General features: G+C 41.0%; 6 protein-coding genes across 15 annotated transcripts; 2 read left to right on the forward strand and 4 right to left on the reverse strand.

Moving 5' to 3' along the window:
* Positions 1–3033: 3033 nt before the first annotated feature.
* On the forward strand, positions 3034–30924 carry NPC1 (NPC intracellular cholesterol transporter 1). Its single transcript, XM_074899079.1, has 25 exons — positions 3034–3206; positions 10234–10356; positions 11610–11716; positions 12305–12480; positions 13407–13574; positions 14172–14421; positions 16321–16397; positions 17032–17402; positions 17750–17976; positions 18554–18654; positions 19615–19717; positions 20665–20854; positions 21266–21448; positions 22170–22284; positions 23103–23230; positions 23320–23460; positions 24050–24139; positions 24252–24442; positions 25176–25291; positions 25852–25981; positions 26372–26572; positions 27490–27721; positions 28729–28842; positions 29617–29779; positions 30298–30924. Exons 1-25 carry the CDS (start codon positions 3123–3125, stop codon positions 30378–30380), a joined length of 3864 nt encoding a protein of 1287 aa, XP_074755180.1. The 5' UTR covers positions 3034–3122; the 3' UTR covers positions 30381–30924.
* Positions 30840–46968, reverse strand: RMC1 (regulator of MON1-CCZ1). Of its 2 annotated transcripts, none has more exons than XM_074899081.1 (20): positions 46619–46967; positions 44397–44473; positions 42888–42972; positions 42463–42519; positions 41317–41403; positions 39959–40099; positions 38215–38318; positions 37643–37732; positions 37428–37533; positions 36019–36130; positions 34936–34980; positions 34480–34533; positions 34053–34181; positions 33589–33695; positions 32786–32905; positions 32531–32608; positions 32263–32367; positions 32109–32177; positions 31740–31965; positions 30840–31018 (listed from the first exon to the last, which is right to left on the reverse strand). In XM_074899081.1, exons 1-20 carry the CDS (start codon positions 46790–46792, stop codon positions 30939–30941), a joined length of 2046 nt encoding a protein of 681 aa, XP_074755182.1. In that variant the 5' UTR covers positions 46793–46967; the 3' UTR covers positions 30840–30938. The 2 variants fall into 2 exon arrangements, with proteins under 2 accessions (XP_074755182.1, XP_074755181.1); XM_074899080.1 differs by lacking the exon at positions 30840–31018 and adding an exon at positions 31026–31323 and having other exon boundaries at positions 46619–46968.
* Positions 46969–49444: 2476 nt separating this feature from the next.
* On the reverse strand, positions 49445–60862 carry RIOK3 (RIO kinase 3). Of its 3 annotated transcripts, none has more exons than XM_074899085.1 (13): positions 60711–60862; positions 59590–59711; positions 58604–58701; positions 58377–58481; positions 57731–57840; positions 56867–57010; positions 55870–55997; positions 54565–54753; positions 53938–54097; positions 52847–52927; positions 52669–52758; positions 52217–52324; positions 49445–50763 (listed from the first exon to the last, which is right to left on the reverse strand). In XM_074899085.1, the coding sequence occupies exons 1-13, from the start codon at positions 60771–60773 to the stop codon at positions 50662–50664; spliced, it is 1500 nt and encodes a 499-aa protein (XP_074755186.1). In that variant the 5' UTR covers positions 60774–60862; the 3' UTR covers positions 49445–50661. The 3 variants fall into 3 exon arrangements, with proteins under 3 accessions (XP_074755186.1, XP_074755185.1, XP_074755183.1); XM_074899084.1 differs by having other exon boundaries at positions 58604–58749; XM_074899082.1 differs by having other exon boundaries at positions 54565–54750; positions 58604–58749; positions 60711–60788.
* A 3260-nt stretch (positions 60863–64122) lies between these two features.
* Positions 64123–126245, forward strand: TMEM241 (transmembrane protein 241). 6 transcript variants are annotated; one of them, XM_074899086.1, is made up of 16 exons: positions 64123–64255; positions 66527–66573; positions 69094–69171; positions 73531–73612; positions 77469–77546; positions 78930–78955; positions 80370–80421; positions 81565–81613; positions 83622–83667; positions 84627–84662; positions 91800–91834; positions 93094–93163; positions 95888–95981; positions 118183–118247; positions 119269–119290; positions 121632–126245. In XM_074899086.1, the coding sequence occupies exons 1-16, from the start codon at positions 64184–64186 to the stop codon at positions 121674–121676; spliced, it is 897 nt and encodes a 298-aa protein (XP_074755187.1). In that variant the 5' UTR covers positions 64123–64183; the 3' UTR covers positions 121677–126245. The 6 variants fall into 6 exon arrangements, with proteins under 6 accessions (XP_074755187.1, XP_074755188.1, XP_074755189.1 ...); XM_074899089.1 differs by lacking the exon at positions 66527–66573 and adding an exon at positions 73190–73427 and having other exon boundaries at positions 64126–64255; XM_074899090.1 differs by lacking the exon at positions 64123–64255 and adding an exon at positions 73190–73427 and having other exon boundaries at positions 66542–66573.
* A 10348-nt stretch (positions 126246–136593) lies between these two features.
* CABLES1 (Cdk5 and Abl enzyme substrate 1) lies at positions 136594–213010 on the reverse strand. The gene is made up of 10 exons (XM_074899092.1): positions 212481–213010; positions 176187–176258; positions 173821–173913; positions 166618–166695; positions 156321–156420; positions 154657–154813; positions 153772–153875; positions 142790–142896; positions 141682–141889; positions 136594–140008 (listed from the first exon to the last, which is right to left on the reverse strand). Exons 1-10 carry the CDS (start codon positions 213008–213010, stop codon positions 139868–139870), a joined length of 1590 nt encoding a protein of 529 aa, XP_074755193.1. The 3' UTR covers positions 136594–139867.
* Positions 213011–243728: 30718 nt separating this feature from the next.
* On the reverse strand, positions 243729–281621 carry RBBP8 (RB binding protein 8, endonuclease). Of its 2 annotated transcripts, XM_074897752.1 has the most exons (20): positions 281607–281621; positions 279592–279684; positions 278186–278410; positions 273006–273048; positions 268321–268416; positions 266246–266358; positions 264478–264553; positions 261595–261764; positions 260067–260168; positions 258898–258995; positions 258134–258261; positions 256313–257198; positions 256103–256229; positions 254908–255008; positions 253994–254108; positions 252909–253079; positions 252213–252282; positions 251180–251276; positions 246664–246805; positions 243729–244065 (listed from the first exon to the last, which is right to left on the reverse strand). In XM_074897752.1, exons 3-20 carry the CDS (start codon positions 278295–278297, stop codon positions 243968–243970), a joined length of 2745 nt encoding a protein of 914 aa, XP_074753853.1. In that variant the 5' UTR covers positions 278298–278410; positions 279592–279684; positions 281607–281621; the 3' UTR covers positions 243729–243967. The 2 variants fall into 2 exon arrangements, with proteins under 2 accessions (XP_074753853.1, XP_074753854.1); XM_074897753.1 differs by lacking the exons at positions 273006–273048; positions 279592–279684; positions 281607–281621 and having other exon boundaries at positions 278186–278210.
* Between the last annotated feature and the right edge of the window lie 6737 nt (positions 281622–288358).

Here is a 288358-nt window from a genome sequence, read left to right on the forward strand (position 1 = left end):
GAGGAGGGTCTGACCTGGAGCTGTGGAAGCTTCAAGAAGCTTCTCACAGGAGCCACATCTGTAGCCCCCTCTCCCACTACCAAAAACTCACCACACACAAACACCTGCCTGGAAGGAAGAAGATAACTTTAAGATGACATGGTCAGTGGTGCCAACTTTATCATCAATAACACTCATGCAACTATACTTAAATGCCTGGGAGCTGCTAGAGATATCTCTGCATCCTCATCCCCAGAATATGGCACACAGCCACAACAAAGACCAAAGACTGCAGCAGGACTGAAGGAATACCTGCTCCAGTCTGCTGGCTACAAGTGTACAGAGGCAACATAAAACCAGATACATGTTTGAGTTTCTGCATCTGCCATTACGCAAGGTTTCAGAAGTCTCTATGACCAAAGATACGCTTAGTCTGATTAGTATTTGGTAATCAGTCTTCACACCTGTAGCACTTCAGCTGGTGAGTGCAAACAGGCAGCACTCTCTGAGGGACTGCACTGAAATAAAAGTGTGGATTTAGGCATCAGAGATTCAGATAAATGTTAAAATAGTACCTCTTCTCTCTGTTTATACTGTAGGTGGTAGACAAGTGTGATGTTACGGACTTACTTAGTTTATGGTGGAAGTTGAAACTGCAATAGATTCCGTTTTGCTTGTTTTGCAATGTTATAAATCTGTTCTCTCTCACCTACAATTCTTAAATCAGTTCTTATGTAATTCATTCATGAAGGAAATGCCATTTCTGTTGTCAGTTTTGCTATCCTTCACCTTTTTCACAAGCACTGAAACAAGATTCTTGCATTTTTTACACTTGTAGCTATGCAAGCTATGCCCACTGCATCCTCTGCTTATGTGGAGTGCCTAGAAAATGAGGCAACTCAGTCCCCTGCTTTTAAAATCACATTGCGTAGTGCTGAGTAATTTTTTTATTTATGACATCAAAATTAAAACACAATACTACTTTAGCTACTCTAGATTTGATTAGCACTTGCCAAATGCCAAGTCCTGCACCTGGGATGGTATGATCCCATGGAAAAGTACAAACTGAGCAGTGACTAGATGGAAAGCAGTTTGGCAGAAAAGAGTGGGGTGGTGGGGCTGGGCAACGTGCTGAACATGAGTCAGCAGGCTGTGTCAGCAAAAGGGTAGTCAGTAGGTCACGGGTTGGAGTTATTCCTCTCTCTTTGGGATTTGTAAAACCACATCTGGAGAACTGTGTCCGGGTTTGGGCTCCCCAGAATAATAATAATAAAAAAAAAAGCCACTGATATACTGGAGCAAGTCCAGTTTACAGCCACCACGACGGCTGGGACTGCTGGAGCACGAGCTGTATTTTCTCAGCCCTAAGCAGAAAGCTGGCTCTGGGGACATCTCACTGTTATCCACAGCTACCATACAGGAGGATGCAGAGAAAGGGGAGCCGCACGCTTCTCAGGCAGGCACAAGAGGCAAGAGACTCAAACTGGAACATGGGAAAATCTCTTTAGATACAGGGAAAAAAAATATTACTGTGTGGTCAGAGTGAAACAGTTCGTTCAAAAAGGCTGTGAAATCTCCACCTCTGAAGCTATTCAAAACTGGTTGTCCAGACAATTCTCTGAGCCACATGATCTGTCTGGATACTGCTTTCAGCAGAAAATCTGACTATGTGACCCTCTGGAGCTCCCCGGCCAACACGTTAGCCAGTGAAGCTACAACACCACGACTAGTCTGCACATTTGTCACCAGATGGCAATATCACCTAAATTACATATTTTATTCCAGCAGCACAAGGGCATTGAAGTGGTGGGGAAATCACAGAGGGGCTGCATGAGAATGCGTCGCAGCCCACTCCCACTGTGCCTCCTCCCAGCCAAATCCCAAACTGATCCCAAACCGAGGGGCAGAGTGCAACCAGCGCTTCCAGAACAGCCGATTGCAACATTGCCCAGGCCACCTGACGCCAGCTGGCCGGGAGCAGCACCCCCAGCTCCACCAGCCCGCTGCACCGGCAGCAAAAGCCCCGGGAAAGCATTTTTCTGCCGGGCAGCCTGACCTGCCTCACTTCGGAGGTGTATTTATTGCAACTGCACGGTAACACCACATGGAATTGTGAGACTAACGCTCGGAAAGGATGCCCCTCACTACAAAAAGGACATTGAATGACTCGAGCGTGTCCAGAGAAGGGCAACGAAGCTGGTGCAGGGTCTGGAGCACAGGTCGTACGAGGAGCAGCTGAGGGAACTGGGGGTGTTTAGTCTGGAGAAGAGGAGGCAGAGGGGAGACCTCATCGCCCTCTACAGCTCCCTGAAAGGAGGGTGCAGAGAGCTGGGGACGAGTCTCTTTAACCAAGTAACGAGCGATAGGACAAGAGAGTATGATCTCAAGTTACACCAGGGAAGATTTAGACTGGATGTTAGGAAGTATTTCTTCACAGAACGGGTTGTTAGGCGTTGGAATGGGCTGCCCAGGGAGGTGGTGGAGTCCCCATCCCTGGAGGTGTTCAAGAGTAGGGTCGACATAGCGCTGAGGGCCTTTCCAACCTAGACGATTCTGTGGTTCTGTGAACTAGGAACGCTGAAGCAAAATGAAGACGCTTTTGTCCAAGCCAGGGTTTTTAAGGCGTCTTTGATATTTATAAACTACATGACTAACATCCTTGCGCCCACACGAAGCCGCTGACCGGCTTGCCCAAGCAGCCTAGGCGGGGTTTTCCGTCCCGAAGCGGCACAGCTCAGCTCTGATACCGAGCCGAGCCGCCCCCATACGCCGCCTCCCACACGCCCCCTCCCTCCCTCCCCTCCCCACCGCCGCCGGCGCGACGCGTCCCGCCCGTGGCGTGAGGCGCGGCCCCGCCCCGCCGCGGGGGGAGGCGGTGCCCGGGGGCGGGGCGGCGGCGGCCGTTGGTGGCGGCGGCGGGCGGGCGCGGCCCCCTCACCCCCCTCCCGCCACTCCTCGAAGGGACCGGCAGCACCGCCCGGCCTGGCGAGCGCGGCCTTTCCGGACCTGCGCGGGCGCGCCTGCCCGCCTCCTCCCGCCTTCTTTCCCGCCTCCTTCTCCTCCTCGTCCCGCCTTCCCTTCGCCGCCTACCGGTGCTGCGGCCGAGAGCCCTGCTGGCCCCCCGCGCCCCTGCCCGCGCCGCCATGGGGAGCCCGCACCGCAGCCCCGGGCGGGGCGGCCTCGGCCTGCTCCTTCTCTTCCTCCTTCTGCTTCTGCCGCCCGTGCAGGTGAGTCCCTGGCGGGGTCGGCGCCGCGGGGCGGCCGTGCCCGCAGTGGGGGTGACCGGACCTCCCGGCGCCGTCGGGAGGAGAGGAAGCGGGGTCCCCTCTGAGGGGGGGCGGGGTCCTCCTGGTCGTTGCTTCGGGTCCGGCGGGAGCCACGGTGGGTCCCCGCGCTGCCTGAAGCCGGCGGTCTCCCGGGCGGGAAAACTGTCCGGGGGAGGCGGCTGCCCCGTCGGCCGCCAGCTGTGGGCTAGGCCGCCGGGCGGGGAGCGGTGCGAGGACGAAGCGTGGTATCGGGGGGTCCCCTCCTTGTCCCCGGTGGGGCTCTCCCTCCCTTCTCCCTTCCTCCTCGACTCGGTGCCGGGCGGGCCGGAGTGAGGCAGGGGTGCGGGACAGCCCGGTGATACAGCAGGCCCGCCCGGGAGCACCTGCGGCGCGAAAGCGGGCGTGTTCGGGCTTAGCAAACTTCAGACTGCTGTCCAGTCCTAGTCGCCTGCTATTGCATCCAGCAGCAGCTGTTCCTGCGGTGTGCCCTGGTTATGCAATGCCCGGTGCATGTGAGTAGCCATGCAGTCACATGTTTGTGCAGAGGCTTGCGTGTGTCCTCAGTGTCTGGTTCGTTTTGCTTAGAGCACTTCTTATGCTAGGCGACAGCTCCCCGGGGGTAGTAGTCTGTGTGTAGTAAGATCTGCTGTTTACTGATGTGCCAGTAGGAAGGCTACTTTCTTCCCTAAAATTAAGAACTGGAATAAGTTGGACTTCTTGATACTTTAGGAAAAAATACTGTAAAACCTTCACTCAGTCATATTTTGTTTATGCTGTACTCCAAGATACGAGTGAGATAGTTCACATTCCTATGGAGAAACAAGGAGTGCCTTGTAAACCTTAGTGCTGGGTTTTTTCCTCTCTAACCAACTTGGAAACATACTTTCTAGGTCAGGTTTTATGCTTAACCCTTTTTAAACTCACAAGCTTGTCATCTGGTGTCTGTGCTGAGGCTCTGCCATTCTCATATCCTCTTCAAACAACGTTTAAAGAGCTTGAACAGAAAACTGTGCTAATTTGTTCTTCTGTTAGCACTGGAGAAGCTGATTGTTTAGTAGTGACTCATGATCTTCAGGTGGGTAGGTGAGCACTCCTTTATGTAATGCTTTTGGAGGGAGATAGCATCTTATAGCAGTGAGGTGTGTCCTAGGCTGGTAAGGAAATCACATGTTCTCCTTTAGGTGACAGAAGGATACTGAGCTAGAAGAGCTTGAAACAAGTTCCCCTAAGATTTAGGGGATCTTTGTAGAGGATGTGGCTTTTGTGGTCCATAAGCAGTACACACTGCAAAATTACTTGAGCCATGCAAGTTTCTGGTTTGTAACGTAAGAAGGCAAAATTTTGATTATTTTTGCCATTAACTCTTATTTACAGCCTAACACTCCACAAAGTGGACCTTGATACCTTTCAAATTGAAGCTAGTCCTTCAGTTAGACTGAGCCTGTATAGTGTTAGGTGCTTGCAGAAGAGAAGCATTGTGAAAGTGAACCTGTTCTCTCCCCCGTGTATACTGGTAGTGTGTTTTCGGTTGTGGTGTGTATAAATCAGAGTGCCACAATTCATGTTTCTTCTTTTTAAAGAAGTCAGTGGACTAGAGTGGCATTTCAGTTTGCAATCCTTCCGTTATATACACTTTCACAGTGAACTGAAAGTGTTCAGCCTCTATATGATGTATTTTTCACTTTGAACAGTGCATGGTATGAGACTTGTGCCAGCTAACCTGTTACTAGTTGATAGTTAACTGCCCATTAATACCACTTAAGAACTACATTAAAAATCTTGGCTCACCTTTAGTCCTGTTTCTGAATGTGGACTTACAGGAAGATGAAGTCTTGAAACTGTTCTTGTTCTCTTATGAACATCCTAATGTACTGGATGGCATCTTGTGTACTTAGTGGCAGCTGTTCTGGTTGATCCTTGTATAACTATACTAAAACACAAGTCGTCAAATTAGTGGCTAAGTAAGGTTGGACGCAGGTTTCCTATCAGCAGCTGGGATCTCAAGCTGTAGAATATATTTGAATTTCTGAAATCCTATGGGAAGATGTTAATGACAGGTGCTGCTCTGTCTCAGACTTGTCAGGTGGCCTGCAGTGCTGTGTTACCTGACCTTGCGCATGAAGTTCTGAAATGCTGGTGTGGAGCAGCTTGCTTGGCAGGGATGGCAGTGTAGCTTCAGAGCAGGACAGTAACCACTTTAAGTTACTTCCTGGAAAATCAGGAGTGACTTGTTCATAGTCTTCTGGATGGAAAGTGAGGAAGCCTTCTTAGAAAGGGAGAGATGACTGTAAGGAGTGACTGGCAGAACAGTCTAGTACTTTGCTGGGCAGTAGACAAAACAATCTAAGTGTTATGTGGTATTATTACTGTTCCCCTGCAGGGCATGAGAGGTATTTTGGTACAGGTGGCCTTAGTTGCAGATAGCTGCTGGTTAGGGGCCTTGTGCTTTCTGGTCATGCATGCAGTAACTGTGTATTTTCCCAAGAAATCATGTCATCTAACACCAGCTTGCTCCCACAGATACTGAACTGTTACCATTATTGCAACTTTCTCTTCCTGCTTGACCTTGACTTTCCTGTGACATGTGAAGTGTGCTTGGATAACTTCAGAGCTGGGGCTTGCTTTGCCTGACTGGGAGTAGCTAATGATTTTTCTGTCTGAAAGGGAACAGTCCCTTAAAAATGAGCAAAGGAACAAGAGGAGCTTGGCAGACAAAGCTTGTTTCTGAACAAGTTACAGAGGGAGACAAAGTGAGAATTAAACCTATGAAGTTTCATTTAGTCCATGGACCACTTCCTCTCTTAGAGAGGGCTGCATGGTAATATGCAGCTTTTGGGGCAGATTTGCAAACTTGACTTGGTCACCTGTTTCCATAAACCAGTCTTGCTGCATATTAAGGATAATGTAGTATTGTGTTTCCGTAGAACTTGGTTTCTTAACATAGTGGACAGTATCAGCTATTAAGTGTGATGTGGACTAGATATTAAGGGAAGGGGGGAAGAGTATGCTGTTTCTTGGAATCTTTCTTCTTGCCCTGCAGGATCCCTTCCTAGATGAAGGAAGGGGAAACAGCTATGTCTGATGCTGTTGCCTTTTCCATACATTAGTAATCTTAATTTGGAGAGACAAACAATGTTTACTTGTCATCTGGCATTTTCAAGACTACAAATAGCTGCTGTTTCCATATACATCATCATCATTGTTCTTTGTCTGCTTAACAGCTACGTATTCATTGTTGGTGGTGGCTAATGTTGCTGGAAGCATTGAAGATTATTGATTTGTTTCAACATGCAGTTGAAGAATCTTGGACTGAAGTAAATGTGTTTATGATCTGTTGGAACACTAGTTTTATTACAGAAAATTATAATGCCTGGGAACCAGAAAGCTGTAACAGAAGCTTTGTAGAATGTTATTACTTGTTAAATGCCCATACTTGCTCATGTGTGAGTTCTTTATTAGGGCTCCTGGAGCTCTGACCTGAGGTGAAATTCCTCTTCAAACAGAGTAAGTCTACCAGAAGTAGGAATACACTTTTCTGAACTCTGGCTATATACTGCTGTTAGTGTGCTGCCAGATGATTTCTAATCTGTGCTGGGGGCAGGAGTGAACAGCCTTAATCTAAGGTTATGTTGCTGTTGCTTTGTGAAGTACTTGGGAAAGTGCCATTTTAAAATATGAAGCAGTTAATAATGTGATGTGTTTTTATTAAAAAAAAAAAATCCCAAACAACAAAAGAACCAAAACCCAACCCTATGTTAGTCTTGTGGAGTATTTTGCCTTGTTTAGAAGGCAGTTGGGTTCAACACAGCATTTCTCTGTTAATTTTGAGGCTAGGAGGGCTTTCATTCATTCAAGAAAGATGATTGTTCATCCAAAACTTAAGTGAGTTGAAAGCCTGACTCTGCAAGCAGTGGCTTTGTTATTTACAGCCACACTTACTCATCCCTATCTCTTCCTACCAGCGCAGGAATGTTTTTCAGAAAGAATAGAAAGAGCAAAGTACTTCTTTTTATTCTGTATCTGAATCGAGCTTTTACTAGAGGGTTTTTGGGCGAAGAACCTCCAGCTATCTCTTATCATTGGTACTGGAGTAGTTACTTAGTTACTTGTGGTATCCCTGAATAGTGTCTGAACCCATGGAGACCAGCCCTCTCCCATAATTGGTGTCTGACTCAAGTGATGAGTATGCTATTAACTTGTTGATGTCTGAGAGCTATGTTGGTGATTTTAGGCTGCTGACTTCAAATGATCTGGTGTTTTTTAGGCTTACTGACTTGGTTCAACTACTGTAAATCAAGGATCACCAAAGCTTAGTGGTTTGAGGAATAAATTCAGACTTCTATTAGTGAGATCTTGCTAGGTCATGGCACGAATATCTAATTTTAGATTCTCTGAAATAGCATTCTTAGTGTTAATGCTGAAATAGACCTAGAACTGCAAGTTTGAATACTCTAAGTGTTCTTCTAGCAGTTAAAAGTAACTGATCTGTTGAGCTTTTCTGAACAGGCTGAAAGTTTGAGTGATAGACATGTTGGGTTTTCCATTGTAGGTTTTATTGATGTGGAACTTCAGTAATATGATTCAAAAATCGTTATTCATATTACAAGTGTAAACTAACACTGGGCTGAAACACCTCATCTTGCTTTGTTTTCTTGTGTGTTTAGCTGAATGCTGCTAAGTGTCATGTGCAAGTAAGTGGCTTTATGTTCTGTCTTGAAAATGATGGCAAAAAGCCCTTTAGGTAAATCTGTAGACATAATACAGCTTGTATATTATTTTGTGCTTGTGTGGTTATAACCAAGTAAGTGTTACCTTGAAATACAGATAATGTTTTTAAAACAATAGAACTATCAGTTAGCCTGATGTGGTAGTTGAGATTTACTTTGTTTTCTATGTAAGAAGTGCTTTTTTGTACCTGGTAACTGCATTACTGGTTTTCCCACACTTTTCACTCTGGAAGAAGCTAAGCCTTTCTGAGAATAGTAGGTTGATAATTTTGTGGGGTTTAAAAATTAAGAAGTGTTAGATAACAGACTTAATGAAGCATAGAAAATGTTTTCTAGAAAGTATGATTACAAAGCATTCTAGACATGGAAGCCAGCCTGATATTGAAAAAATACCTAATTCTGTTCTCATGGCCAGTAGCAAGCAGCTCAAAATTCTTTGCCCTTTTGCAAGAATAGCAGTGAATCTGCTTCTTGAAGAGATAATTAATTCATTTCTAACACTGGTACATACAAACACTAAATCAGCTTCTTTCGCCACTAGTAGATTGTTTGCTATTACAACTGGGGTATACAGGTGTGAAGAAGTGGAGGTGAAGGTAGTGACTTCTAAATTTGTGTCAAAGTAGTGTTGACATCTTAATTTGATGCATGAACAAATTTACAATGTAATTTCTGTAAATAGTCTCCAAGTTATGGGAATTTAGCTCTTTGCCTTATGCTGATGTTAAACATTCAGCGTGTACAAGTGCAATCTTAAGGGGTGCTTTCCAACTCATATGTAAGAATACGGTGATGCTGAGCAGCTGGTTACAGGGTTTAGCTAGAAGAAATGCTAGAGTAGCTGTATGAAATAGTGATCTGGATGAGTGATACTTAAACTAACTTTTGGACCTGGCTTCACTATAAGTAATTTTGGATTGGGCCATGTTGCCTAGGTTAAGTTAAAGGGAAGACAGTTCTAGCAGGGCCAGGTAACTGGTGATGGTTACTGTCCCTGACAAAAAAAAAAAAAACCCACACAACAATTACTGATGTACTTTTTGCAGAACTGTCAGTGTTGTTCAAGCACAAAAATGGATGTTGTGGAGGCATTGTAATTCAGGGTAGCTGTTGCATGATATGAATACAGCCTTTCAGGGGCCTCTCTGGTCAGTAAACAATATTATTCACGGTCAAGCACAAAAGCACAGCAGTCTGTCCTTGCAGCGCAAGCATATGGTGTTTCTACAAATGCTAGGTCAAGGTTGTTCAGGAGATAAAAATGTCAGTTATCTCTTAAACTGTACCATACAAACTTCTGATCAGAGCTGGCAGAAATGTAGCAAATGTTTGTGCAGTCTGCTTTCTGTTTGCAGCCCAGGTGCATAGGAAGACCTTGGAGCTGTTTTAAAGCTTTTGCTGTAAATAACTTGTTATTGCATTAAATGTTTTAATTTTCAGAATAAATATTTTGGTTTAGTATTTCATGTGTGTTGGTGTCAGTACCACTAAACAAAAATACAAGGCTTGCAAGTTCCCATTGTCCTTTTTTGATTTGTTATGTATATAATAAAGAACTGATTTTTGAATTTTTCAATAGTCCCTTAAATCAAAACATCTTAAAGATGTGAAGCTTTTTACTTATCACTGTAAGCCCATTTAAGCATTGCATGCTTAGGCTTGAAAGTGGTGATGGAGAGTGTCCTTTGAGATTGTGATGATACAAGGCATTCTATGGTGAGTGTAGAGCTATGAAAGTCTGCTTAAGAATCCTCTTTATGCTGCTACTTCCTGTAACTGACTGAATTTGCAAGGAGTAAAAGGTGACAGGAGGAACTGAAATATTGCATATAAGCAATACACTTCTCTCCACGTACACTGACTCATGCTCTAAAGTGAAAGGTTAACCTACTAATCATACGCATTGTCTTGTATGAATGAGTTATTTTCTATATCACCTTATTTGGAGATGCTTTTCAAGTATTAGGTTTTTCTCGAGCAATTCTTATACTTGGTGTTAACTACAGACAGTGCGCTTCCTGCTTCTAGGCTGGGCAAGGAAGGGTGGGGAGCTGAGCTGGAGATCAGTGGTGATGTGCACCCTGTCAAAAACGGGTTTCTGTTAATGGGTGTTTTGTAGTACATGCTGATGTTTAATTTAGTAGGAAGTTAGTTAATCTGGATTGTAAATGACTTTTGGAAAGGTAGCACATAAACTCTACAATAGGTGAGGAATTTGGCAACTATTCCTTGCAGTTAATCAATTACCTCGTGTTGATTAGGTACTTCCACAATCCTGTGTCTGGTATGGTGAATGTGGAGTTGCTTCTGGAGACAAGAGATACAACTGTGCTTATGATGGACCACCAAGAGCACTACCAGAGGATGGCTATGACTTAATGCAGGTGAGCTTCTTTTGGAGGTCTGCAGCTAAAAAATATTTCTCCTGCACTTCAGAGTTCTATATTGGGTTCTGTAGTACCTGTACTATGACCTTTAGCTTTCTCATCCTAACTTGATGAGAAAGTGAGCAGATTATCTGATTTCTCAGGGGTAGCTTGTAGCCTCAACAGTGTGAAAGTAATACACCTTGGTTTCTGTTCAGAGATACGAGAAGTCTCCAAAACATGTGATTACAGGCTTTCACAGACATAACCTTAAGTATGGGATTGTTTCACTTTCCTGAATGTTCTCCTCACTGGTTTGATCACTGTTTAGTCAGACTGTTTATTGTAGGACTCTTCCAAAGTATGATACATTCCGCAGTTATGCCCTTCTGATCTCTAAAGGACAAGACTAAACTGTTTTCCATCAGATGATGATTCCTGATCTGTTCCTTAAATAGGAGGGCAGCAACTGGCACTTACTCAAATGGAGCAAACCTGGACAAAGTTCAGTCTCCTTAGCTATGCCTAGTGTGAGACCATTGCTTCCTTATCTGGGCTTTAGCTGTCAAAATGAACAAAACCACTGTCAAAATAGAGTTTGTGTGTTTGATGCACAATATAGGATGATGTTGCCAGACTTGCCTTCTGGCAGATGATAGTTCAAAACTTTAAATTGTGAAATAGCTATAGAGTTAAACAATGGTTTGACTGGTACAAGAGTGACTGAAACATGTAGATGAGCTAACTACTCTTTTCTACTGTTTCTGAAGACTTGATGTACAGTTCTTGAGTGTTACTATCAGTTATACCTGTATTAAATGCATTTGTCTCTTCTAAAAACTGACATGAAATAGTTCTAGGTAATCAATGATTTTATGGTTAGTGGCTTGCCTTCTGAGATTTCGGTATCTGATTCTCTCCAGGAGGTGTACTAGAGGACAAGCTGCAGGAATACTTTCAACTTGGATAAACATGTGTTGTCCTCTTAATAATAAATTCTCAAATGCCATTATCATTCTATATATGGACCCTGGTGACTAAAGATCACATGAAGGAGCTTTTTAAAAGGAAGTGATGCCTTGAATAAAATAAATTATTCTTCTCCCTATTCTCTAAATAATCTTGTTGGTTAGACTGCTTATTTCTCCCGCAGCAACAGTTACTGTCTTCTGAAATATGTTGAAGCAGAACCCATAACTATAGTGAGTTCTGAAGTCTTAAACATGCTTTTCCTTCCGTCCCTCCTGATCTCAATACTGTTTTTATTTAAGGAACTCTGTCCAGGTTTATTCTTTGGCAATGTTAGCACTTGCTGTGATGTTCATCAGCTTGAGACGTTGAAAAACAACTTGCAGCTGCCTCTGCAGTTTCTATCCAGGTATGCTAATGAATGGCAAAGCAACTAGAGCTTTATAACATAATAAAGTAGTACATTAAGACTCTTCTGTTTGAGTACGCTGTAGAAAAGGTGGTAATTTCATTTAAAGGCCTATTGGAGCAAGCTCTTGGAGAGACTTCCTCATCCATATCAGGAGGCTTTCATTTCATGAAACAACTGCTTTCAGTCTAGATTGAGTGAGTTAGTAGAATAAATATTACCTTGGTTTTTCTGAAGCTACTGTATTTGTAATGAAGCCTTCAGAAGAGAGTGACATAAAATACTGTTTGGTTTTCTTGTTCTAACAGAAGCCTTCCTTCTAGCAGCAGTTAAATTTTCTGTCAAATTCTGCTTGTATCTATTTGGGGTAGGCAATTTTGCTAGTGAATGATGTTGATGCTACTTAGGAGTATTAGGTGATTTTTAAGCACCAACTAATGTTGCATTGCTGACTAAAAACTTGCAGAATTTAAATATTTTTGTTCTGTCGCTGAGTGGAATGTTTACATTTGGTGTGTAGGTCAAATCAGATACGCCTTGCATCTTTACCTCTTAATCTGATTGCTGTTCATTGACTTTCCTACGCAGGTGTCCATCGTGTTTTTACAACTTGATAAACCTCTTCTGTGAACTGACTTGCAGTCCAAATCAGTCTGACTTTTTGAACGTTACAAGCACCATACCTTATTATGATCCAGTTTTGAAAGAGAACAAAAGTAGCATCACAGAGCTGCAGTACTTTATTGGAGAACGCTTTGCAAATGGTGAGTAAACAGTGTGTTAATTTGCCTAGGCTCTTGTCAAGGTAACAAGACCAATACTTTCTCAGGAAGAACTGGGAGGAGGAAACATGTCTTTGACTGTCTTATAAAGTTTAAGGCATCCAGTAGGACCAGTAGGTCCCCCTTAAAACTGCTGGAACACTAACTCCTACCTGTGTGGGATGCATTATGCTGACATTATATTAACATATGTTAACAATATTAACATTATTATGTTAATAACAGTGTTTTTGAAGACTCAGACAAGACTGGACATCTGTACAAATGGTTAATAACTGATAACCCTGATTACTCTAACTTCAGAAATACAAAGTTGTTGCCAAGTACTGAATGTCCAAAGCCTACCTGATACTGAGTTTGGCAAGTATGACAAAGTTTGTACAGAATGCACTACAGTGGTTCTGTAAGTGGCACTTACTCCTTTTGTAATTGACTGTTCTAGTCCTTTGTCAAATCCAAAGATTTTTTTTTTCCTAAGAACAAATGAGTTTAGGTTAAAGCTTGAAGCATGAATTCAGTCTCTGTACACGTTGCAGTAACCTTTAGTCAAGTTGAGACACTTGAAAGTCATATATGGCCTATAGTCAAAAGTACCTTAAATATTTGTCATGACTTTCCCTGAAATGAACTTTATAAAGTACTGTTCCCTCTCAAACAGTGAAATAGTTGTAGTGTAATGCAGATTCAGGTGGCCTACTCAGAGTAGTAACATAGCTGTAACAAAGCATTGCAACCTTAAATACTGTAAGTACAATTGGAAGCATTATCTCAGTATCTTAATATGTTGTCTCTTGAAAGCTATAAGCATCTTCTTTGAACTTGTGAGTCTGTAATTATTGGAAATACTTGGAATTCTCACTTAATAACATGGATTTAATGATTCTTTTGTCTTCATGCACTTTTTGTAGCAATGTACAATGCCTGCAAAGATGTGGAGGCTCCATCAAGTAATGTTAAAGCCCTGGGGCTGCTGTGTGGGAAAGATGTCAAGGACTGCAACGCAACCAACTGGATTGAGTACATGTTTAGTAAAGACAATGGACAAACTCCTTTCAGCATTACTCCTATCTTCTCAGGTAAGAAACTGGATAGTCCTTGCCTTTGACGCTTCTGTCAGAGCCTATGTGCTATAGCTAATATACTGATTTGTTAAAACAGCTGCCCAGCAACGAATGTCTTCAGTCAGAGGCTTTCAAAGCAATGTAAGATAAACTGATTATCTTTTTGATTTCTGCTTGGAAGTCATACTTTGTGCTTGCTTTGTATGCAGCTTCTTGCTGTATGGATCTCTCAAACTCATTAAGGGATGGACTGAGCTTAGGCAACTGAATAGCTTGTATTCCTTGGGAAACTAGGGCAGAACCCTAATCCTTCAGGATTTCTTTGTAAGGAAATTGTTACACATTTCACAATCTGAACAGATGAGGAGGATGACAGATCGTTGCTGAGATGACAGAAGTATGTGCTTATTAGTTTTACAGACTGAAGTGTTCTAGAACATGACCAGTCATTTAATTAATATAGTTGGTACCTGCTATGGAAGAGGCAGTGGCTTCTTCAGCTGTAAGACTTTCATATAAAGGGCTAACTCATTTAACTGGGAAGCTTGTGTTGTGAAGATCTGAATTTCTGCTTGGTAATAAACTGGCTCTGCTACTTGTGATCTGTCACAGATGTTCCTGTCCATGGAATGAATCCTATGAACAATGCTACCAAAGGCTGTAATGAGTCTGTGGATGATTCGACAGGACCATGCAGTTGTCAGGACTGTTCAATTGTCTGTGGTCCAAAACCTCAACCCCCTCCATTGCCTGCTCCTTGGCTTTTGTTTGGTTTGGATGCTGTGTATGTCATCATGTGGATCTCCTACATGGGATTTCTACTTATATTTTTTGTACTCGTTTTTGGAGTCTGGTGTTACAGGTAAAGCATTCAAAATGCCCAGCTCTGAAGGTCACTTGCCTTCTTCCTGAAAACTTCCTTTACCCAGAACACAATACTTAATGTCTCTACTTCTTCACCCAGCCAAAAGTCATATTCTGTAGCAGGTGCCACAGACAGAGAGTATTCTAACATCTAAAACTGTGTAGCAGAATGTGAGCGCAGAAGTCAGTTTGGTTGCTGCACGTCTCTCAATATCCTTAGCTACAGGATCAAATACACAAACCTCCAGTTTTCACAAGCAAAGTATGCAAAAGTCTGGGGAAATGCATATGTCTGCTTCATCTGATTGATTTTAAGCCTTTGTGGTAAGGAATAAAGTCTCAGAACTGTCTGTTCTTGGATGGTATGCATTAAGAGACCAGAGCACTGCCTGCCAGGAGCAGAAAACTGCCTTCATGCTTCAGTGTTAAACTCCTCTGGAAGCTGGGGTTTTATAATGCTTAAGAGTGAGTCCGTACGCTAATGAACTAATAACCTGAAGAATCCATATGACTAAAACCACAATCCTGTTCTTTTCCTCAAATCACTTGTTCCTTAAGTTGTAATTGGAATGAGCTGGAAAATATCAGTGATGGAGAGGCCTGTTTGCCACGTGCAATGTTTCATTAAAACTTCCATTACTTCTGGCTGTTGTTACATGTGCAACAAAGAGTTTAACACGCCATATTTTTTGAGGAGATGTGGCTGAGGGGGAAAGAATTACTGAAAGTTTGACTTGATGGAACTGTGGGAACTCCATTCAGGATGGTTGAGGGAGAGCAAGATCTAGTGTTGGCAGCCACATATGATCATAACATTGTTTTCCTGCAGACTAATACTTTGAAACAATCATTGCTATGTTACAAATTAAGTCATGAATACTTTTCCTTACTCTCCTATTCTGAAAAAAACTAAACTAAATCTGAGCTTGCAGTAACTATAGCATTTTGTAAAGTAAGGGGCAGCAATCCAGCTTCTTTGTGGTATGTGATATTCGCTAGTAAAGTCACGAGTAGCTGTAGCTATAAATGCTTTGATGTGGATGTGCTAGTGATCCAGAGCATTGGAAACCTATTAATATCAATAGCATTTTCTTGAGACTTCTAATGTCCTTAAATATGTGGTAATTTTCAGTGCAATTTAATATTGTTCAAGTATGACTAAGAATCTGAAATTGCTGTATAACAATTGAATCTGTGTGGAAAAGGATAGTGGGCACAACAAATTTATGACATGCTCAGCAGCCTTATCTTACTGGGCAACATGCATAGTAAACTACATTAAATAGTAAGGGTGTGAGATGTCTGGTTCGTAGCCTGAAACCTCCTGCCATAATTGAAGCACTGATTAGATTACCATGAGGAGGTTACTGAACTTACCCAGGGCAGGATGTAATCAGGAATGAGTATAAACAATATGGATCTATTATAAGTGTTCTATAAGCTATAACTTGCCTGTCTTCAGGAAAGAAGGACAGTACCTTATTTTTTTCCCTCACTTACACAGCTACTTAGCCTGAAGAAATGTGAAACTTAAGCGGTTTGACTAATAAAGTGAAATACTTGTAATGATTTCTTGCAAATGTTATCACTCCAATCAATTTAAAGAGATTCTCTGTGATATTAATGCTACTGATCTTCTAAATAAGCATAAAGAACATGTGCTTGATCCAAACCGGAGAAGTTTATCAAGACAGCCAATATGGCTGCAAGTTGTTCCAAAGGACAGCTGGAGATGGCTGTTATTGAGTTGGATAAGTGTAGGGGGAACATGGTGCCTATAGATTCTAGAGGAGTCAAATACTAAATTTATTACTAGTCTTGGACTCTATTCTTACTGCCCAAACCCCAAAAGATACCTTTTTGGGGGAGCATGGTAACGTAGCTTTTTGTCTTGCAGGAGGCGGCACTTTGTCTCAGAGTACACACCAATTGACAGCAATATAGCCTTTTCTGTGAATTCCCATCGTGACAATGGTATGTCTTAGATAAGAACAATAGATCTATTAAAAACTCAGTGTGTGTTCCCTTCCTGTGGATAGGTTCTGGAATTTTAGCTTTGTTAGGCCATATAATCCATTCTTACAGGGCTTTATTTCAGTCTTTTGGCCAGTATCTCTCTTCTAGAGCAGTACTTAACCCTGTTTCACTGAATGCTGAAAGCCCTGGTTGCATGGTTTATAGATCTAGCTGTGCTAATAGGAAGTTCTGGAGTGCTTTGTAGCTGGGGCAGAGGGGGCAACATGATGCTAAAATCAATATGATCATGTTCTGACCCATCCCTGTATCCATTCAAAGCATGCCATGTGATAGAACTGTAGTTTAATTTGTGTAGCAGCTGAGGTAGCTCATTTTAATGCTTATGTATCTTTTTAGCTGTCTCCTGCCTTTATTTGCTGTGACTACTGCTGTCAATCTTGCATTAGAAGGGGCAGTGTTAGGCACAAGCTTGACCTCAGTCAAGGATTGGTCCCTGGGTCTGACATTAGCATAGATGTAGCTTCTGGTGCTTAGTACAAACAGAGCTAGAATAGAATTTAATCTTTCCTAGTGGATTTCAAGAAGATTCTGCTTAACTGACTTCTCGAATGTTTACTTCTTCCTCTTTCAGGGAAAATCAGCTGCGGTGAAAGGCTTGGTGAAAGATTTGAGAATGGCCTAAGGATGACATTCACATCATGGGGGGCTTTCTGTGTCAGAAATCCACGTCCTGTTATTCTCTTCTCTGTGGTTTTCATAGCAATGTGCTGCTCAGGCTTTGTATATATTAAAGCAACTACAAACCCTGTAGATCTCTGGTCAGCCCCAAGCAGCCAAGCTCGCAAGGAGAAGGAGTACTTTGATGCACACTTTGGGCCTTTCTTTCGTACTGAACAACTTATTATTCAAGCACCAAACAGCCATCCAGACACCTATTCGCCCTACCCATCAGGAGCAGATGTACCTTTTGGGCCTCCACTTACCAAAGAAATTCTTCATCAGGTAATTGGGACTTTCCAAGAGCAAAGACTGAAACATACCTAACAAGTATAACTTTACGGAGATGGCCATGTGTCCATAAAAACAATCACTAAATATTCATATTAAAAATTCTAGTCTTACTGTAAAATCTTTTTGCTGAAAACCTTTCTGTTAGAGGTAGACTTGCAAGCTAAGTCCCTGTAAACATTCTTAGTGTGAATGTGGAAATAATAGGTTTAGTAATGTGCTTCTGTTGTCACAGTCTCTGGAAAATCACAGGAATATAGCATGGCCATAAGTCCTGTCTTGCAAGGAAAATGCTTTTTTGTGCTGCTCTTAAACTACAGTTTAGTTTGTCTTTTTTCAAGGTACTGGATTTGCAGGATGCTATTGTCAACATAACTGCTTCTTTTGACAATGAGACTGTAACGCTGAAAGACATTTGCCTGGCTCCTCTTGCTCCCTACAACAATAACTGCACTATACTGAGTGTACTCAACTACTTTCAGAACAGTCACTCTGTTCTAGATCACACTGTTGGGGATGAGTTCTTTGTCTATGCTGACTACCACACTCACTTCCTATACTGTGTTCGGTAAGTAGTACAATTACATGTTTTTTCAAACTGTAGGTCAACTAGGTCTTTGTCTTTCTGGCAAACAAAACTAGCTAGTTCTTACTACCCCACTTAAACCTTTTCTTACCCCTTTCTAAACTCACAATACTATGTGGAACTTGCAGATTAGTAGAGGTTGCTTGTGTTTCTTTGTCTTAGTACTTCAGTGGGAGTTACATTTTAATCGGGTTTCCAGTTAAGCTTGGCTTGGTGCAGGCACTGGCTCTGGATTACCTTAATATTTAATATAAAGGTAATTTAATAAATTACCATGTCCCAGACTCTAAGAACTAGAGTTCTGTAACAGAAGACAGTTTCTAAGCTTTCACTTCAGTTTATAGTTCAGTTGGATAGAAGCTATGCCTTGTCTTAGAAGCTGTAAGGAAGATACCTTTAAAACTGAGTTTCAAAGTGAACATAGCACAAGGGCAATGTATCACTAGCAGTCTTACCTCATTTCTCTTGACAGTCTCAACGCTTTTAACTTTTTTGTTCTGTGGTGCTGTGCCTCAGGTGTCAAGCAGAAGCTAACAATTATTGCTGATGATCTCTTTAGGGCTCCAGCATCACTGAATGACACAAGCTTGCTTCACGATCCCTGCTTAGGAACATTTGGTGGACCTGTATTTCCATGGCTGGTGTTGGGAGGATACGATGGTAGGTGTCAAAACGTATTGCAGTTTAGGTCTTGAGAATACATATTTGTGTGCTGTCTTTGGCTCTGAAGGTGCATTCTCATTTAACACAGATGTTTAAATGTACTCCAGAGAAACTAGAGTTTTGTTAAACTTTCAGTAAGTAACGATATTTTAAATTACTCTTCAGTACACCCATGCTGAGATTGAAGGCAAACTACTCTGGAAGTGCAAAACACAGGCAGCCTATTACTGGAACATACTTGTCCATACTTGTCAAGTATGCAAATGGACAAGTCTACTTTGGGCCTGCTAAAGGATCTCTAATTTCTGGAGACATGAAGTATCTCAAGTTGACATGCTGGGATGTGCATGTATTTTCCTTTTGACTTAGATCAGCAACAAAAAATTATTCTGACAAAGCAGTGAAGAGTAGGCGAAGGTGTTCACAAAGGAAATCTTTCCATAATTATTTTGAAACCAGAATTTTGTTCAAGCAGTTTATCCAGTTAAACGTAACTTGATAGATACATCAAACACAAATGTACCAAAACAGCCTTTGAAGGCAAACCCTTCTTGATCAAACTGTAGGGGTTTTGTACTTGCTTTGAGTAAAATTTAAGTATGCAAGAGGCGCACAGCATTTAGGAAACCACATCCTGTTTCTCATTAGATGGAAAGCTGTAAGCACTGGTTCTATAGTAGCCCCTTGTCTAACCATGTAATAGCTTAATGTTGGAGTGCCATGAACATAGTAAATAATGAATAATCACTTTTGAATACAATCTGGAGTGCTTATCAGTTTCTATTCTTATTTCAGTAGTGTGTTTGAGAACTCAGTGTTGTTAAACAGATTGCATTTAACGAGGTTGTAGGGATGGGATTGTTTTGGACCGCACTCATTTTAAACTTAATCGTACCTTCCTGTGCTTAAATGTAAGCTCCGTTTCATCATGTCTGACAACTTTTTTCTACTTTATAGATGATAACTATAGTAATGCTACAGCTCTTGTTATTACTTTTCCTGTCAACAACTACTACAATGACTCAAGAAAGCTAATGAAAGCCTTGGCATGGGAAAAAGAGTAAGTAGGCTTTCTCTATTCTGAAATGCATACATTACTTAGAGCAGCTTTAAATATAGATACATGAAAAACACCAGTACTGTACTGACAGTTTCTCAGTAAACTATGGGGATGTTTTGAGAGGCAGCAAAACTGGTGAAGGACAGACTCTACTGGTCATAAGCCTCATATCTGGTGTACTTCATTTGCTTTGGAAAGATAGGTTCTAGTCTTCTTAGTCACCATCTAGTCTAGTAGTACTTGCTAATAAGTAACTTTAGAAAGGATTTGATATGTTTTACTTTGGCTAGAATTACCCAAGTAGACTCTTCAATCTGCTGGACTGTTAATCATCATCATCAAAGTCCAGCATTATCCTATAATACTTAATTTTTAAAATCATCTTCCAGATGAGGATCTAAAGCTTCCATCCCTTCCACTGTCTTGAAGAGCTGATGTTGGCTTACACAGGCCAACTGCTCGGGCTAACAGTTCAGGTAAAAAATACTGTAGTAGAAAGTCTCAGACTAAGTACCACTAGTGTCTACCTATGTCACAAGCACCTTCCTTCAGTTAGGGGAACTGAAATAAGGGCTAATAAGTTGTTCAGGTACTGTAAGCAAGCTGTGGTCATATTTTACGCGTGTACTTCTAGGTCTAGCTTTGAGGAAAATTGTGCTTACCTTGCGTAAGCTATTTCAAAGCGTATCTGGTTGTCCTCAAGCTCTGGAGAGAACATGGAAAGTATTTCAGCATAGTGTATTTCTAGTGCTTGGAGTAGAGTTCTAGGGATGTGTAGCCAGCATGCCTCTCGAAAAGAATGAGTAAGGTCTGTCAAAGTACTATCTGGCCACAGTGTACTCTGTACCACATAGATGATTTAAATTTGCCTTCAACTGACTTCCAAGTATTTCTAATACAAGATGTTTTATCTTTTAAAGTGTTACTGATTGGACTTTATTTTTCAGGTTTATTAACTTTTTGAAGACCTACAATAATCCCAACTTAACTATATCATTTTCTTCTGAACGGAGTATTGAAGATGAAATCAATCGCGAAAGCAAGAGCGATATTAGCACTGTGTTGATAAGCTATATTGTAATGTTTGTGTACATCTCTGTAGCTTTGGGACATATCCAGAGCTGTAGAAGACTGCTGGTATGTGTATAGTTCTCATTGCTATAAATGCTGAAGCTACAGCTTGCTGACTAATTTTTCTTAGCTTTAAGTGACTTAAATATTTGCAGAATGCTTGTATTCAGTCCTGTCTTAAAGCATTGAGTCCTCCTTGGGCAGAACCTAGGGGTAGCATTGTCCTTCTTGTCATACTTGGTAAGTCATGTGTACTTCATATCCTCAGCTAAGTATTTTAACTTTAGATGTGCAGTTAACTTCAACTTTAAGGCTCGTAGCTTCAAGGTTCTTTTTAAATATCTGGATCTTCAAAAGAACCAGAACAGTAAACTTTCTGCTACCTACACTAAATGTAAGAATATGGCTTTTAGCTTTGCTATTATCTGTCCTGTGTGGTGATGATGGTTTGGTTGAGAGTCATTACAACTTTTTCAGGTGGATTCAAAGATCTCCCTGGGCATTGCAGGCATCCTGATTGTACTGAGCTCAGTGGCTTGTTCTGTAGGCATCTTCAGCTACTTTGGAATCCCACTGACACTGATTGTGATAGAAGTAATTCCCTTCTTGGTGCTGGCTATTGGGGTGGACAACATTTTCATTATAGTTCAGACGCTTCAGGTATGTATTCTTTCATACAGACTCTTCTAAATGTGCCTGTCTTATTTGAAGGCTGTTAACTTGGAACAAAAGTTTTCTGCATTCCATTATTCAGCCCAGTCTGGGCAGCTCTGGACTCTCACAGCATATCTAGTGGTTTTTGAAGAGAGCCAAGATTGTATGTACAACCTCCACCAAAAAAAAAAATTCTGCTTTTTCTTACTGCTGGTTGATATCAAGCACATTTAACATGGTTTCTGGTCCATATACTAATGATATACAAATGAATAATATTATTAACATCCTTCTCTGGTAGTTGTAGAACTTGACTACTTTTGATCACTTGTAATTTTAGCATATTGTGAGCAGTAATCATGGACTAAAAGAGATGCTTCAGACCAGGGACTTCTGACACTAAGTCTTAGTGGGTAATCGGCTTTCTAATTTGACAGGCTCAATAACTCACTGCAATTGGCACTGCCTTTGGCAAGTGTGTAGTTTTGACTGAAGTTCTGAACTTAGTATTGTATTTTAAGTTGGAAGCAAGGCAGAGGGGATGTTTATGCTGCTTTTGTATTAAGATTCTCTGCCTTTTTTTATTTAACTTATGTTAGTGAATGCAGTGGAAACAATAAGATATAGTTTTGGATGTTTGAAAGTTTGAGGGGGGGTTTTAAGCCATATGAAATTGCTTTCTAAATTGCATGATTCCTAATTATAATAAATTACTGCCTTAAAACAGAGAGATGAGCGCCTTCAGGGTGAAACTCTGGATAAACAGATTGGCAGAGTCTTGGGAGATGTAGCACCCAGTATGTTTCTCTCATCTTTTTCGGAGACTGTGGCATTCTTTCTTGGTAAGACTTCTTTCATATTTGAAGATAAGGGCCTTGTACCTACATGTTGCAAGAATAAATGCAAAACTAAAATATAAAAACAAAGCAAGAATTTGTAGAGGAAGTTTGGCTTAGTTGTTCACTGTTATAATCAAGCTTACCTTGACATCTGTAGGGATAGGCATTGTAGTACTTTAAGAGACTGGTACAGTTAAGATATAATTTTGAATCTGTCAAGCTCTTCAGCTTGGAAGGGTGAAGCTTTTTACTGATTTGTAGTGACTGACGAGTCTAAATTTGACCTTAGTAATATATCAAATATCAGGGTGTACTAACTCCTGTATTGCACTCAGTCATCTTGCAACTGCTTGGAAAAATGCCGCTATGACAGATTATGTTTGAGATTTACTCTTGTAGTATGTGTTAAAGGCATATCTTATGTTGTTACCCCTCAAGTATAAATTGGCCTTCTTTCATAATGAACTTCTTTACTTGGAGTGTAATTTGCTATTGGCTCAACTTACTTTGAGTGGCTTTCTATTCAGGCAAGATCTTGCTCGACAGCACTCCTTAGCTACCCTCCTACGCAGCCTGCACAGGACTAGTAACTTTGGAATTGAGAAATGTCTTAAAGCTAGTCACTTCTTTGCACAGCCTTAATGCTGGCAAACAGGTCAAAGGCAGCAGTTGTAGTCAGGCTTATATCAGCTGTTTACTCTGAAAAGAAGGGCTCTTTTGTCCTGCTGTAAGGCTAGCACTTAAGTTGGATATCTGTTTAGAAAATGCTCATATGTTTCTAAGAAGGGAATTTGCTTAACAAACTGGGTCACTTCCTTCAGGGACACTGTCTACGATGCCAGCGGTTCGCACATTCTCCCTGTTTGCTGGAATGGCTGTGCTCATAGACTTTATTCTTCAAGTCACTTGCTTTGTAAGTCTCCTGGGCTTGGATATTAAGCGTCAAGAGGTGAGTATAAATGTACCTGTAACTGCAGTGTAGTAAGGATGGCGTGTTCTGTAGAACCACACTAAATCTGACCTTTCATCCATTTGCAGAGGAATAGACTGGATATTCTGTGTTGCATCAAAAGCAATGAAGAAATGAGTGGAGTCCAGCGTTCTGAGAGCATCTTATTTCTGTTCTTCAAAAATCTGTATTCTCCATATCTGCTTAAGGATTGGATGAGACCAATAGTGGTATGTACGCTCTTTAAAGTTCAGTCATCTAAACTTGTTCAAAAGCGTAGTGAGCCTGAAGGTCTGAATACTGAAGAAAAATCTTCAACACATCGAAACAAATTACGCTAATTACAAAAACACTAGAAACAAATTCTAGTATTTTTGCTTTCAGCATTAGCACTGGAATAAGGTTTTTTGTAACTGCAGGGGTATTTCTAGTAAATAGAGGCCTGACCTTGGATTGTCCAAAGACCACATTTAAGAGTTGCATTACTGTCAATCAGATCATTCTGGATGTATGTCAAAAATCGGCCTATGTTGGCTCCTATGCTGCATTAATCTAGAGTTGTTGCTGAATCCATAATTCAGTTTGAGGTTACTGTGCTTATTTACAGAAGGTGTTTGGTGTATCTTTCACTGCTGCCTTGTAACTATAAATTTTACCGTATGGCTCCAAAGGGAACTCTTGAGTACCTGGGTTTTACTGCCACTCTTGTAGTAAGCCTGGATAGCATACTTAAAATAGAGCCTCTTTGCATGGTCCCTATTAAGTTCTATTGCTTGTTTCTGTTTAGTTCTCACTTCCATGTATTTTCTTTTTTTGCAGATAGCAGTGTTTGTGGGTGTTCTGTCGTTCAGTACAGCAGTTATACACAATGTAGAGATTGGACTGGATCAGGTTCTCTCAATGCCAGATGTAAGTCTTAAGATTGTATCACTCTTCAGCAATTTGTGGCTGAATTGAAACTGATACCTTGTTGTGCTTACCTCAACGTGATGTGACAGTAACTCAAAACTTTCCCTTTAAGGACTCCTATGTAATGGATTACTTTAGCCAGCTCAGCAAGTACCTGCATGCAGGTCCTCCTGTCTACTTTGTCCTAGAAGAGGGGCACAACTACACCTCTTTGGAAGGGCAGAACATGGTGTGTGGTGGAATGGGATGTAATAATGATTCACTTGTCCAGCAAGTCTTCAATGCTGCAGAAATTGGTAGCTAGTAAGTTTTTCATGCTTTTCTTTGCATAGTCACATAGAAGAGATGTAGGTGACCAGTGTGTCCTCTTTAATTTATTTCCTGCTCAGCTGTTGACTGTACAACTGACAACACTCTATCATACTTCGTACTGTGGTTTTGGGAGAGGGGAAGAAGGGAAGAAGCTGTGGCAATCTAGAATGAAGATTAAACCTATCTGGACTGGTGGGATAATATTGATGTACTTGGGTTTGGAAAAGGGATCCTTCAGGGAGCCTGGGAACTGTAGGAAGAAAACCTCTCAGTATGGTTAAACTCTCCTGGAAAATTACTTGCATGCTCAGCTTCTAAACTTGGTGGATAAACTAGCCTAGCAAGGCTAAGCAGGAATTATAGCTGGAGTCCAAATATATTTTGGTGGCTTTACTTCAGCCTAACTGAAGGAGGAGCCTTGCTTGAAAACTGAGACAATGATATCTGGAATAGGATGGGGCATAGAACAGAAAGGGAAATGGAAAGCTGATCTTGGCAGCAGAACTTGAATGCAGGGAAGAAGCTCCTGCTGTTTGCTAGCTGCAGTGTTACAAGCAAGACTGGCTCTTGGATGGGGTACTGGAGCAGGGTACTACATGGAGAGCTGAGTAGCTCGACCAGAATGAGTTGACATGGTGTAAGTCAGCACTGGAGAGATCAAGGGATGTGTTCTGGAATGAAACATAAAATTACTGATGATGGATATGTTACATTATTTTACTAGCACGAGGATAGGCTATGCCCCATCATCCTGGATTGATGACTACTTTGACTGGGTGAAGCCACAGTCATCCTGTTGCAGAGTCTACAATACCACTGGACAGTTCTGCAATGCTTCAGGTATTAGCATCCATCTTGTTGCTAGGGGATTAGGTTGGTTTAAGTTTCACAGCCAAAACATTTCATCATGGTATGAGTCAGGCGAATAGCTGATTTTACTGCGAGCAGATGCCTCCTGAGTTGCCCTCTAATTTGTTTGAACTACTGTTTAGGGGAATTCAAATATTCTACTGGAATGCTGCAGGCTAAAGATAGTCTACCTAGACAGCCAATATAATGGCTATTCCAAAAATAACATGTTAGAAAAATTTTGTTCCTTTTGCTGGTTTCATTAGAACACACAAACTTAGCGCTCCATTTTTGTTCGGGTCCTTCAATTTGGTATAATCCTCATTGGGTCTAACATAGATGGTGCACAGGTAACTGAGTTCTCTGGTAACCCTTGCCTTAGTAGTAAGTGAAGGACTACAAATTTCATACAAAATTTCACTCCTGATCTGTTAACTGGTGAAAATGCTTTTTATGAAATTGTATCCTGTAGTACTGCAAGTCAGAAGCTGCTAGTATTATGACAAAGAATACTTGAGCCTGTAACTCACCTTCTTCCTGTATTTCTTCAGTCACTGATCCATCCTGCACTCGTTGTCGACCACTGACTCAAGAAGGCAAGCAGAGACCACAGGGCAAAGACTTTATGACGTTTTTGCCGATGTTCCTATCTGACAACCCTAATCCTAAATGTGGAAAAGGGTAAGAGCCATATTCTATATATCTTGCTTAGACCACTATGTCAGAGATACTTGCTCTGAAAGTGTTACTTCCATCTGCAAGGTTGCATATCTAATGGACTTTTAAAAGTCATACAAACATTGACATCTCACCTATTCTGTAGTATTTTCTGAAACAAAACGGGGAGAACAAATGCATGATCAACTAAATGGAACAGCAGCTTTCCCCTGTACAAAGAGAAACAACTTCTGTAGTTGGTCTAGGATATCATGTGCAATCTTGAAATGTATTGTGCTCTGAAGCTTTTATCTGTTTTGGAAACTTAGAAACAAGATCATGAGTTATAAAAGCTAATACATTTGAAGGGTGCTTACTGACATTGACATCTAAAATGTTACTATGTTTATATAGAGGACATGCTGCATATAACTCTGCTGTCAACTTTATTAACAACAAATCTGATGTGGGAGCTACTTATTTTATGACTTACCATACTGTACTGAAAACATCATCTGATTTTATCGATGCTATGAAGAAAGCTCGGGTTATAGCAGATAACATTACTGAAACCATGGGCATCAAGGAGAAGAACTACCGGGTGTTTCCTTACAGGTATGCTCAGATCTTTCTTGCCTTAGTGACAGATACTCAACTTGAGCAACTGAGAACAGGTACTGGCTAATAACACCTTAAAGACTTGAGTCTTGGGTTTTGTCTAACAGAAGGTACTATAGAGATTCTGGAATGTCTAGTAAAGCCACAGAAGTACAACTTGTGTCCACAGCACTAATTTCTCTTTACTGTGGTTGGTAACTAACTAAAATCATTTAACCTGTCCTTCTCTACAAAGGTAGTCCTGGCTTCAGCTTGGGCACTTCCTAGCTTTTGTAGCAGGATTTCACAGTTTTAACTTTAGCAGATATATTGACCTGGGTTGTTGCAAGCTGTAATGAGAATGTATTGACTTCAAACTTAAGTTATTTAAACCTAAAGCAAAGGCAGTAGTAATGTCAAGTAGTGTTTATCTAATGCTTACATGATTGACAGACTAAAGACTCTGAGAGCACCACAATGAAATTGAGTCAGAATTGGTATCTGTACAGCTGAAATACTCATCTCTTTGAAGCAAAGAATCCTATTCATCCTTATGGTCTCCCTGCATAATCACAGAATACCAGGTTCGAATAGACCTCAAGGATCAAATAATGAATCAGTGCAGACCCTGTGCAGTAGTTCCTGCAGATACCACAGTTGATCTGAGGAACTGCCTTGTGGCAGCTATTGTAGCTGCTTATATTGAAGTGTAGGAACTACCCTGACTTCGAGATACAACCTTTATTTGAAGTGTTAGTGAGGAGTTGTCATCTGACAGCCAGTGTTCTGTAGGAGTCATTCCACTGATGCTAGGAAGCCAGTTCCTGGCGGTGACTCCTACAAGGAGGGAACTACTTTATTCTCAGCACAGAAGCTAATCTAATATTAGCATGTAACAAGGAAGATGGCTAACATAACTTCTCTTCTTTCCACAGTGTGTTTTATGTCTTCTATGAACAATACCTGACAATTGTGCATGATGCTATATTTAACCTCTGCATCTCCTTGGGATCGATATTTTTGGTGACAACTGTGCTGCTTGGTTTTGAAGTATGGGCTGCTGTTGTAGTTTCAGTAACTATTGCTATGATAATCATCAACATGTTTGGAGTGATGTGGCTCTGGGGCATCAGCTTGAATGCAGTTTCATTAGTAAATCTTGTCATGGTAAGTTAACAAAACATCCTGCTGCTCTTTCCAAGTCCTGAATAGTTCTGTATCTTATGTATTCATGATATTGAGTAGTGTTTTCTACTAAACTTTGCCAGGTAGTTGAACAGTAGTGGAACTGTCTTAATACATCTAGATGGTGTGTAGAAAACAGGTTTATTCTGACTAGTCCCCATACTGATTTGATACAGCAACTAAACTGTAAGCTATGCTGCATCTGCTGGTGGTCTCTTCTGTTCTGCAGCAACAGTTGTATTGCTCCAGGGTAGGCTAGGTGCTGTTTCACATCAACAAAGGTTGTTTACATCTCTGGTAAGGATACATAGGTTACTGTTAAGGCTTCTGCTGTGTTTATGTTCTGCAGAGGTCAGTGATGTGCCAGCACCAGTATTGTTCCCGTGTAAATGGGTGAAACAGTCCAGAAGTTAGTAACTAATAGCTGAGTGCTGGAGCTCTGGCTTGCTTTCAGATCTGCCACCAGTCTCTAGAGAAAATTAGGAGTAAACTGTTGCTGCATGTTACAACTAGGCCTATGTTCATGCAAGCCTACCTGCTAGGTAAGTCTAAGACTTGCCAGCTGTTCAGTAAAGTGTTGTGAATGCCTAATCAGCTGAACTCTTATGGTATCATATCAGGATGTATTTTCAGTGTTATTCTAAAGCAATGTTACTGTAGCCAATAGCTGTAAACTTGACTTTAGTGTTCAGCATTCACTGCATACACTGTATGGAAGCCAGCTATCTTCAAGAAACTTGTGTCCTCCAAAACAATCTCATGTTCTGATTCCTGTTTAATCAGATTCATTGTCCATTAGTAATGACTAGGGCTAAAATGCCATACAGTACCAGCAACAGCCCCTAGAAAGGCTAATACCAAGCTTGTAACTTCCAATGACACTTTAGCCTGCTGGAATCTGTCTAGCCTGTCTAGAGCTCTGAGTAGAGACCTTACTATCAAAGTGTTCATTTAAATGATGTTTTGATGTGTTTCTTTCCACTTGCTAGAGTTGTGGTATTGCTGTGGAATTCTGCAGTCACGTGACAAGGGCGTTCACTGTTAGTACTAAGGGCAGTAGAGTAGAGCGTGCAGAAGAAGCTCTGTCTCACATGGGCAGTTCAGTAAGTATATACTCAGGGCAGGGGGGGGGAATGGGGGTGGAAATGAGTAGCCAAGTTGTACTGACTATGCCAATATCCTTAAGTCATAAGCATGGTCTTGCCTTTTTTCTTTGGAATACTTGATTAAAACTTTTAAAGGTCAACCTAGGCTTCTGTTAATAATAGGGGTGATCAAGACTCTGATTTTTTATTCTGATGTTACTACTACTACCTAATAATAGAGAGCAGATCTGAAAGCTTTAGCTGAACTAATAGTTTGGATTGACCTTAAATTGTCTCATTAAAATTTAAGTGCTTTTCCCTTCCAAATACTCAGAGGTGACTAGGAAAGGTGGTTCAGAATATGGGATGCAGGTGGAGCTTTGGGAATGCAGGCAGGGCTCAGTATTTTGGCAGTGCTATCATGTCACTTAAAACTAAGTGACCTGGCTGGGGTTGGAATAGACTGTTCTGGTGATTATATGTACTGGACCCAAATAAGGAACTTCACTGGAATCTCAGTTATTTCAAGTAATGGCTTTCATCTGTATCTGCCTGAAGTAAAAATTAAACGAGGTGGCTGTACAGATTAGAGTGGATTTTTAATCATACTGAGCCTGGCCTGCACTGTCAGGTTCTAGTGGGACCAAGAAGTTGAACTCTTCTCCTGAGTAGTTTAAAGACTAACAGGGAAGGAGGTGTACTGCATATAGGAGCCTCAGATTATGTAAGAATTTTAGCAAATGGATTATATAAAGCCCTACTTTATCACTTAACCACTTTTTTTATTGACAGGTTTTCAGTGGTATCACACTGACCAAATTTGGAGGAATTGTAGTGTTAGCTTTTTCTAAATCTCAGATCTTCAAGATATTCTATTTCAGGATGTATCTAGCTATGGTTCTGCTGGGAGCAACACATGGACTAATATTTCTTCCAGTTCTGCTTAGTTACATAGGTAAGATGGCACAGTCTGCACTAAAACATGTTTAAAACAAAACTAGCTGGCTACCTGTGGACACTTGCTCTCCATTAAATGGGAAGGATTGCAAGAATAAATAGTGCTACTTGAATGCACCCTCTGTCATTCAAGTAGCTGGTCAGTTGGAAAGCAAGGGTTGACTGATGGCAGCACAGGCTTGATTCATGTCTCAGCCTGGGGGCAGGATGGTGGGTGGAAGCAACAAACCTGCTGTGGGACACTTTCTGCATTTGCAGAAGGAATCTCGCTTTGCAGTAAGGATGGTCCAAGCACTGTCCTCTTTGATCTTTTGGTAATTCACACCTATGGTGTAATTCTTAACTGAGCTTTACCTAGGGGGTTAAGACTGATGGGGACTCACCTACTGTCCCTGCTGCTGCTAACAGCTGAGCAGAAACATGTTTCTGAAGTCTCATCAATGTTAAGCTGAACCTAGACTTTGACTGATCTGCTGTGATGTTGAGACTTTGGAATAACTGTTTTTTCTTACTCAGGCCCATCAGTAAATAAAGCTAAAACTCATGCTGCACAAGAGAGGACCAGAGGTACAGAACGGGAAAGACTCCTCTACTTCTAGTTTTTAACAGTGTTCAGTGGATTCCATGAACTGTGGCTTAAGCCCAACTCTTCCTAAGAACTGAAGCGCAGCAATGTTCTATGACTATCACACTGTAACCACCACTGACTTGACTCCTGCACAGATTCAACTAGAAGATACCAGCTGCAGCTTTGGACATAGCTTTACACTCAGGAAATGCTATGTGTGGCTCATGTAACAGTATTACTAAAACTAAAGGTGTTAAGATTACTAAAACACTTCTGTTTTGAAGAGGTTGTGTCTTTTTCTTCTAGAAACCTAAACCAGCTGTATTGCAAGTTGAATAGCTTTTTGTCAATGAAGCAGAGGTGATGTGTATGAGAATGGACTGCTAAACCACTGACACTAATTTTAAATGCAGGTCAATGCAATTTTTGTCTCTATTTTTAGGGGGAAGCCATCACAAGTTGTAATATTTTTTAGTACTATTTGCCAAAATGTCTTGTATATACTTTATTATAAAATAGCAATTTTGTAGTTCAAAAATCTACTTAAATGCAATAAATTAAGTTTATACATTTCAGTGGAAAGAGTCTTTCAGAATGTTGTGGGCTTCATGAGAGCTTGTTCTCCAAAAACTTGTTTGAAGAAGGTGACATGTTCTTCACAGTGCTCACCTAAGAGTGGGGCAAAACAAAAGTGAATGTTAACTTTAAAACTCAAACTGAGAAGCAAGATTGTGTAGTTTCACTTACCTCAGTTTCTAAGTACTAATCCTTATCTTTAATGTCTTTTGAGTAAAGGAGTTTAACAGTCTTAAAGCAGTGGAATACTGTGTATCTGCACTCCTGTGACATGTAATCTTGTGGTGAAGCAGAGGTGTGATCTAGTTCTTGTATTTAACCAGCAGGTTTATATCCATGACAGTTCTTTACTGTCAGGATGAAAGATCTTGGAGTGGGATTCTCTGCCTGTAGCCTATCTGGAGATTAAGAACATGTTACTGGTACAAGCAGTTTCACTTGATTTTTTTTTTTTTTTTTTTTTTTTAAAGTGAGGAACTGTGATATAAAGCAGGCCTTGACAAATGAAGTCAAAGGTTTCTTGACCCAGTTCCTGGCTTCAGGAAAAGCCACTAATTGAAGATAATGGCTTTGCTAAACTCAGCTCTGCAAGCCAAAGGGGTTAGCTTAATCTGCAAGTTCCTGTTTGGTTCAGCCTCTCTACACTTGTATACAAAGGGGTAAAACAAGTTAACTTTGGAACTAAGCCTGTATTTTAGACTTACCTTCAAGCTAAAGTGCAGCAAGAGGCTTATCTTATAAAACAGACTTCACTGGATTAGAAGTAAAACAAGTTTGTCAACTGAGTATCTTGGTCTAACTGCTTATTGCTTACCTGGTGTGAAACTAGGGTTTCCCCGTAACCTCTGATTTCTTTGTTCAAAGAATCTGAATATAGTATAGAAAAGCATGTCATCTTCTGCTTGTTTTGCTGCATCAAGGAACTTGCGAGCTGAAATGCTGTCGTGTCCTCCAATACCCCTGATGAATCTCAAGGCAGCCAAAACTTGGTGTTTGGACAACAGAACTTCCACTATTTCATCATTTGCTGTGGAAAGTCTCTGTGAAGTCAATCACAGCTGTAAGACTATGCTTCTAACAAATGACTGAGATGCTAGCTAGTCACTTCAAGCTTGGTCAGGTAAGCTGTTTGACAAGTATAACCCACATGTAACAGGGAGTTACTATAGTCTGAAATGCTTACTTTTAACATGTCCAGAGAGAGCTGATGTGCGGGAGGGTAAATGCTTTCCAGGGACAGTAACAGACAAGCCTAGGGCAAAAGTAGAAATAATCTTAAAATTCTGAAGATTCCCCACCTCCATCACCAGCTTATTGAAGCAACTAGTCTTACATACCAAAGGCTTTGAATCACTGAGCACATGGTACTGCAGAAACTGATGGAGCATGTAGAACAAGTTGTGTTGAACAAGGGTTTTGATGACCAGCTCGTACAAGTAGTGCTGTGAATGCAGGAGGAAGACCATCAAAAGTATGTCTCAAGAGCAGTTTTTACAGTCTAGAAGGTAGCACAGTATAGGACTTAGACACCTGACCAAGACTGGTCTGAAACTTTGTGTAATTTCATGGAGTGAGGTGATATTCTTTGGCACATATGTACTTTACCTGAACTGCAATCTGGAACTGGTTAAGGGAGCGAATGTATTCCATCAAAACGGCTATAGTGAACTTATGAGGTGCTTCCTAGACAAGAAAAAAGTGTTAGGTGGAACTTGCATTGCTTCCCCTGTTAATGACAGCCCTCTAAACAAGCATCAAAATACCTAATCCTGACAGAGCCTTCTGCAGGCTAATTCAAGTGGTCAGCTTAAATTTGCTGCTCTGAGACTACTGCCAAACTAGCACTTAAAATTAACTTACCTTCTTCTCTGTAAATACAGATAAAACATGAGTGTACATGTCAGACTGGTCAATAACTGCTTGAGTGCGGACTGGACGTTTCAGGAGTGGATTACTTCTACTCAGGCCTGCTTCTACCACCTACAAGAAGAAAGCCTTTTTAAAAGAAAACTAGTGTTGTAGTACAGTTTTAGTCTCATCTGTACAGAGACTGTTTTCCACAGGGAATGTAATGATAAATATGTCTTGCTACTGAGCAAGTTAACATCTGTGGTCATGTTGTACTGGATGCATTCTGGTCAGTGTGGGATTTTTTTATTAAATTTAAAACTGCTTTTAAAACTTACATAAATGTAGCTGCTACTATATGTCCTAAAGCCAGGAAATTAATTAAACTTACTATTCTGACACAGGCCCTCAGCTTTAAAAAGATACTTAGTATGGGGCTGTACTGTGTGAGTTAGTGTTTGAACTTGCTAGTTCAACAAATCAGTCTGAGATACAGCACTGGTGCAGTGTGCTATGGAATCAGTGGTTTGGAAACTACTGTGACAGTGGTGGATTCCAAGCTGCTCTTTAAGCTTCTACCCTCTCTCTTTTCAAGCACTGGGGATGAGCTATGCAGCATCTGCCACAACCAAGCGCTAAGTGAGGGTCTTGCTGCACCCTGCACAGTAAATCTACTGGGAGCCTGAGAAGGCCTTGGAGTAGGCCTGAATTTCATAAGCAGGAAAGATCTGGTATTGTGCCTTCACTGTGATGCCACCTGAAATGCAAATAGCATCATCCTGTCTTTGTAAGCTGCTGTAGCTAACACAGTTTACCATAGTATAGCTTTGCTCAGCTTCCAAGTACTTCTTATATTCATGATTCAGTTTGTCAAAAACAGTTGCAATCACAGATAATGATCCCCTTTCTGGCTCACTGAGCACTGAAAAGATAAAAAGAAAAAAGAACTATGATGAGAAATAACCAGGGGCTTTAATATTGCCTTTTTCAAAAGCTGATCTCTGCTCTGTTTCTTTTAAAGTTTAGAATTAAATTTACTTTCAGTCATGTCAGAGGTATTTTAACTAAATGGGGGTGGGTGGGTGGTGTGTCAAATTCTTTCATGCTGTTAAGTAATTCCTTTAGAATGGCAACTGAGGGTAGTTTAGGCACATGACACTTTACAGGACTAAACTAGCTTCAGAGGTGATCTCTAATCTAAAAACAGTCCAGCTAACTTGTGCAAGTATTTATGAATAAGCAGTAGTCTACTTTCAAGAGACAAAGCATGTGAACTTACTTTGAGAGCACACAGACAGGATAACCATTTTGCATTCTCTTCTTTGCAGAAGGAAATCCATTAGTTTTCCTTTATCTAGCAAGAGGTTAACTACAGGTTCAAGTTTTACTTGAAGACTCCAGAGATAACCTTGATTTGAAGGAATAAAAGTTAATTGCCTTATAAAGTATAACCTAGATATCCAACTTTTCTACTTTAAATAAAAACATAAATCATCATCTAGATTATTTGCCTTAAGTCTGGTTTAGAGCAGCATTACCCCTGAAAAGTTGTTGTAAAAAGATTGTAGTAATCCTCAGTTACCACTATCAAGAGTCATCATCTTACTAGCTCTATGTGTTTACTTTGTTTAAAGCTGCTTTGTGTAGTGAAGGTATAAACTGGCCCCCCTTTTGCACTGAGTAGAGTCAAAAAGCTCACCACTTACCTTCACTTGCACTGATGATAATATCAGGTTGAAAGACAATCCAGGAAGAAGAATCTAAATGTTAAAGTTCTAACATCGACACTGATTCTAGACTATTGCTACTAAATCCACACTGTGGTATGGAAACAGACACCATTAACATACTTTCGTTTACAGCCCTCTTCTGCATAAGGTATTGAACAATATTCTTGGAATTATCTTCAGTTTCATGGTGTACCCATGTAATTCCATGCAAGCATCTCAACCAAGAAATCCTAATGTAATATTTATACTTCCATATTTACAATTCTAGGAAAGTGTTAATGTCTTGCAAAGAAACTGTTTTGTCTTGAAGTAAATAAGCATGGTCAGCTAAAGCTGGATTTAATGGGCCAAGGCCACAAACACTAGCATTTCCATCCTTGGTATATAGAACAAGGCTTCAGTAAGACTTGTACACTTGTATTTAAAGGATACAGAGTTTACATGGAACAGGAGACTGACTTGTCACAGAGGCTGGACCTGCAGAAAAATAAGCATCAGGTAGAGAACAGTGGCACTCTAGCAACTTTTCTACACTAACAAAATACAATCCATGAGCTTACACTGAAAATGCAAGTATGGATCATAACATGTCCAGCAGTCCTACAGCACACAGGCAAAAAAGATGTACCTGCATGTATAGCTGGATCATACACAAAGAAAATCTGACGCTGTGGGAAGGCTAGCATTCTTCAAAACATGATTGTTTTGGTTTTCAGTCAAGTGAAATCATGTGTGTGGAAGTATTCCATCTGTAGTACTATAATTCTAAATACATTGACTCAGTTTGCTGTATTTATATGTAATGACTTTAGTTTCTTACAATGCAAGACTGGTTTGTACTTTCTGATCCTAACCTTTAATATAAACCTCCACCCACACATTTATCAATCACACTTTCTATTACTGACTTCAACATTTAGATGTTAGAGCTTTCAAAGAGTCTTTCTTTTCTATACAGAGCACAATGGTGCTTTGCCATGTGCTAGTGAAACTATGCTCAGACTATTTCTAGCTACTTTCAGTTTGACAGTAGTTATCTGCCACACTTCTAGGACAGAAAGTCAGAAAGATAATCCAAGAAGAATCATCTTTAGTGCTGAAGTCCTAACAGTGATCTTCATCTTGATTCTAAGCTTGGTTTGGCTTTCAGCCTCTTTACGTGACTTGGGAAGTTAAATAGCCATGACATAAGCCAGATCCACAAAGTGCTTTTGAGCACACACAAATGTTTATAGCTGTGGCAAAAAAACCAACCCAAAAGTACACTCCTCCCCCCTTTGTTTTTACACTTCAGAGTATTATGGGAAGTATGCACCTTAAACAGCAACTCCTGTATGTACTATAGAAAAGTAAATTTGGAACAAAAATTTGTGCTTGATTCCTTCTTTCCTCCCTTAAACTCTCCTAAATATATATAATAGAAATGTTAATAACCAGCATCTTAAAAACTGAAGCACTTTTGTATGCCAGCTGTTACACTTAGATAATGTGTTATTTATTATATAGCATCTTTACCTGCTACAGGTATTTGATAGGGTTGTATTGATCGAGGAGGCAGTACAAATTGATGGATGGTAGCAGACCCATCAAATTCTCCTTTTAGCTTGATATCAAATATAACTGAAGTCTGCAATTGAGAAGAGGAGATTACTATTCACAAACATGAATTACCACCCCTTTACATGTATTCAGGCTGCTTTTCATATGTCAATCTTGTGTTTTCCTTTAGACTCACAGAAAGGGTAGAATGGTAGAAGGGAAGATTAAGCTGCTCCCAAAGCCCTGTCTGACCTGACCATTGAACACTTCCAACAATGGGGCATCCACAGCTTCCTTACACAACCTCTTGAGGGTCTCGCCTCATAAAAAATGTCTTCCTTAGGCCCAATCTAAACCTACCTTCCCTCAGTTTAAAATGGTTGCTCCTTTTCCTGTCACTATAGGCCTTGGTAAAATGTCTCTTTCAGTCTGTCTTATAGACTCCCTTGTAAGAGATTCATGTCAAATTCACTGCTTCGTTATGGATGATAGAAACTGTGAGGAAAATTCTGCATCTTCCTACGATACCCTTATACTTGTACCATTCAGTCATCTTCAACTCGGGTCACTAGTGCTCCTGCCCAGTAAGGACAACATTTTTAGCTTTGCACACTGAAAATTTGCTTCACTTTCAGTGCAAATGAAGCATGTTTGTTATCTACTCTATGTTTTCTGTGTTTATAACTTGACTGAAATGCTAGAGAGTAAGTGCTCTGGGTTAAACTTTGTGTAGAATTAAGATAAATTATAACTGAAACATCAACTAATCAGCCTAATGAGATGACACGTGTCCCAGTTCTTGAAGCTGCCTGTGAGAAGGTAATACAAGAAAACAAAGCCTTTCCATGTAGTAACAGCAAATTAGCACTTTAGCTTTACCACTGATCAAGCCTTGCTACTTGAGACTACAGACAGGCAAGTTTTACCTACACTATTATATGCATAAGATCATTTGTGTTCATAGAAGTTTTTGTAGATCCAGGCCTCCAACATAAAAAAGCATCAGTTTGTGTCATAGAAACTGATCATTCGAATGTTTGTGATATGAGAGGTTCCCAGGATTCATAATTTAGCACCCTATTTCACTCTGCTTCTTTATATAATGCCTTAAAAGACTACACAGTGCAGCAGCAAAGTATCACAGGAAACTAACAAGGAAAAAAGTGCATGAAAAAAACAGGCATTAGCAACAGCCCTGATTGTTAACCCAACCGCCTACAAGGATAACTTTGTATCTCTAATATGGTTTTGTTCCTGCAAATAGTCTGGCTTTTGGCAAAGCTAAGCAGGTGCAAAAATATCTTCTAGAGCTAGCAGGCACTGTTATTAAAGTCTGACCCTCACTTTTAAAAGATAAAGCACAACATAATATAAATAAATCACACCTCAGTGTCCTGATGATGTACCACCACCAAGTTATCCACAACATTCAGTGCAAACTTTCCAGTTCTGTTCAGCTTTAAAATATGTGTCTTCTTACAGGAGCCCTCTCTATGGAAATAAGAGATGAGAAGTGGTCAGTAAGCCTGTTTAAACGAGAAGAGCAGAAGTCTCTTACAGACATGTGAATTGCCACTAGTGTGCTTCATTCTGCTTTTACCTTGGTAAGTGATAGAGGACTACTTCTGCTCCTGTACTATTGGAAGTCCTTGAGTGATGCCTCAAATAGAGAACATAAAGCTGCCCATATCTAACAAGACAACAGGGTTAAAGCATTATTTTCAAATAAGAGCTCTACCAGTCTGTTAGAGCCATACATTTTATCCTAAAAGAACAGATGTGTGATTACCCAAGCTAAGTGATCAGTTAATTAGGAGTGAAAAACAGCACTCGATAAATCACAATGCATGGCCTACACTCAAGCAAGTTAGGCATCTAACAACAACTCTACCAACATATCAGTTCAAAACTGAAGCATTCTCAAAATTTCTGTACTAAACAAGAAGAGTTCCATGTAAGACTTCTGTTAGCTTCCTAAGACTTCTGTTAGCTTCCCTTCCCCACCTTGCCTCAACAGAGTTTAGATGCTTTGTTCAAGGCAGTAACTGAAGCACTTTAAAGCAACAGTACTGCTAAAACAAGAAAGAAGCACAACTGTGTTAATGTTTTTGTTTTTTCTCAGCATCCCCAAACTGGTACACTTTTCTAAGAAAGGCTTGATTAGATACGTACATTGTAGCCATAGCAATATCTCTTTCAGAAAGGCTGAGCTTGGAGGACTTGGGTGCTGCAGGTAATTCGATTTCAAATTTTGATAGTTTTGACATTGTTCCACTCTGTTAAACAGCAAAAAACCCCGAAGAAATCCATTGTTAAGACTTCAAACATAAAAGGTCTCAGGTAACCTTTTTTCAAACACTACATCAATAGCACCCCCGTGAGGTGAAGAATGGTGATAGCCGGAAAGACAAAAAGGGTTTGACACTTTTTTTCTACTGTGATCCTAACCACGTACTTTTAGGAATTTTAGCAGCTTTATCATCTTGATTTTATAACATTAGCTTCAGCTAGCAAAACATTTCCATTTTAATTAAGTCAAGACAAATTTCTATGCAGATCTCATTTACAATTAGCCTGGAGATCTCAAACAGCAGTTCTCTTAACTTCCTTTCTCTTAACTACTCTTCCAGCAAAACATATGCTTCAACTCTTAAATAACTGCTTACTGGAAAGGGGAAAATATCAGTACCTCCTAACAGTCAAAGCCTCCTTTTGTTCCTGCTAACTCCAGAATCTGACTTATACTCAGAGCATATTCCTGCTCCTGCCCAAGGTTTCCTCTCCTTCCTCTTTTCATGTAGAATTTATATTTAAGCAAGCTTTCAGAGTTTCCAAAGCTTCTACTGAAATTTGCTTCCCATTCTCATTAACTCATTTTTGAGTGTGAAGTGTGAACGCTACAGAAATATATCCTTTGCTAGAGCTCTGTTTTCAAAGATGATTTTAGAATAGTACCTTTCTCAGGAAATCTTTAAAGATTACCTTCTGAACACAAATTTGAAATTATTTAGCTTCAAGCCACAACTTGACACAAAACGATAAGGAGGGGAAGCACGACCTAAGTCCTCAAAAAGAAAACTGTGAGAGGCTAGTAAGTTCCACCTAGCCACCTAAGAGAACATCATTTCAGGATCCAGTACAGATCCTACACAAGATTAAACCAGGAAACATATCTGAGTAAGTTTCTTTTCAGTCTCTTCCCTTAAATGACCAGAGAAGTCTTTCTAATCTTTTGAGAGAAGCAAGATGAACTCTGTAGTTCTAATTTTTTAAATCATCTTACTGCATGATTAACTTAAAACATAATCTAGTTTTTACTACATGCTTTTTCCAAACCAAAAAGAAAAATATTTTCCCAAGTGCTGTCCACAGGGAAGGACACTAAGAAAGAAATACTGTAAACAAAACGCTCTCACTCTTGGGACAATAGTTTTTTCTTAAGCACTACCTTTTCTCTTTTTTTAATTCATCCACTCACATTTGGAAGGTTGTAGTTATAATCACAAGTGAAAGGCCTTTAATTTTTCTTTATTACCACATTACAGAGAGCAAATGTCCATAGCAAAAGTAAATAAGTATCTTTTGAGAGGTCATTTTTCACTTAAGTGTATATTAAGTTGCAAATATTGGGTCACTAATTTTTTTTTTCCTTTCATGAAGTCAGCTGTCTAACATTAGGTGGACATGCCTCTTTCCAAAGAGCACATAAGAAAGAGTGAATTACTTAACTGTAAGCCATCACCTAGGAACTACCTTATAGATTGTTGCTTTGTCCTTTGCTTGTCGTCATATAAGGATGTGAACACGATTCAACTCTTGGAAGAAATCCAGGAAAAGCAATAGAATATTTGAGCGAAGAAGCAGCCTAAAAAACTGGAAGCACACAAAATGAAAGGTTTGGAACATACTCCTTTACCTTGAAATAGAATGGCTGCAGGACATTGCCAAGGACGGTGGTTGACAGAAGAATAACAGAGCTCTCTGGACAATACATGTACCAGTTGACATTAATACTCTGATTCTTCAGAAGTTTTAAACTTCGTTTCTCTGGTAGTACCTGTAAACACAGGACATTATAATTATATTCCCATCAGGATTCCAACAGCATAAATGGTATTACACAGTAGTTAGGAATGTTAAGTGAGAAACAGTTAAGTGTACATTTACAGTGCTAGAATTAAAAATCAGAAACCTGACAATTACAGCTTAGGCCCCAATTTACTGTAGCTAAGGAAATGCAGACCAAATCCTCCTCAAATTCTGATGAGCCAGAAGGTGCTGTCTCTTCCCCCTCACCCAGGTCTGAGTACAAGTTCTGTCCATAATGGAGAAAACACCCTGCTTGATACAACTAGGGGAGTTTCATTAAAAAATTATTACAATATCTTTGCTGCCTTCACTCCTCAGCTTCCTTAATCTTTTATTTTAAGAACTAAGACAGCATATAAACTGATTTGTTTCATTTTAAGGGCTTAAATAACTTCTCTTCAGAAACACACCTACTTGATTTGGTCCTTTTACCTGCAGGGTTGACATTCATAATCCTTTTGGGTGCTGAATATACTTTTCCCCCCTCAACCAGCAGGAAAAAACACTCTGCTTCTTCAGTTACTGTCTTTAGTACTAGCTATTAGTAATAGTACTGATGTGAAACACTCTGTCTTAGCTCCAGGACTGCAACTACTGGGAAGTGCACAACTTTGGAGGAAGTTTATAATCCCCCTCATCATGAATGTCAGAAAGGGCTATTTATTCATAGATTTCTTCAAAAAACATACACAAAGGTATGTATATAGTTATACGTAACACAGAGGAACACAAACAATGAGATTAATATAGGAGAAATCTGCCAATTTGCAGAAGGATATCACTATCTAGTCAATTATTTGTTCTTTTCTGCATTATAAGCATGCACATATCTTCCCCCATGCTGATTTGTTTTGCATGAAGAGATACTTCACATTAGATTTAAATACTCACTTCCATACAAACCAAAAGCTTGTATTGATCTAGAATTCTCACGCTTAATTCAGTACTTGTATATGCAGTGTCTTTGTTAGCTGTGCTAAATAACCTGTTAATGATAAATTCCCTCTGGCCCAAAAATTCCTCTCAAAAAACAATAATTGTAGGCTGCAAACAAAACAGGATATTTTCTTTCTTTAGTAGTGCGCTTTCTCAATTAGAGAGCTAGAAGAAAGGAATTCAAAGATACTGTCACAAATTTACATTTTCAAATCTCTAAATATGTCCTACAGGAGTTATTTGTATTACCTGATAGAATTCAATTCCTTGATCTGTGATGAAAACGATTTCTGTAGAACTTGTCCAGCAGAATCCTAGAATATTGGCATTCTTTGTCTTTTAATAAACAAGCAAACAAGCATTCTATTACTTGGAAAAATTAACTATTCAGATAAGCTAAAATTACTAAATGAAGAATGTGAGAGCAAAGGCAACGTAGTTATCCAATCACTGGAGTTAATACTTCTGGCCAACTAAATACCCAGCATGCATCAGCTACTTTTGTAAACACTTCCAAAACTATGTATGAACACAACTACCATATGATCTGAATTTCTGGCAGCATGTAAGATTCGCAAGTTTACAAGACTGTGTAAACAGATTTTCTTTTTGCCCTATATACAGCCAAGTTCTTCTGGTTCCAACCATGCTGCCAATTCAACCAATTCCTGACATGAAAAGCAGGTTCCTTGTGTTGACAGAGATTATGAACTCAGTGGAAATACTTGCCATGACTCCACTCAGAACAATACCATAAATGCTTTGCTAGAATGGTTTACTCAAACACGTAATCTCAAATAATGAAGCAAAGAGTCCTTCAGCTTTGAAATCTACAGGAATAAAGGGATCTGTGCTAATCAGATGTTTAAAAATTTCCTTTAGCCTTCTATTACCCCAAAATGTATTTTATCTTTGTTAAAAGTTGGAAAGTACCAAATAAGGGTTCTTGTTTCTGGTAAAACAATCATCGAAAAACTAGAAGGGTTTTTTAAAAATACAAAACACAGAATGGAAAACTAGTAATAGCTTACTATCACTGATGAGTGAAATTAGGATAAAACATCCACGTTAATGTATCTGGCATTAGTACAATTGCTGTCCACTACTTCTGTATCATCAGCACTTTTTCTTCTTCCCAAACGTTGACATCTGTGGCCTCAACAGCATTTCTAGTCTTTTCTAGGAAAGAATTCAAGTGACTGGACCAGAAAGTGTTTTAGGCTATTGTTAATACCTGTTCATTCACCTCAATTCAAATAGGCAGGAGTGCCTACACATCTCATTTACTTCATGACAGTGTTTTGGAAGGTATCTATCTCAATTAGTTCTCTTGTAGAGTAGAGGCCATCAGCATCAGTTTCACTTAAACATATAAGCTTGAGACATTTAACTTACCTTACATTCCTGTGTATATTCTAGCTGAGGGCTATCTGGAATAAAATTCAAAAAATCCTGCAAAAACACCCATGAAGTGTATTAGCAATTATGAAGCGCAGACAAGATACATCCACAGATAAAAAAGAATAGTTACTGGTTTATCAAATTACTTTGGATAAGACATATAGATGAAAAAGTTGACTCATTATATCCCACTTCATCCCCACCAGGGAGTTGGCTCTCCCCACACTTTCTTAAACGATGATGCTAGCAAAACAACAATGTTGCCTGTTCAATCTCTCAGTATGATACCAGGAATTTTCACTACAGCTGCTGCTAGCTACCAGACCTCTTGAACTTTCGTCTCAGAGGCTTCTACTCTGGTACTGTAAGTAAAAGATTTCTAGCTCCAATTCCCTATTTGCAGGGTGTAGGTTTCTTACCACACTCTTCAGAGTTCTTTGCACAGCCAGTATCTTGTTCCCTAAGGAAAACTTGATGCACTTCACTTCTCCTTTGTCTTCCATCCTATACAGAAATAAAAAGAAGCTATGGAAATAGCATCTAAAATAGTTTCTTACAGAACTCTGTAGTTCTAAAAGACAATGCAGTTCTAAAAGACAATGAGAGAGGAAAAAAGTGTAATGCAAATGCTTTTGAATACAACTCATGAGTGTTGCCTGACAAGTACGGGATTCAAAATTCAGACTAATGGCAGTTCACTCTTCAGAAGTCCTGAACATATCTGTTACAGAAACATGGCTAAAGCACCTGAAGTTACTACAAATGCTCAACTCTGTTGGCCTGTGATGTGGAACTATTTAAACCTGCGTTCTCAGTTCTGTCCCAGTGAGCCTGGAGTTCTGTTACACTCGGCAACATCCTGCAATCAGCTCCTTTACTTCCAGAAGTACTGCTAAATGACCCAAGCATACTTGCTTCCCCCATTAAGACACACCATCAAGAATAATTTCTAAATATAAAGAAGAGTGAGGCTCTTTTCACATCATTTGGAAAAAAAAAAAAAAAAAAAAAGTATTCTTACCAAACAAGCATCAGTACAATCAGCATAAATAAGGTAGTTCTACAGTTCTACTTCCAGTATCCGTTATTAAGTCCAGACAAAGAGAGTGTGAGATAGTCAAGCAGAAAACTTTGGAACCTCCTGAAGTTCACTGAGTATTTTCAGCTCCCTCAAGATTTGTGACAAGGGTAGTCAAATTAAAAAGTCAAAACCCAATAACTTTCAGGACAGGCCCTATGTAATACCTGACAGATCACAGTAAACACACCTCGACTACGAACTGTTTCATCCATATCTGGATTGAAGCAACCTTCAAGCAAAAGAATAGTTCCTGACATATGGACAACAGAGTGCAAAGAGACATTGCTCTTAACAGAGGCACATACAAAATAGTTTTCTAAAGACAAAGTAGTTTTATTGAAAGTACTGTTGTCAGATTCTGCAACAAAAACATTTCAGTGGAAAACAGAAGATATATATATTAAAAAAGGACAATTTAAAAAACCAAGAATGCAAGAAACCTACATGTAGGAAACAGCATGCTTGAATCATAGGCATGAAATTCAGAAATTACAGTTAAAGAACTTGCTAAACTGCATCCTTGGATAAGTCACTGCTGTTGTAGGAATCCTAAGTTTGAATCTTCACACTCTCTCACATATACAGTGTGTTTTATTAAAACATTGCTGTTTAACAAAAAAAGCCACAGTCTACTAACTTTTTTTTTTTCCCCCAGAAGTCTATAAATTAATGAGGGAAAAGCATGCATGCCATCTTAATTGCAAGATTATGTCTATGACCAAATCAAAATATGATCACAACTACTTATAAGCTTTATGTGTGAAATACAGTAGGTCAGGACTAAGTACCACATAATTTTAAGACTGCAGAATTCTATCCCAAGACAACAAAGATGAAGGTGCCTTACCTGAAGGAAATGGGATTTCTATCCTCCAAACCTTTAACAACAACTCCTGTAGCTCCACCAGATCGAACAGCAAAAACCTATAAAAAGAGTTTTGAACATAATCTGCCAGTTCACAGTGAGATTCAGTAAATAATTCCTTCTTCTGGAGCTCCAAGGTTACTTAAACAGATTTCCAACTGTATTGTAATAGTCTTGTAGATATATTCTGAACTACTAGGCAAGTTAAAATGGTAAAAGTCTGTATAAGGTTTTTGTTTTTGTTTTTTAATATTCATATTTTCCTAAGTCAGGTAGTAGTAAAGTATTTGAGACATCAGGGCATCATTTAAAACAAAAAGGATGTCAGTTTGGGGATTGGGAAAAGATGCAACTCTACGACCCAGGAGCTTGATCCTGTCAGATCATGTTATTAGACAGGAATAGTTTAACAGTAATCTGTACTATTGCCTGTATGTAAGAAGTTTCAGCTGACTTGCACTAACAACTTAAAGACTTCCTCTAGCACAACTACATATATATGTGTATAAAACCCACTAGAGCTATACTGCTTTTGAGCTGGAATAAGATAACATTTTAAAAAGTCCTGCTGTTACAAGCTAACTGGCTTAGAAAAATAAAGTCAGGCAGATGCCTTATTTGTACTTGTACATGTAGAAGCACTAGACACACAGATCAGGTCTCAGAGTAACGTATAATGTTTTGCAGCATTGGCCATGCTACTGGTGCACTATGATGATGCAGGAATACAGGTGTCAAAGACTACAAATCGCAAGCAAGTCCACAGCCTTACTAGAATGATAAATACTTAGTTTAAGTGCTTTTAATATTGATGCAGATAAACAAATAAGACAATGCTCTCTTTATCTTTCAAGATGAGAAGACAGCAAAGACATCTCTCAGAAGGCTGTTCACGTGGGAAACTGTTATTGAAATACTGACTACAAATTATTTAGGCACATCAGAAACGAAACAATTTTAGAGTAGCAAGAAAATGAGAAGAATTATAATAAATTTACAGTAGAAAATGTTTCTTTCAAGTGAGCTCTTAAAAACGAGTTTCTGTGTAGTTACATCACATCCGCACTGTCTCCCGACAGGCATGTTTAAGTAATCTTGTTTCAACTGGCCCTCTAAGTCAAGGATTACAGTTTATAAAGAGAAAGGACATGAATAATTCTGAACAGAGTGCAACAGCAAGAAGCACATCCCAGAAATACGCCTCCTCTCTCCAAATACGCCACTGACCATGTCCACGCTGCACGTGGCAAACCATGCCTTTTATATGGGGAAGAAAGCTTGAACATTTCAATTCTGTCAATGCTGAGGTGACAGAACGGTTACAGCAATTAAACAGCAGAATGTATCCACATCTACATAAGCCTCGTGACAGACTGGATCTTTTAGCTATACTGAGTTGAATACTCAGGAGCCCATAGGCTTTCTAAGGGGAAACACATTTAAAAGAATTAAAGCCAAGAAATGAAAAGCATTCACTCAGGTCTGAGCCACAAGGAGAGTCACAAATATTAGTTTATATTAATATACTCGGCTTTAGGAATTGAAAAGGAAAAAAAAAAAAAATCACAGAAATTAAGCTAACTGTGAAGTATCAAAGTTTACCAGTAATGTTGGGACATTTTGAATGTAAAGTAAAAGTGCTGATTCTGAAGAATTCCAGAAAGACCTTACAGCAGCGAGAGCAGGTGAAATTCAACTTAATAAATCTATTACGATGCATTTCACAAAAAAATTTCTAACATCTCTAGCAAGATGACAAGGTCCTGAGGCAGCCGCCCCGCAGCAGGACCTCACACCGTAACCGTTCCACAGAAGGGCAACAACCAGACACTCAGCAGCCGAAGGGTGGGGAGGAAGCCAAACCCAGGTACGAGAGCCTCCAGACACCTCTTCTCGGAGAGGCAACAGAGCACCGGAGGGAAAGGCTGAGAGGCAACAGGCCCGAAGTCGCGAGCGCAGCCTGCAGAGCCCCGCGGGGCACGGAGCGGGGACCCGGGATCCGCCGGCCGCTCCCTCTCCCCTGACGCCCGCCACGGCAGGCTGGGGGCTCGCCACTGACAACAGGCAGCGGTTCTCCCTCACACAGCGCCGGTGGCAGACGGTGGGCCGAGATCCGGAGGCGACGACGGACACCGCCCGGCGGCCTATCAGGACGGGGGAGCGCGGCCTCCCGCGCGGGGAGGGACCGCCGCCGCCGCACCCACCTGCTTGTTGGCCTCGTCGAAGAAGACGCAGTTGACAGGGTTGGCCTTCTCGAAGTGCACGGGCCGCGCGCACAGCGCCAGGTAGCAGCCGCCCTCCCCGGCTCTCGCTCTCCCTCCTTCCTCTCCTCCTCCGCCCGCCGCCTCTTCCTCCGCCGGCGGCGCCTCGCGGCTCATGGCGGCGGCCCGCGCGGCGCAAGTCACCCGGCACAAGCGGTCCCGCACGGACCCACCCGGCCGCCCGCTTCCTGTTTACAGTCCCCCCGCACGTGACGCGGGACCCGGCTCCCTTAAAGGCGCAGGGCGCGGCGGCAGGGGGCAGCGCGCGGCTGGCCGCCGCCGGGCCGGCAGCGGAGGGAGCGGCGGCTCGGGGCTGGCAAGGCCCCGCCCCGCGCTCGGGCGCGCGCGCGGGGAAGGAGGGGCGGCGCTCCGGGGTTGCCCCGCCCACCCCGCCGCGCTCCTCACGGCCCCGGTTCGGCGGGGCCCGGCGGGGCGCTGCGCCTGCCGCCCACGGCAGCGCGGCCCTTCGCGGGCGGGGGCCGGCGCCGCGGGTTCTTCCGGGGCCTCGCCTCGCCCAGCCCCGAGGGGCAACCGGGCCCTTGGGTGTGGGGAGGCCGCGGCGTGGGTACGGCTCTGCCGTGCGGCCCCGCGCCGAAACCTGTTGCTGCCCTTTGCTAGCCAGCCGGTGTGTTTGCTACCCTCCTGGAAGAAAAATACTTCGAGCCGATACGTCCCGCAGAAGATAAAGACGTTTGGTCCAACCTTTTATAGCGCTTTCTCAAAAAAAAAAAAACAAAACAAAACAAACCAAAAACCAACCCCCCCAAAAAAACCAACAAAACCTCAAAACTTTTAGGTGAGGAAAACAAGGAACCAACCGCTTCAGAGCTCTGCGTTAAGTCGTCCGTGCTTACTGCATCATCGCTGAAAAGCAGTCGCTATCGATACTGCTTTGGGGCGTGAAACTGCTTTTTACTCCCTAGCTGTAAAACCGCTCAGAAAAGGAAATGATACTCGGAAAATAGTCCTTGGTTCAGGAACAAAATTAACGAAGCATTATTGAAATTAAAGCCTGGATTGTTTCTCAGCATTTACACTTATTTGTATTTCACTTTGCACAATAAACAAGCAACACTTTTTTTGATTGATGCACTGGCACTTAGTTCACTAGCTGCAAAACCTACAGCATAATTTAGAAATTCTTTGAGATCATCAATTACATATTTCCTTATTGGTTTAGAAAGGGAAAGGAAGGAAGTAAAAAATAGAGGGAAAAAAAGAATCAGATCATACAAATTTTTAAATTCTCAGATCAGACCAGAGTGGCACAACCTAGTACAGGAGAAATAGATATTTAAGTACCAGATACTAACACAGCATCACACAAAAACCTGCTTGCTGACTTGTGACCTAGTTAGTCCAGATGCAATAATATCACATCAGATTAGAGAAACTAGTCACAACTAGGAATTACAACAGGCTATTTATTCTGCAGAACTCTCCTGTACGATCAAACAATTCTATGTTAACTAGAGAGGGAATGCAAGTATTTCCAGAGCATGTAAACTACCTTGAAGCTTCTTATTTTTTACGAAATAAAAAATTCATTGCATTTAAGAAATTCTACTGATGCTTAACCTTCTTCAACTGCCCTACAGGACAGCAAGCACTTCCTACAACTGCACTAAGAATGTTAAAACAGTAGAAACTGAGGTATGTGGGGGGAAATCTGGAGCCAAGTATACAAACACACAACTTGAAACTATTGTCATAATTTTGGAATTGTCTAATAGAATAGTCATAATGTCATTGGCGTAATTAACTATGGAAAATCTAGATTTACTTCTAAGATTCTATTTACTTAATAAAAATTATAGAACCTTTCATCTTAAAGGAGTCCAGGAAAAGGCTTGTTTCAGCAACTTCATGCTTTCAACTAGTTGACAATGTACCCAGATGTCTTAAAATCTCAAAGCAAGTTCCTCAGCCAATTTTAATGCTGGAAGTGAAAAGTTTAGGCAATATAATCAGGCCCTGTAGCTTTGAATCACAGACTTGAGGACCATTGCTTCATTTATCAGAGGGGTGTGGGTTTTTTTTTTTAATCTGTGCTAGACAGATTTTCAAAATAAATTAAAAATTACATTAACTGAGGCTTCAGTCCAAGCCCAATGATACGAGCAAGTGCCTGTTTCAAACAGCAGCTCAAAATATACCCTCCTCTCACTTCCTCTTATGTCTGCTCTCTCTTCCTCTCAGTTATGCAAATATCCTTAACAACCAACATCTTTCCTAGACAAGCACATGAGAAAGCATTAGCCACTACTCTGAAATATTTTTTTCTCTAAAAATTATTAGAGTACTGAAACTTCTAATAAACCTAGAACGGGTCTTTTCTTTTTAAAAGCCTTCTCTGCTGAATAAAGTTTGGTTATATTTGACAGCAGCTTTGTCTTCCTAAAGGGGTTAGATAACTGTAGCACCTCCTTCTCAATACCTAGTCCATGCTCTCCCCAGTACCATTATTTTGGGCAACTGTTTCACTGCGTAATTATGAATAGACTTAAGCCTTCCAAAGATGCAAGTTCCTTTATTTCAAAAGTGAGGCGTAAATGCAGGACAACTGTCTAATTTAGAAAAGGGAAGAGGATCCAAGTACTGGGATGAACCTGGCAAAACCATCAAGGTTGTTTACTGTTTATGTAGCACCCACCAAAGCAGTAAATTTCTTATTGTTATAATGATCTAGAGTAGACCTACCCTAACACTGCTTTAGTGCAACACTGAAGGCCTATATGATGCAAAGAACCATGCAAGAATACAACCACACAATCTTAGGTTTTTACTTCACCACCAGTTTTTCAACACACACACACACAAAAATCACTTTCACAGCACACTGTGAGAATGTCACACGTAGCCACAATATATTCTGCTTGATTAAGAACAGCATCAAAACCAGCGATCAGTTAAAAAGAAGCTGATCAGAATTTCTTAATTCCAAACCATCCCACTACATCACTTTGTTTTTAAATGTGTTGTTTTGGAAAGAAACTTTGCTAGAACTTTAGGGATTGCCAAAATAAAAAGACTGGCCTTAAGAATAAAAGCAAGAGAAAGATAAATTTGAGTATTCTTTTTGCACTTGTAAGCAAAAAGGTTTGTTTAAAAATAGTGATGATAAATACTCAGTTTTCATAACCTATCGACTATCTTTAGGGTGAGTAAGAATGATGCTCTACCCAGAATTTCAGTTTAGAGAAGTTTTGGGTTTTTTTGCTTGCACTGCGTTCTTGGAACCACTTGTATATTAAGAGTGAAGCTAACTGAATTTACTCTGTTACCCAACTTGGATGCATCCCTCAGGATTTCCTGGCATGTCACCAAAGTCATCAAATGGATTCAAATCTGTTTCTCATGTAGTCCACAATTGTATTTACAGATATAGAGCCACATTCCATGTATCTACTTCAAAAGGTCCAGACTTTTGTGTATCTAAAGACACTGTTTGTTAAATTAACATTTTCATATGATTGCACCGCAGTTTGATTTTTCAGGTTGCCCTTGGTGGAGGGCATGAAAAGTTCACTAACATTGGTTCCATATACAATTTTTAATTACTTTTTCAAGTAGCAATGGGGAAAAAAGGACTCTCCTAGTGTGCTTTCTGCCTAAATACTTTAGATGATTTTTTAACATTTTTTTGTTAAATTAAAACATATAAGCTCTGAATCACGCAAATTATGACCACCTCAGCTACATTACACTAATGTAACTGGGCAACTGGCGAAGTTGTCAGACCATCCGAAGAGGTAGTGACAGTCCATTCTCACAGTGCCAGCCTGATGTGTGTGCTAAGTTAGAAAAAAAAAATAAAAACAAACAAACCACTGAGGCATCACCGTATGCTTGCTGTGTTTTCCATTTTGGTATTCCCAGTCAACCACTCTCTCTCTTGACATTAGTAGTTGACATTTACCACTGCATCAACATAGTTAGAAGCAGTAAATTCATGTTTTGTTTTGTTAGCAGCTATACATTCAGTGCTATTCATCATATATAGGTGGGTCTCCATCACTTGAAAACACTGACAGTTTCTTTCCGTGATTCTGCACGTGATCTTCATTCATCTTCTCCAAAGCTTCAATCTAGAAAGTCAAAAATAAATCCATGCTGAAATCATAAACCCACACCTGGACCAGAATGTTTCTAAACATAGTAGCTTCAGATGACTGAGCAGGTATATACCATACTGCTACTTCAGTAATTTAGTCATGTGTATGGAACAACACATTTTGGAAGTACAGCTTGAGACACCTGTTCTGAACAAGTTTGTAAAACAAGTAGCACTTCTTTAGAGTTTCATGCTGTGTAACTGAAATGTACAAGTTGAAGAGAGGACTGGATGCTCTTAAGACTTCAGGTGTATTCCCCAAAGTACAGAATTGCTCCAACTCTGCACACCTCTGCTGTAACTCATCCATCCACTCCAATCCTGGAGAAATTCCAGGTAATACTAAGATTACAAATGCATCCATTTTTAACAGTGCAAGTGGAAGACAGTTACACTTCAATGTTTTGTGCAATCAAAGTAATGGAGAACAGTAGCTTATTTTCATCTTCAGATTGTTATGATTATTTCTTCTGGTACTGCAAGGGAGATCATTTTAGTTACTAGCGACTAAAGTCAGTCTCAAGTTTAAGGATGGGCTGCTCAAATTCACCTCTATGTAAACAGCAACGTAAGCCTTTCCCATAAAACTTGTAAGCACAAAAGGTGACATAAAACACCAAAACTCATCACACCGCAATGCTCACAACACAGTCAGTGAGGGAAGAGTTTTTTGATTAACTGATACATAAGGATTGTGGAACAGTGACATTGTGTTCCCTTTACCTCTTCCTCACTTAGAGGACCTACCCCAGGAGTTAACTAGTTTCGAGCTCCCACCTACTACATACTGGACTAGCATAAACCTACATGGTCATTAGGAATCAAGTAGAAGTGTCATGTTGCTCTACTTTAATTAGTAAATATAGCAAATATTAGATGTTTTATAAACATCTAAAGGATGCACACCTTGAGGAGTTACAGCCAAAACTTGAAAATTAAATGCCAAGGGTGACCAAGATTCCTACTCCATATTTGTATTAGCATGATTTTAGGCTTGAAAATACTGCTGAAACTTTGAATTCAAGCAAGTTAAAGTCTAAAACATTAAAAAGCCCCAAACAGTAGAACAATTATTTTTACCCCAGCTTTCCTTTCTCTGCAGAACCTTTAACGTATGCATGGAAAGAACAAAGCTCACTTTTAAAGTAAAACTCATCACTAAAATTTTCCTTAACACTGAAAGAAGCAAGTATATGCCACACGAAGCCTTCTACACTTGGGAGCAGGGGGATCAGTAAAGGGGGTGGAGAGATCTGTCAATCTGAGTGCTGAAAATGTTTGTACTAGGTCGAAATAGTATTTTGAAAAAGAGATGCAGAATGATTGCTGAAATTATGCTCACACACAATCATACAAACTAAACGTGGAAAGTTAAGGTATTACAATAGCTAATGAAATTAAAACGCTAGACACGGAAAAAACTATACCTCTGCTTGGAAGTCAACTTCGTTGTCAGCTGTAATATTTAAACCTGAGACAGCATTGAAGAGTTCACGCTCATTAAGTGCTTCTGCCACACCTCCTTTCTGGAAGAACTAGTCAATATAAAAAGCACACATTAAACACTTTGCTACACAAAACAAAACACTCCTTTTCCCTCCCCAAGTCAAAATTACATTTTTGCTTTTGTTGACCTACATATAAAAACAACTGAAAGAAGTTTTAAGTTCTAGTGGTACCATTTTATGCTTACACACTTTTTTCCCCTTTCGGAGAAGACGACTATCAGTATGGGCAACATCCAAGAGTAATCATATCTACAGGTGGTGGTGATAATTTTTTACGGAGTTGTATTGGTTGGTTTTTAGTTAGCTCTAACTTGATTTTATCTTGGAAAACATTCTGCATAACAGGGGATTGTCAGATGAAGAGGTCCTACCTGTGAAACATTCTTACAGTCTCTGAACAAAAACTCAAGTCCATGAGGATGGGTTGGCTCCACAGACTGACTGACATCAATAAGCCAGACCTGTAGTCACAGAGAAACAACAGTTCACTTTGTATTACCATTTCACACTAGATTAAACCTTTCATTTCCACATTAAGAATAAGCTCACCTTCCCATCATGCCAAAGCATGTTGTATTCACTCAGATCTGCATGGACCAGGTTGCACTGCTTATACAACTGTTGCATCATCTGCAAAGAATCAAATGAACAAAGTATGCTATACTCCAAATATTTTTTGCATGACTATAACCAAAAAAAGCCTTTCCCCAATCACCCACCCAGTTTACATAATTTTGTGCCAAGTCTTCAAAAAAGTTTCATATGGGGAAACACAGTTTTGGTGAACTGCCAGCAAACTAAGCTTTTATCACTGAGCTTAGGTTTGGCAAGTTAGAAGAATCGGTCTGGTAAACTCGTGTCAGCTCTGCCAACCAGTCCAAGTGCATGAGACAGATAAACATGTTCTCTCAATATACCTGTCATTCTCACCCCTATCACACAAGAAAGAAGTCTCACAGTTTTAGATACCAAATCACAACTATATATTCACTTAAAACATGGTTGTGTTGCTCTACTGGTCTCAAGATTTGAGGCACAAACCATTCAAATTATCAAGCTGCTGAGTTGGTTGGTTGATTTAATTTTTTTTTTTTTTAAATGTCTATAGGAAGCTAATAGTGAGAGTGAGTGGGCAGTTAGCAGGTACGTGTTTGAACCAATTACAGCAGATAATATGAAAGTGAAGTATCCACCATGAAATATTCTAATTCATTCTCTGATTTCCAGATTTGTTAAAATGGGGGTGGGGAGGGGGTTATTCACTGGAAAGTGCTTAAGCATTGTAAATTAAGTATTTGGTAAGCCCAGAGAGACTTTTAAGAACTCACTAAACGACATACTGCTTTTATAAAATGAGGACTGCTTGGTCATAATTCCTCTGCTACTAAGTATCTGTTTGTCATCAAGTTCCAGCATGTTTTCCACTCAGATTAAAAAAATAATAAATTGAATCTTAAGTGCATAATTTCTTATTTATTCTAAGTCACACATTAAACAGTAGCAAAATAAGCCTTTGGACTCCATATCTTGAAAGTGATGCAAGCATCCTGATGAGTAGATAAATGCTGATTTGTCCTTTAAGTTATTCCCCTAAAAGAAAACACAACCCAGAACTGGAGGAGAAATCAGCATTGTCTTACATTAAGAATCTGATAGTAGGCCTTTTTCATATCTTCACTACTAAGTGTTACATCCTTTAGTTTAGGAGCTGGGACTTGATCCTGGCCAATGAAAGACATAACCAAGACGTGTTTCTTAAGGATAACCACTTGAGGACAAGGAATTCCTGCATTTTGCATTCTGTGGATCAGAAAAGATACTGATTAAGAAAAACAAAACAAACCCCCCCAAACCCTACAGTTCTAGTTCCCGCTTGCTCATTTCTAATCTTAAAGAGCTGTGTATGAGAAACTTGATCCAGATTAAAAAAGACTTTGGAACAGACCGAATTGAAAACTGAATAAATATATGTGTTTCACATAGGAAAATTCAGACCTTAAAGTCATAAGTGGGTATAAAAACGCTCACTGAAAACTAATTGCTTCTACAGTTAGAGCCTGTTAGCTTCATGGGCTTGTAAATTCTGCTGCCAAATCCCTGAAGATGCTGACAGTTCATTAAACTGTAAGAAACCAGAGGCTTATTTAATCTGTCCTTAAAAAACAAATCTAAACTTCTAACCAGATGTAGTGTTATCTTCCTTAAACAGAGAACAGAAAACCAACAGGCATTTGACAACTATGGGGTTTTTTGTTGTTTTTCTTTACCTTGTTAAATTATGCATTTCCTTCTCAGCCCACATACGAATAATCTTTCGTGGATTCAATTTACTGAAGCGGTCTTTAAATCTATAGTCATCCTTAATGTATTTGTCACGGTTCTTGAATTCATTGAGAGTTGTTTTAAACACTTTGATGGCACATTCTGGAGGTATAACTTTATCTTCAGTTGCACTTCTCATGGAAAAAAGTCAAATATATAACAAAGTTAACTATTCACATTTTCACAAGTAAATGCATGGGTTTAGTTTTTTAAAATACTGCAAGATAGTGATTTTTAATACAAGAGAGGAAAGGGTCTGATCTTCTATCAAATTTGGAAGCCAATTCAAGTTAAGTTTATAAGAGTTCTACGATTAAGCTTATATATAAATGTTTGGGTTTGGGCATTTTGACTAAATGTCGCTTATCAAATAGGTTCCATCTCTCAATTTGTTACTATTTTACTTAAACGTCATAGCTAATAACAGGCCTGTTAATGGATGTACTTGCTTCAAGAACTTACAAGTGAAAAAAGTTTTGCATTAGAACAATAATGGTAGCATCACAATGTTTTGTTAATCACTACAAAGATATTGCCCACAGAATGACACTAAGCAAAAAAATGCTCTTGAACATCATCTAAGCAAAGATCAAATGGAAAACAAAACAAAACAAAAAAAGCAGCTCATCTCTTCTCCACATCCTCAACTCACCTCTCTCTCGACAACTCTAAATAGATTATCTGTATCTGGGTTTTTTTCTTAACTCACTGGTGTTTCAATGTACTACAATCACTACTGAAGTACCACAATCCTTCCAGCATGGTAGTCTTTAAAACTGGACTCTTGCATGACTTGCAAAGTGAACAGCATCCCAACACTGTTCTCAAGGTAACCCAAAAGCAACAAACACAGATGGAGCTGATAATACAGTGATCTGTACGGAAAGACAATCTTCAGGCAGACAAAGATCAGCATGATAGCTTTGTAGTCTGTGGCAGGTCAGTGGAGAGTTGCTTAAAATCTGAAGACTTCTTTTTTATAAAAGGAGTCCATGTTTTTCCACAGAAAGCTATGGTGGATTTGTCCCCGTTTGATGAACTGTCTCCAAGGAGGAAAGTGGGGATTTTTTTACTTTACAGTTGGTACCATTTGGTTTTCAGATTTTTACTATTATCTGCATATGCATGAATACAAACTTTAAGCCTTGGGAATGAAGAAAGTGCCAATTGTTTAAATATATTTGTGGTTTCTGCTCTTTAAACCACCTCTGGTACTTAAAGCAACTGTCAGTAACCAACAGTATACTTACTTTCCTCCATATGCATGAAACACAACTGATTCTTTTCCTGTGCTGATGCAGCCTGTGATGGTCTCCAGCATCCCAGCATTGACCATCTTGTACAGAAGTAAACGTGTTTTAGGATCCACTGCTTTCTCCTACAGGCAAGAAATGAATACTCAAATCATTAAGATAATTCTTTGTTTTACAGTGAGCAGCAAGCATTCAGCTAGGTGGAAAGGATAATGTATTAAGAGCATTCTCTCAATTGACAGAGAGAAAAAACCAAACCTAAACAAACAAAACAGATGGAGCAAAGCCAAACTGCTCCAGCACTGTCATCTTAAGATTTATTACTCTCAGGTACCTTACCAGCTGTGTAGTACACACAGTATTTTACCAATTCTGCATAAAGCACAGACTAGTTCAAGAGCACTTTCTACAGTGTTATCAATGAGTCTTTACAAATCATGGATCAAAATATCCCAAATATTATAATCCTTTTGTGTCACTAACAATAAAATAAAGCAAAACACCCAAATTTGAGGGCGGCCACAGCAGAAATTACCAGATATCCTGCTCTAAACTCACCTATAAAGCATATCAACTGACATCCTGAATTATTAAGTCAGAGTTTACTTGGTCACCTCATCTTCCTGAAACTTGCCAGGAAGACAGATACTTGGTCACATGGCTCAACTGCAGAGGCTTAGTCCTCTGGATGGTTTCTATAAATAATTTCTAGGCAGTTTATTCACGTAGCTGATTAAGAAACAGGTTTAGAAAGACAAAGAGGAAAACAAATGAAAGCTGCTTCCTCTTGTTTTGATACGACTCCCACAGTGATGCAGCTCAAAGACAGTCTTTTTCTGGTAGGAGCTGGCCGATACCATCTTCTTCAGCAATGTTAACATAATATCACAGAACTGTTTTACTAAAAATGGGATGTTTCGAGGAATTACCAAAACAGTGTTACAGCTGTTACACAAGATAAAAAGTATATAGAGAAAATTTATTAAAAACATACAGCAGTGGAGTGCTCCTTCTTTTCATGGAGCCTTGCGCTTCGACGTTCCTCAGAGTATGCGTGTTGTTTTAAGGCATTGAAGACCTGATTTGACAACTTTAAGTCCATCCCAATTCCATCCCCAACTTGGAATTCCGGTGCAAACTACAAGTAGAAATAATAGAAATTTGAGCCTTGTTAGTAGCAGACACCAGAAATTTCTCATTCTGATTTGCAAAAGTTTAGGCTAGATTAGGACCTGTGTGAAACCCACTTTGTGCCATGCTGTCACTATGTTAAAAAAAAAAAAGCATTGCTCTAAACTCAGAACTCAAAAGTTCAGCCCAAATTGCTACGAGATTACCTAACATCCTGTAGAAATAGCATTTGCAGCATTTCCTTATTTGCAGAAGTTGCACCAGTTACATTAAAGAAAATGGAAGGTATGTACTATGGATAAACAGACTGAAAAGCTGCAAGTCAAACAATTGACTGAAAATAAGTTATTTGGCTTAACAGGCAAAATGCATTTAAAACAAAAAGATTACACAATAGCTACGCTTTTCAAAAATAGCCTTGATGTTTTATCTGCCTGTGTACCAAACTTGCTGATAGCTTTGTTTTCCCAAAACAGTTCCGTGAAAATTCTTGAATCGTGGTCATTAAAAAACTATTATTAAGCAAAGACCACAATAACTCAAACTGCCAATTTGAATAACTAATCCAAACACTGCATTACTTTCAACTGGGAAAAAAAAAAATAAAAGCAAAACAAAAAACCTACCACCATATATAGTAGTACAGGTGGACAAGCATTAGTTCTTTGGCTAAATTCCAACATTCCAGTTTTACACACAAAATAAGTTCCCCTAAGTTTTCACTTACATTTTCCATGCGAGCAGTGTTCTTTCGTCCACATACCACTTCATCGTGTTTAGTAGTAATGTCTTTTCCTTTTCCTATGAAACCCTTTCTTGGTGTAGTCGTGGGTTTATCTGCCAGCAGTGAGGAAAAATAAATTGAACTTTACATTTAAACAAATGTAACCAATGCTCATAAAGGTTCCACAGTGCCCACAAAAGTAACATCATTTTATTTATTAAACAGAATAAAATACTTCAATTGTATGATCTTAATGCATTCGTCTCTTATCATAAACATGACAGCTTCTTTTGCTGTGTTATGACTTACTTCTAGGTCTTCTCTGAGGTGTCAGACACACTTTTGGCATGACAGGAATATTCAGGATCATGTGCAGATAACCCTAGCCAAATGTAGATGGCAGATATATCTATCCCACAGTACTTAATACAATCATTATTTTGCCACATTCAGCCACCACAGCCAATATACTGGCAGACAGAAGCCTGAAGTTACCTTTTCAACCTCCTGTGTAACAGCTCTCAATTAGGTGACCTGGTTTTACATACAATTGGTACGTCTCCTTACATTCAAAAAAAGTAATTTAACTATGTCATATTCTTAGTCTATTAATTGGAGAAATCATATTGTCTAAAAAACTGCCACATACCCGCTCTATAAGGATCGTGACGAGTATCCTGCCAATCAACCTCATCCTCCGAGCTGTCACTGTCATAGGGATGCACCTTCCGATAATTTTCAAAGGATATGGAGACTTGAGGAAAAAAAACAAAGAAGCATATCCATGATTATCAAGGATTTGCTACTTCCTCACAGCTCTTAAGCAGAGTGCCAAAAATATCTCAAAAGCAAAAATATTTCTTCTGATGAGGATACCTTTGCTGTCTCCATTGATCTTCTTCTCTTCACGCCGAAGCTGTGCATCATATTCCCTGTCAAATTCCATCTGCAGCATCTGAGCTAGCATTAGGTCACTAGAAGTGTCAATATTTTCTCCTGTAATAAACGGTCCTTCAGCAACACTATGTAAAATGAAAGCAAAATTTTTAAGAGTTAAACACAATAATCTAAACACCACTTTATACCATTTCATCAGTCTATACAAAAGACCTCAAGCAGAGCTGCATGGAAACTAATGTATCTCAACTGTCCACCCCACCTCCAAGCCAATACTAAATATTAATAGAGCTTAACTTCATTTCTCTTTGACACCCCTTTACAATGCAAATATTACCTAAACTTTTGCTTGTTCATTAGAAGCATTAGGCTCTATTTTTAAGATACCCTTCGTGAAAGAGAAAGAAGGCATACAGGTGCATGTGTACGTATATGGGTTTTTATATATGTTTTTATAAAAAAATAAAAATAAACTTTAAAAAGCAAACAGTGTTGTTTTTCTCTGCTTCACAGAAAAGATCACAGGCAAAATTTGTATGAGTTTAGAAAGATTAAGCTCTCAGCCTATGTTCAGAGCTCCCAAGTATTAGGAGGATAAAGGTAATACACCTGATAGTCCTCGAAACAGCATCGTTAACAAGAGTTAACACAAGCCTCTAAAAGGGAAGAAGGAAAAATGTTTCTGACAACATTTCTCAAAATGTACTTTACAGACTGTCTTAAAAGTACCCAAAACAATGCAAAGAAAATAACAAGAAAAAAAGAAGGGTGATGGAGAAGAGAATCTAAGAGTTTTAACTGGGGAAACAATCTTCACTGGAAACGACCTAAAGAAGCAGAGTTAGAAGATAACAGGCAAAGCGTTTACTATATCGCTACACCTTAAGCGTGCTGTAAGGAAACGCAGAAGAGACAGAAGATGGCTTCACAACTATAGAGATCACTAATCCAGGATTTAAACTTACGCAACCACTTCAGGAAAAGCAGCATTTTCTTCTTCCAGCTGCAGCTCTTTTGCCAGCTGTTCACTCATTACATCAGCAAGGGAACATGATATTGATGTTGTGTTAGGAGCTCCCCACGGACACTGTAAATAAACATTTTATTCAAGTTAGCAAGAAATGCAGTGGCAACACAATAATCAGGATAACTATCTGTCAGTGGCTCTAAAGTAAGCTAACATAATCTTGTAAGAACTTGTCTTCTACAGCTACTTAGGGAAGCACAATGAACTAAAGTACTGAAAATACCTCAAGGAGTAGTTTTATAAACTCAACAGAGAGAACTGTGGTTGAAAAGATTTGATGGTCACTTACTAATAGGGGGGGAGAAGAGTCAGTTTGGCAGTACCATCTGAAGACAGGGGCAAAGTCTTACCAGAAAGTTTGCTTACAAGTGTACACACAAATTATGTAAAACTTTTCCTGAAAGAACACAGTATTAATGGCTTATGCACAGCTTCCTCCCCAGTTTCTAGAGTGCTGAAAGGCCAGCCATCATAAACATCCCTTCAAAAACACAGAAGCATGGTCGCAACTTTGCTTGGAGGGACAGGAGTTGGGGAATGATGAATCCAACCAAGTTGTGACTCACTGCCTTGATCACCAGACTCACTTAGATCCAACTCCCTGCTCGCCAACAGAGCCTGGAGAGAAACAGCTCGTTTATCAGGGTCTGACAGGAGCTCTCTCCACCAAGATAGTTGCTGGTAGCAGCGAACCGCGCCGTACGTTGTTTTCATTACTCACTCGGGCAGTGGGGCCAAGCGCCCGGTTTGCCAAATAACCACCCCTTGTTTTGTTGGCACCGCTTCACAGCCTCCTCTCGACCGCCTCTGCCAGCCCAGAGGGAGCCGGGCGGGAGAAGGGCCGCTACCTGCCCCTCTCCCGTCAGCGAAGGTCGGGTGGCGACGGTGCCCCTGCCCCAACACGTCTCCGTCCTCCTCCACCTCCCAGGAGCCACCCCAGCTACGGCCCCGGGGGCTCAGGGTGCCGCGGGCGGCCGTGGGGCGCCAGGGACAGCCCCGCGGGCCGCCGCCGAGGCCTGGCAGCGCCCCGGGGCCGCCGTTAAACGGCGTGAAGCTCACCTTACTCTGCCAGGCGGGGCCCGGCCCGGCGTCGGGGACGGCGGCAATTCCTACCGGGTCCATCTCCTCATGCAAGGGCGGGCGGGCGCGCAGGCAGCGGCGGGGTCTCTCCCGAGGGCAGCGACGTGCCGAATGCGAAACCTTCCGGGTTCTCCCCCAGTCTCTCTTGCCGTCACCCGCCGTCAGGCTCCCCATTGGCCGGCGGCCCGGGGCCTCACCCGCCTTTCCGGTGATGTCACAGTGACGTCATCGTCGGGCCCTGCAGCCCTCCCTGGCGGGGCGGGGCTGGACCGGGCCGTGCGGGGTGCGAGGGACATGGCGGCTTCCCCGCGGCGGGGCCCGGCGGGCAGCGCTGGCAGCAGAACAAGCGCGATTACGTTAGATAGGTGACATTTGCTTTTATCTAAGCAAGTAACCGAGGGAAGGAAGGGGGGAAGAAAACCATTAGCGAACAAAGTCACTTGATCCTGATCCCCTAACTCACTGTAAATACAAAATTAAATACTTCTTATGTGATCTGACGCCTGCTACACTTCAGTTGTATACCTAACATTTTCCTGGAAAATAATACTGTGATTAAAATGCTGTATTTCCAGGATGGACAACTGGATGGCGTTTTGCTACGATACAGTCTTTGCTTTAAGTCTGCTTCAGCAAGTTTCCCAACAGGGAGGAAGCGATGGCTAGAAACCTCCTCAGGCCTGGCTCACCACCAGATATTGGAGGTATCCGCAAATGTAGACAAATATGCTGTCACAGCCACTGTTGATAACCAGAAAACCAGCCTAGCAAAGCTGGCTGGATCCCAAAGCAGGAGGAGTGGTAAGGGATTGTACAGTATCCCCCAGCCTGCTTGGAGTAAATTCCCTATTACACATGTAGCAAAGCCCACGCTGCCAACGCAGGCCCAGAAAAAGCCACACTCTCATTGACTCAGGCATGAAAAAATCAGCTTTGTTGGCCAAAGTTCATCTATTTTGTCCTTAACAACCTGCAATGACGCAAGGCATTACCATGTCCCAAGACAATCTGTTCCAGAGTTCATTGCTGCGGAAAGTCCCCAACTAAAGGGCAGATAGTTTGGAAGAGGGTGGGAACCCAGGTTATAACAACCTGCAGGCATGACACAGGTGTGTGCCATGGAGGCATGAGAATGGCTTTGGCTGGTCATGTGGTACCAGTGTGGTTCTTATCCTCTCTGCCCTTAACCCTGGTGGAAAGAGATTATTTCTTCCATTTGCAGCCGCCTTCTGGGGTGTGAAGATTGGTGTCATTCCCCCTTCAATCTTCTTTGGTTAAATTTATCAGCTTTATAAATGAGCAGAATGTCAAAACAATGTCCTTCTGCCCCAAGAAAATCATTAGCACAGCTGTACAAGCACTGATTAAGAAAATGGGATTTGGTAGTTTTTGATTCAAAAAGACATTACCAATGACTTAATATTCCTATGTCTTTTTATTCAGTTTTTAATTTTCAAAAATAAGTCTTCTATATTAAGCTCTTATTAGGCCTTGATCCCATGACCTCTTATATGAAAGGATCAAACTTCAAACAGAATTATATTAAGAAGAAATCTTCTGTATAATGACATGGAAACAAAATCATTTGCCACACAATCACATCTCCTAATAAAAATAGTGTAAAATCTAGATAGAGCAGAGACTTCCCTTCATATTACTCAAAATAATTCCAGAGCTGTATAGCAATTACTTAATATGTAATCCATGTTAGTTGTGATATGCAATATTGGCAGAAATTTCTATCTTCATTCTTAATCCCTCACTGTAAGTAGCTTACAAAAATTCAAACCTGCCTTTGCATTTTGCTGTAGGAAGATACACCATCTTTGCCCGAGTCTCCCACTTTTAATAAGAAATACTACATGAAGCATGAAGAGAGAGATCACTGTAATATTTTTAATAGAAATGCAACTCCACTAAAATAAGTCAAAAGGATTCTTATCACATGCTTACATTAGTCTTTGTAGATACCTATGAACTTTTCTTACTCTTTTCTAAAGCTTTACAGTCTGAATTTTTGGCACTCTGCAATGTATACCTTTGTTTGCAAAATACCTATTTGACATGTTTACAGAAACACATGCTCCAAAGTGGAAACGCTGTATCACCTACCCTGCCATCTCTATTGCATCCCTTACAGAGGCATGTCCATGATCTCTGTAGGCCTGGATGGACAAAACCTTTCAGCACTGGAAATCCAATGTCTGTTTAGGGCCACCTCCTTACAAACCAGATAGGATTGAGTCTGATGAACCAAAATGCTTGAATCTGTCTTGGTGCAGTGGAGGCCATTCAGTTGTTGTGCTCTGCTGACTTGAGACTAAACGTAGCAGGTTAGACAGGCTAATTTTAGGTGCTGGATTTGGCTGCAGGTGTACCAGTTAGCGCCCCCCTCACTCCCCAGTTTAGGCGACGCTCAGTTCCTTATTTATGCTGCTTTTCTCTGTCCTCTAAAAATAGGGTATATGTGTACAGAGAGAGCCCTTCGCATTACTTGAGCAAAGTCAAAGTGAGAATGGCAGAGATAGGGCCTTGCTAATACCAGATCCGGGAAGAATGAGGTTTACCTAGACCATAATAAAAGAACACCCAGTAACTGTGACTAGGTAGGGCATGTTTTTCACTGCTTCTTTAACTCCCTGAGATTTTTATAGTTTACACGTCACTGATGAATCACAGAACTACAGAATGGTTTCGGTCGGGAGGGACCTTTACAAGTTGTCTGGTCCAACTGCCCTGCAATGAGCAGGGACATCTTCAACTAGATCAGGCTGCTCAGAGCCCTGTCCAACCCGGCCTGCAATGTTTCCAGGGAGGGGGCATCTGCAGCCTCTCTGGGCAACCTGTTCCAGTGTCTCACCACCCTCACAGTACAGAATTTCTTCCTTATATCTAATCTGAATCTACCTTCTTTCAGTTGAAAGCCGTTACCCCTCATCCTATCACTACACTCCCTGATGAAGAATCCCTCCCCATCTTTCCTGTAGCCCCCTTTAAGTACTAGAAAGCCGCTATAGGGTCTCCCCGGAGCCTTCTCTTCTCCAGGCTGAACACCTCCAACTCTCTCAGCCTGTCCTCACAGGGGAGGTGCTCCAGCCCCCTGAGCATCTTCGTGGCCTCCTCTGGACCCGCTCGAGCAGGTGGGGTGTCAGGAGAGCGGAGTAGAGGGGGAGAACCCCCTCCCTCGACCCGCTGGCCACACTTCTCCTGATGCAGCCAGGACAGAGTTGCCTTTCTGGGCTGCGAGCGCACAGCGCCGCCTCACGCCCCGCTTCTCCCGCAGCATCTCCCCCAGCCCTGCCCGGCGGCAGCAACGGCCCTTTAAGGAGGCGTCTCCCGGCGGCGGGACCCCGGTGCCCATTGGCGCGGCGGCGGCGCGACGTGTCGCTGCCATGGCCGCTGCCGGCCGGGCCCGCGCGCCGAGGCGGTGGCGGAGGGGCGCGCCGTGACAGATGTATTTGAAGAGGCCGGCGGGCGGCCTCGCCTTCTGCCTCTTCTACCTGGCGTCCTGCTTCACCAACAAGGTGAGGGCGGGAGCGGAGGTGCCGGGCCGGGCGGGGGGAGATGCTGGAGCGGGGGCTGCGCCTGAAGGGGCGAGGTAAGTGCAGGGACCCAGCAGCAGAAGGCGAAGGGACGGTGCCCTCTGCTTGCCCTGCCCTGCTCAGGGAGAAGTGGCGGGTCAGCCCCTCCCGGGGAGGGGGGGCTACTCCACGAGTGAAAAAAAAACCCCGGCATTTCAGCCCGAAGGCCCACCGCCGCCCCTCCCAGTGTACCCTCGAAGCTGAGAATATTGCTATCTTCTACCGGTCGAGTTTTTCTCAGCGTGTGGCACGTTTACCTGTCCACGACACATACGTTTCACTGCTGGTGTATTTAGGAGAGTAAAAGGGTGACATCATGTTATTCAAGTCAATTAAATGTTATAGAGACAGAAATTATGCTGCTTTGAAAGCATCAGTGATGCCGAATGTATTTTATTATTGGGTATCTTAACAACCATTGAATGCACAGTCATTCCCAAAAGAAGATCTATTAACTGAAACAGTAATACCAAGTGTCAAAGGGAATAATCTGAAATACTCAAAGTAGTATTACTGAAACAAATATTAACTTTTATAGACCCTTTGACAGCTTAATTAACCTGCAAATTAAGGAGGTCTCTCCTTAAGTCTCTTTTCCACTGTGCAAGTTAATTGCCAGTTGGTATTGCTGAAAGGCCTCGGCAGGGTAAGTAGGCTGAAGATGGTCACGTTGGGAATAAAATTGTGTAATTTAAACATAGTTTGAGGTAGTTTATTCACTCTGAGATGAGGAGATAGAATAACCACTCCTTGCTGTCCTATTTATCAGAGAGTGTGTCTGTGTTTCTGGTGCAGATTTCTGAAAGAAAAGATGTTTTTGAAGCAACTGGGGTATGTGTTTACAGAGGGAGAGTTAGAGAAAAGCAGCATTTTGGAGGTGAAAATGAAATCTCTTCTCAACATCAGCTACTGGTTTCTGTTCAAAAGTGTGCTTGTCGTTAAGGGTGTCCAGAAGCAGACTGAAGTCCAGACGTGAAGCAAAGTTTGTAGGGAGAGATAGTACACTTGATTTGACAGACTGCCAGGAGCAGTGATTAGTTAAACAGAAGAGCTGCTGGACTGCATTATGCAATGGAAAATGTACTTGGCTTAACTATACTTGAAAAGAAGTTGACATAGGGCCTCCATTTTCAAACCTGAATGCAGGTTTTAGGTAATAAAAACAACCAGAATATAGACATTTCAGCTGTTGCGGGTGATTTGTAAATGCAAATAAGAGTACGGACATGTGTAGGTGTATTGTTCTGATTTAAAACCCATGTGGCAGTTCAGACAAGTGTGTGTAACATGACCCGCTGTGAATCAGCATGCCTTGTCTCTGTATATTGGTGCCAGCTTCTTAGTGACATCCCACACACCTAAAAACTGCACCGTGCAAAGTGCTCAACACTGTTTCCTCTCTGTTGAAAGCTTTCAGCTTCTCCTTTTGCCATTGACAGCTCCTGCTGGCTCCTGGAAGGAATGGCAGGTACCTTTCCTTTCCTCTGAGGAAGCTTCAGGCATTCTTCTCCTTTGTAGAAATAGTATTTATATACTTTATTATGGGAAGTTGTTAGATCCTGGCATACACATCAAAAGGCATATGTATTTCTGCCTCATATTTGCATATATACATACACAGTGGGAAGAGACACTAGCATCCATATGTGCAGACCCTGACAAAGCATAATAAAGCAAAGACACAGAGGCTTTGCTTTTTTTCCCCCCATATAGAACAACTCCAAAGGGCTTTATGGACTGCGTAATGTTTTACACAAAATGATGTGTGAACGGAATGTTAGGGCTGTAAGAGGAGTAAATCATCAGGAGACAATTACATTAAAATTATAGGTCTTGATTCTGCCAAAGGTTGCCTCTGTGGCATAATATGTTTTTAATGGACAAGTGCTTGTGTCTTTTTGTTCCTGTTAATCCTTTTCCCGTTCAGTGCAGTGCATGGAGTGAGCTCAGAAAGTGAAAGAGCAGTTCAGAACGTAGCCTCCTCTCCATCGTTCAGTGTGTCCACTCATGTACTTTAGTGTCTGCTGCCTTCCACAGTGACTGGGACAGCATCCAGTAGTTCTGGCATGAGAAGTGAAATCACTGAAATCTTTTTTTGTCTTTTTGTTTTTCTTTATTTTGGTAGAAATTTTTTGTGTTTCGTTGCTCTCGTGATTGTTAACGTTATAATGCTGTAGGTGTTTGATGTCCATTAATTTGGTATTTGTTTTCCAGTATGTCCTGTCTGTCCTGAAATTTACCTACCCTACCCTTTTTCAAGGGTAAGTACCATTTTAAGAATACAGTTGTTTGAAAAATTACTTTAATCAGTAAACGCCTTGCTCTTCCATGCTGAAGCTAAATTTAATACCTCGTCATTACTGACTTTTGCTGTCTATAGAACATACTTCATGAGGCCTTAGTAAAGCATTCATTAATGTGTCTTGGTTCATTTTTAACATTATGATAATGATGTAATTAAGATATATAGACTCCATAATTTCTCATTTTCCTGAAAGTCATACACTTCAGCATAGAAAAGTAGCAAGTATAGTACAGCCTGTCTTCTTTGGAAATGACACTCATGGATAATGTGCAGTGGTGGTGTATCTCTAATGAAAACCAACCTTAAACCCATCTTCAGGCATGCAGAAATACCATGCTGCTTATTTTCATGCTTAGTCTTTGTTTTAACTCTACATCACAGGTCACTATCATGTTTTAATGATGTAATGAGAAATTTAATGTTTTGTCAAGTATCCATATACACATCATCAGTGCTGTTAATTTGTGAAATATTTAGTGAAAATTTGGCTTCTTAGAATGAAGACTTCCCCCATTTGTTCTTCTGAGATAATGGTAAAATCTGCAGACACTGGAGATTTTTAATTCCTTTACTGCTACTTAGCATGTCTTATATTTTTGCCTGACTTGCAGCCCCAGGACTACAATCAACTCTAGGAATAACTGCCTTGGGAAATCTCCATTTTCTTTGAGTGTACTGAGCTTTATTAAATATGCAACAAATACTTCCTTCAGATTTGACAGACATACATGGACTGTCTCTTGGACAAGGATTTTATCATGTGGGGAAAGGGTTTTGAGTAACGTATGTAAAATAAAAGTGTGGTAAATCAACAGTAAAAAAGTATATTTCAGTGGCAAGCAACTGCCTTGTGGTATCTGTGTTACCACAGTTATTTCTTTTTTCTATTATTTGGAAATGCATCTCAGCATTTTAATATTTTTCCATAAGTTTTGGGCTTTAGAAACGACCTTTCCTTTAAAGTTCTTAAATGGCTCAGATGCGTTTTCATTTAGAGCTATGACAGGTGAGCGGTTCATGCTGTTATTGTTCATTGTCATTGGTTTTGTTGCCTCTATAGTCTAAGACTATATTGCATAGTGCTAAGCATCTGAAACTGTTACTAACTTCAACTTCTGTCCTAAAACTTGAGACAAGAGGAAATTCTTCACAATAAAGTTTAATGGGAATTCATCACTGGCTTGGTATAGAGCATGGTCAAGCTTGCAGCAGACATCAGGGATACTTGGCTTTTAAGCTCTCATATGCTCCTCATCTCAAAAGGTGAAGTGAGCTGTGATAGTAGCATTGAATAGTCATCATACCTGTGTAGAGAATGAGCTTGCTCCTCTCTGACACTGTCCATCTGTATGTGATACTGCATAGAGTGAATATTGTTTATTTGTGTATGTGTGAGAGAGATTTCAAATAATTGCTTAAATGCATTGCAATGAATGGGAATAATAAATGAAACCACGTCTATACCTGTCACAGATGCTAATGTGATTTAACACTGTAATACAGTATCTCTGTCTTAACTGTGCTAGATGTTCAAGGATTTTCTCCCAAGAATCATGAAACACCTCTCTGAAAACCACTACCTTAAGGAAGAAGGAAGCTAATAACTTTAAAAACTCAGTGTGCATCACTACTCATTTGTAAGGCCTTACATAGTATCTCCATAATAGAATAGGGAATGCCTTTATGGTAGGATAGGTCATTAGATAGGTAAGTCAATGCAGAATGTATGTAATTGTTATATACCTTTTCAGTGAGAAAACCGTGCTATTGTGGTTTATATACAAGGTTATCTGACTGTAAAGGTGTTTCCTTTAGAGGCTCTGAATCATGCTCATGCAGCATAATGATGTTATTGTTGATGACACTTCACTTGGCACTTGCCACACAAGGTGTTTGGGGGGGGGGGAAAGCAGTTTGAATTCAAGGGAGTTTGTAATCTAAGCCTAGCATGAATAACCATGAGAAGTCATAGAGCTGATGTTTGAAGCTACTAGAACTACACGTGTCTTCCTTGGGGCTTATTACTTCAGGTGAAGTGAGTCTTTGAATCCTGAAATCATGTTTATTTGTTCTAACAATAAGTTTGTGTATGAAAAAATACTCATCTCTTGTCACAAACCTTGCCTCACTTGCATCTTCCGATCATTATGGCTGTAACATAACTATTATTATTGTAAACCTTAGGAAAAGATGATAAAATGGGGATTCAGTAACATGACTAAGGTAGCTGTGGTAGATTTACAAAACATTTAAAACGGGAGGTGAAAGCACCAGAGTATTAGAAAATTTGGAGGAAATGATGGCCCACAAAAATGAAAGATTTGAAGAGGAATAGTGGCATCCTTGGTAACCTAGAGAAACAATAGTTAACTAGACTTATGGGTGTGCCATGAGAAATTCTGTGGGTTCTAAGGCCATACTCCACATGGTTAAAAAGGACAAATGATTCAGAGGTGCTGTTTTGTTTCTGTTTCAGGTGGCAGACATTAGTGGGTGGACTTCTGCTTCATGTCTCCTGGAAGCTGGGCTGGGTGGAAATAAACTTGTGTTCAAGGTACTGTGGGGTTTTCAGTATCTGCTAAGTACTTATTTTCTGCAGCTGGGTTACAACATAGTTAAGTTGATTGTGGAAGTTTCTAATTTGCTGAAGTGTAAGCCAGTGTGTGTCTGTGTGTGTGTGTTTTAGTCTAATGAATGTTCAATGACACACAATTCAACTGATTACTGATATAAAGTGGATGCAGTTTAACCCTGGTAAGGCAATCAGAAAAGCATAGCCATTACTGAAAACTATAAGGATAATTTACCCAACCATCTGTCCACATCTCTTCCCTGGATTATTTTACAGTATTCTAAGAGAAATCTTGGTAATGTTAGTTAAGACCATTGACACAGCCTTCCCCAAAACCTCAGTGCAGTGAAGTCCACAAATGTGATCTGCCTTTTTCTCTGAGCTGTGTCCCATAAATGGGAATAATTCACCCTTGCCTAACTCTAGCATTTGTAACTGCACAGCAAAAGCAGCCATTGCAGTACAGGATTAATAAAACGATCAAACTCCAATTTAAAAGGTGCTTTGTAAACAAAGATCATCTGCTTGAACTGAGTGTAATGGCAATGCAGAAGAGTCATCCAGCATACTGTACTCTGCTCAGGTGGATCCATTCTGCAGTATGGCCTGTAGCATATCATTTTTATTTTGCAAAATGGTGTAGTTTAGAAGATGTATGCCCACAGCAATTGTTGAATCTCCACCTCTGGAGATACTTAGAACTTTACTGTACAGTGACCTGAGTAATGTGACTTGACACTGAAGCTTTAGGGGACTGGACTAGATGACTACCAGAGTTCCCTTCTAATGTAACTTTTTTTTCAGTGATTCTGTATTAGCAAGTGAGAACTGATCAATTTTCCGTTTGGGATTCAAACAGTCAACTTGTAAATCTGAATCTCCTCATTTGGAATGAAAGCCTGTGTGTATGTTAGAAGAACCAGGCTGTGTTCTGTTTTCATGTCTGTGAGAGTGTCTACCTCACTGCTGAAATTTAAGTGGATTTGTAAATGGAAGCACAATTTAACTTCCTATCTTTTATCTACAGTGTAGATAAAATGAGGAGATTGGTGTAAAAGCTGTCAGTAATATTAGTAGAGGCAGGATTAGGGTCCAAACCTTGCTTTAGTGGCAGTTACTATGGATATATATGTTATCAAATGTATATTGTTTATGCAGATTCTGATTTCACAGAACAGTCTAAAGGAATACAGGCACCAGTAATGACCTTTTTAGTTCAGCTTTTCATCACTAGATGATTAGTTTTGCTTTAAGTCATGAAATTAAGGAGATTGAATTGGGTTTTCTTCCAGCTTGGAAAAGATATTTTCAGTGTTTCAGAACTTGGAAGACATTAAAGAAAATACTGGACAAGAACCATTTTCTGCTGTTGGAGATGTTTTTATCTAAGAAAAGTTTTCATGAAAAATTAGTTCGTGTTTTGATGATAGAGACTTCAGGCCACTAGATGTCAGCACACTATCAGAAAAGTGATTAAAATACATCTGGAGAAACTTCGTTAGTTTAGCTAATACAGAGTACCTGTTCTAGAACAGGCTGAATGAAATGACCAGAATTATTTGAGGTGTCTTAGCTATAATTCATCCAACTACTTAAGCATGAGTTTAAACCTATCTTTCTTCAGAAGAATTAGGCACATGTTTCAATGCTTTGCTGAACTGGGCTTGTAGGATATATTTTCTGTATTTAAAAAATGAAACAAAACCATCCTCCCCACCCAAACAAAAAACTCTGCAACAAACAAACGTAATGTCTCAAAGCTTCTGTCTGCCACTTCCTCTCAAGCTCCTTACCCCTCCAGAGGTGATTTTTCTTAGTACTACCACTGGGACAAGGACATTTCCATCCCTTCCCTTACAGAATATTGGTCTCTGAATCTGTTGGTTTGGGGGTGTTTTCTGTATGTGTAGGATGCTTAAGAATACCATATCAAGTCCCCAGTCTTGTCATGCTTCAAATAATAAACTGCCACCCATTCACTTGTTTATTTCCACAAAGTTTCAATATTTCTCTCATGTGATCTCGTATGCTTTCTGAGCCAGTTCAGGTTATCCCAAAGTGTCTCAGCAGAACTATTCTATTGCATAAGAGATCACCCTTTGTTTAAAGTCTGGAATACTAGCTGCACAATAAAGACCAAATGGAAACATATTACTTAGAGTAATTTCTCTTAGGTTTTGTGGATATCCTGTTTTTCATCTGCTTCCCCCTAGTACTCCCAGCTGTAAGAGACTCTGTCACCATCATTGTTGCTTCTAAAGGGTGGTGACTGTCTGCAAAACTTGTATCCAAAACCAGGGCGCTGTGAAGCATAGAGGAGTGTGTATAGCATCTGCATAATGCTTCCAGCAGTGCAATCTGTCACCCAGCTTCTGCCTAACCTTGTAGGCACAGAAGTCCTATGTGGTCTGATTGGCATTTCTTGTAATGCTGAATTGGTCCCACAGCTAAGCAGCAACTCAAAGCCTTGGTTAAACCAAAGCTCCAAAGTGTGGTTTAGGGGAAACTACTCACTGTCTTTAGCGGGCTTTGGATCTAGCTCTATAACCACAAGCTTATCAGTTCCTGTTTTGCATGTATATCACTGCTTTCCTGTTTTGCATGTACATCACTGTATTGCCAACATAAGCTACTAATTGGTTTACATACAAGACAGATTGTTGGTGGTGATACATTACATCACACATCCATGCATTCTTTTTCAGTCCTGAAATTCCCACTTGGCAACATAAAATTCTACCCTAACATCATGGAAAAAGCATCTGAAGTCCTTTTCCATTGCACTTCACAGTATTGCATTGGAGATGAAGATATATTTGGGATTCCTAGAATTTAGTGGTGGGGAACATGAAAGAGTGTTATGTTCTAAACGAAAATTAAGTTTTCATTGTGTGTTCCTTTCATCTTCCCAGTCCTCCTTTCTTTTCTTCCCTCCCCTTTCTTCTTTTTGTTGCAGTTCCAACAGGGTAGGGATATTTTTGGTGGTGTCTGATGTGAACTTGCTGATAATGAGGTATGACAGTTTTAAATCCTGGTCTTGGTGAAATTCCAGTTGAAGTCAATAACCTTGAAAGGAACAGTGTTTTTATAAAAAAATATGGTGACTACCCCAAAAAACAGAGCAAATATTTATGCCAGTCAAAGGATCTAAAGATTACTCTGTTTTTGTTACCCTGGGCTTCTGATCAAGTACCTTAGAAAAATATGTATTAAAAAAAAAGAGGAAATGTCTTGTTTAGGTTTTTTTCCTTGTCTGTGTTTACATGAATCTTTGGGTGTGTTTTATCTTCATTCAGACTGCTCTGATTTCATCATTTGGTGGTCTGTTTTGCTTATGTTCCATGACGTGTGGCAGTGTAGCAGTACCTATAATTATGTGTTAAGCCTTACATGCTAGTTGGAAGTGTAATCCAAAATAAGGAACTACAAGCAGTTTGGCTGTGTTTTGAGAACCAGTATTATTCACTAACATTTTCTTGACTTTAGTTCAAAGCTTGGGAAGAATGGGGGTAGCAGTATCTTCAGTCTTGGGAAGTCTTTGGGTCAAGCCTTTAGATCTCTGCTACTGTTATCCTCCCTTGCTCAAAATCTTACATTATTCTCTGTGAAATTTACCACCTACCTGATCCCTTCTTCCCTTTAAGTACTGAGATCAAAAAAGGAAAAATGCAAATTCTGAAGCCCTTTCTCAGACCTGAAACCTGACCCTACTGCAGTAACCATGGCTAAAAAAAATATCAGATCAATCTGTGATGACTTCATTCCTCCATTAGTTGTCAAACTGCCTCTAGGAGTTAGGCTTAGTCAAAGGAGTATCATTAGGAAATCTTAAGAGACAGGCTCCCACAGAGACAATCTGATCTTTAGGAACAATCTCTTTGTAAATCTGGCTGAGAAGTGAATGTGTGGGTGGGCAAGTGTGTTTGTACATAGTGAAAATGTGTGCTGTCTGTGCAAGTACTCCATTTTATGCCTTTGTCGGTTTTTCTTCTTTTTACAGCACATCCAGGAAATTAGTTGAAATTTCTCTCCCGTAAAACCAATAGGAGTAATTGCTATGAAACGAACGATTTTGCAGGGACTGGAGCCAGAGAAAGAGTAAAAGAAAGAAAATATATCTGCAGATAGTTCCTCGCTGGGATTAGATGAAATGATTCATTTCTGTCTCAGATTTCTTTACTACTTGGGAGAAATACTGAACAATCAGACAATGAATTTAATATGCACACCTTTGAAATGTATGTACATGTATATGTATTATTGTATTCCTTGCAAGCAACTGTTGCTGACTGTATGTAAACAGAATGTGGTGAAGTAATGGGATTTTAATTGTTTTTGCAGGTCTGAAATCCTGTCATGGCTTCCTGCTTCAGTACTGTTTGTTGGCATTATTTATGCTGGCTCTAGGGCCCTGTCTAGATTGGTAAGAAATGCACAAGTAGAAGTCAGTTCTTTGTTACCTCCTCTTTATTAGCAAAGAACATTCCCTTCATACAAGGTATTTAATGCTGTTCCTGGGTTGGGAAAGAAGAGAGGAGTGATTTAAATAACATATACATTGTTAATGGTGCTAGAGCAGCAGTCCAATTCTACAAAGTGTAGAGCAGTATTAAAAACCACTTCCGTGACAGTGCAAAGCACTCAGCATCTCTCCAGAGGTCTCTGTGTTTTGCAGAACTCAGAGGTCTGAATTGTGCAAGGAGGGAAGAAGCTGAAGAAGTTACTAGCTGTAACTCTGCAAAGGGGGCTGTGGGTTCTGTGGGAAATCCTTCCAGGAATAGGATGAAGACCATTTCAGTGAGAGGCTTTTGATGCTTTACAGGTTTTGAAAAAATAAATTGAAAGTTGGAAAGAGATTATGGGAAGGGTTAGATTAATGAGTTTTATGATTCATTTCACAGAATCATCTAGGTTGGAAAAAGACCTTGAACATCATCTAGTCCAACCATTAACCTAACACTGACAGTTCCCAACTACACCCTATCCCTCAGCGCTATGTCGACCTGACTCTTAAACACCTCCAGGGATGGGGACTCCACCACCTCCCCGGGCAGCACATTCCAACACCTAACAACCCCTTCTGTAAAGAAATGCTTCCTAATATCCAGTCTAAACCTTCCCTGGTGTAACTTGAGATCATACTCTTTTGTCCTATCGCTTGTTACTTGGTTAAAGAGACTCATCCCCAGCTCTCTGCAACCTCCTCTCAGGTAGCTGTAGAGGGCGATGAGGTCTCCCCTCAGCCTCCTCTTCTCCAGACTAAACACCCCCAGTTCCCTCAGCCGCTCCTCGTACGACCTGTGCTCCAGACCCTGCACCAGCTTCGTTGCCCTTCTCTGGACACGCTCGAGTCATTCAATGTCCTTTTTGTAGTGAGGGGCCCAAAACTGAACACAGGAATCGAGGTGCGGCCTCACCAGTGCCGAGTACAGGGGTGAGATCCCTTCCCTGTCCCTGCTGGCCACGCTATTGCTGACACAAGCCAGGATGCCATTGGCCTTCTTGGCCACCTGGGCACACTGCTGGCTCACAATCACACTATTTGAATCACAATAACCTACCAAATGTTTAGAGAATATCAAATCTGCTTTCATTAAAGTTGAATGCTTTATGCTAAAATGATACAGTCTTTCTTTAAAAAAAAAAAAAAAAGTGGTGACATGAATTTTTTAAAAACAGCAGTGTTTTACTGCTGTTATGCAGTCTGCAAGGCCAGATTTTGCACTAGTTCTTTTCTGCTTTCTGTCAATACATCCTAATCTAATTCCAAAGCCAGCTCCTAAACCCCAAGAAGGACCAAAAGGGATTTTTTCACAAGATACTGCTTGTAGTGGTCCCTTGAACATCCCAGTGGATAGGTAGGGCAGAAAAGGATGGGAGATCTGTCCTCACAGACAAGGCTGGGAGCTTGACCTCAGACTTAGGTGACCTTTGGAAAGCGCAGGCATGTGCTCAGAAGCCCCGTGCCTCCAGATTAGCTCTGTTTTGGGGTGATTGCATTTACTTCCTTTAGAGTCCTTGTCAAAGCAAGTTCTGTTAGGCCTCCCTGGTGTAAACTGAGTAAAGATCCCTCAGGAGAGCACTGTCTGAAAACAGCAATAAAACCTTGGCAGCAGCATCTTTGCTGCCTGCTCACCTGGGAGATGGAGGAGGTATGAATCACATCCTCTCTGCTATTTATTCTTACTTATTAGTTATCCTGTAAGTTACCTTGTTTCCCTTCTGTCCCCTCTCTGGTCATTCAAGAGTGAGATGCACTGGAGTGGCAGAGGGCCTGTGAATGGTTTTGATTTGTATCTCAAACCTTTCTTAAGGAGCATCTTCCATTTCTGAATGGCTTTTTGTTGTGCATGAATGGGGATTTAGAGGCCTAATTCTGTGGCCAGTTTAGGAGGAAAGACAAAAGGACAAGTAGTCTTAGGCCATAGTTACTGTATAATGCCTTGTACTGGGGCTGAATTCAATTCTACATAGAAGCTTTACTTACGATAACTTTGTGCACAACAATTTTATGGCACGATGAGAAGGAAAATGGACTTTCCAAAACTTGTACCTGAATTGGCTCACCTCAGCAGTGTATTTGAATTAAGTGGGTGTATTCCTAAAGCAGAAATTACGTGTACTTTTTTTATCAAAGCCAGGGAGACCAACTTTCAAATGCTCCTGTATACTGGCAGGGCTACAATCTTAATCTCTGTTTGTGCCTCTCCCTTAAGGTGCTGGCAGTCTCCTGTGCCCAGGAGTTTGGGGCTGGTGTTGGAGGAGGGCTGCTTAGCTCTGGACTGTGATGCATTAACAAAAGTATGCAAAGTGGAGAGGGGAGATTTGTACAGTCTATTCACCCTGCCTGCCCAACCAGTAAACCTTTCTTTTTGTAAGCATTAAGTCCACTCACAAATTTAAGAAACACATCAAAGACAGAAGACATATGGAGAAGGTTAACTGGGCTAGGCAAACTGGAGCCATTGTTGGCTCCAAAATGCATTTGGAAGAGCCAAAAGCAGGGGGGGAGGAAAGATGAACCAAATAAATTGGCTTCACAAAAGGAATGTAAATTCTGCTGACAACTTTACTTGTGTATGGTTATTTCTTGTATTTCCTAGTATTGTGTCAGGCTCAGGATGCTTATGTTAGATACCTCTGGTTTTATGTTCTCAGTTGTTCTGCAACAGGGTTGAGAATTGGTTTTCAGAATTGGTGAAGCTGGGCCTGACAACTTCATGCCGGTTGTGTTTGTGTGATTTTTCATTCCTTGCTAATTTAGAGGTGTTAAAAGTTATCTTGGTGTAACTGCTGTGTTTATGGATCCACCCAAGTTGTCATTATAACTTAAAATGTTTAATAAGCGATGCTTATCCAGCTTTATGGGAATGAAAAGAAAAATTCAGAAAATACAGATTTCTGAATACAGTCAAATTTATTGAGATATTTGCTGTTTATATCACCTAATACTTAAAATGCATGGACATCACTGAGAAATTAACTCATTCTCTACTAGTGTGATTTAAATACTATACACAGGTGGGGAAATACTGCTTCCTAAAACTGTCTTAGTCTTTAGATTATCTTAATCAGAGTAGAGAATTGCTTCTGTTTCAACTGTCTGAGAGACCGTGGATCTGATTTGGAGGAAGTATTATGAACCACTAATTCTGGCTGGGTTTGCCTGGGGCAATGGGTGTTTGATTCATTATTGTTATCATTGGGGTTTGTTTCTTAATGATTTCATGTTGGGATGGTATCCAGTTACCTCACTGGGTATAATTTCAGCATCACTTGTGTATGAACTATTACATTTCTACCCTAATTTTGGGCAGCTCTTCCTAGCAGTAACTGAAAGCAATCACCTAAAATCATCTCACCCATAATTCTGTTGCTAGGAGTCAGACTGTATTCTTAGTACCAGTAGACAGAGACGGAAAAACTAATGAGAACTGTTTACTGTGGAGGCTGCAGATACTTGAATAGAGATGCAAAACTAGAGGCAGAAACCTGAAGCAAATCTCACCAAGGTAGCTGTGTACAAACAAACCAACCGAGCATTTGAAAGTGGAAGAAGCAGCAAGCAGGGTCTGTGTTTAAAGATTCCTGTGCCATGTAATAGTGATTGGAATGGTTCTAAGTCCCTTTTAAGAAATGTGGCATAGGTTTACAGCTTAAAAAACAAAACAAACCCACAAACGTGTGGGACAGCTATCCCTAGGAGGAATGCCCCTTGCTATGTGTGTGACTGACTGTTCTGGGTTGATCAGGGCGTTTTTGTTCTCTCCCAATGGCAGCCAATCCCAGTGTTCCTCACCGTGCACAACGCAGCAGAAGTTATAACCTGTGGGTTCCAGAAGTTTGTGCAGAAAGAGGTAATTGATCTATTAATTGAAACATTCAAGGTACCTCCTGTGATATAATTGCCCTATAACAAGACACCTAATTTCTTTTAATATGGGCATTAGTGCCATATGCTTTTCTAGTCTTGCTGTGAAAGCTAGTCATTAAGACCCCTAGAGAGCTTTGCTACTGACAAGTATCTATATTGATGTTTTCTTTCCCCTTTAGTTGATGAAACACTGCAAATGTGTCTCAACAATTTGATCTGCATTTTTAAGACTAGCTTGGTTGTGCTTGGTTTTTCATTTTGGAAATTAATATCGCCTCTCTCATGCCCTATGTAAGAATCTCACTGTTTGATCTGAGAGGAAGGAGTACTGGGTCCTTAGATCTAACCAGTATAATATACCTAGTATTTGATGTATTGTATGGTTATATATAGATCGCATCTCCACATGAAATACAGGAAAACAGTGAACTTTTGGATTTGTTTTGAATGCTTGAGAATCTGTCCCAAGATAAGTCAGGAGAGTAATTCCTGCTATCCTTAGTAAGAGCTGGCTTTGTTTCTCACAAACTGCATTGGGGATCCTTCTTTTTAGGCTATGAAATACTTTTCTAATTGACCAGAGAGCTACTGTGTGAGGTAACACTGGGAAGTCATTCATCACAAAGTCATTTCTACAGTGGCCCCTGGCTTGCTGTGGAAGGGATCTTCTGTTCATTACCTCTGTTGTGTATATAAAAGACTGATAAATGGCCCATGCTTGCTACTAACAAACTGAAGAGGTCACTAAGGTTATGCCTAAGGGACATAGCAGTGCGTACCATGGCATGTCCCTGTGGTTTTGTCCTCTGATTAGTGTCCCTGTCAAAGTGTTTCATATTTTTCTTCTAGCTCACATGTTCATATGTCTTCTCTTGGAAAACAAAAGCACTCTTGACAAGAAGAATGCAAACACAGGCCTTGCTGGGAAGTTTCTGGAGAATAATTTTGGACCAGAGGGCTGGGAAACTCTCATGAGTTTAGACCAAGACTGATCTGGCTGGGGTAATACCTAATTAATTAAGAGCACTCAGTATTTGAGGTCATGCAATACATAGTTTTGGTATAGTTCAAGTGAGGTTTGAGGACCAGGTATAAAGTTCATGTCTGGTTTTAGGTTTACCTGCTGGTAAATAATCTGAAAATATAAATCAAGTTAAAGTAGGCTAATCTGTAGACGTGGTTCTTTTTTCAAATTAAATTTGCTAAGCAGTACTCAAACATAACAGGCTGTTGAATGTTGCTCACTGTATTTTTAATGTGTTCAGTGCAGTCAAATCTACTATCATCACTTCCCTGGTTTTGGGAGGAGAAAACACTATTTCACCATTTTTATTTTTAAATTTTAATCATACTTTCTTTTTTACAGCAAACCTCTCATCTGAAAGTCTGTAGGTAAGCTTTTGATACTGCTCAGATTCAGATTCAGACTTGTTTTGGCTTCAGCTTCTGTATTTGCTTCAGATAATGGCACACCAAAACAATGAAGAATTTAAGGCACGTTCCCGTGGGCGGTGAGCCTAAATTGCAACATAAGAGTAATTAAATATTTTTAAAATGTTGGGGTTTTTTTAACAATAGCTTAATTAGATACTTTTTTTTTTCTCCTTATAAAAATAGAAAAGCCAGAAGGCCGGTCTCCTGAATAACAGAGCAGTGCTTGTAGGTGTGTTATTGGAAAGGAGATAGTTAGGTCTGAAGTTCCAGTGGGTAAACTTAAACAGTAAGAGAAAGATTATTAATGTGATAGAAAATAGCTAAAAATTACTTTCCTAAGAAATGAAAGGTGAGTGATACCCAGTTCTGTGAGAATCATTCATATTAAGCTACACAAACTACTGACCGTTGCTGGCCCTAGTTGTTTAGGCTTCAGAAAGGAGATAGAAAGGGACAAAACAGAAATCAGCCAGTCATGTATTAAAAGTTTAATTCTTCCCCACCCATACCTTTGAAGAATGCATATTTGCTGTCCTCCACATTTAATCTTATAGCTGTACATAGAGTGGATAATGTTGGGTTATTATTTAGTGTACTTAGAGGGACCATCTTCCTAATTTCTTCCTATTGTTTCCATTATTTGACTTACTGGGTCCTTGTTTTCACCACTGGATTATTGCAAGGATACGAGGGTTTTTATCATCATTATTCTGTCTTTTCTTATGCCCCTAAAGAGCAGGAAAATAAGGGGTTTTTTTTCTGCAAAAGCAAATGTTTGTTATTATAGTTCATAGAAATTCCACATCAGTGTATTAAGTGTAGCCTGTCGAAATACTGACTCAGCCACAGGTTACAGAATTTATTTGGTCCAAGTCAGTGGACTAGGGAAGGACTTGTGCTGTCCTTAAGCCATTTCTAGTGCAATAACGCTCCCACTTTGCTCTGTGTTCACCATAACTTTTAATGGAGTCACATCTGCTGGAATTGTTGTTATATGTCATTCACCTTAATGAAGGAACTTGTTGATAAACATTCACAGCCAGAAATTGGTTGATTCTAGCTTTCTGAAGTAGGCTAGGGAAGCCAGATGGCAAGTGAGGAATAACATTTCCTACCAAAAAACTTGTTTTCATCACTGCTGAGATGTTTTGTGCTGCTTCTGTTCTCACTCAACTTTGCTGTGTATGAGTTACGAAGAATGCATGATGAGAAACTAATTTTGGTGGGAGAAATTACTTCTAAAATATGGAATAAAAATTAAATAAATGAAATGTCAATGTAAGATTGAGTGGAATTGCCTAATACTTTGCTGAGAATACAAATCCAAGTTACAAGCTTTTGGTCTTGTTTGGTTTTTTCCCCTTCTCCACAGTGTGCTGTTCCTCCTGGTAGCAGCAGTGTGCCTTCCTTTATGTGACACACAGGTGAGCTCCACTTTGCGAAGCAACCTGAGTTAGATCTTAATGTTTGACATCTTGTTAGCATATGAGGGGTGCAGCTTTTACTTGTAAGCTAGGGTGGGATTCCTGTGAAGGAATTATAAATGTTGCCTGTTGCTGGTTTTAATGTGTTTGTGTTATGGTAAAACCTCTGAATAATGCAGGCATACATCTCTCAGTGAAGGTGATGGCTTGGGGAAACCATGGTTTAACTTCTTATAGGGCTTAGAACAAATAATTTAGGTTTGAATTAATAGCATGTACTTTCAGGAGATTCCTAAATTAGCTTTGTATTCACTCTACATGCTTTCTGAAGCAACTGGAGAAAGAAAGGAGGTACCTCCAGAGAGTGCTCAGTCCAGCAAAAATCTATTCCTTGGAGGTGCTTTTCTCTTTTGGAGACTTAGAAAGTCTGCTTCCTTGTTTTAGATACTTTAGTTAATATCTGGAGTCAGGTGGGATGAATTGGGAACTTGTCTGGATGCATCTGATCAAATGTAGCCATCAGAAGTGTTGTACCTGCGCTAGCTCCCTTCATAGTTCATGGTGCAGAGTGGGAACTTCTGGTACATAATTAATCTCACCTGAAAGCAGACATCTAAAATATGGCAATATCCTCTCAAAAATGTTGATTTTTCCCCATTGACTGTGAAGAGAACATACCTTGCTCAGAGACAGATGTCTGTTTAAAGCACTCTTTCGGATACTCTGGTGAGTTGGAGCCTTGGGGAGAGAGACTGCTTAGCTGCTCCAGGGGCTGAGGGGAAAGCAGACAAGATAAAAACTTTAGTGATATTCATCTGATACATTTGTCCCTCCCTGACTGCCAGTAGAAGACTAAACACACTGTGGTCCATATGCTGAGATTGTTTAAAACGGTATACATCTCTGAAAGAAATAAAGCTATTCTCACCAAGATTAGCTGAGAGCCTGAGTAACTGGCATATGCTGGGTCTCTAAGTGGGACAGGAAAAACTTCAGTCTTCTAGTCTTCTTCAGACATCTTCTTTTTCTTTGTAGCATAGCTCCCACTGGCTGTACTTGTTTTGTGAAAATAACTGTGGGGAAATAGCGATATGTATGTTTACATGAATGTGCTTTTATTTATGTAGATGTTCTTTATTGCAGTTTGATCCAAACGGTTATTCATGGGCTCTAATTCACTTGATCTGTGTTGGTAAGTCATTTCCTTTTGGAAAAAAAATTAGGAAGAGTAAATGTGTTGGAGAAATCAGCTTTATTATGAAGTTACTGATATTTAAGGTTCTTAATGTAAGAAAAACTTGGAAAGAATGAAGAAGCTCAGTAAATGCAAGAAAGTGCATTTGCATTACTTTTATAGCTTTTACATTGAAAACAACCACTGAGTAAACTAGATACTGCAGTCAGTTAACAGTGGATGAGGAAAAAAAACCATACAATTTTAATAAGCACTAAGCTTTGCTGGGAGTTTTTTATGGTTGCATGCTAAGAGACACTTCTTTCTGACGGGAGAAGAAACATGAAAAAAACCAAGCAATAACTTGTAGTTGGAGCTTTATTGCAGACACTGATTTTATTTAAAAACTGACAAAACTATTCTAAAATATCATGGAATATGCTCCCAGAGGAAGGCTGTTGAAATGTTGGGGGTTTTATGCAATCATAGGCATTTTAAAAAAAAAATTTAACAATGAGTTGCATAACCTGTCAGGTTTTCTTTTGTCTTTTTCAGACTAAACATTGATTTGGATAAATCATAATTCTTCCCAGAAAGGCTAGAAACAGTCAGGCCAAGAAAATCTGAAGAAAACAAGAGTAGTAATTTTTAACTAGGAGATTTTTTTTGACCATTAGGCTGGATAATAAGGGACTTATATTTGGGTCTTAGCTGTCCTGTAGACTCAGTGAGTGACTCATTCATACATTAAGTCTTGTCTGCAAATTAGGGATGATTGCTTCTTAATTTTGTCTATTCATACTGTAAAAATTTCAGGGCAGAGGTAATGTGTTTATATGTATTTGTGTCTAGGGAGGTCTAGAGATCTCATTCTCTACGTATGTTGTTAACCTATATATAAGAAGTAGTGGGCTTTTTTTCCTTTAGGAAATGTTATATGGTAAACATTTGCTCATTTAGATAAAATGAAAAGCTAAGGACTTTTCACTTCGAATACTTGTTTGCTGTAATTGCTTTCTCAAAGCCAAGAAGTCTCATTTGTAAAGCAGTGCTAGGCCACGGAGGTGGAAAACTGCTTAGAAAGTCTTCAGGAGGCCTCTTCTGTGTGCTTAAAACATGTAGGAAGTGCCAACATAATGTTTATGCTCAAAATATAGCTTATTTCAATTTCTCTTGGTTTTGAGAGAAAGCTGTTGATATGATTGTTGGGCTTTTTTGTGTGTAATTAGATTTCCTATCAACTGACCCAGAATAAAAATGCTACAAGAAAGGGCAAACCGATGAACTAACTTACTGCACAGAGCATTAGAGAAAGGACATGTGTTCTACCCTTCAGTTTGTCTAACAGAGACAGAATTGAGGACATCTATTACAGGGTTCTGTTGGATTTGCTTTTCATGTTCTGGTTTTCTTTGTGAATTTAAAAAAAAAACAAACAACCAACACAAAAAGGTCGAAGAAAGAGTCTGATAAAATAGGTCCTGAAACTGTATTGTTCCTTCCTTGAGTGCTTCAAGCTTTTCCCAGAATAGAAATGGGAGCTCACCAAGAGGTGGGTAGGTCAGTGTAAAGGACCTGGAGATCTTCGAGCTGAGAGAACTCTAAAGGGGAAAGATGGCTCAGAGCCAACAGTTGTAGGGGTCTAAACACATGAACATGTCATAGAAGTTACCCCCAAAACAGGGTGTGTTGAAGAACCCCTTCTATGACACTTTTCTGTACGTATTTACACGCACATGTACGCAGACACACACTGTTTTGTAGTTGCCATGAGCTAGGAGTTGCCTCTTCTTCAGCGGACTAGCAGAAACACATAGCATGACAGTACTCAGAAATGCTAACACTCTGAAAACCATTAATTTGAAGCTATAGGTTCATTTTACTCAGATTTTAGTCATCCTTTGTGCTGTGTTGCTAAACTGTAATTCGGAGGGGTTCCATGTCTGCTGGTATCATGACCAAACAAGCCGTTGTTTGTCAGAATGATTGCATGTTATGGCAGTTACACATGTCATTTCAATTACAGGGGCTTACAAAGTATTTCACAAGTTATGGAAACCTAGCTCTTTAAGGTAATGTGTTTTCATATTCTTTTAAAAAGATTGCTATCAAAGAGGGTTAGAGACACATCTGTGTAGCGGTCAGGTAAACTGTAGGGATCTCTGTGTTATCAGCGTGAGCTGGGTCACTCTTGGTTAATCATTAGTGACTTCTCTTGCAAGAGGAGGCTTATAGTTGATAACAATAGCATGTGGTTATTGATAGTTACGCTGCTAACTTGAATACTGAATTCTTTGTAAACACTGTATTATCAAAGGGTGATGACTCAGTCCTGGGAAAAGAACCCCTAATTACAGACACTAAGAGGAAACGTTAGTTTGTGTTAGTCTTGAAACCTGCATGGTTTGAATTTGTCAGTACCTCCCTTTGTGACACAGTCTCAAAAGTGTTTAGCACCTGGTGACTTGCTATGGGGCTGGAATGGGTGAATACCTTAAAAACCTTGAAACCTTGCAGTAATCCCGTGTACCTGTTAGAACTTCAGCCAGACAATAGTTGTTTTGAGAGCAAGTGGCATTACATGTTCACAGTGTCCGTAATCTGCACTTGTCTGCATGGATGGGGATGGATATATTGCCGCTGAATATTATGTATATGTACATAATACATCTGTGTATAGAATATGGATAAGGATTTATTTCAAAACCATTTTCCATCTCTGTTTAAAGGGTCCAAATTTTAGTCAGTCTCACTTTATCTTCACTTTAAATGAAATTCCCGCTGACATAGTAACAACATAAATAATGTGCAAATGATGTGTAAATTAATATGCTGATTAATATATTGCTATGATAATATTAATAGATTAATGTTACAATATATAGAATTATAATGTTAGCATTACCTAATTATAACATTATGTCATATATTATTATATAATGTTATGTAATATTACAGTGTTATAGTACTATTTAATATACTGATCTCTTATTAAAAGAACACCTTTTTTTTTCTTTCCCTCCTCTCCCAGTGATCTGGACCAACAGTACATCAACTATGTATTCAGGTAAAATGAATAAGCCTTTGATACACCATAGCTGGTTTTATTGGTATATGTTTTCATTTTCAGCTGTGGCTTGTTGAGGAAACTCATAGCTACTACTACTTAAATGTATTTATTTAGCAGGACATTCACTGAAAGAACAGTGCTAAGTTGAATGGCTTAGCAGCTGAATTTTTTTGGCTCTGGTTATAGTTGGACATGCCAATATACACCTGGGGAGGTAACGAGGTGTTAATTATGAATTTTTTAATCACCATGTGCACAAGTGATCTATCACTTCCAGAAATAATATTTACAGAGTAACTCCCTGGCAATACCCCACTTCAGAAAATAAAACTTGTACAAAATTGCCAGAAGGGGAGGTAGTGATTACAAAAGTACGATGTGCAAAGAACATGAGCAGTAACTGATTGTTCTGAGTGCTGCTAGTGGGATTGAGTAATTCAGACTTTCAGTTGTTTTTCTGATTTGGAGATACAAAATTGTCTTGTTATTTTGTAGTTAGGGAAAGAGCCTGAGTCACTGACCAGACTCCCCTATGTTTTTTTTATTTTAGAAAAAAAAAAAAAGTCAGTCCTTTCCTCAAAGAGACCTATAAACCAGAACATTTGGTGTACATGGCTTTCACTAGATTTTTGTGAGTCTTTAGTTGCAGTAAAGCATATAGAAACTTTACTCAATTGTCCTCCATCCATAATCACATCTTGTATATGTTGACTTCTTTTCTTGGAATGGTAGCTGAAGTTGTATGGGAACACTATGGAGTATCAATACTAAGTTCCAAGAAAGGATGATCAAAAGGAATGAAAGAGAGAGCAGAAGTTAGGAATAAGCATAACAAAACTGAAATTGTGCTTGTCTATTTGGTTAGATGGATGAGTGCTCTTGTCTGACCACATTAAAGATCCTTGATAGGAACACGTCAGGGACTCCAGTGTAGGACAATTACTTCACTTCAGTTCCCGTTTATCTTGTGAGCATTATCAACATGATAATACTGTGTATCTCCTTCTATCTTAGTTCTATCGAATCTCCTATTTCCATAAATAAGTAATGCAGGCCTCTGATTCTGCATTTGTATCATTCTAGTATCTAGTTACCAGGGTCCCATGTGTTGACAATATCTGAATATTGCTTGAAGTAGGCTCTTAAGTTAGTTGTTGTTTTCCGTTTACTGTGAAGTGCAAAGCAAATCAATTTTACTCAAAGAAGGTAGTTGTGTTTACTGAAACTGTTTTGAAAATTTAGTCATGGAACTTGCAAATATGCTGCTGTGTGCAGAAATAACCCATGAAGTCTTGAATGAACTGTAGCTATTTGTCTGTGTTGAAGGGAGAATCACGAAACAAGCATTAAAATCAGTTGATTTTTCATTTGGCACCTGCATGACTATGGCTCTCAGTTGTCATTTTAGTTGAAAACTGCATCTGGACCTGAGCCTTTAAATTCAGATTTTGGCTGAAGGTCTTAATTTTGCAGCTTTGATTGAAAAGTCAAGGCTGGGTTTCCGCTCTGCTAGTTGATGGTATCTTTTGAAGTCTGTGAAGTTGTGTCCAGCAGAGAGCAGGAGTTCCACATTACATGCAAAGCATGATTACTGATTTAGAGGCTTTTGAAAGGGAGAAACATCTCACTCAGGAACTGTAAGGTGCAGTGGTATGTATTTTAAAACTTTTTTTTTAAGAAAAAAACAAAAGACAATGGAATTGTGCAAATTGGAAGATGGCTTTTTTTAACATCTGCTTAAAAGCAAAAATATATTCTCAAAGTTTGCAAAGATTTTCACCATTAGGAGCCTTAAAGGTCAGTGTAGCTTGCGAGACAATGGTATGAAGCAATTGCTGGAAAACAGGTGGCTTAGAAGAGGTAGAAGACTGAATGCGTCTTGGGTCTGTGGATATCTATATGTCTGTGTATCTATATATGTATGTATATATAGTTCTTTGTGTTAGAGAAGCTCACAGTCCATAGCATTTGGACCTCATCTTGTCTAGGGAAAACAAACAATACCATGGGCAATGGGGTAAGTGACATCTGATTTCTTTTAGTTTTGTTTTGTCATAATAGCTGATGATGTTTGAAAAGGTGTGAAATTTCGCAGAAGCTCTCTCCTTGTTTGCGACCTCCTTGACGTGCTACTGCCGTGAAGGTCTTCCAGCATCTAATGGGGCTGAAATCTTTCTGCTGCAGAAGGCACTGGCAGAGTAGCTCTCTTTGTGACACCTCTGCACATATAGTTATCTTGGAAATGACTGCCATTTCCCAAATTTGGATTAAGCTGGTCAGTGTGTTTGAGAGCTATGTAATGCTATATATATATGTGTACACAGAGCTTTATTGCCAAGCTTAATTTCTGTAGAAAACAGTCAAACCAAAAAGTATTTTTAAATCACACTGAGTAGAGGGCATTTTACTCTGAACGTTTTCTGAATGAGCACTAACTCCTAATGGGCAGTTCTGGGTCAGAATTACTGTAAACGTGTTCTTATCTCTGTCAGAGGGTGCCCAGCACTAAATTTTGTAATTTAGCAGGCGTTATGGTACATACTGCTTCCTCTACTCAGGGCTTCTCAAGGACTTGTTTCAGCCATGACAGGATCCCAGTTCCACCTCTAGAACATGACAGTTTAATGTGTACTGGGGGTCTTGTCTATACAAGCATGATTCTATGATTTATGAAGGAACTTGCTAGTATGGTATCAGTGCAACTTTATCCTCTTAGCACTATTATTAATAGGCCTTTATACCTCCTTATTTCTAACCTAGATCAGACAACTGATATGTGCCTGTGTGGGGAAAAGAAAGCAATTGTGTGGGCACAGTCAGAAAGCGTTTAGAATCATAGAATCATTTAGGCTGGAAAAGACCCTTAAGATCATTGAGTCCAACCGTAAACCTAACACTACTAAGCCCACCACTGAACCATGTTCCTAAGCGCCACATCTACACGTCATTTAATACCTCCAGGGATGGTGACTCAACCACTTCCCTGGGCAGCCTGTTCCAATGCTTGATAACCCTTTTGGTGAAGAAATTTTTCCTAATATATAGGAAAATATATAGGTTTGTCCAAAGTGTTTCTTTTTGGTACAAAAGCACAGTTGTGCTCTGAGTGTGGAAACCGCCTGGATAGAGAGATCGAAAGTTCTGCTTCAAGATAATAGACATTAGAATGTACAAATACATTTGATTTAAAAAATACATATTTAGATTAAAAGAAACATTAACTGTATTGACTCTGTTGGACACTTCCAGAGGTGCAACTGAAATTAGCAGTCTTCTAACATAAGCTGTCCCTACATGCCATGCACCATTTCTTGTTTTAAAATCTGTAACAGTTTGGTAGGGGAGAACATCTTAAGCAGATGTACACGAACAGGAACTTTTCAGAACCAAACAGATCTGAAGAAATATTTGCTGATGTTGAAAGTATGGTGTTCTTCTCACTTCATCATTTTACAGTATGATTATTTAGTGGCTTTGAAAAAGGAGCCAGACCAGGAACAAGTGTAGGAGGGAAAGCAGAGCTGTGCTATGCAGAGAAGGGAGGGGTGGTGTTGCTTCTCAGTGCTCAACCCCATCCCATTCATCCATCTCCCTTGTGTTTAAATGTGTGGGGCAGGGAGGGGGAAGAAGAGGAGATGGGAAACGTACTTCCAAGAACTTCCTGCTAATCCTTCAGTCTTGTTCTCACCACCTTTTTTTTTTTTTTTTTTTAGTGCAGTATTGTATTTTCCCTGCACTCTAGTGTTCTACTTCTTAGTGTTTTTTCCAGTAATCTTGCATTTTATCATATCATAGGTAAAATTTTCTTTCATTCCTTTCGAGTCCCCAACTTCTTATCAAAGAGGGAGCCAGATTTCTCCCCCTTAGCTAGCTGGCAAGGGGTAGCATGAGGGGAGGGGGTAGTAATGTCTACCTGGCATGTTGAGGGATACATAGTATGTCTTAGAAGTGGATTGCAGCTCATCTTGGGCTTTCTCCTGTGCTGAGGCAGGTAGAGCTATGTTACTTTTTGTGGAGACCCTGGAAGAAAGTTTCAGTACATCCCAATATCTGTCACTGTCTGATACTTGTTCATAAAGGCATACCAGATAGCCCAGCAGTCACCAGTGTGGAGAAAAGACTTACAGCAAGAGAGTTTCAAATGGTGGATAAATGACACTGAGGAGTGGAGGTAAAGGCTCTACTCTATGCAACTAAACTACATCTGGCTTCTGGAAGAGCTGCTAATCTGTCACTTCTGTGAATTAAAAAAGCTGCAGTAGATTTTCTGCAATAGGGAGAGGCAGCTTTGCAGGCATAAACTGCTGTTCTTGCTGACAAAACCTCTTTTTAGCCAGAAAGAAAAACACTGGTGACCCAGCCCTCAGTATTGAGTACAGGGAAAAACAGAGGAGCAGAGAAATCCAGCACAGGGATTTTGTTTTTGCTGCAGCCCGATGTCCAGGCTGTAGGGCTGGATGGAAACCTCTGAATCACTCATCTGGTTTTACAGCATCATTGTGTCTTTTCTACTGATGTTCTGTTCAGATGCCATCTAACCCATTTGCCTTAACCTGCCCCACTTCACAAAGAAAGCTTTGTTTTCCTCCTGTGTTTTCTTTGGATGGAAGCCTGGGATTTCTGGTAGGGTTATCAATTCCTCCTGGTTGCAGAAGGAAGTTTCTCTCTGAGCATTTCCCAGTCTCACTGTTTTTTTGTGTAAAAATGAAGAATGCAAAAAGCAAAAGTGGAGAAGCACAGCTCAGTCATAATTCTCATCAATAGTGATACAGTTTCACTTGCCCTGTTTTCTCTGTTATTCAGTCAAAAGCAATAAGCCTTAATTTCCTTTTCTCTCTTTACCAGGAAACTGAGGAATCAGGCCTGTTTATTGTGAATTCCTCTTGGTGTCTCCTGTGGGGAGAGCACATGTGTGTGGGGAGGAGGGGCAGGGTGGAATTACCTACTGTAAGTGATCTGCTTTGCCTTGTTTAATATCTTTGTGACAACCACATTTTTTAAAAACATACATAAATATCGACAAAATGAACATACTGTACCAGCTGATGCCTTTCAAAGACATTGTATAAAACATTAAGCCTAAAATACCTGTTTGCCTGTCACTCATGAACCATTTCCTCCTTCAGCCCATTGTCTTCCATGGCTGATTTCAGTGACAAGCTTCCTCCTGAGGCTTCCTTGACCATGGGATTTCCATGCTCTTTGCACTTCCTTTGGCTACTGGTGCCTCTGCAAATGACACTGGGATTCACCAAAGCCTGCCAAGGGCTGACCACCAAGTACCGTAGCCTGGTCATGTAGAGAACTGGGACCAGCTGAGAGCGAGCAGGCTTGGTACAGTAGCTGGAAAAGGGAGTTGGGCTGGTATAAGCCCATGTAGATGATACTGTACTGCTGCAGGTACTGGAGGTAGCTCATTTACAGCGAGTTTGGTTTTCTAGCCATAACCTTGTGTGTTGAGAACCACTTCCAGCTCTTTCTCTATATTAACTTTTCATTGTGCAGGCTTCCATTCCTCTGGTGGCTGGGTTTGCATTTTACTGCCATGACTGGGCCTAGTGAACTGTAAGAATTACTGGTAATTAGCCTAGTTTTAGCATTCATAACATTAATGAATGTCTTTCTACCTTTGTAAGTGTAGTGATTATCAAGAAGCAAACTATCCAGATATACTTTTCTCCTTCTCCTTCTTGTCCTTTGTGTTTGTCATGGGTATATGTTGTTGATAATTGGAGGAAGCTGTAGCTCTGCTTTGGAGACATGCATGCTTCTCCCATCTTACAGTGCCTCAGAATATGTTTCTGTAGCCTTCTAACCTTGTAAACAACATGGAATGAAAAAATTTGGGAAAAAAAATCAGAAATTTACCGGAAGAATCAGTAACAGTGAAAAAGGCTCTGTACAGACTATACTGCAAACTCAGAGGATAAAGTCTGTGTAGGACCTCAGAAATCTTAAGCGATACTCCAGGTAAAGAACTTGTCACAGCTGATTTTCTTGTTCTCTTGTATCTTTGTGAAAAGTGTGCATCATTTGTCCGGTACTTGGTTTTATTTTCATGCTTTTTTTTTTAAAAAACTTGTTTAATTGCAACATTTGTCCTTTCTCTAACTGACATTTTGGGTGTGAATGTGCAGTGCATGCACAGTCATGTGCATAAGACGCTATATTTAACTTGTATGCAATATATGCTTATTCCTATAAAGTGGACATCAGTATGCACACAGCTGCAATTAATCCTTGGACAGAGACACACTCAAGTCTAGACACAAGCACAGTTCTCTCTAGATTCTGTCTCAGTGGTGTCACCAGCTGGCTGAACAGCAGGTTTGTTCAGGACTTGGGGGGTAACAGTGAATGCTGAAATCTATATGAGGCAGTAGTGCATGTTCGTGTCAAACTAAGGCAAACCATATATTGGGCTACATTAGAAGGAGTGTGGCTGTCAGATCGAGAGCAGTTACGAGCATTGCTGAGGCTGCAGCTGTAATACTCTGTGTTAAGTTTTGGGCCTCCCAATTCAAGGAAGATGCTGAGAACTTGAAGAACTAGCAGAGGGATACTGACATTGTTAGGGACCCAGAGCACACAGCCTGCTTCAAGGAGAGCTTGAAGGAGCTGATCTTGTAGAGACTGGCAAAATAGAGAACAAGGTGCAACCTAAAAACTGCCTACACCTTCTTGAAAGGGAGTTACAAAGGTGATAGAGCCAAACTCTTCTAAGGAGTGGCAGATGGTATAATATGAAACAACAACCTTGAATTACAGCTTTGGTGGTTTAAGACAAGACATCAGGAAAAAATTCTTCACTACAAGGGTAGGGTGGCCCTGGAACAAGTTACTCAGAGAGGTGTGGAATCTTCATGCTGGGAGGTTTTTGCGACTGAACCACAGAGGACATAATCAAATATTGGTGATAGTCCTGCTTCAGGTGAGAGGTTGTATTACGTGACCCCAGAGATTCCTCCTAACCAACTTTTTTTTTTCTTTTTTAAGTTGATACTTACGCCTCAGTTATTATACTTAACTGCAGTAAGTTCTACCATGAAAAACAAACACAAAGCCTTCAATTTATAATGTTCAGGCCATGTCAAAAATTCTGTAGTATACAATTAATCTTTTTTTACTTTTTAGTGTGGTGCTGTTGGCCTCTGCATCCCATCCAGCAGGTAAAGTGGATTGAGTTGTTCCTTTTTTAAGTTTCCATATTGCCTTTCCTTTCCATGCGTGTCTTTAGAGGGCAAACCCTGTAGGATTTTAGCTCTGGAATTCAACAGGAATATGACCAATAATGTGATAACCTGTAGGAAGATGAGAGAAGGGTATGTAACACTGTGTAATTTGCATCATATTTACTATTATGTTCGTTAGCTGCCTTTTGCAAAGAAGCAGCATGGGACAGGCAACAAAGAACAGTTTTTGAGGTGATGCATGGTAAAAAACAAAGACTTCCTTGGTGAATATGAACTCGTCCCAGCAGTCCATATAGAACTGAGTTTCCTTTTCCGCACTGCCCTCAGTGCTATGCAGAGACTTTGTTTTGTTGCTTTCCTAAGATATATCCTATTGCTTGAGCCCATGGCAGGATTTGAAGTAGCAAAAGATCAAAGACTAAAAATGGAGAAATTGAGTATTTGATGGTGGCTAATATTCCTGTCATCTGATGTTTAAATAGTTAGAAGGAAAAAGATGTTTATCTGTTGCTTTCACTAGGCATTTGCTCAGTCAGAAAAACAGAAGAAGCAGCATTTAAATAATTACAAATTCTCCCTTTTGCCTGGTGGTGCATATTGTGTATACTGCATTCACCTACCAGGATAGACAAACATATTAACCAAAACAGTGCTGCATTTCAAAAGTGAAAGATGGAGCTTCCTCTGAATCTGTAGAACCTGAAGGCTGGAGAACTCCTGGGGATTGTTGATATCAAGAGCAACCAGGGCCCAGGTTCCTGGAAATACAAGTACTCGAGAGCTTTGCTTGGATCTGGGAGAATTTTTTTAAACCTCTCAATTTACTCTGTGTGACAGAATTCAAATGCCAGAGGGGGAAGCAGCCAACATATGTCTGTGTTTCCTGTTGCTTCAGTAGGACCTATCACGAGCTCTGTATAAAAGAAGTGGATATGATGCATGTCTATCCACTGGCAACTGTTGCTTAAGCAGAGTCTTCTGTATACTAGTAAAGAATAGTCTTATGTATCCCTTTCCCCTTTTTCAGCAAAGGCAGGAACTGTCTAGAAGCAAGGTCAGAGAAATCATTAAACACATGCAAAATGTGGAAAGCATCATAAATGAAAAGTCAGCCAGCTGTAAAGGCTCAAAGGAATGTTGAACTAGTAATGTTCATATAATTGCTGTTCCCCTGATTGTAACAGTGGGTAATTCTTTTTCTCGTGTTCCCCTGAGTATATTGCTTTGTCCCTCAGGTGATCTCTTCAGTGCCTTGGACTTTCCGTTCCTGTACTTCTACAGGTTTCATAGCAGCTGCTGTGCCAGGTAACCTCTGTATAACAAGACATGTGAACAGCCTTGACTGTCAATTAAAATTTTGGAGCATGTGAAACTTTAGTTATACTAGTTTCTGTTGGCATAAGCCAGTAAAACTACAGAGAATATGTGTCTGTGGATATGCATTTGAAGGTATGAGATTCAAATGTGATGGAAGTATATGTGTTTATTTGAGTGAGTGCATTCTGATCAGGAGATTTCCCAGTGCCAGTAAAATAATTTCTACATAATGTAGCAAAGCTTTGATAAATAGCATCTCTCAAATGCTTCTCAAGTCAGATTAGCCCTTTTAAAACTTTCTGTTTGCAGTGATTACAAAGTAGTAGTCTTCAGCAGTATATGGTGTACATGGATTTATTTGCCTGTACATCTTGTTATTTGGCAGAATGCTTTTTTTGGGTAAAAGGGGAAAGCTTTAACAAGCATTTCCGTATTTTGAGTAACAAAAGTTCACTGTCCAATAGTGTAATACTCACAGAACAATGTAAATATGTTTCCTATAGGTCTTAATTATCTCCAAAAAATTTATTCGTGTCTTTCTTCTCTGGTCCTTTGCCGAATTGAAGTATTTTCTTTTTAGAGGGGAAAAAGTATTTTCATGCTAACTAGTGGCAAAAATGTTTCCTGATTGTTAGGGATTTTCTTACTTGTATCCAGATTTTCCATTAAAGGGAATATTAAAAGTGATTGTTAAATATTTCCCTATGTGCATACTTTTTTTGTATGAAAGAAACTTTTTTCAAGGGTGAACTATCCACACTGCAAGTAACTTGCAACTAGGTATTAATGAATAAGTTGGTCCATGGTAGGTAGATTTCTTCTTGAAGGCAAGGTCTAACTGCAGGCACTAACAGGTATATGTCTAGCCCAGATATTCTCCTCTTTCATTTAATTAGAATTTTACCACTGTTGTAGCCTCCCATTTCTGTTTCCATTGCCCCAGCTTCAGTACATGTATAGTAGATAGCACTGTACTCTACAGCAAGCAGAAAGGAATAGTTAGATGGAGAAACAAGCATCTCAGTTGCTCTCCTGCATATTGTAATCTAGTGTCTACAAGTATGTCTACAAAGTAGACGTAAAGGATTTGGAGGAAAACCTATACAATGTGAAGTAAGGGTAACTAATACAGCTAAATCTACTACCTGTGCAGAACATCTGAAGCATTAGTTGTAGGGTGCAAAGTGCTCCATTTATTTAATGAAATAAATTGGAGTTGCAGCATCAATAGTTCAGGTATTATAATTAGCTGTTTCACTTTTTATCTCTGAATTACACTAAGCAGCTTCTAATCACTTTGAATAAAAACCCTTCTCAGCAGAGCAGATGATGTGGAACAAACTTAAGCCAGCTACTGGACTTTCAAAAGTCTGTGCAGTGCTGCTTCATTGAACTCACTGTTTTCTCAGAGTGGAATGCTCTACTGCTCAGCACTTCATCCTCTGCAACAAGGAGATCTGTTTGGGTCTGTCTTTTATCATCAAAGCAGTATCTGCTTTCCTGGTTCCAGGCACAGCCGATAGTCCTTTGGAGTCTTGTGTTATGGCTCATTTTAAGAAATCTTAGTACCTCCTACTCCTGGGTAGTTATCTTACCCTACTGTTTGGTGTATCAAAACCATCTGTGCTGACATGTGGCTGAGATGCAACTTTGCCACAGGTACTAAGCAGGGAACAGCACTTGGCTGAGGTGCTGGAGCCTAGCATGGAACTTCTGACCTGGGGAGCCACCATCTTCCACCTTTCTGGCCATTGCAGAGAGAGGACCAGCTGCATTGCGTCACTACCCAGAACAGCATACCCTCTTCAAATACCAAGGCACGTTTTACCTCGCCAACTGTATGCTGTGTTGATCCTATCTCCTTTCCTATGCAGCTTCCCACAGTACTTTGTAATCTCTTATGCCTCTCAACCAGCCACACAGTAATTTGTGCCTTACATATTTTGAAGTCCTTTCTATTCCCTGCTTGCTGGTTTACACTGTTTCACTGGTTCACAACGAGTGGTTTGTAAGTATGTCACAAATGAAACAAAATCCAGAGCCAAAGCTTGTAAGAGATGTGAAGTCCAGTGAGATGTGGAACAATTTACTTAAGAGTAGTCTTGGCTACAGGAGCATTGGGGACTACTGTCCTATATGATTTGAGAATCAAAATTCCCTTAATTGTCAGCAGAGAGCTTTGGACTATTCTGTTCCCAGCACTATTGAGTCATCTGTCTATTTGTTATACAGTGGAGATGTATTTGACTTCCTAATTAGAATTTAGGCTTTGTGAAATTTAAACAGCTTGAAAGCTTCAGGCAGAAACTTTCCAGTGGTTATTTTTTCAGTTCAAGGCTCTGTGGAGGTTGGAGTGAGTTAGTTGCCAAACATGTGTGGCTCCTGTTGAAATTAGTATTGCCTTTATTCAGGGCCATTTCAATGCCTGAAGTTAATATTTCACCTCATGTTTCCAATAATCTCTACTTTTCTGATTATGCGAGTTCATTAGAGACCAGTCATAAAAGTGTCAGACTTTACTCAGACTCTAGTCACAGACTGAACAAAACTCAAGATGTACTGGACCATAATGTAAGCTCTTTGCCCACCAGCTTGCTTTCTCCAAATAGGGTTAACACTGCAGTTCTGCATTAAGAAAATCAAGGTGCCTGTAAGAGGTTGCTTAGCTGAAATTAAGAGACTTTATTAACAAGCTTTCCCCATCCCTTGCAGTGGACTCTTGGGATTTTTTCTGATGTTGCACACAGTGAAGCTAAAAAGCAGCACAACCTCAGGGCAATATGCAGCATGGATTTTCCTTGCAAAGGTAAGAGAAAGACTGTCACAGGAACACAGTGGATCTGTGCTTCTCCCAAGAGAACTGAGGAATTTCTGCATCTCTAGCTTTCTTTGCTATTACTGTCTGATGCTCCTAGGGCCTGTCTGTGCAACCTGCATGTAGAGTTGAAGCAACAAATACCAGGTGCATAATGAGCCAGGATTGTTAGCTAAAATGAAATACTGTATATAGGCTAAGTTTAATGGAACTGGGCTGATTACTGCAGCTGATTTGGCCTGCTGAATCCCAAAGGTGTTTTGGAGAATACTCCTTTTGAGAGTGTGTGCACCAGCCATTTTTTCCAGTGTGTCTTCCCCAAGCCAAGCGTTAAGACTAGTTCACTCAAGTTCAGTACCAGATCTCCCACTGTTACTGTTGCAGGGGAGAGAGGTGGATGTTATTTGCCTTGACACTAACGAGGCTTTTGACAGTATCTCCCACAATGTTCGTGTATCCAGATTTGATTGTTACAGTTTAGATGGGCAGAGAATTAGATGGGTAAAGAAATGGTTGGATGATGAGGCTCAGAAGGTAGAAGTTAATGATTCCTACTCTAACTGGAGACTTGTGACAACTGGAGTAGAACAGGGGTCTGTCCTGGGACTCATCCTGTTTAACATCTTTATTGAAGAGTCAGTCAATAACACTGAAGGAAAGGGTTGCCTTCCAGAGGGACCTGAACAGGCTGGAGGAATGGGCCAACAAAAATCTTACAAAATTCAGCAAGGACAGATGTGAAGGCCTGCACATGGGAAGGAGGAACCCCTGGCCATAATAGAGGCTGGGAACTGGATGGCTGGGAAGCAGCTCTGCAGGAAAGGACCTGGGGATTTTGGTAGACAGCAAGCTGAATGTGAGCCAGCAGTGTGCCCTGACAGCTAAGAAGGCCAAAAGTATCCTGGGTTGTACTAACAGTAGTACAGGCAGTAAATTCATGGAAGTGATCATGCCCCTCTACTTGGCACTTGTTAAACCACGTCTGGAATGGGAAGCCTTGTGTCAGGCACACACCTCAATACAGGGAAGACATTGATAAACTGTAGTGAGTTTGGCAGAGGGTTGCCAAGAAAGTCAGGGGGCTGGAGCACTTGCCTCATGAGGAGTGGCTGCTGGACCAGGCTTGTTCAGCCTGGAAGAGAGACAGCTTTGGGAGCACCTAACAAACAGTAGCTATGGAGAAATTATCAGGAAGACAGATTCAGGCTATTGACGGTGAATGGTGGGTAGGAGGGGGGGTTGTAAGATAAAAAGCAGAAGTTGAAACAAGAGAGGTTCAGATTGGGTATAAGGAAAAACTTTTTCAGCCTGAGGACAAGTCAGGCAGGGGCACAGGTTGCCCAGGGAGGCTGTGCAGTCTCTGTCTTTGAAGCTTTTCAAGACTCAACTGGACAAATGCCTGACCAACCTGGTCTGACCTCCTGAGGTCCATTCCTACTGGAACTATCCTGTGATCCGTGTATATAGGGTCTGGCTGTACTTGATTTAAGTTATTAGCAGCTTATTTGTTAAAATATCAATGGTAAATGCAGTCAGAAAAGCTTGTCAGACTCCTTTTCCCTGGTTAGATTTTACTTTGTTTCATCACCCTCAGCTAGGTCATCTGAAAACCACAACCTTCCTACGTGGTTTGTGATCACAGCTTTCCTACTACACTGAATGAAGCTCTTACCTTACAAAAAAAAAAAAAAAAAGTAGACTTGAATAATACATTTGTTTAGAAACTGTAGTCAAATGAGTCTTTGTTTTTTCTGGGGATAACAAAAAAGGAGCGGTATGGCTCATTTTGTGCTTTGCAAGCTGTTCCACACTGTACAAGTCACATAGAGTTTCTCACCAGTTTGAATTTCTTCCAAACATTCTGACTGTTCAGATTTAGTACCTTAGCTTTCTTCTTGCTTCTTGGTAGCAAGTCAACTGATCTAAAGCTTGCTCTTGCATCTTTTTTTTTTTTTTTTGCTTGTTTGACATTCTGAGTTGGAGATGGGAGTAGCTGGCTCTGCTAGTAGGTGTTGTGGATAAGGAGAAATGGTTCATGTGGTATTTATGACCTATCTGAAAAATATTCAGGCAAAGAAGTGTTGTGAAATATATTTTAAGCAGATTTGGGTCCTTACCAGCTGAAGGGGATCAGAGCCACAAAGTCTGGACTGGATCAGAGCTTTCCCAAACTTCAAGGGTTTCTAGATTTATGGGGTTTTGGCCAGTTCTAGACATGTTAGACAATGTTTGTTCTAGCCACTGTTGTCAATGAAATTACGTGCCCTTATAGCAACTAAAAATTTGTCCATGTCATGGTGATAATTTAATCTGTTCTTCAGGCTTAAAAGTCTGTGTTTATTAATGTGCATGGTTTCATTATCTTACTTAGGAAGGTTTTTGTAACAGAGCAAATTAGTCCTTTTCCTTTTGTAGCTTCTAACCCAGTGCTCAAATTATATGTTTTGTCTTCAATTCAAAGAGGGCAATAAGTAATAAGGACGTGAGATCTGTCTGTAGCACTAATAATTTTACCGAATCTAGCAGTTTCCCTAATGTCTTTCACTGATGTTTTAAAACTTTCTGTAAGCATGATTTTAGGGCCCAGTCATATCCATCTGAGGCAGCATGGGTAGCATGGAGGAACTGTGGCTCCAAGTGCTGAATTACAGCTGATTTTGGTTTAGAAGTCAGTGAATGTTTGAAAAATTTGGGAACACTATACATGAGTTTTAAAACAGAGATCAAAAGAGACTGCAGAGACAGACACAGGCAGAAAGGAAGAGCTGAACTGGACCTTGCCAAGGAGGGTAGGGGCTGATCTACCAGCTCCTACAAAATTCTCAGAAGGTATCTTATCAGAAGGTAACTATAAATTTACATATAGTCTCAGCTATAAGGAACTATAAATTTATGTATGGAGTGGGTAAGAAGAGTCCTATCTATCTGATCACTAATGCTACTTCCTGCAGGTGTTTGGAAGTGTTAAAACTACATACTGATCCAGCCCAATGTTGCCTGGGTATAAGCACTGTCTCAGTCACATCTTAAGTCATTGTGAGTGCAGAAAAGCTGTATTTAAATATACTAACTATAAAAATCTGTTTACATCCAAGTGTGTCACTCCCTTTTTTTTTTTTTTTAAAAAAAAAAAAAGAGAGAGAGAAAAGGAAGTTAATGTGGATGAAGAATAAAGATAGGAAGTATTTGAATCTGGACTTGCAGAAGGAGATCCAGTGGAAAAAAAACTTCTGGTCACAGTAACAGCTTTGCATTCCCACATGAGCATTTTTCTTGGATTGAGTAGTGCCCTAGATCATCCTCTTAATCTCTCAGACTGACTGGAGTTTTCACCAGCAGTTGGAAAGGAGCAGCATTTGAAGCCGGAATATGTTTATCTTGCAAATGAGCCAAGAAAGGAGAATGCTGTAGTCCTCAGGCAGCAGCGCAGGCCTCTAGGGAGGTGCAGAGGATCAGAAAATCTGTTTTCCATTTGGATGCTTTGTACCTATGTGACTGATGAGCTGAGGCTGAGATCATTGCCACCACTGCATTTCTTGTTAAGTGCTGATAGACCAAGAAACTAACCATGAGATTTGATTGGACCTGCTTTGCAGATTCAAGGAGACATTCTTTGCGAAGCCCACATATTTGGCCTCCCTGCCCTCTAATTTTTCATTCACTTAAAAACTGGAGCTGGGTCATTACTTGTTTTTACAATATTTTGGCTGTGGCCACTTAATCAATGTATGAGGGTTTTTTAATTCTTCCCCGTAATGATTTCTGACAGCTTTTGTGTCAAAGCATTGCTTTTTGCAGAGACGGACAAAGCACAGGTTTCATCTGTGTATATCATCCTGTGTGGTATTTATAGTGACAAATGCTCTCTGCACTTTTGCTGTGAAAGCAAATAGTGCGTGTGTGTTAGTCAGTCTGTACAGATTCACGAGAAATGCCAAAAAATCACTAAAGTGATCTCTAAAACAAACAAAAAAATGCTTTTAAGAAGCCCAAGAAATATGGAATGCTTTGTCGTAGCCTTGCAGAGATTTAATCCCCAGAAGAGCAAGGATTTGAAGCTGTAATGAGATTTCTTGTTTTAATTTGAAAGCTATGCTGGTATCATGGGTTATGTACTGGAAAGAAAAACTGGAGATGCTCATATATACAGACAGAAGCATCTGGTGAGAACGCTAATGAGCTCTAACAGTGCTGTCAGTGAGTTTGTTTAGATTAAGTCTGCCAATCTGTATCTGGTGATGAAACCTGTTAGGTTCTCAATAAGCAGCAGAAATAATTTGAATCATGAATAGAAGGGAAAATGGTATTTCAGAACTTTTCTTCAGCAAGATACTCGTTACTTATGAATTCATATTACCCTGTCATGTTTAGTGTTTTCCCAATAAACTTGTAGTAGAGAATTCAGCTTGTTTCCTGTAGGAACCTATTGAGACAGCTTGTTATAAAGAGGAAGAATAAATGGGAAGATGAGTGGATTTTGGATTCTCTCTTTCTTCCTTCCTCATGTGAAGAAATGAAGTTGGATAACTGAAATCAAGTTACACTGAGTTTTACACTAGTTTGGTATTATGCATTGGTTGGAAGAAAATTTAGATGAATCTTATCAGGTGTATGCAATCTTTTTCCATATGGCCATCCAATGCACCATTATGTAATCCCTAGTGTATCTGAACAGTGTTGGAGGCTCCCTGATACATGAAAGCATCCCCTGTCAGCTGCTTTGGTTCCTTGTTTGTTAACTTAAGAAGTGTTTTCCCCAGGTCACCCTATGTTTAACGCTGGCTGCCAGACATTGTGAAAGTAATTTTGCAGGAGTGGCTGAAAGAGTATTTTATCCATGGGTCCTATGTGCCTAACTGTGGCCCAGTGTACTTACACCACTGCACTGTTAGTCTTCCCCACACTGTTAGTCTTCCCCAAAAATATATAACAGCTATTCAAATTGCCTCCTGTAGTCTTTGATTTTCTATTTTGTGTCTGTGTATCTGCTTCTTTGGTCCCCATGGTTTCTTGAAGAGAATGGATGGACTAGATCCATCTTCATGTCAGTGCAAAAAAATGAATGATACTTCTTTTAAAGATCAGAAAAGTACTGATTTTTTAATTAAAGCAGAAATTATCTTTTTCCTGCTTCTCATAAAATGGAGAGGCCACAACTGCAAGTCTTCTGGGGCTCCCAGCCTGGTTATGCTCACTACACCTCTCTCCATAGATAGCAGTTCACATGAGAATGTTATCAGCTTTAATTCCAGGGGTAAACCAACCAAGAGAAGTAAAACTAATTCATGCTTTTCCACATTTTTGCAGTCTTAAAGCCTCTGTTAAAGCCTGCACTCCTTTTTGTATATCTCTTAATTCCTCTCTCACTGCTGCTTAGCATGAAAGTGCTATAAAATATTCTGGTCCAGAATGTCAGTTCCTTACTTCTCCTGAGGGCTTGCAGAAATAAGTGCCACTCTAAAAGAGTCTAGCCGTTGTTACCTTTTGAAGCAAATAGCTCTCCTTGTTAATCTCTGCCCTAATGGGAGAGGCTTCTGGATTAAAAAATCTGTTTAAAAATCTAATACACATATCATAATCAGAACAAGAATGTGTTTGGTTATCTCATGCTTACCTAACTTGGTTATACTGTAGACTGAAGTAGTGTCTTCTTTGCATGTTGTTGTGCTCAGGGAAAAGTGACAGTGAGATTCTTGGCTGAAAATCATATTGCTTTCTTGGCTTGGACCTCATAAAGCTTTATGCAAAAATGTCATAAACTCCCACTGGAGTTCCATGAACACAGTACGTTTTCATTCGGCAAAGATCCTGCAGTGTGTGTAAGGCTGTCTCGAGATCTCTGCTTGCCCAGTCTGGAAAACCTGTGCAGCAGCAAACCAAAGCCCTGGGAGAGAGGGAGAATTGTGTGCTAGACCTGGCCAGACTCTGCTGGTAGGTGCTCTTGGTGGCACCAGCATGGTCTGAAGCACGTCTCTAATCTGAGAGAGGGAGTTTCCATGACTCTAAAGATTTCAAGTATGCCATGAAGGGGTTCATAAGAGTGGAAGTGAGCTTCTTCCATCTACGCACCTTGTGTACTCTTATGCATGTGGATATGCACGCACATAGGCATAAAGACAATTAAAAATGATTAAAATCCTTATTGATTTGTGGTTGGTCCTCGCTGTATGAAATACGTACATTTATTCTTGACACATATATTTGATTCCTGTGAGTCACCATGGGGACTATGCAAATACCTTGGAAAAGAAAATGTGTTTCTCAGCTGAGCTTGACGAGCAGATAAGGCAGTGTGCTCTTAACTGCATCTTAAGGGTCTATAAAAAAGACCAGTTGCTGAAACCTTAAAAGTATAGGTTTTCGGGTAGTTTCCATGGAGACAGCTTGATAGTTACCTTGTAGCATCCAACACTAATTACACCATATAATTGTTGAGAAGACATCAGTCTCCATAACAACTCCTTTGTGTGCTACATGACCGCTAAGCTAAGAGGCAGAGGCTCCCTGGGGCACTAATGCAATTTAAGGAAGCTGTCTTGTAAGAATAACAGACTTATTGGAGATTTCAAATATCCAAGTGTTGGAGATTTCGAATATCCAAGTAATGGAAGATTTTAATATGTACATTAAGAGGTGTTGTGAAGGGCTGTAGGTGTGTATCCATTGAAAATGTCAGCTCTACAGCTTTTGGGCATGACATGGTCACACAAAGAGGTACATAAAGTTATGTGTTGAGGCTTCGGGTAGTATCACAGCACAATTTTCATCTGTGCTTGATATAATAAATCCAGTCTCAGCAGACTTTAATTGATAGATTGAGCCCTAAGAGATGCTCTGAATTAGTTTGTTTCCTTTTATCCATCATGATATCCATTTGAAGTACATCGTGTAATTTGGTGTGGTCATTCTCTTGAACATAAAGCTAATTGCAGAACCACGAGCTTGGCGTATGTCTTTGGAAGGTAGTTTTTCATCCCTACCCTTGACAAACCGTCTGTATGTACTTGACAGTAGAAAATGACAATTTAAAAGTAGATTTTGTCAAATCTAACAGAATTTTGAATTGCAGAGGATGCAGGTTCATTGGTTTCTCTGTATAACAGATTTCTAGTCTACCATGTTTTTATTTGGTCTCCTGGAATTACTTATATATGCAAAGCTGAGGCTGGGAGATGAATCATGACAAAGAGAAGAGAAAAGAATGAGACTGTTTTGGAAATTGTTTCCATTGCTAATGTACTGGTGTAGATGCCGAAATTGTATGGGAGAACTGTGCACTATATAACATACAGGTTAGGAGGTTTCAAAGCTAGGTAAGACCAGGCATCCAAAAATGACCAAAAATAGCCACATTCTTCTTCCTTGCTGGGTTCCCTGTTCTTTTCAGAATCTGGATTGCTAGCTGCCTTTTTGATTCTTAAAAGCCTTCATGGGTGAAATGTCTCCAGACTGCCTCCCCAATCTTGAGCCCAATCATTGACCTCTCTGATAGGCACTTGGTGTCACACTCCAGGTTGCTTTCTTCAGAAACTTCTCATGTTAGCGAGCTGCTTCTGTCTGAAACAGGTCTCCCTGTCTTTCTCTTCCTCTCCCTCCCCAGGTGAGAACCAGTCTTTGCAAAATCTCAAGTGCATTCATGTTTCAATCCCACTCTGTACACCTGTTTAAGGATTAAATTTTGACTTTTGACAAAAGTCAGCAAACAGCCGTAGGGCTCTAGGGGAGGCAGACTGTGAATGGCTTATGTGTTGTCCCTGAAGTATGTGGTGCTCAGGGAAATGGGGCAGGCTTTAGACAACCTCAGGAGATGAATCTGAGCTGTTCTCTCGTCCTGTCCACATCTAGCACGGAGAGAAAGAGGGCAGAGTCCAGCTTTCTTTCCATGCATGTTGTTATGGAGGGTTGTCCTAAGGGGGCAGAAGGGAATGGCCCTTCTTGCAGAGGCTTCCCCAGCGTTTCAGAGGGAGTGGGAGGCCAGAGACTGTAGTCATACTATAGTCACCTCTGTCACTGTCTTCCCATGCACGAGAGACACAGGGACCCAAAGGACTGAGTGTGTAACCTTGAGACGTTGCTCATAAAAGGCATTGCTCAAAATGGATTAGCTGTGTTAGCATTTTAGAAAATGTTTTTTCAAGTATCATGTTTTTTTAAGGTTTCTGATGGAATATTTTGACCTTTTGTAACAGTGAATGGTTAGAAAGCCCTGGAAAGACTTTTTTGTTTTTGAATGGAAAAATAAAACCTTAAAGAATACCAATTCTTCCTTGCAGTCCTTAGCATAATAATAATAATAATAGCATGTCAATTTGTTTCCATTACATCATTACTAAAACAGCATAAACACACCAGAGAATGGTAACACAGAGACTGTGTCTCTGTTATTATTGTTGGGTTGTACAGAAAGGGGTCAGCAGGGAGATTTAGTTATCTGGTCTGGGAATTGTTTGTTTATGAATTAGGTTTTCCCAAAGGATTCGTGAGATAGGAAATACAATAGGAAATGGACTTTATACATGCACAGAAATACCAAAACTGTAAGTGTCATGCGGGAGAGAGGTTGATGGAAACTTGCTATTTTTGCTAACAGATTTTTAAAAAATACTTGATTACGCATCCCAAAGTTTCCTATGCTATTTTTGATACTAGTGATATCCTCCACAGAGTTCTGAATTAGTTGTGACAGAAACATGTTTTACATCTGATAATGCTGACAGGAAACGTAAGCACTTCAGGTGTTTCTATAGATTTTAACAATGAAAAAATGTATTATATTGCTTTTCACGAAAACATTCCCCTTACTCTAGGCATCCGCATTGGTTCTGACAATATCCTTGAACCCTTTAAAAAACATTTGTGTTTTCCATGTATAAGTAAAGCAGCATGTGTAGGATCTGTTCTCTGATAGCAGTAATACTGGGGCAAGAAGAGGTTTGAAGATGCACTCAGAAACTGCACAGATCTTGAACTGACAGTGGCCTCAACCTGCAGTGCTCACCCTGAGCAATCTAGCATGGAAAGAGCAGTTGCTGAGAATGTGTGCAGCATCCTACCCAGCACCTGCCTCTACAGCAGGGTGCTCCAGATATGGTCAGTCGTGGCACAATAGGCTAGTCCCCATCTGGGTCACTTCAGCCGTCTGTGGAGGTGATTTCAGAGTGCACAGCTGAGTGGGTGTTCACCTACCTGATGTCTGTGTGGAAAAGAAAAATTCAGTGTTGGCTTTCCAGGTTGCTCAGGGGATATTTTCTGCTGTCAGTCTTCTGTGGGAACTGAGGGAACTGGGATTGTTTAGTCTGGAGAAGAGGAGGCTGAGGGGAGACCTCATCGCCCTCTACAGCTACCTGAAAGGAGGTTGCAGAGAGCTGGGGATGAGTCTCTTTAACCAAGCAGTAAGTGACAGGACGAGAGGGAATGGCCTCAAGTTGCACCAGGGAAAGTTTAGACTAGATGTCAGGAAGTATTTCTTTACAGAACAGGTTGTTAGGTGTTGGAATGTGCTGCCCAGAGAGGTGGTGGAGTCCCCATCCCTGGAGGTGTTTCAGACTAGGGTCTGCTGTAGTTGGGAACTGTCAGTGTTAGGTGGACAGTTGGACTAGTTGATCTTCAAGGTCCTTTCCAACCTAGATGATTCTGTGATTCTTTGATTCTGGTCTGCTTTGTGAAGGTGTTATCTGGTGTAGGGCAACAGCTAAACACATGGTATTAGACTGAGTGTCCAGCTGAACGTTGAAAAGATGTTCAGTTCTTGTAATGCATGGAAACACATTGATGTAGCCTGTAACATATTTGCCTTTGGCCCCATTGTTTTGCCTGAGTCATCTCACTGTTGAAGTTCTCCTTCAGAAGTCATGGTCCCTTGAACTGTGTTCTCTTGCATTTTGAGAGAGAACAAAGTGACAGGGGTTGAAAGCATGAGCCTGGTTAATTTGGATTTAGGTAAGAATTATGAAATGGTGCACATAAAGTAGCTAAATGCTGAAGAATTTTCACATCCACTACCTGGTCTGTTCTTTAAAATGTTGTCTTCCACCACAGTGTCAATGTATCCTGCCTCCAGGAAAATCAAGTCAATTTTTCTTTTCTTCATGGACCACAGCTGCCAGGAACTTTACACTCTACCTGCTGGAACCAGCTTTTTTCTTCTCCTGGATGCCAGCTGAGCCACCACTGGGCCACTGCTGTGGGAAGTCATGGTCCACCTATGAGGAGGTTGGAATTGCCTCCTCTCCTGCCTTTAGTCAGAGGTCCTGATACTTCAAGGCAGCTATAATAACAGTTCCTACCTGACCTGGCTACTGGCACACTCACTGGCATCTAGCACTTGGGAAGAAGATAGACATAGGCAGATGCTGAGCTCTGTAGCTCTGTCCTTCCCAAGGAGCAAACTCCTTTTGTGCCAGATACACGTAGCAAACTGTCAGTTTACTTGTTAAATTTGCCACTTAAGTGTGACAATGAAAAGCATGGTTGTCTTATCTGGGTAATCAGGCTTCTCTGTCTCTTTATGGTAATTTCTGTTTCATGATCTCATAAGGGTTAGATGAGGTGAAGAATAACTTGGAATGCCAAAAGGCTAGCTCTTGCTGAGCTTAACGTAAGATGAAGTGTATTTTATTGCGGTATTTTACAGCAGCAGAGTGTTAGTACAGCTGGCTGCTCCCCAAAACTGAAAAGCGATACTTTTCAAATCAGATAGAAAAAAATAATTCTTTAACCTGGTATACCATATTACTGGCCAGTAAAATTCAGGACATCAAACAGAAGATAATACTGAAACAATTGACTGAGTAAGAGTAAAGAAAGGTATATATTTTTCACAGGTTCAGATCTGCTCAAAAGATTTCAGTGACTGGGTCGCTAGTAATTTCAGCAGAAGCAGATGCTATATGGAAGTCTTTCTAGGATATAAGTGGAAGGATTAAAAAACTGCATGCCACAGTATATAAGTTTTGTATCAACTAAGAGGAAGATGCAAATCCCTCCTTTTCTCTGATTAACTGCAGACCTGCTGTGTTAGGGGAGGATCTTAAAATATCTTGAATTCTCTATCATCAACAGATGTTGATTAAACAAACCCTTGCTTCACTCCAGTTGGTGTCTATGGTCCTAATAGGTAGAATGCTTCAGTGCTGTTATTGTTGCTGTTGCAATGCTTACTCCATTACACAAATATTTAATAATTCATAAAATAAGAACAAGATGATGAATCACATTGCCCTGTCAACTTCTGAGCTCAGAGGTTTCAGGGGAGAGACTAAATGGCAGGAGGACTTTAAGGCCTTTGCAGTAATGGGGCGGCATATAAAGAAAAGAGACTCCTTGACAGGCTGAAATGACAAAGGAAAAGTACAATTAACCATTATAACACGTGAAGCATTTACAGGAAATAGGAGGTCTTGGGTCTTAAGTTTGGTATAACCTGGAAATACAAATATTTCAGCTTTTGGTCAAATATACATGCATTAACGGTCAATCTTGTAGCAGCAAGAGTGGACAAAGCACTTCTTGGTAAAGTCAAAGAAAATGAAAGTTATTTGGCCTAAAGAAGCGTACTTGTATCCCTTGTTAAATGACTTCTGTTGTCCTTGCTTGACAAAGCTTCAGCTGTGTGGATTGTGCCCCTCATTTGCAGAACTGACCTGAACGGGTGCTATTAGTCTGGTGCATGTATGCACACCTGTTTGAGTCACGAGTATAGTGTTTCCATATCAGCAAAGCATGCCTTGGGGAGAACATACATGTATTTTAGGTTTTCCCTTTGTGTCCTTAATACAGAACTGGAACACTGAAAGTAGTGACAGTATCTGGATTATGTTTCCAATGGTCACTTTTAAGTAAAATATTTAAATGTGAACAGAGATACTGTTAAAATTGAGTTCTGTACTATAACCGCTCTACACTTTATATGCTGAAGATTGGTGGCACTTCACCAGCTATCTCATTAGTCATAGGAAGGGGAAGTAAATGTTTTAGCCATTATCTCCAGTAGCAGAGGGCAAATGCTTCTTGTTTTGGCTTTCTCTTTATTATGACAGAAAGTCTGATGTTTGTGTTTGAGTGAAGGTAGAGTGGAGTGGCTACTTGATGTTCAAAAAGAAATAGCTACCACAATTTTTAACCTAATCTAGTATTTTACAAAGGGAAAAGAGTTTTAATTTTCTTTAAAAGTCTCAGGATATCTTTCACTTTTTTTAGGAAAGCAAAATGAGTTATAATGTGCTTGCAATAGTTTGGTCCTATCTCATCAGTAATGTACGTTTATGTATTTCTATGCTATATATAGTATGTGTTTATGTATGAATGCATATATAGATACACATTGATAGATGTAACCCTTTCTGAAAAGAAAATCTTGTCTTGTTCATGTCTGATCATTGTAAATATGACCACAATATCCGGCTTCTCATAAGAGAAGAATTTTCTTACACAAATTCTATTAATCACATTAATTTACCCCCATAGCCTTCTTTACTTTCTGTACTTAACTATTGTAAGGTGTCTCTGCAGCATAAAATGCTGTATTTTTCTTTGTGGTGTCTCTTGTAAGGTTTAAAAAAAGGAAGAGACAGTGCAGAACCAAGGAAATTAAGATATTGCCAAGAATCAGAAAGGCTATCCATTAGCTATCCATTAAATGTTTGTATGGCTGAGAGCTATAAGACAGGTGCCACGTACCTTGAAGAGGTGAAGACAGAGGGTTCTCTAGAAGTGATTCAGAGGCAAGAGACAGATGGGCTTTTTTTAGGCTTTTCTGCTTTATAAGATGGGGCTGGGCACATTAGCTGGCTTTCATAATGACCTTGTAACCACGGCTTCAGTATCCCCTAATGGCTCATTTTCTCCCACAGCCAAACTGCTAATGAGATGCATATGGTGCAAGAACAATAGCATGGCCACCTTTGTCTTATGGGGATGAAGTTAGACAACAGTTCAGCAGTTCTTTTAGCATTCACATGATGCTGGTGGTTAAAAAATAGTTACTATAGCATATTAATCTGAAAGGATTATACATTAATCTTTGACAATGTATTACTTTGATAAAACAGGATGCTGAATGACTTCAATGAAGCTGAAACAACCACCCATTGCTTCAGTCTCGCACTTGCAGGATCAGCATCTTGGTTGTATTGGTCATCACATCCTGGAAACAAAAAGAACATACAAAAAACAGCACTGAGAAAAATCTTCATAAATGTGGTAGAAAGCAGAGGGTGGATACCTAGTTCTCTAAATACTGGAACTGTATACAATATCTAGCATAGAAATGCAGATGATTATCTGCTGTCTAAGTGCATACCAGGGGTAATCAGGAAATCTTTCTTATAGCAGTTGAAAAGCTGATATATAGAAATACTCCTTTGCGATACAGAAATTATCATTTTGGGTGTTGGTAAAATAAAAAAAAAAAAAAACAAACACCTGAAAATATGTGATGATTTTGCTAGCAGTGAGCATTTGTACTGCTTCTGTTCTGAAAACATCGTTGTTTGTTTCTTGTTTGAGCTACCCTCTTTTTTTTTAGTATGTTTTATGTACAACATGTAGATGATTTCAAGCTGGGTAAGAACTTAATTGCTGTGAAAACCAGATAGATTCATTTGCACTAGAACTAAGTTTTATCATTAGGCATTTGACATGTTTAAACACTGGCTGCTTTTGAGTTGCAATATATGGAGCTGTGTTCTTAAAGAACCCCATGAATTTACCATCATTGTTTTAATAATTCTCAAAAAAATAAAGAGGAATAAAATATAAGGAAAGGGCAGAGGAGAGTGACCAAAACCTCCTTTGAGAAAAATGTGCTTTATGGAAGCAGGGGATCTGGGCAGGCATTTAGACAAATATGAAATAAAGCATTTCAAAGAAATTTACAGCAGCTTGTAAAACTTCTGTGTGGCTGGATCAAAGCTGTGTGGATCATCAAGTTGCTGACTCTTGTCACTGTTGCCATGGTGCCACTGTTGCCATAGTGCCAGCATCACCAGGCTATACTTTAAGTAACAATGTGCGTGTCAGGGAGGGTTAAAGGGTTTTCTTCCTTTGGGAGAGCTGAGCAGAGTCTACCTATGAGCAATGTGCACCTAAGTATGCTGTAATGCACAAACTCATTGCACTGTCTGCTGATTTCATAGACTGACAGTCTCCACTTAATTCTGTCAGGGAATAAAAACCCTTAGGGCATGTCTGCACTTTAGTCAGGCTGTGAGCGTAAGGCAGTAGACATGCTCAAGTTAGCTTTAAACTAATGAGTGGAATTGACAGCAAAACCTGCTTTGCTTTCCCTCCTTCTCCAATGTATTTCACTTTGGATTGTTTTTCTTGTTTGGGCTGCTCAGCTTTTCAGGCAGGATCATGGCATTGCTGTTTCCTTTGGGAAGAGCCATTATTTTAGTGGTTCAAGGCTAAAGGTTCATTACTTTTTCTTGGAAAAAGCTGTGTCTCTGCTTAAAATCCTTCCTTGTCAGTGGATTTATTAGTAGTGCTCCTTCAGGGGGCTACGTTTTCACCTGAAACTGTTAGGTTAAGCAGCATATTTTGTCTTGCCTTTTGATTGGTAACAACAGACCCTCAGAACAAAGTTAAAAACTCTCACAGGTCATTTCAGTGTGTTAATACAACTGAATCAGTTGTATAGGGGAGGGAAACTTTACAGGAGAGTTGGTTGGAGGAACTTTGCCCACATTTGCTGTATCTCTTTTAACCAGAGATTAGCTTTGATATTTTAAAGATGGTTTACAAGAAGCCTTAGAACCTCTAGAAATGATCCAGAATGCACAGAAAGCCTTCTCATTGCAATAAGCAATATGCTTGAAGGCTTCCAGGAAAGTTTTATTTCCATGGTAGATCATCCCCAAAGCTGACCTGAAATTAAACAGTTAATGCTAGTTGATTTTTGGTCTGGTTCTGCTTGCAGGATTCATTCAGATACTGTGCAGGATGGAGGAGGTCTCCTGTGTACAGTATCTGCAGCTGTTAACAGTGCTATATTTTGATTGATGACCATGGGAGAAAAATAGTGGGGTTTTTTTCTCCACATTTTCTTTATTTAATTTTTCCCTGCCCTTTTCACAAGCAATCCAGTCGTACTTGACTTTAGTTCTAGTCCCATCCTATCTTTCTTGTGAGGGAGGATGTGTGCCATGTTTGTCACCTCTAGCAGGGATTTTTGCTGTCAACTCATGGCAGGTTTCCAGTGACTCTACCAGCCTTCCACAATCAATGAGCTTACTGCTGGTCATTGGTGCCTCTTGTTGTTCATTGCTGACTTTCTGCAGTTTGTGAAACTTCACAGTCAGCACCTGCTCTATGAAGATCTCTCGAGTCTGGGTTATTTCAAAAAGCCTTGTCCGTACACACTGGACCACTTTAGTAAGAGTTTAGACAGGGTCTCTCAGTGTTCTTCCATGTATTTGGCTATCCCAGTAAATGCCTTGTTCATTTGTTTCTGTAGCTACTGGATCTTTCGGAATCAAAGTATTCTTGCTAAGGTGCAGAGAAGCTACCCACCTGGCAGTGTTTCATTGCCTTAAATTTGGATGCAGCAAAGCAGAGCTAGATAGAAATGGCTAGTAGTTCCGCTGAGATGAAAAATATATGTAAACAAGGAGGAATGTTGTTAATAGCTTAGAAAATTCATGTGAATTAATGAATACAGCAGGTGGCATTAAAAGATTAACTGTTCCTTTTTTCCTATTCTGAAGTTTTTTATTTAATTTTTGCTAGATTTTTCATACCTGACATAATATTTTGTGGGCACATATGTACATATGCTTACTCTCAAGTAGACTTATATACAAAAGAGACATGACTGTGAAATCTGGGAAGTTATTTCAGTGGCTGCCCCTCAAGAAACAAAAGAGTATGTGTTGTTCCTGATGTTTGCCTGCTGTAATTTTTGCCTTTTTGGTAGTGCTGGGTTATCTTGATGTAGCTGTTTTCAGTGGCACTGACAGTGATCCATTTCCCTCGCGATTTTTGATGATTATCTTAGCAGCTGGTTAAAACATGCAGAAAAGGGACAAAACAAATATTATGTTTAAAAAAAGCTTGACATTGCTTTAATTCCACCAGTAGAATGAAAACAAAGGTTACGTACATCAGAAGCTTTTTCCTGATGTTTTGAGAAGATGACCTGGTGATAAATAGAATGATTTATTTTGAACAGTGAGTGAACTTGATGAGCCATTTCAAAACAGTGTCTTTGGAAAAAATACGTGTTTTTCTAAGGACAGAGGTTCTGGCAGTTTGGGAAAGTGAGGTTACAAGGATTGGCTCTGTGTACACAAACTAAGGAAAACTTTTGTAAAGTATTCTATGTTCACGTACAGCAAAAACTATGACATTTAACTTCCTAGCAGTTTAACAGTGAATCAGAGGAAACATACTTTTTATATGGTATGTACAAGTATAGTTGTAATATTAACAAATCATGGTCATGTCTGGGCTAAATCCCCCATATCTTTCCATTCCAGATAGGAAGATTAAGTCAGAATCTAAATTTTGAAAATGTCCTCATCTGTGTTCTTGGCTATATAAACAACATGTTCCTGAGCACCTCAGAAATGCTGGATATTCAAGATCTACAGCCAGCTTTTTCAGCTTGAAAATCTTTCTCTAATTGTAAAGTCAGGGATGGAAGGGATCAATGATAGCTTGGTCAAGAATGACACGTTTATCTAGCCAGTGCTGGCTGGTTTGAACTGATCAAGCACTGACACTGTAGAGGCAGTGGGATAACCACAGCTGGTCGGTGGAGAAGGCAAGGCAGCACAGAATGCAGAGTCCTGCATGTCTCTATCTCCCAGGATCCAAGTTTCTGCTTTGTCAAGGACCAGGAACCCGTAGGATGCCATCTCCTGTCTTCAAGCCACATGTCAAACTTATCAGAATTTTCTGATGTTGTGAGGTCAAGAAATAGATCTAATAGGTAAGCTGGCTCAGCACTGGTCTTGCCTGTTCTTAAGGTCCTTCAGCAAAGAATTCTCCAAACAGTCTTTGATTTCTATTTCATTATCTAGAAAACTAAATTATTTTCTAAATTTTTTCTAATTTCTTAAAAACAACTTTTATGAAACAAATTTTTCTTATTTGAACTTTTTTTCTTGTCTGACCATAATATGATTAGGAGAAAGGAGGGGATCATTCATGTCATAACTTGTATAGTGGTCTGTCTATCAAAGTTCCTTGAGAACTCTTTAAAGCTAGTGGTATTAGTGCCTCCTTCCACTCATGAATCACTAAAGCAAATTTACCAAGGCAGATGAATGAGAGCACATTCTTTCCTATGCCTCCTTTTTGCCCGTGCAAAGGTGATTTTACGTGCTGGATTTGTCCCTGTAGGGCAACAGGTTCTTCTGCAGTTTAGGATATTTCTGCTTTATGAATCTTAGTCTGTTACTCAGCACTTCAGTGATGGCATCATTTTTCTTGTTGCTGGTAATTCAGCCTGATAAGGAGCAAACTCTGGACCTGTGGAATTGACTCCCTTGTTTTGTTTGGATCCTGAAGTTGGGCACTGTGTTGTCCTTCAGAGCAGCTTGTTGAATGCAAATGACAATATAAGCAGGATGGAGGATGTTGTATGGCATCCGGACATGTCTTTTGTTCCCAGAATGATGGGAATGCCTGAAGTTTTCACCTCTTTTGTGGGGAACTGAGTCTGAATCTTTTCTATCCAAGAAGTTTGAAACCACTGACTGTCCCACTTCTTGTGGGTTAATATGCTGCAGTCCCACATCCCTCTGCTTTGCCAGGCTGTGGTGTACCTGTACCCAAAGCTCAGCTTTTCAGACAGGCGTTTCACCAATAAGGAAACAGACTTCTTTTCCTCCTAACTGGTTCCTCATGATCCTTCCTTAAAGCTTCACCATAGTTCATGTCTTATCAACTTCTGATGAGTTATCTTTGATGGTCATGATTTCTCTGATATACAAACCCTAGAGCTTTTGCATGTCCGTGGTCATTAGGTACAATGAGTTCAGCCTCATTGGTTTCTGTTTCTGCGTTACAATAAGCAGGTCTTTCCTATCACTGAATCTTTTTGGTGCAAGGAAGGGTTTGAAAGGATTTATCAGAAACAATTTCATCTCAGATGGAATTGTATTGTTAAATGATGCTATGCTTCGATTTTTTTCCTAATCACTGAAAGCTGTGTCAGAATTTTTTAGAAATGTTCACAGTATGAATGTTTTTTAAAATAGCTTTTGCAGTGCTGCCTGGTCACAGTTCCTTTAAGCCATTTAGTAGGCAGAGTCTGTGGAGCTATTCCTGTTTCTAAAATTGTTGGGGTTCAACCACCCAGTCTGTATCACTTGGTAGAACTAGTGACTGTATGTCAAAATCTTGGGGACCTTTGTTCAAAATGTGGTGGTTATAGCTAATTAAAATTTTCCTTTCCACCTCCTAGTTTTAAAGATTCGGCACCAAAATATATTTGGAAATCATTAACTTTAGTTTGCCCTTTGACTTGTTTTCTTTTGTCTTGCAAGCTCATTTCTTTTCCTAAGGCATCTGAATGCCTAGGAAGACAACTGTGACCTTTAAAGTGAAGAGAGATTACTGCACTTAGCCTGTTGTGGTTTTGTTTTTTTTAAAGGACATTCAGAACATCAATGTAGGTGGGGGTTTTTTAAAACTAAATGTGCACTTAAAACACTTTGGAAAATGCTGAAATGTACTTAAAGGAAAATTACCTTCTGAACTATGTTCCTAGACTTTAGATTCTTTCTCTGGAACAAATTATATGGTTAGCATCCCTGAAAACTTGTTTTCATTTTAAATGTATTCCTCTTTTAGATAAACAATCAAAGGTGGACATTTTAGCAATGTGTTTTCCTTTTGTTTTGTTTTGGGGTTTTTTTCTTACACACGCTTACTTCATGTGCTCTTCCAACCCACATTTTGTTTCCCTTTGGCACAGAGAGACTCTTACATAATTTTTCAAAAATACAACAGTGTTCTGCTGTAATAGTCCAAAAGGCTACAGCCTTGCATTTTTGCAAAGGTTTGGGATGATTGCAGTAGAATAGTGTATTGTTTTTTATAAGGCCTGGTTTTGGAGGGTTCTTAAATGCCTGTTTCTCTGCTGTTGGCTTCTCCTCAAGTTTCTAATAAACACGACTCTACAGGGGAGTGGGTGAAACAACTTAAAAGTTCTCTTCTCAAATACAGCATTTCAGTTTCTTTCAGGAGAACAGCTTAAAGAAAAGTATGCTCTGTAAATACCACAGCTGCCATCCCTCATTAGTTCCTGTTTACATGCTCGGCAATGAATATTTGTATATTTTTATGTAATAAATTAGCATTAGCCTAAGTGCAGTTAATTCTACAATCATTCACACTGATGTAAATGAGAAATAGTTTCTTGTAGGTCAGTGGAGCTGCTGCAAGGTGTATAAGGGCAGAATCCAGCCTGCTAGAACAAGATGTGGATGTATTTTAGAAGGTTGCATTTGAACTGATGTGTATCTAGCCTAGGAGCTGTAGTTAGGTAAAATGCATGAAAGATTCAGCTCCTGAATGGGTAACTGCACTGTTGAGAGTAGCTGTCAGCTCACTCTGACTGCAAATGACTGTGAGATAGGCCAGCATAGGACTTGAATGTGGACAGTTGCAATACCATCTTCTTGAGTTCTGAAGAATAGCTCTGTTTGTGACTTGTCCTTCTCCTCTGTCAGTCTCTTTTGTGTGTGTCTGTTTAGTTGTATGTTTGCTTGTATGTATACATAGCAGGCTGTAGGAGTAGAGATGATACATGTCCTTGATTTTCCCCTGTAGCGGGAGCTCACTTTTTCTGTTAGCTTCGACTTACAGCATTGCCCATGTTGTACACTACTGTGGTAGGCAGTCTGCAAATACTTAGGTCAGATGAATGAACAGTTCATATCAGGAAGTGTGTCTATGGTTGTATTGATACCAGCAATTTGATTGCTGTGCAAGAATGGAGTGGATCTCCAGTCTTGTGGTATCCTTCCTGGATTGAGTCCATCTGCTGCCTTATTCCCTCTGCAAGGTGCCTGTGCTATAGGCAAATGGAGAACAGTCAGGGTGTGATTCATGGTAATGTCTAGGAGGACAAAAAAAAACAATCACAGAATCAACTAGGTTGGAAAGGACCTTGAATATCATCTAGTCCAACTGTTAACCTCGCACTGACAGTTCCCAACTACACCATGTCCCTCAGCGCTATGTCAACCCGACTCTGAAGCACCTCCAGGGATGGGGACTCCACCACAAACCTGGGCAGCCCATTCCAACGCCCAACAACCCGTTCTGTTAAGAAATGCTTCCTAATATCCAGTCTAAACCTTCCTGGTGCAATTTGAGGCCATTCCCTCTTGTCCTATCGCTTGTTACTTGGTTAAAGAGGCTCATCCCCAGCTCTCTGCAACCTCCTCTCAGGTAGCTGTAGAGGGCGATGAGGTCTCCCCTCAGCCTCCTCTTCTCCAGACTAAACACCCCCAGTTCCCTCAGCTGCTCCTCGTATGACACGTGCTCCAGACCCTTCAAGGTTCTTTCCAACCTAGTTGATTCTGTGATTCTGTGAATCTCCCTAAAGTAGAGAACATCCCTAAACAGGCCAGAGGAGGCACTCACTGTACAGTCCCTACTGAGCACCACCACTCCTGTGTGTCACTGACTGCCATTGCATGGTCTCATTGCTAGCTTTAGATTATTGTCCCCTCTCCAGCTAACTAAGTGAGGCTGGATAAGTGACGTGCAACCATCTCTTCTTCATCCACTGCTGCTCATGATCCTGCATTGATTACACTCCAGGCAGATTCAGAATCCTGCCTCTTAAAATGCAGCCATAACAAATGTAGTGGGTATTGGCTAAGAAACTGTTAGTGCAAGCTCTGGTGAGTCTCTAGTGCAGAGAGTCTACTCTAAAAGGGCATTTGCTTCCCTGCTGCACATGTAGTAGTGTTTTAACAAGTAATAGATTACGGAATTAATTTTCTGCTGCCTCCCCTGGGAGTCAACTAGACAAACAACGATTAGGAAATCTTAGCTGATAATTGTTTAAATGTTTTGTTTCTTAATTTCATCTTTTTCCTTGGGCAATTTTACATTATCCTAAATAGTTTCTTTCATTCCTCAGTGCTTGTGTTTCCCAAGTATTTGTAAATCACTACCAGGTCTCCCTTTCCCACAGGCATTGCTTATCCTAACTGTTGACTGAAAATCAATCCCTCCATCTAATGACTTTGTCACTGTTCTCTGAACTCTTTCCATTTTACATTATCCATCTGGCAACAAAATGTCCAATGCTGCGCTCAGCCTGCAGATGTGGTAGCTCCATAGCTGTTGAGGCAGGGATCTGTTACAAATCGTTGTGTGTCGGGATCTAGCTGTTTCTGGGATGAGTACTACGAAAATATAAAGTCATTTGCTCCTAGCTTCTCTGCCCAGGACACCTCAGTGTATTGAACGATTTGTAATATAAACCTGCTGAAGTTGTGTTGTTTTTCTTTACTCCATACCCTATTCCTTTTTTTGGGTTTTCTACACCCACAAACACATTTTAAGCCTTATTCTCCTCAGAAATATAAGGCTTTTCAAGCCCGGGATCTGACTGCTCTCCCTAGTCTGCTCTCAGCAAATAAAAGCTAGCAGGTTGCCAGGCCAGGCCAGCTGGGATGTGTGATAAGGGACCCTCTGCTTTGGCTCCCTGCTCTGCCTCTGCTGTGTCCTGGCTTCTGTAGGAGTCAAAATCGAACTGCGATGCGTGACCGTCATACTGTTTTCTCCATTGGTTTCCCAGCCTAATGAGCAGCGTGTTTTGCATGTGCTTTCCCAGCAGTATCCCACAGTCATATTCCTGCCCTAAACTGGCTGCACAGCTCTTGTGTCCCTATCTGCTGGGTCTTTTTCTGCTGTTTCTGGCCTGCCTCACACTGGCCAGAGGGGAATGGAGGTGCCTATATATAGTCTCTGTACTTGCGTTAGGAGGAAGGTTGGGCAGGAGTGTTCAGCAATGTCTCACTGTTTAACATAGACTCAATGGGTTTCTCCTGCCCATTGACTATTTTAGGTACTGCGTCTAATGGTTAAGAAAACAAAGGAAAAAAAGAAAAGAAAAAGAATGCGACTGCACATGCAGAAAATTAATTTCAGTAAAAGTATTTCAGATTTCATTTATGATATCACAAGTTCACAAAGTGGTTTTTTTTTCCTTTCAATTTAACAGGTTATCACTGCTAGCTTATCACCGTTCTTCTTTGTCATGACTGCCAATGTACTAACAATTTCCTGGTAAGTGCCTACGTGAGCTTTTTTCTTAACAGTAAAAATGAGTTTCCACACGGTGCTTCATGTGGAAATACTTTTTAAATGTCAGGTTCTATTAGTGCCAGTAATACTTTGCATGTAAGGAGAACCAGGTGTGCAGTGATGGATGCAGTATAGTAATACAAGTAGAAGAGTGTTTCTTCTGCCTCTGTGGGAGAACACAGACATTTTGGACATTAAGCCTCACCACAATTCACTCAGCATGTTTTACAACTAGACAAATGGATGCAATAGGCGAATAAATGACCCATTCAGAGTCACACTATAAATTAGTGGCAGAATTGGAAATAAAACACAGGAGTCATGGTTTGGTGACAGCATCTTTTTAACCAATAGAGTGCATTCAAGTTTCCCTAACACAGTATGTACTGTGAATGCATAAAATGGAAACAGTAGAAATATAACAATAATAAACTTTTTCCAAAGCTGTATCTGGCACCTAACCTGATTTTTTTCGGTAGTAATATACAGTATTGGTGTGCGTACTGCTTTGGTCAAAGACAGTGGTTTTGCTCTGTGTTTGTATTAGCACCTAGTGAAAGGGAATCCCAGCCCATGGCTGATGCTCCTAAATGCTTTTGCCATGCAAATAACAACTAGATACAGGGTTAGGCATATATCTCTGAGGATGGATTTGTTACGGGAAATAAAAATCTTCTTACTTTTGAAAAACTTTAAGCTTCCTTTTTCCCCCCTTACAGTTAGTTTGATTGCCATCCTAAAGAATGGTGTGATAAAGTTACAGGAAGGAGAATCTCATTTTAAACTAGCCCCATATATATGTGTGAATATGCATCCCCATATGTATGTTATGCACATGTAATCTCAAGTACTAAAATAAGTCATGTATTTTTTTTAGCTCTAGGAATACAATTATGTGGCCTCTGTGTGTAAGAGGCTAAACTAATGTCAATGCACCTACAACACTCCTAATCTAGGCCATTAATTTGCCGCTCTTCATCATGTTTTACATGTCTTTGTGCAGGTCTGTCATGTGCGTGCTAGAGGTAGGCTTTTATAATATGTATGTATTCACTGACACATATACTAAAAAATGATGTGTACCTTTGTTAATGTGAGCACATGGACCCATGGAGTTGCACACATACTATACGCCCTATATGCACTCAAAGTAATATAAATGATGAACACATCTGTACCTTTAAAAGCAACTTTGCTTTAGCCTTTGAGCCACTGTTACGCTTTGATTGTCATAATTCAAAAATATAACCATTTCTTTTATTTGTTTATATCTCTGAATTCTGTTATTGCTTGTGCATCAGCAGTGCTTTGGCTTATCAGCAAAGCTCTGGAAATAGTTTGTTAGATGACAGCAGCTGCAAAGCACTCATGAGATCATTAATCACTGAGTTTTTTAGTGTTGCTCCACTGTTGTCATGGACAATATCGCATGTTAATTTCTGAGTGACAGGCAAATGCAGTTAGCTGTCACCCCCCAATAAACAGAAGCTGGAGGATTGGCCAGATGGTAAATTGAAGGTAAATCAAAGGTGGGCGTTTAGCCATGTTTTTTGCTCTGCTTCATCTTGAAGTTATAACAGTGTTTCAATTGGCCTAGTAATCTGGATTGCATGGGTATGTGGATACCTGAGACTTCAAGTCCTTCAGACAGGGATTCTTCTTCTCTCATGCAGGACATAGATATTAAAGAACAATTTAGACGTGGGTACCTTTTTACAGAACAGGGCTGTGCCGTTTACTATCTTTTGTACAGAATTGCCAGTCTAATTTTTAGAATGATAGATTAGCCATAGGTTTTGTTTTTTAAAGCCTCTATTAAAAATGATGTGGAAAACAATTCATCTATAGAAATGAAAAAAAAAAAAAAAAAGAAAGTAATTTCTAAGGTTCTGTTTGGTTTAGGTGTTCCTATATACAGTGGGTTTTTTTCTTTAGGATGAAGAATACATTATCCAACCTTAGCTTCCAAAGGAGTTAATGCAGAGGGTATGTTTATAATTGGAGCTGAAATCTAGGCAAGACATGGGGGTTAACCTGCTCCAGAGAAAAGTGCTCAGAGGTTATTAGCGATTACAGGAGAATAGACTCATGTGTTTTAGATCTTTCTGAAAAGCTTGCAGCACTCACAGCCCTTTGCTCTATGTTGGTAATTCCACACCCAAAGGTAGTCTGTCTCCACAGTGGACTGTCTGCAGACTGTCTGTAGCACCTACTTTCCAGGGCTGTTTAATCTGTAATTATAAGATATTGTACTGTTGTTATACAATGTTTGTTCCTCTTGGGAACAAGGGCAATTATGTGATTTTTAAAACAGCTCACCAAAGCTAAGATTTAAGTGAATGTAATGCTATTAAAGACCAGAGAGCCTTCAGCTCTACATGCTTTTTTTTTTCCCAAGAAAAAACCCAACCCTCTTACAAATGAATTTAACAGAAGTTTGTTTTGTTTATAAAGTTCATTAAGAAGCTTTTTTGTTTCATAAGCTAACTCAGCCATGAGTCCAAGATGAAAGGTCAGTACACTCAGCTTTGCACTGTTTTAACAGGGGAGAAGAGTCAGTATCCTGTCACATTCCTGTCAGCTATGAGAGACAGCAGAGGCGATTTGGGGATTATTAACTATTGCGTGGATTAAGTGGGTTGATAGCCTATTTCAGTGAATGGTTTTGTTTGTAAAACCATTCATCCTGATGTGGAGCCCTGCCTCTAGCCTGAGTGTTGGGAAGGAGCGTTAGTGCCGCCACTGCGCTTGTGAGCTACATGGGAAGGACACGTGTGGGTACACGTGCTGTCTCATCTGGAGCAGGTTCTTTCACCAGGTTCCTCACAAAGAGAAGCAAACATGGGAATTTCTATTGGACTCTCCACACCAGGGGGATCTCCACAGAGCAAAATTCTTTTTCCCCATTACCTCAGTCCCCACAACCTAGGCTCTACATCTCCTCCTGACTTTGTCAAGTGGCAAGTTTTCTGGACACAACGCAAACAGAAACTGCAAGGAAGAATAATTAACCTAACAAAGTTCAAACTCTCTTGCCTTTCCTATTCTTGCTAGTGTATGGCTGTGCATCTATTCTTGTAACTAGGTGCAACCTTCTCTATCTAGATTTCTGTCTGTGTATTTTCATGTGAATACCACCAGCCTTAAAATATAGGAAGGGTAGTTTCTGATGGGATCAGTTAAATAAGACATTTCTGGTTTCAGCCTTTTCTTTAGCAAGACAAATGAAAAAAATCACCTGGGTTACTGTCTCTAGGTTGAAATGTGTTTAAACAAAATGATACTATTCTCTTAATGTGCTGTTTGGCATTGTGTCAAGTAGACGGACTTGCCTGATGGTAAATTTTTGTTATACTTTGTTTACAGCCTTGTGATCAGTGGAGTTGGAGAAGCTATGCTTGTTTACACTGAAAGGACAGGCACGTAAAGAGGAACCAGATCTCACCAGCTGGAAAAAGAGCTGACTTGCAGCCTAGAGACCCTGTCTTGGATAAAATGCAGCAGCAGGAATGAAGAAGTGCAACCAAACACGAGGAAAGAGACCTATTGTTTTTTATTAAGAAAAAAAAACTATGCTATTAATAGTGCTGGTAAGGGAGCAGCATAGTTGGCAGTATGGTTAGGAGCCTTTGCCTCAAAGCACAAAACAAACTCTTTCTGATTGATGTGGTTAAGGAAAAGCTGCACTGTCTCATGCTGATGGCTCTGTGTGAGAACCTCTCAGTAGCAGCTTCTTGCACAGGGAACTGAACTCAGGAAAAGCAGCATTCCCCACAGGATGCCCCCAGTTTTTTTGTTGGAAGCTGACAGCAGGTTGTACCAAACAGTGTCAGAGCCCAGATCCTGCTATGAATGCAGGATCAGGAAGGATGAATTTTGTCTCCAACTGTTCTGTAAGCAGCAAGCTGCCACACACAGGTCTCTAGTCACGTCATCTGAACTGGCACGGTGACTGAGGCCATGGGGCTTCTGGAGATAATCCCCTTCTGGAACTGCGGCAGTCTGACAGCTTTGCAGAATGGGGAAATCAGCAATAAATCTCAGTATCTGTAGTGATTGCTCTTTGTGTATTTTTTTCCTCTCCCATTCTCTGAGATTTCTCTTAAAATCTGCAATTTTTGTCAGCTGGAGGGGGTGGAGGGACACATACTGTTCCCAGCAGTGGTTTGTCTCTTAAATTATTGCAAGAGGCAACAAAGATTATGAGCCTTTAATGAATGTCATAAAGAGTGTAAGGCAATTCATCTCAAGAGTTCTTAAAATAATTTCATTTCTGGTTGCTTAATGGCTGTTAGAAATTAGTCTTGATATATGAGTGCCTGGGAAAGCAATCTGTGTGAAAGTAATATTAAAGAATGACTTGATAATGTTGTGGGGAAGGTCTACATGGTAAAAGGAGCTTGATAACAAATCTTCAGTGAGGAGAAGGACTTGTCTCACATGACATTAGATATCTAAAGTTTATTCCCTTAATCTAAGTTGACAAATTTTCCTTCATAATCAGTGGAAGGAGAGGAGTGCCCTCACAGAGATGATTTTTCTTGAATAGATTGCTGTGTTAATATGACTGAAAGACCCTCTGGAAGTGCTTATCTCTGTGTAGATGGAAACCAGGTGACTAGTCTAGACAAGACACATGGCTTTTAGAAGGCTACAGTTAGCGGAGGCATATCTGCTTCAATCTAACAAATTCCACCAGCTGGGTTTTAAAGTAGGGCTGTTATTTTAAACGTCAAATAAAACACCATAGTTTAACAAAGAAGGTAAATTTTACAAAGGATTGCAGTCAATTTTATGACTGGAGAGTTTTAGGTAAAGATTAGTTGGTTTTCAGAAAAAAATGCTGTAGTTTAAAAAAGAGAATTCAGAGAAGTACTCTGGCCTGTATTGTACCTGAGTTTATCCCAATTAATCGCAAGGGGTCTGTTTATACTGGCATGTTGTCCATGTATGTTGGGTCACGCTCTGGCTTGAGTTTGGAGTGAGCCATTTTCTTGCCAGGTGGTAAAATTCAGGTCTGGGAAGAAAGGGGGAGAGAGGGACAAGCATGAAAAAAACATGTGCTTGAAGTTGAGCACTAGTCCTGAAACCAACATGAGCCACATGGCACGGGGGGGTTGAGCCCGTACTCAAGCCCAGTGAGCCAAGACACACTGGCCATGGCCCCGCATGGCCTTCCAGTCTTTGAATTCAGACATTGCTGGCAGTGATGGCTGCAGAATGCTGGCCTTCCCCAGACAACTAGCTCTGCCAGCCAGTTGTGACAGTATGGTAGGATCCTTGCTGTGCCACCTTTCTGCTGATTCTGAAATGACTAGTGACCCTGGGAGACCTCATGAGAGTCCCTGTGTGATAGCTGAGGTTTTGCAATCATAGCTGGAACCTTTGCTGTGGGAAAAGCTCATCGTGTACCTCTCTTGCATAACTTTCAAGGATAGGCTGCAGCCTGGATTTTTTTCTTCTTCTCTCTTGTTTGTGCTGTTCATAGCAATTTACCAAAACCCAGAACAGCCCGTTTGCTTTTTTGCTGGTGGTCTTAGTGGAAAGCCAGTGGCCAAATCAGCAGCCAGGGTTGCTGTAGCATTTTAATTGCAGAGGGTGTGCTTGGGGCAGCTGTAAGAAGGTTGTTTGGCTGCAACAGGCGTTACTTTGTCTGGGCTCTGGGAGAATTCAGCCTCTGCAGCTGCTGAATTAGTATCTCCCTGCATAGTAAGTGCACTACCTTTTTATTTAACTTCATGCATGTTAAACAACAGTGAGCCGTTTGCGCCTGCTTTCATTTTTGTGCCCTAGTGCAATGTGCTTTTCTAAGCAATGTGGGTTTCTAAGACTCTGCTTGATGTAAATAAAATACTGCAGATCTAAATTGATTTGACACATAAATCAAGGAAGCAGAGTTAACATGGAGTTGGGCTCCTCTGTCAAACTTGGCTGGGAAGAAAAACCACCCTCTGAACCAACCTGACCTGCTTCAGGTGAGGATAAATCTTGCAGACCAGCACGAGGCTTGTCAGTCTTGCTGAAGACTTGAAGTAGGGTGGAAGTGAAACTTGAGGGCCTTCAGAATCCATCTGTGCATATTCAGAGTTGTCTCAAGGTGCTAAAGGCATGGGTTGGCTTCCTTCTTCCTCAGGCCATGGCAGAGGTGACAGCAGAACCGGGAGTCTGGTGTGGCAGCCACCCCTGTGGGAGTGCCTGCAGCCAAAGGATCCTTAAGCGACGTTACCTGTGAGCCGTCGGAGGGTTAGCCCTGCTGTAGGGGAAGAGATTGTGGAGAGAGAGCCCTTTGGAGGGCTTCTGGCTGGTGGAACAGTGGTGCCTTTGTCAATGCATGTGTGCTAGGGTGGAGACATCAGCCTGGAAATGGTGAGCTGCAGCATTTGAAGAGCCCTGAGATGGCAACTCAGCTGGCAGTTCAGAACAGGCCTGCCATACAAATCTAAAGGTGAGCTGTGGAGGGCACCTATGGGAAGACCTTGGGCCCCCACTGCTGCCCTTGGGAAGGGGGGTGCATTCCCACCAGCAGCACCCAGGGGAGAGGGGGTACAGAGAGAACTGGTTGGGCTCCCTGGGCCCAGCAGCAAGCAGCCCCAGACCAGGAGGCGATTACAGCAGACGGGAAACATGGAGAGGACAGGCAAGTACTGGCTGCTTGCGGAGGCTGGTGACTGGAGGGGTTGGGGCAGAGCAAACCTCATGATCTGAGGAAGCAGCAGCCTGATCTTTAATTCAGCCCTGCCTCAGAAGGGGGGGATAGCGCATGGTAAAAAACAAACTTCAGGTTGTTATAATGATCTTGGAAGCAGGAAACCTCAGAAATTCAAGTTTATGATGGCTCTTGCAAGACTAGTGAACAATGATGTTCAGTAATTTAGAGAACGAATATGCAAAGATGGTTTATTTATATCTAATTGACCTTTTTTCTAGTCAGTCAAAGATACAGACACACAGCTCTGAGGAAGGAGAAGTTACTTTACGTTCCAAAGATGCAATGACACCAATTAATGCCTGAATGCAGAGCAATGGGTCTGTAGCTCAGCTGGTAGAAGAACCTGTGGTTTTGTCAGTATCTGTCATTTGAGAAACTTACCATCTGAAGGCTCCCCAGTTCTTGGGCCGTCAGCACATGGGGTGAGAGAGAGAAATTGGAGTGTGCTGGTCTTTCTGAGAGGCAGCAGATCCCTGGAGGCTGTCCCGTCACATTGTTTTCACATCCACTGGTTTCGAATCAAACCACTCTGACAGAGATGGTCCTGAATCGTGTAATGTCTTTTTGATCTTATCTTGCTTGCACTTTTATTTTTCCAAATGTCTTTTTTTTTTTTTTAATTCCACAGTAATTGGTTTGGGGCAAGGCTTGTATTATCTGCTGCAGAAGCATGAGTCAGGCATGTGGCTGGCCTTTGTGATAAAGAGCCTCTACTTAAAGCCAAGTGCCATCGGAAGAAGACTGAAATAGTAAAGCTGCTGAATGTTGACTACAAGTGGCTTAGTAAAATGCAGCCAACAGAGAGGCTGTTTCTAAACAATCTTCTGGATCTGGCAGCTGTGACATAGCTTCCAGCAGAAAATGTTATTAAATGAACCTGATGCTTACCACTGAAGCAATTCTGTTGTTGCTTATTGCTGCGTGGTTGTTGTGCTTCATGTTGGAAGAGAATCTATGCCAATCCTTCAGCACCACTTTAACACTGAAGCTGAAAATCTGCAGAACAAGTGATCATAGCTTTTAAAATTATTTTTAAATAAAGCGATGGACCTATTAAAACACTTGGTAAGGGATACAGTTCTGTTTTACTATTACTCTTTTAAATACCTATGTCCAAGTTGGTGGATAATTGTATATATATTTATGTTCTTGTTTCCCATCCTCAAACAAGAAGATGTAAAGAATTCAAGAAATGTGATGTCAACATAGGACATGTTTTGAAAAGGATGCTTTTATTAAGTGTCGTAGAAAAGTTAGTTGTTGGGAGCTGCACCAAGGTTTCCTTCAGCTTTCTTGTACCTGTAAGCTAAAGGAGATGGTGGGGTGAAGAAAACTCCATGGCAAATTTGTCTTGCCCAGAGCAGAAAATGAATGAACAGCTTTCAAACAGATCATCTGCTACTGTAAACCAGGCAACAGGATCAGTGTGAAACTTTAATCCTGTTCCAGAGGATAGACACAGGGACAGGCTCATTTTATTTGAAAAGAAGGCGTGGGTGAGAGGAAGAAGATTGGGGGCAGGACGGAAAAATATTGAGGCCAAAATACTTTTGTACCAGGTGATAAAATGGGATGAGATTTGCTTCTGAAAAATGTATTGCTTGTTCATAGTTGTTGTTTGTTTGTTGTTTTTTTTTTTTAATTAGGGCATATTATAAATACACGTCAGTTTAGTCCCAAAAAGGAATTAGAGGATCCCATGAAGGTTGTGTAACCATTTCCATATTGATTGTCTGGTTTGAGAAGCTTAACCCTTTTTTAACTATGCTTTGAAAATGACATTGTGTAAGCCTTAATTTTTCTAGAAAATGGACTGGTTTTTGGAAGAATGGTGGTGAAAAAGTTGTGCTGTCTTGTCCTATTCTTGATCACCAAGGTGACTGAGGTGGGGAGTGTGCCTTCTCTTTACTATCGGGGATGGGAAGCAGTCACACAGTGTTCTACCTTTTAATAAACATCTTGGCTTCCAGAATAGGTGGAGGTAGCCAGTTGGCATGTTAAGTTCTTGATTTGATGGTATACAAAAAGCTCTTTGAAAACCACACAGAGAGCATGCTTAGTATATTTTGGTTTACACTCTGTCATTAAGATTTAGAAACATATAGGTCAGAACTTGTTTGATTGCTAGCCTGTTGCCTGTATAGAGAAGAATATAGTAAAATGGGTGCGAGCCTCTTAACACTCCCGCCTGGCAATGGATGAAATCCCGTGACTGCATTCACAGACATGACTGTAGGAGACACTGCCTAATGTCAAAAACTGAGGATGCCCAAGCTTTTCTTCCTGCTGTTTGCCATCAGCAGTCCCATACCTTTCATGACTCCCCACAAACATCATTTTGAGAGGGAGGCAAACTTGCACTTTCACTGATGAGGCTGATGAAGAGGCGGTTGCTCTACCCTAAGATTCATGTTGGTTCAAGTACTTGCGGGTCAGTACACCTTGGGAAGCAGACATAAGGCCCATTTTCCTGTAGGAGTTTGATCCCTGTTTACACTTCTGATTTCTGTACCCACTGCCGATGAGGAAAGCTGGTGCACCAACAAGTTTGTTTATGCTGGAGTTGCAGGCATCCGATGCCTTGTGATACTGTGTAAGAACAGTGCCTGCCTGAGGCAAGCTGACTGAATAAAACAAGCCTCCAGCACAACCCCTTCAAAACTGATAAGGAGAAGGGTTGATGTTGTTCAGAGGATATGGATATTCAATTTGAGAAACTAGTAGTTTGGAGTTAAGCTCATTAGGCAAAGATGGAAAGGAAAGGTGGAGGGCTGGGAATGCCATGTGCTATGCCTAAGCACAGGAGTATCACTAACACCAGATAGATTAACAAGAGGGTTAAAGTTTCTGGTAAGAGCACTATGGTTCAAGCATGAAGTTGTTGTTAAGCAGAAATGTTTTGCAGACTTGCAAGTGCCCAATGCAAGAACTATGCTACTGTAATTAGCAGTCACATCGCAAAAGCAGAAAGCATTCATTGTCTGGGGTGGGAAACACCGCAAGGCAAATATTTTGCAGACCTTCCTTTGAAAGCTGTGTAGACTAAGTCTGGCTAATCATCCCCTGTAGCCCTGGCTGGAGATGGGAACCAGAAAGGATTTTTGCTGTTCCTCTGTCATGCACTTTCTGGGACACCAAGGGGTGAGTTTTGGCTTCAGACAAGGCATGGAAAACTCTCAAGGAGTCACCTCTCCCTTGCTGATGCCTAGAAATCAGTCTGCTCCTTGCCTTCTCAGGGGAGGGGTCCCTGTGCCTCTGTGCCAGTGACCTCCATAAATTCACAAGTTGACAAATAAAGTTCATTCAGGTTAGAGCAGTCAGAAGAAATTTTAATTGAGACCCTCCATCCCCATGAGTCTGCAACCCTGCAGGCAGTCCAATGCCAGCAAAAGGACTGTCAGCGTGTTGCCAGTGTTGCTCCCTGTGATCAGACCTTACAGTGAGTTTCTTCACTTAAGCTGAATAACAGAAATGCCAAACCCATTTTGGTGTCACTGGAGATCAAGCTAGAGGTAAAGTTGTATGTGACTCTGCAGGCATTGCCCTGGATCTCGCTTGCCAGCACTTTGAATGACCCAGTTGACTTGTGTGGTTAGTGGAGGACATCCCGATACCTGTGTGAGAGACACAATAAATTTTAGCAGGCAGAAGAAAACAGCATCCAAGTTCTTCTCTTTGCCATCCTGCTTCTGGCTTTTGCAGTGCTGAACACTGAGATCTGCAAATCATTCCAGTGACGGCTACTCCAAAAATGGAGTTGAACTTGTCTTTCAAGCATTATGCTCCTTCAGGGCAAAGTTAATTGTTTTCTCTCATTTAATGTCTCCAGTTATATTCAAAAAATTAGGATGTATGATAGACACAGAAGCTAAAAATTTCAGCAAGGCAGCTTTTATTTCTTTATTATACTTGTCTTTTCATACTGTCTTCAGCATGGGTGCTCCTTGGGCTTATTATTGATGATGAATAAGAACAGACTGTGCGGAGATTAATACAGATGGTTGTAGCCTCAAGACTTGATGAGCCGTAACCAAAGAAAATAAATCTCTACTTTCAAGGAGAGCCTTACACAACAGAATTTCATGTGGCTCAGCTGTATTCAAAGTGGAATATTAAAATTGCTGAGCAAAGAATTGAATGACTTGTGTTGTGAATAGCCATGCTGTATGGGTAAGTTGCTTACTGAAGCCTCTCAGATGGAAAAAACTCAACTATATTGTTTTCTTTTGGGTTAAAAGAAACAAGCAAACCCATGAAACAAACCCTCTGTGATTCAGAAATCTTTGGAGAAAAGCAGTGCAGTTCACCAGAGCAAATGCTGAATTACAAAGGCAGCGCCACTGTAAATTTTGACAGAGACATCCTTAACCTGCTGCCACAGAAATTGGCATAAAAGGTAGAAAATAACTCTTCCCCTTTCCCTTCAAAATCTCTCTCATGTTTTTTTTACTTTTCTTGTTTCTGAAAACGTGACACAAGGGCACCATTCTGGTTCAAACGTCTCTTTGAAACCATGGAAAGTCAGTTTTAAAGGAGTAAATGCAGTGGAAAACAACCGAGATGATTGTGCAACCTCTTGCCGCCGGCATCTGTGGCTTCAGCAGCCCATGGCAAAATGGGGAGAGTTTTCTACACTAGAGGAAGCTTGGGTCTATTACTGTGTTCTGCACAGTGAGTTAATAAATCACATCTTCTTTTAAAATGATGCAAATTAAATCGCTTATCAGTCAATCATAACACTATTCACTTTGTATGGTCTTCAGGCTAGATACAGCTCCCTTAAACAGATGGTTGTGCCGGTGGGAATGTCTTAGGCTGTGGCTTCAGTTAGGAGGAGGAAAATAAGGGAATATTATACTGCAGCAGCTCCCAGTCCACTCGATCATTTCATCCAAAGGTAAAGACTGGAAGGGTTTTGCAAGTGATTATGCTTTTTAGGGAAAGAAGAGAAGGGAACATACTCTTAAAGAGCCAATGTCTGTCATGTTGGTCTCTGAGAGACTTCATGAACTCACTTCATGACAAATTCTTTCATAGGCTGTAGATTCAGCTATCTTGCCTTAATAGGAAGGGTCAAAGTACTCTGAAATATTTTTGACCACTCCAAAAATATATTCCTGCTATAGAATTCTATCATCATTTTCCATGTGATGGTTTAAAAACAAACAATAAAGCAAAACCATGGCATGAGATTTCAGCTGGAGCATTCTTTAAGGTTTTGGAGTTTGGGGTTATTTTTCTGGTATAGGATCTATTAAGTTTCCATGTCATCATACTGGTTTCTTCTCATCCTATATTCTATAGTAGTCCTATATAAATAGCCATGGTTAAAGTTATGCTAAAAATAATATTTCTTTTATTTATTGCTACACTGTTACCTGAAAAAAAACCCCTGAGGACAGTATTGTTATTATATCAATCAGTAGGTTTCAGAACAGCAATTCTGCTTGTTTTTTCAGCTTTTTCTTTATCTATTTTTCCCCTTAACAATCTCATTGCTAGGATCTAAGCTCAGTTGCACTTTGAAAAGTCTGTTCACTGATTTACTGTCTTCTGCTCTGCAGACAGCAGCAACCCAGGTGTAGATGGGTTTCCATGTGCCTTGATAGGCTTCTCCAGTGTCTGATCACGTCTTCAGTAAAGGCTACTACCATGACTTCTTCCAGCTACTCAGCTGCTTATTTTAATGAAACTAGAGAATGATGTCTCTGAGGTTCCTATCATTTTCTTAAATCTAGTGATGGGTACAAAAGCAAGCAGGGGATGCCCAAGTGTCATCAGCTGTGGCTCAGATCTTTAAGAAATTAAGGAGAGAGTAACTTGGATGGTTAGCAAATTTAGTGTCACAGTGGTAGATGTCCTATCGTATATGCTCAAAAGATCCATTTTGCAAAGTGTCTGAACTTCCTGGTGAGGAATATTTTAGTTTCTTAGCCCTGTGGCCTTGAAGACTTGCATGCTACCCTCCTTTATCTTTCTAAGGATCTGCTTTGGGTCACAGATTGCCATTTCTTTAATATTTGTCTGTAATAACTGTACTGCCACCATCAATTAAATTCACCAGATATTTTTCTTCCTGGCCTCCTGCAGCTTTAATCTGAAACTTTCCATTTTCCTGTCCATGGACACCATCACAGCCTGAACAGAGTCCAATTTTCCATTAATGGACACAGCAGGCTTTTAAAATAAATCAGATGAAGGGTGGAGTCTGCAGCTCCGGATGCACCATGTGAAAGAGTCAGCCAGACCCAACTCCCAGCACTGCACCAGCTTCTTTCTGTTTATCTTTGTGTTTATTGAAATAATAAAAGGTGAACGATAAGGAAGGGGAAAAAAAAAAAAAAAGAAAAGAAGACACCTAAAAAGCATCATTCAAGCATAAAGCACTTAACAAGGAATAAAAGAGGAAACAGTAACTCCTTAATCCATCTACATGATCCATAATTTAAACTGTGATATCTGAAATGTTCCTTAGAGAGTACATCTGAATGCAACACCTTGTATGCTCCACTGACTGGTAGAGGTCTAATGGTGTGGTATTTCTCAGATTAGAGGAAAGTGGGTACTGGACAAAAAAAAAAAAAAAAAAAAAAAAAAAGAAAAGTAATTTTTTCTTCTATATAGCTTGTTGTCTTAATTCAACTCCAATCTGTACAAAAATAAGATGATATACAGGTCACCCTGGAAGACAGATGGCAGCTGATGGAGTCTTGGATTCAGAAAACATTAATGAACCTCTCGGGCTGTCATGGTTGATGAGCACTTTGCATTTCTGGTGTTGGCTTTGTGTGCATTGTAATTTTTGCCCGTGGAAAAATGCTGATTGGTGTCTAGTCTCTGCTGCTTGTTGGAGGACATTTCAAGCACTCTGTGCTTTTGAAAGATGTGCATGTAATAAATGCCCTGGGATTGCTTATAAGCTTGAGTTGGTCTAGTTTTGGCTAGAAAAAATGCACACAACTAGAAGAGACTGAAACTGGAACAATCTACTGATGTTTGGAAATGTGTTGCCTTTGTCCATCTGAAAATATCTAAATCCTGCTTAGAAGTTTCATTAAAATGCTTGTGCTCCATGAGGAGCTACAGTGCAGTTCGTTTGTGGGTTGCATCACGGGAGATCAGAGCACAGACAAAGCCCTCTTCGAATAGCTCGCTTTTGACCTTGAAGGCAGAAAGAAGGTTGCTAACGACTGCGTATCAACCACGCTGTTCAGCACCCTTTAGTACTCTCATAACTGGTGGGAGAAGAGAGGTCCTTCTCTTAAGAAGACATGATGATGATGATGATGATGATGATGTTGATGAATGGGTAGTGATTGCTTCAAGACTCCTTTCTTTAGGTGGGTATGTCTTTAACATGCCTCAGTTCTCCCTTTTCCTCTAGGGATGCTCACGTGGACAATTGTAGTGACGGCCCCTTGCTTCCCTTCTTGTCAGTGCTGTGGGTTTCCTTTTAAAGGAAAGCTGAATGGGCGGGTGGGTGGGTGCACAGCCAGGTCTTACCTCAACATGCAACCAAGAGGTAGCCAATGTATACAGGTGGGAACCAGGCCCACCAGGCACTCCTGCCCTGCGCTGAAGACAGAGCTAATACTTTTCCCAATGAAAAAAGGACTGCATGTAGCAGTTAATCAAGTCAGTTGCCTCACAGGCTGTGCTCTCATCCACAAATGTGAGACGGCGTGTGGAAGGTGTCTGGGCCTCCGGTTAGGGGCCTTCACACGCACGCTGTACTGCAGAGACATCCAGCTGCCAGCAAGTGGGGAGGGGCTGGGGAAACAGCATGCTCTAGACCGTTAATCCAACTCGGATGCTAACACTTCAGTCATTTTTGCTCTGAGTGGGATGAGAGCAGTTTAGAAATAAAAGCTTTTTATCCATCTTTTTAAAACTTTACAGCTGCTATGTTTCTAAATTAGGTTTTTATCTTTTTTAACAAAAAACCCAAAACAATCAGGCTTCTTCAGTTGCCAGCAGAAAATACCGCCGGAAACCACAGACTCCCATTGTTTTCTGCATATTTATAATTTGATGAACCGTTCCTCCTTCACACAGCGTGTCGAACTGTTCAGCTCTGCAATTCTTCTGAATCTAATCCTGGTGCATTATCATCCCTCCCCATCCATGGTGGCTGTTTAGTCAAGCCCACGGTGAGGTGCGGAGGAGTGGGGGAGGCCGTCACGCATGTGCTGCTTCGCCAGCTGGGCACTGCCACGTGTGCTCCTTGCAAGAATTGGGGAGCAGACCAGCACATAACATGTCTCTTGTGCTTACAATTTGGTAAGCTTGCTTTTTTTTTTTAGCACGCTTATTTGCCATCTTACCTGCTTTTTATTTTATTTTGTGTGTATATGATGATTGGCTAAGTGTGAGAAAGGGAGAAAGAGCTGAGACCTGGGAACTCCCAGGGAGCTCCCAATACACAAACAGATAGGCAAAAATTTAGGGACCAGTTGGGGGACCCTTTTTGTCTTCTGGCGTGAGAGACTAAATGTTGATGCTGTGCCTGCCATTCTTGTGCTGCAACACAATGCGTTTGTCCTTTGTAAAAACCCAGCACAGTGCAGCTGTGTGGGCAACATAAATAGTTGGTGTGGCAACAGTGGAGAAACAGGTGGCTTGAAGTAATATAAGGTAGTCTAGATGTCTCCAGACTTTTCCTTGCTGTAAGGCTCCAGCCTCTACAGGTGCTGAAGAAAAGCTTGTCTAAAGCTCAGTCAAAAAACTAAAAGAAAATTCCATTATTCCCTCTCCTAAATCAATAAACAATCCATTCCTGGTAAACCTGCCCAGGGGATTTTATACTGGTTTGTAAATAAACCCTTCTGCCTCTTTTATCCTCTTGCTCTCCTAGTCAACTCAGAGTAAAAACCCTCCAGCTCTTGGTAGAGGAAATCAATGGGGGAGAAGGACACTTGTCCTTTGTGTCTGTATGTGCTTGGAAGGAAAAGAGAGGAGTATAAAGGCCAGCTCATGGATGGTGAACTGAAAATGAGGAAAATTTAGGTCCTGTGCCAGTGGTTCTGAAAACCTGGCTTGTACCTCTTCTTTCTCAATGGACATACCCACTTTTGTTAGCCAATGCAACACTTCACTGCACTTGGAAGGTCTTGGAAGACAGTTATTTTCTTGCCTCTCTCTTTTCAGTATCTTGTCTAACTAAATGCCAGAACTTTGTTAAGAATAGCAGCTGCTGCTGAGGACACACACACACCCATCCCAGAGTTCCCATAGGGAAGAGATTTCAGTTTCAAGTTAGATAAAATACTGATATGAATTCAGAAAGTTATAAATTAGTCACCAGTGAAACTTGACTGCCAATTGGAAGGCTGCTTCTGGTTTGAGGAATTAAGTCCTGGAGCGTCTGTCTGAACAGTGTAGCAGAGGCAAGGGTCCTAACTGTTTTAAGCTTATGCTCAGCAATATTATGGAAAGAGGTGTATGACAGGCTAGAGGAAAGCATAGAAAGGCCAAATAGCCAATATTTGGCTCTCACTAAGGGCAGGAAGTATTTGCTGCTCAAGTCAGAAGCAACTTCAGCAACTTCTTAGTCCCCCTGCCTTGCTCTGAATGTATACAAACCATTTTCCAGGATCACAGTTCCTGCTCTTTCCCAGTAGCACACTATAAGCATTGCTTCTCCTCTCACTGGTGGTCCTGGTATTTGCTCCTGGGGTCTGGGCAAGGGTTTTTTTTTTTTATAGTGACTGAAAAGCTCTCCCCTGAGCTCATCAGGACCAGCAGGATCCAGGCTGAGGTAGGGAGTCTCTGGCTGTATGGGCTCACAGTGAAGTTGGTGGGAAGGAGCAAGGTTCCGGATTTCAGAAAGGCTTTTTCGCTCATGTGCAACTTTCTTTGAAGGGATGCACCTGCAGGTTTTTTCCTCTTCTCCCCCAGCCCCCCTTCACTACAAAGTTTGCAATGGAAGATGAATAAGTTTGTATCTGCCTCCCACACTCCTTCCCTCCCTCCCCAAAGGTGCAATTTGGGACAGATTTCACTCTTAGCTAGCAATGTTGGCATTGTTGCTGTGATTGCTCAGTCTCTCACCTCACTAAACTACTGATACCTTTTTTTTTTTTTTTTTTATACATGTTTAATGTGGGGCCTCGTGCCAAAATCCTTTAGCATCGTGGGAAGGTGTTATCGTCTCCTAACAAACTACTCTTCATCACTTCCAGGGAAGACTTACGCTGTGAGCTCCGTATTTTAGGAGGCTGGAGCAATTAGCTGAAGTTGTATCATTTAAACACATTATAGGCTATCCCAAAACAGCCATCGCCTATTAGTGAGTAGTTCTGGAAAATTTTTAGTAAAGCATTTTTCTGTATATTTATATGTTCTGAGGTCTGTGTATATCCAGCTAATGTTTGTATTGCCACAAATACAATTTACTGCTGAGGGTCTCTAGAGAACCCAGACAGTGATGGGTAGAGGTAGGGAGTGAAAACTTTTGCATAAATTTATTAATGTAAAATGAAAACACACAATAAATGGGTGTTGTTTGGTGAGACCGCCTAGGTAGGTGTTGGATTTAGGGGGTCTCATAGGCAGGAAAAAATAGCTTGACTGCCAATAGGTGGTGGATAATCGGGTGTGTGCACACATGAATGTCCAGAACTGAACTTTCAGCTTCCCAGATGGAAGCAGCTGCTTGTGAATTACAACTGGTAAGGGGGCCAGTTGTAAATTTTACTACCACCTGGACTAAACTGAAGTTTCAATAAGGGTAAATGCCGGGTGCTGCACTTGGGCCACAACAACCCCCAGCAGCGCTACAGGCTTGGGGAGGAGTGGCTGGAGAGCTGCCAGTCAGAGAGGGACCTGGGGGGGTTGATTGACAGCCGGCTGAACAGGAGCCAGCAGTGTGCCCAGGGGGCCAAGAAGGCCAATGGCATCCTGGCTTGTGTCAGCAATAGCGTGGCCAGCAGGGACAGGGAAGGGCTGTCACCCCTGTACTCGGCACTGGTGAGGCCGCACCTCGATTCCTGTGTTCAGCTTTGGGCCCCTCACTACAAAAAGGACATTGAATGACTCGAGCGTGTCCAGAGAAGGGCAACGGAGCTGGTGCAGGGTCTGGAGCACAGGTCGTACAAGGAGCGGCTGAGGGAACTGGGGGTGTTTAGTCTGGAGAAGAGGAGGCTGAGGGGAGACCTCATCGCCCTCTGCAGCTACCTGAGAGGAGGTTGCAGAGAGCTGGGGATGAGCCTCTTTAACCAAGTAACAAGCGATAGGACAAAAGAGTATGATCTCAAGTTGCACCAGGGAAGGTTTAGACTGGATATTAGGAAGCATTTCTTTACAGAAGGGGTTGTTAGGCGTTGGAATGGCTGCCCAGGGAGGTGGTGGAGTCCCCATCCCTGGAGGTGTTTCAGAGTCAGGTGGACATAGCGCTGAGGGATATGGTGTAGCTGGGAACTGTCAGTGTTAGGTTAATGGTTGGACTGGATGATCTTCAAGGTCTTTTCCAACCTAGACGATTCTGTGATTCTGTGGAGTGATGTATCCCAAACTCTCTAGGGAACAAGGGGTCATGAGACACAAGCAATGCTGAGGAGCCTGCTTGTGCCACCGATGGTCTGGACTGGGAGAACCAGGTCTTGGCAGCTCCAGGAAGAGGAGCTGGTGCCAAAAAGAAGGGTTTTAAAAAAACACAACAAACCCAAAACAATGGTCTGGGAAGAAGATGCTTAAGAGCTTGGCTGAAGGAAAGACCCTGGAAGTGAGGTCTCTGCAGGGAGACAAATGCCAGGACATGGCAAGGGCCCTCAGGCAATCCCAACATTATTAATACGCAGCTTTATGTCCCAGAGGAAGACAAAACCAAAACCATTTGACACATACAGACAAGAGAACAAAATAATTTTACATACTGTCACTGGTGGAAAAGAGTCTGGGCTCTAAAATTTTTTTTAAAACTTTATTTTTTTAGAAAAGGAATAAACTCTGCATGGTAGAGTGTACGGTGTATAATTTCAAAACAGAACAAGTGATATGGAATGGATTATTTTCCCGAACTATTTAAAGTTGAAAATCTAAAATCATTTGTAAATCAGCACTCATTACCATGTAAGACAAAGAAAAAAATAAACACGGTTTTTGTTTGGTACAGATTTCCTCTATCACTTCAGCCTGAATTTTCCCAGGGTTGGGGAGAAAAGGGGGGTAAATCCTGCCTCTTGTCCTAACCATAATTGTACTGACCAAGCTTTGTGCTCTGAGATCTAGCATCATATGGCTTTATATACGTTCCTAAGTGAACAGTGCAACATCATCACCATCTTAAGTGTTTATTCCACATTCAAACTGTAACTGAACATCACTCTGAAACCCTTTCCCACCCCCAAAACAACAACAATGAAAAGCAGAAAGTCTCCAGCAATCAGATTTCATCCCAGAAATCTGTGTAAACTGTAGATCAGGGTTGGGTAGCAGCACAGAAGACAAAAGATGTGACAGCATGATTCAATAGCGTCTCTAAAGACTACTGTAAGACTGTCATTCTTTAGTCTGCATCTTGCAATCACAATTTGCTTTTTCCCTGCAATACTATAAAGCAACATAAAAAAAAAAAAATTAGACTCAAAAAGCAAAAGGTAGAAGCCTTTACGGAAAGGTAAAGCTTCTGCTTAGCCTTGAGTGGTCGCTATTAGAAACCGATCTCTGCATCAGAAGCAAATCTTGAACATATATACATGATTTCAGCAGAAAGGGATGCAGCCAAGGATGGGAAACCCTCCTAACAGACCTGCAGACCATTTTGGCTTGTAGGTCAACACTACACCACTTTTTTGGGCTGAATAAACCAGCAGGGCAGCCATAGGCGTTAGGCGTGCTACAGGCTCTTGGCTCCTCTGTTTCTTGGCTGTGTGGGGGCCGGGAGGAGGAAGGAGCAGGAGTGCCAGTGAGGGCCCCCCTCCCATCGCTCCGCAGCCGGACGAGTGATGTGTGGGTTGCAGCAGTGTGGGGCGTTGCACTGGGGAGGTAAGGGCACACTTTTCTCTTTAACCCCTCCTCCCCAATCCTGTTGGAATGTATCTATATCAGTAATTAGATAAGTATTAACAGTAACTGTAAGCTAGCAGTCACCTTCCCCCTTAAAATGGAGGGAGAGCAACAGCATCAAATTCCCATTTGTCCTGACATGTCTAACCTTTCCAGAGCCTATAGAGCAATCATATGCAGGCGTTTTTCATACTAGAATTTGAAGGAGTCAAAGCTGATAACGAAACTGGATGTTCCCTGGCCTAACTGAAGGAAATAATAAAACTGATTAAAGTAAGAGCGGAAGAAAGTAAGCATTAGTGTGTTTACATACTCTGGTATGTCCCACTTCTCTACGCTCTGCTCACAAGCCCTTTCCATACTCTGAGCAAGCACTCCCAACCTTAGAGAGGTAAGGCTTCAGCTACAATCTCATGCTTGAGATTTTATTTTTTTTTAATAAATACCATAACTGTAAGTATTTGACTTCACCAGATCTGTGTGGGGCATGTCAAGGGCAAGGCTTGTTAAGTGAACCAGCACAGGAGAAGATTGGACAGGGGTGTAATCTCACAGGATAACAACAACTGAATGATGTCCATAAGCATGGCGCTAGCTTAGTGTGTATGTAGCACTGGGGAGCTCGGATGAAACCCTCCAGCTTTCTGGGTGTCCAGTCAGAACCAGGGAAGCTGCAAGAAGTTTTACTGTAAAACTCCAGTACTGAAATGTCTAAAGGAACTGGACCTTTAACTTCAGTGGGCACTGATTTTAGGTTTTGCACAGTCAATTCTAGTTAAAACCCAAAAACTTTAACGATAGCTGATGCCCCTACTGTTGGAGCCTTAAGACACCTGTTATACTGCCGAGCCCTACTCTTTTTTTTTTTTTTTTTTTAATAAAACACTGTTTTAAGATACAGCACAATAAATGTGCTTATTACGCACTCTAACATAGAGCACAGAAATACAACACTACAGAGTGCAAGTCTAACCATCTCCACAGTGGGAAAAGTGCGAAGGTTAAAAATATGCATGTGGCTTAACACAAGATATTTTTAAAAAACATGACATGGCAATCTCATACTAATGCTTTCATCACAAACATGACTGAAAACTCAAGGTCAGTTGCTGATCCTTCTCTTGTAGTAGCAGTACTGTAATCCTTTCAAAGGTACAATGTTGGAAAGATCAGAGAATAAAAAAAAAAAGTGTCCAAAAATGATCCCATTTACCGTTTTTCCAGTAGTTATGTTTTTCAAGAAGTAAACACGTAAGGTCACCTTGATCTTTGCCATTGGTAACTGATACACTCGGAAACAGCTAAGCCAACCACCTGGACTGAGATCAGTTCGGTGTTGCACACGCACACACACACGGATACACACACAAACACCCCACACGAAAAAGTGCACTTTCAATTGCTGATACAAAAATAGATTGGCACATTCTTTTTGACACAGTGAAGATATCTTCTTTAAAAGCTTTTTCACGTTAAGAAGTCCTCTTGGAAGATGCAGCAGGTCTGTAGAAAAAGCGCTATGAGAATGCACTCACGTGGGCTTCCAGGGTTTGTGTGATGGAGAGGGGTGGTCATGGAGGCTGACCTTCAAATTTTGCCTACTTTTATAGCTGTAGTCCCCACAGACAGGGGCAGTCGCCACCCAGTTTCAGAACATTAACCATTTACCAACAGCTCAGTCTTCACCTGTTTTGAGAAAGTAACAATACATAAATTTGTCAAAGCTGAGAGTCTTATCTCGACGCAGTGTTTCCTATATGTTGCTTGAAAAACTGTTTTGGGGAGAGAGTGAAGTGTTAGGAGTCTGATTTTGCATTTCCAGTAGTAACTGCGGCTCAGGAGAGCCAAGCGGGAAGTCAGGAGCCCCTTCCCCGCAGGGCAGCCAGCGCTAGGAGTTCTGCACCAAGCGTCTGTAGTGCGGCATCACTTCGTGCTCAGGAAGGTGGAGAGCAAACTCCAAGGCCACCAGCACCGGGAACTCGAAGGCAATCAGCTCTCGCCTGTTCAGCCGGAACTTCTCTTCCAGTTTCTGCAATGAAAGCCGTGAGGGGGGAAAAAAAAAAAAAAAAAGTCTTTGTGAATGAGAATTTGACTTTCTAGTGCTCTCTTACCGATGACATTATTCAAAACGTGTGCTGCTGTCATCAAACCTCTGCCTTGCTGGACATGCATGGCTCTAGGTTTAGAAAATGAGAACAGGATGAACTGGATGTACTGATTCCTTTCTGTGAAGGTGAACTTACAAAGCTCAGTGATGTGGGAAAGAAGCAAGTTGATAGCCATACTATTTCTGACATGTTTGTCATTTCACTCATTCCATCTCCAGCAGATATGTCTTCTAACTATCAGTGATTACCACTGCAGAAAGAGGAAACTCCTGGCTTCGTGCAAACATCAAAAATCAGTTGTGTAATGGAAGACACGCGTCTCATAAATGCCCACAAGCTTCCTGCACTGCTTGAAATCACTAATTTTCCTTTCAGCATTAAACTGGGTTAGGACACCCTATTGGAGAAATTATTTCTGCTACAATTAGATACATTTGATTACTAATTTTCCTTTCAGCATTAGACTGGGTTACGACACCCTATTGGGGAAATCATTTCTGCTACAATTAGATACATTTGATCTTAGTACCTCAGAAGCAGAAAGTGTCATCTGGCAAGGACTGTAAGAGAGTAATAGAAACTACTATCCTCAAGGGGGATGAGATGGGTTTCATAGTTGGCTTTCTGCTGTAACATACTAAACCTCCCATCTGCTCTGCTGTTTTCACTGAATTGGATGCTACAAGTAGGCAACCAGCTGTTCAGGGATACTTCCCCCCCACCTCTTATGATCTCCCTGGCTTCCTACTTCTCTGACCACTGGGTCTACTGAGAAGCTCAATGTGTCTTAAGGATGGACCAATGTTTTCAGGATAGCAAGAGAGGCCAGATCTTTCAACTCCCACTAGGTTGATTTTTTTTTTTCTGGTTATTCAGAGGGCTTTCTAACAAACTGTTGACCCAGCTCTGTGACTGTGGGAGAAGGGCATGAGTCCAGGCCTGCCCCCCAACCAAGTCTCCATGTTTCTTGAACTGAGCGAGTTGGCTGTAGCCTAGTACTCAGCTACCTGCCTAACTTTCTGTAGCATTAAATCAGATTGGTATCTCGGTGCTTGCAAAGGACTATGGAATAACACTCCCCTCTGTTAACTCTTTCGTATGGAGTAGGTGGAAGACTGAACACCTTACTCTACAAAAAAACAGTTGGGGGGAGGTGTTCTAATGGGAACACTTTTTTAGGTTTTCTTGCCCAAAAGCTTGAACTGTTGAAAAAAATAACAAGTTCGAGTCTATTAGACTCCCTCTGAAATTAGTATCTGCATTTACCTCCCAAAGGAGAGTCTTTATTGACACTGACAGCATAATTAAAAGCAAAATGAATTTCCTGATGGTTAACTTCTGACTTTTATTGACAGAATGGTGGTCAGACACTCCTCAAACCTCACAGTATCTGACACCAGGGTCTTCAATCACACCAAATGAGCTTCCCATGCCTCTGTAGTGAAATCAATCACATAAATGTATAACCAAAAAAGGTATTTAGCTGGCTGTACAGCTAGAAACCTAAAGAGTGTGACCACTGACAAGCAGGCTTACATAGACCAAACACTGGCACTTCATGTAGAAGGAACACTGGAAACCTATGGATACGTACATCTATAAGATGCTTGACTTCGTGTTTTCTGAGGTCACTGCCAATTTTGGCTGCTAAAAGAACACAGGCTCCAGCACAAAGCTTCCTATTCTGCTTGTTCAGCTTCCCCTTGAGAGCCAGCTTCTCAAAGTAGACAAAGGCCATGGCCACTGTGGGCTCTTCAAAACCACATTCTTCTTGAGCAAGCTTGCGCATTTCTCTCTTCAAGCTGAGTAAAGAGACCAGACAAGTATGCTGTGAACTGCATTTTAAAGCATTTCTCATTTCACCCTAAGAGTCACCCTTTCAGAGATTTCTGCTTAGTCAAATGGAGGAGAAAAAAAAACCCATAATTTACTGGGCAGATATCTTTATGCTCAGTTTTAGGGACACATTTCATTTTGACCTCGGCCTTCCCCCTCAGCAACTATAGAAGCAACTGAAAAGCTTTGACATTTTGAGCAACGATATTTCATCAGAGGTCTTAAGCTGCATACAATTTCTTTAGTAACAACAGCTTGATTGCCTGTGCTCTATACGCAGCTTTGCTGCTGGTTATGGTTGGTCAAATCTAAACCGACAATCTTCCCATGTACTGCACGATTACCTGGTTACAGAGCAACAGAGCTCAGTGTCCTTCTGGCCACTTTGGTCAAATGAAATTATTGCTACTTCACTGAAACAACACCTAGCCTGCTACGCTGGAAACAGTGATGAAATACTACAACTTTGCTGTGAAGCTGAACACTTGTTTTGCTTCTGGCTATGTTCTTTGGACAAAGCATTAAAGTCAGCCTTTCTCTTTCCTCAGTCTCTTTTTAAGTTAAGTGCCATGAGCTTGGAGAGCTTTTTGTGTTTTCTGGATTTTTTAGCATAGCGCATGCTCAGCTCACATTCTCATCCCATTAGATGCCCATTTGACACCTGACTGGTACCTGTTTGTTCATTCCCCTATCTTGTTTACTCAGTCCACTAATCAAAGCAATCATCTGACTTATTCTGCACCTCTGATGGCCACTGCTCCTGGAAGATCAATCAGTGCTGTGCTTCCCACCATGTCCAACAGCAATTGCACTGAAATGTGAGACAGCTGCATCATGTTGCAGCCTTAGCAAGCTTTGCAGTGTACCTTCTTATTTTACTGAGGGTTAACTTGATGTGAGGGAACTTCTCCTTAAAGGTCTCGTTCATGTCCTTCTTGAGATCTGATGGCTTCACGTAGTCTATGACTGTGGTCTGTAACACATGGTCAAGAAAGAATTTCTCTTTTAGTTTCTAACAAGCAAGATCTCTCAATTACCAAAAGCAAGGAATACCAAGTAAGTGCAGTCAGTCCCAATGCTTTCAGTCGAGGGGAAAATTCAGTCTGAATTAAGGCAACAATTTGTTTGTGACTGCTTTGTCTGAACAAGTGACCTGAAATCCGAGAAGATGGTTCGGTTCAGCACAAGCCCTGAACAACAAATACCTTATTAGGATCCTCCAAGTATCACTCAGAGTGAGTTTAAGCGAAACGTGGGTGGATAAAACCTAGCTGACAAGTCTTGTTAAACCAAAATAAATCATCACAATAACCGATTTGATGACCAGATTTTGTGTGCATGTCTCCATGCGGTTTTGAGAAATATTGTGAGTTTCTTTCAAAGCGATTCTTCAAAGGAACCGCTGATACAAATTCTTGAGTGCCATAGCATACATTTGTGATAAAACAGACAATTAGCCTACATGGCAGGTAATGCAATAGAGTGCAAGATAGTAATGCAGTCATAAGTAGACAGAAATACTGAGTTAAGATGACATTCATAGCGTACAGTCTTTTTCCTTTACAATGAGATTTTTATTGCTTTTTGTTAAAACCCTAAGAATTTCCCCAAGTAGCAGAGGGCCCTCCCAGCCAGTACTGCAAAGCCAGTGCCTGCAGCTATGGGTACGCAGCACTTCTCTCATTCCCTCAGTCTTTGTTCAGGTAGTATTTTGCCCAAATCCTCTGTCACCACTCACCTGGACAAAATCTATCATCTGAACAACAAATCAACCTCCATTTTGGGGATGTGCCAATTCTCTTCCGAGCCTTGGCTGTTTTACCCCTTGGACAGAAGCAGGGAAGAGTCCCAGCTTGGGCAGCCAGGGGACAATCTGGTTGCCAGGCATCCAGCTCCCGGCCAGCTTCAAGCACAGGCAGTGGGAGAGCAGCAATCTGCAGTGCAGTACACTCTCCTTCCAGCAAAATAATTTCTCCCTTCTAATTTCTGTTTATGGCTGACCTACATCATGGCAAAGAGCTGTTAATGCTAAACAGCAAGAGGTGGAAAGAGGCATGCAAAACACCTGTCGCATGTTATGCCTTTATAGACGATGGAGCCTCGCTGCACTATATCCTCATGAGAATCTAAATCAGCCAATAAGACTGACTGCATATGCTTGCAGGTTTTTTTCAAGAATTAAAATAGTATGAGGAGGAGAGAGCGTTGGCTCTCGAGAACAATTGGACAACTCTTGTTATCCAATCACTTTCTTGTCTGGATCTGAAGTGAGCATGAAGGGGAGCAAAACAAACCTAACTTTTCACACTTTATTTAGGAGATATGGTAGTGAAATAATGGATAATTATATGAATTTGAAAGAAAGTAGAGCATGTGTTTCCCCTGAATAGCACACAACAGTATTTGACATAAACATACTGTAATAGAGGAAAAAATCCAACTTCTTGCCATGGTGTGTTCTTATGGTCATACACACATTTTAAAATGTGGGCCATTCTGCTAGCTGATTTTCAGTGTGAGAAGCATTACCCGTCCAGATAAACTGCTCCCCACTATATCTTGGCAGGCAATTCTGCTGGGCACATCATGCACAACAGTTGCCTGCCATCCTAAGTATAAATGCTTGTGAGCCCCCTCCAACACAGTAACGTGTTGAGCACTAGTCTGAATTTTGCTCAGTAAAGGGGATAATTTATTAAGGAAATTCATTCCTATTAAGGAAACCTGCCAGTTATAAAAATCATCAAAAAGGAGAAAGCCACATCAACCCTCTTCAGCCACCCTTGCTACCCTGCAGGCATATGGATGAGCTCGAGCACAGGTCTGGGAAGACTCTGCAGTGCCATTGAGGTTACAAATACATATGCTGTCATGACACTGAGGCAGATAACGTGTTGCCATGCCTGAATAAAAGGAAGAGAGGAGAAGACAGGGAGAAGAAACCTTGCCCTGCCTGGGGTGGGAGGGAAAGGCTTCAACTGAATGTGTGGGTCTGCCTGATTTTAATCTTGCTGAGGTTGGGAGGATGTACGCATGCACCTGTGTGGCCGTGGCTCTTCGCTGCAGACAGCTTCTCATGTGCTTCATCTCACCTGGCAGGGCTAAGCCCCCCAAGGCAGAAGAATTAAGATCTCACCAATTATTCCTCTCCTTTCTTTCCCTGGGATGTTGCTGCCTGCCTGCCTAGTCCTTGGTTTTGTTGCCAGAGGATCATCAGCAAGTTGGGTGCTTCTGACACACAGATGCGCTGGGATTTTTATGTGTTATTAAGAGAGTTCCTCTTAGTACTGCTCTAAGAGGACTACTGAAACAAGCCACATATCATAATTTAGACCAGTGCCATCTGCTACTCAACGTACAGAAACATTGGTCCATGCAGCTCTTTATTTACAGGGTCCCGAGACACTGAGTGCGTAAAGGTTATCTGTTAAATCCAAAGATGATTTTAGTTACTACCAGCATTTTCTGGTTGTCTTGAGCAATCCTAGAAAGAGTGAGCTCAGTGTTACTGTGTAAAAGCTACATGACACCTTATTTCATGCTTCACTGCAAACCTAACCGCCTGTTGTTTGCTCTCCATTACCACAGAGCTCCTTAGTTTTATCTTAATTATCTCCCTCAAAGTGATCATAGGTTTTTCTGGCAGACTTGCATTTGGCTCTCTCCAGGTAATCATCTTCCCTTGCACAGACGAGGATGCAATCACACACGAACCTCATGTGGACGACAGAAACCACTTGGCAGCAGAAAGGGCACAGCAACCAAGGGAAGGGGCTGTCCATCCTCTGGACTCAGCTGAAAAGCTGCACAGAAATTATGCCAGACAGCAAGTTTCAGTTGCTTTCACCTCTAACAAGTAGGTGCCAGCACAGGGGGTGACTGCCTAGAGGGGGAGCGAGCCCTAGGCTCTGCCCCACATCAGCAGCAGGGCTGTGTCCCCAGGACACACCTTTCTCCACAGCTGCTCTCCACACACCATCTAGTTTTACCTGGGATGCCAGCCTGTGGGAGATTTGTCAGAATTCAGCTAAATTCTCTTCAGAAGGAGAAAAAAATTTTTCTTAAAATTTTAGTTAAAGCAAAACAGAGACTTGAGAATAAGCAGACGGCTTAAAACCAAAAATGGTAAAGAGGTGCAGCTATTTTTAAACACAGAGATTTGTCAATTTTTGTCCCGTTGATAGGAATCTCCCCCCCAACTCCACATACTGCTGTTTCCTGTGAGACAACAGTCTCTATGATATAAATCACAATAATGAAATCCAGATGAAAGCTGGTGTGTGCTGGTTTTGATTCATGTAACAGGATAACAGCAGCATGTTTGAACACACTGGGTCTAAGGCAGCTGTCTCATCTTGTCAGTGCCATGCTGGAGAGCTCAGCTAACTGCCCTTATTCTCAAGAAAAGGAATTGTGCAACTCTTTTTCTTTTTTCTCCCTTGATTTTTTGTTTGTAGCTGCTACAGAAGCCCAGCTTTGTTTGAGCAGTGGGATGCTGTTTCCCTATAGAAATGAGTGCACGTGGGACCTGCACCAGACAGGCAGGCAGCAAAAGAAAAAAAAAATAAAATCTGTTGACAGGTAATTTAAAAGCAATGCTGAATTACTGTCTTGAGTGACTGAATCAGTTAGCCATTCTGTTTCTGAGCCAGCATGTGAGCACCCTTCTCACTGTCACACCATGGCTGGGGCACAGCACTCATGAGACTACATAGAAATCCAGTTCCTGACCCCACTCCTGCCCAGGGCACCTCCTGCACCCTGTGAACGACTCAACATTGAGCAGCAATCCCCCGTCGATGCCCCTGCCCACGAGGGATGGAGCAGAGGAAACCTCTAGGGTGGCCCAGTGACCCACAAGGACCATCTGGGATCTGACTTGGGAGAGCCCTGACCTAACGTCATTCTTCTCTGCCTGATCTCTGCTCAGTGTTTACACTTCTCTGTTTTCGGCCATTTCATTGAGTTTGAGCTACCCGTGAGCCCCAGACAAAGCTGCCATGTTGAAGAGAAGACATGACTGTAAACATCATGGATTTTTGTCTGGCTGGAACAATTCCGGTACTGCCTGTGTATAAGCAATGTTCAACACCAATGCCCCAAATTTTATGAAGAGTTTGCAAATATTTCCCTAAAAGGAGCACAGTGTTTTTCTGTCCAAACATGCTTTCTTATACATAATGTTATTCCCTACCAGGCAGGCACTCTACACTCCCAGGGCTGTCAGACACACGAGAAAGGAAATGAGAACTACCAAACTGTCTCTCTCATACTCTAATCTCAAATGTTTGTAACTTCTGTCATCCAGAAATGTCTGTCTTGTTTCTCACAGCTTATTTGCACAAAACACATTTCACTTCAGTATTCAGCAACACTCCTTTGTGAGCTCTGTTCACATTCTCTGTACACAAATCTGTGTATGTATATTTTAGTTTTGTGATGGGAGTTGCACAAGACAAATGAAAGCCTTGATATATGGTAGCTGACAGATGCCTGGACAACATGATGAATGCTTCAGCCGAAGTCTGTACTCTGCACACTTTTTGCATGGCTGGCAGTTTTGAACTTGGAGGTTAGCTTGTGTGTTATTCACAAGTGTTTTCAAGCAGCTGCTTTCTCATAGGAAAGCTGTATATATAGTTTCATAAATATGGGAGGAGGGAGGATGCCTGAAATGGTTGGGAAGACTGGCAAGATGAAATATTGTTGAAAATAAATCCTACTTTGGCACTCTACCAGTAAAAGATGATCTAGCTTTGGATGCCTCTGTCTCCCACTTAAGAAGGATAAAATCAGAATAAAATAGGTAAATAAAATGAAAGATATATGATAGGCTGTCTTCTGTTTCATAACTGTGTACACCTGATAAATCTACTTCACAGAAAGCAGACAGAAGACTGATACCTTTAACAGATTTTCGGTAGGTCAATAAGAAGTTCTCAGCCACGTAACAAATGAAAAGAAGTCAATGACTGCACTGCCTGCCTACCTTAATGCAGACCATAGGTGACCAGCTATGTAGCTATAAACTGTCAATAACCTAGTTCATATACTTATGGCTGAAGACGCATGTGTATGGGAAATTCTGATAGCAGAGGCTTAAAACAGTGATGGAAAACAGGAGTGATTCCTTATTTATAATTAAAAAACAAAAAAGACAAGGAAGTCTGAAAGATGTTTCTGTTGTTAGAAAGTTATTGACATTCAAGGATCTTAAACCAAAAGATTTCTAATTTCACAAAGCAAATTATTTCAAAACTGCCTCTTTGAATTAAATTACGTGGAAGGGTGCCAGTTTATTTTATACAGTTAACATATTGGAATAATTCTCAATTAATACAGCCCGACATAGTTACAAAATTGTTGCTTATTGGAGTCTCAGCCAAATAAAGCATCAAATGCATAGAGCACAGCATTTAAATATGAATATACACCACCACTGCGATCCTCTGTTCCCTGAGACTTTTGGATACAAGGTCAGCAGCTGATAAAAAAGCACTCTCGAGATGCTTAATTTACAACCACGGAAGCGCCTTGAAGAATAGGGTGACAGCACCGAAGGACACTGGCTGTAGGGGAGTACTCCTGACCTTGATGCTCCTTGTGAAAGACAGAACAGGGAAGTGAGAGACGGAATGTGCTATATCATTCATCATGCCAGGCTTTTGTTAGACTCAATGGCCAGGCCAGCAAGCAGTTCTAATTTTATAATCACACTGGAGAACTCATATTTGATAATATTTAATAATAAAAGCCTGGCTGTGCTCAACACTAGTGCGGCACCTGGCAAATGCAGGCTGACAGTCAGCCTGCTGCAGGAGCACTGCAGACTTTTGCGACATGCTTTTTTATTAGTGGTGTAGAGATGTCAATTTGTTTTTACATAATTAAACCAATCTACTGAAATTGTAGTTAAGTACCCAAACCAATTTCCAAGTGAATCCCTTGGACATGGATAGATGGATATTGCAGGGATGTTATTACAGAAGGGTCACCCAAAGTCAAGATGCTTCTGATCTGGGCTTTTCTTCTTTTGCTGCAAATTTTGGCAGCATACAGCAGCCGGCTAACACGCTCCTGTGTTTCTGTGTTACCAACAAAAGCAGAATTGCAGGGTCAACCTCATGCCTGTTGCAGAGTGAGTTTTCTTCTTCTGCATGGAAGGAGTTTGTTTCTGCTGGCAAGAATGCAGGGAGGCCAGGGAGACACCGACAAGTCTGGATGTATGCTGGTTGACATAAGACTCTAGCAAAGAAATTACTGCTTTGTCTTGTAGATAAAGTTCCTATTCTAGAGAGATTTAAGAATCTGCAAGAATTCCTGCTTTAGCATTATCAGCCAGGAAGACATCTGTTAACCATGACATGATGTTTCCCTCCTCCCCCACCCCCCAGCATGAAGTTTTTCTACCTCTTACTGTTTATATTGCAGCAGAGATTGTAGACTCTCCTACAAGATAACACAAAGCAAAATAATTTCTCCGGGTTATACCAGAATTAAATATGACTAATATAATTAATAGAAGCCATAGAGTTTGTGACAGGAAAGTACTGAAGCTGCTTTTTCAGAATTGTCCCCTGACAGGCTGTTCATGGGTACTACTTTTAGAAATGCAACAGGGAAGTGTATACTCTTTCAAGCCAGGAACTTCACTGCAAAAAAAAGACCAAACTGAAAGCACTTCTCCTTCCTCACAGCTATTTTCAAGAAGGAATCTCAGTTACTCCTTGGAAACAGCTGAGGACTCGCAGTTAAAAATCCTCTGCAAGTCAGGACTAATTCAGCTCTGTAAAATTACAAGACTATAAAGTCAATGTCGGTGATGATAAACTCAGGCTCCACAAAAATGGAGGGAACTGCCTGTCGAGTGCTCACTGCATGTATTTCAAAGTAAAATCCAATCCAGACCACACATTTTGTCTGTCTTATGCCTTGGGATCAACCTGCAGTGTTTCCTGATGCAGCATTCACACAGACCTCAACAAGAGTTTTAGCAGTGGAGAAATCCTGGCCTGCAAAGCATGAGCCAGGCTCCTAGAAGTAATATCAGTGCATGAGCTCTACCCCACAGTCAGCATTGCAGCCCAGCATCCAGCCTCGCTTATCCATAACAGCCACGTGGTTACACACCTCTCGCACACCTTCCTCCATCATTAATTGCTCTGACATCTGTAAGGAGGGCGGGGGGGATGTCTACAAGCTTGCAGCTGCCAAGCGTTAATGTTAAACGCTGGCCAAGTAACAAAACTTTAATTACAAGCTGCAGCTCTCCACACACAACAAAATGTTCAGCGCTGACATCAGAGCTGCTCTCAGCTGCTCCGGCACTTACGAGAGGCAGTAATTACAGCTATATTCTGCTCAGGACCAGAGACTGGTTTCAATCTGTGTATAGCAGCTCTACAGCTCCGCGGTCATTTGGCAGAGGTCTGTCACTACCGCGATGGCTGTGCATGGTCAGGAAAAAAACACAGGTTTCTTGCTGGCCTCAGACTGCAATTTACTTTAATTGCAGCATACGCCGATTTTTATATTTGGGGAAGAAAATGACTTGAAATTACAGCCTATTACACTCCTTTTCACACCGATGTGAACTGCAGGGAGGGGGAACAGTAGCTGAGTCAGGAAAGTCTAATATGGATGCGAGTAAAGTCTCCTACATAGTCAATATGGCGCTATATTCACCAGTGCAATGCACAAGCCCTCCTTATCCACAGCCCAAATTGCAAAATCTTGTTTAACCTGTAAGCTCCCAGGACATGCTGGCACTACCTTTTCTCTCTTCTCTCAAATGAAGGAAGCATCAGCCCCTCGTGAAATCTCTCAGCTGAGCACTAAAGAAAAACCACCTTCGGCTTCTTGCAGAGCTGTGTGGCTCCCGCATGGCATCACAGCTATGCTGCTTTGACCAGGGGCAAGCAAAATCCTTGAACAAGAGAGCTCTCGGCAAGCACCTTTGATTCCCGCCAACAAAAGAAACACAGCACTTAATGCCCTTCAGCCCATTCTTAGACTGGTGCCTGGCTTCAGAGAGGGAGACAGGAGTGTTACAGACCATCGGACAGTGCTGAAGAAGTGACGCCTGGAAGGCAAATTCAGGCAAAAACCCCCAGAATGTTAAATCAAGACATTTTTCTAGACACAGCAGTAATTAACCCCTAGAGAAAATGAAAAAGCAGGGAGACCCCATCAATGCAGATATATTCCAGACCAACAATGACACCAATTTTAACAATTTCCCTTGAAGTCCATTTTTCAAAGTATCTAGTCATACCTCTGTCACAGTGTGTACTGGGTTTGTGTGGCAAGGTTTTGGTCGCAGGCGGGGCTACAGGGGTGGCTTCTGTGAGAAGCTGCTGGAAGCTTCCCCCATGTCCAATAGAGCCAACACCAGCCAGCTCCAAGATGGACCTGCTGCTAGTCAATGCTGAGCCCATCAGCGATGGTAGTAGCGCCTCTATGAGAACATATTTAAGAAGGGGAAAAAACTGTGCAGAACAATAGCCTGGACACAGGACTGAGAATATGTGAGACGGACAACTCTGCAGACACCAAGGTCAGTGAAGGAGGATAGGAAGGAGGTGCTTCAGGCACCAGAGCAGAGGTTCCCCTGCAGCCCCTGGTGCAGCCCATGGTGGGACAGGCTGTGCCCCTGCACCCGTGGAGGTGAACGGTGGAGCAGAATCCACCTGCAACCCGTGGAGGACCCCACGCCAGAGGAGGTGGATGTGCCTGAAGGAGGCTGTGACCCCTGGGAAGCCCACGCTGGAGCAGGCTCCTGGCAGGACCTGTGGACCCATGGGGAGAGGAGCCCACGCTGGAGCAGGTTTGCTGCAGGACTTGTGACCTCATGGGGGACCCACACTGGAGCAGGGAAAGAATGTGAGGAGTCCTCCCCCTGAGGAGGGAGCAGTGGCAAAAACAACATGTGATGAACTGACACAAGCCCCATTCCCTGTCCCTCTGCACTGCTCGGGGAGAGGAGGTAGAGAAATTGCTAGTAAAGTCAAGCCTGGGAAGAAGGGAGGAGTGGGGGGAAGGTGTTTTGAGATTTGTTTTATTTCTCATTACCCTACTCTGATTTGATTGGCAATAAATTAAGTTACTTTTTCCAAGTTGAGACTATTTTGCCCATGACAGTTAACTGGTGAATGATCTCCCTATCCTTATCCCAACCCATGAATCATTTGATACGTTCTCCCTCCCTTGTCCAGCTGAGGAGGGGGGAGTGATAGAGCCGCTTTGGTGGGCACCTGGCAACCAGCCAAGGTCAACCCATCACACAGTGGAAATCCTCAGTCAGCTCCTTTTTGCAATGAAAGTACAAATACGGACCTCAAAAAAGCTGTGGTTAACCAGCATTATAGAAAGAAGGGCATTGAACACCCACTCCTGAGCAGAGACTTCCCCTGAAGGACGCTATTCTGGCTGCCCTACTTTGACTCACTCAACCATCTCAACACCAAGTTGAAAAACAATCAAAGATCTCGGGTGACTGTAGAGGACTCAGATTGTCTGGCACAAATTTTCAGCCTGAGGAAGGTTAGAAACACAACCACGACTGCTAAAGCTATATTCACTTTGGATGCTGGTTAACATCATCTTTCTCTTTGAGGGAAGACAGTTCCCTGTCCATGACAATAACCAGATCAAAACTTAACAAATATTTTCCCACCCAGATGTAGCTGCCATAAAATGTTGATACTTTGTGGGTTGGCAGCCAAAAAATAACTTGCCAACCCTAAAAGTAAAGCTGGCTGAAAGTAATCAGAGGACATACTGGACATCCCATTTGAAAATTTAGCACAAACACAGCATCAGAGCTCTATTAAGCCTCTCTGTGCAACAGGCAGAACACTCCTGCCAGCAAGAAGATAAGCTTCAAGCTACATGAAACATTTAAAATCCATTTGTTTTGAAGAAGGAGCACCCAAGACCCCTATTATCAAATAAAGATCAGGGGGGCAGAAGATTAACTCTAGCTTTACATACATTAGCAGTTTCTTAAATACTATCTGCTGTTCCAAGTGAAGTGAGGACATGGACAACACTTCAGACTTCAGCATTTCAAATTCTATCCTATTTGTACATAGATAAGAGTATTAGGTCACCACTTCCGAAAGAAAAAGGTTTTCCCTGCTCCCTGCGGATGTATAATTCAGACAAATACATGCTCACATGCATACAACAGCACTGCATCTTGCAACAGTCCTGCCAAAATAGTCTACAGACTTGGTGCAACTGAAAAAAGGCTACAGAAGCCTGTCACCACAGAAAACACTGAGTTAGAGCACAGATCAAGGAACAGTTATGTGTCTGTATAGTTATGGGTTTGGATATAGTGGGAAATACCCAGGCTCTGCTCATAGTTGCTGAAATTAAAAGAAGGACTACCCCATGGTGAAATAAATACCTGGGAAACAAAGGTAGACACCAAAGTGCTTTTTCGAGGAGTCAACGATAAGCATCAAAACACAATGCAGCTTCATGACTTCAGAAAAACCCTAATGGGCATCCCTCCTATTTTGTAACAGATGCCAATTAGAGGATGTATAAATTTTCCTCTGAATGCAAGAGAATGAACACATTGTTCGAACAGGTCTTTCATCTAAAGCGTTTATGAAATACAGTGGTAATAAAAGCGTTTACTTTTGTAATACCTCCACGAGTTTGTTTTTACATGTCCTGGTAAGTAACTGTCATGTAGAACAAAGCATTCCAAACAGCTGTTATTGGTAGATTAAAAATAATAATAATCTTCTTAAAATACAGCCAAATGTAACCTCAATCTTCAAAATACTGTTACCAAAATTTATCTGTGCTACACCTAATTTTGCATATCACTTACCATATACGAAGGAAATATTAAAACCCGCTTATGTTTGCCACATGGCCATTGGGGATCATCTAAAAGATTTGGGTCATATTCAACAAAGTCTCCCAGGTCGCTACCTATAAAACATTGGTAAATACAAGAAAGGATTTCATTACACCAAGAAATCTCTGGATTTATCAGAAGTGGCAAATAAGTTCACAGATAACGCACAAGATGATCTTCAGGCAAGATTTTTGAAAGAGTTGAAATATTTCTCTAAATCTTGAAAATTTTAAGTATTTCAATACTAACACAATTTGCAAAGATACAGAGGACCTACAGCTTATGAATTACCTGTTAAATGTGAATTTAGGGCTTAGAGAACTGCAGAATTATATAAAACTCCACAATGACTTTTATTCCCGGCAGCAAGTTTTCATCTGTTTATGCAATGTTTTGACTTGTTTCATTTAACATGCCAAAATATCTTAAGCATAGAGTGCTTTGGCTTATGTTTTGTGCCTCGTTTTGTAAACATAGCCCTTCTCCAGTCTAATAAAGGTCACAAGTATGATTTACACCTTCAGCTTATGACTACCATGTTGCCACTGTAAATTTTCCATAGCAAAGGAAGCTTAAGGATGAGCCGGATGCAGGAGAAAAAAACAGTGCCAGTGACAGGAGGAGCCACGTCAAGTGCCATCAGGGGCTGTCAATATGACTAGCGGTCTTGTTTACTTAACCTTCCATCAACCATAAGCCAACTTTGCTAAACAAACAGCTGTGTTTCACCCACAATATGAGACTGTATTTTGCTTATTTTAAGCAAAGAAGGGGGCTAAAATACGATATATATCTGTCCTTCACAATAACTTCCTATCACCAGGGCTCCTAAGGATATTAAAACAAGCTTCTTACCTGCATCAATGCTCCCCTGGGTGCTGTTAGCTCTTGCCAAAGAAAGGCTACGATGGCTTGCATTGCGAAATTGGGAGAAGGATGAGGTGGAGTCTATCGTGTTTCTCCGAGTTCCCAGAGCATTGGTGGGAAATAGGAACTGTGTATAAGAAACCGTCTAAAAAGAAGGTCAGAATGGACAGACAGTTACTCCCAGCCCGGCTTGGCCGCAGCAGGATGCCTTTGGTACATCCCAATTGGAAGCAAGGGAAGCCAAATTAGCAGAGGATTTTCTGGATTTAATAGTTAGGCACAGATGAATAAACACCAGTCACCTACATTTGCTTCAGTGCAGTCAGATTATCCATGCAAAAAAAGCTTTTGCAAAGGCATTAGTTCTTCAACAAAACAAAACCACAAACACATACACACAAGCTCTAATACACTGGATTTCCAAAATCCTCCTCAAGGGTCAGATTTAAAAATATGTCAGTTTGGTTGGTTTTTTTTCAGTGGGCCTTCTCTGTAGCAGATTTCAGCTGTTTCTTTACTAAAACAGCATCATCTGTAGGGGTCCCTCAGCACAGAGCTACCAGAGGCAAATCACTTGAACACTGCTAAACTTAAGCACTTTGTCTGGTATTTTTCTCCTTTAGGATTTTCTCTGGCAGTCTTACTGGTGTTTTGAGTTCCAGTTTATAGCAATGTTGTGGAAGACCATTTACTACCGCCCAACATGGACTAAGTGTGAATGAAAATCTTGTGACAAAACTATTTTTAGAGCATACTGATTCTCTGCTTGTACTCTAGGCCAGGAATAAGCTATGCCTTGCTTCTTGTAGGTTTATTTTCCAAAAATAACATTATATCGAAAAAAAAAAAGCGTCTCAGATGCTATACTGGTTTACGAGGAGGTCAGAACAGGTATCAAACAAAACATATGAGCTTTCATTTATTTATAAACAGACAGACTGTCCTCAGGAATTTACAGCCTGTGGTCTGGCCTGACACCTGGTTAAGTGAGCACACCATGTGTAGCAGCATTGACTTAGGGTCTTTAAATCCATATACGACAGCAGACTGGGTAAACTGAACGGTAAAAAGTAAATCAGGCTTTCAGCAAAAAATGTTTTCATTTGTGATTAAAATTGTCTCTCCTCTATGTATTCATTTAAAACAGATCACTTCCTCTAAAGATTTGTAATTACTTATTCTATTCAAGAGAATGTACTCTTGGATTTTGAAATACTCATCATATTTCTACTAATGAATTCGTGCTCTTTAGAAAAATAACCTGTTAGGCAAAATATATTAAATAAAATTGAGAGCAAACAGAATTACAGCTTACAACTCTCACCATAAATTAGTTTCAAGCCCCTGACAACATACTCTGCAGTGATACCTCCTGCTAGAGCTAGGGGAAGGCTGATCAATTCAGTAATGCTTTACAGGCTCAGAAGCTGCCAGAGGCAAATTTTTTCAAGGAGACAGAGTTGTTTGCATTGACACCTTGGGCTTTCCTCCTGAATTTCTGCTAAGCTAATTTAAAATTTGCACATACTGTGCTTCAACTACTGTGTTACACTGCATGTTATAATTTGTTTATATTTGTGCTTGTCATTACTTAAGCCATTTTTTCCCTTATTACGTAAAAACTAAGGGAGTAGGAACTGAAGCATCCCCACCTTCCCATCCGCTCCGAGCTCCACACCTTCAAGACCAATTATCTCTTTCAGACACACCCCGGTAGAATGGCACTGGCGTCCACCGTCCAGCTTCATATCCCTGGGAAACAGAAACCAGAACAGAAACAGCTCTTAATACACACACCTTGCTCATCTTCCACCACCCAATGCTGAAATAAGGTAGCAGCATTAATCCAAACATGCCAAGACAAAGCACAGACCAGTCAACTTTTCCTGCAGGCAGCACTTGTGTTGTCTAAAATACATTACAGAGAAAACCCTCACCTTGTTCCAGGTTGCACCTCACACCCCACCTATGGTGCAGAGCAAGGTTCCCCATCATTGGGTGCCTCTGACAGAAGTTGGCACTGGGAAGGAACTGGAAGTCATATACTCTTTGCCTGAACACTCGGACTGCCCCGTATCCAGCAGAGTACATACCCACATCGCCCTATGCCATCAGACAGGGGTAATTGCCCCTGAAAGCCTCTGGGAGGGATTCCAGCTCCTCCAAGTGCAGGAGAGTGTCCAAAGTCCAGTGACCCTCCTGCTGGAGGCCATCAGGAAAAACCCAGCTCTCCAATAAGGATGGAAACTTGGGAGACCTACTTGAGAAGGACTGCCCCACTCGGCATTTTACACCTGGAGGTAAATAAGATGCCTGAGACAACCAGTATGTACTCCATGCTTTAGCCTCACAATCAAAACGTGACTGAAGGTAAAAAAGACTATAAGCAAATTTGTGCTCTGCAAATGACAGCTGTATACAACTCCAGAGTACTTATCTCACAATATTTTCCTGGCTGATTTCCGCTGAGGTCCAAGTATGTGCTTAAAAATCTGCGTGGGAGAGATGCTGACACTGATGCAGGGAGAAGCCCTGCAGGCTCTTCACCCAACTGCAGCGCTGGGAGATTTCCTACTGTGTCTCTGCACATACTGTTTCCTTGTCTTCCCTTTCCAACCTGTCATTCATTCTATTTCTCTGAAACACGGCAATTGGTGAGTCCCCAATAAATCATGTACTTTACTGCTGGAAAAATCCAACACGTCTATCTGCTGGAAAACATACCTCTGTGACAAAGGAAAAGACTATATCAAGTTTCTAATCCCAACAAAGTCCTCTCAGTTTCTTGACTGGAGTTCACTTAGCAGTGTCACATTATCATTCTTGTTTCCTGATATCATGTTACTGAGGGGCTGGACAAATAATTATGTAAAAATAACTCTTCGTCAGAGACACAGGATTAGCCTCTCCACTCTTGCACAGAATGAGGTTAAAGGAACTATTTCTCATAGAGATAAATGCCCAATAGTAACCGTTTCAGATGGTCTTATCTACGAAGCAAAGACACAACCTGAGGAAGCCCCCAAATCCCAAAATGAACACAAATATCTGAAATAATACTAGAGCAGTTTAGTTTCCTTCCACTCAAAACCTTACAGACATATGGTAAGAAATAATGCCATTACGACTTTAAAAACAAGTCATGGAGAATTTTCTCCACGCAATTAACAGCCAAGGATAGATAACTCTGTAACTGATCAAATGAAAATCCAGCACCCTTTGGAGAATCAGCACAGCAGCTTTAAAAAAACAATAGCAGCTCTGAGGACTGAAATCAGTGCTCTGGGAGCAGGGTCAGCTGGTATGTGTGAGTACAAATGGGAATGATTCCTGGACTTTAGCTGAAGATCAATGGACATTAATGCCTCCATTTTCCATTCTTCCTGATGTTTCTAAAGAAGACTCTACCTTCAGGACCCTGTGAACAACACTGCAGTCATTCCCCCTCATCCTAGGCGTTTTACAAGGGCTGCTTAGGGTATTCCCTTCCTCTACATCTACTCTATATTTCTAGATGGTATATGATTGCTCGTATTGTAGATCAGAGTAAAAAATATATACTGTTTGGTGAGAAACCTGTCCATAAAACAGAAAATTCCCTCTCTTGAGGAAAATCAGTACTAAACAATGTGCGGTTTCTTATGAGCATATAAATGGAAAGGCTTATCCCAGCTTACGCACATCTTCCTCTCACTGGTAAAAGATCTTGGTGAACACCTAATAAGAAATTCTTAGGTGACTTGCCTTCATCCTTTTTGAGTTCCCCATCGCTACAATCAACAGCAAGCTAGTCAAGTTTCTGTAAGACAAGTCTTGATTTTTTTCCTTCCCTCCTATTAGAGACAAAAAGTTCATAAATGCCTCAGCAAAGCTCTTGCTGGGAAAGCAAGTCTAAGGGCTGCCACTCTGCTGCTGGGGGAGCCCCAGGCACAGCTGCTTCCTTCCCACACTCCCAAAATCCCAAGAGCACTGAGGAAAGACCTAGGCTTTGTCCTCTCCAAACAGGTGAGTTGTGCCTGGGGAACAGTCAGGATGGTTGTTTGGATACAGCCACAGCATCCGTGCTGCCAACCACTGCCACCAAGTTCTTCAGGACACAGGCCCTCACGTGGCATCACAGTCAATGGACCCCATGGGGCAGGAATATACGGAGGATAGGCACTTATAAAAAAAAAAAAAAAAAAAGCAGCTTTCATTATGTTCAAGTTATTTAGATTACTGATGAGACCGAGGAACTGCACAAACCAATACCCAGTAGTAAAAGCTGCTTACAAAATGCAGAGTAGGAAAGATGGTCCTTGCCAAAGAGGCTTTTAAAGTGAAGAAAACTTCCTTCATAGAAAATTTTTCTGTTTTATTTTCCAGAAGTGCTTTTTAACAAAGTTTTCAAGGGATTCGAGCAGACACCAAAAAGCAAAAATAAATCATGGGAACTTCATTTCACTACCTTCACTTTACTTGAGCAGGGAAAGCTTGAGGAAATCAGAAGAGCAGGGATGATATTTCCTTAAGAGGCAAAATAAACAGATCCCAGTTTCTGACAAAGTTTGGGGAGTTAACCTGATTTACATCAGTGTCCAGCTCCAGATATTCTATTTGTGCATACCATTTCCAGAAAGCTGAGCATTGTTCTAAACTCCTCTCAAAATTAAGCATATTGTTTAGTTATCCAAGACTGCAGAAAAAACCCGAAAGTTTCTCCACCTAACAAGAGTTTGTAGATTTTCTTGGAACAGTACCAGATGACTTGGGATCTCAAATTTGTTGTGGGACAGTGAGAAGTTTTACTGAGCAGGTGGGCAAGAGTCAAAACAGGAAAGCTCACCATGTCTGAGGCCAGGATTAACAGAATATAAATTGCATGGTATTACCTTTGGAAGTGTAACATTTCTTTAATGAATCAAACATTATGCTTTGACGTGATCTACAAAGCCCCATGCAAGACTCCTGCTGGGCAATTGCTCTTTAAATGACAGCAACAGTTGAACACTTTAACCTGTGAATAATTTAGAAGTCCATTAAATATTAAATAGATTTCTAGATAGATGAAAAATCCTTCTGCTTATTGCAAAAAGGAATCTGATAATTGTTATTTAGAGATGTAAGCCTTTTGTGTCTATATTTTAGGCTTAGTGATTCCTGACTCTTAAGATTTATTCTAAAGGCAAAGGTGGTCCATGAGACATCAAGAAAAGACACTGTTCTTATCTGTTACTGTAAATCATTTCTACTTATCATCTCTGTATATAGGGACAAGGACAATGACAGCTTGGGAAAAGACATGCTGCCAGCCAATCCAGCAGCAGATCTCCTGCTGCCTGATACTGCCTGCTTTAATTGATCTGAGAGGTTTCAGATCCTAATTGCCATTAGTGCTGCTAGAACAACAACTCCAGTGGCAATTTACAGGGACAGAAGGTGGAAAAACTCCAGGAAAGATGGCTTTAAGGGACCAATATCCTTTTTCTCTCTCCAAACATATTCAGGTGTCAGCACGTCAGTTCTTGTCCTGATGTTTTGCACAACACAAAGTTCAAAATTTAAACCTATTAGCTTTTGGAGATTCATTGCTTAATTTCAATCTAAGGGAACGGGGCTATTTACAAAAATGACAACGGTGGTCTGTAAAATTCATGCATGAAATTATTATTTTGAAATGTCCTGTTGTGGGAAAAAAAAAAAACCACAACAGATTTATGTGTCTTTCTGTAAAACTAATATGCACGTAGTTTTAGGTTTTTGTTCAATTTAAGAGAAGCAGGAGAATGGGCAATGGTAAAGAAAAGCAGAGATACTTCAGTTTCCCTATTATTGGCTAAAAACAGATAGTTATTCTTCCCCAGGCCTCCAGAATGGTAGATGCTCAGGAAAAGCACACAAGATTGATGACTTTATCAAAATTGCCTGGCATACAAAAGTCTTTGGGGGAAGAACAGCAAGGAACTTGGTAACAAATCTGAAGGACGTAACAGAGTATCCCACTTTGCTGTGTGCTTACTGCTCCTATCTTTGTAGCAATTTATTCTCATAAATCTCATTTCTCCTGTAAATATTCCCGTTTTCCATACTCACTGCAATGCCTGTTACCTGACCTGCCAAATAACTGACAGCAGGTGTTGCATGCAAGTCCACCTCACCTAAATGCTTCTTTTTGCCTCATTTTGCCTACGACTTTCTTACTCAGTTTAAATACTGAAGACGAACAAAGGCTTCAGAGTTTAGGTAACAAAGGCTGTCGGGAATGCCTGGCCTATGGACTCATAGATTGTTGTGGCTACATGTTATTTGGAGTGATGGTATTGAAAACCTCTTGCTCTCAGCCTCACTGAACTCATTAGTGTTCTGGCCAGCACTTAGTTAATTCAAAGTTAGATTCAGCAGTGATTTATCTTTAGAAACTCCATGAAGCTGGTTTGCAACATTTCTGATGGACACAAATTCTTTTTATCTAAGGATCTGCTGTTTTTCTTCAGAAGAATTGTCCATTTCCTGGGCTTCAATCCATTCCATTACTCATATTGCATTATTTCCCTTAACTGGGAGCAAGTTTAGTCAGATGAATACCTATAATCCTGTCAAGACAGCAATATTCAGCAGCTATGCCTGCTGCAGGTAAGCTTCTAACCACTTAATGAATTCAATGCCATGAAGAAGAAAAGACAAGGTGAACTGACTGCTTTTATAATGACATGCACTATCTGATGCTCTGGATTTTCTGTCCTGTAGCTCCTCACCTCCTGCCCACTGGCAGCCAGTCACTGTAAGCCCAGCAGCTGAGAGCTGAATGTAAGCCTAGCCATGCTGCAGTGCTGCATCTGCATGACACCACCAGCTCTCCTCCTCTCACAGATCCTCTAGATTCACCTTCTGGGCCGGACTTCACAGGAATGTGGAAGCTCTTAAAAGGTTCTTACAACACCACGAAATAAAATATTATCAGAATAGGTATGATTTCAGTCTATGAATGTTTTTTGCCCTTAATATAAACAAGACTAAAAAGTCCTTTTTCAAAAACATGTTTTTAAATTATGAACTATAATGAGTGCTAAAGGGAAAAAAAAACACAACAGAACTGTAAACTCAACCAACTTCACTACTTCTTTTCCTGGGGGAAAAACAATACAATACCTTCTTCCTCCTTTATAACATCTTTAACAGTGACAAACAGATATTGCCATCACCTTTTTTGAAACTGCTTAGAGACCTTAAAATACTAATGAGAACTGGATTTCTCAGAGTTGGCTGCAAGCAGTCACCATGTCCTGCAGGCCACATGGAGTGACTCTGACACCATCCATGAGGACTACCATAGTTGTACCATCTCCTTGGAAGCTAAAGGAGAAGTGGTGCCTAGAAAAGCTCCAAGAGCAGGCAAGCAATGGAGAATGGGTTCCCTTCTTCCCCTGCCTATGAAATCTGCATTTTCCAGGGTAGCCATCTGGGGGCAGAGCTGAACCTGGACCTTCTCCATCCTGGCTGGGGTCCCACTGAGGGTCTGCTGAGTGTCCTTGCACAAACCATACTGGGCAGAAACCTGCAGGCACATTCCCTGTGCTGGCTACAAGGGAAAGCCTGGCCATAACAGTTCCTCTTTGGGAACATGGGCAGTGACCCTAGCACCTGGCGTATGACCTGCCTTATGGCTAAAAGGTGACTATCTGCTGTGTCTGATCCTCAGCTCCTGTTTCAAAGGGCTGAAAATGCAATTTACCTTAAACCAGCTCAAGCTCATCTCTGAATGAATAATTCCTTCAAGTCTTGTTTAATCCATCTGCAAACGGCTCCACTCATTAGTTTGCCATGGCACAAATCCCTTCTGAGGGCCTAGAGCAGGTCAGCATGTGTGTGTATGTGCATGTGCTGAGTGCATATGTGGTGGGGCAGCTATTTGCTAGTGACCGGAGGCATCTCCCCCTGTCCTGGAAGAGGAACAGCACCAAAGCTCAACACCACTTGCTGTGAACTTCCACTGTGACAACCTGTGGTACAGGAGGCGTGCACCACAGCAGCTCACAGGTTGCACAAGGTGCACCTCTGATAACCATCATTACCTCCCATCCTCTGCCCATCTGCAGAACTAGATGGGGATTAATTCTCATCTCCTGCAAGAAAGATATAAAGTGGACACTGAGCCAGAAATCCAGTTTCAATACCCTTCACAAAGTAGCTCTTCCATCTTTTGGAGTATTATATTTAAATAAGAAAGAGGAACCTGCAGAATTGTATTAGCATAACATTACATATGATGCTTTAAATTTGTAAGCATTGTTAAAGAATACTGGGGTGTCACCATGATCCATACTATAACATCAGTGACTGGTGAGAAAGGTGAGGAGAAATAATTTTTATAAAGCACAGGTATGTCTCCACAATGGTAAAAAAGGTTCAGTGCATGCTTCACAGGTAAGCAAGATTTTGTTCAGCAAAAAAATTCTATAGTGAATACCCTTTAGCCAAGAAGATTTCCAATACATTGAAAAGAAGAGTAGCAACTGCCCAACTCATCCTGCAGTACCACCCCTAGCACTTTAACTGCCTCACCTCTAACACGTTCATCACACAATGACTTTGTATTTCATAAAAACATAATTAAAGCCAAGCATTCAGACAACATTATCAGTGTTGCTGGATCCTGTTGGTACTACCTGCCTCTGCAGATCAACCGGTAACAGTAACAGGAGTTTGTGTGTGTGTCTGTTAATTTAATAACAGAGCAAATAACACTGTTAAAAGTGCTCTCAGTACCGGGCAACCCTCTCATCACTGCCCTTAGCCACCACTAAACCCTGCATATGGGTCTGATGACTTTGGGTTGTAACACCACAGGGTGCTGGGGGCCAAGGAGAGACAAGCAGGCAAGATGCTCAGTGCCTCTTTCTCCTCCCGACTTGCAGTATAACCTTCCTTACTTAGCTTTCACCTGGCTAAGTCTGCTCTCACAGCTACTCTGCTGGTCTAGGTGGGGGAACAAAAGCAAGCTCTAGTCCTGCCCATTACCATGGGCCATGGAAACAGGTGAAGCTGTGCCTGTCTTCATGCCACCAGCAAAGATGTAGGCAATCTTAAGGCAGCCAGACCTAGAGAGGAGAATTGATGGCCCAGATTCACAAAAGTACCTGCCTCTCATTGACTCCAGCAGGGCATATCTCAAAACCTATGCCAATTTAGTTTTAATTCTCCCATCTTTCCCTTGCACAAAAGCACTATAAGTTAAAGCATTAGGTTTCGATCAGACACAAGGTACTGACAAAATTTTGAAGGCAGAAAATTCTAGTAATTACTTCTGTTCATGACTTTTTTCCTCCTCACCACGTCACTCTGCTTTGTACTTTTTGCTTCTCTTCAGCGCAACAGAGAAAACTAGAGAAAATAAATCCCCCAGCACATGGTGTCCTTCCTTCTCAGCCCTAGCAAGGACTACCAGATCACCCTTCTGAAACTACAGGTAGAAAAACCTACCGTTCATTACCACGTTTCCCTTCAAAAGCCTGCTGCCAGCCACACTCCAGTGAGCTGGCAGCTGCCTGGATGCTGGGGAAGGGATTTGGGAAACATATTTCAGGGGACAGCTCAAACTTCAACCTCTAAGGTACTTCCACGGCTCTCCTCCCTGCATCCCCCAGACTTCCATTTGCATTTGTACAACCACTTAAAAACAGTTTGGGGGTCTGGGGAGGGTTCTTGCTATTCTAGCTTGACCTCATCAAGGAGGGTGGTCAAGCAAGGGCCACAGCTTGAAGTACACAGCTTGCACCTCAGTGGTAAGGAGTGATGCTGGGCTTGGCCCAGTACACAGAGTGTAGCTGTGACTGCAGGAACTGCCTTTCAGATAGGTTTTTAAAATTGATCTGTTAGTGCGGTTTAGCTGCCAGCATCGACACAGTAGAGCTCTTCTGTGCTGCCTACAATATAATGGGGGCTGGCAGCCTCCCCAAAACACAGCTGTGCTTGGAGATTTCCTTGCTGGCCACAGTGTCCGTGAGTTGGAACAGAGGTGGAGAAGCAGCATCAGCTCCATCATGTTCTCCTCCCACATGGAACAGTCTCCCCTGCATGTGCGTCCATCCCGCTCTCCTGCCCCTGCCAGGGCTTATTCCAGTCTACTTGCAGATGTGCTCATGGTTCCCTGCAACCATTTGTTTCTTTTCATAAACTATTCAGTAATGTTTGCAGAACATAAACCAGTTAGGACATCTTGCCCAGGGACAGACATCAGCAATCCAGAGATTCAGAGAAAGCAAAGCTAAACGATGCTGTCACTACAGTACTTTAGAAGGGTACCAGTGTCTCTCCCTGCTCATACCACATCCAAAATGTTCAACTAAGTAAGCAAGCACTGTGCAGCCTGAACAGAGTGGCTACAGTTTATGCTATACTGCCTCATCTGTTCTTTGCACCAGCTGTTCCTGGAAGGAGGTGCCACTGAATTGTTTCTCTCTTCCTCTGATGCTCTGGAAGAAAGACAGAGGGCATTTTTTTTTTTTTTAATCTTGTCTTTTAGCAAAGGGAACAGGGCCGGATTGTTTTGTACTGGCACTTGCTACCTTCTCATCCTATGCTGTTCTTGCTGCGCAAGCATGGTACAAGACATTACATGCTGAAATAATATTTAGGTTTGCGGCTGGGCTCGTTACTGCTGTAATTTTGAAGGTATAACTAGTCATCAGCATTTCAAAATACATTCAATTTTCACTAAAGAGGCAATTTCGACAGGGCAATGACCATAAATGAATGACAGTGTACCCAAGAAGAACGAACAAAGCTGCCAGTCTGTCAATAATTTGTCCGATGTGTCATCCCAGTTTAATTAAGAGAAAAAATTTACTGTAAGAGACAGGAGAGCAAGTCAACTCTCCTACAAAGGTGCCTCCTTTGTGCATTAAAAATAATCTTTTGTTTTGAATTACTGATGGACAAGCAGCTTATGGCAAACCATTCTCCAGAATTAAATAGATGGCTGAAAAATATGAGACAAATTCATCCTTTATGCACCGGATAAATTTGACTCTGGATGATTTGTGGGTCTTTCAAACCCACCTTGGTGAATATTCCTGCAGATTTTGTATCCTGCAGGCACTGAGCTGACCCCAACTACAGGCAACTCGCAGCTCTTCAGCGAGCAGCCACGGTGGCCACGATTTACTCCTCTACCCCAGGGGGAACGGAGCTGCCGCTTACCAGCACTGCCCTTCCCAGCTCTGCGCTGCACCTCTGAAGGCACCCAGCAAGCTGTGCCCCAGAGCCTGCCAGACAATGTCTCCTAGCCAAATCCAGTTTCTCCCACTTCTGAAGTTTCAGTGGAAGAGCAAAAAGCTTTCTCAAGTCTTTGGAAAACTGCTTCAATCTGCATATTAACTTTTCAATCAGAGGTCTAGTCTCTCAACATGTCGAGGGATGCAAGGCTGCTCCACGGATGTTGCTTACACCAGCTAAGAACCTGTATGGTATTGGGGCCAAAATAATCTGTTTTCACTGAATGATCTGGCCAGTGACTAAATATACAATAAAAAGGTTATTCTATGACACAATTCAATGACATATTTCTCTATAGTTCTGGAAATCTAGATACAGTAGCACCACATTTGCGTCAGAGAAGGAGAAAGCTGACTGCTTATAAAATAAAAGCTATGCTGTATAGAGTACTTGTTTTGTCCAAGATGAATGAAGTCAAAAAAACAATAAAAACAGTGCATTTTTCAAGAACATTGATTCAAGGGAGTAGTTTTCTCCAGTATAATAATCAAAGATACCACAACACATATAAATAAACTGGGGACTGAGAGCTGTAGTGTTAACCTGGTAATGTTCCACAAGGCAAATACATCTAAGTGCATTTATCTCTCTCAGAGCAGATATGTAAAAGCATTCGCCTCCATCATGCTGTTGTCCATTATCAGGTCTACATGCAGGCCCAGAAAGACTATGTAGTACATGTATAAATATACATACCCGACTTGGGTACAGTCTCGATACGGCAGCACTGAAAATATGCTACAGAAGGATCTTCTGCTGCTGATAAGGACTATTCTAAAATATAAAAGAAAATGAAAGAAATCAAAGACTAAAATTTATAAATCCCACCACAATAAGCAAAGCAACAGATGTAACCGTTGAGGAATTCATAATCATAAAACTTCCATCACGAATTATTTCTCCCTCCTCTTTTTTATCGCACAGGTAGGGTATTGTACTGAGTCTTTACAGAAGTGCTGGTGCCATATATTACACAGCAAATGGGTAGTAGAGTCCCATCCCCTCTACAGGCTTTCTAGGCAGACTACCTTGAAATCCAGGACAGATGTTTTTCTAGTGAAAGGAGTCCACCCAGAGAGGCAAGGACCTGTTCTGATAGCTCACCACTATGGCTGAAGCTAAACAGACAAATCCAGCAGCAACCCAGGTTAAACATACCACAACTCTGCTGAGTCCGCACTTATTAGACAAGAATTTCCAGCTGCTGGTCAAGACCTTTCTCTGCTAAACCAAAGGACTCCCTTGATTTTCAGCTTCCTGTCCCTCAAACAGTTTGAACCACGGATGAAGTCAAAGTCTGCTATTATCATAAGCTTTCAGATCACTGTTCTCCAGGTTCCTCCTTGAGTCTTCTCCAGTTGTACCCCATCACCCTTCTTGGTCTCTGAGCAGTATCACTGGCCTCAGCAGTTGCACAGATGGCAGATATAAATATCCTATTCTTCAGTCTTACCTTTAAGATCACTGTGTAGCCCTGACGACCTGCCAGACTCCGTGCTCAGTAATCACATCAGCCCTCTTAGTTATGATGTTGCATTGTCACTCAGGCATGACTGATCCCACAGCTTCTCGCCCCTTCTCCTCTAGTGCTACATCTATCTCAGTCAGTAAGCTGAATCCCTCCTGTGAGCATGGCTTGCCTTCATTCCTTATAGGCAGGTAGCTCAAGATTTGGCTACAGGAAAGCATACATCATCTGCCTGCACAGAGCTTATCTCAGGAACCAGGACACTCTTACAGCAACCGCCTTGTATTTTTTAATGAGTGTCCAAACCTCTGCATCATCTGCAAAGTCCCTGTGTGGCATTAAATCAAATACTTTAGAGTAACCTATCTGTTTTACAGTCATACCTTTAGCTATCATGCTCTGATATATTTGTTAAGCAACATCAAAACCACCTTGAGGTCAAGATCCACTTTCCATAAAACTGCATGGACTGCCTACAGCTATGTTCTTACAGTTTTGGGAGATGCAGACTGGCAAGAAGCCAAGAGAAGCTAAGATATAAAATGCCAATAAATAACCAATTGTTTATAAATATACCATCTTTCCTTATTAAGTTTAGGACACTGACAATTGTACAATGTACACTAAAAAAGACCTTTCTTCCCTCTAAAGTCAGCCAACAGTCTGCATCCCCTCAAATTCCTTTAAGACACGGTGACAGCAATTTGTGCCATCTTCTAATCTGTTTAGTGCTAGAATTTACTGATGTTCCACCTTTCCAAAAATCTCCCCTTGTGATCCAAATGACAGGACCTACTGCTAAGTTGGTTGTCAGGGACATTGCACTTGCTTGCTTTGCTCTCCAACATTGATTTTTCTGACATTGCGTGCCACAGATCTGTATGTAAGGATTTCACCCCAATTTTTCCTCCATTGTCCTACACTGGTCAAAGTGGGACAACAAGCCCTAGCAATCTATTTTGTTCTTTACTGTCCGAAAACCACCATATGCACCTTTAAGTCTCGTACCAGTTACACTGTTAGTAAAACACTGTTTCCTTTAAGGGACCAGCTTAGTCATTCTTCTTGGAATAGATCCCCAAGAGAGCTGCTGCATGTAATGCTTGGAAAAAATGCAGAATGATCAATTTTCCTTCTCCTGGATTGTTCTTTTAGCAACCCTATTTTCTTCCTTAAAAGCATGTTTAAAAGCAAAGTGGTATTTACCCTTTAATAAAGGAGGGTTTCTAATAATAAACATGCATACAGCATTAGAAAGTTCTCCTGCAGCAGATGAAATGTGATTTCATTGTCTGAGTGCTCTAACAGCCCTTACCTATGGTAAATATCTCAGATCCTGTGAGATGGTCTTGTGGTGCAGCAGTAAATTATAGAGCGGGGGGGAACCATTTCTCCTATTTGAGAAAGGCAATCCACAAGCAACAAAACCTGGCATATGATTAATTTTGTGCTTGCCACTGCTTATTGCTGAATGGTTGCTGCTCACAACAGCTTGCTTGTTCACTGGAAGCCTTGTTTGCTGATGTATGAAACTTGGCACAGATTTTGAGGCTGACATCAGAAAGCATCTCTGAATTTGGAAAACCACAGTACCCACTAAGCATATTCCCCCCACTCCCTCTGGTTGCTTCTGGAAATACAGCTCTTCCACCAGTGCCCTACACCGCCTAAACAAAACACCAACTCTTAAAGAAAAACAATCTGGTGCTTCCATGTCCACAGCAGAGACAACAGTGGGAAGTTACCACAGAAAATTGGCTGCGTGTATCAGAATGAATCAGACCAGAAAGGAAATAAAATATACCAGACCAGTCTCTAGAGTTTTTTTCAGATTTCTTTCCCTTGGGACCCAAATATTGCCTCTCTTTCCATAAACCAGGGGGTCCTCTTTACATAAAGATCTCCTAGGTAGAGCAGGAGAGGAGCCCATGGCCTCCACTGCCAGGATGCCAAAAAAACTCATCTGCAGAGCTGCTGGAGGGGGCTGGTGAAAAACAGCCTTAGGAGCTGGACTGGAAGAGAAGCAGGGAAGGCAGTGGTCAGAAGGTCATCACAGAGAGGATAAAACTGCATTTTATTTCGAGGGCTGATGACACACATGGAAAACAAAAAAAATCTGATGGCCTGCAATGGTTTGCTGGAGCAGAAAGTCCAAAAACTTGTCACAAGTATGCTTTGTAGAAAAAGGTGTGGTGAAAGCCTGTTACTGTTCAAGAAAATTGAATTCTTGATTATGGGAGAAAAGCATTTTCCTGTATTTCAACTCTTCAACAAGGGTGTCTATGATCCTGTGCCACTCTGAATGAGCCATCTCCAGCATCAGATGCATCCTGAGTCAAAGTGGGTTTACATGCCCCGATTGCCACTGTGCCACCAAGACATGTTTAAAATTACTTCATTAAAAGGTTTTCACTCTCCAATTCTCACATTTCACCAAGAAGTTGTATTAATTACTATGGTTCAGAGCAACCATTATTTTGCAAGAGAGCTCTGACAATATGCAACTGTCTGAGACTGTAAAAGCTAATCTTCCAGTTTCCTCAATGAGGTATATTCTATGAAACTACAAAAATTTTCTGAGCACAAGGCTCTCAATAGAATCGGTAATTCACTTGACTTGAAGAAAAATGTCTGGGTTTTTTAGTGTCTGTCTAAGTTTGACTGTGTTGCACTAAAAGGCTGAGATCAGGTAACGTGTTATATACATCATATGTACCATATACATGCAGAATTTTTTCTCATACCTGATTGATGATGTTTGACTACCAGGGCTTTGCTGCCCTGAACGTATAGGTGAACCCATAAACCATGGATGTTGTTTGGGGAGCAGACATCATTTTAGAGTCTCCCAAGTTCAAGCTGAGACTACTGGAAGGTGGATGAGAGTAATTATGAACTGTGAGGACACTTCAAATAGACAACCTCTTAGAGTGCATATGTGTGCATATCCACAATGAGAAGGGCAGCAGAAGAGACCCTTTCATGGTCTGTGGATTATGTTTAGCCTTGGCTTAGATCTGTATACTAACAAAAAAATTAAGAAAGCAATGCCATGGGGGTAGGAGAGGAGCACCATTTTACTGCTTTTATATCTGCTATAGAGGATGACTTTAGAAATGTTCTTGCCCCATTCTCACCATGAATTGTTTGTTCAGCTGGCTCAGGTTGCTGTTTCATTGCCCTTTTCTGCTAGATAGGAAATCTGCTTCACAATTTATGGAAGATACCACCAATAAACCTGCTGAGTAAAGTGGGTGAAACCACACGCTGGTGGCTACCCATGCTAATTTGTATGTTAGGCTTGACCTGTCTTTGTCTTTTAATGGGCAAATTTATTTTGTGCTATTTAACAACACTGCTTCGATAATACAGTCTAGCAAACCTAATTTTCCAGCTTCTTTACTAAGCCAGGTCTGACAAATCCAAAGAAACCGGTTTAACCGGTGCACAGAACCATCAACAGGAAGCTTTACAAGGACTAACTGATAAGCTGTGGTCTGTGTATAGGTGTTTTTTCTCTGTGCTGAATAGCTGAACTCTTATTTTTCAACAACAGCCAGTCCTGCCTTGCTGCTGGACTGCCGACGGCTGGACCCAGAGCATTGTTGCTCAGCACATGGCATCCCCAGGACTGAGAGGGGAAGAGCTCTCAGTGCCGCAGGACAAGGACTTGTCACTTTACAGGTTGAGAGCCACAAATAAGGGCAGGTACCAAAGAAAGGAGTCCTGAGCTATCATCTACACTGCAGTTTTCTTTGCTATGACACTCACGGTCACATGCCAGTGAAACAATTACTGAAAGCGCTAGCTATTTTAAAGCCCAGCTATAAAAGTCACCACTCAAAAACACATTCTGTGTAGATGTTTTCAAAGCTGGGTTCCTCAAGTTAAGTGAAAGGATGTCATGCCATGAAAGAAGGGTCAGGGGTTTCGGAGAGAGCTCAGAGAGCACGACTCCAGCCTGGCTCAGAACCTATGTCTTGCATGACCATGCATGAGCCACCTGGGACAACATCCTGAGCACAGGAGGGAGCCCCAGGAGGGTTTTCTATCCATCGCACTACCTGCGCCCCTCCATGTCACAGTGAACCAGGGAGGACACCAGCTTTAGAGGTCTTAAGGTACTCAGAAACTGTTGATTTTAGGATGAACACATCAAGCAGATCCACTGGAATTTCCAGAGGTCCTTCTCATCCAGAACATCTGTTAACTTCAGTGACTGCAATAGCATCCCAACTCCTCAGAAAAACAGGGTATGCACTCAGACTATTTACTGCTAGACTTAGGTAGCCTTCGGGGTGACACAAAGTGTTGACTTTGCATTTTATTTTTAGCTAATATTGCTGTGGCTCTTTGTCCATAGGACAAAAAGCATTTTCAAAACTGTGTGTTTTATTCTTATTGTATCTGTGTTCTAGATAAAAGGGTCTTTATTATGATTATGGAAATATTCTGAAAAACTGTCTGCTAATAAAAGATAAGAAGCCAGCTGAGTAACAGAAGTTCATTCACTGTTTTCTTAGCAAGAAAAATATTCAGTTATATTATCAGATGTAATGACTGATATATGAACTAAGACAAAATACTAGGATATGTCCTAGAAATACTTCTTTTCCAGCAGATGAAGAGTTTGTGAATCAAGTATTTATTCATTTTTTTCACAGGTGATATTTCTATCAAGTTCATAGATGTATTTTATATGTGCGCCTCAGAAATTACTCCTTCTCTGTAGAATTTGCATAATACTTTATGAATAAGTCTTTCTAGCTATAAGAAATTCCCAGAATGTACATATATTTATGTACAAAACAGAATAAAAGTAGAGGGCTGCTTTTCAGTGTTTGATTCCACATGTATTTGTGGTAAAGACAATAATCAGCTGCTGGTCAGACAATAGTTAAGACAACAGTTCTGCATGCATCTGTTTGCTACAAAAGCTGCTTCTAAAAAGCCGTTGTCTCTCAGAGCCACCTTCTGCAATATTTATGTTGATTACTACCTTTCACTTAAATTAATTGTACATGTTGGAATAAATGTTAGGAAACTTTTGTTCAAGCCAAGTAACACCTACCAAAATTCAATTCATAAAACCTGCAGTTCATAGAATCACAGAATGGTTTGGGTTGGAAGGGACCCTAAAGATCATATTGTTCCAACCCCCCTGCCATGGGCAGGGACACCTTCCACTAGATCAGGTTGCTCAAAGCCCCGTCCAACCTGGCCTTGAACACTGCCAGGAAGAGGGCAATGGTTCAATGTAATGTCAGAATTTCTACTGACCTGGTTCCATGTTTGATGGAAACCACAGGCTATGTGCACAAATTGGTCCACAGGAATGTACGTGGTTCTCGCCCACAGCAGTTGTATAAGAACAGGTATGTGCAAGGGTCAACTCTCAGTGGGATGGTTTAGTCTATATGCAAGCTGTTCAGGTAGTCTATTAAAAACCTATTCAAGTTTAGGACAAGAATAAAATCACGAGGCAAGTGGGGAAATTGTCTTGGGGAAAAAACAGAGAGGGCAGGTGTCTTCTTTGTAAGCAGGGAGGAGCTAGTTTCACTTTTTAGCTGGATGATAATGCAATAAAGAACCTATTCTGCTGATAAGAACACTATGACAGGCACCATGTCTGTGCAGTAAGGGAAGTCCCTGCCGACTGCTGCTGTATAGGTCCCACCGGTGCCTATGGCTGCAATCCGGGCAGTGCATGCCCCAGCTCATGGTGTGCTGTGGCCGCAGCTGCACCCCTCACACATCCCCTGGGAGCTCCTCTGCCTGCGTCTGCCCTGACAACAAAGATCCCACTCCTCAGCTGGCCAGAACCATCTGCAACTGCACATTTACCAACCAGCACTTTGCATCCAGGACACAACAGTGTGATCGTGATCTGTCACATTTATAATCTTGTAAAACTGATGATAATCTTAATACCTTTCCCTGAAGCTGTTTTCTTGAGTTTCTTGTCCAGTAAGCCTCCTGCCACAGGCAGCCCTGACAACCTAGCTATCTTGACGCCTACCCTTACACCCACTAATAGATGTTGAGATGTCATTCAGCCATTGCTAAACTTGTTCCCAGCAGGTTCAGTCATGTGCCCCTCTCACACTTAGCACATGGCACTACCCTCAGAGGAATGCAACCAGACTATGCCTAGTTTACTCTGACTGATTTTCATTTTACACAAGTTATTTGTATAATGGAGAACACAGGTCTTAAAAATCCATGGGCTAGCACTTCCATTGACCCCATACTTCACCTAAGGAAGGAGCATGCACTGCAGCCTGCACCTTCACGACTATTTTAAAGCCCATTACTATAGATTCAGTTAAGCAGCAATGGCACACTGTGCTCTTGCACAGGGATGCTGACCCTGCCCTCTTCCTGCGCCCCATGGATGCTCTTTGCAGAAGCAGCCTTTGGATGTACAGTACCTGCCGTTTCTGGTATCGTGTTGCCGCATGTTCTTGATAAAATGAACCTTCTTAAAGTTCTTTGGTCTGGGTGATCCTGAGAGTGTCCGACATCTGAAAAATAAATCAGTTGGGGTGGAGGGGGAGAAAGAAAAAAATAAAAGTACTCAGTTCCCTGCTGTACGGCCAAGAAGTCTACACAAAGGCAGGAAGGAAAGACGAGACAAGTGATTCAAGTCGCCCTGTGTTAGGAATCAGCAAGAACAATAAAGACAATAAGTCTGGAAATGCGACAGCTCAAATACAAAAAAATATTTTAAATAATAATAAGAAAAGGCACCACCACCCCTCCCTTCATGCAAAAAACCACATCATAAAAAAACCTCAGCAAAATAGAACTTCCTGTAATCTGCCGTGACAGCTTAGCCCAAGCTTTCAGAGGAAAATAAAAAAAAAAAAATTAAACTAAAACAAAACCTGGTTATGGGATTTTCCTGCCCACACTAACACCCACACTTTTGTATCCTCCTCGGCTATTGATAAAGGAGCTACTGAGGAAAGTTCTTTCTAGTTTTAATTTTAGAAAGATTTAAAATCTCTCATTTGCAAGGATAATTCCTATTTGCTTTTAACTCTAAATATTACTTTTCACATTCCTGACAGCATACAAAACAACTGAAAATAAAATAAATTACCTCAGGGGAAAAAAAAAATATCTTTCTTCAAAACATTAATCCTTAAATCTATTTTACATCTGAAAGCACTTTCTAAATTGCAGTTAGAGAAAGAAATTGCCAGAGGGAGGAGAGATGAGACAAACAGCAATATCCCCCCCCCCCCCCCCCCCATTCCATCCTTGCTCTTTTTAATCAGCTGAAACCACAGTGCATGTGAAAGCTTTCTCTGTTTCATCTCAGTGCTGTTGTGTTGCACGCCGCAGCACAGCGCGCAGGCACCAGAGATAACTCCTGTGCTCGCTGCACGGCCAGGGCTGCTGGACCGCAACCCCTGCATCCTCCGTGGGAGCAAAGGGACAAGCATCCTCTGCCAGCACACGGGACCAGCACAGTCCCTCTGTGTTGAGCCTCCCTAACCTATTTTTCCCATCCTCTCCTATGCATAGGCAGAGTTCAGCAACTTCCCAACCCTGGGAGGTCCTTTTGTTGGACTGAAACCACAGTCCACTGGTCCCAAGCCACCAAGAACTGCCAGTCCCCACTGTACCCAAATGCCACCACCCTCCATGGGAACACCCCAGAGAGGGGGACCCCATCACTTTGCCAATTCTGCCTACTCCTATTAGTAAAATCCTTTAGATTCTCTCACCCTCTGGTTGCAATTAGCCTTGTTAGCTTCTTCACAGGAAAATACCACCAAGAGAGAGGTTCTACCAGTAACTCTGCAAATTAGCAAGTAAAAATACTGCCTTGCAAACCATACACATTTGAATCATTTATGAGAATGCTTCATAACATGCTGGTAAGCATTCAACAGTAAGCTTGGTAAAAATAATCAAGCCTTGGTAGTAGGCCAGTTGGTACAGCCTCTGCTATTAAGTCTTTGCTTTGAGGTGGGGAGAGACAGGCAATCTGCATGTGGATAAACAAGGCTATAGGCTAAATATCAATATAAACCAGCTGAATTACAGGTCCCAAGATAAAGAGACATTCAAAATTAAGCTGCTGCCTTGCCAAACAGCTGACCTGGAAGTGTACCATGCACTGGGGTCAGATTACTTATCAGCCCGTTTCTGAACTGTTAAGCAGTTGCTCCATTTTCCATCACCCCAGAGGATTGACTAGTGACTAATTACTGTGGTCCCCAGAGAAGTTGTGGCCTCCTGGATGCAGAAATAAAACTGCACTGAAGCTGCTGATATAACAAGGATGGGGGCAGATTTATTAGTGAGGTAGCAGTCACAAACTTAACAGCCAACACAGAAAGACAGTAACACTGGTTACCAAAATAAGATCGTGAGTGCTGAGAGAACAAATGATAAAAATCCATAAAAAATAAGAATACTAAAAATACTAGCCTTCAGAAGCTTACTTTATTAAACCAGCTTGTACTTACTCTTCAAAGGTACTATGTTAGAGGCTAGTCACTCCTACTAGTGACAACTGAACCACTCTATTAATCAAATCTGACTTTTTATTTCCTGACATTTTCTGTAAATAGTGTTTTTTTAATTTAATAACCTAAAGCCAGGGAACGTGTAATTCATGTCACCTACCAACTTGCAGCGTGTGTGAGGTTTCACTTTACCCACTATGAAGAACAGCTTTAACATGAACACCCAGCTACCTTCCAACATGCACAGGGACAGCAAGTCTGTCTGTGCATGTGCTTTACAGACAAGTAACCAGAGAGAGAGTAAATAAAATGACCTCCGCAGTGGGGCATTTTCCTCTATGTCCTCCAGAGTCTCCAGAGAAGATCGCTGGGAGATCAGCCGTCGTCTGCAGAGAAAACAGAACACAAAACATCACTGTGGTTTAGAATGCATGAAAAGTCCTCAGAGCTGTTAATTTAGTAAAACTCACAAACTGCCATTCACTAGCCGAGCCGTACCTTTGGATATTAATCAATTTTGCCGTGTTGTGATTACCTTACTAAATCAATTTGATCCCAACAAGAAGCAAACTTAGTTCATACAAGCTTCACACAAGCAACAGAAGTTGAAACTTCCCAACAGCTCCTCCTCAGCTTGTGCTTTCAGGTTTTCCTTCCTTCAGGGGTTTAACACCCACCTAACACCAGTTCCACATTTGCTGTGGTATAGTTTGCAATGCTACAAGTACACTTCTTTGATAAAATAACGCAGATGTATATCTACAGAGACTGCCTGTCATTCACACTGCCACAAGAGTCACTTACTTCTCTTTGCCCCTTGCCCTTTTTACCAAATAAATGCCACTCTCAGTGATGTCCATCTCATGGCTTCTGTGAGGAGTGACTGAAGAGAGATGAAAGATGATGGAGCCAGCAGCGCTGGGCACACACCAGCATTTTAAAAGGGACCTCTGACCATCCCTCTGAGCAGCACAGATTAGTTTAGTCCTGTTTTAAACCAGTCTTCTATGGCTGAGTCAGATCCCTCCTCCACCTTCAGTGAAATGAAGTAAGGAAATATTAGCATTTCAAGTTTTCTGTCTGTTCTAGTGGGCTGGGAAGAAGCCCCAGTACAGGCTTGGTTTTAGCCGCAATTGACGCTCCACAACCTCCAAACAACCCAACGGCATCACGAAACGAGGAGCTGCACCCAGCCCTCCAAGAGACACCAAAAATACACACGCACAAAAAAGAAAAAGGTATAAGATACAGCCCAACTGCAGGCACATAATAAAAAGTTAAGCTGGCAATCATCAAAATGACGCCATGGGTGGGTGTTAAGCAGCTGCAACGGCCAGCGGAGCGAAGGCGCTGTGCTGCAGCACCCGGCTAGCACGAGGAGTGTCAGTACCCATCGCTCCTAGGGGCCACTGCCAAGGTGTACAGTGCCTTGCCAGTGATTTTGTGAGTGTGAACTTAAACGATAAAAGTCCTCATAGACTACCACTATTTTTTACCCAGTTACCTTAATATCCTTCTCACTGACCTGCCTTAGTCCCTTGACCTGCAAGTAAAGTTTCCCCTTTACAACATTATAAGCACCCCCGTGCTGGGAATGGTGCTCATTAATTTATTCCTGGGCTGTATTATCACAATAAACTGTTTGATGCCAGTGTAAGCAGTTTTTAATCCTTCTTGCAATTTGCTAGCCCCTCCAGTTGTGCTGCTACAACTGTTCCTGCAGCCATGCTGCAAATCTGATTACTGAAATGTTTTTCAGTTCAAAATAACTCTGAGGTTCAGTGATTCAGTTTACTACTAGTTCAAACACCAGATTTCTGTCACTAACCTCCAGACAACACATTTCAGGACAGTTTGAATGTGTGTGCAGCTTTTTGTGTACTTAGAAAAAAATCCTAAACAATTTTTAGAGCAACTAAGTGTGAAGCGTAATCCTCTTAGGAAAATATGCAAACTTAAATCCCCTCAGGCTTTGTCTAAACTAGAAATTCAGAAGATCTGGTGCAAGATAGGATACACCTTCAAAATGCTAAGAAAAAATAAAGCCTGCACTTCAGGTTGCGCTGAACTTGCTGGCGTACACAAGAAAGGAGAGAACAAACATCGGACTCCTGTGCCCATGGGTGCTCCCTTGGCTCCATCCACAGCCAGAGGACATAGAGATGCTCTCCTAGGGAGAAATTCAGATCAGGAGGAGCTCCCCCTCCATTTTCAGTTACATTGGTCCATAAACAAATCTTGGAGGCTTCACTACCAGCACTGCTGATGTAGCAGATGATAGCTGTTGCTTTTTAATATCTTTTTATATGTCATTACCTTAAGACACTTAAATTATGGCACCCTCCCATCTTGCGGTGTTACAACAACGAAAGCGTACTTTAAGTGTTGTTAGTCAAAGAGATAAAAAACAGTACAACCTTGCCACCTTCTCTGTATTAAATTTATCAAACTAGTCACACATTATTTCCCTTAGATGCCTGGCAGGTGCCATAAAGGCACTTGTACAACACCAGATGCATATTCCAGCTGCCACTGCAACCCTCCTCCAAGTCTCTCCTCGCCCAAAGTTACACACCATCCTCAACTTCATTGCCAATGGCTTGGTGGAGATGGCTTTGAAGAGCCTACATTTGCATCTGTTATTAAGGCAGATGCATAAATTGGCAGAAATACACACAACTGCATTTCAACAACTCCAGGGCAGTTTTAAATGCTGCTGACTGTTCAGATGCCTTTGGCTTTCCTTGCCGGTCACAACTTCTTAAACCCAGCACCAGGGATGCCGCCTCCTGGTTTTTGCTTGCTAACCCTGAATGCAACACAGGCTGGATGGGGATCGCTGCCACCTCTCTTGGCACAAGAGCTGACACTGACTTTCACTGGTAGTGATTTTTGCAGTACTTTGAGGACCTTACACGACAAGTGAGTCTGCACAAAGAAGCGGGGGAAAACTTTGCTCACCCAGGCTTGGGGTAAGAGCACTGACACCTCAGCTCTCTTAACTAGTATGAACATAAGCACAACTCTGGATAAATTCATCTAGGAAGGAAGGAAGCAGATAACCCCCTCCCTCAAATCATCCCAATGAAGCATGGGTCACACAGAACCCTGCAGTGATAAAAATGGGGGCTGCCCCAGCCCAATCCCCTCCCTGTGCTGGTATCAGTAGCAGTGAGACAAGGACACCCGGTCCAGCATTCAACCCAGCTGAAACCTGCCACATCTTTCACCTCTCCCCAAAATCATTAATCGGTTCAGCTCCCTGCACAATCACAGAGCACCAGTGGGGCAGGTCTGCAGCAGCAATTCTGCTGAAAACAGTTCATATTGCCCAGGAATTGCACTTTCTTTTCACTGAAGAAGCTCAGCCGCAATGAAATATGCGCAATTATTCCACTTTATCTTAAATCTTATTTTGAGGTCTAATTAAGATGACCTAAATACCAGTATTTTATAAGCTTTCCACAGCTGGATATTATACAAGAAACGCTAACTAATAAACCTACCTGCTGTGAACCAAGTCGCATCCTGTGCCACACACACAGGAAAAGAACAATTTTGGAAAAGCAAAGCTTTTGAAAGGGTGTTCAAGGGAATGCAAGTGAAACCAGTTTTTCATTCTTTTCATTAAAAATTAATCGCCTCAACTGGTGTTTAATATTTAAATTAATTTATCATCTTTCTTCAGGCAAGCAGTCAGGGCTTGTCTATACAACTTCTAAAGGGTTATTTTCTAAAAATTGATTAATGTGCTGTAACAGCTGCTATATGTAGACACTTAAACTGAAATAACCCAAACCGTTCTCTATCATACATTATCATCATTCTGATGTAAAGCTGTGTTGGTACCTATTTTATAATAAAAAATGTCCTATTTCAATAATAATTAGGGCTAAGAAAGAGTATCTATAGGCAGATCAAAACAAAACAGCACTATGTGACTCATACAGGATTTAGGCTTTGGGATAAGTCTTTAGGCAATGCATTTTCAATATAAAATGTTTTAAAGCTTGTTCAGAGTAAATGTCAGCCAGATAACACACACTAAAATAGAATTGCCCTTAATAACAAAATTAATGATGTTTCAGTAAAAATGTAAATTTCTCCTCGTTCAGGGAAAGCCTTAAAAAAAATCCTCCTAGTTTAACTACCACATCCCAGGTACACCAAACTCACCCCTGTCTCCCCCCACCCCATGCACACCGAAGAAAGCAGTTTAGCTCTGGAAAGGTGATGATCTCCTATTTCTAACTATCAGTCCCTGTTAAGACATTGTCAGTCACAGTCTCATGCCACTTATGGATTTTTTCTGTTTTAAAATCATGTAATACCACTTTCCCTTAAGAATCTATCTCAATTATTTTTTTTTCTGTTTCCTCCCTGTTCCCTGTGCAATTGTTACATGAGCCCAGAAATTAACAACACCCTACAACCAAATTCCAAGCCCAGTCCAAAGAAAGAGACTAAAGATCTATTTGATGCCCTGGTATTTTAAACAGCTGTTTTCTAAGATATTCATGACCCTGTTTGCATACTGGATTTCTTTTTGACCAGCTGTCTGAATCTCTGTGGAAGTTTCTTAAAATCTAAAATGTTGTCTCTGTTTCCCCCCTCCAAAGTCAGATTAATACGTGGCTCAGTTGCAAAAAATCAAATAAAATCCAATGACAAATAAAATAAGGCAGGTCTGTAACCAAAACAGCAAACAGTCAAAGTGAGTAGACTGCAAAAAGATTCACTGTAACCAACTCATCAATCGGTGGAAAATTATCTTCTCTGTCAACTGCTGCAAATACTCAGCTCAATTATGTTAAACATACAAAGTCTTAAGCCCCACAGACAGGAGGTGATAAAAAAATGGAACTGCAATCAGAACACTGGATAAATTAATCCAGGAAGGAAGGAAGGAAGCCGATGATAATCCAACAGATAAGGAAAAATAAATCCATGTGTAATGACTTTCTAGCACAGCTACAAAACCAGGAAGAAAAAGCTGCATTTTAAATACGCCTAATTTTTGTGAAAGTTGTGGGTGTAGATCGCCCTTGCTTCTGCTAAAATAACAAAGCTACAATGGCTGAAGCTAGTAGTGTGGGTGCCATTGGCTCACAGAACAAAAGCATCTCTCAGGACAAGCTTCTCTGCTTTGTCTGGGACAACTGAATCCCTTCTGAGATGCAGTGATGACGGGACACACAAGAGATAATAATCTGAACATCTGCTGACTGCATTAAACACTAATGGGAGAACTTGGGAGGGCAAAGACATTTCAGTAGCTGAAGACTGCTGGTAGTTCACATGCCCACTGGGTCACCCACTCCCTTCAGGTGGCCAGGGAAAATGAACTTGCATGAAGAAGAGCCATGGGGCAGAAACAACAGGGCTATTACCTTCTGGTCACAACTGTATTTCTAATATTGTGGCTTGGGAGCATCAGAAAAGTACAAGACTTCTTGGCACTTGGAAAATGTTGAATTCCTTATTTTCACTGTCCCTTCATCACAAAAGCTGTATCCTATGAGCAGGAATTCCCTCGTTACATACAAAAGGGAAGTGGAAATAAAGTTATAAAACTTGCAGCACAGGGGAATGAGATCAGAATACCTGTGAGGATAGCTTGGGGCCTGCCTAGGCGTGGAAATGGAAGGTATCTCTCTGCTACCCATCCACTCTTCTGCAAGGTGTCAGCTCTGGAGTCAAAGAGAAGCTCTTGCCCAAAAGCCAACCTAGTCCTTTGCAAACACTTCCTGGGGAGTTACCAAAACATGCTTTGGATGTGTAACATCCATAGGTCAAACCAGGCAGAGCATCACTTTGATCCTACCTCTATGGGAACAGCAACCCTCGGGCTGTTTTTTCATTGTGCTTCACACTGTTCCCTCCGGCACCAAAACGGCTTGAACAGTAAAAAGAAAACAAGGAGAGTATTCAATGAGATGTAAGATCAGGCTTCTAGGTGATACAATGGGAAAAAAATATAAATAGGTATATATAATATGTATTGCAAGTAAGTATATATATAAAAAAAATACAGTTCTGGTCTCTAGTCAACAACAAATTCTGACTGTTCAGTATTTTAGTTCCTTCAGCACATGCTGGTCACAAACATATCTTCCAAGCAACGGTAAGTTTTGAATAAGGTACATTTACCACTCTTTTCCCTAATTCCTTTGGAGTTACGGTTTGGGTATAAACAAACGCAGCTGCTGGCTGTCTCCTGGGCCAGGGGAGCAGGCAGTCAGCAGAGAGCTGCCAGACGCAGGCAATGCCCTGTCCCCAGCAGCCCCAGACCCTTCGTCACCCTGGGGAAACCTAAAAGCGACTTTGACTCCTCAGCCTGCCAGCTGCACGCCTCTGACCAAACGCCCAGGCTAAGCTGACATCAATTAATACACTCTTCTGAAATATTATACAAGACATCATCTGTGTACGAATCCCCATTCACTTCCTGACCCCTGACTCCATTACCCAGCATGAACCCAGATGAAAGACCCACTAATGAGTCACCTCTCGCCCTCCCTCTGAAGTTTTTACTGGGATTCCTATGTCCCAGCTCATTTTCTAGCTATCTTTTGCCAATATCACAGGAACGCAAACACAGGAAAAACAAACCCTGAGACTATTGAAAATTACTAAGGGAAACAGAGTTTCCAGAGCTACCCAAACTGATATAAAGGGGTATTTAACTGTGTGCTATCATAATTACGCAGCAGAGCCATTCTCTGCAAAGAACATCATTTAGGACTAACAAGCTACGCAGTGTCTTGGCAAGGCTGCCTAAAACAGGAGTTAAAAGCATCTGGTGAACGCTGAAAATGGGTTATTTTGTTAATTCAGCAGACCAGCCCAAACACACAGAGAATATATCAAGAGACCTCTATTTAGCCGTCACCTACAGTCAGGAAGAAATGCAAACATGGTTTAAGACAACAGCCTTCTGCCGTGAGCTGTGAAGGAAAGTCTCCAACATGGAAATCTTAAGCTAGCAGGACCCCCAACAACCTGCTCCTCTTGGGGTACGTATTGCAAGGAGACACATCTTCAGACCTTAAGCTAGCAATAATGAGGAGAATAATGCCATGCCAAATGTCTCCCTGGTCTCCACCAACCTTTCCGAGGTGAGCAGGAAGATGGGCAGAAAACAAGGGGATGAGGGGAGAGCTATGGCATGAACCTGCCTCCATGCCAGACTCCTCCCAAACCAGATGTCTGCCCTGCGCCGAGTATCCTACCTATATTGCCATACAACTCCTGCTCCAAGCCTCATCCTCCTACAATGCCCAAGGCAGAAGCTTCAAAACACACAGCACTCAAACTGCTGCCTGCTGACCTGTCTGCATGTGATATCTCAGCTTAAAAAATACCTACACTGCCATCCCGAAGGTAGGATTTTTTGTGTAAATCACAGTCATGTCAAATACAGAATACAAAAAAGAAAGAAGTAAGAAAATGAAGGAAATCAACATAATAGTGACCTTTCATAGTGTGCCAATGCAACAGTGCTCTGTTCACAAATTATTATGTAGCTTTACACACGTGATCATTCAAATGGCCCACAAAATTTGAGCGCTGCTCTGTCCCAGTGTCCCACAGGGATCATCGGAGTCTGGTTATATCAAATATAAGATGAGGAGTACCAGCACTGTGAAGACAGAAGACTTATACTGCAATTGCTGAGAAGCAAGCTGTTCGCTGACAAAGCATCTGTATAGTGTGAGTATGTATACACATGTATGCAGAAAACCAGAAGGTATGGTAGAACTGGTTTTGGGGGAGGTTTTTAGCATGGCACAATTCAACTTGATATATTAATTATTAGTCTTGCTAGAAGACATGATTCTGGGAGGAAATGCATTCAAAATCAGGCATTGATGAAATCTCTAGTGAAGGAAAAAAAACAGGGTTGAGTCTAGGGAGAATGGAAGAGCAATCACCACATGTTGTTGATTCTAGGGGCCCTTTCATTTTCACCTTCGTCAGCTGGATTCCCAATTCACTGAAGATGGATCTTGCTTGAAACCTACCATTCTCCCTCTGCAGGCAGCTGCCTCTGCATCCAATCCTCCTACTGTTGGCTCTACCCAAGCCATAATGAGGAGCTACAGCTGCAATTCAGTTAAGACACATTTAAAGACAGCAGAGCTCTCACAGATCCTGAAGCACCTAAAATCTACATCTTCTATTATCTGTAACCAATGATTTACAGATTCACTGTTTTCACTTTCCTGACTCTGCAGCAATGTGATAGCTTTCAGAACGCTTGTGCACAGTGATTTATTTTGAGTATGCCTGAACGCTGCCACAGCTATATCTTTCGGAACAGCCATTACCTCATAACCTAACACATATTATCATGGTAAGGTATCGATGGGCACCAGCTTAATTAAAAACACTCAAAACTAGCAAAGGAGCAAACAACATGATTAATCATGTGTCCTTATGAAAACAAGGATGCTTGCCAAAGCAGATATAATAGGACTGTAAAGAACACACAATTTCTCCCATCCTTATGTCCTCTTTCTACAGTAAAACCCACACCATAATAGCCTTTGTCTGATCAACATTAATCTTAACAGATTCTTCATGTGTTGTTTCTGCCTGACAAACTCTGCACCGTAAAACAATGAATATTTAGGTCTGTTGCTCGTTAAAAGTCACATCCTAAGGATACCTATTCCTAAGAAAAGAAATGACAAATCAACACTTCAACGAAGGACATTACTTTAGTAAGCTACACTGCAAGAGCAGTTTCTGAAGTATTAAATCTCATCATGTTGTATTTCAGAGCAGCCAAAGTTCTGGAATTAACGAAGAAACTCACTTGCAAGTCAAGGCTATATGCAGTAGATACCATAACACATGGAAACACATATATGCACTACTAAGTCATCTGAAAAAAAGACTTTAATTCTAGCCTGCATACATAACTATGCAATTAAAACTGCTGCCTTTTCCTGTTTCTCTTCCTCTATTTCATTTGTGGTATTTCTTAGGTTACCTACAGCCCAACCTCATATCCCTGTCTTGCCTCCAGATGCACATCTGGGAAAACATATTCTGCAATCCCACATCTTAACATTAGGCTTAGAAGAGATCTGAACAGGCACTTAATAAATCTCATTGCTAAAATGATGTATCCTAGACACTGTGAATTGCCTGGATAAAGTTCTTTGATAGAAAAAAGAAAGTCCCCTTAAGTGAGCAGGACAAAAAGATCAAACTGAAGAAGTGAAAGCTAGCATGAGGCATTTCATGCATGGGAGATGAATGCTGGCACAGGTGGTGGCAATCAGAGTGCTTAATGGTGCATACTTTGGATTTAGTTCTGGGCACGTTTGCTACAAATTCCCTCGGGATCATGCGCTTTTCCCACCCTCCTATTACATACCCAGGAGTCAATGCTCTCCTTTCCCTGGCCATGCATCACTAAAGCCCAAGTCAATTCATATGGTTCAGAGAAGTCAAATATTGGATAGCTTAGATATCCAATACTGGGTATACTTTTGGATATCTGTGAAACACAGAAGAGTCCACTGCCATAATTTGAAATATTATTACATCCACAGGGATTAATGCCTTTTTGCCAGTTAGTTCATGGACAGTCAGTTTTATTACCAAAGACATTTGAGTATAAAAAGATGTATTTACCTAAAATATTGCATTTGCTTACACTTAAAAACATATTTGCAATAACGGAGACACGTTTCAAAAACACTACAACAAGATCAGTTACAGTACAGGAAGGTCCTTATTGTCCAGCAGAAGTGCTTCAACATGCCTGTGAGCTTGTGGGCCTGGGGCTTGCAAGAGAGAGCTGGCTTCTTCCCTGCTCTTCTCACTAGGGAGAGATCCTGGAGCCAACCAGAGTAATTGCTCTGGGAAAAGCAAACTAGTTTCTCTTTCCCTCTGTCCCTGCCACTGTGACTGGGCACAGCATCTTCCTGTTACCAGGCGCTGGGTTGATAGGTGGTAGCAGAGGATTAGACAATTTTCTTCTCTCTCTGTTGAGGTCCCTTGCTCAGTACAGTATATTGTAATTGGCACATTCCCAGCCTGAAGTTGCTCTCTCCTGATTCAGATCTCTATTAAAAACTTACATGTTTTCAGAAACCAGATTACTCCATTCAGAACATTTAGTTCGTATGATCAACAGGGTGAAAGACCAGCTACAAACCAAACATGATGGCACAGCTTATCACAAGTACACATACAAAGACCAATCATGGTTTAGAGAGTGACATTTAAGACATCTCATCTCTGTGAGGAACCCTCAGTCTCCCTTCCCCCAGTACACAAGTATTATGGGGATCCTCATAATACTGGTAACATTTGGTTGTGAAGCTGTATCTTTTTCTCACTTTCAAGGTATGGTGATACAGTAGTGTCCGATATTTAGAGAAGCTTGCCAAGAAGCCTTCCTGACTGTTTTCACAACAGAGTACCCAGCAGTGACCCTATTGAACCTTTCATTAACTTGGCAAATGCAGCCTACATCTGCAGGCTGTGGAACTGGCTTTTCCTGGGACCAATACTTCCCCAAGAACATACATTGCAATCAGCAGAGGCCACAGGCTCAGAAAACATCCCCCCTCCTCTCTACCATGAACAGCCTCTTTCAAGAGCACTGTCCCCACTCACTCAACTCAGGGAACACACGCTGCTCTGCTACCCCAGAAGCATCAGGATGTAAAGACCTGAATAGGTCCCAAATTTATAGCCTTTTATATTCTTTTATTCCCCACACACCGTCAAAGTGCTGGGTTATCAGATGTACAGAAATAATGCTTATTCTGGTAATTCGAGCAGTCTCCAACGTAGTAAGGAGAAGTGCACTCTCATCAAGTTTGCCGACAACACCAAGCTGCGTGCTGCGGTTGACACATTGGAGGGAAGGGAATGCCATCCAGGCTTAAAAGGTGGGTCCGTGCAAACATCATGAAGTTCAGCAAGGCCAAGTGCAAGGTCCTGCACATGCGTTGGGGCAATCCCAAGCACAAATACAGGCTGGGCAATGTGTGGGTTGAGAACAGCCCTGCAGAGAAGGACTTGGGAGTATTAGTGGATGGAAAACTGACTATGAGCCAGCAATGTGCACTCACAGCCCAGAAAGCCAACCGTATCCTGGTCTGTATCAAGAGAAGTGTGGCCAGCAGGTCGAGGGAGGTGATTCTTGCCCTCTACTCTGCTTTCGTGGGACCCCACCTGGAGTTCTGTGTCCAGTTCTGGGGCCCCCAGCATAACAAAGACATGGACCCGCTCCAGTGGGTCCAGAGGAGGCCAAAAAGATGATCAGAGGGCTGGTGCAGCTCCCCTGTGAGGACAGGCTGAGAGAGTTGGGGTTGTTCAGCCTGGAGAAGAGAAGGCTCCAGGGAGACCTTATACTGGCCTTCCAGTACTTAAAGGGGGCTACAGGAAAGATCGGAGAACTCTTTACTGGTGCCTGTTGTGATAGGACAAGGGGTAATGGTTTTAAACTGAGAGAGGGTAAATTTAGATTAGATATAAGAAATTCTTTCCTGTGAGGGTGGTGAGGTACTAGAACAGGCTGCCCAGAGAAGCTGTGGCTGCCCCCTCCCTGGCAGTGTTCAAGGCCAGGTTGGACGGGGCTTTGAGCAGCCTGGCCTAGTGGAGGGTGTCCCTGCCCATGGCAGGGGGGTTGGAACTAGATGATCTTTAAGGTCCCTTCCAACCCAAACCATTCTAGGATTCTATGATTATCAGAGCAATAAAAAAACATGTCATAGTGACAAATCTGGCCAACAAAGCGCAATTTAGAGGGCTGCTTTAAGACCAGCATTATTAGAAGGCAGCACAAGATCCACATTTCACATCTACATACTTGGTGAGCTCCCCTGCCTTGGTTCACCCATGTCAGTGCTGTGTTCACTATCTTCACGTGCAGCCATGCTGTGCCAGGAAGAACCAGAGGCAGCAGCTCAGGCAGATGCAAGAGCAGGCAGCCCTCTTAAAGCACATTGTTTGCTGTACCAAGTAACGCCAGTGATGATTCTTGACATGTTCAGTCTCTCCCCAGCACACCCAAAAGATATGCTGCATTCATATTATGCAAAGAAGAGGTTGGCTGACCTACCCTTATGTCACAGTGACCCACTTCAAATGTCTCTTGAGCCCTTGACCTGATCTTATCTACAGCGCATATAAGAAAAAAAAAAAGATAAAGCAATCATTAGTAATACAGTTGCAACACATCTTCTGTTAGAGATGATAAATTGAGAACAGGTTCACACCCTAACCTTACAGGAAGTCTGGAGGATCTGAGTTACCCAGATCTTTCCATCACAAACAAATTGTTAACACAAACATTAAGCTGCCTATGGTGAGTTTATATACCCTGTACATGACTTCAGATGGGGGCCTATACACTAAGGAGATGTGGGGAAAAAGTCTAAAAATGACAGTAAAATCCCAAGAGGGGCAGTTTGTTAGTGGATCTCCTTCCTCTGCTTCCTAGGCTCAGCAGAGGCAGGGATGGCTTCCACAATCCCACATTTGATGACAGACATCTCCCTTGTCAAAAAGGATTGCCATAAGCTTTATTAACAAAGCATTTAAAAGGGTGTAAGATGCCACTCAACATTTCCAAATCTTCCCAGCAAAGCTGGCTGCCCAAGGTGAATGATTTCCAGGGACTGGCAGTAGTTTTGTGGTTACAGCTGTAGTATGCTAAGTACAACTGTAGGCAGAGTAACAGACCTTTGAATGGCAAATGCCATGACTATAGATGCAAAAAATTATTTAGCTCTTCTTTAGCTGAGACTCTTTTTTTCTTTAGTATTTTTTGTTGGTGCTGTTTCATTTGTTTATATACATGGACTTGGTTTTACGAAGAAAAAATACTAAGCTATTGCAGATACGGGTATATTTCATATTTTAGGCTTTGCCTGTCTGCCTGGAACAAATCAATCACATTACCATTTCCCTAGGGTGAGCAGGCATAAGGATAAAACCTATGCAGATGTAAGCTAACAAAGATTTTCTGTTTTTCTGATCTCCCCCCTCCTTTCTCTTCTCAAAATTGCTGCACTTCCACTAACACCCTTTAGAGACAAGGGGCCCAAGACCTTTTTCAGCGCTGCACTACTGCTTAGTCCTCCATCAATCGAAGGATTTTTCTTGATAACATAAAACATCTTTGTCATTTGACTCAGTGGCAATTTTAAAGCTTTGCAATGAATTGCAATGAACTTGCAGCTCGTTAGCAATGAATTAAGTTGATGAAAGGTTACAAGGAACCAAGGACAATTTTTACAGAGCATCTCCAGGCAGTTTTTCCAGGCCATCAGTTCTCTTTTGCTAACGAATGAACACATCTTGCACTCTTTAGAAAGTCAACCGCCTGTTTCCCCACAAAATACCCCGAAGTATTGCCTAATGAAATACACAAAGAGTCCTTCTCATGCTAAGGGAACACATCTCAGGATTCTGCTCACATGTTTTACTCGGGGATGCTTTGATGTAATAGCATGGGAGAGAAATTTTGAAGGATTTACAGATTAATCAGCCAGAGCAAGGATGGGGGTTAGGACTGCTAGAAGTGTGCTCCTCTGGGATACTATCTGCAGCTCAACTTACCGCAGATTAAATGAAACACGCTTTGGGAATGCAAATGAATTAGGATGTCACAAAAAGTAATTCAGTTTAGACCAGCAGGGTTTTAAATTTGGTTAGTTACCTACAAGGTCTTTATTTAAACTGTAAACCTAGCACAAGACCTAGTATGAGCACCGATTTGGACTTCATTTTAGTGCTATTTTAAAAATTAGGCTTGATAACTTATCTCTAACAGGTTTTCAGGTCACATCTAATATATATGTATAACTCCATGCACTTGCACACTTATGCATACTCTGTAACAGATCTGCAGAACAGTGGGATGTTTCATGCACATAAAATAAAGGGTAAGATGTTCATTCATATCAAGAGTGTGGAAGAGATAAGTGGAACAAGACAGCTAATTAGTCATTCTCCATTTCAATCCTCAATAACCACAAAGAAAGTTTGTTTTTTTACTGCAGGCATTGTCTTACATCAAACAATTTGTAGATAAGAAAAATAAGTTCTCTTCCTGAAGGCACAAAAGCAAGTATTTTGATATAAAAGATGAAACAGCATTAGAAATTAACTGTAACACTTCTTCCCTTCCCTAGCCACTAGAGTATGTCCATTAGGATGCACTGCTAATATATATAACTATATTATCGAGACTGACAGATTTTGCGCAGTCTGCTGTTTTGGTACTACAGAGCACAAGCCATTAATAGCTGACTGCCTCATTCAAATGAAACAAGACAATTATCAGCTGTAACTCACACAATTAATACTACTGCTGCCAGCATTTTCAGCAGAGATTTGGTTCTTTTATAGCTCATTTGAAGTCTTTAGGGGACGTGTTATTAGTACATCTGTCCTGCTGTAAACATAATTATCATGCAAAATTCCATTTATCATGCTGATCAGGAAGCACTTTCTATCAGCCTTTCAACTTGGGAACACTGATAAACAGGCAAGCAAATTTGACTGCCCCAGCTAGCTGGGACCATGCTCATTACTGGAAGTATTTCTGTTGCTTTCCAGCCAAGCTCATGGCAATTTTCTGCACAGGCATGAGGATCATGCTAACCTTCTAGCTTGGGGTATGTTGTATTTGAGCTTGGGGTACATCGTATTTCACACTGCTTGTGTGTCTCATTAGTTGATTTTATGGTCTTCTGTAATTCTCTGCTCCTCACTCCTCTTCAAGACTGAGCAAATGTCTTGTAAGTGCCCAGGCTAATGGAGTGGCCGCAGAGGGAGCAAGCAGCAATGGGATTCACCGTGATCATCTTTATTGGTACCATAAATCATGTCCATGTCACAGACAACACCCACTTCAATGCAGCATCACTTTTAATATATAAAAATGGGCTTGGGCCAGGTGTAAACAGACATCAGTTAAACAGGTGCCAACCCACACTATACTGAATTTTGTTCAAGATGGGTATGAGGCTTTAAAAAGTGAAAACCATTAAGATTTATCAAACTGTGATACCTTACATGAGAATAGACCACAGCTAGAGGCTTGATGTGCGGGACTGTCATCATGGACAACTTAACCTCCAGAGACCTAAAGAACATCTTGAAGCCAAAATACGATTGAAGAAAGTAAAAGTCAGCCTCCATACAGACCTCCTTCAAACTATGGCTTCATAATTGGTTTAAACCAGCCTCATTTATGCTAATAAGCTTTTGCTGTGGCCAAAAGACACAGTGCTGCTTCTACCATGGCTGCACAGTGCAGCCATCTACCCACCCCCTGCATCATGCCAGCAGGTCTCCTGCAGCTGGCCAAGTAAGGGAATCGATCCCGATAACAAGCACACAAATGAAAAAGAACAATCAGTGATCAGCTTTTATTGGGTTTTGTGAGGGAGGAAAAGACCTACTGTCCTCAATAGGATCAGACTGAAACAATCCTCAAATCGCAGCAACAGACTTGCTCTTCCTACATCCCAGGAGGCTGTTCCCATCTGTCCCCAAGCCTTTCTCCGCTGCAGCTATAGGTCTCACCTTCAACTCAGCCAGTTAGTGGGCATTTAAAACAGTCACAGGGAAGAGGTTTAGGCTGGACTCCTTCAAGCTCCACAGATACAGACGGTAAATAGGCCTGTGATCAATACCGACCAGATTCAGTCTTTAGGTACCCGATAGCACAGTTGATCTTTTCTGCTTGAAGCAAACAAAAGTGAGCAACATAATGGCAGCAAAACGAGAACTTAATTATTCTTCTTTATTGGTTCAAACATTAATTGATTCTGATCTTTAAAAATGACCTGGCAAGATGTAAGGGACTCACAGGATGCCCTGACGTTGATGGAATCAAGCTGCTGCAGCAAAGGGCAGAGGAGGAGACCAATTCCCAAAGATACCAGAGCGCAAATGTTGTTTCAAAGAGAAGTTATTATACTGCTGACAAAGGCATAATAAAGTGTATGAAATATTTTTTTAAATATAGGAGAAATTCATAAATCTAAACCAAGGCTGACACTGGTACATGCAGAACAATTCCATGCCCACAGAAACTACTAAATTCACTATGTTAATATATTGACCCATTATGGACTGTATTTTGGGCAATCTATTCCCAGATCATTCTGATGTTTCATTGAAATTTGTTAAGACAGGGTTGCTGTGAGAAATGAGCTAGCACAGTGGTTCAATCAATTATTCTCTTTAAATTCAAGAACTATGCATATCCAGACTGCTTAATTTCTCCCATACATCTGCTTTTGCACATCTTTCTCCTCTGAAGAGCTTTCAAAAGCTCAAGTTTTAATCAGAGGATATTTTTGACCCTGATTTTCCAAGCTGCAGTAAAGCTGCTTCATGACCTAATCTGATAGGAAATGTACCATCATCATACAGTGGTTTCAAGCCAGTTGTACAATAACTAGTCATAATGTTTCTTATTTTTAATCACTGATACACCAGGTGCCTTGTGTCAAATGAGAGCTATCGGTCTACAGATAACTGAGGTCAGCAAATGACATGTTGAAGCAAGGACTGCTTGGTGTGAATAAAATACACGGCAGAACAATGTCTGCACATCAACCCCCTCAGACCATACCCCACTGCACCAATGCTGTGAGCAAAGGCAGACCTGCTCTCCCCTACATCAAGCTCAGACTTTCATTAACAGAAACGAACAAGTCATGCTTAGGTTTGTAACAGCAAAAAAAATGCACGAGACAGTTCTATGGGCAAGATTATCAGGCTGAAAATGCCAAGCAGCTCCAGCAATCAGGAACATGGACTACAACATTGGAGGGCAGAGGCACTGCTAGTCATTAGGTACAGGGTTTTGACTCACAAAACTCCACGACATTTCTGTTTTCATTTTAGCCACCATTCTCAGAAAAATCAAAAAAATCTCAGATTTTGTATGGAACAGAACATTTTGATTTGCCTGAAGCCAGTGTTTCACTTTGAAATATTTTTTTTCTTATTATACACACACACACATATTAACCTGCATATATGATATAAAAGATTCAGAAAAAAAAAAATTATTTCCCACTGTTTGAACATGTCACCTTTCTGAAGAATTTTGTTTCCTGAAAAAAAGCTCAGACTTTCCTCTGGTTTGGTTTAACAGCATTAAAGGTTGTGTTTCCAGGCAGACGGAAAATCTGGCCGACCCACAGCTTCCCCCCTCTTCTCCACATTTAACAGTTTGCTGCTGTGACCACAACAAAGACAGCAACTGTCGCTAAAGCTTTAATCCCACCCCCAAAGTTGTCATTTTTATATAGCAAATATAATGAACTTTCTCAGTGACTAAATGCAACAATGTTTAACACGATTGCACAAGCAAAATTATATTTAAATCCACTGAAAATGCAACCCAAGAGTCTGCTCTGGCGATAATTAATGACAGTCTTAATTCGATTTCATTAATATTCACTTTTTTTTTTTTTGCTTGTAGGTTTGTGCCCCACTAACACAAGGACAGCAGAGAAGAAACCTCTTCTATTGAAGAAACTCTGTTAGGCATCACAGATACCATAAGAAACATGGCCATGCTGTTCTCTATCCTATTACCCCTCAACTTTATTCTATAGAAGCTCTTTCTGCAGCTACTTTCCAGGCTGTAACCACAGAAAGAGCAGGAGGTATTCTGACACTGGTGTCAGGCAAGCCAGTGGAGGACAGAAGAGGAAAAAAAAAATAATTTCAAAGCATTTTGCAAAGTGCTTTTCCAAACACTTAGCAGCAGCAAGGTTTCTCTCGCCCATCTGGCCACAGTGTGATGCTGTATCAAGGCTTCACTAAAACGACACATTTCTATTACCACGTATTTCCTGAGCTGTCCTACCTCTCTCATGAGGAGCCACTTTGAATTTAGTTCTCCCAGTTATTTGCCACAAGGATTTGAAAAAAAATTATGAGGAGACCAACCTAACCGTCATTTGAACAACCTGCTTAGTTTCACTTGCAGGCAAACAGTGTTAGTGTCGCTTCACACACCCCCAAAACACATGTTTTCATGTTAAAGGACAGCAATTTTCTGAGCAACTCAGAGCACCGACTCTCTGAAACAGGGAACACCAAATTATCTATCCTATTCTTAAATAAGAACAGTCAAGAGACACTTTTTTACGTCAATGGAATTGGTACTTTCCTGAGACAACAGAGAGGCTGACACCCCAATGGAATGCCTCTTCAGGGCAGGCCTCAGGAACGCTGCCTCTAGCTCTGTACTTAACGCGCACATCAGAAAAATTACATGAAGTCGTATCCCCCAACCAGTCTCCTAATCCGCATCTCACTACAAAGTAATTCTTAGGCCCAAATTTCTGCAGCATTTTGAGATCCTCTCAGTGATGGTGGAGGGACAGGGAAGTGAAGAGGAAAGTGGGAGGAGGAAGGAAACAGCTGCTTTCACTTCCCAACCTTGTATTTCCTCTGAAAGCTTTGCTCTCCCCTTTACACATACAGTAAACCCAGGAGCTTTCTTTTCCTCTGTCCTGGAAAAAGACAGGGAAGAAAGCCCTACCCTCCTTTACTCCTGCAAATAATCCCACTCTGTCCCTGACAGGTTTCCTGGGGAGCTGGAACACTAGAGCAGCAGCTTTCACCGGGCTGCAGAGTCCTGTGCAGAGACGACTTTCACTCCGAGCTCTTCTTATTTTTAATTCCCATTTGAAGCCCCATGAACTACTTCAGAGCATAACTAAATACCCATTAACCTTTTCACAGAATCAGGCCTTTAATTTTAAAAATATTTATCTTGATCATTGGAAGACCTCATTCTAACCTCTGGCTGCCCAGCAAATGATTTGACAGACCATATATACATTTAAAAAAAAAAAAAATCACGAACTGAAAGGAAACTCAGTAATATTAACCTCCCGAGCTACTACAGCCACTAAACCTGTCCAGTTCCACAGGGACTTGGGAGCTGGCCACTGCACTACCCAATTTCATGAATATTCAGGAGGAGGTATGATGTTATTCCAATTCACAGACTATAACAACTGGAGAGAAATTCTTAAAAATAAGGATCACAAATACAAGAGGCAGTTCTGTGTCCCATCCCAACGCTATGCACCGTGACAATTTTGCAGTGCTACTTCCTGTTTTTCAAGGAACTTTTACTACTGCCAGTAATTGATATTGTCAAAAAATCATTAAGTCATCCAGAGCCAGGTATTTTAATTAGATACTTCATGGCTGGCCTCATACCCCAAAGACAGGATTATGGGCAGCAGCCAGCCCCGCAGCCACTGTAACCCAAGCGAGTGGCTGCTGTTGGGACTAGTTTCAGCAAGAGCCAGTGATGAGCTACTTGCAGGCACTGCCTCCAGTGTGACCGTAAAACACCATTACAAAACCCGTATTCATGCAAAACAGGTAATTTTGAAAACGCTCCAAGCTGGATTTGAACATCTCAGTCCAGCAGATGACACCCTGTCTTGTGACAGGTTAACAACCTGTTGGGGATTTAGCACACCCCAGAGCAGCCAGATGGTTTTGCTGAGACAGGCAAGGGTGCCACCAGGTCATGTTCGAAGGTGAAAGGCATTTTTGAAACAGGAGGCAACTGTGTAGCAGGAAGAAAAAAAAGAAAAAAGTAGTAATAAAAAAATAAAATCAGAAGTCCCTCCTGAGTTCAGTATCACAAATTTCTGGAAGAATAGAGTCCCTGTATCCAGACCCTTCCCACAAATACCACTGGAAGGGAGAGGATGCAAGGACAAAATTCAACGGTCTGATGGTGCATCGTTCCCCTTGCATTTCTCTACAGCTCCTCCTGTAAACTCAGGAACCACACTGCTGATGGTTGGGGCGTGTTGGCCTGTCTTCCAGTTTCATACACCTTACCCTGGCTCCTGTTACAGGAAATGTCAGTGGAAAGGCACTTCACCAGACAGTCCTGCTCCTGGGGCACACTTCGGTACTGAGGTGCCCGAGCTACCCCAACCCATCCGAGCTGCACCCACATCTGCCTCAGAAGGTACCAAAAGCAATGCTGTGACAGGGACAGTTGTTACCACTTCCATGGTGGTATCCAGCATTTTCTGGAAAGCCTATCTCCATAAAAAACTATATGCAAGGACTCTACATGTGCATACCATGCCCTCAGTATTCATTACCAATTCTCCAAATGCAGAAGGCACAAGAGACCTGTGACTCTATTATCCGTTTAAACAACAAATACAAAGCTAAAACATATTAAAAATTTATTAATTTCAGTGAATCCCTAAAGAGTCTTATATTTTCCTTCTGGTATGTAGGTCTTTAAGGCTGCATCTTTTTAAAACTTTTTTTTTGGTCTTGAAAGTTAGGACCTCTGTCAAAAAGACAGACTACAAGGAAATTAGACTGAGCATCTCAACAGCAGCTCATCCCAACAGTCCAGGAACTTTAAAAAGCCTCTATCATACATTGCAAGACTTTGAAGTTAGTGATACTGGAATAATTTCCTCTGCAACAAAGATGTGGAGAGACATGGGACCGACCCTTTATTGGATCATGTGATTTAGAAATTGTTAGTGCTTCCAACTGTCATGAAAAAAACATGCTAAAATCTTTAAAACAGCTGCTAAAATCTTAAAAACTACTAAACTGTGGCTCACAGTATCTGTTGTTTGCTCCTCCATTTCCCCAAGCCAGGAGTGTGATGTGCATGCATATGCTACCTTTCAAACATGATTACTGAGTTCTGCTGAAGGCACTTGCATATGCAGAAAGAAAAGAAAGAAGTTTCAGTCCCTGAAAACAGATGCAGTGCATCTGGCTCTCCTACTCCATTCAATCTGAAAAGCTATGTACTTCTGAAAGCTGAAAAACCTAAAGGTGGGGTTACACAAGTGCAGAGTCAGACCTATATGCTAGCTTAAACCAGCAGCTATTTCAGTTTAAGGTGATACTTTGGGTTGTGAAACAGAATCTTGGAATTGCAAGCATATTTGCTTCAGCCAGCCTCTCCTTTGGGGCCAGTAATTCCTTTAATTGCCCCCAATCACCTAGAAGCACGTCCAGGCAGAAAAGTCTTTGCTCTATAAGTAGCATCAGACAGACAACAAAAAACTTAGAAAACCAGCTGGAGAAAATTTTGACAGCAGCTCACTGTGTCTCCTTAGAAGACTAAGCATATAAGGAATATAAAGCATGAAATGCCTTGAAAAAAATCCAATTTTTGCCACCACTTTTGGAAAAAAAAACCAAAACCAAACAGTTTTTGTTACAGACTTTACTGATTTAGTGCCTAGTATTGTCCCAGGTTGCAGTAAGTTATATTCAGCTTTTATCATTACAAGAACTAACTTCACACATTCATTTACAGAAACATCTCAAAGGCAACCACTGAAAGCTGACTCCAAGATTTTAAAATATACCAGAATAATAACTGGATAAAAGTTACTTATACCTCTAATGTGATCCCTGCAAAAACTCATGCACCTCAATATTCTTAATGAAGGTACTAACTGCATGACTAATTATGTGCTTCTGCAGAAGCTTTGGCTGATGGGGCTCATGCTCAAATGAAACTACAAAACTGCTCATTTTGACTGTGTTAGGCAATGACTTTATAAGCCAAAGGCAGCAAGTTACCTGGGAGAATAAGACTGAACATATCTGCAAGTGTTTGCAGGAGCAGGTTCTATTTTTCTACAGCTCTTTTTCAATGACAAAAGCTAATTTAGAAATACTTGTTTCAAACTAAATTGCCTCTTTCAACACAAGGAAGATTTACTTTAGAACAGCCTTCGGGGTGTGTGAAAACACACAAAAATCTATCTTTCAGAAAGGATTAAGATGTATTTAGATGTCACAGACATTAAATGCAGACCTACAACTCTGATACAGATTTTAAATTATCACGTGAAACGGCTAACCTTATAATATCACACATCTTAGATCATCTGACTTGTGTGTGTATCTGGTTATTCGTCAGCATCACAGTCCCAAACTGAAAAAACACTGACATAGAAGAAAGGGAGTCTTGTTTCCTGGTAAAGCTTTTTGCATTGAAGAACTGAAAACAGGGCAAAAGGACCATTCAAAAACGTGTCACAAAACACTTCACCACAGACCTAGGAGCTTTGTTGTGAGGGGAAAGGAAGAAAAAACCCAGGATTTTGAACAACAATATTGACTAATGGGATTATGTATACACAACAGTTTCCCGTTTACAATACTCAACCAGCAAGTTGAATGGAAGCTCAAGTTTTACCTGGACAAGTTACATCATTTTATGACAGATATTAAGCAAACAGGCTATAGACCACAAAGCTGCTACCAAAAATACTTAATCTTCCAAGGAGGATATCAGACAGGCAATTAAACAATATTCCTCCCCAAATAATAAATTTTATTATCTATAAATACACATATTTTCTTTTGGCTTTAAGTAGGAGCTCAGGAAGCATATACTTCTGTAGCCTGTATTTAGTAACTTAAAGCTTTCAAATTATACATAAAGTAGTATCTGTGTAAGTAAATAAGACACAGAAAATAGTATCCTGATGACAATACTACAAGGTATGAAGTCAAACTGTTCAGCATCCTTTTGAACTTGCTTGCATACAACAATTTCTCTGTGTTCATATTAATCAGAAGGGGTATAGAGAAAGCGGCCCAAGGGCTCCCCATTTTTTCCCTTACTTTTTCATATCTGAACTAATTCTGTACCTGACCACAACAAGCATGCCATACTTTGAAGGTTTTTAAAAGAAATTTTAAAAACCCCAAAAGATAAGTTTGGGAATAGAACCACTGTTTTAGACAGGAAAAAAATGTGGTTTAGCAACTGGAAAAAACTGAACCCTGCACCTCATAAAGAACAAAGACGGGTATCAGTACAGAATAAACATCCTTGCTTGTACTAATAAGGACAAATATAATGTGGACATACAGCTTGTATGAAGTAAAGCACATCTAAAGCTTTCACAGTGACGGCTCCAGCCATCCCACCATGCTCCAAAACAGGCACTAACACAGCCTCGCAGACTGCAAGAACAATGTCAGCAAGAAAAGGGACAGTGCAAGTAATCCGTGTGCCCACGGTGAAGCTTTCCACAACAAGAAGGTGTAAGGAGGCGGCAGTGGCAGCGGGGAGGGGAGCAGACCAGGGGTTTGCAGCCGATGCTCATGCTCTCCCACAGGCACTGTCATGGGGCACTCAGTGGCACTCCCGGCAGAGTACTCGATCCTGACAGCGGGAAACCATCTATACAAGATCAACGAGTAAAAATGGGGAATGCAAGTGCTAACAGAACAGCATTCAGCTACCTATGACAGAGTGATAAGAACTGCAAAGATTTCCTCTCTTGGGCAGGATCTGCTAACCACTATTTGAAAACCAGGAGATTTATATGCCATTATTTTTCCTTTGGAAGCAGCAGCACCTTAGACAGAATCCATTCAGCAAAGGAACCAAAAAATGCACTTCTGCCACTGTCTCTCTGACTGCCCAAGCACCCGCAGCATTTTCCCTTCTCCCTGTGAATCTCTGCAGAGGAAGTGCTGCTGTATGAGGGCCATGGCCCCCACAGCAGCAGAAAAAAAAAATATATATATATACAAAACTTTTATTGTTTTTTCCTTTTGTCATCCTTTGCCTCCTCAGACCTGAACAATAATGAGCTTGTCTAATGTAGAGTGGAGAATGCTTGGATGTGTCAGAGCAGATAGATGCGTAGATGTGTTCACCAAACGCTGCCTACATCTGGCTGGGAAGGGAGAAGCACAAACGTGCATGCGAGGAGCTGCAGATGGCGGGACTGGAGGAGGAGAGCAATCCTGAACCTCTGTGCGAAACCCTGGTGTGGTTCCCCCTTACAAATCTCAGGTGGGACACAATACAAAGGCTACTTGCATAGAAGTCACAGGCAAAGTTTTGCCTTATTTCTTCCACTGGAAGTGAAATTAGCTATACTTTCTATAAAAGTGGGTGGGTTTTTTTTCTTTCTTTTAATTAAACAAATGAACCCTCCTCCCCAGACCTCACGAACAGAAACCACTACTTCCTCAGCTGCTGCATGTTCATGTCTAAAAACAGCACAGAGCAAGGGTAAAACCGTGCTGGGTATGACATTAGACTTCGGTGTTGATCAAGCTCACAAACTGTCATCAACATGTGATACAGAATTTTGAAATTTTGGTTTTCCTGTTTCACCTTTTCCACTAAACAGATAGGAAAGATGTCTGTTAATGTGAATAACCATAATAAAAAAAAAAAAAAAAAAATCCATTTTCACAGAATCTACCACATTATGAAATGAAGATTTAGAAAACCCACAACTGACAGTAAAAAGAAAACAGATGTCTAGTCCTCTGATTCAACAAGCAAAAAAAAATGTGTTTTCCCTACCAAATCTTTTTAAAACCCCCAGTGGAAAGTGGGAAGTCAGTGATTTCCATTGGAAATGACTAGGGGAAAGGCATCTGAATTCACAGGGTCAAACAAAAAGTGTATTAACCCAAGTGGAAGGAAGGGTGTGAGAAATTTAAATTAGCTTGATATGAATCCCGTTGTCCCAGAACAGGGAACTGAGACTCTACAGGCATATCTCCACCGTGTCTGACTTTGGCTCAGAAGCATGCTTTTGAAGCGAGTCTCCTGACCATGCCCGCCGATGACATGCTTGTCTTTGCAGCATGGAGCCACCCTGGAGCATGAAGGTTTCACCTCTGACAGCGGGAAGCCAGGTGACACTGCAGGAGCACAGTGCCTGTCTTCCAACTACTGCTGGGTGTCCAGTCCACAGGTCCAGGCCGGAGCTGGTCTGAACTTCCACAGCATAGCCATCTGGTCATCAGCACCAAGCTTCTGCCTTTACCAACCTGCTCTGGCTGGGCCATGCTGCTTCTTGACACAGACACAGCTATTCTGGATGGAGAATGCCCAATTCTCTCACAAAGGCTCCATGCTTAAATAACTTACTAGTGCTAGTGGTTCTTATTTAGCTTTGTTTCAGCACACTGGATGTTTAAACAGCTTGTGCGGAACAAGAAAGAGTGCAGCCATCACCCCACAGCATGGCACAGGCACATCATGTGAGGGGCTGACCAAGCCTTTGGGATGTCTTTTTATACCAATTTTGCTCTCGTTCTGAGCTTGTGGAAACAACAGCTTTAAGAGCAATCAGAGAATTACAATCATGCTGTGTTACAAAAGCACAACCTGCACCTCAATTTGCTGCTTCTTATGGCCCATGTCCCCCCATGGGCTAAGAGCCAAAGGATTAGTAGTGCTGTGGCCTCCAAAGTCACATTTCAAGTTTTATAAAGACCATTTTTGTCCATTTCTATTAATGTGCCAGCACAAAGCAAGCTCTCTGACCCACTGGTTAAACCAGAGGTGTGCTGTTAACTTCAATAAAAGCAGAACAACAATTACAGTCTGCAGCAACTCCAACCACTCCCCAAAAAAACACCAGGGAGGACAAGTATACAAATGGGAGTAGGTCTGGACAGTGTGGAAGGCAAAAATCTGTGAAAACCCATAAAGGAAAAGCACATGCTGTCTTTTCAAAGTGAGATTTTCAAAGGAGCTCAGAGAGTTCCTCAAAATTCATGGTTCAGAGGCTCCTTCAGAAATCCCAGCTTGAATTGCTCAACTGCCCTGCTCCCTTTAGCAGGAATAACACAAGACAGACATCTAATTCAGAACAAACACTAGAGAAGTGAAGTCTTCATTACCATAACCCCACAACTTGGTAAAGTGGATGTGAGAGTCAAGAGCCTCTCAAAAGCTGTGTTTCTTCTAACATATGTAAATGACACACACACAAAAAAAGCCAGACAAGACCATGTTGAAATATTCCTGGGGATCGTACACAACAGAACTGCCACAACTGCCAGTTACACGAAAGACTGTGCTACCCTCAAGTGTTGATATCGCATGCATTTATCTAGTAAGATATTCGAGATACAGAATCACTTGACAGGTTGGAAATATTACCTCCACACCTAAAACAGAAAAGATGGTCTTAATCCTGTTCTCATTTGTACCCGAACAATCCTTCAATTAGTTCAGAGCCCGTTCCTTTACAGATGCCTCATCCTTTACAAACATTCAGTGGCTCATAAGGGTTTTTTCACACCAGCCTCTTTGCACCCACCATCCTCTCCAAGGGAGTGAATTCCAGTTACAACCCACAACCTTGCATAGTGCCCTGCTGCACAAAAGTTTGTGGTCTTGGGGCTTAGCTCCTAAGGAACATGGAGGAGTAACTGCATTTTGTACAGTACTGAGCACAGCATCAGTACCACACCATCAAAAAAAAATCCTCGCTCCTGCTGCAAGGCCACATCCTTCCAGAAGAAAGGAAGTTTGTGAGCTCACAAACTCACCATGTGAAAATACATGTTTCCATTCACATTATCCATTCAACCTTCACACAGGAGGATAGCAACAGAAAACAGTGCCTTGAAAGTGCCTATTTAAAAGGTGCTGCAAAATTAATACAATTTGCATTTTTAACTTTTAAATGCATTTGCTCAAACTCTGCTCCCTGTTACACCCCAGCACTATCTTTGACTTGAATAGTCTTACATCAATAAGGAAACTAATGAACAAACAAGAAACTAATATTTATAATCATCTCTTTAAAACAAACAGAACCAAAAAAACCTGGACAATGAAGTCTGTTCCTTAAAACAAATGTGCACAGACGCTTGCTATTTGCGAGGCTGCTCGTGAGTTCTGTAGTACCTGGAGTGCCTTCTAAAATAGAAGAGCATTTTATCTTGAGGCGAGTCACGCACATGGAAAAATACGGATTTTACAAATCTCAAAGGTCACGATGGAGGGACTTGACAGTGGCACTTTGTGCTCTGCTGTAGATAATTCTGCCTTTTTAAGCAACTACCTCTTAGCTGCCACTTCTTCTGGATTAGGCTATGCTAAAAGATGGCATTCTACAAAACTGTAAACACCACCAATTAAAAATCAAACCCAGTTTTGCTTTAATTAAGAAAACAGCCTCATAAAATTAAGGAGGTTCCTAAGATACAGAGCGGGTTGAAGACAGGAGGTTATGTGAATTCCATTTTAGAAAATGTAATTACACCTTTGTGTTTTAAAGACCACGCTTCCAAGACTATTAATAGCAGACGGCGAGCTCTCCACACCTTTTTACATAACCTGCTACAGCACCTGGGCGACTCACCTACCCAAGCGATTAAACCGTACTTTGCACTGTAGCACCTGAAAGCTGTTTTTCCTCTCTTCCTATTATTCAAAAAACACTTCCATGTTTTACAGTCGGAAACAGTATCATTCACTTCAGTAAATTCAGGGAACTATGAAGTCTGCTTGCAACTACCAAGCCTGCTCAACTCTGCCCATGTTCCATGTATCAAGATGGAGTCTTCATTTTCATGTAGCTCTGTCACCTAGCAAGTACTTCACTCCCTGCTGTGCAGATATCCACCACACCCCACAGACATGTGGGCAATCCTTCTGTCACCCCGCATTTGCCTGGGTGTAGCTGATTGCAACCTTGACTGAAAAACGACGAAATTAATCTCCTTTTGTCTTCGATCTGGAGGTACTAACAAAAAAAATAAAAGCTTTGTCTGTAAGGGGGTATGACAGACAAAACTCAAGGAATAAAGTTGGTAAGCAAAATAATAATAATAATAATAATAATAATAATAAGAAGAAGAAGAAGAAGAAGAAGAAGTTTTCAAGACACATTTCAGACCATAGCTGACACCTAGCTTCTGCTTATGTTACATCCCTCAGATGGGCTGAGTATAGTGGGGTGGGAAGTGCAGGTTCCTAGCACATGCCAGTGTGAACAAGGAGTAACCAGAGCTTCTTGGACTGTAGGTATGGACTGTATTTGTGTACACACAAAGCAAACGTATGTATATGATTCAAGCAGGCCTGAAGGCAAAGGGCCTTATGTGACATTCATCTCCTGGTTCCCCCTTCTCCATCCCTGCATGTGCAGGAGGTATTGGATGAAACCAGACTTCCCTCCAAGTGACACAATGGTCCTGATGCCAAAGGCATCCTAGGTTCTTGGGGTGGTGAGGCTCTGCTCTCCCTTCCTCCAGCACCGTGTACCCAAAAAACTAAAATTCAGCAGATCTCCCTCTAATGTAGGCTGACAAAACTGTGCTGCTTGCACCCTTCAAAGGGCACACCACCACACTGAAGTTATAATCCACTTCTCTGCTAGGAGCCGCAGTGGGGAACAGGCTGCTCCAGTACTGTGAGTGATCTCAGTAAAAAGCAATGGTAACTGCTGACCCTTTTGTCGTGATGAAATTAAAATCCATGCCACTGTGCCAGCGTGTACACCTCCTGGTGAACAGGGAGACAGCTCAGCTCGGGGTCTCTCACCTCCTCCTCTTCCCTTCTGGTATATTAAACTCAGTTGATCCAACCTTGCTAGAGGGCTGGGACCTCTCCCTGCACTTCCACTCATGGCAGACCCACCAGAAATAATGCCAGGAATGCTGGAGCCTCCCGCATGTTTCCCCATTCACCTTCCTTATCCAGAGTTGCTGACACTGTACCTGCAGTGCCTCTTTCTCCATCCTGAAACGGGAAAGGGAATGATGCCCCACAGAGGGGAGACGACGGAGACCCACCACCAGCCTCCCCATCCTGCAGAAGGCACAAGCACAACTCCAAGGACAGCAACAGCACCTAGTGGGTGGTACTAGTTGAGGGTGCAGTGGCACCACCACTGCATCCCAGTATCACTTCTCTGTCCCTCTGTCCCCTCAGTATCACTTCTCCCCCCTCTATCTCCCACCAAAATATGTGCAGGTATGTCTTGTAGTATCACGGGTGAGGCTACAATCAGCAGACAGAATGTGGATGGCTGAAAAAAACAGTTACCTGCAAGCAGGTTGCAACCTGAGTGTCACTACTGACTTCTTGGTGCTCAACATCCTACCCTAAGCCTAGAGAAAGGGAAAAGCAAGCTCAAGAGCTTCATCCCTGTTCATTCCATGCAGCTTAGTTCCAACTGCATTATGTGGTGCAGAAAGAAGCTATCATAATGGCAACTTACAGATTTTTCCTGTTACACAAAATCAGGGTATTTTTTTTTCTTTGCAGGAAAATTTACACTTCTTTTGAGTGTCTTTGTCCATAAACCAATGTGCCTATGTCTGACTTACCTTGACAGCATATAGCTTTGAAATCCTAATCATATGTACCTTGGTAATATGATTATTTGTAGGAGCACCAAAATGCAATCCGTTGTTGTCTGAAAAAAATCTCATAAAGTTATCTAGCTTTCTATTTTTTAATCCCACCAATATTATACAGTATATTGCAAAGATTTACTTACTAGTGTAATTTTATACGTTAGTGCTTGATTTAACTGAGTAATTTATACAGATGTGAATGTTCAGTACATATGTAAATGTTCTGTACATATGTTCAGGCTTTGCAGGATCCTGGGTCAGAAAGAACATACCTTCCTCTGCCATACAAGACAAGCAGGGGAAAACACATTTCAGTTGTGGGGAGTAAATCTTTTTTCCCCCCAAACCTCAATTGCACAAAATTGCTAGCCTAAACTATAACAACACAGAGGAAAACACAACTGCTTGCTAAGAACATGTGCTTGTTTATATTCATATATAGGGTGAAAGGCTTTTTAAAAAAAAAAAAAAAATCTAGAAAGGAAGGTAACCTTTGCTTCATTTTTCATTCACTTCTAAATTTTCCACAATAGAAAACCTTCCTTAGGCAAAAACTCTGAAACATAATTGCCAAGAGCAGCGTTGACTTTGAAATACATCATGAGAACAGAAAATACATTTAGCATTCATGACAGGAAAGCAGTTGCTATGAATACAACACACTAGCCCCTGTAAAGGAACCTTACAGTTCCTTAAATATGTACTCTAAATCTGCATATTGAAGCCTGAAAAGCAAACCCTGAGAGTCCTAAAAGTTTCCCACGGTCACATCGCGTTTTCTCCAAACATTGGTGAAATTTTCTTCTAAGTGATTTGCCAAGCTCTTTACCCTACCACTGCAGCAAATAAAACTTCTGCTAAGCCCTTCTTATGAAATTAAATACCATTCCTGAAATTTCTCAGTGTACTATTTGCAAACTGCAGGCCAGCAGATAGATACTCTCCATATGCCAAATTATGTCATTTACATTTTCTAGGAATAATACTTCTTACAGCAAACTGGCAAGGGGTTTTATAGTTGGGTTATGAAAAAAGCCAGCTCTGTCGCCTTTTTTCATAAAAAACTGCACCTGCTGCACGGCTAAGCCTGGTATCTGGTGGCAGCCCCACAGCCATCAATAGCAATTCTAGGTATAGAAGACAGGATTAATCTGAAAGGACTGATTACATCCTTGGAGGTATTAACATACATGTAGAGATTAATTTTGTGGGTATTTGCATGGCTCAAATACAGTCTGATTTCCCATATTTATCATGGGATGATTTGGTGTCTACTGAAGTTTTAATGTACACAAGTCCCAACATGTAAAACCAAATTTCTGCATTTTCAGGTTAAATTATAGATACGCCTTTATGTTCATGTAGTGGAGATCTTGCCAGAGAGTCTATGAACAGCTGAAATCAGGGATGAAAAATATGTTCAAAAAATTTTTTAAATGAGGATTTGGTTCTGCTTCCTATCACACTCACAACCTACCACATTCACGACCCTACAGAGCCGGTGGACTTGGTACTTCTCTGAAACGAGGAAGCCATAGAATTACTAGAGGGTTGGTGTTTCTTCCTTTAAGAGAGTACACCTGGAAATCTCATACTGTGTTTTAGCTGTTTTGAACTGTTCCAAGCTAAGCTATATCCTCCACCAGAAGATTTCTCCAAGTCATAATAATTACAGATTAAAGCATACTTCTAATACAAAAGCTGTCATCGAACTATGATCTGTCATTATCCTATCTATCTACCATTAAACTGTTTTTGTGATGGTCTGGAGGGCTGGTCACTCACACGGTTGCTACCAATCTTCACCATTTCAAGACAGTACTGTGCAGCAGAAAGCTGTGTAGCAGGCTCTCAAGGAAAAGGGCCAGTCTGGCTGCATGCCACAGGAGCTTTGCTGATAAAGAAAAGGGTGAAAAGGAAGATCGAGTAATGGAAATGCACCGAACACATAAGCAAACCTGCTGAAATGTCTTACTTTACGCTCTCGTGATGGCTAATAAGGGGTTACCACATACCAGCTAAGCACCTGTGTGGTATAACCACAGGACTTCCCAAGGCAGGGTTGGACCTAGAAAGCTTTGAATTGGTGGCCAGCAAAGGCAGCCAACACAAACACGACTATTCACGTGTTACCGGCTCAGGTTGCCTCACAGGGGTTAACCAGCACCCACCCAGACAGAGCCCTCTTACCCATCCGGCCCTAAGGCTGTCTCACTCGGAAACCTGCCGAGTCCCAAGCCTTCGGCAGATGCAGCTCCCTCTCAGCATCTGTCCCTCTATGAAGGTGTCTAATTAATTCCCTAATAGTCATGAGTGCTATGTTCTGTCCCAGCTCCTCTTCAAAATTGACAGCAAAGGGTTTTTTCCTTGTCTGATTAATACCACCTTTTTTTATCTGCCAGAGTTTCTTGCTAAGTAGCAGAAGAGCCTAAAATACGCCAGAGCAAACTTCTGTGGGATTTGTTTTTAAAAGCTTTGTGTATTAAGGGAACAAGGCCGATGCATCTATGCTGTTCATCTGTCTGTGCATCATTGTACTGCAGTGACTTCTGAACCACAGGTCAACTTCAACTAACATCTGGAAGACAATCACATTTCCAGAAGTTTCAAAGGAAGCAACAGAGGAAGGCACAAACCTGTGCCCTGAAGAAGGGAAAAGGCTAGCAGAGACCAATGGTGAGGGATGCTAGTCAGTGTGATGTGGGGCTGGCATGTGCACAGCTCAGAAAGCCCACCAGCAGTCAGCGACTGCTCCTGCACAGCTCAAATCGACCATGAGGACCCAGCCTCTCAGCATGCTCATGCTAAAGAACATGGGTACACTCGGTGTCCCTCACCGGATGCCTGGAGGAGCTTGCAAGCTGTGTGCATGAGGACTGCAAGTCCTTTCTTGGGGGGCAACCGCCTTACACAATGCCTATAGTACTGAAAATGGACAGTGAGGGACCTGCCCCAAGAGATGCAGCAGGACGCTGGTGAAACCAGTGGAACGGCCCTTATTACCACAGTCTTAACCCTGTTGTTGAATGTCCCCTCTTCGGGGTGGCACAGGAAGGCCATTTAGCCTCCTGAAGTGACAGCTGAAGTCAATAAGCATCTCCTCTTTAGAGACGGCGACCATCAGTAGTGTACAAGGTCACACACCTCTGAAAAGACTTAGTTCAGCATGTGCACTTACCATTCACTTCTCAGACCATTAAATTGCTGTTTTCACGCTATTCTTGCATACATCATTCTGAAACTCGGGCTGCCTGAAGGGCTTTAAGTTCAGTGAATAACAGACTCTCCATCCCACACAAAAGGTCCGATGTGCTTCCAGCGGCTCACAAGCAAACTCCTGATGTTGGGATGACCCCGCAGGGTGGACAGTGCCCCCAGCTCTTTGTTTTGCTCCTTTCAGGCCTCTGCCTGTAAGACACATGTTTCTGAGAGACTCTTCTTTTGTCTCTGGCATGTTCAATTTGGAGGCATCTTCTGTGGTGGGGTGAGCCTGCACTGCCTGCCCACCCATAGCTGTGGAGGACCAGGCTCTGACCTCTCAGCCCTCCTCCACAAAACTAAATGGTGGGATTCAGCTCCTCAGCAACATCCTGGAGGCCTCCTCCAGCACTAACAACCCATCACACTTTGTGAGCCCTACAAAAGCCAGGCAAATCAACCACTCCAGTATCCCCCTTCGTTGCATCTTTCCAGAAGATGAATACTGAGGTCATATGCAGCTCAATTTCCTAACAGGTAGAAACAATTTGAATCTTCACAAGCTTTACTAATCATAAATTAATTTCAGAATTACTCAGGAAATGAGATTTGTCTTGTAAGTCAATAAATTCTAAAGATAAATCTATTTTGACCAAGATAACTTCAATGTCCTTTTGAGTGGACCTCTCCCCCAGCGATTACTCAGCAGATATTCCTCTGCTTCCTTCCCAGCATCAGCTGCTCCCAGAAGGAATTCTCCTGCCCATCTGCCTTCAAGCCTGACGCAGGGACACAGATAAATGCAACTGTAAGTGATATATAAACTCCAAATCCAATCACTGACTTGTTTCCTTAGCAAAAAAAAACCAAAACAACCACCAACGCAAGAAAACATATGCTGGTTTCTAACCACCTGCCCCACCAGAAAAGGCCTTATATAGAAAAGGCAATCTCAGGTATGGAAACAGCAATATTCTTACCAAAGAAAACTACAACAAGAATTCTAGGCACACATAAAAACAGGTACCTGGGATCATCACCTAACCTCCAGGATCTGAAATAATTTTACACCAGTGTTGCTGAAATCTTGTTCCACAGAGCTAATCTAAGATGAAGCTATTAAAATGAATTACAATTTGACATGAAGGAAAACCTAGCAGGACCTGGCCCTAATTCCCAGCAGCCTTGTGTCCTCAGCCACCCATTCACCACAAAACTGAGACAAATTCCTTCTCCGCTAGACAGGAGCCTTTGGCGTCAACAAGCTGACTTCTGAACAAGCGGGTTTTTTTCCATTTACATGTAATTACACACTAGCCTCCGAACAGCTAGAAGCTCCATGTTCTTTTTTTGTATCATTTGTTTCTTGTGAATACACATAGAGCACAAACCCAAACCACATTAATGATAACCTTGTTAAATATAAACTAGTACGCAATTATACGAACTGCTAACACAAACAAAAAAGCCAGGAAACTGATTATATGCTCACAATGGTTTCTGAAAACTAAATAAAAACAACAACATAAGGCAGCCAGTCTTGCCTGATACTGTAATAGAAAATGGTTTCACGTTACAATATAACTCACATGTCTCGGCACAGAGGACTAGTCTGTCAAACGATGCATCAAACTCAGTTTAAAGCCCGCTGCAAGGAGAGTGGAAGGGTGGGAGGAGAGACAGAAGATGCACACACAAACTGCAAAAAACATCTGATTCTCCCTCTCTCCTTCTCCACATCCTCCTTCAGGTGAGCTAATGCCCATCTCTGAGCAGTTGCTGTGATTCCCACCCCATCATGCTGAGAAGGGCTGGCCATGTGCTGGCCATTTGGCTCCTTCCTCTCCATTGAGAGCAGCGGAAGGTCTGCTCGAACCCTCTGTCCTTGGGCTCGTGCCAGCCCTGTGCATGCCTAGGATTTATCTTCCGTGCAGCCAAGAGTGAACCCAGCAACTGGAGCCTCTACCACGTCTTTTCATTGAGATGATGAGGAGCAAACACTGTACAACCTCCGTGGGCTGCAGCTGTCCGTTCCTGATGTTTAAAAATACATACCTTTTCCAGAACAAACACAAATCTATTGAAGGCAGGCCAAAGTCTGACCCAGGCTGAACATGTGCAGTGTCATGACAGTCAGCAAAGCCAGGGGCATAACCCAGAGCTCTCCTGCACCAGCCATAAGCAAGGGCTACAATAGAGAGCCTCACGCTTGTCGGTGGAATTAGGCAAGGTCTCCGACACAGTTAATTTAGCTCTCGATAAAACAAAAGAGAATGAGAAAACCAGCACTTTCCTTGTATCTCACACCACAAGAAAATATATAGTACAAAAGAGGGGTGCTATTGGACTGGAGGAGCACCTTGAAAGGTTTCATTAGGTGACTTCCCTTGCCATGAAGCCATTCAGCCAGTTTGCACGCTAGCACCACAGCAGAACTTGCACAACGCCAGATTTCTAGGTTTTAAATAAAACCAGTAATTACATTTCCCCTTAAACTCCACACTGTTCTCGTGTAACAACAAACAAACAAAAAAAAGGCATCAGTTGTGGAAAGGAAAATTCAGTGTTGCAAATAGGGCAAAGGAAAACAATGAGGGGAAGAGGAAGGGCTGAGGGAAGAAGTGATACAGGTGAGATCAGAGCATCCTTCCCAGTACTGCACACAGGATCAAAGCATGCAAGCAAGGAAAAACATTGAGGATCCTTGGGAATCCAGAAAGATAACATAGGAATCCTGCACGAATAATAAACTCACTAACTGGACGGCCAAGGAGAATCCAGAGTCTTTGAACAGCAATAGGGTACTGCCAAGTGCACTGTCACCAACAAGTAAAAAGTTCCAAGAGTAGGAAAGCTATTCCCAAACCACAGCTATTCCCTGTGGGTCACCCCCTTCTCACAAGGCCAAGGGCAGCAGTGTGCAGAACCATGTCACAGATGTGCACAAGCACGTGTGTGCGTGTCACATTGCTGTGCTAGTGATCCATGGCGCAATTAGAGGGTTGTCACTGCAGGAAATGTTTTGAGAGACACATAACTAGGCGAGGACACGTAAGTAACCCACGAGCAGGCATTTTACTTTGGAAGGTGGGGCTCCCTAGCACAGCACCTGAAAAGGGTCTTCAAAAAAGCCACCAATAAAGTCCAGATGGAAGAAGAAAAAACAACCAACCGTGGGGCACACAGCTAAGACAACTTTCTCCTGGAATACCTCCAGTTTCTCCAAGCGAGTTGGTTTTGAAAGGTATTTTTCAACAGCAATCTATGCTCAATTACGCTTATAAACCCTTGCAATAACATGTGACTCAAAGTCTACCTATTTATCCAAGGGAGAAACAAGAAGGGAGTGTGGCAAATGGGGAATGTGGGAGTGGCGACCCATGTGGGCTTGGGGAGAGCAGTCATTTCCTCTGGCTTCTTCCCCGGCTCTTCCTCCCCCCCAACCCCTGCCTTTGATAACCGAATATGTTGTTGAAGAAGTGAAGGCAGACGAGTTTACACCCGTGGAGCAATTAATCCATATGCACTTGCACATTCTTACATGCTCGCGCATTCTCAGCCAAAAGTCTCAGCCTTTCAAGCAGGTGAGGTTATTCGTTTGAGATGAGCTGATTAAAAGCCAAAAGCGCACCCGGCGGCCAGGAGCAGCCCGGAGGAACACGAAGTGCTTGCAGATAAAGGGCTTATTTAGGGAGGTAGCGAGACGCTGCTTACACCACGCGCGTACGCCGTTAATCCCTGGGCATCGATGGAAAAGATGCCCCTTCCCCTGCGCTCCTGGCCGAGGGCCGGTTCGCAGCCCAGCAGAGGCAGCACAGCGGGCTGGAGCCGCCACCAGCCCTGACCGGGGGTGACAGCCGCTCCGGGGGTGCTGGGCTGCAGCGGGGGGCGGCGGCTGTGCAGCCCTACGCCTGCCTTTCCGATCGGGAGCGAAACTTTCAGCCACAGGCGCCCAGGCGGGAACGCCTGCTGCCCCCCGGGAGGCCCGGGTACCCCTGCGGGCCGGGCCCTGCGCGCCCCCCTCCAGCGCCACCGACCCTGCCGCTCCCCCCGGCCCCGCGGAGGGAGGCTCCGCGCCACCGGCGCTCCCGCCCCGCGGCTAACGGGCCTCCCGCCACGGGTGCCCGCCGCCGCCCGGCTGCCGCGTCCGCCCTTCCCGAGGGGCGAGCCCACCGCCCGCGCATCGCCCGCGCATCCCGCGCACCCGCCGGCCCCGCGGCGCGGCTTACCGGGACCGCTGCAGCTCGAAGGCGGCGGCGGGGCCGGGCTGCCCCAGCTCTCCGCCGCCGCCGGCGAGGCCCTGGGGGCTGGTGCGGCCGAAGGGCGCCGGCAGCACCCCCGCCGTGAAGGAGTTGAGGCGGCCGCGGCTGCCCGCCGCCGCGGCGCCCAGGAAGGCGGCGGCCGGCACCTGCACAGCGGCGAAGGCGTCCTCCTCCTCCTCCTCTTCCTCCTCCTCCTGCGCCCGGGGGGGCTCGGCGGGCGCCGCCGGGGGGCTGCCCAGCCGCGGCGGTGGCGGCGGCGGCGGGGCCTGCCGGGGCCTGGCGGCGGGGCCGTCGTTGCCCGGCGGCGGGGGCCGCCCGTCGAGGGAGATGCTGGTGAGGAAGGAGAGCGCGGCCTGCCTGCGGCGGGGGTCGCTGCGCGCCGGCGGCGGCTGCGGCGGCCCCGGCGGCGGCGGCCCCTTCCTGGGGCAGGGCTCCGGCGGCGGCAGGGGCCCGGCGGCGGGACTGCCGGGGCTGGCGGCGGTGGCGGCCGCCGCCATTGTCGGCCGGCTCCCGCTCCCGCTCCCCCTCCCCTGCCTCCCTCCCTCCCCTGCCTCCCTCCCTCCCCCCCCGCTGAGCCGGGCGCTGCCTCTCGCTGCGCTCCCTTAGGCGGGCGGGCGGTGGGGCATGGGTGCCGTCGGCCCGCCGGGGTGCATGGGGGTGGTGCGGGGGTGCCCTCCTCCCGGCCGCGCCGTACCGCGCTGCCCCGGGCCCCCGCCGCCCGCCCGCTCCGTATTTATAGGTGCAGCCGCGCCGCCGAGCGCCCTGTGCAATAACACGGCAATCACGTGTGGGAAACGGGGAGCTGGAGGAAAACAAAAGCCCGGCCAGCAGCCCGGAGGAGGAGGAGGAGGAGGGAGAAGGGTGGGTCTCGGCGAGCTCCCTCCTTTCAACCTCTTTTTTTTTTTTTTTTTCCCCTTTCACCCCCTCCTCCTCCTCCTCCTCCTCCTCCTCTTTCTCTTTTTTCCTTCCTGGATGCGTGGGGGCGGGCGGGAGCCGGGGAAGGTGGAGTCTGTGCCCGTAGTACGCGGCACGTGGCCCTCGGAGCCTGGCACCGGCAGCACCGGCCCCGCGGGCTGCGGCTCGGCCCGGCCCGCCCGCGGCTGCCGGAGCGGCCCCGGGCTGCCGCTGTGCTGTGACAAGCGGCCCCGGGGGCTGCCCCGCGGTTTTTCCCGGGTGGGGGCCAGTGCCCCGCGGCAGACGCAGGCGTCCCGGCGGGCGGGAGGGGAGAGGCGGGGAGTAGCGGGGGCGCAGCCCCGGGGATGCTCTCGGCTGCCCCCGGGGATGCTCTCGGCTGCTCCCGGTGCGTCCCCAAGCCTGGCTTGCCCCGGCTCGCACAGGCGGCCTGGTGCCCTGTAAGGCGGGCGTATGCGTGTAACATCTCACGAGTTCCCTAAAGCGCTACAGCAGCCCCCTCCCAACCCTTCCCTCTCCCCTGCACCAGACTGAGTTGCAGTGACATAGTTTGCCCTCTCGTATGTAGCCCAAGCCCCAAATTTGTGTTTTTCCCGTCTTTTTCCGAAGGGATGGCTGCGGTGCAGCTGACAGCAAAGGCTGCTCGCTCCCTCCTCCTGCAGCTGCGGCTGGGGAGGGCGAGCAGCCAGTCCCACCTCAGCGTAAAGCTCTTTCATTTCTTCATTACTTTATTTTGATCAACTCAGCCGTGCCACAAGTGTTCTTGTCCTGTAATGATAATTTCATCAACGGCTTATGTAAGGGTTGGATAACAGATACATACAAACAGCAGAACATATGGTTGTTGCGAGATAGCAATGTGTGCCTTCTCCATGAAGCGCTACAATGACTTGTATTATATTCCAGTTATGGTTGATAGATGATTTACCAGGCATCCCAAACTGTCACAAATATTGTAATGTCCCCTACAATATTATCAAAAACTCGCTAATTTGATAAAAAGAAAATAGATTGATCAGAAAGGGGAACCTGATCTTATTGTTGGAGGAAGCTACGGTCCCAGGTTTGCATTCCTCTCAAAATTGACCTTTTGAGCATTCAGTGACTTCAGAATCGAGCTCTGACTTGGGCTGATTTCTGAAAGTTTGGCCTTTACTGACACTGTGTCAAAACGTAAACTTTAGGGGCCAAGTCCCTAGGGTGTGCACCTCATGTGGTAAGGACACTGTACGGGCAGCATCCTGAGCAGGTGGCACGGAGCAAGGGAATGGGAAATGATGGAGGAAAAGGATGTTTCTCAGATCCCACCTTCTTAGAGATGTAAGTGCTATTTCGAGATGGGCGTTCTCATTTCAGACTGCTCTCTTGGGGTTTACAGTGATGCTGTCTTTCCTAACAGAGGGCAGTGGTGTGCCTGTTCCTGTGGCATGCCAGGGATGGGTCATTTGGACGGAAGTGGGTCGGCCTGAGTCCTAGATTCACCTCCCCAGAGAAGAGCCCAACTGGCATCTCCCACCTGCTGGGAGGATGCTCTGTACCCCTGTGGTTGCAAAGTGTCCTTCAAACTTCAGTTTCCTAGAGGAAGACCAAGGAATTGCAGGCCTGCCACCTTCCTTTGATGGGGCAGGCAATGCCCACTTCTGACTAGAGACCCTGTCCCTGCAGTGGAAACCAGTGGGATGTCTGGTGTTGGGGCAACGATGTACTCGGCACATGTGGAGGAGTTCTGTGCTCCTTTTGAGACACTACTCCTTTTAAAAGAATTCAGGACTTTTTTGAAGGAGGGCTCCTGGGCCACAGAGAAATGTTGCAGGTCTGTAGTCTGATAGTCAGCATGTTCACTTGATGCCGACTTCTGGTCTAAGGACTACTCCTAGATGGTAGATAGGTCATGAAATTCAGGCTTCCCACATTACAGCCGAGTAAGGTATACGCTGGGATTTTTTTTCCTCTTGTATTTCTGAGGGGAAGCAGCCACAGTGTGTATTTTTCTCTGTAGCTCAAAAGCTTGCTATGGCAACTGAGTCCTGAAGCGTATTTTCCAAATCCAGCCTCTTATAACAGGTCTGGAAAAGAGAACCACCACCAAAATGCCAGGTGGCGTTTCAGAGGTTGGCCTAACTTGGGACAATTTTTATGAGTGCAGAAGTGTGCACTCCTTTCACAAAGTTACTCTTGTGGTGGGATAAATTTCTCTCTGTTGTAAGCATTATTTTACATGGACCCATGACCTTTGCTCTACAGCTCCTCTAGAGCTGTCCAGAGGAAAGTGTTACACCCCCCACCCCACCCCCATTCTCCACATGTGCATCCAGATGCATTTTGACACCTCATTTTTACAATACTGTCTCTCAGCTCAAGAATGTTTATTTCAATGGTTGAGCTTATCCAACCTCCTTGCATTAAAATTAGAGGGGTCGGGATAAATTGTAGGTCTCTGCTAGCCTGGCTCATTCAGCTGAGTTCACCTTGTCACCCATCACAGCCTTTGCAAAATGCTTATCTGTACTCACCAGCCTAACTAATTTAGTGAGCCTAAACTGGTGCCCATGGTCTAACATTGCACAAACTGCCTCTGAAGGTGGTGTGTGTTCAGAGACTGCCTTTTTCCAAAAATCACATCAAAGGTGGGTTAAAACATCCCTTCCACTGCGCATGAGAAGAAACTCGTTTTTGAGAAAGGCACATACAAGCAGAAAAGCATGACTTTTTCCATCTGAGTGAAGCTATTTTTGATAATGAGTGGGGTACCACAGTACAGAGATAATTGGCATGTTAGAAATACCAGGTTCTCTAGACCTATTTATACATTCAGTAGCAAATTTAAATGAATGTGCACAACCTGAGGTGGATGGATTTTTCCCAGTTACTTATGTCCTTTTGATTCATGCTTAGCAAAACTATAGATGATTACATGTGCTCTAGGAGTCCTGTCTGCTGGAGGAGATGTGGAAATGTTAAACAAATTGACTTTGCCAGTTTAAACTTTTTCTTTGATGGGGAACCAGTGGTTGACTAGAGGAAATAGCAAAGTTTAAAGGAAACCCAGAAAGACATATTCTGGAAGCTTGCTTCTGTGACTGTTTTTTCAATCATTTCCCTCTCCGATTTCTCTTCCAACCAACCAGCTCTACCCAAGTGCAAGCAAATGTTTTTATTTCAGAGGTCACAGGCTTATGTAAGCGGTTGGATGACAAGCGGTAATAGGAGTGGTAGAGAATGATGGCTTTTTCACTTAGTGCACCAAGAACTGGAAGAGGGACTCATCAGGTGTGGATGTTCAGAGACAACATGGAACTGGGGGGGCCCATTAACACAGGTGAGTGGAGAGGCTGGTTCTAAAGAGACTGAAGAGGGCGGAGGGAGTCCGGAAAAAAATGAAAGCTCAGCAGTCTGAGAAATGAGATTGGAGTAACAGTGCATCTGTGTACCTGCCTTCAGAGGGAAGTTAATCCAAGTGTGGAAGCCTCATGTTGTCTTGGATTTAACTAGTGTGAGGGCAGCCAGGCTGCAATGCGAGTGTGTGGCCAGCAGGTTGTGAAGGGCCAGTCTGAATGGCCACAGACCTTGAGTTAAAGCTGGGCTCTGAGCAGCTTGCCAAGTCAAGCTTAAAAATATCTTTGCAGGTGAATTGAAAACTTCACCTGGAATTTGAATTAGAGGCAAGATTTCTATTATACCGAGAGTTAACTCTGCAAGGTCCTGAGTCACCAGCGTGAGTCACCAGACCAGTTCTTGAGTGGCCTCAGCACAGTGTTTGCCTGCTTTAGTGACAAAACCAAGTTTCCTATTGTCGCTGATACTTGTTAGAGCTGCAGGACCAAGGCAACTAGGGAAAGAAAAAGTAAATGCAATTATCTCTTGTAATTTTGACAGACTTGTTTTCTGACTGTCAGGATCAGTCAGGTAATGCTGTTATGCAAAGCTCAGCAAGGATGTAGTTTGGAGATAACAGGAGCTTCTGCGCTTCTGTAGTTGAGAACAGAGATCATTATTACCGGTGGTCATGGATGTCACTATCAGATCCCAAGAGTCAGGCAGATTTCCCGTAGCCTGTGAGCACTCCTGCTGTGCAAGACTTTGGAGAAACAAGAAATGTGCAATCTTTATAAACACTTCTTTCTTTCCCTCCCAGAGTCCTTTTTCAGAAGAGAATTGCACTTCAAAAGAGGAAAGCAGTTGTAACATTGGAGAAAGACTTGGAGTATGAATTTAATCATCCTTTTGCTTAGAAGGAGTATCTGGCAGAAAAAAAAAAAAAAAAAAAAAGTAGAGTTTGAACACATTTCACTGAGAGCAATAGTTAAGAATGGAAATTGGATAAAGACAGTACAAATTCTTTACAAAAGACTAATACTGCATCTGGATAGCAAGGCCTGTTTTGGTGCCAGGGCCTAACCTTCAGTCTGTTGTAAATTTAGCCTGATTCTCAGAAATGCTAAGTACTTGTGCTTCCCATTGGTGATTTTTCAGGAGCCTGTTTTACTCATTGAGGGCTACCTTTGCTAATTGAAATGCAAAAGCTTGACACTAACATGAGTGTCACCTTGTTTGAAGAGCAGTGTTCTTTGAATAGGTGTAGATCCACGCTTGCCTTTCTGTGAAGAACCTGACTTTGCTTGCATCGTTCCAGGGTAGATGTCAATGTTATCAAGTTAATGTAAAACCAAATTCATATATGGCAGTGGGAAAGGGGGAGAGATTTGTGACTGCCTAACATCATGGTTGGAGTAGTGTGTGTGACTGCAGGGCAGGACGTGCAGAAGCAGATGCCCTCAGCAAAGATAAATGGTGTTTCTGCAGTTCAGCTGATGTGTCGATGGTCAGGGCACCCAATCTGCCAGTTATTTTGGATGTCAGGGGTGCAGCATGTGGCATGTTTGTGTTCCTGAAATCTTCAGTAAGCTAGTAGGGCATATATGGGTGGTAGAGCCAATTTAATAGTTGTTTGCCTCCTGGAGAAGTCAGCGCAGTCTCATTAAGTCAACTGGAATCTGTATCATTACTCCGACTTACAATACCTTTAGGTGAGGCAGGTGGCAACAGCCATTTATTAAGAATACTTAACATTTTCCATTGATAGATCCATGCCAGATCCAATTCAGGCCAAGTGTTTCTGGAAAACTTTGGTCAAAATGTTTACACAAGCTCCAAGGGCAAGACCAAGAAAACACGTCGCTTTGTCCACACTAGAAATTCTTGTGACCTTTCCTTGAAAGTACCCCTGCATCCCCACACCAAGACAAGAATTCAGGAGGTAGGTTTCTGTCTCTGAGATGGGGCTGGGGAAGGAGAAGGTGTTGCCCTTCTTGTCAAAATCCACCCACCTCTGTCCAATTTTTAGCCTTTGAATCGTAGCTTGCAAATGCTAGCTAGGGACTTATTCCTGCCTATCAGCTAAAAGTGCCAGTGAGTATACATCTTCATGGAGCAAACCTCAGCCTTCTGGATTTGCTGAATGAGCTGAGCACATGCAGTCCCGAGACCTACAGGAGCACTGGGAGGGTGCAGAGCAGGCAAACAGAGCGGAGGAGGGAGCAGCCTGTTTGGATGTGGAGAGGGAAGTTGCTGCAGGAGGAAAAGATGCCATCCTTGGGTCTGATGCATACACACAGGGGGCTAAGGGCTTGCATATCCAACATGAATTCCTCACTTTTTTTTGCATACTTGAATTTTTGAAGTTCCTCATTCAGCTTAAGCTGGCTTTGAGGTTTTTTCTTGTTGCTGCTGTTGTTTTTTCACTCTTGTATGCTGTTGGATCACTTAAAGACCCACACTAAACCAGGAGCTCTTTTTTACTGGGTGCTGCTAAAATGCTCTCCCATGCCTCAGTGAGCTTGTGGGATAACTAGACAAAACAAGGAAGGTAGCCATGTCCGAACTGCAACTGGAATGTGGCTGTTGCTGGCTCCTACTGGAGTGATTAAATGGGAACAGGGCCACATAGCTCCTCCCTCCCTTGAAAAACAAAAACTGTGGGCACTTGTACAGAAAACAACCCCTGTCTCTGTTTGTCCTTGTCTCCCTGTGGTTTTCTGTGAAATCAGAAATTGTTTTTATTTGCAGTATCATATTGTTAACATAGACATGTGGTTCAAAATGGAGTAGTCTTTATTGAAGTGAAGAATGGGCAAATGTCCTGTCTGCCTGGAAATCTTAAGCAGCGGTGTAAATAAAAAGCACTTGTAAATGCAGTAGAACAGAACGACTGGTCACTAAAAAGAGCTTTTTTAAGGTTTTCATTAAGTGACAGCTGTGATTTATCCTGTTCTTTACCATTTTGAGACATTTTGGAATCAAGTACAGAATCACTGGACATTAAGATTTCCGAGGGAAGCCTGGAAGAATATCCGTCTTCGTCACAGAGTCTGTTAATTTTTAATCACCTCAGGATAATTTTAAAACAGGCTGCAGGTTTCTGAAACATTCATGTGAGCAAGTCCTTCAGTTTGCTGGCTGCTGAGGGTAGGAAAATCCTCCAGTTCACAGGACAGTCAGACCAAGGAGCTGAGTGAGAGTGAAAACACTGTTGACACCTTCTCAGACACGGTCTTCAATGAGTAAAAACATTAAATAAATAGCATCTGAAGTTCCCGGAGGGACGTGCTGGTGGAATGTTTCATTTCAGAGACTCTCCTACAAGTTCAGCTTGACTGGAAATGTTTAATATCCAAGAAAAAGAAAAAAAAAGTTCAAAGGATTTTTTTTTCCCTCCTCTTGAAAATATTACATTCAGGGAATGTGACTCAAAGGGGAACGAAGGAGGCAAACGGAAAACTTTCTGGCGTCGGGAGCTGGGGTTTTGCGTTCAGTTCAATGGCATTTTTCAGTCTGTTTTGCAACGTGATATCCTGTCAGCGCCGCCCTTGGTTCACTCCGAAATTTCAGGGAAGGTTTCAGAGCCCTTTTAACTTTGGGAGATCCTCAGCAGGTAGTGCTCATCGCAGGCTGGTGTGGAAAACAGGTGACCAGAGGGGAGAAATAAAACCTGTGCCTGCACCCTTGTGTCCTGTTACCTTGGGCCACCTGCACGAGGGTCTGGGGGGTCTGCAGCCACTTCTCCTTGCCCCAGGATTCGGGCAGGGTCCTGCCTGGATCCTCTGAGCAATACACCCTGGTAAATATTTGCTGCTGGCAAATTTACAGCGTAATAAAACCCATCCGGGTCAGCTCTGCCCCTGTCCCAGGGCAGCCAGAAAAATTGACACAAGAGACTGAGTTGCTGAGAAGGAAGGTGAAATGGCTGCGACCTTGGTGGTAAGGGAATATGGAACCAGCCTCAGCTGTGAGCTGGGTGAGAGGGGGATGGCGGGTACCTGCTCCCCAAAAACCTCTGAGCTTCCAGAGGCTGCACACCTCTGATGCTGGTGTGTGTCCAGCTGGGGGGTCTCATCACAGGCTGGGTCAGGTTGTGGGCTTCCCACCACAGCCCTCTGGAGGTCTTTCATGGCTCCCTGAAGTCCTGGGCTGCTGCCATGGTGCTCACGTGGGCCTGCTGCCTGCGCTTCCCAAATCCTCCTGCTTGCCTTCATGTTGGGAGGGGAGAGAGACGAGCAGCTCAACCCCATCCCGAATAACCATAACTTGCCCACATATACATTTTACATAATCCGATAGAAATTAAGGCTGCTAAAAATTGGTCTAAACAGGATACATTCCTCCTCTGAATGTTTTGGCAGGAAACTTTTGTAAGCAGCGAATGGAAATTACATAAACGGAAAGGCGATCCCCTGGCAAGACAGATCCAAAGTCTTCTGCTGTCTCTGCTTAAATTGAATAGCACCTTGGTGTAATAATCTTCATGTTGAGATCAATGAGACTGTTTAAATAAATGAAGCATTCAAGTGTAGAAGAAAGTCAGGGAAGAGAGACAGCATTCAAAAATCAAAAGGTTAAGATTCAAGCCTCCTTGAGCCTGAAGGAAAGGCTAAATCCATTAATCTGTGAAAAAATAAGAGCTGGAAAGAGTCTGTCAGATCCATTCTAAAATTTATTACAAAATAAAATTTAGGGGCCAGAAAGCAAACTGAAAGAAATGGCAGTGTAGCAGGAGGGTACAGCTCTCCTAGCATGGCAGTTGGTACATGTTTGGTGCATCTGCAGATCTCTCCTTTGGGAAGTTTGACACACCAGTAATTCTTCTTCCAAAGTAAAAATGAATGGTTTAGTTCTAACTTACTGCAGTGTCTTTGGAGGTGGCTGGGTTTTGTGCCAGCCCGCAGTAAAAAAAAATAAAAGGAAATAGTTCAAATACACACCAAGAGGAACTAACAAGATTTTGGTTCTATGGATATATATATAAATGTGTGTGTGTGCGCGTGTATATATATATATGTATATATATATATGTGTGTATATATATATATATATATCTCACTTTGCCCTGCAGGGATGTAATTCCAGCTAGATATAATAGGACATAATACATATGCTCAAACTGGAGCAGTAGAAGGAATACATAGCAGAATTATTCTGCTGGCTCTTTTTGGAAATATTTTAGCCGTCTCCATGATGCCAGTTCAACTGTGTTCCTATGGGAACAAGCTGCCTCAAAGCAAGAGGCTTCTATAGCAAGAGTAGGTGAATCCTGTCTAAAAACTTGGAGTTTAACATGAAACTAAATATTCTGTAAACGTCAAGTATTCTACAGTATTCTGATTCAATTAGCTGATTTTCAAAACTAATTGAAAGAGTTCTTTTCTACTGTGCCAATGAGGCAAGATGCAATCAGCCACATTCAAACTGTTGTTAGGACTAATGAGTAAAGTAAGTAGTAAAAGCTTGTTTGCACCCTCCCTGCAACCATAGTGTTACTTCCCAGAGCTGCACTCTAATGATGATACCCCTTTTGAAAAGAACTGTACTGCAGGAGTAATCCCATAGGCTTAATGGGACTGCTGCTGGATTAAAGTACTATTCTTTGTGAGGAAGCATATTAGCATCTGGCTTTATGTTACTGTTTGCCTTAAATGCATATCTCCTCTGAAAAACAAGGTCTTGTGTTGTATATTGTAAGAGGTTTCTGTTGCCTTAACTTTGACTTGCAGCAGGAGCAACGCTTACAGAAGAAAACACTGAAACTTCAAAGCTCTGCTGAATATGCCTTGAAAATAAGGGATTCTGGGGAAGAAAAACATTGATCTGACCAGTCGATCAGAAACCACAACGATTGCTTCAGCTAGCTTCATACTTCTTTGAATCAATATTCTTGAGCATTCATTCCCTGGACTGGAGACAATCAAATGTATCTGTGCTTTATTTTTAACTCCAAGCTGTTAAAATTGCAGCAAAGTAGCTGTTATGCCTGTAATTGATATGAAGGAGGCAGAACGTAACCTGCAGTTCTTTGCCAGCAGGTAATGAATTAACATACTGGAAGTTATGGGGAGGCTATGACTTGAATTTCAAGGCAAGCTTCTAAGTTGGGGAAAATATGCAGTTCAGTGGAGTCAGATGTGCTGTACATCAAGGGCACAGATGTAAACGAAACCTTAAGTGTGGTCCCATCTGGTACTATGAGTCTAGAAATACCAGTTTTCTAGTGGAAATAAATGAAACAAGGATGTCAGAGTTGTATCTTCCAGTCCTGGTCATATCCCTTCTGTAACTATTGCTCAAATATCTTCTCTAGCTCTTTTCTCAGTGCTGGTTCATCTGTGTCTTGTCCCTGCTGGCATAGTCCTGGCTTACTTAGCTGGTGCTCTAACATCAATACAACTCCCCTTGCACCTCAGTTGAGGTGCAGGGGGTGGCCAAGGTGAGACATCCACATGCTAAAGGCATGGGGACCATCTGTGTGTGCCATTTCCCCTGTCATCCTTAGGGCAGTCGATGGTGAGCTGGCCCTAAGAAAAAATCCTTAAAGGTGTCTAAGACACCTTTAGGTTTATGGCACTGGTAAAAACGTCCAAAAAAAAGGACTTGGTGGTGATATGGTAGGCTTGACACTTGGTGTTCAGAAACTTGAAGTATGTTTCAGGAGAGATCTGCTGCCTGCACTGGTGTATGCAGTACTGGTGTTATGGACCACCCAGCAGCTCACAAGGGGCCACAGGGTCCCACCTCCCTGTACAGTTTCACCTGAGTGTTGTTTATTTTGGGGGGTAGAAAGCATATTTGTGAGCAAAAGAAGTGAAGAGGAACAGCCTATAAAGAAAAGTTTAAAAATTGCAGAACTTCAATTAGTGCTGCAATTCCTCTTTCTAATCTCAAGAAATTTCCTAGTTTAAGTTTCCTACTGCTCTAAACAGCAATGACATGTTGCCACCTCTCCCTATTTTTGTTCTTGAGAAGGTACAGGAATTTTAAACTGACTAACTATGATACCTAATCAGCATTTCAGTGGACTGAATATAATATCTGATAATGTATCATGAAGCATACTGTGCCCTTGGGAATACCAGTTGCAGTTCTGTCTTTAGAACAACCCTTATAGCTCACAGGAGAACCACACAGTGAAAATACGGGTGGGTTAATCCTTTGTAGGCTTGATAAGACATGAATTTGTTTGAAGAGCCATCTGCTGGTCTTGAGCCTTTAGTATTTGCTTGCCAACCAGAAAAAGAAAGGTGAGGGATATGTCGCTTTTATTGCTCTGTACAAAGCATACCTGGACTGCAGAGAGAAGCCAGAGGATGATTGCCCATAAAGGTAAGAGGGTGACAAATGCAGGTAAGGTCACTTGTGCCAGAACTTCAAATGCTCAAATTCAGTATGCAGTTGTATCCAAAGTGGATATTTTTAAAGGGCATCAAGCCAAGTAATTTTAGGCCAAATGTGTGGCTACTTAAGGAAATACATTACAGAGCATTAAGAGTGACTCTCATGAAACATAATTTTAATTGTGCCTGAATCTGTGCAGTTTTGCCCCGGTTCAGAGCCAGAGATGAGCACGTGGTGAGGCAGGACACTGTAATGCTCAGTGCCATCAGACTGAGGGCCAAAGCTCTGAAAGGGACAGATCATGTTCTGGGAGAATCTTTCTTTTCCCAATCCTATTTGAATATTCCCTTGCAAGTGCTGTGAAATGTAAATGCGATAGTCTTGTGTGGGTGAGACCTAGAAAGAGCAATTCCCCATCTGAAACATGTCGTTCCTGTTCAGCATTCGCAGGATAAACCCTGTTCTGCACCAGTTTTGAATAGGGGGTTCCCCCAAACAACAGTGGCATGGGTCAGCATTGCCCTGAGGGCAGGTGTTTTTAGAGGGGAGGAGATGCGCAGGTGGAAAAGAAATGGTTTGCAAGAGAAGCAGGACTGATTTTACCCATGAATGCACCAGGATGGTGCTATGCCAAATCCCCTTGGCATGGGGTTTGCTGGTTTTCCACTCTGCCATGTGGACAGAGAACCTTTCCCCTGGACGTGGATGTGGTCCCTGACCTGGGCAGTGCTCCGGGCTCATCCCTCTGCCCTCCTGCAGCATCTCCTCTGGAAGCAGCGCAGGCTTGTGTGTGCAGTGGATGATTTTAACAGGCTGTTTGAAGTCCATCAAAGCGATATTTAACACAGTGTGACCAGCTTGGAGGCTTTTTTCTTTTGCATTAGCTGCACAAGGAAGAAAGTGCATCGAATATGGCGATGCTTTCTCTTGTGCTGCAGCATGGGTGCTTCGGCAGGACAGACTGCCAGAGGAACATAATCTCTGCCCTCACTCTTCCTGACCATGGCTGATGGAGCTGTTTTTCCAGTGAATTTCCAGCTAGGCTATTAAAATAAACTTCTCCCTGCCAGCTTCTGCCTTGAAGCAGCCACTCTGCCTCTGTATTTGCCTTAGTTCTTTAACTCTCTGTTCTGTTGCATCGAGCTCTTCTGTCCCAGGCTATCCTCTGTGCAGCTGAAATTAACCCCTACACAATGCTAGAGATCACTAATACCTCACTTCAGTCACAAAACCCCAGTATTTTAACGACTTAGAACCATCTTGCCCCTGTGATAGTTATAGGAATACCTCCCATCAGAAATATCACAACGTGAAGTGCGCTGGATGTTGTGGTGTGTCTTGCATGTATTTTGTCATTAAGTCACTAGGCAAGAGGGTTGGGTTCTGTCTGGTTTTGGTTTGGGATTTTTTTGTGTTTTAATCATAATTATTTGCAGCCAAATTCTAGAGTCTATGGTTAGAGCCCATATGGTCAAATTTCCTTTAACTCTTGCTAGGTGGGGGAAATTGAGTCACAACCCTATGAACATAAGCAAATGATCTGTTGTGGCAAACTCATGGGGGGATTAAAAAAAAAAAAAAAAAAAATGATTCAAGGCAACAGTGTCCTCAACCTGAGATCATCAGTTTCGTGAAGACAGGGGGTAACAGCTGTCTGTTCATCAGAGGATTATATTTTCCTGCTGTTAACCGCTGTGATCCTAAATAAAACCTCTAAAGCTAGCACAGTGGTGTGGCCAGGAAACACAGCAATGGTGGGTATAAATCCCTCCCTTCTGCTTTGGGGAGGTGTCTGTGGATGGGTTGTATTTCTGGACCCTTAACTAAACTATTTTTCCCATTAGCTTCAACACCTGGAGATGGAAATAATCCCCCTCCTACCACAGACCCCTTTCTGAAATCATAGGTGTGGGGGCCCCATCCTGCTGAAGATGTAATTGAAAGGCATATACAATACAGTGTTTAATTCCAAGATTTTCCTGTATTTTGGTTAAAAATGTGCTGGATTCTGAAGCTTAAGTTGTGCTAGATTTAAAAACACATGTCCATCCAAGAGCACAACATGAATGAATATGAGTGTTAAATTCTGCTGACCATTCACTTGAAAATTTTTCCGCTGCATGTAATTCCAGGACAAATATTGATTGAATAACCTCCGTGTGTGTGAAGTGTGGTCTGACACCCAGAGCGACCTTTCTCTTCCGTGTCTAATCACCAGAGATAGCTGTAAGCTTCCTTTTGTATCAAAAATCTTGTTTCATAACCCAGCTCCCCTGCTCTTTGGAACCTGCGTTTCTCCGTTTGTTTGTTCAGCCAGTTGAGGTCTGCTGGGATATTTCTCTGTTTGATTAGCTTGTTAGCTTTGTGGATGGCTGAAATGGCCTGGGGCTAGTTTGTTCAAGGTTGTTGTTTTTGTTTTGTTTTGTTCTGTTTTGTTTTTCTGGAATGGTTGGTGGAGGGTTTTGTTCTCCAGAAGTTATCCAGCATCTTTGCATGTGAGGTTTGCCTCGCTGCCCACAGCTTGTCTGTCTGGGCAGGTGGCATGGTGTGCGTGCACACGCATGGGCACCAAGCATCTGCCAGGTCTCTGATGTGTTTTATCCGATGGGCCTTCCTTTTTATTTATAAAAGCACCAGCTGGTATTTTTAGATGCTGTTTTTTTGGGGGATGCAAGGCAATGACAGCTTTTCTCACAGAGCTGCTGAGCCCTTGGTGCAGATGGAGAGGGGAGGGGCTCAGAATTGGTGTTTGTTTGGGGTCAGATCAGCCAAAGCTGGGGAAATGGAAGACAAAGCAGAGTGAAGGAATTTAGATGAGACTCTGTCTCTTAGGGATGCTCTTTGCTACAGGGAAAGAGGAAAAGTACTGTAATTGACCTTATAATTGCTTTTCACAAATGCAGAGTGCAGCACATAAGGCTCCTATAGAGCTCACAGCCTCCCCGGAGGCTTCCTATAGGAAAGCTGGGGGATCACCTGGGACCCACGCACACCTCTCTGTACCCAGTCACCCTTTACATCCTGGGGACGTATGCTAGGAGCTACCATGGTGGGAGCCGGGGCCTGGATTGATTTGTGTGTCATTTGTGCCCTCACCAAAACTACTCATGTCCGGGCCTCCAGCTCTCAGCAAAGACATGCATATTCATGGAGCACATATTGCTCCCTTCTAGCCTAAGAAAAAGTATTATTTCTTCTCATGTTAACTAAAAATATTCATGTTGGTTTCTCCTGAGATTATGATTCTTACTTCTATATATAAATATATATATATGAAAACAAACACACACACTATCTCCCTCTCAATAAATATACATATATCCCTGCCCTCCCCCTTCCTTCTCTTCTCACAGACTGAGCAGTCCCAGTGAGAGGACAGTAACTTTCCATCACAAATGCTTTTCCTGTGACTGTTTTTTGTTTTCTAAGCCTGCCACATGAAAATAGACATATTTTCATTTTGGTTGTCTATAAATAAATAGAAATTTGACTTCTAGAATGGGTTACTAGAGCAAATCAAATTGTTCTAGGATTATTACTTTTTAAAAAAATTCTCTTACTATTTACACACAGATAACCGCCTACTTTGAAAAGTACTGTGATGATGAACCGAAATCTCTGTTACACAGTGGTTAATTACAGCAGTTTCAGTTTTGGTTGGTATTTGCTCCACTAGGCATTCATACCTCAAACCAATATGCTCACATCGTTTCGTTACATTGTCTGAGAGACATGATTAAAACCAAATCTTAGTCCTCATAGATCCAAGCCTTTCTCTGAAGCCACACACCTTCCAAATGGAGGGGATAAAGAGCCCTAGGAAGCCCTCTTCCTCCCCTGCCTGACCTGATCTGGCCAGTAAAGGCTGGTGTGCAGACTTCAGCGGTTCACAGAGCTTCCTTGGGGATTGCATCCTCCTCCTCCTCCTTGGTGTAATGGCAGAAGATTGCTTTCCCTGAGGATTTTTCACAGAAACAGTATATGCTTTTAAGATTAGCTCATCCAGCAGAAAGCAGCTGTGCCCCAAGCATAGGGCTGGCAGTGTAGACTACAGGGAGAAAAGCACCTCTCTTCCCTACTGTTGAACCCCATCACACCTCCCAAGATCATATTGGGACCTCCAGGTGGGTCACAAGTCAACACTGGCACCATCAACTTCTTCTGGCCTGCTCCTTCTCCTTGGCTTCAAGTTGCTGCTGTGTACAGCTCATTCCCTCTGCTTGACAAAGATGGGACCTAAAGCAAGACCTAGGAGGGATTTAAGATCACCCAAGATTTGAATTTTGCCTGCTGTGAGCAAGCATTGCTAAAGCAGCCTCACAGCACAGAGGAAATCTCAACAGAGTCCGAAAGAAAAATACAGAAATAATTCCTTTAATGCCCAGCACAAGGATAGCGTTACTGATTCGGAGCTTCAGCTGGCTCTGAACTGGGACCCTTTGGCAGGGTGACAGGACGCTCCCAACCCTTGGTGTTGGGGTATGTGAGATGGTGCTTTTGTTCATTAGTACTTCCACTGGGATATCTGCTTATTTCACACAGGAACAAGTCTCCCTCCTCCACAGAGGGTGTGAGTAAGCTCTATGTCCAGACGATGGTCCAGACATAATCTCTGGTGTAGGAAATCCCTGAACTCTGGGAAGCTGGGGTGCTGTGCCACGGGAAGAACGACTTGCTATACTTTATCTGTGTCTTTTTCTATACTCTTTCTTTAAGTCACATTTGTGGCTTAGTGGACCTCTGCCCCTACTAGATGTGCTGCTCTTCCCTTGTCTATCTTTTAGACACACGGACCAAGCCTTGAAGCTGCCTTCGAGTTTTAAAATTTCAGTACAGGGGAAAAGGGAGATTTGTCAGGATCTGGCCCTTGGTCAGGAGAACCATCCATGCAGCACACATGAATGCTCGGTGCGCTGACATGGAACAGATTGTGCCAGACCATTTTGCATCTGGGTCACTATATTGACTGCTCATTTTGCCCAGTATGTTTCACTGTTTGTTTCCTGCTTTGGAAATCCCTGCTCCAGAAATGCCTACTTGCTGAGCGAGCAGGATGAATATTAGGTAGGGGCTAGAGAGGTCCTTGCTCCTTTTCTTAAGTCATGCACAGTCAGAGGTTGTGGTGAGTTGACCTTGGCTGGATGCCACGTGCCCACCAAAGCTGTTCTATCACTCTTCCTCCTCAGGGGGACAGGGGAGAGCAAATGTAATGAAAAATTCATGGGTCTAGATGACAGGGAGAGATCACTCACCAATTATTGTCATGGGCAAAACAGACTTGGGGAAATTTTTTATTACCAGTCAAATCAGAGTAGGGTGATGAGAAAGAAAAACTAAATCTTAAAACACCCCACCCCCACCCCCCTTCTTCCTGGGCTCAGCTTCACTCCTGATTTTCTCTACGTCCTCTCCCTGAGCAGCGCAGGGGGACAGGGAATGGGGGTTGCGGTCAATTCATCACATGTTGTCTCTGCCACTTCTTCCTCCTCAGGGGAAGGACTCTTCACACTCTTCTGCTGCTCCAACGTGGGTCCCCTCCATGGGGTACAGTCCTTCAGGAACAGGCTGCTCCAGCGTGGGTCCCCCACGGGGTCACAAGTCCTGCAGCAAACCTGCTCCAGCGTGGGCTCCTCTCCCCATGGGTCCACAGGTCCTGCCAGGAGCCTGCTCCAGCGTGGGCTTCCCAGGGGTCACAGCCTCCTTCAGGCACATCCCCCTGCTCTGGCGTGGGGTCCTCCACGGGCTGCAGGTGGATTCTGCTCCACCGTTCACCTCCACGGGTGCAGGGGCACAGCCTGTCCCACCATGGGCTGCACCACGGGCTGCAGGGGAATCTCTGCTCTGGTGCCTGGAGCACCTCCTGCCCTCCTTCTTCACTGACCTTGGTGTCTGCAGAGTTGTCCGTCTCACATATTCTCAGTCCTGTCTCCAGGCTATTGTTCTGCACAGTTTTTTCCCCTTCCCCTTCCCCTTAAATATGTTTATGATATACCACCGTCGCTGATGGGCTCAGCATTGACTAGCAGCAGGTCCATCTTGGAGCTGGCTGGTATTGGCTCTATTGGACATGGGGGAAGCTTCCAGCAGCTTCTCACAGAAGCCACCCCTGTAGCCCCCCTGCTACCAAAATCTTGCTACACAGAACAAATACAGAGGGGTTTGCAGCTCAAACATAGATGACACTGCACATCTGCTTTCACCCAGATGTTTCAGTCACTTTAGAGTTTCTTTGCCACATAGCATGGAACTGGTGAGATGTGGGATCAGTCTTCCTTCTCCTAGAGAGCTGAATTTGAAATCCCATCTCAGCCTCCTTTAGATTGAGTGTTAAACCACTCTTCTCATGTGCCTCGCTGAGCCCACTCTCTACTACCAAAGTGTGCATTTTTTGCACCACTACCCAAAATGGCTGCTCCTCCATGTCTCCTCTCTTCTTTAAGGCCCCTTATTGCAACAACGGGGGATGCTTGTTGCCACATGCTGTCAGGTTTTCGATGCTGTTCAACTCTGGGACAATGAATCAATGGTTTAGGACAGGGATGCCCACTTTGTTAACTCCGATTTTCCCACTGACCTAATCTTTCTGTGCACTGCAACTTTACCTGATGGAGGAGGCTGCAGCATAGGGGGGGTAGGAGTCCCCTGCACTTTCTCCTGCACTGGTCTCCTTGGACACTACATGTGCCTGTCTGCCTCTGGAGAGCACCTTCCTCCCTTCCCTGCCATGTCTCCTGTGACTCAATGACAGACATGTTCATGGTGGCTCTGCTGCCTCAAGGAACCTACCCAAGGAGAGGGAACTGCATGTCTAAGCATGAGGAGTGATGAGTGACCATGGGTCTTTTCCTTTCCCCCAGTCCCAGAGAAAAGAGATCATGCAAGGTAGAAATGCTCTGGCTTTAAAGAGGAGATTGGGGATACAGACACAAGCCAGGGAGATTGGGTGTCTTGAAGAAAAGGGGGACCGGGCCAAACTGTGCAAAGTGCTGCCGATTGGGACGCAAGACTTAAGGAAAGTCACATAGTGGTACTGGCACCTGACAATATTGTCCTGGGCTGGGTACGCTTCTGTACCTTACTCCATGGAGCTGGTGCATTAGCCATTGTTCCTGTGTTATGACTTTTAATTTAGTATGTTCCTCAAAGTTTTAATCTTTTTTTCTTATCATGAGGCTGTTGGGTGGAATTAAATCCTAACCTGCATCCATCTGGGAGCTGAAAATGTCAGTGGGGGCTGAAAAGTGGTCCCTGCTGAGGGACCATCATGTTGAGATGTGCTCCACACTCCTGCTGGTACAGCTCCCCGAGACAGAGATGGTCCAGCTTTGCGGTAGCAATGGTCATGGCTGCATGTGGGTGGCGGATGTCAGTATGGTGTGATGCAGACAGGGATGGATGCCTGTCCCCATGCTGCAGGCAGGACTCTGACTAAGTGAGCTTTCTGCCTATTGAAGCACCTGCAGGAGCACAGCTTGGACAGAAGCAAATGGGAGATGACAATACAGAGAAAAGGAGGAGGCCCAACGATGCTGACTGCCCAGCTTGCAAACATCACCAGGCAAACCCAAGCTAGTCCCCAAGGACACCTCCAAAGCAGCTCTCTGGACTGACATATTTATTGCCTCCTTCCTTCCCTCCCACCCTTGCTTCTTTTATGGAAAGCATTAGAAATCAGGAAGACTTCTCTTTTTTTACCCTTTTTTTCAACCTAGGGCTGCAACCATGTCTTCAGCACAAGACCACGTCACAGCCCTAGCTGTGCGTGCATCTTGTGTGACAGGGCTGCCTCGTATCAATGCATGGCTTTAATTAAAAAAGGTTATTTAACAAAGCTACTTTGCAGGGGAAAGTGAGAGTGTTGACCAGCTATTCACACTTAGCAACTCTTACAAGGTGAAAATGTCTCATTTGGGACCAAAAGGCAGACAAGTGAATAAGGCTGACCCACTTCCACTGTGTCTTTTTTTTCCTGGTGGGAGGACACAAGGCATCACATGTGAAGTTTGCCATCTCCACTCCGCTGGGCAGTGGATCAGTTGTTCCAAGCAGCATCGCAGACAACTCAGTCATCCTGGTGTGTGAGGCCACGTTTCCGCTTGGTACCACAACTCAGGAATTTTAAAGGATCTTGGGAATTTTAAAGGATGTCAGGAACTTTAAAGTGTTTGGAAGCTTTCCATTGGTCTGATTTTGCAAGGAGGTTTTTCCTGTGCTTGTTTATGGTTTTGATGCTCAGAGCAAACAGATGCTTGTTTAGAAACAGGTCAGAATTCCCAGACTCGTAGGAAATATTCTGTGTTTTATTCTGCACTGTTTAGTAGCCAAAGCTAAACACGCAAACTGTCCCTGTGCATAACCCTGAAATTCAGGGCACTTCTTGCTCATGCTGAGAGCTCTCTTTCAGCATAAGTGGTTGGAGACCATCTGTGCATGAGCTGAAGAAACTTATGTAAATATTGCTACTTCGGGGCTGTTATTTAGAAGGTGCTGGGCTAAATGATTTATTAGTGTGCTCAGTGCTGACATTGAGAGGGTTCTTCTCAGGTTGGCTTTTATCACTGACACCTCCTTATGGGCTCTCACTTACTGGAAAATTCCTAGTAACTGGATAGTGGGAGGGACCTGCAGTCCCAGGCCATGTAGCTGATGATCTTGTGCACAAAACTGTGTAATCCCTCAAAGCATGAGAGAATGAAACCCACAGGCATGGCCATCCTGGAGGCATTGTCCTGCACTAGTGAAAACCGATGGGAGAAGCTGCGGCCCCTGCACTAGTTGCAACTCAAAGTTTCTCCCTCCGTAGTTTCTTTCTCTTAGTTTTGCATAGGGGCTGAGTTAGAGGTGCCCGTGCAGCAGTCAGAAATTACTTCCCCCTGTACAGATCCCTGAGCAGCCACCAGCAGAGACCAGGCAGACCCCACATATCGGAAAGACTTCCCTGTTTAAGGGAAATCCTTCATTTATAAAAACCCCAACAATTTAAAACTCATTTAATATTAGACTTTAGGTCACTTACTTGTTCACACTGCTTTCAGCAGAGCAGAGCCTCAGACATGGGGACTTTAGTTTGACGTTCAGGAAGCTTTATTTGCTAGGGGGTGCTGGATCCCGCAGCCCAACAGGCGAGGACAACCTGTAGCCAAGCTGAGCAAGGATTCCCAATAGATACACAAAACCCGTGTACACATGGCCACACAGCACAACCCAGAAAACGCAGCACGAAGAGCTTTAGTCCTGACCCCTTCTGTGTCTGATCAGGATGAAGGTCCATCAGTGGGAAATACATACATACACATCAGGTGGACAGCAAGCTGTCCTCCTACATCCAGTCTATATAGTAGCTGCTGGCACCTGGGGAGCACATGAGCCCCTGAGGGCCCCAGCCCCTCTACAGTTGCAGGCACACAGACCCCCATGCATGTGTATACACATACACACACAGAGGCTATGGACCCCTCCAGTAACCTGTCATGGATATCCAGTCTACCCGGCAGCTGGCCCTGGATGCTCACATCCCCTTTTACACAGGCGCACACACACACACACACGTGTGTGCAGAAGCGTCTCACAGTGGAACCCAGACCCCACACTCGTCCTCCACACTCGGCTTGGACCCCCTCTGACCCTGCCAATGAACAACTCCTCCAGCTGTCTCACAGGCAGGGACACACACACGTCTGGCTCGAGGTTACCTCTGCTTTGATATCGAGCTCCCAAGCCACCTATCCCACTTGCCTGCCAACAACAGTAGGGACCTTCCTACCCAGGGAAATTAAAGTTAGAAATGGAGTTTAATGACCAGACAAGACAGATGGGAGTGATGATGGAGGGCATGGCCAGACAAGTGTACTGACCAGCTGCTGTTGACACGCACTGGCCTCTTTTATCCCCTGATTTTCCCACACTCGTTAGTCCCCAAACCACCATGACCCCTCCCTTTCAACACTTTTGGTTCCTCCCCATTACATCTTATAAATCTGTGCAATCCCAAGATGCTGTTCCCCTGCATCCCATAAAGTCCCACCCCACCTCAGTCTGTGAGGTGCTCAGGAGAAGCCTCTCCCCGTTGTCTCACCCTGATGTTGTCACCTCTGGCCCACGGGGCTGAGGCTCCCCTGGGACAGCCCCGCAAAGGGCAGGGAGGGACTCATGTCCCCAGTGAGATTATTAGGGTCTCCTCAGCTGCTATCTTGTCTCCGCAGTCCTCGGGGAGGAGGCGGGGGAGCCTTTTGTCACACAACAACACTAGGTCTGACATGCAGAAAATTTTGCCCTCTCAGACTATTTTGAAAGCTTTGCTTAAATAAAAGCAGAAATTTATACAATCATTTGATTGTAGGGGATGGAGCTTTAGCAATGCAACAACTGTGGGCTTGGCAGTGAGATCACGACCCTCAAAAGCATTGCAACAGTGAAAATGGGAAAGTGGCATGGTCTGAAAACACAACCAAAATACCTAAATGCACACATGTAAGTAGCAAAAGAGAAAGAGCTCAGAAGGGCTGTCAGTAGGCCAGGAAAATCCTGGAATTTTACCTATTGAAAATTCATCAAACTTCCTTGATATAAAGTTACATGTAGGCCACTTCTGAACAATAAATAAGTCGCTATTATCCCAAAGCCTTAAAAAATTGAATAGCCTAGTGAGTGGGCAGTTCGGAAATCCTCCCTGGAAAATTTTCCCCTTCAGCATCAGCCATGGTCAAGAAATGTCAGGTCTTTTATGTTGTAGCTTTTTTTTACCTTTCAAAAGAATGAGAGATGTGCAGAGCAGCAGATATTCTGCTTAAGGTCTGCAGGGACAGCAGACACAGACATAATCACTTTATTTTTCTACACTCTGCTCCTAATGTTCTTCCACTCTCATGATTTATTCTTGATTAGTATACAGCATAAATATATTAAAAAAATGCACTACCCTCTGCCTGAGCGATAAAAAATAGAGGCGACTAAGATTTAAAATACAGTAAGCCAAAGTGTTTGCTTCACTGGCTACCAGCTATATGACAGCTCAAGGAAAATCACCAGAGGAGGTTAATCCAGATTGGTGAGTTTTGAAAGTGGCTGTAGAATAGGCCAGGATCTGATGAAACAGTCTTGGCCATCCTTATTAACATGCTTCTCAAACTCTGGGGAAACAGAATACTTTCACACAAAACTCCCTCCACATGCGTTGCCCTCTGCCAGTGCCCCAACCTACAACCAAGCTTTCTGCAATGGGATGTGAATTACAGCACCTGGCTTTCTAACTGCTGAACTCCCATCACATTTCAGAGCATCTTGAGTCTCTTGCCCTTTGAAAGAAGATCCCCTTTTGAAAACATTTCAAGCTAGTCTGAACTGAAAGCCTGAATCCATAATTGTGAGAGAGATGGGAAATTGCTGAGGAAAATATTTTACCAAAAGGAATGCCACGATAGCCCTTGGCAGGCAAGCATCAGTTTTGTTCCTGAAAAGGTATGTACATCTAGGACTTGGAAGAGTTGAGATTAAAGCAGGGTGCTACCTCTAGGTAGCAAATTAGATGGCAGAAAGAAGTGTTTGGTTTTGGGAGACTCCTGTGAGTCTTGTAACTGTATGTTGAAGGCAGTCTCCTCTAGGAGAATGACTCAGTGCTTACTACAGCTTGTGGGTGTCTTTGTCTGGTGTAAAAAGAGCTACCATGGGTTATGGAGACATGGGTGAGAGTGCCTAAAGTAGGTCAAGTCAAGTTTACATACCCATTTGGAATAACCATTTATGGTCTCTTGGTAATAAATGTCTTAAGTGTTCATATTCTCATGTCCTTCCCAGTTCAGTCCTAGGATAAACACATTCTGCAGAAGTTTTCTTCCGAGAAAGCCCATAAAATCCATTTTTATATATATTGAATTGGAAATCGCTTTCATCACAAAGGGAAATATTTTTTTTTTAATATTTGTTTCAGTGCTAGTTCAAATTTGCTTTATGGAACATAAATGCCTTTGTAAATTAACCTCTTTCTGTGAGGAGATCATATATGCAGTAACTTTAAACAGCTGCCACAGCCTGGAGACCACCAGTCTCCACAGCACATACCTGGCTTTTTGAAAAAGTATTGATCACATTTAAGGACTTAGGAAATCTCAGTTTCCATAATGCTATGTTAGAAGTGTTGCCAATGTCCTGGCAAAATTTTCACAAAAGCCTCCTTTACTTATTCTTGGCATGGAGAAGAGCCTTAACAAAGTCTTGAGTGCAGTTGTGGAGTGGCTTACCAGTGAGCACCACTAACCAAAGACTTTCCTGGCTCAGTGTTCTCCTTTAACTAAGGCAGAAGATGGAGCAGATGAGACATACATGAAATTCTTTTCTCAGTAATACATAATACCTTTCAAGAATCACTAAGAAAATACTGTGTCAATACTCAGAGGTTGAGGAATAAAAAGGTCTTTTTGACACCACACCACCCCCACCACCCTCCCCCTTAAACAGTTAACTCTTTCAACACAGGCTTGAGAAGATGATGGTAATATTTCCGATGATTTCATGTGCTTATCTGTTACAGACCACGAGAGAAGCAGATGGAAGTATGACTAAAAACATATTCTTCATAACTTTTAATGTATTTTTTTCATTGCTTAAGTGTCAGATTACTAGGACTAAACTTCAAAAGTCCAATTGGTTTGTCTGAATGATTTGCCAACTGTTTAACAATTTATTAGCAATTAATAGAGTGTATTTGGCAGGAAACTGAAAAGTATTCAGCTGATACCCAGTAAGGAAAATACTTGAGAAATGCATATAAAGAGCACAGTGATTTCAGAGAGGGTTGTCACGATGAGTTTGAGTTTCTTGCCTGCTTCTGTTAATTTGACAAAAATGATATAAATTGAATTGCACTAGGACAGAGTGAAATACTTCAAAAGGTCTAATATTTCAAAACCAATTCTTTTCGATGCAATTTTGTGGAAAATTTTGGCTTTTTGTTCCAAAGTGGAACACTACTACACTTTGAGATACTGGATGTTTCCATGGAATAGAAATAGGAAATCAGCTTTTCTGATTTGCAGCTATTAGTGTCTTGGTTCTAATTATATTAATCCTTACACTTGTGTGATAGAGTACCTGTATTTTTGCAAATTGGCTTAAGTAAAAGAAATCTGAATTAAAATAATTGCCTCTTCTAGGACATCTGTTCAATATTAAAAGAAGATCAACTTATTATCTGATACACATTATCCAAGATGTTAGCTTTTTTTTTTTTTTTCCATTTTATGCTTCTTTTAAATTGCAGCTTAAATTCCCAAGCTCTCTGAAATAGTGAGTCATTAGGAATGTAATTTCAAAGACTGTATTTAATCTCTTCATCTTTTCCCACAACTGATTTACCCAAGGGCACAAGTAAAGCACATATAACAGATTCCTGAAGTGCCCCAAATTGTTATTTCTTTCTTATCTAGCCTTGTTTTATTCTCACTTTATTTAAAACTGTTCTAAAGCCCCCCATGAAGTTGGTAATTTTGACTGTGAAGGAACTGGGTGGCTTTTATTGCCATATGAATTTGAGCTGATGACTGAATCTGAATTTTGTCTCTTCTGTTTCTTGTTCCACATGTGTCTGATCCACAGCATAGTCTTCTGACTATTTCTACCATCTCTGGAGTGCAGGCATATAAAGGTCTTGTCTTTTTTAACACTATGGGTTTTTCAAAGCCTTCTCCACATGAAACTGTTGGCTAAGTAGAAACAACATCAGGTAAAGTATTAAGTAAAAATGAATTAATTCAAAACAGTTAATAAAGTTGATGAATATCAGACATAAAAAAATCAAAGACCTAACTGATCTCTACTCTGAAGTTTACAGTTCTAGGTAAGAACATCAAGGAAGTTCTATGTAAACTACGCAGAAAAAAGAAGGGGAAAAAAGTGAGATCCTCTGTATTTCCAAATTATGTTTAAAACTATATTTATTCTGGTACAGTAGTATTAATGTGCCATTACCACACAGAAGTGGTATCTTCAGAGAAATGGTTGAAACAGAGGTAGACGTGGGACTCTTTCTACCATTATTTCTGGGGATATTTTCCTCATCTTTCCTGTCTGAATATCTCATGTGTGTCACCAGGTTGTATTTAAAACTTTGCTTGTGCATTGGCTAGTTCCAAGCGTAGCCACTTAACAGTGTAGAAAGCATGTACCAAGTGTTACTGTTCTGATCTGGTAACATATTCTAGTTTGAGGATGCCTTCCCAATAAATACATGCTTTTAGCTTAAATCAGCTTTCTCATCTGTAATGAAAAACTTTTCTCCCTTGTTGACCTTAATCTCCACTAATTTTCCTAACAAGATGCTAAAAAAGAAGCCTTGGCTATAAATGAGACTCTGATTAGCCTTGTTCATGACTGCAGCTGGAATGCAGATAAAAACCATCCAAGGGCAAGTGGTCTTCAAACGTCCTTCTCATAGTTCCTACTGGGCAGGGTTATCTCCCACCATTGCCAAGTGTGGGAGACAGACGTTGCTGTCCTTGACTGGGGACTCCCAGTGCCTCTTGTCACATCAAACATGATGCAATAACTCCTCCCAGACACTTGGGAGTCCATGTGGCTCTGCTGGGATGATGCTTGCACCGCAAGCACTGTGCCCAGGATGCCCAAGGCCTAGCCACATGTGTATCCTGAAAGTACTCTAACAAGAAGCAGCAGATTAAAAAGAGTGGGAGACAGAAGACAGTTGTAACCCAGGAAAAAATCTCATTAACATAACCATCACAGGGAGATTTATCTATACTTACAGCACTCATCATTTCAAACTTGATGGTCAAAATGCATTGTATATTTTTATAGCACATTCTTGTTCTAAGACATATCAACCCAACCTGTGCTGACCCATCACTTTATATTCTGTAAAAAAATTCACAAAAGACAACACTCTTTATATGATCTACACCACATAATTTTTCCATGTACTGACATATAGGAACACAAATTGTCTTCAAGGCTACACGCAAAGTGCAGACTAAATAAGAAAGAGGAATTCAGAGGAAAACATTTCAGTTTTTATCCACTGAAACTGTTCTACATGGGCATAAATCAAGCTTGGTCTGTCTTCCATTGAGTCAAATTTTGGGCTTTTTTCTGTGCTCCCTCCCTCCCTCGGTAGTTAGTTGTTCACACTTGTACACAGAGAACACTCCTGGAAATTTTATGCTCTCTCTGGGCAGGAACAAAGCAAAGATTGAATCTGTTCAGACTGAGCAGTCTTTCTGCACTAAGACAGGCATGAGAAAGCTATCATCAGTTTGTTCTTCCACAGTCTCCACAACTGATTTATTTGAAATTTTTTGAGGATTAGGGCTGACAAGGCCAGGCTGATTTTAATGTTGATTATTTCTAAAAAGAAGAGTCCACTGATACCTCATGAGGTATCAACAACTAGCACCTCACCACTCTTTTCCCCTCTCTCCTCTGCTCTTCCTCTGACTGCAATTTTGTTCTTACATTGGGTTTTTTTGACAGGAGTTTCCATTAACCAGCAGGCAGACATTGTTTTCCTCCTGCTGCATTAGGGACAAGCCATTCATCATTTCTGTGTGAGAAAGGCAAAGTTCAAAAGCACAACTAATTAGAAGCAACTAATGATCAAGTTGGCCTCACAGGCAGAGCAGGAAACACAGCTTGCCTGTGGACAGTTTAACAACAATCTGTCTGACTTCCGTGCTCCAAGCAGCCCAAGGAATGGTTTATGAACAAAGGTTTGTTCCTCAGGCTGAGATCAGTTTGCAGACTGAACAGACAGTGATCTGGATGTGATAAAGCCATCAGCATGCCAGGTTTGAGAATGACACCAGGCCCCTGACTTGAAGGCTGTACAATTATTGGGCCCATGTCAGTGTCTGAACATCACAAACTTGAACACATGCTAAGAGTCACCAGGAATACAGGGCCGATGCTCTGTACTCCAGCAGTTCAGAAGCCCTGAGTGTTACCTTGGATCTGAGTTAAGCAAAGCTACTTTCAGAAACCACTTCAACCTATTCCAAGGGGGGTCATTTCTGATGATGTCAAATGGATGAGGTTTTAGATATTACTGTCTCTTTGGGGGTTATTACTATGCAAACATCAAGTCTTCAAGCTCTCCCAGTGATGGCCAATGCGGTACCATAACATATCTACATATTTCTTAAGAAAGATGCACAAATCCTAGCATCAATTATGCTAAGTTTTCCCTTATTTCATAACATGAGAAGAAGCAGCTGTGTGTGGACACAGCTGAATTTGAAGACCCTGTCACAGACAAGAAGAGGAAACACCAGAGTGCCATGGTGGAGGTATGATCCAACAGGCACTGCTAGTCAAAGATTCCCAGTTCGATGCTCACCCCTGAATACACTTGAAATTTCATCCCTTCTCTCAACTTATGAGTATTGGCTTCATGTAAGAAAGTATACAAATCCTTAGCTCTTAAACATTGGTTTTAGTCAATTGTCCCAATCTCCTCCAAAGACATAAAACTACTACAGCTGATGTTTTTTATCCAAAATTCTCCACTCAAAAAACAGCTCAAAGAACACAGTCTGCTGCTCTGACAGCGCAGCTGCCCATCATCACAATGTGCTGCTGTGCCATAAAGAGGGCAAAGATGGCCAAAGCTAATTCTGATTGTAACAATCTTTAGTTTTTTAGCAGACTTTCCTTGATGGGTTTGACCGGCTCTCTCTTTCCATTTCCTCTTACATTATTGCAAGAGTTTGGTAAAAATATAGGCAAGCTGTAATTAGAAAAAGCAATTAGAAGTTACTGCAAATAGAAATCTTTAACTGAATATCTAAAATTATAAATTTCAGTCATCTTTTTTAGTACACAAAAGTTGCTCAGACTTCTGTATTTCTTCAGAAATTTCTCTTACTTTGGAAGGGAAATCATAGTCTGTTTCTATTCTTGTTTCTAGATTTTTTAAAATTTAACTCTTACTTGTCAAGATAAATTCTGGTTCTCAATAGTGAAATAATTTTTATATGAGAACAGCTAGGCAAGAGATCTAAAATTTTAAAGGCAACTGAAGTTTTAAAAAATTGGCTGACTAAAGAGGAAAGGGTATCTCTTACATCGTCTTGAGCATAAAAACAGTTCCTTGCTGTCCTCTAGTGGAGTAGTAATAACCTCATGGACAGTAACAGCTCCTTTCTGCTTGTAACTAAACCTGCCGCCCCTTTGTGAGTAACCCTTTACTGCTTCCACACTTCATGAGTTTATGGCCATCTATCACACGCCGCCTTCTGTACCTCCTTTTCAGATTGAATCCTGCTTTGAAAATTCTCCCCTTATTTTGTATATGCCAGTTCTACTTGCACAGCGAATAATTTAACCAACTTTCTACTTTGTTCTCCACCCCTTCTCAAAACACTTATAAATAGGGCAAATGAATCGGGTCCTAGCAGAACTCTACTACAATTTCCTCTCAGTATGGTGGTTTAGGTACCTTTAAACAGCCATAATCTAGGAGAGATTTTCCTTTTACACCACGACAGGTCACTTCTACTATGAGCTGTCAGATGAATCATGCTTTGACACCTCCTAGAGTCTTAAAGGCCATCAGAACACCTTGCCTTTAAAAAGTGTCGACTTTTTACATTATACTTATCCATACGTCTGAAAAATCTTGTTTGTTATACTATCAATTAGCTTACCATTTCCACTACTCCACAAAACTCATCAGGCTGCAGGTCCACTGATCTTGGAGTCTTTTAAAAAAGTCTGATGGCAGAATTGTCACTTTGCACTCCTTGATCATCAAAGCTGCTACAGTGAGGGGGTTCGCAGTTTCTTCTCTCACTTTCAAATCCATGGGAGCAGGCTCGACTTCTGGCAGCTTGCTGATGCTCACTTGGCTGACCTTTTCTATTATTTAGGGTTTACAACAGCTCCACCCACCCACCCTGCAACAAAAGGTTCTTAGGCACTTCCATAATGAACATCAGTGCAAAAATCCTAACTTTTCTTCTCACTTTACCTTTAAATGTCCCCATTATCATTTACTCTACCAAATTACAGTAAAGTCTGCTCTATCTGGTAGCTCTTAAAAATATGATTTATAATTAACTCTTTAAGAGTTTTCCATACAGCCTACTTCATAGCAAATTTTGCATTTGATGAGTTAAAATGTGCTTCCTTTTTTTTTGTGGACATAACTTCTACTTTGTAAAGGTTCTCTCTAGGTTAAAAGCAGCCACCTACCTTATGTCGTCAAAGACTTTTTTCTGATGGATAAATTATTTATTCAGAGCATGTAATACTTGTCTTAAAACAATTTTTAAGATACCTGCAAGAATTCCATCTTTTTGGCAGCAACTGTTAATTTTCTTCAGTTTTCTAATTTTCATGAAACTAGGCTTACCTCAGCATGGATTCTTTGACTACTTCAGGATGTGTAAACATTTATTGTCAGAATGTGTTAGTATATATGAGAATGACTAAACATTTTCATTGCTATTTGGCTTTATGCCTTTGCTAGTTTTAGGATATATCCCTGTGAAATGCTAAAGCAAAACAAGTAAGCAAGCAGGTATGATGGGGACAGTGCCTAGTGATACATCTATTTTTCTGCAAGGCTTGTGATTTCAACTTAAGAGAATTTTGTGTTATTTAGTGTTACAGTTAAATTAATCAAATTTTTCTAGTTTTCTTTTTAGGCATATCCCATAACCTCTTCACCAGCAGAACCTACCACTACTGCTATATAACTACACCTGGAATCAAATGGTCCTATCCACCAAGTTTTTAAATACATATGTTTTTTACACACACACATATAAAATACAAGACTAGAAAGTACAGATACATTTTTAAATATATATACACACAAAAAAGTATCTGTACTTTCTAGTCTTTTATTTTGGTTTAAGGCATTTAAATAGTCACTTACTTTATATGATCTCTTTTTAAAGAGAATCTTCACTGGGTGAGCCTAACTCTGATTGTATGCTGCTTGAATTTTTTTATTCCATTTTAGAATGCTACTGTATTCCAAAGTATCTGATAGTAATCTTTGGCCCCCCTACCTATGTAAAAGCAGTACCCTGCCTCTGTGATATTGTACACTCTTACTCTCCAAATGCAAGTATGACACTGTATCCCCTGCTGCATAAAATGAATTTAAAATATCTCTGGAGAATCCTTCATAATCTAGTGGACAGCCACAGTCATCACCTAGGAGACCTCCATGCATAGCTGTCATCCAAATTTAGAAATAACAGTGTTCATTTCTATCAATAAGTGAGACAGATACACAACCAGATCCCAATTAAGAAAAAAAAAAAACAATTGGATATTCCAATTTAAACACTGAGGAAAATGTGGCCCTACATATTTAACACCAAAATTAAGACACTTAAGACTACACAGCTTTCATACCTCCAAACTATTAACAGTAGATACATTTCTTATTTAATACAGCTTTATTACAAGGAGATATAACCATTATTGACAAAAAAGAAAAGCTATATAAAAAAAATCCAGTGCAAAATAAAAGCACCCTATAAATCTGCATTTCTGTTCTCACCGACAGGCATTTAGACCTTGTAAGAACTGATTTCAGTGACTTCAGTTACTGACACAAAGTTTAGACACAGTTTGCTGGAATTTTAGCTGTTGACTTCAAAGAAAAAAAAGGGAGACTCATTGTCTGGCAGGTGCAAAAATTAATACAAAATGTATTAACACAATATGAAACAAACATACATTAAATAGTTTTGTTTCTTGGTACATCAGACTTTCAAATGAATTTTATAAAATTTACATATTTAATGAAACAATTTATCATTGTAGAAAAAAGTTCTTTATTTCAAGTTTATATTAACTATAAATATCTAAGGAAGGAAAGATACTCTTCAAGTTGGCATGCCTTACTTCCCCATCCTTTATGTCTTCTGCTCTTTGCCTTTTGGTGAAAACATTACAGCATAAGGCTGCCGTCTTTTTGGACGTTGACAGGGAGCAAGATCCTCTCTAATATATCCTTAAAAGAATAAGAACAAATCTGACATAAGAAATACAATATAGAAATGCTCATAACTTTGTAGTTTCATTTTTGTTTACCCTCAAAAAATAACTTGTGAATCCATTTTCCTTTTGTGGCAACTGATTCTCACTTGGCAAAAAATTCGATCCTAGGATGCAGTATCATTAATGAAAACATTCAGATTCTTTCTGGTAGATGGCTGCACAGTAACACAATACAGACAAACAATACCGAAGAGGAGAATGGAAATTAATTGTTCATCTATTCAAAACAATATTGCATTTCTCATTGTCTTTTCTACAGAAGATTTTACATAAGAGTTATAAAGTATGTAAGTACTGCAAATTCAGTTGACTAATAAAAAACACTTTTAAAAATGTATTTCCTAGTCGTACAGAGGAAAACTTCAGGCACACGTGCTCTGCTGGTCTATATAGTACATCCCTCTGTTTTGAGAGCTTTCTTATTTATTAAAGATTTGTCCATGTGGAAAAAGCCAAACATGAACCTATAGATCAAATACACCCTGAAAGCTCTCTCCTAAGAAAAGCATACAGAAAATTTCTATAACAGGCTCAATTAAGGCAACACTGATAGTAGGCACAGTTTAATGAAATCAGTTACAGCACCTGGCTTTTGTCAAACCCTTACTGTTTATCAGCACTTATATCTGCTGAAGTGAGAGTAGTAGATTCCTACCTCATAGTTGGAAAATACTGCCTAGGCAACTTGGTTATTTAAAAAAAAAAAAAAAAATTACACATACCCAACAATTGTTTCAAGATACCAATAAGAAGTACAAAGCACATCTACCCCACTACTTTGGAGTGACAGCTGCTATTGCTTATCATGGGAACTCTCACTGGTGTTTTGGTGTTCTTGCTGCACTCTCATGCATAATATGACTTTTTACCAAGAAAGGGTGAACTGAAGTCTGCCTCTGATATGCTGTTGAGGACCATTAACAACTGAACAGCTTACTCTAGCAGAACAGGAGATAGCCAAGAAGCTAATTTTAATGAGGTTGCAAGCAGATTCCAAAAAGGTAGTAACAGGCAATCTCCCTAACAGTATCTCTTGATCACCTGAAATTATAAGTTTAGACCAGCTTTCTCATCGCCTGGACCAGGTAAGAGGCAACCAGGTTGGAAGAGGAAGGATTAGGTTTTGTTCATCTTGAAAGATAACGAACAAGAACCAAAGGTGGTTCCAGAGTGGTGAGAATTCTCTCACTACTTAAGGTGAAGGAGGAATGGATTAGCCTCAGTCTAATCAGCCAAGCACTGTCTAACTGGATACACAGGGAAGAGACCACTCACAAAGGAAGCGGCAATTCAGCACTGTTCTGAGGTGCTGGCTAGCTGGACTGAGGGATTCACTTTTCCTTATGCGACACCAGAGACAAATTAATGGAAGAACAACCTTTTTCCTGAAGTCTAACCAAGCCCAAGGAAGCTTTAACAGCTTGCAAATTCTGTGACTAGCTTAACTCTTTGCAGTGGATATTTAAGAAGGGGAAACTTGACTAAGACTTCAAGAGCAAATCTGACATTTGTCCCCCACAGTGTGTGGGGAGGCTTAAAATTCTGAACACTGCCCTTGAAATACATCTATTTCTTGGAAATACAGTTTCAAATTTAAATGAACTTGACTTGGTATATCTTCACCAAGCAATATGATATGCACTACAAAAGTTACGTAAGTCCCTAAAAATCAAGGCTCCCTCTTCTGAAAGATTAAGGACAACAATGCAACACTATCATACAAGAACACATACACATCTCTGGCTATATTTTCCTATGCCTGACCTGAAACTGTTATGGGAACAGAAAAAAAAATAAGTGAAGATTACTGTTTCACAGCTATTAACTTATGTACAAATAAACATGTAACTAAGGGCAGTTCATATAGGGCTCCTTACCTCAGAGCTTCACCACTTCTGAAGAAATGTACATATCATACACTACAAACTCACCATGCTTTAACATCATTAATAAAACCTCATTTTTACACCAAGCTCTAGGATTTAGAAGAATTATTTAGGAAAGAACAATCTTCTGTGCGAAGAGGAGTAAAAAAAAACCCAACTTGACACCTTTTGAGTGTCACTAACAAGCAGGGTGTGTATGTATTAAAAACTGTTTAATCTCACTCTACCTTGAACATTTGTATTATCGTGGTATTATGGAGCTCTAAAGATACAAAGTGTGTCAACAGCATTGCCTGTCTCTCCTCAGTAAGTACAATATCTCAGCTTTTGCCTCTGAAAATGTTGACACAATTCTTGCTTTGGTTCAAAAACATGCAGGATTTTAATTAGGTTCTATGAAAGTCCAAATTATTTCTGCCTTCTGTAGCTAGGCTCTAAGAAAGTTTCTTTATGTTCCCTTCTTCCTAGTAGTACAGGAACTGGTAAAAAAAGACAATATTTATTCAAAATAAAAGCTGCTGCTAAGTAAACAGACCTCAGTGAGCCTGGGTGAGAAAGGCTGCTTTATGAACCAAAGAATTTCAGGGAACCATTTCAGGGGAAAAAAAAAAAAAAAAAAAAAAATCAGCTATAAGAATTGGTTTGCAAGACTTTTTTGCACAAACCTCTTTCCACACAAGTTTGGGTGGAAGGAAATCCAACCTCCCAGAAATTTTCAGGAGTATTTGGAGGAATGTAGCGAAATCTGTGTCTTGAACAGGAAGCTAGTTTCTTTTCTCTCTCTTCTTCTGGAATGTCTGCATAATACTGAATTTGAGGGGAAAAAAAATCCAAGTTAACAAATTCATACATACAGAGCAACTGTTTTATACAATGACAATGTCAACCACTGTTTATTAACACATTTATCTAAAAATAATGGTGAGGATAGCCAAAAGTAGAGATTTGTTATCCAAATGACAAACATCTGGCCATTATCATAAAAGCTTACTGAATGCACATATTAAATATAACCTTATGGTGGCAAATTTATTAGCTTTAGATCTTTTAACATACTATGGGTATAAGGTTTAGGCACGTGTACAGTTATTTATGTCAACAGTTTTACTGACTGATTTTACAAGCTAAGTAGCACAGGTGTTGAAACAGATAGGAATTTTCTAATAAACTGTTTCAGCTTGCATTTAAAAATAAAATTGAAAAGTGAAAAAATGCGATACAAAAATCCATGAAGAATTATTTCCAGTTTCTAAATTTATAGCAGTAACAGTAAATTTAAGTCAAAATTCCTACTTTATTACCCTCAAATTAGGAGTAAATAGAGAGCTAGTTTAAGTATCTGCCAGCTAGGCATTCTCTAGAGTACAGAGTAAATTGGCTAGTTACTCTTTAACCCATCAGCTATAGTGGAGCTGCAACAATAAAAGTGTATATATACTCTCCAAACTTTTTTGCTGGGCATTCCCATGAGTAGCATCATAGAAAAACGGGGTTTTAATGCCATTTTCTACTGGTTTAGTTTGTGATTCTAGTTAGCATCTCCTAAAAAGAGCAATCTGGCACTTAGGTATCATAGACTGACAAAATATTTTCAAATGGAATGCACTGTTTGATTCAAGCGTCAAGCCAATGGTCAGTCTGGATCGCACAAGAAACCTGACCCTCATAAAAGTGGTAAAACAATTCTACTGAAATGATAGTGTTACAGTTCAAAAAGGCAAACTAAAGTTTAAAACCTCATTCAGTCAGCTGGAAAGTGATCTAAAGTGGGGAAAACAGAAAAGGAATAGAGTACCTCTGCCAATAGAGATTACTTCCTGTCTCCATCTACTGGTAGGATTTCAGAAAACCTACTTGGAATCGTAAAGTACACTAATAAATTCCCTTTTTCCTACTAGAAGCAGACAAAGTATAAGATAGGCATAAAAATCCTCCTCAAAAGGAGTAATGATATAAATATTGGTCATTGTATAGAAAAGAGTAGTCATAGCTCTGAAAAATGTCAAGAGACAAAAAACTGCATGAGCTAGGAAAAGTAGTCTTATTTCATTTTGTGATACTGTAGTCTATGGGAACTGCAATTCTGCCTGAAACTGAGGTACATTTTATTCTTCACCAAAATCAATTCAGATTTCTTGCCATTCTAAAAAGTGTGTCCCCAGAACATATTCTGCTCTCGAAGCCCTTATTACTACAGGAATCTGATCTAGTAACATGGGGGTCCCCTGGTCAAGAGCAGAGATTCAGGTTGTACTCAAAATTTCAATTACTGGTCTGTTTACTACCAAGTCCTGGTATGCAGGATAGAATAAACTGTCAGTTCCATGGTATGCAGGATAGAATAAACTGTCAGTTCCACAGGTAATATTCCAGAATGGTTATGAGCCCCTAGCAAAAGGTTCTTCAAAATGTATTGTGTATAAGCCCAGGTTATTTCCACACTCTTAATATCAGAACCCCTCTCAGTTGCTGTATTTGGAGACACTTAAGTTTGAAAATGTTTGCCACTGTCTTATACAATGTTCCCTTAAACACAAAAAAGCCTATGCCAAGACCAGAACTTAAGTGCCTATCAAGTAGCCTGGGGACTGAGTCAGGTAGAATAGGGTCACTTATGCAACTGGGTTTCAGAGATCCAGTTGGTTAGTTAAAGATCCGGTTAAAGATCTAGAGACTAAGGAAAGAAGAGGAACAGGTAATTATCATCTAGTACACATCAGTTTTCATGGATAAAAGCTAAGAAATGACACAGTGTTAAGTCAACAAAATTAATTATAAGATTTCTACAGTATCTGTGTAAACCAAATAGATTAATAGTTGAGTCTTAATTAGGGATAATTAGCAGGGCACCTTATGTTTGTCCTTTAAATAGCCTGGAATTTTAGAAATTGGCCTATTAAAAGTTTGCAGTGTGCTGCATTTTTTTAGGAATTAAAATGTTTCTGATCGGTGAGGAATATTTATGGATCAAACAATGAAAAATACAGTCGTTTTGTAGGAACAGAAAATAAAAATACTAATCAATAATCGAGCTAAATATGTGTTCAAATAACTTTTTAAAATTTTGGCTTGTTTAGAAATGTATTGGGGTTGACAAAGAATGAGAAAGTTACATATGTCTGCTAAACAGCAAAAAGAATTCTCAGCTGTTTTCTAGATTGATCTCACTATCCACAGCACTTTCAACCCACACAAAACATTCCAGCTAGGCTTTTCCATGTGTGAAAAGATATGCAAAATCTCATCCTGCAGTGTCTTTACTTAGAAGAATTGTGTACAGAACTCTAAAAATTGCAGTCTCAAAGAGAACAAACCTCTCAGTTTAACACAAAGTTACAGAGTAATTTCTGCAACCTTAATGTATATAAAAGCATCTGGCTGATTCTCCTCATCTAAAGTGCAGCTAGACTTAACAACCACACTACAAATGTTACTTTTCCAACTCCGTCATACAATCTTTCTCTGATCACATCACAAAGTCGTAACAAACCAAAACAAGACCCCTTATCAAATGTTCTACACTGTAAAGTGAATGAGATGCTTCCACAAAGTTTTAAGATAAGAACTTAAAAAGGACTTTGATATCAGTCTGCTATGGCATGTGCAGAAGTTAAATCTCTCACATCTCAGAATGACAGGTAACTCTCCCCACTCATAATGCTTGCAGCACACAGCCAGAAACAATTTACTGATTTCTACCCACTCCCTAAATATTTCCTTAGACTTTGGAGACTTTTCAAACCCATATGACTAATAAGTAAGCCCAGACTTCTTTTTAAAGCATAATTTATGCTTTGGCTAACACTCCCTTCTTCCACAGGCTTTTCATTCAAAGCTAGTTTCATTATTGTGCAATGACACAGCCAAGCATTCCACACACATTACTAGACATCCATCTTGACTTAAAAAACCCAAAACCGACAATAAACCCAAATTTTTCTGAAGTTTAATGTAGAAACCTAATGTTGTAAAACTGGAGCTGTAAATGTTTCCGAACACCACAGTTATCACTCTAATTTGCCAGAAAGTAGCAAGAACTGAATTTGCTGAGAGGAGCTCTGTAGCTTAGAGACAGGAAATTAAAACACTTAACACATGGCTCTTGGACCAAGAAACAGACTGAAGGTTTGGGGAGTTTTTTTGGTTTGTTTTTATTGGGTTTTTTTAGTTCCAAAATCTTGTTTTCCTTCAAACTCTTTAAATCAAACAGTTTTAAAAATGGTATTTATAGTTGACTGTAAAACTTAATATTTGTATTTAATTAGTTTTACCAAAGCTATTTTTTCAATAATGTGTTTTTGTTAAAAATATACTTTAAGAAATTTCTTCAGCTAAGTAAATGTGACTTGACTATAAAATGAATAGCAGGAGAATCTATGAAAAATGTTTGTTCTATATAGGTGTGGAAATTAAGTGAAAAGATTCCAGAGAATCCATCATTACTCAGTCATTAATCCACACTTCTAGTGAGTCATAATGTAAGAGATCATTGCCTAATTAACTCCAGCCTGAAAATCTATTAATGATCAAATGAAACATGTCCTTATTACACATGTAATTACTTCAATATTTTATCTCTATACCAAGTATCTGAAAGCAGTTTAGTAAATTGAAAAGGAGGAAAAAACGTGTAATGTGAAACCTAAAATTTCATACTTTTAAACCTGATAATGTAAATATTTTTGCAGGCATTTGCACATATATACATAGGCACCTATGCTGGTGTAATTATCTGAAAATGCAGACACCCCAAAAAACAAACAGGAAAGCCCCAAATCAAGATATATCTACATATAGGTACAACAGGACATAGAACTTACTTATTCCAGTACCTGTAAACATCAGTAGAACTTTTGAGCTGAAGTTTACAAACTTGTCATCATTCTTTCACTAGCTAATGTATTTTTTTATTAATAAAAATCTTACTGGAACCATGATGTGAGAAGTTTCCATCATACAGACACATCAAAAACAAAAAAAGACTTTCTAAGACATATGCAGTTACTACAGTTAAACCAACCAACCCAAAACTTGGTAAAACAGCTTTGGTAAACACTTCTCTGCTACTGTAGGTAGTGATGGTGATGCAACCAGATTCATGATTTTAACAGCACTTTAGCACTTAGATACTAGCAGAGCTAGGAGAATAAAAAACTAACCATATTTTAAAGCATTACTTACTATCTCACATTCCTTACAAGTATGGCCAGGCAATTTTCTTCTTTCTTCTTTTTTTCGAATAACCTCAATATGAGGAAAATCTAACACAGTATTTTTTCTAAAAAACAAAAATATTTTCACACAATAGTACACATTTCTTCTACATGTCTAGAAATATTCAGATTTTAGAACACAATGAAGGAGAGTATCAAGAGAAGAAAAATATGTCAGAAAATTCCTGCAAAATGCAATTATACCTGCATTTCATAGCTGAATAGGACTAATTTTGTAACTAAAATAGTTCCGAAATTTTAAAAATGTAGTATGATCTTTTACATAACCAGAGACGGGAGTCTCACTATTATGGCTTTTCATAGTGTGAAAGTCGTCATTAGATCAAAGCTACTCAAATATGGATCTTCTCCAGAATATTTGTTTTGTCCAATGACACAGTTGTGCTTGCACCGATTTCTGCAAGAGGAATATATGTTGGGGTTCAAGAACAGAACAGATTCTTTTCAACTTATCTGATCACAAAAACCTAAAGTTTGCATCTACAAAGAAAACATATGCTGAGGTAAAAAATAAGCTAATAACTCTTTAAATGAAAGGCTTGGTATCATTATGAAATGAAGATTGAGACTACCAATGATGATTATACAGAAAGACAATAGGGGAAGCACTAAGAGGTACAGTTGTTAAACATTACTCATTTATTGCCTAAAGGGGCAAAAATGCCAGAGAAGGAAAGGTTTTTAGTAGCACAAGCAACCCATAGGCTCTCTGCTCATACATTCGTGCATGACCACAAGCCTATAAGAAACAACATGGATTACAAAATACTGCATTTGATAAAATTATAAAAACCAGGTGAGACAATCCCTTATTTTCAGCAAATGTGACAGACAGGCATCTCAATATGTTTATTTTTTCCCCCATGGGCATCTTCAGCTGTTAGAATGTTAGGCACAAACACCTTTATTCTATGGAAGAAGTTGCCTACAGGGAGGATATAAAGAGTCTTAAAATGCTTATACAGAACAAACTAAATTACCTTTCATCACTTTTGAAATATGGCTCCACAAAAGCTTTCTGCTTGGCTTTATCTTGTTTATCCTCATGTTCTGTAAATATACATGCAAAACAAAAAGTTACGTGTCATATAAGGTTAACAGACTCCCTGAAAAAATGTCTGTAAAATTATTAGTCGACTATTAAGAAATACAAAAGTGCCATGTATATTCAGTCTGAGACAACTGATTCAAACAGATAGTAAAACCAATAAAGATTTGATTGAACCAGTGATCAAAAAGCATTATTGCAGTAGAAGGAAAACAGCAGCAAGGTAAGTAAAAAAAAAGATAAGCTGAATAGCAAAGGAAAAGATGCTTAAAATACAAAATACTGCAAAATCTTCAACAGAACAAACCTAGGACAGGGAGAAGAAAGGAAGTTAAGTAATCTGCAGCCAAAACCTGGTGTTTCCTGTTAGAGTCACTTTGCTGTACAGTCCCTATGCCAACTTTTATTACACATCCCATATTTGTGTGATGGCTATATAAATGAACTACCAAAATAATTTTCATATTGGTTTATGTTATGTCCTTGCAATGAATACATTTTCCCATGAATTTATGAAAAATGAACTGATGTTTATTTGGCATATTTGTTCCTAGAGAACAGAGCCTGATTTCAAATCAACTCTTGTAGTTTATCCAGGCTAATAAAGACAAAACAAATTATATCCCACTCTTTAGTTTCTTGCTTGCTGCTGTTATTCCCTTATCCCGCTCTTCATCATGAAGAGTTTCTTTTTCGTCACATGCAGAAGGACTATCTTCTGGTAGGCAGGATTCATATTCTTCATGGGTTGTCCGATCAAACATCTCTGTTAAGGTATCGTTAACTTTTTTTTCTCCTCCTATTATGAAAAGCATAATGAACATCCAAATCAGTCTCTCAACAATTTGAGTCAAGAAAGTGCATTTTGATTGAATGTGTATCAAAAGAATTAACATTTATTTCCTGCTCCAGTACTGACTATCTCAATATCAGCTGTACACTTACTCTTTCTGCAACTTCTCTGTCAATCTTTCAAAGGTAGCCAAAGCTCATTTATTTTTCATAAAGACACCTTGATCCCAATTCTAAAATGTGATTAATTGCTAAATCACTTTGATGTACCTTTAACCTTAATACTGAATACATGAAATTTTTGTTCTTGTAATTAATGGAGTTATCCATGCAAAAGGAAATACTTTCTGTGGGTAGGAGATAAACTACGGAAATGTGATCAAGTTGCAACAACTTGAAAAAAACAAAACACACCGTTAAAAAGTCCCTGCCCTGCAGCCATGATTCCCCACATACCATACATTAAATGTGATAGAAACACATTTGCATTTATTATAAATATACTAATTCTATTTATATGTCATTAAAAATGAAATTAGTCTTCCCATAGAAATTCTAATATTATTACATAGCAAAGTTCCAAAGCTGTTTGTTGTAAGAGTGATTGTTGCAGGTGAGACCAGACCTACTATATGGTTACGTATTTACCCCTTTAAGCACTGTAAAAACATAGCTATTGGCTCTATCTCAGCACAAATCCTTAATTTTCTTAAGTTAAAAAAACCCTCAACCACCACCACTGATTCTACTAGGAAAAGAGGCTGATCTTTGTAACCTACAAAAATACATCAGTATTTTTTTTTACTGCAAACCACTTCCATAGTACTATCTAGTCATACAGGGGAAAAAACAAACCAAAACACTTCACTCTTTCTTCCTCCTCCAAAAAAAGCAAATCAAAGGAAAAAAAAAAAGTCTTACTTGGACTGCTTTCTTGGGTTTGCTCTTGATTTTTCATTTTTAATAGCAAACTTTCACTAACATATGTATAATCCATATCAACAACTTCCCCTCTGACTCTTGACTGAGAACCACCCTAAATAAAAAAAGCAAACATGATAATTGCACTCAGAAGCAACTGGTGTAGTTAGCATCGCTGTGTAACTGAAACACTTTCACAACAGTTACTGGAATCTTTTTGGACACTTTTTGTGATTTTTTTTTTTTTTTTCCCCTGCAGTAATGTCTGCATGATAAAGATGTAAAATCTAGGTAAGAGAATAACAAGTTTTGAAATTCACAGGTGAAGTATTTATCTGGTGGATTATATTACTTGATGGGCAAGAGTTTTCATGTTAAATTCTAGAAAGACAAAAAGTCAAAGTGAAACATACAGAAAATAAAAACTAGTCAAATTAATAGATTTTAGGAGAGCCTTTAAGTGAGACAAAACAAACATACTTTAGGAAAATTCTCAGAGATCCTAATAACCAACCTGCACCCAATTCAAAGATAATAGTCATTATCTGCACATTTTCTATTACTTAACATGAAGAGATATCACAATGATCATTCACAGGAAAAATTATGAGATTTCTAACATTTTTTTTTGTTTTAAAAGAAACCTAAATGCACCTCAAAACACATCAGTTTCATACTGAGTAGCCACCTGGCTGAGTTTACAAAATGCAACTAGACAGGGGAAATATTTTTGGATAACTGTAGCATACTATGCACAAACAAACATTTCAGGAGTGCAAACAAATATCAAACGAGCTGAATTTAGACTTTTGTTAGAAAGTGGTTTTGGTCTGCTCAGAATAAAGGTCATGATACTACTTTTATATGCTTTTTTCAATATCACAAAACATGCAGAACATGTGATACAAGTTTACCTTTGTATCAATCACAGTAATGTCCATTTTGTACTGTGATAGGTCAGCTCCTGGGTCTATGCTCCACTGAAGGTTTTCTAAAGAAGGTTTATCTTTCAGGTCTGGATGCAGAGGATATGAGAAAAAGAAACAAATAATCAGAATCAAATTCCACCAATAGCATCCTATAGTGTGTAAATGATAAGTCAGCTTTGATTTTGTCAATTCTTCTTTGGGTTTAGGAACTGATTTTTCTCAAACAATAAACATGCTCATTTGGTGTAAATCATATTTTGTCTGAAGAGTGAGAAATAGATCTTTTTAAGTTTTTTGTCATATTCAGGGAGCACACCACTCCTTTGTGTTTGTATGAGGTATGTAATACATACTCTTGCAGGTAAAATCTTACACAGTACAGAGTAGTATTAATACTGGATAGAAGACATTGTATCAGTAAGAATACAAAAGCCAGGTCTTAGAATACAGGAGAGTACAAACACGTCTGGTCATTGTTCCAGAGATGGCTCTTGATATATCTGTGACATAGAGGTTTAGATTCTGAGCTACATGGCCACATCAACTACTGACAGATTTTTAAAAAATTCATAATGCAAGTATTTCTAAATAAAGTATGCAGCATAACAGCTCAGCTAAGGAGTACAGAAGCAGTGATTCTACAATCCCAGTTTAAAAAAAAAAGTTTTCAGACTGGGACCGCTTAATAGGAAAGAAGACACAACTTATAGGAATAGTATTTGGCAGCATCTGCTCATTAATATTAAAGATACAAATTTCTAATAGGTCATCAGGAATAACAACCAATATTAACGAAATGGCTCCTTCTTACACGTAAGTACAGTTTTCAAGCAGTTGATAGTTTAAAACTCAAACTTCCTGAGATTTTAATGCAGTATCTGTTATTCTCACACTACAGTAAACAATGCTAAATAAATGAGAAAGAAAGAGATTCCCAGTCTGTTGAGTTTACAGTAAATGTCAATGATATATTTATTATATAGTGGCAAAAGAATGCCAGGAAGATACAGATTGAAAATGTATGGGGTGATCTTGAGAAGTCCTGAATAGAATGAGACTGAGTTAGAAGCAGAACAGAGAAAGTGATTAAAGTGGACGAAGATATGAAAAATTATATTCAACCATAGCACAGGCTAGTGGGGGCAGGGGGGCAATAAAGGGAACATTTTCATCAAGTTACCTTGCTCGTTTTGCAGTGCTTTATTTTTTGATAGTCTACAAGGGTTTGGTTGAAGTACAGATGCTGGTTCAGACTCTCCATGTCCTGTCCTTGTTTTCTTTCTATTTGGTACATGGCCACTGTCAACCTAACAACACATTGCAATTTTACTATTTCCCAAAACTCAAATACAATATTTCAAAGGAGAAGAAAAAAAGTCAGAAAGAATACCTTCACATCATCAAAAAGTTGTTCTGTCTCTGCAGAACTTGGTAGTGGTGCAATTTTGAAGGGAGGAACTTCTTCTTTCATTTGTATCTGGTTTTTGTTATCTGGGAACGTTTTTCCCAGCATTGCCTCTTGTACATAGGATTCCTCTTGTATATCTCTGCCAAACAAAGAGCTCTCATTGTTGGCATTCTGAATGGATGATGAACCTTCAGGAATGGGCTTCCCTAGCTGTGAAAAAATGTCATGCAGAGTCACCTGTTTCAGTCTATTTTTACAGGTCTCCTCACTTCCATGTTTTTTCTCTTGACAACGAACTCCAGAGAAGCGATCTGACAGATCCAAGGGCTTATCAACTGTATGCTCCCCATTAATATGCTGAACGTCAGACTGAAAGGGCAGAGAGTTCTCTTTGTTGAAGGATGTTTTTTCACAGCTAATTGCATGCTCATCGTCAGCTTTCTTTCTCTTAGCACACCTGCCTTCTAGCTGCTTCTGGTGTACGAGAAGGAAATCACTCTTGATCACCTCATTTTTAGCTGCGCAATTGTTTCCAACACAGGTTACAGCCTCATTAGTATTCTTTTTCACAACCATTTGCCTATTGATAGATGTCTGGCTGATAACGGGGTTGATTTCCGTTCCAAGATTCAGGGGTGCCACAAAAGCAACATCTTCAGATTTTGATCTACTTTTATGAGATCGGGAACTGGAAGGATTGTTGAAGAGGTTGGTTTTGAGATTAGGCTTCAATCCTGAATCTAAAATACAAGGGGCATGACTTGTACTTGAGTTGTTCTTCATATTGCTAGAAGCTCCAAAAACAGGAGAAGCTACATGAGAATCCCAATCAACATGTGGTGGAGTGTTCTGAGATGGATCTGAAAGACTGAACACAAGGAGATGAGATATTTTTCTAGTGTACACAAGGGGCTGGGAGAAGAGAAAGGGATATACAAAAACTGTAAGTTTCCTATCAATGGTCTGTTTTAAAGCTGTCAGAGTTGCTAGTATTAACTGAAAACAGAAGGAAAAAAAGAAAAAAGGAAAATTTTTGGTCTAGGAGAAAGTTCTGTTGCACTTAGTGATATAAAAGGCAAAACACAGACCTTGTCCTTCATTTTAGTACGGTGTGCAATTCTGTTCTACATTCAACTGAGAGCCAAGGACAGAATGAAGCTTATCTAGGTATCTCTCCTACCAAGGGACTCCCTGTGTTTCAACACAGTGAAATGAAGAAAGTGATAGCAGTCTATCTAGGTTCTTGTGTAGATCTTATAATCACAGTAACAGATTCTCAAAGTTAAGCAAAGGAAAGCAAAATGTGCAAGCTTCTTTCAGGTACTCTGTTTTTTACTTGTCATCAATAGAACATACATTTATGATAACAAATAGGGGCTAAAAAAAGTTTCAGTTTAGACCACAACATCCTGAAGAGCATGGGAAGTGCAACAGTCAACCAGTACGACATCTAGTCAGCTGAAAAGTTTTATGCTTATTTTCCTACCCCAGCTCCAGGCCCCTTACCCCTAGGTCTATGGCCCTCAGTAGATACCTTGCAATAACAGTGTCAGTGAGGGAGGGACAGTGTACATAGAAAGCCCAAATCAGAAATTTGAAAATTAAGTAAAAATCCAGTTTTGCATTCTATCAGTTCCTTTGCTTCTAATGTTATTGACTTGAAAGAATCCTGTATATGAAAAAAATCTACTTCCATGCCCACACCTTCAAAGCAAACTGCTGTAAGGTTTTAAAACCTACTAAAACCAGAACTTCATATAAACCTGCTTAAAACAATATTATTATAACCAAGTGGAAACACACCCTAAATTGTTGTCGTCATTTCTTGATTCAGAAGCTTGATGTTTTCTTGAGTCTTCACACTGCATGCTCTCTGGGGCCTGGCTCATAACAGTATTAGTACGGGGAGGACTCAGTACACTCTGGGACTCCTTGCAAATGGTGAAGGAAAACAAAGAAAGTGTGAGAAGCTATTAGAATTAAAAATTAGAAATATGTGCGTTTCCACATTAATACTCTGAAGACCTATCCAAATTGAAGCATTCAAAATGCTAAAAAATAATAGAAGTTGAAAGAGATTAAATTCTGACCAGCAACTTTAAAGAAATCTTTCGGAAATTAAGAATTTTCATCATTCAAAATACATGCCTACAAAAAAATATTCTGCATACTACCATTTTCACTGTAGCTTCCAAGCAAAACATCAAATAATCTCACCCGAGTCACCAGTCTCATCACCAAATAATATTTTTTAGTGTCCTAGACTTGATTCTTGCTCAAAAGGAGTTTGGCAGACCCAAGGATTTATTCCACTGTCTTAGTCAAACTTGATAGTTTTATACAGCAGGAACCATTCCCCTACCCTCCTCCTCAACCCCCAGACAGGTCAGCACAGTTATATCTCTTCTTGCTAGAGCAATTCTATGAGTCAGCAAAGAAAACCAAAGGGAGCTTACGGGATCTCAGAATACTTTTGCAGAATTTTAATGCAAAAGAGGAATACACTGTTTCCAGAAGCAACTGACATAAAAAGCTGATTATGTAAGAAGTTTGGGAATACTACTTACAGTTTCCTCTTGAACACCAAGTCCTATTGTTTCTGCCACGACTGCAGCCAAGTTAAAAGATGGCTTTGCAACAGGATAACCTCCCATCCTTGGTTTATCTTTATGAGTAGAAAGAAGCTCATAATAAGTTACATATACATTATAGTATCTTATTCCACTCACACAGATGGTACAAACACAGAACTAAAAAGATCACCAATTAAAATTGGTAGTTATGGAAATAATTTGACCTGTGTCAGATAAAAATCCTATCTGGAAGCGGTAAGTGGAGAAGGGGGACAAAATAAGAATTTCTGATTAAACTGCTTTATCATCACAAGAAAAATGTTTCCAATTTGAATACAGCTCCCAAATTAAAATACAAAGACAAGTCAATGTAAAAGTTGCTTTTCAAGCTCTCAGTCCAGGGCATGAATAGTCTGAGAAAAAGCATGCAGAACAGTGATAATGTATATTTATAGTGAAATGCTTGTGCTGCATGTTTCCTAGGTGACACTTATAATTATTCTTCCTCTGGTTTTATTAGGAAAACAAATAAATGAGTATCTCTTCTTTCAGGGGTTTAACATTACTCAGTTTATTAAACTGAGGCAAGGTAACATGATCGGAAAATACAAGAACTACAACCACCACAACTCTGACTTGCATGAACAATTCCAAAATGCTGATTCTTGAAGTCATTTATAGTTAAACACTTCACAGAAAAAAATCAGAGACACAGTTTTTGTCAAAGAACTGTTTATGAAGGACTTAAAGACTTGTACCAATTCACAATTGCAAAAAAGGGAATAATTAACAGAAGCACTTCTAAGTGTTACATATTCATATCAGACAGTAAGCGCAATTCTCAGAATATTTTTATCTCCTGTGCAGTTGGAAAATCAGATGTAAGACAACTGGGTAAGTTGCCTGAACTGCAGAATACCTGCAGTAGGAGCTGCCCTGAGCTTCCTTCTATTTCTTGACTCTAGGCCCTGATGCTGTGCCACTAGATCAGGCATCCAGTGGGATACAGACAGGCATTACAAGATAGGCATTTCAGCAGCAATTCTGTGATTAAACATAATATCCTTTCTCTGTCTCCTTTGTTTAGAGATGAACCCTCAAGTTTTACAATATTTTTGCTTCATTTTGAATGGAATTAGAACTAAATCTATTAATACACTTACTTGGTACAGGGGACAGTTGTGAATCACAGGTATCTGCCACTAGTATCTCTTCTCCATGGTGACTGTTTACTTGTGTGGAACACAGCGGAATTTTTCCAAACTCTAGGAGATGAGAAATATTTTCACATGGTGAAATTAGGTATCCTGTTGTGATAATTTCGTATAGATACAGACCATGATCTTGATCTTAAAACACACTTGAACATGAGTTTAGACATGTCAGTAGACCCAGTAATCTAAGCACATCTGATTTTTATCTGAGGCATCACTATGACAAATTAGTCACAAATATTTCATATTAATCCTTTCTCTCACAAATAAGAACCCAGTCAGTCAGGCATAAAACAATACTGACACATAATTATATCACTTTCTATACTGACCACACAAAAAGTATGTATTCAGACTATATTTGTCCTGTTAATATGGCAACAAAACCATAAAAGAGTAAACCATCCAAAAGAGTAGTTTTCTGCATCAGCTAAGATAATGAAAAAGTGAAAAAAATGAGATTTGAACCATGACCAACTTAGTGCCATGTAGTCCTTTACTGGACACAAACAGCTTTTCACAGCTATTAACTGTGATAGATATTTACATAATTTCTTATATATTTAACTTTGGTTTAAATCAGTAGCTCTTTTTTTATTCAGAAAATGGAGAGAAGTAGGTATGTTTAGAAAGGAGAAACTATTCACAGCACTAAAATTACATACGCAAAATAAAAGGCGTGAATAACCAACCCACCTTCTTGATCCCACAGCTGTGCTACTTTTATTCTTGCAAAGAGGCTTTTAGTCAAGATTCATCTAGATGTATTCATATATTAAAAATACTTTTTTTTTATTCCGTGAGATAAATTAACACATTAAGAACACCTGTATTGTTTACCGTATTTCCTGTGTATCATGAAAATACAAACATAAAGTCCCTTATTTCACAAAAATTTTTCTTATAGTTATAAATTCATTAGGACTACATCTGTGACATTACAGAGAAAAGTTCAGAAGTTAAATGTGCATAATACTTCTGGATTTAGACACAAAACAAATGCAGACAAGTACATCAGGATGAGAAAAAGAAAGATCATGTAGGTGCTAGAATTAGGTATCTATCAGTTTCAGTAATGTTACTTTAATTGCAGAATAATCGCTGAATGTGGCAAAACATTTATTTCACTCTCCACTAGGTGGTGACAAAGGTGTATGCACAAGTCAAACCCTGAAATTTTTTAATTAGTTTGCAGTTACAGAAGAGAGATGGGTTGGAAAACTATTATATTTGCATGTGTACGTGGACGAAGAAAAGTAGCAGGTTGGATAAGCTCTGAGCATATTGCTGATATGACAGTTACTGCTAAAGATGTTTTTCCCCTGTCTTTTCCATTTATAGCATAAATGGAAAAAAGCCAAACCAAAAACCCACAAGACTTCTTTTTAGTTTTCACCCTTTGCAATCAAATTTACACATCATGTTTTTCTTTAGCCCTTAACAATATATATTAAAGAAAAAGCCCCAATATTCTTACCACTGTTGCTTTCCACAAGTTCCAAATCTGAGCGTGTATGTTCTGTGTATCGGATATGCCTATTCTCTTTTTTTCTTCTCATACGATTAACCACAGAAAATGAAGAAGTCAGAACTGGAGAATCTGGAATGACTCCTTCTTCTAATTCCACCGCTTGCTGCTTTCGCTCCCTGGAGACCAAATCAGCAAGATGAAGAGCTTTCATTTCAGCAACCAGGACAATCATATGGTTCAAGAAATCAACACCTTACAAAATACAGCCATCTCAATAACATCACAGTGTAAAAAAGCAATACTAAATCCCAGTTTTTAGATACCTCTAAACAACAAATTCACAATTGCTTCACCAAGCCTAAGAATGGCATACAACCCTAGCTTTTTCACATCTGAAGTCAACATTTAACTACAGCACTATGGAGTACTTTTTCCCTGGAAGAAACCAGGGACTGTAGAGTTTCTTCTAGCTTGTCCTCTGGACCATGTGCTACTTGAATGAAAGAATGCTGAAATGGATGGACTAGTGTCTCTCTCCCTGTATGGAAGTCCCTGCATACCCCAAGAATACTCTCTACTTTGGACAATTTAAAACAGTAATGAACAGCACTATATTCAAAGCAATTACTCTCCAGAGTATTGAATGTTACCTCTTATTCACCTCAGAAAGGTCTTCAGAGAGGAGTGTAAAAAGCTATATAAACCACATAAAATAAGTAATGCAAAACACAACAAGAGTTATGAAGTTTATTTTCTCTCACATCGTCAGCACTAACAGCATGTTGCAGTCAGTATATAAAACTTAGTGTGACAAATAAGTGTCTTCTCTCTCCAAAAACTCTATCTAGTCACAGCAAGGAAACAGTAACAAAAAAGTATTAATTTCAGTTCTTTAAGTTAATTAGTTTGTTTAGTACTTAATAAGGGCATTGCTACCTGTTGTATGGTGGTAGTAATGAGAAATGGAAGAAGTAGTAAAAGAAAAACACAAGGAAATCTAACTCGACCTTCTGGTCACCTTTCTGTACCGTCTATTAACAATATCTTATGAAACAAACAAAAACAAACAGTAAACCAATATATTCATCCAGCTACTTTGCAAATTTAAGTTAGTTGTTAAGAGTTCTCTTTAAATTTACTAGCACATGTGGCCTTATATGACAAATTAGCTGACTATAAACATATTTTTCTCTATCTTACTTATGTGCAAACCCAGAGGTAGTTCCTACATGCCACCAAAAAAACCTATCAAACAAAGAAGCTGTCATACATACTATAGATCATAAATATGCAATAAATAATTTCTGAATCATGGAAACATTTATCTGAGACCAGAAGAGATCTCCATGTTGTTTCCATCCTTGGATAATGAAATCCTAATCTGATAAAGGATCAGATAATGCAATTCGTCTCAAATTTCATTCACTTCCCTTTTATAGAGGATTCTTAGGGTTTTTTTCCTACAATATTAAACCTTAGTAACAAAATACAGAATATTGCAAAAATCTAATTTCATGTTATGGACCAGAAACAATGTTACCTTGCACCTACGCAATGATGTTTTATTGATCTGAGTTGTTAATTCTAAATAAAGTAACATGATTATAGTTCAACTGAAACAACCCAGTGCAGTGGCTATGTTACAAACAGCAGGACCATCCTTGTTAATTACTGTTCATCCACTCAACTCTGCACTCATCTAAATGACCACCTAACATGAAGAGCAAATAACTTAGTGTTACATTAGTCATTCTCAACTTTCCTACAGTGGCTGGAGATTTTTACTGGAAGCTAAATTGAAAACCTGGGGATCAAACTAGTAAATTTGGATAGATATGCCTGGTGTTAATTTTTTTCGTGTCACTTCCTAACTGCTGTCAAACTGCACAGAAGAACCATTATTGAGAAGCAGTTGTACACTGGGAAACTGAAATCTGTTGACTTGGTATTAAAAGGAGTACTTCTAGGGTCATGAAATACGTTAATCCAAGGAGATGAAAGGCATATATAAAAAGAAAGGATGATTAAGGTGCAAACAATAGGAGACAAACCAAGAAATACAAAGGAACAGGACTCCAGTAATTTTGAACTTGTGCCCCAAAGGTGTTTTGCTCTTCTACCAAAGTTACTTTCTGACAAAAAAAAAGCCTTACGTACCAAGTCCACACATCCTGTCCCATCCCCCCCATGCATGTGCACAACTTGTTCACAGATAGGCAAAACTGAGACAAGTTTCAGATGATGTCAGACCACAGCTATACAAGAAAGGAATACTACGTCTGCCCTGCACAGTGCACCATATTTGCATGTTAACCACAACATTATATGGCACATTGTTGATATCATATCAGATTACAACTTGTAGCTCATTATTTTCATGGTTTTCTTTCAAAATTTACTTTTTTTTTTTCTTTTTAAAATATTAAAATTATCATAAACTTTATTTTAGAAGTTTATTGTAAGATCCTGGGACTTTTTGACTAGCTAAGAAAGTACTTTTCTGAAGTCTTAGAATCTAAGAGGACAGAATTGGTAAAAAGTCAACAAAGGAATAAAAGAATTGAGACATAAGGTTTTGCTATGCACTGTGACCAGAATAATTTTGAGCAATCATGAAGTCAAACAGAATTTCTATGATAAATTTATATCTCTCTCTGTCTAAAAAGAGAAATGCACACAGTTAAAAAAGGAAAAAAAAATCTGCACAGCAAAAAGACACTAGTTTTATGTTAAAGTTATAGTGGCAGTAGACTATCTTTTCACAATCTATTAAAAGAGGAAAATCACGTTTTAAAGACTTAAAAGCTCATATGTATATTCCCAGGCATTACTACTGAGGAATGGGGGGGAAAGGGGGCAGAAAATATCAAAAAAACCCTCAAAACTTACTCCAACTCCTTCTGTACTTGCTGGAACTGTTCAGTTATCTTTTTATTTTCATCCTGTAAATTGGTTTTTTCATTCACTGCAATTTATAGGAAAAAAAAAATCAATGCACACATGTTAACATCATATAATACCTAATTTTGTCACGTCCTTTAAGGAAATGGAACCAATTCTAAAAGCAATACCCTATACCCTCTCATTAAAAAAGTTGTAAAATTATGTGTTAGAAAAGGCAACGGTGTCACAATTACTGCATTATAATATCAGTTCTACACAATCATTAATTACTTTTGTCCACGTACATGCAAGTGAGACTGTGTTGTAAAGATTAATGAATTGCTCACTCATCTCCATGGACAAAATTGCTTCCTTCGGTTGATGACAGCTATGTAGTATAAAGTAATTAGAACTTGGTCTTATCCACCAAGGCAACCAGCTAATTGGAGAGAATGGAAAAAAATTCCTATTTCTTAAAAAAAAAAATCAGGCAAAAATTTTGGACTTTAAGAGACTAGTCAGAAATTTTTAATTTTATTTTTCTTAACTTCCAATTCATTCTGCCAGTAATTCACAAATCTTATTGTATCACCTTTAGCCTTTTTTTCATACTGTCTCAAACTAATGTAGTGATAGCTCCCAACTTTTCTGTTCACTTCAATTTTTACTTTCTTGTTCTTATTTTTTTGCTGTATATTTTACCTCTGGATTATTCTTGACTGACTTTTTTTGCTGGTTGCAGGAAACCAATAAATGTCACATAGATCTCAACCCAAACCCCCAGAAGACCACTGTTCTGTCAGACAGTGGCCAAGATTTGTACCTAATCGGGCTCACCTCAATTTTTAAGGCTCAGAGCTTTATTTAAAGATTGGTTGTACCCTATTTGCTATTAATCATTAAATTCACAGATTCAGAATATTTTTACATAAATAACCAACATTAAAGGTCCTTGAAAAATCAATGTATTTTATGTTAGCACAAAATCTAATATTTCTATAATTTAATTAAACATTGAAAAGCTACTCTTTGTGTCTGGCATTTCCCATATTTTAAATCTCACTGAATGTCTGCTCGTTCTTGATCAAGCAAGACAACTAAATGATACCAAATAATTAATTAATGGTAAAGATACCACTAACAATTTGAAATCTTGTCCTGTATTATTTAGCTCTTTATGAAGAGATTTGTTGTGTCCTGCCTTCATGTCACCTAGAAGAAAATTTATTTTTTCTTGTTGCATATGTACTACTTCCTGAATTTGAAACAAGCTGGCTATGAGCTGCCTGGTGTAATGCAATTCTTCTGTGGCTTCAGGGGCTTATGTGAAGGTTATGAGTTTACTGCAGTTAAACTCCAAGACCAACTACAGGACACAAGCTGGACCCAGTGGACTTCTGTTTGCTACTTTGTGATCACTAATTACTTTTAAAGTCAGGGTTTCCTTAGGAAAGGTGGCAATTAGTCATTCTATGCCTTAGCTGTAGGAATAAACAGAAGCAGACATGTTTTATCTAAAGTAGCTACCTTACACTGTAAGATTTAACACATCAGTTCACTTTCAGTATCAGCACTCCAATCTAAGAAGGTGGATCAAATGACTTAGTAAATGGTACATTACATATTTTCAGACTGTAGTTAAGTATACCCTGACTGAACATCTTAGGCTTAGTAAACACACCATATATATAAATTATATCAAGTTTCAGGAATTCATGACGAACTAATTTACAAAATAGTATGTTTTGTCTTCAGACTCGTGGATAAAACTCACTAAGCTCAGTGATAAGTTTAAGATTCTGCTGCCGGATATTTTCAAACTCTTGCTGTTTCTTTCTCATATGTTCTTCGGTTACAGCACAACGATCACATAATCCTGCTCTTAATCTACAATAAAATTAAAAGAAAAAAGACCCTCTGTTAAGAAAATATTGCCATACATGAAGCAGATATCCACGCTTAACTGGCCTTTTGAACAACGGAAAACAGCACATTTCTGACCACTACGCAGAACACCACTAAGTACTGTGTTTTTTTATGTTGACATAGCAATATTTTGAGATTTCTGAATGATCTAATACTACATGTACTAGTGTTTGCATAAATGACTGTAGCTATGGGAGACTTCTATTTAACAGAAGTAAGCATGTTGTTTTAAAGTGGAGCATGCTACACCTTGCCAACAGAAAGCCTTTGTGAGCAGTCCTGCTAAGAAGTCAGATATAAATTACCATTCACTATAAGTAATGTTCATTCAAGCAAATACAAATAAGCAAATTTCAGTAAATATAACTACTACTTAATTTAAGAAGAATTTATCATTGTCATTAGCAAAGTAATCAAATATGAAGGACAAACAGTAAGTTCACTATGTAACAAATACCAAGCAAATGTGAAATCCTTTATCTTCAGACACCATTAATTAGAAGTGGATCCAGAAGTCTATGTGAGGCATTGCCTCCACTGTCTCTAATGGTTTAGATGAGCTGTTTAATGGATATCCACTACCAGAAAAGGACTTGTTATGATTACTCCAATTTACTTGGCTCATTCATTTAAGGAGTGAAATGTGTGTGCATTTTACATGTGATAACTGAAGTGTATTTATTTCTGGTACATGACAAAAAGCATTCAACAGTATTACCAAAGGGAAAACCAGACCCTCTTCTGCCTGCTAAGTAAGAGACCAATTAGCTAAGAGTTCTGCACTGCTGCTGCTAGCACATGAAGTATTAAAAACAAACAAACCACCTAAATTTCCAATTCCACAGTTGAATATTGGAAGTAAAAGCCACCTTGGTTTATGGGTATTTTCGTATTGTGGAATTATGGACAGCGTAAAATACTGAAATGCCTCTCATACTAGCTTATCTGACTATGTAATAAACACAGTATTATCATCTTCATGTATTAAACTACATTAAATACTCTCTTCGGTTCTGCAATGTGAGCACTTTTGTCTTCTAAGGGATTAGAAAATTTCATCCACTCTGCAAACGTGTCTCTATCTATGTGGTGTGAAAGTTTATTACCAGCACAGTTACAAATTTATTCCTAGTGACTTTCACAAAGAAACAGAGTTGAAAGCAAAATCTGAGTGTCATAACTTTAAGATCTGAGATAACACAGGAATGTGGGAAAATTTACTATGTAATGATCTCCTGTTCCCAGAAAGCTTTTGAGAGCCCATAGCAGCAAATTTAACATAGCTTTCCAAAACAGCAGTTATTTTTAAAGACAAAAAAATTGCACTGTAATTTCATGTCTATTGGCTTTGTTTTGCTATACCAGATTAAACAGGAACAAATGAGGGAAAGGGCAGATCAGGTCAAAAGGTGATCAGAATGCCTAAGTCCAAAAGAAGGCAAAGGACAGAACCTGTGATTAAATAACTCACTAGGAAATCTTTCAGATTTGAGGGGGTCTTTCTTACCAGTTTTCTGTTTTATCTAAATTTAATGAGTTTCAAAGTATACAATACAGGTTTTGTCCTTGGGTTTTGTACTTTTATTACATCTCAATCAATACCAAATTTACCTCTACAGAAATGGATGGAAAAGAATGTATTTTAAAATGGCTGTCTGCCTCCCACGCTGATCTATTTAACTTCTATTTACCTTAACTGAACAAAGCAAGCTAAGCATGTCGAAAATAATGAAATAACAAAAGATTGTCAGAAAAGTCTAAACTCTACACTTTTCTTTAAAACACACTATTTGCATTGTATTAGAAAAGGACTGGTTTACAAAAAAAAAAAACAAAACAACCCACAGCCCAACTTGCAAAATGTCCAGAGCTACTCTGTAAAAGCAAAACATAACGAACTCAAAAGCTAAGACACTACTTCACCTGTCTTCTAAAACCTTGATAGTGTCATGAAGTGCTTTTTGTTGTTCTCTGAGCTGTTGGTTCTTGGTATAGAACTCTTCAAGCCTCTCTGCATCCCTAAAATCAAACAGAGGAAAAATTAGTCCTAGCTTTAAGTTACAGGTTTTTGTTTTTCACAAGATAATTCTTTCTGCATGTTTCTTTTATATTCTTGGGAAATGTGATTATCATCAGCACAAATACTAAGTTGAAGATAAATGAAGCAAGTGTTTCTGATGAATGGTAATTTAGAAATGTCTGAGTTAGGAAAGGAGCAGTTAGTTTCTAATTCATAGTACAGCTGAGCTTCTGTTGATAATCTTATTTTTGCTCCTGACAAAAATTACAGTTGATGACAGTCAAGGCATAAAAGCTAACAGCATTCAAACAACAATTACAGGGAATATAAGCTCAAGCACTTCTATTATACTGTGTTGCGGAGCTGTTGGAAAGCTAATTGGGTGCTTTCACAATCAAGTCAATTTGGTCTTGTCTTAGCTCACTGCATCTTGCAGCGTGGCAAACCACATAAGGTTTGTAAAGCTCTGACAAATCTTTAGATCCTTTAGAGGTTTAGTTTATCAAGAAGCAATTCTGAGTGTATTCATATTATGGAAATCCATGTTCTATACAGAGAAAAGAACTCTTCCCAAAAAAAGTCAGAAATAGATTATCTTGGGGAAAACACCTTCTCTAAAAGCCAGGACTATTTAATTAACAAATAACATTTCCTCCTCAAAAGAGGTAAGGAAAAGCAGCAACGTTAACCTCCCAATTTTAAATCTCCTTCACTTTTATTATCAGATCACAACACCTCTTCAAGATGTAGTCAAGGTATAAGCAACAAGCACACAAGTTTTTTCTACAAGGAAATTAACTTCCACTGAAAGCTAAGCAGCTGAATCTATATAACATGACAATGAATAACTTCTGAGAATTCATTCCCAGCTCTTCTTTTTATCATGGCATCCTTTGTATATCTCATGAAAGTGGGTGTTTGTTTTCAGTGTGCCCGAGATGGATTATCTGAGGAAGCCTTGAAACTGGCTCACAAAGAGCTGCTAATCACACATATTTGCTAACTTGTTGATACAATTCTTTTAGGCAGACATACTTTTAAATTGGCACTATCCCTTTAAGATACATTAGTCGAACACATTTTCATGTTGTTGGTATTCAATTAATAAAAGAAATTAACAATCACACATCATAAAGTGAATGGGACAGCCTGAAGCTTTTGCAATGTACAATCAGATATATTTTATTAATTCCAAAATTCAAGTACAGATATTTTATTTTTCTCTACTACCATCCAGACCAGTATTGTCCTTTTCAGCTACATATACAACATATAAAACAATTGCATGCAAACAGCATGAGGGACCATTTAACACCTGTACTTTCACTTGGGGAGGACAAAGTGTTAAAATTCTGTTACCTCAGTTCATTAACCAAGTACAGCCAGGCCAGGGAAACAAATTTGAAGTCTGACAAAAGCAGCCTGTATTTTTCTGATATTTATGGCTTTTTTTTTTTTTTTTACAGTTTATGCAACTTACAGAAGGCCTAAAATATCAAATTTTTAAGTATTTTCTCAAACTACATTTAAGTTATTATATGGCATTAAGTTATTTGTAAAATAAAAAGACATTAGCATCCACTAATACTCCACGCCTTCCACCTAAACTCTGTAAAATGTCACATAAGAATATAAAATGACAGAAGGAACTAGGTTGTTGGGGGTTTTTTAGCATTTCAGTACACCTGATAAACATGACAGACATTTTTGGCTATGAAGGCACTCTGCATAATGAACAGTCTCTGACCTAGCATTTACAAGTCATTAGCTCCAGTGCTGAAGTGGGATACAAAATAAGGCATTCATTGTCAGCTGATTACCAAGTCTGAAATACTAAACCTCAGGTATTCAGATGCACCAAGGAGAACAAGACCTCCTATGTAAGAGTGCTGTATCTACAATGTGGTAATTGTAGAAAGATTCCAACAAACAATAATTAAACCATTCCGTATGTGTTCAGTTACATCACTGCTAATATCCATCATCTAGAAAATTAACTGATCAACTTAAGATTTCAGAATGTGGAAGCAACTCATGATACACCAGGTTAAGTTTACAATAACAGCAAGAGATCATTTCATCCTTTTTGATTAAAAATGAAATAACTACGTAATTGGTGAATTATACATAAGGAATAATGAGAAGCTAAATTAATTTTTTTCCAGGAAAGTGTAGCCTCTAAGCAGAAAACATAGCACCAAATATTTGCTAACTTGAATCCATCTAATAACCTAATATCATTTCATCTACTAACATATATTCCTTGTGATACTGCAATATCAGTCTTAATGTTCAGAAAGCATATCTTTAAAATGTAAACACATAATGCTGTTTGGATTTTAATAAAAGATCTGAAATCATCTCATGATAGAACCTAAACTCAAAATCTTGATATCAAGTTCATATGAATTCAGATTTCCAATTGACTAAAAATTCATGAATAGACCAAATAAGAAACTGGATTCCATTGCCACTTTTTAAAAAACTTGTGAACTTTTATGCACAATTAAACAGCAGCTGCAAATAGTATACACTGTATTCTACTAGTGTTGGAGATCAAACGAGAAGCTATATAAAAGCTGATAAATCTTGACCCTGAGGAGCAGGTGCACATGCAGCGTAACAGGGAGTTAGCCACACAAACGCTCTTGGGATTTTAAATCCTGCTGTAGGTTTGGCAAATTGCTTGGTAAATGCAGGGAATCCTGATGGTACCAGAATACGGTGGATGCTGTTGTGGATTAACTAATCATTCCTTCTGTGATTGTCCTGAACTGCTCCTTCAGCTGCCACTGCCCTCTTCTAGCAGCTTCTCTGCAGATTTTAGTCCTCAGAAAGTGCAAAGAAAACACTTGCACCTGCTCTGCAAGCATCTGAGTGACTCGATGCAGACAAAACTGGAGGCAATTAACCATAGCCTTCACAGATGAGATCTGTATGAATGCAGCTGAAATGTGAGAAAACACAACAGTGCGCAGGCTCAAAATGATACTTTGGATTATCAAATGCCAGCAGGATAGGCAATATTTAACTGAACTAAGCAAAACAAGAGCTCAGAGGAAGTTTGAGCACTACAAAGGATAAACAAAATCTGAAAAGATATCTAGGGAAGAGAGTAACACAGGCATTACACAACTTGAAGGCAATTTCTTCCACAAGCCTAGTGAAAAGAAACAACAATTTTCCTGGAAGTGAGACACAGTTACAATTACAGAACAGTTACAATAAAAGTAGATGGCAAGTTAAATAGGTACTGTAGTATAATCAAATTATACTAAAAAAGCCAGTATCATTGTAAGATGCATTTACATACTTCACGTTACAGGAAAAATACGGATTCCACAAGAGGGAATTTACTCTTATAGAAAGAACACCTTTGTTTCCCTCCCAACCAGAAATATAAGCACATCAGGGATTTCGGACAATAACTGTCAAAAATGCTTGACAGTTGCTTGAGTTACTGTTGTACAAAACAGCACATGATGACCTAATTTTTCTAGACTAGGGGAGGGTTATTCCCTGCTTATACAATTTGAAAAATGTAACTAAGAAAAAGAGACAACTAAAAAACCTAAGGGGAATTAATGAGGAAGAAAACTGACTAGATGATAGAAATATTAATTCTGAAAAAGCACAAACTACGCTTGAGTGCACTGTGGCTATACTTTAAGATGGTATATCTTTAAGCTCAGATGGCAATGTAAATATGGAGTATTTTTACTAATTTTAAGCAGTTTAATTTCTTTAACATATCTATTATATTGTTTTCCGAAGTGGAAAAAGATCAAGTAATTTATTTTTTATTCCTCCTACACAGCACTTCATAAAGAACAACTCATAACGCAGGTCATATGTAATATTAACATAATATTAATGTAATTAAACCTGAAGTAAAAATTTAAAGAATCACATTATCCTCTTATCACTTAATAAAATATGGCTTTAGTCAGCAGAAGGAAAATAAAAGCTGATGTAATGCTGTAAACACATATTGTGATTCTACTGTACATGTAAGTCTTGTAATTCCAACTTTTTCCCCAAATTGCTTTGAATGAAAAGAACTAAAGATTAGTAGCAAATAATGACTGCAAAAGATATGTCTTAAACTATAAGCATTGAGTGAAAATTGGCAAGGTTATTACCGGAATCTTTACTGAATAACTGAAAGCTGAGTTAAGGCACAACACACAATATTAAAGGCAAACATGTAGCAGAAAAAATTGTTTTTAAAAATTGTCTTGCTGTCTTGTCACTTTTCTTTTACAGGTTTGACCTCAATTTTAAAATGTCTCCCTAATTATCTTTTGTATTAGAAATGTCAACATCTTGATAGGCATCCTAGAAATACTATAGATAAGAAAACCTTGCAAGTCATTTGTTCAAGGAAGGCAAACCTAGTGTTCAGGTTACATAACCTATAGAGCTACATATATCTTTAGATGACTTCAGCTGAATTAAAGTGAGCAGTATTTTGTACACATCTGAAGGAAGAATCCATGAAATCTCAATTGATCTTACAAGAACTACAGCTCGTTAATGGTACTCAGATTCTTCTTTAGTAAATTAGATCATTAGGATGAGTACTTACAAGCATCTTTCCTTTTTCAACTTAGATATTTTCAGCTGTAAGCCTGAAAAGTGGAAAGAAGAAAATACATGTTATAGAATTCTGATTCAAAAAAAGAGTGAAACAAACTCTCCTCTTGCCAATGTCATTGGCAAAAGAAAAAAATGTCACTCATTTGGAGAGAAAATAGTTCATTCGGGACTTCTTGAGTGTGTTCTACAGGATCTTGGAAACAGTTACAGCTATTATGATCTCTAGGAAATGGGGACTTCTTAAACAGGTATAAAAATACCTTTGTAAAAAACCCACACATGAATACCAAACACTGTCATTTTCAATGACTGTGCCTACACAAGTAACATAAAATATGTTTTGTGTACACATAAATGTGTAATAACCCCAGTTGAAATGTAGCATCCAACCACTGAACTGAAAAATGTGGTACAATGTATACACATAAAGGAAACATTAATAATACATGGTTCCAGGCTTTAAAGCACAGGACAACATACTCTGTTGGAGGTATGCTACCAGACCTTCTCAGCCAAAGCTTCTTTGGAACATCTTAAGGTGAACTGAGCAACAATATTTCATCTGTGGCCCTTCTCCCACTAAGGCCCACACACTCCTAAATGTATGTTCTGTGCAGAGGTATAAACTTTTGTAAATACAACTGATGGTCTCAGCAGGAGGGGCCAGCTGACAGCCCTACAGACCAGCAAATTTGCTTGCAAGGTTTTGGGTGCATGTGGATGTGCACGAGGGCAGGAAGATAAGGGTGCTTTAAGTATGGCACAGCTTAACAAAGCGGATGCGGTGCTATGGAGATTTATGTGCTGCTACTCAGACACAAGCTGGCCATTCCTATTCTAAATAAATGGTCAGAAATAATCAGACTCCAACAGTATAACATTTTCTGAAATTCAATCCAACAGAAATTTTCGTACATCAGAAAGTGAAGCTAGGAAAAAATTGTTACATTTTCTTCAAGCTATGAAAAGTTGAGAGCAGCTTCAGGTTAAACATAAGGTGTCTTGTGAGCTTTCTTGCTAAAGCATTTGTCATTTAGGATAATCGAATAAATTTAATGAATCTAGAACATTTTTAAGAAAACTTCTGACAGTTTTGAATCTAAACCAAAAACCACACACCAAACGCTGTATCTTCCTAAAGAAAATGTAGGTTAAGGCAGCTAATAGACTTCTTTTTTCTCTCCCCTACCACACACAACTAGGAACACTCAAAGGGGAAAATTACTTGCTTGAGAAGCTTCACTCTTCAGGCCACTTACAATGTAACAGTCAGGCCAGCCAGAGCCTCAGGGAACCCATGCCACAGACTGCTACAAGATGCCAGTGAGAGACAATGAGATAAAAATGCACAGAGACTACTTGAAAAAAAGTTTTTAGGAAATAGAGCAAGATTTCTTTTATCTCTAAAGTGTTCAACACCTGTGAGATGTTATGTTCTATCATGCAGATCAGCATAGAAAGAGGGTTTATTTTTTTAAGTAGTTGCTATTCATCAAGTCAATTAGGCATCTGCAATTAGAACCCCTATAAAGCATGCTTTAATGCTACTCCACGCCCATCGGAAGGAATGAAGCTGCACAACAATGCATCTCCTGTATGAACAGGTAGTCTGTTCAGCAAGTATTTAGGATTGTAACACTGGCAACCTGAGCCACAAATTGAAGAGGCAGTGCTCAAAAGGCCCAATACTGTGCTACAGGTAACACTATCTCCCCTCTCACCTGAATTCAGGAGGAACCAAACCAGTTACTTAAAGGTTGCATTTTTTCTTAATTCAAATGACTGCAATGAGAAGGCAGGAAACCAGTTTGTTACATTTATCCAAGAGCATTGAATTACTGCACCGGGTGTAATCTCTTCCTTTTGCTTTTCCAGAGCATTTGGAGGTTTTAAACATATTCATTTGAAGAGCTTTGCTTTTTCAGGATTTCCTTATTTAACACTCTAGTTAGAGTATAAACTGATATGGAACTACATTATGTACATTCCTGATTCAATTTCATCTTTCACACACACTATTTCCATGGAATACGCAAGCTGCAGTCTATATAAAGCTACATTACCTAAAGCTCCTAAGTGCTTTAGCAAATGACATGTCCCCATTAAAGTGATGGAGACTTTCTCTAAACTATCATTAGGCATATTAATTAAATGCACAACATTATTTTATGAAACTTGTAACCTGATTAGACTACGTACCTGCAAAATTTCAATTAATGGCTATGACAATTTCTGTTCTGATTAATTTTCAAATGCATTAAATACACTTTCTTAAAACTGACAGTGCCTGAGAAGACTGCAGAATCTTTGTCACTGAGGTCTTCTCGGAACGGGTTGGACAAGCTTCTGCCAGCAATGGCACAGACATAATCCTACCTTAAGGGTATAGAGATGGACTAGATGACCTCCTAAGATCCCTTCTAGTCCTGTTTTCTATAATTATTTACTTTTGAGGAGCTTCCAGCCATTTCCTTTCCTATAGTAATCAATGAGATTGCTGTCCTCAGTTTTCTCTGCATCTCTGACTACAGTTTTTTTCCCTGTTAAATATCTTCTGCTTTTCAGAGGTAAGGCATAATTGAAAAAAAAAAAAAAAACCACCACTAGGCGATTTCTTGTACACAAAAATGGCCTCACATTTCTAGGTTGAAATATGTTTCTTTTTAGTAGAGCTTTAGACTTGAATTCATCCTCAGAAATCATGTTGATAAGACCCACATGCATGCAGTAAGTATCCATATAATTACTCATAACCAGAATTATTAAGTTCCTTTCTAATTTGTGAGCACTATGCAAGTACCCCCCACATTCTACAGCTATGAAATAGAAGTAAATATAAAATAAAAAATAGACCATTATTCTGAGTTGCTGAGCACCTCTGAACTCCATGAAAAGTCAGCTGACATTGACAATGCCCACATCTTTGGAAACTGGGTTGTAGGAGTCCTACTCATTGTCACATTATGAATGAGAGAAAATGATAGCTATTTTGTCTGAAGAGGGCCAAAATTCGGATTTTTTTTTGCAAGTGATCAGTTTAAAAGAATAAGAAGCTGAGTTTGTTTAGCTAACATGGTGAAAAAAATACACCCTTTACAATACAGTAATATATATATCTAATAAAATCAATTTCAAACATGAGTTTGAACAATTCTCTAGTCTATAGTCTACAGATATCTAACTATTATAACTTGTATAATATGCCTGACCATTTCAAGCTTATGTGTCACAAATCCTACTTTTCATGGATTTGTAATAAGTAAGAAAGCCACCATTACAGTGTTCAGTACATTTTTGCATTGTACATGCAAAAAGCTTTTTCTCCAACTAACTTTCCCTTAATCCACCTTCCACCATCTTTAAAATAATTTTTTGCTGACATTTAGATTGGAAACTCATGAGTCAATTTTAATTCTTATTTATAGACTTCAGAAACAAGTAAAGTCCAGGCAAGCCTGTGTTTGATGTTTCTAAAATATCTTCCAGTACCATTTTCTATAAGAGGATCCCCACCTTTTGAAAAAATTAACTATCCTTCAGGCATGTCTTTGATGTTATCATGGAAGACCTAATTTTACCTAACACAGTGTGGGACATACTGACAAAGGGCTAGGCATGAAAAAGACTGCCTAGTGGCAAAATTATCTGGCCACACCCAGCATGCATTCTAAAGAGTATCTTCACTTGCATAAAGCAAATCAAAACTTTAAAATCACGTGCTGCACATCCCAAGAAACTAGAGAAGGGGTCACTTAACATTACCCTCTACATTAGAGTTTTTTGTTTGTTCAGTTTTTGTTGTTCAGACATGCCACAGATTGCCAGATCCCATTCTGTCAGTACTTCCATATTTATCTGCAGTTGACATCACACCCACTCTGAAAAGAACTAGCAAGAACTTAAAAAAAAAAAGAAGAATAAAAAGTCATAAAAAATAATATTTTTGTGGTTTGGGACACAAATTTATATTTCACATGATTATGCATACTTTTTTTTTAATGTAACAAAATACTACTATCTGGTACATCATTTCTTTCAGTTGCCAAATAGATGGGGTCTTGGTTTGGTTGTTTTTAATTACTAACGTCAAGCATTAAGGCCTAGCATTGCAAATTGTTGAGCCGAGACTTTCAACAGGAGGTACGAAACATCTATACATTACAAAACAATCCCCCAGAGTTTTTGACATTAACAAGTAATGCTATAACTGGACCTAAATATACAGACCTGGAACCGATTTGAGGCTGGTGGAAACCACCAAGGCCACTGGAATAGTCTGACTACAAAGATCCACTTGCATGACGAAAGTTCTTAATTCACAAAAACTCATCTGCTTTTATTCCAGCCTAATATAAATACCATTTCATGCATAAGGATATGCTTGTTGGAAGATCCATTCAAACGATGTTCTATTTCCATCCAAAAGAATGGATGGTGTGACTTAAGATTAGCAGAAAAAAATGTTAACTTCTTATGAAATATTTTTAGTAAAACATTTTATGAATGCTACTTGTAAACCAGTATTATAATAAGAATATAAATATATGGTGCAATAATTCAGTTTTGAGTGTCATTAATTTCCCGCACTACTGAAGAATGAACAGACATTAACAGTCAATCCATAGTAAAATTGATATCACAGGTCACAAAATATAATGTAAGAATAAGCAACTCATAGATTTTGTTGAGAAAATTTAGAACACTAATACTACTGAAGTGAAATATATTTCTTCAGTTTTTAATCTGCAGTGGTATTTTGCAGAAGTTAAGGGGAAAAAACAATGCAGACCATTAATGTATCTCAAGTCACTAAACCCAATGGTAAAAGAAAAAAATGTCATTGAATAACTTGATTTGAAAATCACAATCCATTAAAGGTAAAGTAACATTCAAGTATTTCCTAATCAAACACAGATCCCACGTAACATTGTGTCACTTTTTCTTCAGTGACCTAGCAAATCATTTATACTTGTTGATAGTTTAAATCTGATCCTGTTAAGCCAAGCTTACGTGGTCAACATGTAAGGATCACTGTAATCACCCAGTCCAACTTTCCACATAACACAAGACATTCAAAATCTGTTTGGTTCCATGCAGATGAAGTGGTACTTTGGTTCAAAGTTTTCCTGTGGTGACAGCCTTCTGTGAACCCAGAATTTAACAATTTACCTTGCACTTCTTTATCATGACATTCTTTCAGTTTGGACCACAATTCCTTGAAGAAATCTCCTGTAGATTCTGCAGAACTAGGGCTCCCACAGCTTCCTCCAGAAGCATTCATCTTGCTTTTTTCTGCTCCCAACTTCTTTGACTTATTTGCAGAACTGGCTCACTCTCACACTTTGAGTTTTAAATTACATAGTTATGAAGCTGTTTCTGAAGACAGGTGTATGCCTGTAATGACAGATCGACAACACTTACATTTGTGTTTATCAGAGTATAACTTGCAGTCATGGATGAAATACAAAGCTTACTACCTATCCTTGTTGAGTTGTACTTACATACTGACAGTCACCCTAAAAATGTGAAAGATGCTATGTATTTTGCTACAAGTAATTATAAACTAACAGAATTTCTTCCTTTCCCTTAAACAGCTATCAACTTAAAATTAGATTAAGATGCTTAGGAGTCTTTATTCTTTTCCTATGTAAAGCTACAGTTAAACAGAATTCCTGTTTACTAAAAGTAACCCACGCTTCCAAAATCCAGCTATCAGCAAAAGCATTTGTCAAAAGTTTTATCAGAGATGAATTTGTGTATATACATCCTTTACATAAACATGGATTCAAATGACACCCTTCTGCAAAGAAAACCTTACATTCCCTTTAAGTCTTTGTGATTCTACATTGAATGATTCCCACTCCCTGATGAGAAGGAAATAGGAGACTAATCTCAAAATTTATAAATCTTCAGAACATTAGTATTTGAGAACTATCAGACAGCTCTGTCTTAAAAGCCAGACTGCCTACACAACTGCAAACAATCTTACCCATAATTCTTAGTTGTTTTGAAAGGTTTCTTAGCACAGATGATGCCCTCAGGTAAACTACAAGGGAAGCATGGTACTCAGATCTGGGTCTGAGCCAAGGTATTCAATTCTATTGGCACTGGGTGTCCAATGTTGAAATAATCATAATCTCTCTGTCCTTCAGTTCCCCGTGTGTGAAACTGGACTTTCTAAGTTTTCCCCATTTTTACATGGTCAATTTTAAACAAACGCTTTTGAATAGGAACTGTGTCATTATCAGGTGAACATAGCTATCTCTATTACTCTGTAATATAAATTACAATATGAAAAAAAAAATCTAACATATTTTGTACTATTCCTAATGTAGCAGCCTGAGCAAGCAAACCACAACGTCTATATAGGCAAATAAAAGGAGCAATTTGCTCTCCAATTTTTGAGGCACAAGTTATAGCTGTAGTTCGGATAATACAAGGTCTACAATTAGTCGACAAGCTGCATTTCCTATCTTGAGAGCCTTCAAGCCACTTAGAATATCTGAATGTAGATGCTGGTTTAGCTGGTCCCCTAGATTCACCATAATAAAATGTTCAGTCCAGTGGTCAATGACCTAGTGTAGGGCCTGGAGGCCTTGGTTCCAGTCTCCTTTCTCATATCTCTGTGCAGAGTCCTAAGCAAGTCACTTTTCTTTCAGTCTGGCTCTCTTTAGAATGGAATAAAAATAACAGAATAAATGGAACAAAGCATTATTCTCGACAACACAAGAACACTTGAACTGTATGTTTGCTATAGTATAAGGACACTTAAAAGTAATGGAGCTGACAGAACACTCAGTAATCATTAGGTAGCTCCACATTTGCTTTAACATGCTCTCTCCACAGAAAATACAGTGACTGTTTCAGTTACCTGGTTTCAAATTAGCAAATGTTCTTATATTAAGAGAAGTTGTTAAAAAAAATTACCTTTTCAAGTTAACAATGCCTATAATTCTTCAGCAGAAGTTGAATAGTAATCTGTTTGTATCTTTGCAGCTCAAATGCTCCACTTTGCGTGCAGTCACATTAAGCCATCTTACAATGCTTCTCTGTGGAACAGACTGTCTAGTGACATCAGGAATGTCTTTTAAACTCTTACTTTTTTACCTTCAACACAGATATCTCAGAAAACCTTATTTTTCCAGAGAAAAAGCACTGGGGCAGCAAAATCAACAAACTTGCTCTCATTGTCTTAGATGTATGTCAGATAAATAATTTTCAAGAAAAGGGCATCTAACGCTAAAATTAGTAAAGGCTGTCCCTAGTGGTTTGGTGGGGTTTTTTTCCCCCAAAGACGAGTGTAAGAAAAATATGCACAAAACTTGCTCAGAGTTTCTGCAAACGGTTAGTACATCAACCGAATACAAACAGAGGGGAAGAAAAAAAAAAAAAAGAGCGCAACGATTTTTCCCAAAGCTTCACCTGCTTCAGGATCCCTAAATGATATGCTGCTTTCTACAGGTGTTCAACCTGTCTTCAAATAGAGGGCCCCCAACAGAGAGTTCATGTAGAGCCTTTGACAGGTCCGGGCAGTTGTAGAAGTGTAAAAGGCATTCAGTGATGTCAGCTTCTTCACTTACTCTCTAGTTGTAAGAAAGGACTTTCCAGTCCTTAGAGGAAAAAACACCTGAGCTGGATGTACAGACACTTGCAGACAGGGAGAGAACTGGAAGCTGCCTGAGGGGGTGAGGACCAGCCCCTCTCCCAAAGGCCCTCAGACAGGGCTTTGCTCCTGTTCTCCTATCCTCCCGGCTAACCTTTTCACAGAACAACCTAAACACTTGTATCTCCTCCTCCTTTCAATCACCAACTCCCTCCAGCATCGTAAGGCTTTGCGCAGCTTCGTAAACGAGTACACCCCTGCACATCTCTTCATCTGCCCTGGCAGTTAGCACCGATAACGCGCTGAAGCTGCTTATCTGTATTTATACTTAGCTGACAGGAACACATTGCCCCACTGTGATTCCGGAGAGCACAAAGCTTCCTGAACCCCTGACCCTCACCAAAAAGCCTGACCACCAGCTGCTCCTACAAATTCAACTCTCCGGTACCTCCCAGCGGTGACTTCCCCCCCCCCCCCCTTCCCTTTGCACAAACACTTATACAATAAACTCACTCGTAAGAGACGCCGGGGTGCTCTGAGAAATCCTGCCATGACCAGCGCTTGGGAGCTTGCCAGACGGGAGCAAGCTCCGGCCCCTCAACCGCCCCAGTTTCCCGCCAGGCCTGTGTCACGCCCAGGGCTCTGGACGGCAAGGGAGGGGGTCTGGCATATCCCACACGCCCCTTCTCCCGAGCGGCAGCAAGGCCGGCCGGAGCCTCCGAAACGGAGAGAACGGGGAAGCGCGGCTCACTCCCCCCCCCGCCCCGGGGGCTGCCGGCGAAAGGAGGGCCAGTGTTTGCAGCGTGCAACCCAACGGGACCGGGGTCGGGGGGGGGGAGGAGGCGCCACGGGGCTGTGACGGAGCCCGTCCCCGGGGCGGGAGCGGCGCGGCACGGCACGGCACGGCACGGCACGGCACGGCACGGCACGGCACGGCTGCAGCCGCTACCAGGCGGCGGCGGCAGAGAGGAGAGCGCGCGCCGTTACCTGGTTGGCTCCCGGCGGCTCCGCGCGAAACGGCGGGAAAAGGGGAACCCGCCTGCCAGCGCCTTTCCCTGCGGCCGGGCGCGGGGTCCCGGCGGTTCTCGCGAGGCTTCCGCGCTGCTCTCGCGAGAGCGGGGCCGTGAGGGGCTGCCCTCGCACCCGGCCGGTGGGGCGGCGGCCCCGGGGCAGGAGCGGCAGCCCGCGCCCGGCGTTCAGGTGCCACAGGCCCCGCCATTTTAAGCATCCTTCGCGTCCGCAGGCGTTGTCCCGGCCCTCTCCTCAGCCTGCGTCTGGCCTGGCCTTTGGGATTTTTGCAGAGTGCGGCCAAAAGGAAGCCAAGGGGACCAGCCGCGCTTTGGCAGGTACCACGGTTAAGCCTGGCAGCCGGCACAAAACACTATGGAAAAGCAAGGGGATGTGCGAGACCCGGTGTTAAAACAAATGCTGCCCATACAGGGGGAGCCTACCTTAAAGAAATTCCTGCTGGTTTCGATGTAAAGAGTATCTTCGGGAGGTACTCCTGTGGCAGAAGGGGCCTTGCTAAGTATTCAGGCTATGCTGCCATACCTACCTTTTCCACGGGATTTGTAGTCTGCTGACTGCTGGGGTTTACACACAGAAGGTGTATTTGCAATGCTTTCCCCCCCTTGATCTTAACAGATTCCATGGTTTTGTTATATTGGCTTACAGCAGAACAGCCTAGACCATATTTTAATATTTTATGTGAGTATGAAAACCAGTAAGCTCATACAGTTAGTATGGCATAAGGCAGCTGAACTCTCACTTTTGAGATTTTTACTGACATTTTTTTTTTTTCTCGAATTGCAGATCAGTGTTCTTTCATTTATTGGGACCTACCCTGCTGTCTGCCATGAGATGAACTGCTTTAGTCTGTGGTTCTTAGTAATGAAATAGAAACAACCCACAGCTTTTCACTATTACTATTCTGCCTTCACACGATTGCAGTGAACAGTTTTGGTATGTATAGGAACACTTGCAGAGACAGCTTAGTGGAATGATTAGAAGACACAATGGTGATCAGTTTGCAAGGGTCAGTACTGCAAACACATACATTCTAGATTATTAATAGCTTTATGAAAAAAAGTTAGGTGTTCAGGTACTTAGTAACTGTTCCTTCTTACTCTTGTTACATTACTCAGATCTCCAGAATGTATCATAAATGTGAAGCTATAGCATAAATAAAACTGGATCTAACTATTTCAACATTTCTGAAGTATTTTGAGATACTGTCAGTCCAAGATGACCTGTGATTAGGCAGGCTTTAAATCTGATGTTCATCTTCACCAAAATACTCTTGGTCTCACATCAAATATGTCCCTTGAATCCTGAAGTATTTTGAAAAATCTTATAGTTCACTTTTCTGCTCATTCCTCACCATTGTTTCATTCAACTAAAATAAATCCAATGTTCAGTAGCTCGGCAGATTACTTACATCATAAGTTTGTTCCATTATCATATCAGTACACATACGGTAGAATGAAATTACCTACATCTTATAGAGGAAACGGTCATAATAGATTGTGATAGACACTCCAGTCTTCTTAAATAATGATTGTTGGCAGCTTTTTGTTCTACTTTTGAAACTTCTATAATCTATAAGTTTGTGATGCAGGAAAGTAATAATTTTCTCAGTTAAGGTAAACATGTCTTGAATATTTACATAGAGCTGATAAGTAGCAATAAAGTAGCCCTCTTGCTGATTGTTTGGCTATTTTACCATAAACCGGACCTTTCTATTTATAGGAAGCACTTTGGAAAATAATTATGTCGTCCATTTTATTTCCCAATAAACTGTGTGAGCAGTTTATTCTCATATTCTCTCATGTTGAACTTTACAGCAATATAAATCCACTGACTTCTACAATGTTATTCTTATCTACTCAACAGTAAGTGATAACGGATTAAGACCAACAGTTGAACTTTACCTTTATCTCCCTTGCAGATTTATTTGATTTTATGTATTCCACAATCACATACTTGGCCACCAGTTACTGAACAGATCCCTGGCTCATTAAACATGCTAGAAAACTACTGCAGAGTCTGATATTCCACATTCATTTATATTGGATGTCTTAAGCTGTCTAACTGGAACTGCATCTCATTCATCTCATAAGAGTAAACACACACACCTAGACAATAAAACTGTGGGAAAAATGCTTCACCATTGTTGCACTTGATACAAAACTTTCTATGGTGTCATGGCTCATGTCCAGATTTCAAAATAACCCTTAATATGGCACATTAAACTAGGTGACAGAATGCTTGTCGGTGAACAACTCTGCAAAAAGGGAGTCTAATTTAATCCTAGCCCATTTTAGACCTGGCCAGTGCGAAATATTTAATCTTAGTGCTAGTATGTGAAGCTGTTGATTTTCAGTTACGCTTTAGTGGTAATGCCTTCCTTCTCGATGACTGGACTATTTACCAGCAATTCCTATTATAAGAGTACTGCAATGTTGCTGCACAGATAAAATAAAAAATAGCCTTTAATTCACATCTTTCCTCTCCCCCAACCCCCCTTTCTGGAGGATAGTACAGAAGCTGCATCAGTATTTCTAACCATTCAGGTAGCAGAAGGTGACCTAGCTCACTGCATATGCATACAGAATAGGGTTAAAAGAGGTTAGCAGAAAGCTTACATTTTTCACTTCTATTACCTTAAATTTAGGTCTAAAGTTTAAAACCAGCTTTGAATTATACTGGGGAACTCCAATTTAAATATTTTAATTGCTTTTAAACACAATGCTAAGTGTATCAGTCTTTTCCTGTATGTATAAATGTATATATACATATATATATAAAAAAAATAGAGAAGTCCCTGTTTTTTCACATGAATTTTAGTAGATTGCACATATACATACATGGCCAGTGCGCTCACAACCTCCTCGACTTGCAGATCTGCATTGAGGGATAAAATATGTTGCTTAACTCTCTAGTCATGTTCATTTAATGAACTTTATGTTGCGGTTGCCAATAAGGACATCAAAGGAGCCCAACTTCAGATGCAGAAAATAAGAGCGTGTGGCACAGTTCAACTGCTACCTAAACGGGATCTGAACTGGGAGTGTAGGAACTGGCAGTCCTCTGAATGGTATGATTTCTTACAGCTGGGAGGGCGCACAGGGCACACTACTGCTGTCTGGCACAGGTAGTTACTTTCTCTGGAAAAACAGGGAGGAGCCACTCCATCACCCCCACTAGTTGAATTTGATCCTTCTAAAACTGCTTGCGTAGCCACTTTTGAAATCGAGCCAAGATCAAATTCCCTGATGCCAGTAACATTGTTCACTTTAAGAAACCCTCTTTGAAGTGCTTTCACAGCTCCTCATCTGTACTCTGAAACGGCCGGGATTTATTCAACTGAAACTCAGGTCTTTTACAGAGCCTTGATGGAGGGGAAAAAAAAAGCAACCTGAGGGATGCTGTTGCAGGACCCCAGTGCAGTGTTCCTGGTCCTCAGACTCTAAGCAGCAGCACCTATTTGTGTTAGCTGCATGCGGAAATGTTTTGCTCCTGCTGATGTTTCTCAGGTTAACATGAATAGTTTGAGTAGTTATGCATATTTATCTCAGCCTTGGAAGGCTGAAGTAAAAATTTACAGATCTGTGTTCAAAATCATGCCACCTACCTTTTACTGTAGTGAACAACAAGAATTCAAGACAGGAAAACATGCAAAAGAGAAACAATATATGGGAAATAATATTTTACTTACCTTGGAGGAAAAAATCCTCAAAAAGTGGCCCTTTCCCTTCCTGACCCCTAAAAAAAACCAGCTGAGGAAAAGCCAAATAAAACAGAACATGAACTGTAGAGAGAATGGCAAGCAGTATTTCAAAAAACTGATTTATTTGGTTTGAATTTTTAGAATGTGCTGTGTTAAAATCTGGCAGCTTTAGAAATCAACGCTCTCTTGAGGCATTTTATAGGCTCTACAGAGAGTCCCTGTGCAAACCATGCAGTTCAACCAGCTATATTTTTTTCTTTTGAAAATGGTTTATTCCTTAGCAAGTTTTCCTTCCATATTTGATAGCAAAATCAAGAGAGATTATAAAGATGAAACATTTTTTCTTGATTAATATTATTAGTTTCCATGAGAGTGCAAAAATTTCCCTAGGTTCTTTTCCATTCTCCTACACTTTGAAGAAAAATTTTTACACACAGATACAACGTTGCTAATAAGAAGGTCATTTCAATCTGCTATTCCTTGAGTTTTTTAGCTGGCACTCTATGAAAGAACAATAATGTTCATTTTAAAATCAAGCTGGAAATAGCTGTCAGTAAACACATCCTTAATTGAAGCTTCCTGTTGTGTGACTACCATAAAGTCTTACATAATCCTGTATAGATATTTTTGTATCTTGTGGTTTCTGTCCACTGGGGACTCTGATTTGGGTTTTTTACATCATGAAAGAGAATGGTAATTGTTTCACTTCAAGACAGGCAAAATTAAGATTTCCAGGGAGATGGAAGTAACTATGTGAGGGTTTTTAAAAATGTAGTTACACAGATGGTGAGAAGATTCACATTTACTTAAGTTAAAGGTTATTTTGTCCTAACAGGCATGACAAAACCTGTCTTCATTCCTTTCTATTCAGCTCAGCAAGTACTTCTGTGCTCCAGTAGTTAATCAGTTACCAGATTCCACAGCTTTTGTTTTCACACTGTTTAATTTTTCTTCTTTGACACACAACCTGTGAATGGATTAAATTGCAGACACAGATACAACTTTCAGGTCTGCCTACTCTTTATGATTCGGACTGCTTTTTGCTACCATTGCCACCACCGTTACTCATTCTAAACAGGTAAATTTCTAATAAGTATATAGACAGAAAGTAGTAAGAATGACAAGTACGTTTCCTACCTTACCATGAAGCCAATTCTGAATATGTAAATCTAGGTTTAATTAACTCACTCCATAAAACTGAACAATTTAAAAAGTTAGTCTGGCAAGAATTAGTAACCACACATCTTACTGTAATGGCACTATGCCTTGTCACGATGGTGCTGTTATGAGACAGGCATTATAAAACCACTGTATAAAGGAGCAAACCAATAGGCAATACTTAACTGACCTGCTCAAAATACTAAATCACTGGCAGTGGAGCTTCTGTCTCTCACTCCCGTGCTTAGTTCATTGAACTGTCTCTCAAGTAAATACTCTTTCAGAGAGAGCAGATGATGTTGAGCTGCACACAGAAGGGTCAAAAAGCTGCACTCACAAAAATCCTGTCAACAAGCGCCACAGAGACTGGCAGTACTCAGACACGTTAAGGAGATAGCCATTATACCACTTCAAGCATAAGAGAAATTTTTGCTTAAGGTTATCTTAAATTAATTTTAAAGAAAGACTTTCAAAACTCACCCTTCTGTTTGAATTGTGAAAAGTTCTGTTCTTGATCGGGGTGATAAATATTTACTATTGACTTCCCCTCCAGCTATAAACCTCAAGTGTAAGTAAGAGGAGGAAGCCACTGTGGACCACACTAGAGAATGCCGAGAGGAGATCTGCTGCACCTAAGATATATACAATGTGCAATGGATAACCTAATATGCCTTTCATTTAACTGGCTGGGCAGGTTTCTGCATTCTGGAGAGCATGGAATCATACCAGAATTTGTTGGCATAACAGGCCCGTCAGACCGGTTCTCGGGGCGCCCAGGAACCTGCCCAACCAGTCTGCATCAAAGGCCGGCCCAACATGCTGCAGCTCAGCTCGGCTCAGGGAGGCTTCATACACGGTGAATTATTCATGCCTCTGTCAACTCCCAACATACTACTCAGAGAGAATGATGTAGCCTCCAGCAAAATAATTTACTGAGGGTGGGGGAGTGATACATCCTTGTGAAGTGTAGCAAGATCTTATTGTTATAAATTTTCTTTCATTTTATATGCAGATACACTGGGCTAGAGGTCTTGCCCAGCACAAGTACAAAGAGAAACAGGGAAGAAAATACCTTTTTTCTGTAACACTAACCGTACAAACATTATAATCAAATAACATAAAATATTTAGTGGGACCCGCTAAAAAAAACCCAAATTATGCTCTAATTCAGATTTATTTCCAGTCCTGCTCTAAGTGTTTAAGTATACCTACCATATGTATAGGATTCAGCATAGCTTTGTTACATGTGGGAGATGGGACACAAGGAGCTTGCACATGGAATATCCGCCCTGTGACTTTGGTGGAGCCCTAGGTCAGTGCAAGCTCACCCTGAACTACTGCACAGGGCATTTCAAGGTGTAACAGGTCAGATAACATGGAGTCTATGGAACATGCTTCCATAACTGTGAGGAACTACTTGTGAGGCAACACCCTGTTTCTCTGCAGGATCAGCAGCTGCCCTGTTCCAATAGTACATGGGCTGCAGCAGTGGCTGCGTTGCTTCTTGTTCATGGCTGGGGGACAAGAATACTTCCACATCAGTCCTGCACATAACATAGTTATTCAAGCTCTAGGCTGAGATCAAGATATGCCCTGACAGAAACCTGCATCTGTGTAAACTTATTACTTTTTTTTTTTTTTCAAATACAAATATATACTTTAATTTTCAGATCTCCTGCTGTGATTGTCAGAAATGTTGACTAAAATCAGTAGGAGCTGTAGAAGTTTTAACGCTTCTAGAAATGTGATCATGGGTACATACAATCAGTCTGCTAAACTGACGCTTAGGCAGGTTCCTTTATTTTTTATTTAGGCACCTAAATTTGAACACTCAGTCTTAAAAAAAATTGCT

The sequence above is a fragment of the Athene noctua genome, chromosome 2, assembly GCF_965140245.1.
Source record: "Athene noctua chromosome 2, bAthNoc1.hap1.1, whole genome shotgun sequence".
NCBI classification, from domain to species: domain Eukaryota; kingdom Metazoa; phylum Chordata; class Aves; order Strigiformes; family Strigidae; genus Athene; species Athene noctua.

Coding starts and splice junctions, on each gene's coding strand:
- NPC1 (XM_074899079.1), top strand. CDS start 3,123: ATGGGGAGCCCGCACCGCAGCCCCGGGCGGGGCGGCCTCGGCCTGCTC. Junction 18,655..19,614: donor GGTGTTGGGAGGATACGATG/GTAGGTGTCAAA, acceptor TCTACTTTATAG/ATGATAACTATAGTAATGCT. Junction 25,292..25,851: donor ACAGTTCTGCAATGCTTCAG/GTATTAGCATCC, acceptor GTATTTCTTCAG/TCACTGATCCATCCTGCACT.
- RMC1 (XM_074899080.1), bottom strand. CDS start 46,792: ATGAGCCGCGAGGCGCCGCCGGCGGAGGAAGAGGCGGCGGGCGGAGGA. Junction 34,534..34,935: donor TCCTGTTCCATGTAAACTCT/GTATCCTTTAAA, acceptor TTTAACATTTAG/ATTCTTCTTCCTGGATTGTC. Junction 32,178..32,262: donor TCAGTGATTCAAAGCCTTTG/GTATGTAAGACT, acceptor CTTTTGCCCTAG/GCTTGTCTGTTACTGTCCCT.
- RIOK3 (XM_074899084.1), bottom strand. CDS start 60,773: ATGGACCCGGTAGGAATTGCCGCCGTCCCCGACGCCGGGCCGGGCCCC. Junction 57,841..58,376: donor TCACGATCCTTATAGAGCGG/GTATGTGGCAGT, acceptor CACTGCTGGCAG/ATAAACCCACGACTACACCA. Junction 54,098..54,564: donor GAAATGCATAATTTAACAAG/GTAAAGAAAAAC, acceptor TCTGATCCACAG/AATGCAAAATGCAGGAATTC.
- TMEM241 (XM_074899086.1), top strand. CDS start 64,184: ATGTATTTGAAGAGGCCGGCGGGCGGCCTCGCCTTCTGCCTCTTCTAC. Junction 69,172..73,530: donor GAAATAAACTTGTGTTCAAG/GTACTGTGGGGT, acceptor TTGTTTTTGCAG/GTCTGAAATCCTGTCATGGC. Junction 77,547..78,929: donor AGAAGTTTGTGCAGAAAGAG/GTAATTGATCTA, acceptor TCTTTTTTACAG/CAAACCTCTCATCTGAAAGT.
- CABLES1 (XM_074899092.1), bottom strand. CDS start 213,010: ATGGCGGCGGCCGCCACCGCCGCCAGCCCCGGCAGTCCCGCCGCCGGG. Junction 173,914..176,186: donor GAAAATGCCCCACTGCGGAG/GTCATTTTATTT, acceptor TTTATTTTTCAG/ATGTCGGACACTCTCAGGAT. Junction 140,009..141,681: donor AAGTCAAGCATCTTATAGAT/GTACGTATCCAT, acceptor CTTTCATTGCAG/AAACTGGAAGAGAAGTTCCG.
- RBBP8 (XM_074897752.1), bottom strand. CDS start 278,297: ATGAATGCTTCTGGAGGAAGCTGTGGGAGCCCTAGTTCTGCAGAATCT. Junction 273,049..278,185: donor TCATGATAAAGAAGTGCAAG/GTAAATTGTTAA, acceptor TCCACTTTTCAG/GCTTACAGCTGAAAATATCT. Junction 260,169..261,594: donor ACTTGTGGAAAGCAACAGTG/GTAAGAATATTG, acceptor CTCATCTCCTAG/AGTTTGGAAAAATTCCGCTG.